Raw genomic sequence first — 282,224 nt, 5'->3', positions numbered from 1 at the left:
TAAATAAACAAATAAATAAATAAATATTTATTTATTTAAATCTGTTTGTCATCTCTGGGATCTAGAATGCTCTAGATCCATCACCGTCTTCAGAATTCATTCTAATACTTAGTCTCTGTCACTTACTCATTTTAAATAGCTTGGGTCCTCTAACTCCTAAGATTATAAATTCCTTGTGATAAGATTTTCCATTGTATTTCTGCATTTTTACTCACTTTATATTGAATTTGACAATGGCAGGCTGGCATACTGTGATGTTCAGCTGACATTTTTGCTCAGAGATTTGGGTGTGTTAATTATAGGCAGTTGAAAGGCTTTGGTACCCTTGAAATTGGGAGCAAAACTGTGTTAGAGTACTTTAAATTATGTGGGACCTACCTTTAAGTAAAATAAGTCCTCATCTTTCTAAATCAAGACTCTCGAGAGGTTTTGGAGGCTCTGATTATGTAAGCATTGCTATAATGAATTCGTAAAAACTTTTATTTAAAGATGACACATTTGAAAGCATTATCTGCTTTATTGACCATATTTTCCCCATTAGGTGCTTCAGTATTACTTGAGGTTTTTACTTGACCAAAAAGAGAATTTTACTCTTGTTTTCTTGGTTTCTAGCATTCTCAGTTTAAAAAAAAAAAAAAAAAAAGATTGAAAGATAGTCATTAACAGCTAATACTGAGGGTTTTGTTTTTTTTTTTTTTTTTTTAAGATTATATTTGTTGGGGGACATAGAGCCAGATGCAGGTCTCAATCTGACCGTGACCTGAGGCCAAGCCAAATGCTCGACCAAATGAGCCACTCAGGCACTCCCTGAAGTTCTTATTTTGCCAGGAACTATGCTGAGTGTTTTATGTAAATTACTTGATATAATTCTCAACCCCCTTTATATATGAGAGAATTGGAGGCTTAGAAAAATAACTGCTGCAAAGTCACAAAAATACTGAGTAGTAGAGTCAGAGCTTGGCCTCGAGTCTGAAACTTTGGAGCCCTTGGTTTTAATTAATCACCAAAAGTTAGAAACTCATATGCTTTACAGGAGACTGTGCTACATGAAAAGGTACTTGCTTTATCTGAAGGAGTTTGCTGCTTGATTTAAGCCCCCAGTTATTGCCCTCTGTCAGACTGTTGACATGCAGAAGTTTGGAACTGGTGTTGCTAAAGCTTCCTTTTCTTTTTTTTTTTTTTTAAAGAAAAGCCTGAATCTGGACTTTATATGAAATCTCCTAATTTTTAAATGTTGGCAACTAATTTAAATTAAAACACACTACTTATATCAAATAAAACACGGTGGTTACCAAGATTGGACAACAGTTGCACTACATATTACACTGCTTCTCTTAAAAGGATGGATGCCTTATTCCCTTCTATTCTTGATTTTTTTTTATCCTCTCTAGATTGTTCTTTTGTAAGAAGAGCAGTTTTCCTAATGCTGTTTATTTCTGTTAACTATATTTCAAAGTAAATGGCAGTATATTAAACTTACTGTGCTTTTTAGAACTTAATTATAATTAATTATGGTGAATCATCTTTGTATTATTAGAATAGTGATACTATGAATTCTCTTGCCTCAATTTTATTATATTCTCCATAGACCTGGTGATGACTGGAAAAAGACTTTAAAACTCCCTCCAAAGGATCTAAGAATCAAAACTTCGGTAAGTTGATTGTAAAATTCAAGTGGAAAAATGGTGTGGAAACTCTAAAAGTGAAGTTGTTAATTATAACAATAGGCACTGTGTGTTTACTCTTAGTTTGAAGTGGTTGAAATTGTATGGATCATATATGATGAATTGCCAAAAATTTTCGCCTTTTGGAGGAATTACATTAATATAATAATGTGTATCTGTATATTCAATGCTGTATTTATATATCTGTATATTTTATCTAATTTATGGAGTATTTTCATGGTTTGCAAAACATTTTCTCAAAATTCTCTTATGCCCTTAGCAGTACAGTAAGATTCAGGTTAGGTATTAATTATCCTTATCTTGTGGATGAGGACAAGAAAGTTGAGAGATTCGTTCTCTTAGCCCAGTGTTCCCAACTGGGGGTGATTTTTGTCCCTTAGTGGTGATTTAGCTGTAGCTAGAGACACGGCTTGTTTGGTTTTTTTAATAAAGATTTTATTTATTTATTTACTTATTTGACAGAGAGATCACAAGTAGGCGGGGGTAGCAGGGAGCAGGCTCCCTGCTAAGCAGAGAGCCCCATGCAGGGCTGGAGCCCAGGACCCTGAGGTCATGACCTGAGCCAAAGGCAGAGGCTTAACCCACTGGAACCACCCAGGCGCCCCAGTTATCACAGCTTGTTAAACTCAACTTACGGGGATGCTGCAGGATGGGCGCCTTATGAAAGAGAATTTTCTGGCCCAGTGTCAATAGTGCTAAGTTTGAGAAATCTTTATTTAGAATAGGATATTTGCAGACAGTGAGTGGTAGAGCAGAGTTTGACTTCACTTCTTGCTATTTGTAATTCAAAGCATGATACTTAACATAGAAATAATAGTACTCAACCAGTCCTCAGAAGAATATGACCACAGGGTGGCCTTTCCCCAACAATTTTTAAGTGGCCTGTGTGTGTTAAAGAGTGGTTATTCCTTAGGAATACTTGAAATATAGATCAAGACAACTTATTTGCATATGTTTATATTTTAAATGGGGTAGAGGAAGAATAAGTCTCTCAAACAAACTTTCTTTAGTAACCACCAAAGGAACACAGTTGCACTTCATTTTGTTGTTTTGTTTGTTTGACTAGGATGTGACCTCCACAAAAGGAAATGAGTTTGAAGATTACTGTTTGAAACGGGAGTTATTGATGGGAATTTTTGAAATGGGCTGGGAAAAGCCATCTCCTATTCAGGTACGTTCTCCCGTTTCATCCACTTGTGATGTAATGTTTTAAGTCAAGCATTCCATACTTTTTTATCTGTGTGAATGGTAAAATTAGTATTTTTCTCGTGTATACATGTGCACCTACACACTTTTTCTGAACCTTTTAAAGAAAAGTCAGAAAATCATGGCCTTTACCTTTAAACATTTCATTGTGCATTTCTTAAGAAATGGGTTTTTTCTTTCTTGAGTAAGCTCTATGCCCAACATGGAGCTTGAACTCAAGACCCTGAGAGCAAGAGTTACATGCTGTACCAACTGAGCCAGCCAGGTGCCCCTGGGGATATTTTCTTGTGTAACCGTAGTACATATGTAAACATAGTACAGTGTTAAATTTGGTCAATTTAACATTAATACAGTATTTCTATCTTATCTGTTATTTGTATTCTAATTTTTAAATGACCCCAGAATGTTCCTTACAGCATTTTTTTTTTCTTTTCTGTACAGAATGCCTCCTAAGATCAGGTATTGCATTAGTTAGTTATATCTCTAACCTCTTTTAGTTGTGAGCATTTCCCTAGTCTTTTTTTGATCTTTTATGACATTGACATTAAAAAATACAGCCCTTTTTTTCCCTTTTTTCCTTTTTTCCTCATTTTGGCTTTGTGCTCTGTCTCCACGTGATTAGCCTCAAGTTACTCATTCTTAGTCAAACTACCTGCAGAAGTTATGTTATGGCCTTTTCAGGCTACCACATTTGAAGGTATTCACAGTGTCCATATAGTTTTCATTGATGAATTTAATTTTCATTATTGTCTCAAGGTGGTGTCTGATTTTTCTACTGTATAATTAATTGCTTTCCCCATCCTTCCCTTGAAACTAATGAGTAGTCTGTGGGAACTTTAAGACCATGCAGGTATCTTACTCTTCCACCAAAATTTCCTCCTAGTCTTAGCATCCATTGTTGATGATTTGATCTTTACTCTGATAGATTATGATGAGTTAACCAGTGCTAGCTAGTACTCCTTCCACATTTGGCCTTGTAAAGAAGAGCCTTCCCTGGGGCACCTGGGTAACTTATTTGGTTAAGCAACTGCCTTCAGCTCAGGTCATGATCCTGGATTCCTGGGATGGAGTCCCACATCGGGCTCCCTTCTCCCACGAATCCTCTCCTTTTGTGCTCTCTCTCAAACAAATAAATCTTTTAAAAAAAAAAAAAAAAGAGCCTTCCCTATTTTTTCATGTATTTGTATATTATCAGTGTGGACTCAAAAATCCGCCCCCCACCACCAAGTGGTATTTTTGTGGTCAAATTGTCTCTTTTTTGGCCATTGTGAGCTCCATGAAGCTGGTCCCTGTGTGTTTATAATGTATGCACACTTGTTTTTTTCCTGATAGACTGCTTTTTTTAGAGCAATACTAAGTTCATAGCAGTTGAGCAGAAAATAGAGATTTCCCTTAAACTGGGTCCCCACTCATGCATAACCTCTATTATCAACATCCTTCACAAGAATGATGCATCTTTTATAACTAGAGGAACCTCAGTTAACATTATCCAAAGTTCATAATATATATTAGGTTCCACTCTTGGTGTTGTACATTCTGTGGGTTTGAACAAACGTGTGATGACATTAACTCATCATTGATATCAGGCAGAATAGTTTTACTGCCCTAAAAATCCTCTGTGCTCTGCCTGTTCACTCCTCACCTCCCTTACCCCTTCATTTTTCTTGAATACTTCTTTTTTGGCATATCATGATGCTGAGCCTGTCTGTACCTGTCTTGTCCCAGCCTTGGAATCAGCCATTTCTCCAAGGAGCCCTGCTTAGTGGGGTAGTAGTATTAGAGACTTAAATCTGAGTACATTCTTTGTTCCTTGGCCCTTTCAGTGACTAGAACAAGGAAATACCTGTATGTGTGTGGGCATATACATGTAGACATAAACATGCATGTTAAAACTGTTAAACCCAAGCTGTAATAAGGACAGACCCGATGACATCGTTGAGTACTTTTTCATTGAGCAAACATGTACCGAGTGACCTAGACTGGAGATGTTTTTATGAACAAGACAGGATTTCTGCCCTCACAGTCATGGGGTTAAAACAACTAATCGTACAGATAATTTCAGTGTGGTATGATGAGCCCCTTTCTCGTTGAAATTGCATATATATGTAGCCATTAGAGGAAGACAGAATAACCTAGAGGTGATCCATATTCCAAGCAGAGAATACTGGGATAATGGTTGTTTAGGGGTTTTTATCTTTGTGTGCCTTTGTGGACAAACTAAAGTTTATTATGGCTGAGAAAGTGTCAAGATAAGATTATATACATCACCAGATAGGCAGTTTGAGTGCAAATATTAAAAAAAATATTTTGGAAATTTATTTTTCTGTTATGTAGTTCATGTTAATCCATTTTATTTACAGGGGTTAAAAGTTTTATGAGAGTCTTCTACTGTAGGGACTATATCATTCAATTTTGTATCTCCAGTACTTAGCGAAGTAGATGGCAGGAAATGGGCCTTCAGCTGTTCAGTGGTGCTTTGAAATCATGGTTGACATGTCTGCAGGTTAACTTTGTCTATAGAACTATTGAAGAACTAGTCTGGGCAGACTGCCCAGGTCCAGTCCCAACTCCAGTCCTTTATAAGTTGATTATTTTGAGTTATCTCTCTAAGCCTTAGTTTCCTAGCCTGTAAAATTGTTAGGATATTATTTATCATAGAGGAGTTGTGAAGATTAAATGAGGTAGTTCATTTTAGTATGTTTTGTATAGTGCCTTGTAGATGATAAATGCTCTGTAATTGTTTTAGGTTACTATTCCATACAGTAGTTTTATCAAAAAAGGAGATGGGGAGGCAGGAAGGAATAAATGCCCCTGCCTTCCTCAAAAAAAGGATTGGCTCATTCATAGCAAACTTAATTCATTCTTTTTTTAAAGATTTTATTTATGGGGTAGGGGACAGTGGGAGAAAGAGAAACCCAAGCAGACTCTGCACTGAGCACAGAGCCCCATGTGGGGCTTGATTCCACGACACCAAGATCACGACCCAAGCCAAAACCAAGTCAAACACAAAATCAACTGTGTCATCCAGCTGACTTAATTCTTAATGGACCTTTGCTGACTCCTGTTTTCCACCTTTGTATTAAAATTTAAAATTGGCTTTGTTATTTGCACTTTCAGTATTAGTATAATATATGGGCAGTGATCTTTCCAGTCACTTAACCAGTCTCACATTTAGCTTTTTTGGTGAAGTAGAAATAATAATCTCCCTCACACGGTTTTTGTGAGGATTAAATGTAACTAAAACAATATTGTGAAATAGCAAAGCAGTGTACAAGTACAAAGTATTATTTTAGATATCTAAACCACCATTCACATTGTCTTTTTCTCACCATTATTTTGCCCAAGAATCTATGGAAAACACAAGATGTTCCTTAGAACTATTCAGTGTAATAAACCATAAATGTTAGGATTTTAGAACCAAAAAGAAATTTAGAAGCCCTGTAGTGAAATCTAACCTCATGACTGGCTGCCCTCTATTTATTCTCTTCTTATATGCTGTCTCTCCTTGCCTTCCTGTTGTTTTTAAGGTATTCTTTTCCATAGTACTTAGTTTACAGTTTTACGCAGGCATTTTTGCCCCCAAATATTGAAGAAGCCTTCTTGATCAGATGGTGGGTGTCCTCTGTATTTGAATTTTCTTTGAGGTTAAATTTTATTGATTATAAGATTATTGGACAATGAAACACTTAATTATATCCTCCATAAAGAATATTTTACACTGACAGGCTGGAACCAGACATACTACAGCTTGCCCCCACACATCTTTCTTTGGTGTAGCCAGCTGTGACTCTAGTTCTAGTTCTGAATGCTATGCCCCATAGCTAGCATAACTCTGCCTCTCTAAAGCATAGCTTTATAGGAGTGCAGACTTCTTTGGAAGGTGTAAGAACCTACTGTTTTATTCTGCTTAACGTTATGAAACCTTACAGAGTTGACCCTTGAACAATAAGGGTTTGAATTGCGTGGTTCCACTTATACACAGATTTTTTATGGTACTGTAAATGTGTCTTCCTTATGATTTTCTTAATAACATTTTTTTTCTATAACTTTATTTATACCTAACATACAAAATGTGTGACTGTTTACGTTAATCAGTGAGGCTTCCAGTCAGCAGTAGGCTATAAGTTAAGTTTTAGAGGAGTCAAAAGTTGCACGTGGATTCTTAATTGTGTGGGATGTCAGTACCCCAACCCCCACATTCAGGGGTCAGCTATATTAACTTTGAGATGATTGAAAATGGTAACTCTGACTGCTTCCAGACCCTAGGCACACCTTTTGAAGACTTTTTCAGTAAGATAATAAAGAAATGGCAGTTAGTCCACTATTGAGGGAAACATGGGAGTTCCTTATTGTTGGCAAAAAAATTTCTTATCAGGTCAAGAATCTCAACTATTTTGAGAAATTATTTTGTCAACCAGGTGTAATAAGTTTTAATTAAGAATTAATAGCTTATTGTTGATAGTTAGGAATTGCAGCATTCTTAATCCTTTGTAAATCATTTCTCTTACTAATGTGGATTTCTTAGGATTATAGGAATTGTTTTTCAGAATTTGCAAGAAAAAAAAATCTTTAAATGCATTTACTCATTAGTTACTGTGGTAAAACTGGGGTGTGTTCCTTAAGTTAGAGATGTTTTTGAAATTATTATCTTCCAAATTCTTTTTTCTGGGCAGCAGTAGATACCTGTGATAACCATTGCTATCTCCTCTACCATACTCATACTATTTTTCCCGCTAAAATTAAGATTCTTAAGGTCAGCTGACCCAGGAAGGGTCAGAAACAACTACCTAAAAGCAGCTAATAGGGCAATTTTCAGCTTTTTTCGGTACCACACTTCTGTCAAATGCCTCTCAGTACTAGGAAATTGGAAGGTATACTGTGCTTTAGTTGTAGGCAGCAAACCATCTTGGGCTGACTTTAGCAAAGGGGAATTTATTGAAAGAATATCAGAGGAGTTCACTAGAGTGAGAAAAGTCACACTTGGAATTGACCAAGGACTGAGGCAGTTCTGAAGGGCTTGGAAATTGTTACAGTATCTCCTATAACAATTTAAAATTGTTACAGGATCTCCTATAACAATTTAAATTCTTAGAAGAGAGCATGGAGCTGGCCTGGGTTCAGTTGATGTCTCCTATTTAGCTGGAGAGGTTACCTAGACTCTCCGGTGGGGTGGGGACATGTAATTCCTCAGAAGAAATTTGGGGTGCTAGGGAAGGTGGGTCCTAGGGTAACCAAAACACAACAGATAACTTAGTGGGTCATTTCCACCTTAATGGTGGAACATGGCCTTGGAGAGGTAAGGTGGCAGAATCAGACCTTGTTGTGGGGTTGTCGTGGGTTTGGTAACTTGACTAAGATGCAAATCACACAATTTATACATTTAAAGTATACGATCCAGTGGTTTTTAGTGTATTCACAGTTGTGCAGATCAATTTTAGAACACTTTAATCACCCTAAAAAGAAAGTGTTTTAGCAGTCACCCCTCACTTTCCCCTAGCCCTAACCAACCACTCATCTCCATGAATTTGCCTGTTCTGGACATTTCATATAAATGGAGACATACATTGTTTTTTGTGAGTGATTTCTTTGACTTAGCAATTTTTTAGGGTTCATCCATGTTATAGCATGTATTAGTACTTCTTTCCTTTGTATTGCGGAATAATAATTTCATTGTATGGCTGTACCACCAGTGGTTTATCAGTCAGCTGATAGGGTTGTTTCCACTGCTAGCCATTTTGAATACTGCTGTGAACATTCACATAACATGTTTTTGTGTGGGAATGTTTTTATTATTATAAAACAAAAATACCTAACTTGAAAGGATATAAATAAAAGTATCTGGGTGCCCAGCAGACAGTTTTTAAAGGTTTTTGCTTCCTCCTCTGTTTTCTCCCTGGTAGCTCCCGTGATTTCCTCTTGGGTTTCACAGTTGTCTCAGCCTGACTTGAATTCTCTTTCATTATATTACCTGATTTTTCTGGCGGATAGTAGTAAGATACAGTGTGGATGTGTTGAATTCAGTGACTGCTACTGCTAATCGTAATGGTCACTATAAGGGACAAACTATCAGTGTATCTTAACTTGGAGACTAGCTTGCTTACTTTGTTTAAAAAAAGAAAAAGCCTATCTTTAAACAGTTTCTGTAGAGCATAAACCCTATCAGAGAGTGCAAGGGAATAGAATTTAGTGGCCTTAATCTGAGTTAGAAGGTGAACCCAAAATGGGAAATTAGGATACCCTTAAGCTAATTCTCACCTGCCTCACTTCATTCAAAAGTTTATTTTAAAGAACCTGACTTAAGTCATTTGGAGGCCCTTGGAGACCACCTAGACTTTTATTCTGTTACAGAACTGAGTAGTGTGTGCTAGTAGCCTATTTAAAAACCATGGAAAAGGGGCACCTGGGTGGCTCAGTTGGTTAAGCGATTGCCTTTGCCACAGGTCATGATCCCGGAGTCCCAGGATGGAGTCCCACATTGGGCTCCCAGCTCCATGGGGAGTCTGCTTCTCCCTCTGACCTTCTCCTTTCGCTCTCTCAAATAAATAAAAATAAGATCTTAAAAAACACAGAAGAAAATGAACCCAAGGGGGTAATCAGCCCCCAGAGCAACTGTAGATTAACAGAGTTGACTCAAAGTAGGAATGAAGAGATTAAGACCAAAGGGTCAAAGCCAAGGATTTTTTTCTTTGACCTGCTTTATTATAATAAGCAGACTGTTTAATGCTGGTGATAGGAACAGAGGGTAACCATATTGTTACTGGACCATATTTACAGTTCTGGGAGCTGTGTTTTCTTTTTCTGGTCATCTGGAACCCATCTGACCCCTTTGATCCATTCTTTATTTATTTTCCTTTGATGCATTCTAAGTAGGATGATTATTGTGAGGGGAAATGCAAGTCATGATGATTATTAGATGTTCCTATAATAATGATTTTAAACTGTTAGAGATAGTTCTTTTGGTCATTAGCTTAGACACGGAACTGATTGTTATAGTGATTATGAATCTCTTTCCTAACTTTTCTGGTTTTATAAATAAAAATTAAAAATTTTAGTTTCAGAAATTGAAATGTTCTTATTCACCCCTCTTTATATCTATTCTATTTATATATGTATTCAATTTTCAGTAATTTGGGGGAATCCTTTGCTGTTGTTTAGGTAACTTGTCCTAATAGGAAATGTTATCCTTGCAAAACACGTATGACAAAGTAAGCTAAATGTGAAAATGAAAAGTCACTCTCTGATATGACCATGGATGAAGATAACTGGAATAGAATTGTACTCTCCAGTTGAGTACATTTCAGGACAGAGAAGTTGAATATAAGACACTGACATTGTAAGCTTATATGATAGTATAAATCAGATAGGACTTCAAAGTTAAACTTTGCCAACCAATTCCTATTTTTTGCAAGGATGAGTTGTCAAAACTGCGATTTTTCATTGTGGTTAAATTGGTTTACTTTTCTCAGAATGTATGGTCTTTCCTTTGTATTGTTTGTGCCATTTTCTTCTCCCAGTTTTACATTGTGAAAGGTCCTTCACTTTTTTTTCCTGTTTATTCAAGTCTTGTTTGTGTCCCCCTGGGTTCCTCTTCATTTGTTTTCTTTGTTGTAGATGCCCACTCCCTTAGTCCTACCCATTCTCACACATGCAAATCCATATCGTTTTTATGACATTGGGGTACAGTTTAATAATACACTATAAGCAGTTCTCATAAATACTGGTTGATAAGGATGGTGAGCTCTACTGGTAATTTACTTGGCCTCTACCTATTCTTATGCAAATGTGGGACACTTGAAAGCCATATCAAAGAGGTATACTTCCATTATATTTTTAGAGAATAATTTATTTATGTACTGTTTTTATTCACAAGTAATTTGCATTTTCTTGTCTCTTAGGAGGAGAGCATTCCCATTGCTTTATCTGGTAGGGATATCTTAGCTAGAGCAAAAAATGGAACAGGCAAGAGCGGTGCCTACCTCATTCCCTTACTTGAACGGCTAGACCTGAAGAAGGACAATATACAAGGTTAGTTTGTTTGAACTAAAAATGGCAGTTTTACTTTACAGGTATGTGGAAGATGTTACCATCTTTTTTTAGAATTTACATAATCTGTGGTTAGTATTTACCTTTTCTTTCCACGGCTTGTGGCCCAGTTGTCTTATAAAATACCCAGCTTTTCTAAAAAGATTGTTAGTTTTCAGAGGGGTTTTACATAGCACACAGTTTTGATAGTATTCCAGTGAAATAGGCAAGATAGGTATTGGCTTATAGATAAGAAAGCAAGAATCATAAAGTTATCTGACTTTGCTACTTACAAACTGTAGAACTGAGTTGTTTCTTGGGACACCTACATGTCTACAAGAGCTCATGTACTTTTTCTTCTATAAAACCTTGTGGTTTTAAGAGCTTAGGAAGTAGGAAGAAATAAGTTTCCATAGTTTTATGCAGAGTAAGCTAACATTTAAATTTTGATCTCTGAAGCTTTTTCTGAAATTTTCATAAATTGATCTTGATCTGTAATGATCATTTCTCCTGTCTTCCTTTTACTTACATGCATGTGATGTAAATGGAACCTGGGCAGCAGGAGTTCTTACTCAGGTGTTTAGTGAATCCCTTACTGAAATATTAAATTAATAAACTTTGAGGTAATGGTTGCCAAGGCAAAGAACCCTTTAAAGGTTTGTAACTAAGGAGTACCAGGTTTATAAAGCTGTGCTGCTCAGGAAAAGTCCAAAGCTAGAATACTGTAATAGGTTCTCTCTCTCTCTTTTTTTTTTTTTTTTTTTTGGTAAAGGAGATTTACTTTTTTGACTTTTCAGAATTAGGCTTATTATGATTCAACTTTTTAGAATGTCCTGAGTGTCTAGATTGCAAGGGCCGGTATTTCTGTAGCTTATTACACCCTTAAAAATATGTTTCTTTTTTGTCTTTTCCAGCAATGGTGATTGTTCCCACTAGAGAACTTGCTCTACAGGTCAGTCAAATTTGCATCCAGGTCAGCAAGCACATGGGAGGGGCCAAAGTGATGGCAACCACAGGAGGAACCAATTTACGGGATGACATAATGAGGCTTGATGACACAGGTAGGGAATGACTGATATAATGTGGCCTAGCTCTTCAAGTGTAATTGCAGACATGGGTGTTTCCTGAACTTCACTAAAAATCGTTAAGAATTAAGGACCAGAAACACTGCCACAGAAAAATGAATAAAGGAAATGACCATTTCATTGGAGAAAAAAGATAAATTGATAGTAATTGAAAGGATAGTTAACCTTGCTGATAATTTTTTAATGTAAATAAAAGTAGTTGGATACTGTATCCAGCTGGGAAAGCTTAAAAATATTAGTAACCAATAATAAGTTTGAGAAGAAATAGGCTGTCTTGTAGCTTGAGGGTATAAATTGATATGATATTTATGGAGGATTTCACAAGCTTGAAATCCCCTTATGTAAAATAATACATAAAGTTTGAGTTAAAATTTTATATATATATAATTATCATTTGGTAAATTACTATGTGCTTCATATTGCACATTTAATTAAAATGGTTATCTCATTTCATCCTTTTAACAATCTTCTGAAGACCATTACTAGAGTTAGGAGGCAAGCAACTGTATGTGAGATGTCTGGTATGTCTTTGTTATTCATTGGGGATAATTTTAAGACAGGTATTCCCCCTTATTTGGAGCAGATGGTTTGGCAAACTATTAGCCTGCCCCATGTAGCAGTGAAACAAACAAGTATTCTCTTACCAACCTAAGATGAAATTCAAATTCTTATCTTAAAACACATCCCTGCCTGTTTGTATTATTCCTACCCCTACAATTTTCTGATAAAATATGTATAATAAACCTTTACTGTATCCTCTTTGCCCAAGCTAAAATGAATGAGAATATATTTATATATATTCTAATCTTTTGTAGTGCACGTGGTGATAGCTACCCCTGGAAGAATCCTGGATCTTATCAAGAAAGGAGTAGCAAAAGTTGATCATGTCCAGATGATAGTATTGGATGAGGTAATATCACTTCATTTGGAAAGTACTATTCTGTGCTTTGTTTATAAATGCCAGTAAATAAAGCAGAAGCTCTTTGTATTTATGAACCTCTAGTAAATGCATGATTCTTGTCAATTCAAACTAATTCGCTTATTATAAAACATGTTTTGCCCATTAAAGGCAATAGATGGTAGACATTTGTAGTAGTTCGGCCTTGTGTCTTTTTCTTAGGGATGCCAGATTATAGGTTTTGTTTTTATTTTTCAAGGAAAGGAGTTGTTGAATATCTCAAAGGCAAATTCATTCTAAGTCTTTTTCTAAAATCAGTGATCTTAAAAAACATCTAATGTCTGTAACCCCTCATTTAGTATATCCTGCTTTGTATTGTTCGGTTTGTCTGTCTCTGGTATACTTGTTATCTCATCAGGTTGTAAGTGCCTTTTAAGAACTTACTGTACTCTACATTTTGGGGATCTGACCATGTTTTTATACATATACTGTACTGGTGTTAATATTTTGAGATAAAGTAATTTTCCTCTTCGGATGTTTTAGATAACTAGATCAGGTTAATCATAGTCTAATTCAGACCGGTTTTTTTATCTTTGAGTAACGAGAGATAATGTTTGTTAGTCACTGTGTGTAGCACTAAGTCTATACATGTTTCTTCATTTGCTTTTCACAACAACCCTGTAAGGTAGGTACCCTATAAAGCAGTTAGTACTGCTAATTTTAAAGCTGTGGAAACCTAAGTATTTGGTCGTTAAGTAACTTGTCAACATAGCTAATAAGTGTGAAGAAGACAAGATTTCAGACCAGGTAGTTTGACTCTAGATTGTACTCTCAGCCAAGTATTGCCTCTCATGGAAATCACATTAAAATTTTGTTAGGGGAACAAGGATTTTATCTGTCTAGAGTTTTCTCTTTCTTCTAGAATATGGTATTAATAGCTTTTCCCTCTTTTGAATCACTGCAAATGTGTCTTGGTGCCTTTGGAGTAGGGAGTGTCCTAGAGTACTGTTCACAACCAGGAATATTCCATGAATGCTCCTGTGGCATAATGCCTTATTAACTGAAGACCTTGGACACTAATTGTTTTTGAAATTGTCTTTCCTTTGCACTGCAGGCAGATAAGTTGCTGTCACAGGATTTTGTGCAGATAATGGAGGATATTATTCTCACGCTACCTAAAAACAGACAGATATTATTATATTCCGCTACTTTCCCTCTTAGTGTACAGAAATTCATGGTGAGTATAAATCTGTACTAGGAAGCAGTGCTGTTCTCTTCCCCATGAGTATACCTTTATTCATAACAACATCTTATTACCAGTTTATGCTGATTATTTCAGGTTTTTGGCTTTCCTGCCAGCTGTTGAATTAAGGTTAGTTTTGCATAATTAATATTTTTAAAACAGTAATTTGATTAAATTCTGTATTTTCTTAGCATTTGGTGTCATGCTGACATACAGCCATTGATCCTGGATAAATTTTGATTACAATGTAATCCTGTATACAAAGTACAAAATAGGAATTTAGCTACGTATCTGAATGTTAGATTTTCTATTATATGGTAACATTTTTACTATCATGGATTACTTACACTCTGAAGAAAACTGCATGCCTTTTAAGCACGAGTTGATCAGAAATGTTGAGGGATTTATTTCAAGTTTAAAAAGATATGTTCTGCTTTTTTTAAATTATGTGACTCTTCTTTTTTTCCAGAATTCCCATTTGCAGAAACCCTATGAGATTAACCTGATGGAGGAACTAACTTTGAAGGGAGTAACCCAGTACTACGCCTATGTAACTGAGCGCCAAAAAGTACACTGCCTCAACACACTTTTCTCCAGGGTAAGTAACAGGCTTCAGTTGCTGAATAGTACCCATTACTTAACCCCCAAAAAACAGTTGTGTCTGTTTTCCCACCATTTTCAGTGTAAAAATAGTCCATAGCTTTTCCTAAAAGGTAGTTTTCGTTGTTGATCTAAAGTTGATACTGTATGATAGACTGATATCAAAGACATTTTTAATTAAATTCTAAAATGCTTTGACCTTAATTATAGTCAGTCCTCATTATCTGCATATTCTGTATTTGCGAATTCAGCTACATGCCAAAATTTGTAACCCTACAATCAATACTTGTGTGCTTTTGAAGTCCTTTGTGAATATTAGTAACACTATGGGAAATACCAGCTGTTGTGCATATTCCCAGCTGAGATTGAACAAAGTGACATGCTGCCTTCTTGTTTCAGCTCTCATAAACAAATGTCTTTCTCACAGTCTGTGCCACATTTTTTGCATTTCTGTGGGGGGGGGTTGGTTTGGTTTGATTTTTTTGTTTATTTCCTGGTTTAAAATGGCTCCAAAGCTTAGTGCTCTTCACTAGAAGATTGGTTTGCAGAGAAAATGTGTTTAAGATAAACTTTATATAGATAGGAGTTAACAGTGTTGTTGGCCACAAATAAATAAGGTGCTTTGAACAGTAACACACTTTAAAACAATGTTATCTGTTGATTAATTGATGAAAAAGTTGTGACTAGAGGCTCTCAGGAACCTTTCCCTGTATCTCTCTAGGAGCAGTGGTTCTACAGTCAACGTTTTCAGTGTCTGTAGGAACTTTATAGAACAGAATAACTGCAGATAATGAGAATTGAATGTTTCGGTCATGTTGGCAGTTACGTGGCTCTTAATATGCATACTCTTCTACAATAAATTTATAACTTAACCTGCAACTGTTAAGTAAATGAGTAATATTTATGATGTTTACATTTTATGATATTTTGCATCTCTCTTGTATTATGAGATTCTAAGATAATGTTTTTAGCATTTGTCAGTCAATATTTTCAAGATTTGGCAAAGCAGATGAAGGTTTTTGTTTTTCTTTCTTATCACCCACCCACCCCACCCCACCCCCGCCATGCTCAGCTTCAGATAAACCAGTCGATCATTTTCTGTAACTCCTCTCAGCGAGTTGAATTGCTAGCCAAGAAGATTTCTCAACTGGGTTATTCTTGCTTCTATATCCATGCTAAAATGAGGCAGGTGAGTCTAAAACTAGAACTCCGTGTGTGGATTTAAAAGATCTTTTTCTAAGTATTTCTTGGATTTTTGTTTTAATGCTCCTCCATATGCCCTAAGTTTAAGAATAAATTATTCCTTAGTAGGCAAAGGACCTTTCATTTTAACCACTGGTTCAGTTTTCTAGCTATAAAATAGGTATAAACATACTCTTAGCTCATAAGGTTGTTAGGAAGATTGAGATAATTCATAAATGTGAGTATTTTGTTAAGCATAATAGAAATACAAGATTTTATTCCTTTTCCTTAGTAATGTAGTTTTGCACTGTTTAATACAGTAACCACTGGTTTCATGTGGCAGTGTGAGTTAAAATTAAATGAAATTTAAAATTTAGTTCCTCTGTCACACTAATCACATTTTAAGTGCCATGTTACATGTGACTAGCAGCTGTGGTTTTGGAAAGTACAGATACAAAACATTCCTGTTACGCAGGAGGTTCTCTTGGACAGCATTCCTCTCGATTTTCAATTTATGTACCTCTTCAGCCCTTTTTTTCTTTATTTGCCTTTAGGATGCAGTCTCTCTAGATTTCAGAACTTGATTTAGCAATTGAAATAAATTCAAAACTATAAAAACATTTGTATTGTGTGTGGTAGTTAAACATTGAAATTTTGTGGAAACGGTTTCTGTAGACTAACAGATTAAGAATTTGAGTTAACTCATCTTTGGTTTTCAAAGGAGCTTGATAATGGATCAGATACCACCATGTAGACTCTAATAATAGAAATTGTTACAGAAAACTAAAGTGTTAAGCTGTAGAGACTATTTCAGAATGGAAGAACATTGCTTTGAAAGGAAAGACCGGTTTATCAGGTTCTAGATTTGTCACTTGTGCTAGAATCATTATGCATGTGTTTTCATTTTTTTTTAATTGAAAAGTACATTTTTGGGGCTCCTGGATGGTTTAAGCCAGTTAAGCATCTGACTCTTGATTCTGGCTCAGTCATGGTCTCAGGGTGGTGACATCGAGCCCCATGCTTGGTGGGGAATCTGCTTGAGATTCTTTCCCTCTGCTTGCCCTGCATGCTCCCTTGCTCTCAAATTTTAAAAAAAGGAAAATTTTTGTTTTTGCATACAGTAAAATAAATAGTATTTGGGTCAAACTTCTGTCATCTTCTGTTTGAAACATTTTAAAAATGGATCTACAAAAAGATGGTGAGAGTTGTCACTTTAATTAAAATTCACTTCAGCAAAAAGGATAAGAATATTCTTAACAGTTTAAATAAATGCTAAATAAAGATATGGGTAGGTGTTTTTGTTTTGTTTTAAGATCTTATTTATTAGAGAGCACGAGCAGTGGGGAGAGGGAGAAGCAAGCAGGCTCCTCACTGAGGAGGGAGCCTGATGTCGGGCTCTGTCCTAGGACCCCAGGATCTTGACCTGAGCTGAAGGTAGATGCTTCTGACTGAGCCACCCCGGCGCCCCAGTAGATATTTTAGTTGTTTATTAATTCCCATGGGAGACTAATTTATGATTAACTTATTTTACCTTCTGTTTTTAACTTAGGGGTAATTGAATTTGTCTCTCATTTTTATAAATTTGGGGTATGCAAAACTTCGGATAAGAGAAATTAGTGATGAGAAATGTAGGGCTGTGTGTATGAGTTTTTAAACAAATCAGATGCATTGCTTTGTTCCTAGGAACATCGAAATCGTGTATTTCATGATTTCCGAAATGGCTTATGCCGCAATCTTGTTTGCACTGGTAAGTATTTCCTTGACACATTGTTTTTTCCTGGCTCACCTTTGCTTTCTCTGTCCATATCTCCCAGCAGAATCTGTGACAAGAGTTCAGCTCACCCTTATGCCATTTCTGGAATTTCTGAAGTTGAGAATGAGCTATAGTTAATTCCTGAAATTAGTTTCTGTTATCTGAAACTGCAGAATACTTGTTACTGGCACTCAGCTTTGTCTTTTAAGCTAGTTTTGGAATTTGCATGTTTTCTGAATATAGGAATGAGTTATATGTACCATGTGCAAAATAAATTACATTAAGAAACTATATTTTGGAAGTTACTTACTGTGGTCTTTTAAACTTTTTGCCAGAAACAGCCTAGTCTGTATTTTGGTGTATTTCAGTACATGAAAAACAAATTGGGGAGGCAGGTGGTCAGTCAGATCAGACAGAACAAATGGATTGAGTATCCTCCCATTTCTACACTGGAAATGCAATCTTAGTATTGGTATGAGATTAATCATCTCGGCTAGCTTCTGGGTGGATAGAAGAGCCTGGATTTTTTTTTTTTTTTTTTAGTTGATGTGTACACAGAAATACAGTAATTATAAGGATATTCAGTGTACATACCCATATTACTAGCACCCAGATCAAAATTTTAGATTACACAGTTTGGATTTTTAAGAACACTGCTATAGAAATAAACTTCAAATTTATACTAGCAGAATATTGAATTCGCTAATTTATAAGAACCAAAACAGGAGGGGCGCCTGGGTGGCTCAGTGGATTAAAGCCTCTGCCTTTAGCTCAGGTCACGATCCCAGAGTCCTGGGATCAAGCCCTGCATCGGGCTCTCTGCTTGGCAGGAAGCCTACTTCCCCCTCTCTCTCTCTGCCTGCCTCTGCCTACTTGCGATTTCCGGCTGTCAAAAAAAAAATTAATAAAGTCTTAAAATTTAAAAAAAAAAAAACAGGGCTGTCTGATATTCTGAGTGTTTCTAGTCTATCTTGTTTCTCTGCTTTTTATATCTAAAAGGACACTTAATACAGCTATGAATTAATACAGCATTTGTAACCTTTGTATTAAAGTATTCAAATATAAAATACCTGATTTGGTGGAAAGGATACTAGACTTCTAGAATTTTAAATTGGAGTTCAAGTCCCACCCTTTTAACTTGTAATTGTATGACCTTGGACAAGTCATACTTTTCTTTTATGCCTTTTTTTAATTTGTAAAATGGGAATGCCTTAAAGTGAACTCTGCACAAAAATCTGTTGTAGTTTATTCATTCAAAAATAGTTTTTGATACTCAATATTTATTTACTCTGTGCCAGATAATTTAGTTAGCTTGATGCTAAAAAAAAAAAAAAATAATACAGCTACTCCTCAGATTTATGTTATGTATATTTTAACACAATTAAAGATTTTTAAATACACACTCCCTGCACTTAGGGAGCCTGTAGAAGAGGAACTAGTTCATCAGTGATATGTTGAATTAAGCAAATTTAGAATGTGCAAACAGAATGGTATTTAGTATGTCATTAAATAAGTACTGAATAACATAGGTGTATAAATAAGTTCATGTGAAATATCATTGTTAGTTTAATCAGATAAAAAAGATAACACTAAGAAGACGGGCCCTGCAACCATTTTCTTTAAAGTGCCAGATTGTAGAAATCTTAGGCTCTATATACCATTTGGTCTCTGTTAAAAGTTATTCAGCTCTGCCATTCCATCTCAAAAGCACCCTTAAACAGTACATGAGCAAATGGGCATGGTCCTGTGGCAGTAAAACCTGATTTACAGGCTTTCGGCTGGATCTACAAAGGGGTAATACTAATTTGCAAATGTGAGGTATGTGTAGTAAGTAATCCTAAATTTTCATAGGAAGGGAAATTAACGGGCTGTGATGATCTGGGAAGTGATAGAATTGTAACTCGCTCTGTAAACTAGATAAATTTTAGACTTGAAGCAGGAAGGCGTTTTGGGATGCCTGGGTGGCTCAGTTGGTTGGGTAGCTGCCTTCGGCTCAGGTCATGATCCCGGCATCCTGGGATCGAGTCCCACATCGGGCTCCTTGCTTGGCAGGGAGCCTGCTTCTCCTCTGCCTCTGCCTGCCACTCTGTCTGCCTGTGCTCACTCTCGCTCCTCTCTCTCTGACAAATAAATAAGTAAAATCTTAAAAAAAAAAAAAAAAAAAAAGAAGCAGGAAGGAGTTTTAAGTTAGGGAACTGGCATAAATATAATCCATTGAGGGCTTCAAGAAGATATGTTTAAGGAACGGTAAGTAGATGAATTTCATGGAGAGAAAGGTTTGAGGAAGAGATGTGTTTGAGAACTGTGATAGGACCAGAGTTTAGAGTGGAGGACCTTGTATATCAATTTTAATTTTATCCAGAGGCAGTTTAAAGGAAGGAGTTATACATTGAAAGCAGTATTTTAGAAAGAACTGGTCACCGCAATGGATTATTTTGGAGTATGGAGCTGATAGAAGCCTTGAAACCTGGCTGTTAGTCTGTCGTAATTGTCTTTACTTGTAGTTTTCAGAGCCTAAATTAGCATAGTTATTGTGGGGAGTAGAAAAGAGAAGGGGTGGCCTTGTGCTTGCCTCAGTCTTGTAAATCACTTAGGAGGAGGAAATGAATGAATTCAAAAAGTACAAATAATTACTATGAGTGGATTACATCGTCTTTTTGAGGTATTCTTGGTTACACAACAAAGTTTTCCATCTATTTTAATCTTAGATTACATACTAAAAAATAGATGAAAGGACAATTACTTCTGAGACTTATTAGGAGTTTATAGTTTACCAGTCATTCTGACCTCTTGGATTTGCAGTTACTTTAACCATTTTTAAAAACTTTATGGGACTGGGAAAGGTAACTTGCTAGCAGAAAGTTGTTTATGATAATGTTCATGAAAGGTAATGCTAGTAATTTGCAAGTGCACTTGAATTACTGAGTGAAGTGACTAAAACTTAGGTTGCACCTAGAAATATGTGTTAAAGAGTATTATGGTGCCAAGAAACATGCTTAAATTGAAAGATATAATAGAGGTTCTTTTTTTCTCTTTTAAGATTTGTTTACCCGAGGTATTGATATACAAGCTGTGAATGTGGTAATAAACTTTGACTTCCCAAAGCTGGCAGAGACCTATCTCCATCGTATTGGAAGATCAGGTGAGGAAAAGGAAGATGCCCTTTTTGGGGGGGGGGTGAGTGGGTAGGAAGATGCTCTTTTAAGACTGATCCCTAGGGGCCCCTGGGTGGCTCAGTTGGTTAAGGGACTCCCTTTGGCTTAAGTCATGATCCTGGAGTCCCGGGATCGGCCTCCCTACTCAGCAGGGAGTCTGCTTCTCCCCCTGACCCTCTACTTCTCATGCTTTCTGTCTCTCTCAAGTAAATAAATAAAATATCAAAAGAGAAAAAAAGACCAATACCCAGTTCTTCTGGAGCATTTAAGAAAAAATAACTTTACTGTATGCTTAAATTGATACAAAATTCACAAGTGAGATCCTTTTCTCATTAGGTGGTGCAGTCTGTAACTACTATTTAGAATACATATTTTGGCAACTTTTGACACAGATGAGTATCTGTTTTGTCATTTGAAAAAGGAGTAATAGGGGCACCTGGTTGGCTCAGTGGGTTAAGCCGCTGCCTTCGGCTCAGGTCATGGTCTCAGGGTCCTGGGATCGAGTCCCACATCGGGCTCTCTGCTCAGCGGGGAGCCTGCTTCCTCCTCTCTCTCTGCCTTATGCTCTGCCTATTTGTGATCTCTCTCTCTCTCTGTGTCAAATAAATAAATAAAATCTTAAAAAAAAAAAAATGAAATGAAAAAGGAGTAATAGTAGACTATTTGTGCTGTGAAACCTAAAGATGTAATGTGTGTATGAGGAGTCCTTATCATGAGAAGCGGTTTTATAAACTCAGAATGGCACTGAACAAAAACATCAGTCCTGTATGGTTTTGCCACTAATAGACTTGTATGTCCACATCAGTTCTCCTATTTTAACTCAATTTTTTATTAATTAAAAAATGTTCTTCATTTTTAGGTCGCTTTGGTCATCTTGGCTTAGCCATCAACTTGATCACATATGATGATCGCTTCAACCTGAAAAGTATTGAGGAGCAGCTGGGAACAGAAATTAAACCGATCCCAAGCAACATTGACAAGAGCCTTTATGTGGCAGAATACCACAGCGAGCCTGTAGAAGACGAGAAACCTTAACAAGCATGTGCGTACCTGACAGAACAGCTAAGTGAGCATAGTATTTAAATCAAGATCCTCTTTCCTGGAGGAAATTTAATAGCAGTGATAGGGTAGAACACCTGTTGGCATAAATGACTGTAAACTGGATGTATTGCTTCTATGAAGTTGTGGTCCCATTAGAGAATTCATAAATGCTGCTTTTTTGTTTGTTTGTTTTTTGTTTTATTTTGGGGGGGTTGATGTATTTATTTGACAGAGAGAGGGAGAAGCAAGCTAGATGCAGGGCCCTATCCCGGGACCCTGGCATTGTGACCTGAGCTGAAGGCATACGCTTCACCTTCTGAGCTACTCAGGCACCCCTACATTCTGCTCTTAAATGCAGTTTTCTTGTATAATGTGATAACGTGAGCAGTACTTGAGACAAATCCAGGCTTTCAAAACAAAGCAAAGAAGAATCTTTGTCATCAGTCTGAATATGAAAATATTTTTTGTCTTTTCCTTTATCACTCAGTCATTTCTCTGTTGTTAGCGTCACTCTTAATTTCTGCTGGGCGTCTTAATAAATCAGGTTAATTATCTGCAGTGCCTCCTTGCCAAATGTTTAATCAGGTTGTGAGGATGTCTTTTTTTAAATGCCCACTCTTGTTTCCTGCACCATCCTTACCTTTTATTGTTTGGTGACTGTTGGACTCTGGTAATAATGCTCAAAAGAAGGCTCAGCAGAACTGAATACAGGCTGTTTTTGTAGTTTTTTTCTAAGGAAAATGAAGCTTTGTTTATTTGAGAGAAGGTGATTTCCAAATTAGCAGTGAGCATTTTACCTGTTACTCTTTTTTTTTTTTTTTTAAGATTTTATTTATTTATTTATTTGAGAGAGAGAGCACAGGCAGGGGCAGAGGAAGAGGGACAGGCAGACTTCCTGCCGGGCGGGAACCCTAAGATCCTAGGAGCTTGACCTGAGCCTAAGTCAGATGATAGCCGATGAAGCCACCAGGCACCCCATTTACATGTTACTCTTAAGATTCTGTTACTCTTTCCATTTTAGTTTCTTTTTCCCCCCAGCCCCCAAAATGTCAAGCAAAACCCTCAAACATAAAAGTAGCCAGTGTTTACTCATACCCTGGCAAGCTGTCGAGTTTATGGAAGTTAAAAAAAAAATCTTTTTTAAAATTTATTTGTTTTGGATATCAGAACTTTCAGGTTCTCATTCTATTTCTGGAATGACTAGCAGAAATTCCTTAATCCTAAATGGATTCTACAGCAGGCAGAGGCTCAGTCGAAGCCACTACAGAGAGAGCATTTGGATTGGAGTTGTGAAAACCTAGGTATCCTGGTTCATCTTGTTTTCACAAAAGTTAATTTTAGGTTTCTTCTTTCTTTAGGCTTTGACAAACTACAGAAGGCTCGTTTGGATCTGTGACACATCGTTTGGGGGGGATGCTCTTCTCTTTGTGGGTTTTTCATCTTCTTTTTATTTTGGAACTATGAAGACTTTAAAGAGCTCAGACATTTTTTTTCTTTTTTTAACTGGTGAAGAGAAAAAGCTGAAAAGAAGGAATTTACCTTTTTTGTTCCACTTGTTTGCACTGTGTGCTGAATGAACATTAGTTGCACTAACCGCTGGTTTTTAAAAAATGTTTTCTGGGGAAGGGGGACAAGGAAGGAGGAGGATAAAGAAGAGAAGGGGAGAAACCCTAAAAAGAGAAGAATCTTGATGAACACACAAGCTTGTCTACAATTTCAAAATTCTCCAACAGCTGACTCTTGAGTGCATTTCAACTTCTCCCTTATTACTCATCCGTTTTTTAAGCCTGAAGAGCTTATTACTTATTTGTGCGAAGTGCCTTATGCTATGAGACCATTCAGAATATCATCTTTTAGACACAGCCCAAGGAGTCAACAATAGTAATTCTTTCCTTTTTTCTTTTTTTTTTTTCCCTATCTTTTTAAATCTTTTGTCTTTTCATTTTTGTTTCAAGTTGAAGTCTCTCTCTTCCCTTTTTACCCGATACTCAAGCCCAGGGCTGGAAGATGACACGTATTAGTACTGTTAAACACCATTCTCTTTTTCTTTATGTGGAGGAGTTGATATGCAGCTGCAGTTCATCCGCACTGTAAATACATGTATTTAAAAAAAAAAAAAACAATCCCAAGTAAAAATTTCTTCTGGGCTGAGTAGATTACATCATCATCGCTCCCAAAGGAAAGAGCGGTCTATCATTGCAGGAGCCATATGACAAGCCTTTGTGCTCTATAGCAGAACACTAAAGACTGGTTTACATTCGCTTCCATTAGCAATTATGGCACTTGATGTGTAGACGTGTCGGAGCCTGACCCTCTTTCCTCTGTGGCAAAGCGCGTCCCATAGAAAATTGGGTGTGTATACTTGTATAAACTTTGTAAATAAGTTTTTTTCTGGGTTCATATATATATATACATATATATATATATTTTTTTTTTGGATGAAGGTTGCTGGGATTAAGGGGATTAGAATGATTATGGGAGCAGCTAAAGATGAGAGGGGCTCAGTTTTCCGCAACACTAAATTCTAAAAAGTACTTTGGCCTCTTCGTGTAGAGTACAGACCTCTGTGGTGACCCTGTGTTAGAAGAGGGACCCAGAAGTCTGGGATTCACTGTTGCTACCACACTGTATCATCTAATAGCTTTGGAGAACACCTGCCAGAGAGAGCAAGGAAACTTCAAAAACCTATGACTCAAGATGTTATTTTTGAGGAGCTCTCTGATTTGCTTCTTTCTCCCCTTTTAAAAAATGTTTGAGGAACTTTTTGAGCTCAGCAGAAGGGGACAACGATTAATCTCCTTTGCAGTGTGGAATTCAATTGAGTGGCAGTGTCTGAGCAGTATATGTACAAAGCATGGATTTTGCATTTCAGAATATTAGCCAGTATCAGCGTTGGTAATGTTAGCAGTTCTGGAGCTTACTTTCTGTGGATCACTTCCTGTACTCTGTGTGTTGCCCTCTGCCCACCTTGATACATAAACTTGCAGGAATGGGCAACTCCTGAGAGCTGTTAACTTTCATGCTACAGAAAGCTGCTTGCCATCCTTCTTGCTTTGTGACAAGAATTCTCTGTCATTTTGCATTGTAAATTGCTGGCAAATGCTTTTACAGTCAATGGTGTTGCTTTAAATTGTGCCCCTCCCAACATGCTTGATGTTTGGCCTGATCTCCAGGCAAAAGGAGTGAGACGAATCAAACCAGTGAACTTTTTTTTTAAATGTTTTTAATTCCCTTTTAACCCAGTGTACTAGGTCAATCAGGAGGCATCTAGGGTTTAAAAAAAAAAAAGGCAAAAAATAAAATTAAAAAAATTTGATTTCCATATTCCATTTTTTAAAACCCTAAAATATTACAAGATAAGTCCTGCATATGCTTTCATGCTTAACTCATCTGGATAAAGAAATCAGTTATTCAAAGTTTGCTTTTTTGACTCTTGCCTAGTTCTAAGCGAAACTATTTGTGACTCACCCAAAACTCCTTAGGATCAAAATCCTGCAGATGCCTCCTGATCAGACATAGCCCTAACTCCTTAAAAACCTGTAGCAAGAGCTGCACAGTACAAACCCAAAAAAGAGGAAGTTCATTTATTTGGTATCCAAGCTATGTTCTACCCAGCCAATGTTGGTTACTAAATACAAGCCCTAATTAAGGAATAACTTTTTTCCAGGGAGGGGAGGGGGGAGGGAATTTAGAAGGCATCAACTTTTGACCAAAAAAATCTTGCCCCTTGTACTGATGCAGCTCTCTCTTTCTCTCCCACCTCTGGCGAGATAAGAGGGATCATTCATTATAGAAGAAAAGCAAGAAAGGCTTGTAAATGCAATTTGATATCTCGCTAGAGTGTGTGGGTGACAAAACAAACCGCACAGTCTTTGCCATCCTCAGACTGTGCCTGGTGCCACATGCCTGTGGGTCCCTCTTAAAGCACAGACTTAATTGAAAGTATTACTGAAGTACAGCCTCTGATGAGGAGTGGCACTTAAACTATCTGGGACACCACTATTGGACACAGTCCTGTAGAGGCAGCTGTCCAGTTTTGGTGCTTGACTCTTGAAAGGAATTGTTAAATGGAAAGATGCTCTAAAGACTAGGTCAAAGCCTAGTCTCTTTTTTTTTTTTTTTTTTTTGTCTTTTTTTTAAAATCCCCATCCCTATAAGGAGCATTGTTTGGAAATTGTTTTTGTGTTATTTCCACTATTGGGTATCTGTTTTAAGTAACGGTAATATTTTTTCCAGTGGTTCATTTTGGATGAAACCGTTCCCTATTTTTAATACTTTAATTATGTCCAACTCCTGGTTTTGCCTGTGGTTGTAGTTGTGTAATGGGTTATGGACTGTTACACACCTTGCTGCCTCTGGGCCTATGTTTTATTTTTATCTTCCCATACATTCCAGTGGAGAAACTTTCTTGGCCTTCCCTTGGGAATAGAATAAACTTACTCTGAAGTGATCTTCCATGGGAAGAAGTAAGAGAGAAGCAAATCTGAATATATCTCTCAATTATCTTCCAGTTGGTCCCAGCATCATAATATGGATGGACCCCAATGGCTGGGAGGGGTGGGGGGGTAGGCAATTGGTTATCAAAATTTGTTTTCAGAATGAGATGGGAGCATCTTTCCTTTGCTGTGTGCTTTGTGTTTGATACCATCCTGCTCGGGTTAGAACCAGATAACTCAGCACAAAGCTTTGAGTGTACATTTGTTGGAATCAAAACATCTCATTCTGATCACTTGGGTTTTTGTTTTTGTTTTTGTTTTTTGTTTTTGTTTTTTTTCTTTCTTTTTTTTTTTTTTTTTTTTTTTTTTTTTAAGTAGGGGTGGGAGGGAGGTTACTATGCCCCAAAAGGGAGGGTGTCTGCACTAAGGATTTAGAAACACTTTGAAAGCTCAAAACTTCATCAGAAATGGCCTTTAGCCACACTCCTGACCTTATAGATGAGTAACAAAATGAAATAATTTTTTGGGAATTAAGCCATGTTGTTTTAATTTGCTACTTTTTTCAATGTTCTATCTAAATTGTTACCATGGTATCATTTTCTGACAAAATACCTTTGTCAAGCAAAATTTTTGGCTGCATGGAGCTGAAGTCAACTTTTTGGTGAAATTAAGTGGACTTCCGTGAGCTTGTAGATCTACTTTATATCCTTAAAGATAGCTTTTAAAACTTCCAAAGAAAATATCTGATCTTAAAAACTCATCTTTGGGGTAAAGAGTTACGTGTCCAAAGGCTGTAACAGTTAATGAGATTAGAGGGAGCTAGCCTGGCACCTGGACTCTGCCCCTCCATAGCTGACAGATTCCAGCAGAAGTGTGTTTAAATTCTCCAGTAGACAATACTGGGCAGGGCAAGGGAGGGGGTAGGGCTGGGTTATTAAAGATACAGGCTACTGTATTTTAACCAGTGGTTGTGGGGGAGGGGTGCCTGGAGAAAACAAAGTCACTTCCCTTTTTTGAAACAACCTAAAACTTTAAAAAAAAAAAAAAAAAGGTATTTTTGTTGAGTAAAAATGGGATAGAATTCCAGTGTCCCTAGCCACAAGGGACTAGTTCCACTGAGAAGTGAACAGTGGGGACTCAAATTTTTGAAAACATTTGGGGAAAGGGAAAATTGGCTTTCTGTTAATTGGCAAATGTTCCAGTGGGACTCGGTTTTTGTTGGGATGTGTTATGTTGTGTGTACACATATGGACCAGAGTCTTCTGAGTTTATAAGGTTCAGAAAAAATGGTTGATAAAATCTTGGTTTTTGTTAATTTATCTCAATAAAAGCCCACTGGAACTCCAGATGTGTGTGTAGTATGTCCTTAGCAGGCTGTGCTATTTAGGAATCCTTGCATTTGAGAATATTTTACTAAAGCAATTCACGTGGTGAGACAGTAGAACATTCTCAACACTACACCTATAAGCCCAATTGAGTAAAATCTGAGATGGCTCATCTCAGTGCACCCTCATCCTCTAGATAATGTCCTACTGTCCTCATTTCACTTTTTCAGTTTTCATTGCCTCAACAGCAAACCAAGATAATCATTTGGGGAGATGTTAGTTTGTGATACATGCGAGTGGGTTGTTGAGTAATCACCTCCCAGAACTGTTCAGTTGTTTCAGTAAACTGAACATGCCCACAGAATTTACTTAGGAATAACTCTCACAATACGAACAGAATTTGTGCGCTAAGTACAACAAAATACTGATGAAATTAAAAGACCCAAGTGAGAAATTCAGACACTTGAAACACAGTCCCTTTGCTCTAACCCCAAAAGAAATAGGTGTAACTAACAAGATGTACACAACATTTAAAGCTGCAAAATAACTCTGATGAAAGAAATTGAGAGGTGCCATGTTCATGGATTGCAATGCCACAGCAATTTTGAAAAACTCGAAGGGATTATTAGTCTGTTTTCAAGACTAAGCTACAGCAAAGTCATAAACTGCTTTTACTACAGTACATTGTGTATGAAAAACATAGGTGGACGTGACCTCAACCTTTCCATCTAAAGAGCAGAGAAGAGATTGCAGAGATTGGTGCCACTGACAGACTTGAAAGATGAAACATTGGTTGTTCTTGCCTTCATTCAACACACGCATGTTTGGTTTGTGCAGAAAACAAGTGGATTATAGAGAATGATAGTGGATTATCATAAATTTACCAGGTGATGACTTCAACCCACTGCAACTGCTGTTCCGGGTATGTGTGTCTTCGCTGGGAAAAAAATCCTCTGTCATGTCTACTGATGTACTGATGCTTCCCCCACCAACCTCATAGTAATGACAAATCATTTGCTATTAGCTATCGGGACCAACAATATGTCATTTTATATCAAGGCTTTATTACTCTTCCAGCTGGTCCGGAGAGACTTTGATCACCTCTGAATTCTGCAGGATATCCTGCTGGCCCACAATATTATAGACATGGTGAGCAGAATATAGCATCTACCAGGATGCTTCAGTAAAACTCAAGCATGCTAGAGGATAGGAAATTGATTTCACAAAAAATCACGGACCTGCCTCAATGAAATTCTAGGGATCTGAAGGACCAGAGCATGTTGTAATACCCCTTTTTACGTGAAGGACAAATTGCTAAATCTGGCCACCTAGCATTAAGAAAAAGACAATGCCTAGTGAGCCTGTTTGGAATTTGAAGGCAATATATACTTTGGGTGTGTCACTCTAACTCATTTGCTGAGAAATCAGAATTGTTGCCATTTATAAAGGTGGCCCAGAACAAGAGAAGTTTCTGCAACAGGTCCAAGCTCAGTACAGGTTGCTTTGTCACTTAGGCTTATGATCTAGCAGATCCAATGATGAAGTTACCTGTGGCAGGTAGGGATACTTGTATAGAGCCTCTAGCAGGTTTCTTTTGGTAAATGACAACAGTCCTTCAGGATTTTGAAGAAAAGCTATGCCATACCCTGAAGAAAAAGTATTTCACCTTTTGAGAAGGTTTCTAGCTTGGTATTGGGCTTAGGAAGGACTGAATGCTTGACCACCAAGCGTTACCAAATTACCTGAATTGCCCATCATATATTGGATATTGCCTGGCTCATCAAGTCATAAGGCAGCTTTGGGTTCTGCTAGTCCAGTGGTCTTAATTGCCTGGAAAGGAATGCCTCTTCCAGAGAACTCAGCAGGCTAAGTTCCATTAGCATGGAAATTGAGATTGGCACATTGGGCTTATGGTAATGAACAATGTGGTAATGAACAACAATGGACTGATTTCTGGTGTTGATCCAGATTTGAAAGGGGGAATTAGGTTGTGCTCACAGAAAGAGGGTAAGGGAGTGTATGTCTGGAATGTAGCAGATCTCATGAGGCTGCTCTTAATTTTACAATAAAATGTGATAAAAGCTAGTGGAAAACTACAACTTAGTGCAGGCTGGACTAGTAAGAACGCAGACCCTTTGGGAATGAAGGTTTAGGTCCTTCTACCAAGCAAGGAATCAGCACTATCCAAGGCATTTGCACAGGGCAAAGGAAATAGGAAATGGGTGGTGGAAGAAGGAAGAAGTTATAGATACCATTTATGACCACATGGCAAATTGTAGAAATGAGTATAATAGTATTGAACATTCTTACAAATCTATTAAGTATGTATCAACTGATTCGTTTTCTCTCTTCTTGTTGACAATCTTAAAAAGTATTATTAGAGATCAGAGGGGTCTTGACCTACTTTAGAAAAGGCTTGAACATCACTTAAAGATAATGCAAACTGAGAATTTTGTATTCTCTTTGGGGGAGAGGGTTACCATGTTCTGAATCTTTTTTTTTTTTTTTTTCTCCTTCAAGTAGGCTCTATGCCCAATGTGGGGCTTGAGCCCATTACTTAATATTGAAGTTAATATTGAGATATTGAGAGTTGAATGCTTTACTGACTTAGCCAACCAGATGCCCCTGGTTTGATTTTTCGATGAACCATGAAGTATGTTAATCAGAAGCGTGACTTTGCTATTTATTTGGAGTTAAATATGGTTAAAAGAGATGTGACCAAATGTCAGGTTAACAGAGGATGAAACTTTATGGTTTTGTAATCTGTCTACATAGCTAATCTAGACATACATTTCCCAGACTCCCCTTCCCTGTTTGGGCAGGAGTCAGCATTGGCCCAAAGAGAATTTGCACAGGATTTGGGAGGTGGGACTAAAACAACTTGCATTAACCATCTGAAGGTCATCGTGGTCAGAGGTGACAGTTGCCAGAAACTTCCAGTATCCTCTTGCTGTTTTTCCTCGTTGTGCATCCTTGTTCTTGCTCCATGCCCAGCTCTTTTTCCTTATTGTTGTTCTGCTGAATGACACCAACCCTAGACCTATTGCCAGACCACCTGGCTATGAATTCACAGAGTGTAATTATGAAGAGAAAACAGCCTTCAGTTATCTACTCTGGTCCATTCTATGATCGTATTCCAGCAGCTGATTGCCTCACTCCCAGATTTCCCTGAAAGCACTAACTTGTTCACCCAGGGTAATGTTTAAGAGGGCTGATTAGTGATTCTTCCCCTGGTTTTCCAACACCCTCATTTGGACCATTACTTCCCCAGTCTCTCCTCCAATTATGTAAAGCAGTGATTCTCAAACTTTGACATGCATCTGAATCTCCTAGATAGCTTATTAACACCAGTTTGCTGAGTCTCACCTTCAGAGCTTCTGATTCAGTAGGTCTGTGTTGGGCCTAGATATTTACATTTATAACTCTCAGGTAATGCTGATAATTGATGTTGGTTTAGAGACACACTTTGAGAACCCCTGAAGTAAAAGAGAATTTCTATAATAAAATTTTCATAATATCCATTGTAGTTCTCCTTCCTTGATATAATTCTGACCAGTACAGAGTCCTAGAGGACATAGAAGAAATTTAAAACTATAACTGTACAGTTAGGAACATACCAATGGTGGTTGAGGAGGAGGACTACTGCCTTCCACTTCCTGCCAAGATGGAGTAACGGTAACCAGATCTACTTTCATTCCTGAAACAACTAAGGATGGACAATATATGAAGCAGTAGTTTTCAAGACACTGGGTATCAGCCAATTAAAGGCAGTGAAACCCGAAGATGAGAAAGATGAAATGAGCCCTATGGTTATGATCACCAAGCTTACTGCCCTGAAAGAGTTTCCCAGACTTGATGCATGAGAGGAAACCCAAGTGAAGCCCAACAAACTGAACTGAGGGAAGAGCTGATTCTGAAAAGATGAAGCAGATGGAGTTTGCAGGACAGAGTACCAGAGAGGAAGAGTACTGCACAGAAAAAGAACTCCAGAAATGTGCAGAGGGGCCCCTTGAATATCTAGCTGAATACAGATCAGCTCAAGCATGCGCAGAAACTACTTGAGGCAGAAGAAAGAACCACTCAAAAGAATTAGGGGGAAGAATGCCCAGTACTCACATGGGACTGGAATAGTGGCCTCTTCCCACTGGGAAGACTGGAAAACTTCATGATTCACAGGGCATGGGATAGGGTACTCAGAAAAGTCCTGCCTCAGTAGTGGAAAATAGAATAAGCACAGATGGTCTCATTTAGCAAATCTTAAAAAGCAATACCTGAAAGAAACACTTTCCAAATAATTTATCCAAGAACAAAGTTCAAGAATATTTATGAGTATAAAAACTGCAGCACCCAACAAGGTAAAATTCATAATATCTGACAGCTGGTTTTTTAAAAAGCATGCAAAAAAGCAGGAAAGTATGATTCATAATAGAGAATAATCCATCAGTCAAAACTGACCCAGATATTAGAATTACCAGACAAGGGCATTAAAAAAAATTGTAACTGTTTCAGATAGTCCAAAAGTTAAGTGATAGAAGATGTTAAAACAAAACAACCCTCAAACTTCTAGAGATGAAATCTATACAATATCTGAGATGAAAAATATACCAGAGCAGACTGACAGCAGATTAGACACTGCAGAAAAAAACATGAGTAATCCTGAAGACATAGCAGTAGAAACTATCCAAAATGAAAAAAAAAAATTATTTTTGTTTAATGAACAGTATCAGTGAGTTACAGAACAATTTTAGTTGTGGCCTAATATCTGTGTCCTCAAAGGAGGGGAAAAAGAAGGGATTGAAAATTTTTTTGAAGAAATAATGGCCTGAATTTTAAAAATTTGATTAAAACTATAAACCCACAGGTCCAAGAATCTCAATAAAACCTAAGCACAGGAAATATGAAAATAATAAGACATAATCAAATTGCTCAAAACTAATGATAAAGGAAAATCTTACAAGCAGCCAAAAAACACACACACTGACATATACAGAGGAGCAAAGATAAAAATGAAAGTAGATTTTTATAAAAAATTCAAGAGAGAAGTCAGTAGAGCAACGTCATTAAATACTGAAAGAAAAAACCATTAATCTTGGATTTTTTTTTTAAGATTTTATTTATTTATTTGACAGACAAAGATCACAAGTAGGCAGAGAGAGGAGGAAGCAGACTCCCTGCTGAGCAGAGAACCATATGCGGGGCTTGATCCCAGGACCCTGAGACCATGACCTGAGCCAAAGGCAGAGGCTTTAACCCCCTGAGCCACCCAGGCGCCCCTAACCTTGGATTCTTTTAAGATTTATTTATTTGACAAAGAGAGATCACAAGTAGACAGAGACAGGCAGACAGAGCAGGGGGAAGCAGGCTCTCTGCCAAGCAGACTCCCTGCTGAGCAGAGAACCATATGCGGGACTTGATCCCAGGCCCCTGAGATCATGACCTGAGCCGAAGGCAAAGGCTTAACCCACTGAGCCACCCAGGCACCCCCACACAAAGGCTTTTTAATGGCCAGTTGCAATAGCTAATTATCTTACAAGCAGGTAGGACTCTCTTCAGGCTTTACCTCTCATTGCCTCTAGGCCCATGATGGCCGACGACCATCAGACCCCAGCATAACTCAATGACAAGGCCTGGTTATACACCAAAGAATTACACAGTCTGCTAATCTGTATCAGCAAGAACCTGGGGGGATACACGTGAGAGGGACTTCTCAGTCTATCAGAGTAAGGGGGCCGGAATATAAGACCCGATCCAGCCAGTTCCTTGATACGGGTGCCGTCCCCTAGAGGTTTGGCTGGAGCAGCCTGGAGGAGCATTTGCAGTTTGCTAAATTGGCTAATGAAAGCCTAGACTTGTGAGTGGCCACAGCAGTGGCTCTTAAGGGCTTCGAAGTGGAGTTCCTGGACTAGCAGTACCAGCAGCACCTCAGAAGTTGTTAGAAACGCAGTTCACCGACCCCAACCCAGACCTCCCAGTCTGAAGCCCTTCAGGTGATTGCGATAGACACTGAGACACGGGCCTACAGTCAGTGAGGTGAAAACGCCAGGTCTTCCCCAGCATAAGTTCCTCAGGAAAGAATTCCTAAGGCTCCAGGTAACGAGGACGTTGGAATGGATCTGTTACAGCGTCGTCCCCTGCCTGTACTCTCTGGGAGAACTGAAAGACTTGCCCCTTTTTACGGTTTCAGTCAGTGACCAGCTCCCTGAAGAACTCCATCATAGCCACTGGAGCTGACAGCGAGATCCTAATTTCAGTGGATAATGGAGACTCTGAGTGGCAAAGGCCACGTGCTTAACCAGCAGAGACAGGTTAGTTACGACAGCAAGCCACGGAGCCTACGTGGTGGGATAGAGCCTCAGTCTGACAGAACTGGAGGAGGGCTCAGTTCCAGAGCAAGATGGCGATGCGGGAAGGCCCTGAATGCACCTTCTCCACAGATAACATGGAATCTACACTTGCTTAGAAAGCAAGTCCTCCTGAGGAAGACCTGAGCGGTGACTGAACGGCTTCGGCACAACAAAAGGTAGAGCGACCATACAGAGAAGGACAAGAGAGCAGAAGGCAAGTTAAGTGTACCCTAGCCCGGAGCTGTGAACTACGGCGGGGAGGGATAGGGCTGAGGGACCTGCCTTGGGGCATAAGAAAAACCTGCGGTTTAGAAGGACAACTAGATGGGGAGCCTGGGCAGCTCACTCAGTTTAGTGTCTGCCTTGGGCTCAGTCGTAACCCCAGGGTTTTGGGATGGAGCCCCGGGAAGCCTGCTTCTCCCTCTGCCTGCTGTTCCCCCTGGTTGTGCTCACTCTGCCAAATAAATACAATCTTCAAAAAAATAAAAATGAATAAAAGAGCAACTGGAATATAAAAGAACTCGCCCAAGAACCCTGTCGAAAGATGGCGGAGCTGCTAGAACTTCCTTTCCGTTGGAGGAGCTAGGCGAGTGCCACTGTCTACCTTGATCCCACAGGTGGAAGCAGGGTCTGGATGCCAAAGCTGGCTTGCCTCCTCAGTGAGCCCAGGGGGGCCCCTAGGCCACACCATCCCACCAAGGCATCCCCAGCTCAGTACACCAGGATACCCCTAATCAGCAATCACTGTAGCTCCAGCCACCTCCCCAGGGTGACACAAGTGCAGAACATCCCAGAACACTCCAGGCTCACATCTCTTCAGCTCCAGACTGCTTGCCATGGCACCCCCGGAGCAGAGCACCCCAGGACTCCCAGCCTATACCCACCTTGGCTCCAGCTGCCCTGCCAGGGCACCCCTGCACGGAGAGCCCTGGGGGTCCCCCAGCTTCCACCCACGTTAGCTTCGGCTATCCCACCAGCTTGGCCCCAGGGCCTCCAGACCATGCCAGCCACAGCTCCAGCCAAACAGCCAAAGTCACCAGGCACATGGAGTCTACACAGGAGACAGGTGCACACAAGATTAAAGTTCTTTTTTTTTTTTTAAGATTTTATTTGTTTATTTGACAGAGATCACAAGTAGACAGAGAGGCAGGCAGAGAGAGGAGGAAGCAGGCTCCCTGCAAAGGAGAGAGCCCGACATGGGGCTCGATCCCAGGGCCCTGGGATCATGACCTGAGCTGAAGGCAGAGGCTTTAACCCACTGAGCCACCCAGGTGCCCCAAGATTAAAGTCCTTACTTCAAGTTTAGAAGTATCTGTACCCACCTAATTCATAGACACAAAGTCAAATGAGGAGTCGAGCCAAATTTGGAAGAATATGCACTAAAGAAACAAGATGAAACTTCAGAAAAAGAAGTAAATGAAGCAGCTATAGGCAATCTACCTGATAAAGGGTTTAGAGGACCCATCATAAAGATGTGAGCAGACTAGAGAAAAGAGCAGATGAACTCAGTGAGAACTTCAACAACAAGATAGAAAATATGAAAAAGAGCCGACCAGAGCTAAAGAACACAATAAATGCAAAATACACAAGAGGGAATCAACAGATGTGAGGGCACAAAAGAACAGATGGGTGATCTGGAAGACAGGGTTAGGGAAAGCACCCAAACTGAACAGCAGAAAAGAAAAAAAGAATTTTTAAAAATGAGGGTAGGTTAAGGGATGTCTTGGATGGCATCAAGTAAACATTCACTTTGTAGGGGTCCCAGAAGGAAGAGCGAGAGGAAGAAAGGGGCAGAAAACTTGTTTGAAGAAAAATAGCTGAAAACTTCTCCAACCTGGGGAAGGATACAGACATCCAGATCCACAAGTATGGAGAGTCCCAAACAAGGTGAAGCCAAGGAGGCCACACCAAGGACGCATGAAATTAAAATGTCGAAGATTCAAGATAAACCGACACGCTGGTTCCTCACCTAGAACTAGCTCTGAGAGTGGGCATGAAAACCTGCCTCAAGCAACAGGTTCTCTGGGTGACTTCATGCTTACTCAAGTTTTTAAAGCGCTACTTGATAGACAGAAGGGCAGGTTTAAAATCCTTTCAGGTTGTGTGATGCATGTACCAGTTTGTAACAAAGGATGTGTGGGTGGGAGTGGGGAGGAGTGGATGGGGCAGGAAGAGGGTTGAGGTTTGACCGACCCCAGAGTCTGGGGAGTGGTTATGAAAATGACAATGTTCTCAAGGGTGGAAGAGTGTGGCGATCGGATGGGGCGACAGCGAGCCCGTGGGAGATCAAGCGTGGTGACGTGTGTGGTGCTCGACGATGGCTTCCCTGGGTAAGTCCCTCTGTGAAAGAGACCCTGTAATGGCGGTAGTTTTCAAGAACTATTATGAGCAAAAAACGAGAGAGACCGAAACAGAACATGTGAAACTTGTATTTAAATTTGATTGATTCCTAAAAGATAAGAATTGTTATTTTTAGGACTGTATTATCTTTTTAAAGCTCAAGTATGTCGTGACTCGTTATTTTGGATGATTTTTATCACCACCAATCACTCGCAAACCAACTTGGAGCTTTAACTTCAGCCTGTAAACACCAGGTTAAACAATCTGAGTAAACCAGCAGCTTGTCTTATAACTAAATGAATAGGGGCACCTGGGTGGCTCAGTTTGTTAAGCGTCTGCCTTTGGCTCCGGTCATGATCTTGGGGTCCTGGGATTGAGTCCCCCATGGGGCTCCTTGCTTAGTGGGAGCCTGCCGCTCCCCCTGCTTGTGCCCGCTCTCTCTCTCTGACAAATAAGTAAAATAAAATCTTCTTTAAAAAGTAAAACTAAATAAATCAAAATACAATAAAATAGAACTGGAGGATATAAAATGGAGAATCTCATGTGCCCTCAGAAAGACAAAACTTAGGGAATAAAGGATTGGTTTTCTATAAATGTCTGATGTTGGGGGGGGGAGGCGTGGCTTGAACCCATGACCCTGAGGTAAAGACTTGAGCTGAGATCAAGAGCTGGCTGCCTAACTGACTGAACCATCCAGGTGCCCCAGTAAATGTCTGATTTGAAGAAAATAATCTTGGAATTTTCTCGGATTAGAGGTTGCAAACACCTCGGGAAGTTTCGCCAGAGTCATGAACAGAAGATGACCCAGGTGGGGTTGGTCTCACAAAGTGGGCTGAATTGAGGTTTGCTTGTGTGACTGCCTGACCGATGCTGTCTGCTTAGGAAAATTTTCAAGGCTGGTCTCTGTCCTTTTTTTATTTGAACTGACTCACACTGAGGTCACCCCTCTTTACATTCCCTGCCCATAAATACAACCTACCCCAAACCCTCAACAGACTCCTCAGTAGCTTGCTACGGTTTGCTTGTCCTGAATTCCTCTGCTCGTCCAGAATAAACTTGTTTTTCCCGTGTACCTGTTTACCTCTTTACTGAGGTCAACAGTGGCCATGGAGTGTTTTGAGACATACAGATCAGTGGCAGTGGCTAGATGACTATATACTAAGACATCTTTGGCCTCAGGGTATTCCTTGTGACCAGGTAATTGAGGAGACCTGGGATTGGCCCGAGCTGTTTGTTTAGCTAAAGCATCTGCAGGGTACCCCTTCTTGGTCGTGGCGTGAAAAATAATGATCAATAGTGCTGCTTTAAAACCATGGTTCTCATGACTTCCAGGGAGGTTTCTACTGGTGGCTAGTATTGTTTATTGATCACAGTGAGATTCATTTTTTTCACCCGGTCTCATTGAGACTCCTGGGAGACTCTGGCTTGATGGGGTGGTGGAATTTTCCACTGAGAGACAACATTCTGCAAGACTGGGGTGCTGTCCTACAAGACACAGTATGTGCCTTAAACCAGTGGCCAATATAGGGTCCAAGTGGCCATACGTGGGTCCAAGAACTATGTGATGGGAAGAATGGTCTCTTTCACTACTATTCCTAATAACCCTCTAGAAAAATGTTTGCCTCCTATCTCTCCACTGCCTTGAGATTGCGGAGTTGGATGAGTTGATTGCTGGTGCCCTAAGAAGAAAAGTTGTTACCAGGGAACATGGTCACGATTCTGATGAATCAGAATCTGAAATGGTCCTAGCTCATTTGGGGTTCCGCATGCCACTGATCCAACAGGCAAAGAGAGGGGTTCACAGTCCTGGGTGGAGGGACTGATCTGGCCACAAGGGTGAAACTGAATGGGGGCATCGAGGACAATGTCTGAAATGAGGGGCATGACTGGAGCAATCCTGAATCTGATAGTCCTAGTAATGGAAAACTGGGGTAACCCTAAAAACAAGGCAACCAAGGACTAAGATCCTGCAAGAAGGAATTTTCGAGTCACACCACTCAGTAACAAACCCTGTCCCAAAAAGTGCTGGCGGAAGTGAAAGAGACCAGAGAATGGGAGCTATAAGAAGACATTTAGGATTACCTTGGCCTTGGGGCCAGCCGTAGGTGGAGACTCACAGCCATCTTTCTTTCTTTCTTTCTTTCTTTTAAGATTTTATTTATTTATTTATTTATTTGACAGAGAGAGAGATCACAGGTAGGCAGAGAGACAGGCAGAAGGGGGGAGCGGGGAAAGCAGGCCCCCTGCTGAGCAGAGAGCCCGATGCAGGGCTTGATCCCAGGACCCTGACATCATGACCTGAGCGGAAGGCAGAGGCTTAACCCACTGAGCCATCCAGGTGGCCCACGGTCATATTTCTTTGTCTCCCTTTCACCTTTTACTTTGAGGAACACCAGTGATTTCAGCTGGGAGTGTGTCCAGCTAACATTACCCTATAAGGACATGATAGCTTCTGGGACATTGCAGGTCCCCTGTGTTGGAGAGACAAGATTTTCACCTGGAAAAAGGTCTGCAGTGGATGCTGAGGGTCCAAAGGGGTAGACTGTGCCACTGACCTTTTCTTTGCCCTTTAGATCCACCGCAACCCCTGTCACCTTCTCCACTCCACCCTCTGCCCCAGGAGGCCCACTGTGGGCCACATCCAATGTCTTCTGTGTCCTGGGAGAGCCCCACAGGAGATGGGAGAGAGAGGGGAGAGGTCCTCCTCATGCACGGGCTGTGTCCCTCAACCAAGGTCACGTCTTCTCTCAGTGGCCTTGTGGTGCCATTCTCTCCCTGTGAAGGCCAGTGGCCATCTCCTCCCTCATCCCTTCCAGCTTCACAGTGGCAGTGCTCGGCTGCTACTGAACTTGGGTGGCTGCCCTATCCGTGTGGTCCCCTGACACCCACATCATTTTTGCAAATAAACCCTCCTCATTATCCTATTTCAAACATGCTGTCTGTTTCCTGTTGGGAGACTGACTGATGCAGTGGGTTTGATGCCAAAATTACTCTGCTAACAGTTTCATATTTAAAGTTCAATTTGTGGTGTCCTGGCATTTCCCCCTGCCCCCTTATATGGGAGCTGTTTGAGGCCCCTAGGAGGGTCTGCCCCATGCCAGGCGAAAGGGTGCACTAAGACAATGCAGTCCCCAGCACAGTGCCTGTGCAGATGGTCTCAGTAAATGCGAGAAGAATCTCCCGCCTCCCACTCTCTCACTGTCCCATCACCATCCTCAGTGTACCAGACTCTGCACTGCAGACAGGGCTGGGTGTGTGTGTGTGTGTGTGTGTGTGTGTGTGTGTGTGACATCTTTTATGAAAGATGCATGTTAGCAATTTGGGCAGGAAGGGTTAAACTAGAGAAATTTGCCCCCAAATGACTATTTTATCGAATAACTATTTTATTGCTCAATTCTTAAATTTTCATACACTTGCAAAAGGCAAGAAAGGAAAATACATAATTTAATACATTTGAAAACAAACAAAAGTGGGCTCCCAGGCAGGGCAGGCCCAGTCCCAGCAGGGGAACAGGGGCAGCTGTCCCATGAAGTTAGTTACACTTCAGTCCCAGGACCCCTCCTGCACACAGGGCCCCTCAACAGTCCCATACCTAACTGTGCATTCATAATTTGCTTCTTAAAGACAGAACCCCCACCCACACACAGAAATTGTTTAATCTTCAGGCCCCACAAAAGCTGTGGTTCCACCCCACAGGGAAGTAACTACATTTGGTGTCCTCTCCGGTACACAGTGAAATTTTTGCACTGGTGGCCTCTTTGTCTGCCAGCTCACACCACGAGAAGTCACGTGTGTCCTGGAGGAATCCAAACAAACTAGGGGCTTCCGGCAGCTGTGTGCCGTGCTGTACGACAGGCAAGGCCACAGCCAGCACACTAGTGCCCGCAACCTCTCCGCTTCCCCCACGATCCAGAACGTGTGGGATTATGGACGCAGACTTACGTCCAGGGGCAGCACACGGGGGCCCAGGCACACACCTCCCAGAGCACCTGCAGTGACCTGACCTCCCAGTGAGACCTCCCCATTGCCCACGACCTCGGACCCTGCTGCTTTACTTTATGGCTGGAGAGCTGTCCTCAGCCACACAATGCCAGGGCCAAAGGCCTCCCCTCTGTTATTCAAAAAGAGTGTCAGTTGGTTAAGCAGCTGCCTTCCACTCGGGTCATGATCCCAGCGTCCTGGGATCGAGTCCCGCATCAGGCTTCTTGCTCGGCGGGGAGCCTGCTTCTCCCTCTGCCTCTACCTGCCATTCTGTCTGCCTGTGCTCACTCTCTCCCCCCCCTCTCTCTGATAAATAAATAAAATCTTTAAAAAAAAAAAAGAGTGTCATCTAATTTATATCAAAAGCTTAACATCTGGGAACGCTTTGACCTTGTGATTCCATGCCTAGGCATCTTAGGCATAAGAGAGCATGAAATCTTGCCGTTTGTGACAACCTGGGTGGATCTAGAGGGTGTTACGCTCAATGAAATAAGCCAGACACAAGACGACAAATATTGTGTAATTCCGTTTATATAAAGAAGCACAGGGACACGTGGGTGGCTCAGTCGGTTAAGCGTCTGACTCTTAGTTTTGGCTCAGGTCATGATCTCAAGGTCGTGAGATCGAGCCTAGTGTGGGGCTTCACGACGTGGAGTCTGCTTGAGATTCTCTCCCTCTCCCGCTGCCTTTCCCACCACTTGCATTCCTTTTCTCTCTAATAAATAAATCATTAAAAAAAAAAAAAAAGAAACATAAATTCCCAGAATGAGACGAGAGTGATGGTTGCAGGGCTATGGGGAGGAGGATTGGAGTTATTGATTAATGGGTACAGAGTTTCAGTTTTGGAAGATGAGAAAGTTCTGTGGATGGACGGCGGTGACGGTCACACAGTGCTCTGTTGATACCACTGAACTGTATGCGCACAAATGGGCAAAATGGTAAACTTTGTGTCATGTGTCTTTTACCGCAATAAAAATAACATGCAAAGCAATACTATACACAGGTGTATCCAGCCAAAGCACAAAGACAGGCATGAGAATAGTGAACCGCAACATCAGGAGGGCAGTCTCACGGAGTGGGGCAGGAACGCTGGCGGGCACAAGGAGACAAGATATGGTAATGGCCCCTGGGTGTTTCCGCTCGATAAATTATGAAGAAAATAGAACAAAGCTAGGTGGGAGACATATGTGTTTCTCATCATTAGTTTTTTAATGGTTTTATAACTTTAAAATAAGATTTTATTTATTTGACAGATGGAGATCACAAGCAGGCAGAGATGCAGGCAGAGAGAGAGGAGGAAGCAGGCTCCCCGCGGAGCAGAGAGCCCGATGTGGGGCTTGATCCCAGGACCCTGAGATCATGACCTGAGCCGAAGGCAGAGGCTTAACCTACTGAGCCACCCAGGTGCCCTGATTTTATAACATTTTTTAAAAGATTTATTTTATTTTTGAGAGGTGGGGGGAGGAGCAGAGGGAGAGGGAGAATCTTCAAGCAGAAGATTAATCCCACCACCCTAAGAGCACCACCTGGAGCTTAATCCCACCACCCTAAGAGCACAACCTGAGCTGAAACCAAGTGTTGGACACTCATCGGACAAAGCCACCCCGGGGCCCTAATATACTCTAAATTTTTTTTAAAAATTTCATTAAAAAAAAAAAAAGATTTCATTTATTTGACAGAGAGAGAAAGAGAGAGAGCGAGCAGGGGGAGCGGCAGGCGAGGGAGAAGCAGGCTCCCAGCTGAGCAAGGAGCCCGATATCAGATTCGATCCCAGGACCCTGGGATCACGACCTGAGCTGAAGGCAGACCTAACCAACTGAACCACCCCGGCACCCTTACTCTAAAATTTTTAATATGCTTTGAGGTTTTCGTCATCTGAAGGAAAACGGTAGCATGAACACCTGCTAATTAGGATCACACCGAAGCTCTGCCTACCCTGTGCTCATCAATGGCCTCTTCGGAGACAGGACCCTAAGGATAAGCACCACACTCCTCACGTCACCTGAGCTGCCTCCTTTATTTGGCGGGTCTGGAGCACAGCCTGGGAGTTCAAGGCCCACCCTCCCCAGGCTGACCAAACCACATCCTTCTTGAACGAATCCCCAGCAGTGGGAGGACAGAGAAACCACCTGAGGAACCCAAGCTACCGGCCAGGCTTGTGTGTGAGCTCAGGGTGCCAGAGGCTGCCTCTGGTGGGGAAACGGGGAAGTGCTCCGGCAGACTATGTGCTGCGTAGACTATGATGAACCCCCACGCTTCTGACAAGGGTCTCCCTGGCTGTGCTGAGCCGAGGCCTCTGTGGCTGGGCCTGCTCTGAGCAGTCCCTCTCGTCCTTCCTCACTGCCATGCAGATGGCGGAGGCAAGAGGCTCACCCGGCCTCCTGCCCAAGCGTAGTCTTATTTTGTGACTGTGAGGCCTGCCTTGACGCTGATCTTGGCTTCTCTGATCCCCCATTATCCTTGGAAGTAATGCTTGGGTGGCTGCCCGCTGTCAGTCCGGCCACAGATTCGTGTCACACAGGGTTCAAGCACAAAGGGTGACTGGCTGACGGGCAGCTCCTCCAGCCGAGGCCTGGCCTTAAGAGCACCTTCTTTGGAGCCCTCGGGCATGTTTATGGGCTCTGCCCCATCGGGCCTGCGTGGTGGAGTGAGGGATCGGCCCCTTGCCCGGCCTTGAGCTGCTGGGAGGGAGTGAACCAGACAGGCAGGACCCTGGGCAGGCTACCTGCATGCCTGAAACACATCACCGCCAATTCTTCCAACAGCCTCTCCAAGAGCTGCCGTCCCCACTCCACGAACGAAGAAACTGATGCTCAAGGAGTTGGCATGAGTCGCCTGTCCTCCTGGACCCCAGATGTGGCAGAACCAGGCTCGGAGGCAGCGTCAGTTGGCGGGACCCAGACGAGCCGGGGGCTGGGTCTGGGGGTGGGGGCTCCCCTGCAGCACCAGGCTCCCGGCAGGTGCCCGAGGCCAGGTCGGGAGTGGGCGGTGTTCGAGGCAATGCAGCAGAGTCGTGCACAGCTGGGAAGGGCTGTCGCCTCACAGACCAGCCTGTTCTTCGCCTGCCCTTTTGTTTTCTTAACTCCTCACCACAATAGAAACAGCTTATCTGCAGGTGGGCCGCTATTCTGAGAGCTCCGAAGCCTCTGTGGCTGGCCGTGCCCCTCCCCTCTCTGGCCCCAGGCTGCGTTGCTGCTGCTACGGTCCCAGCACCCCCAGCTGCTGCTGCCACAGGCCCTTGCCCCTCCTGGAGCCAAACGGGCCACACCACGCAGGCTGATGGACTCTGGTTTAAGCTTCCAAATGATTTTATTATGAACTAATGCAGAATGAAGGAAACTGAGTAAAATGCATCCAGCAGTGCACAGATCGTTGTAAAGCAAACAGCTGGTCGTTGGGTCATGAAATGGAACCTCACCAGCACCGCAGAAGCTGTGTATTACTTTCCAGCCGGCAGGCACACCTCGTGCTGGCCTCCCGGCTCTCAGAGACTCCAGGAGGAGCCTGCATGCAGGCTGATGAGAAGTCCGGGGTGTGGGGCTGTTTCTGGGGAGAAAAGGCTGGGCGGGAGGTAGTTGATGAGCAAGCTTGCCATCATCTCGTATGTATGGATCCATGGATCCAGGGAGGGAGGGAGGGAGACAGACAGACAGACAGCTGGATGAATCGGTCTGCTCCTCACACCTGGAATTAGGCCAGGCAGGCAGAACCCCACAACATGGCTGGGACATCAGAACATGGTTGGACGTGTGATGGGAACAAAGGAATATGTCCTGACCAGAAGGCCTCAGCGGAAGGACCCGGCTGAGACTTTCCAGCCAGAAGTGGCAAAACACTGAAAGCCAGTGGCTTAAACAACTAAGGGGTTTGTTTTCCTCATATAACGGGGGCCAGGGGGGCTGTCATAACTCAGGTACTGCGGACACCCCAGTCCGTCTGCAACTTTCTGCTCTGCCCTCTGAAGCATGTGGTACTCAGCCTCAGGTTCATTGCCTCATTGTTGCAAGGTGGTTTCCGCTGTTCGGAGGACTCCGGCTGTGCTCAAGGCGGATGGGCTGGAAGGGGAAGTACAAAGGGCAAAGCCCGCTGAGACTTTCCCCTTTCAAGGAGCCTCTTCCAGTGACCTCTCATTTGTCAGAACTGCGTCCTTGGCCACCCCTAACTGCAGGGGAGCCTGGAAAATCAACTTTTAAAAAGAGCTGGTCACACCACTACCCCAAGAATAGATACTAAGAAGGGAACTTGTAGTGTTCTTCCTCAAAGAAAAATTTTGGAGTCTGGGAAGTGAAAACCTACCCCAGACCGCTGCCCTGCCCCCTGATGACCAATGCCTCCCAAGTTCGGTGGGTCCAGTAAGAAGTCCCCACGGCTCCTGTTCAGTGGGGCTGGGAGTCTGGGCCCAGAGCTGGATTACAAAGGACTAAGGGAAGGGTAAGCCATCTCTCGGGACCCTTTCTCACACACAGCCTGCAGCATCACTCTATATGCTCTCCCTGATATGAGGAAGTTGAGAGGCAAAGTGGGGGGCTTGGGGATAGGAAAGTAAAAAATGAAACAAGACAAACCATAAGAGACTCGTAATCTCACAAAACAAACTGAAGGTTGCTGGGGGGAGGGGGGTTGGTTTATGGACACTGGGGAAGGTCTGGGCTATGGTGAGTGATGTGAAGTATGTAAAACTGATGATTCACAGACCTGTACCCCTGGGGCTAATAATACATTATATGTTAAAAAAAAAAAAAAGGAAATGCGTGGCATAAATAAATAAATAAATCGTTCTGGGGATGTAAAAAAATTTTTTTTAATTTAAAAAATAAAACATGTCTCATGGACATTATAAACATTGTTGAACCCACTGCCCTCAGGGCCATGAGTCCGGGTCACCTGGGAGCATCTGAACGTTGCTGACACCGGGCTGTGTCTGTGGAACTCCTGGCCGGGCACAGAGATGCCCCGTAGGCTGGGCGCAGCAGGAGCCGCGACCTGGGGCCCTGTTCCCACGGGGAGCGGAAGTCCCAGCGGTTGAGGTGAGAACGTGAGGCTGCCCTGGGTGGGCAGAGGCAGCCACAGGCAGCTGCAGCAGGCTGGTCCCTGGCCCAGATGCACCCTCTTCACCCTTTCTTGCAAAAATTGCTGCTTTGTGCAGAAATATAGAAACGTGCAAAGTCTGAGAGCCAGCGCTCAGGAGTCAGCCTCCACCCTCCCGTGTATGCAGGCGGCCCTAGTAACTAAGCCCCAGCCCAACCATGCATATCCTTCAGGTAACTCAGGGTTTAAAAAAAGAGAGAGAGAGAGAGAGATGTTTTTGATCTCCAGATGGCTGTGGTTTGAGCACAAGAGGAGGGGGTGGGGCCTCGAGGCTCTTGCCCTTGCTCCAGGCCTTGGCCAGCAGGTGAGTCTTGCCTTGGGAGGACAGGGGGGCGCTGCAGCCTGGGCTGGTGGCCAAGCAGCAAAGAAGCAAAGCCCCCACGGTGGTCTTCTGGCCTGCCATCCTCCTCTGTGTCCTCTCTCTGCCAACTGCCCCTCTCCTGCCAGGACAGAGCTCTCCAGCAGCTGCTGTCTCTGCTGGCCCCAGCCCCTAGTTCTGGTGGTGCCCCGCCTGCTGTCTTTGTCCTCTGGGGCCTCTTCTGCCCCAGGGATAGCCCAGGAGAGTAGTGATGGGGTCACTGCCACTGCGACCCCAATACCTTGGGGCAAGTTTCCTCTGCAGCCTTCCTGTGGGTGTTATGTGGCCTAGGGGAGGAGGGAGTGGGGAGACACCTGGACCAGCATGGGGCCACACTGCTCCCATGGCTTCCACTGGCCCTTCTGTTCTGACAACACAGGCACCCACATCCTCAGTATCAGCGTCCAACCATCAGCCCTCACACTGGAGTGAGGAGCTAGAGACCGAGAGGCTGGCAGCGGCTCCTTACCTGGGGCCCCCGTAAGGGACAGCATAGTGGTTCAGGACGTAGCTCTGGCCCCCCGAGCTCACAGAGACGGTCCTGTTCTCCATCCAGAAGTCCAGTTCCAAGGCTAGGGTCCCTATGTTGTCCCTGGGGTGGAGCCAGGCACCGCCTCAGCCTAGGCACACCCCTCAGTCCCGCCCCGGGAGGGCCCAGGTAGGGAGGCCTGCGGGGCAGCAGGGGGACTGGGGTCCCACCTGAGGAAGGCGGTGTCATTGGTGTGGGTCACGTAGCGGTCCATCATGAGAGTCAGGAGGGGAGGCTGGCTCCGCTGCAGGTAGTACACACGGGCCCCGTTGGGGACGTGTCCATAGCTGCCAAGAAGGACACCTGCCGAGGGGCATCTGCCCAGCGGCCAAGCCCCAGGCCCGTGCTTCCCCACCTCAGCCTGGAGGGGCCGCCCCGCTTACAGCCGCACCAGGTCCAGGAAGTTCTGCAGCATGCCCTTCACCGTCTGGGGCATCTCAGACAGGAGCAGCCCCTCCATCACCCAGTAGGAGTCCCTGGGGAAAGGGACAGCTTGAGCACCAACCCCTCAACACCACCCCCCTCTCCCGCCCTGCACACTGGGCCAGTCAGAGTGGCCCCCTCGGCTCAGGACAGCCCGCAGGCCCCGGGCTCCCCGACTCCTGCCCTGTAGCCCTGGCCGCTCACCAGTAGTAGAATTCGACGAAGCGTCCACCAGGCACGATGAAGGGGTGGGCCAAGTAGATGAGAGAGAACCGCTCCGGGTGGCTGAGGACCTCTGGCTTCACCTGTAGTCGAGAGAGAGGGCACAGGGAGCCCACAGGCCCCTCGGTGTGGATGCCCTGGCAGCAGGTGCATGAGTTCGGGCTCTGCTGCTGGTCAGCCGTGTGGCCTTGGTCAAGGCCAGAGCCGCTGGGAGCCAGGTCTGCTTGGCCCCCACATGCCGGCCTCTGGAGTCTGTGCTAACTCAGCCTGGCCTTGGCAGGGGCTCAGCAAGCAGCAGCCAGTATTAGGACCAGGTAGGGGGACTGTTTTCTCCACTCCCCTTCCCCCATCCCCCGCTGCCACAGCAGCCCCAGAGGCCTAGGAGCCCCGTCCTCAGGCCCAGGTGCAGATTGTGAAAATTAATGGAAGGAGACCTCATTTAGAATGGAGTCCGGAGCCTGGCAGGTGAAGCTCTCCTGCGTTAGCACCCTTTGTCAATTGCAGACCCAAACCTCCAGGTGGTTATTATCCAACTATCCCCCCAAGAGGGAAAGGTTTCTTCTGCCCCAGCAACAGCCCAGCCAATGAGTGGCAGTCACAGCTCAGCCAATGAAAAGCTACTATACTCAGAACTCCCAGTTTATCCCAATGGAGTTTTTGTTTATAACAGGCCCCCCCCCTCCCTTTCCTCCATAAAAGAGCAGGGCTCTCCAGCGTCCTGCAGAGTTGCCCTTCGTTTTCTTGTAGTTTCTTTATCCCAGGTTGCAGATCTCTGCTAGTCCAAAGTTAACTCATTTTTGAAGGCAAAATACTGGGCAAGTTTTTTTGGTAAGGTTATTTTGAACAGAAGGAAACCCCAAATCGTCTCTCCAGTGAGGCAGACGTGCATGACCACGGTTTCGGGAAAGCAATGGTAGGACCTGCCTCTGCCAGGTATTTTCTCTGTTCATTGCCTCCTGGTTCTGTACCAGTGAGTGTGGTTTCGGTGGGAGAGGGGTCAGCTGTCATGGGGAACAGAGGGGAACAGAGCTTGGCTTTGTTCCTGTGGGGCTGGCTGGGTGAGGAAGCAGCCCAAGGCAGGAAGGAGCCTAGAGGTGCCAGGTACCAGCAGGTGCCAGGGCCCTGGGGCCTGGCTGGGAGGACAGTCTTGGGCAAACCACTGCCCTCTCTGGGCCTCAGACAAAGGGAGAAACCTCTAACAGACTGTGCTGACCACAGGCTGCGCTCAGCAGTGGCAGTTACTCCCAAGCAGAGGCTGGCTGGGTTAGCTCAGGGAATGGGGAGCCCTGCTGGGGAGTGAACAGTTACCACTGGTGTAAGAGGCAGGTCTCAGTAGCCTGGAGGTGGCAGGACAAGCTAGGTTTGCCTGGGGAGAGACTGGTGAGGGCTTCAGGGAAGAGGTAAAGAGTTAGAAGTGCTTTCCCTTTCTAAGCCCCCTGTCCCCAAGCCCATGAATTTCTTTCTAGAGAGCTGCAGTAGGATAGTGTTGGGGCCTTCTGTCTAAACCAAAGCCATGAATTACTGAAATTTGCAGAAATAGTGCTGGGCTGCTTTTAAAGGCCACCTATGAAAGGTGCCTGGTTTGACTATGACCTTGAACACAGAAGGACTTGGGACTTTTACACATTCAGGCACACCTCTTTTGGGGACAACTGCTACTCCTGGATGTCGTGGACACTGGAGGTGAGGTGGGTAGCAGAGCAGGCTGGTATAGAGGACAAACTGCTCTCTCCTAAGTCTGAGCTAGGGACCTCTGGCAAGTGACAGCCAACACCCTCCATTACCCCTGGGTCTGAGCCTGCGGGTCCCACCGCAGCCACTAGGGGGCAGCTGTGAGCCAAGAAGAGAAAGCCCAGGAATGGGGACATCTGGCTGGAGGAGGGCCAGATGTCTCATCGATCCAGCCCCCACAGTCCTAGAAATGTCTGAAACCTCCTAGGACAGCCAGATCTTGATCTACCAATGCAGGATTCTGACCTCTCCGAAGACAGGCCAGCAGTGGGACTTCCCTAGTGCCTGGGCGCCCTTGCAGGACCTGGTCATCGAAACTAGGGAGTAGGGAGGCAGGGATGGGGCATATCCCAGGACCTTCCCCCTTTTGCATCTGGTCAGCCTGGAGGGTCAGCCTCCTGGTGCGGAGGAGGTGTGAACAAAGCAGGTGGGGTCTTTCTCTGAGTCTTCTGGTTTCTCGGCTCCCCACTCAGCAGACATGTGTGTCCACCCCCACCTGTCAGGGGAACCAGCCCTCCTTTCTCCCTCCAAACCCAGGCCCTGGGGAAGGAGCACGCTGGCTTTTCACGCAGCTCATGATGAAGGTGTTAAGGCCCAGGCCTCTTTCCCTCCTTGAGGAGAGTAAGGCTCAGGCCTCTGCTCCCCTTGGGATGGGGACTCAGGAGATTCAGGGTCCTGCTGGGGTGGGGGTGGGCATCTAGGTCTGGCCAAGTCTCCTTCACCTCGGGCCCAGGAAGTGGCTTTCCAGCTGGCTCAGAATTGGATCCGAACCAACTTTGAGGTCTACTCCCAAAAGTCAGCCATGTTTGAGAAGGTGAGCTGCTCCTGAGGCCAGAGCCTCCTGGGCTCTTCCCCATGGTGGGCTGGAGGGGTGGGAGGTGGGGGTGCAGGGATGAGTGCCAGACTTTGCCAAGCACAGGGACAGTGGTGACGCCCGGTGTCCATTCTTGGGCACTGCAGGGGGTCAGAGCAGCAGGCCAGAGCAGCCTCTCCCAAAGGGGCTCTCATCTCTTGCTCCCCTGGAGGGCTGAAGTAGGGAGCCTGGGGTAGTGCCCCCCCAACCCAGAGCCTGTGCTTTTGTTCCCAGTATGACATCAGCAACAGTGGGCAGCCAGGTGGAGGAGGGGAGTATGAAGTTCAGGTGAGTGGGCCCACACCCTACTGGGAACGACAAGGCTGTGTTGTCCCCACACCTGGCAATGACCTTCCCTGCCTGGGCCTGTGTTTCCTCCCATGGATGCGGGTCCACGGGAGGCTGACTGGAGCCCCTCGGCAGCCCTGGGGCTAGGCAGTTCTAGAGCCTCTGGGTGGAGATCTCATAGCCCCTGAAAGGCTGTGGGGCCTTCCCCAGAGATCTTGGCCCACTGGTCCTGTCTCTCTCCAGGAGGGCTTTGGCTGGACCAATGGAGTGGTCCTGATGCTCCTGGACCGCTATGGCGACCGGCTGACCTCGGGGGCCCAGACAGCTTTCCTGGAGCCCCACTGCCTCACAGCTGCCCTCCTACTCAGCCTCCTGCCACGGTGATGGGCCTCCCTGCCCTGTCTGCCTCATTAACCTTCTGTGTGAGTCCCTACCTTCTCTTGCTTCTTCATCCCCCAACCCCAGCCAGTCTTTGGAGTGGGGTCAGAGTAGGGACCTAGAAGTCATGGGTTGGGCCCTTGTGCCTCCTGGAACATCAATGAGGAGGAAATCCTGTTTTGTGGGGACACAATCCCATACCCCATGTGACCTGGTCTCCAGAAATGTACTCCAAATGGTTTATTATTCTGTTAAGATGCTTACAAATACTGAAAATCACCCCGTCCTGGTTTCCCAGCTACACTGGGCCCCCAGTGCTGTGAAGGAGTGCAGGGAGGTGAGATCAAACACTGCTCCCTGAGCTATCCTTTCAAAAAAGTCGAATGTATTAGTCTAGATCATTTTATGCCCCTGGGCACTTTTGAAAACAATATAGTAATACTGGCACTTACTTTGTGAGCTTTGTGTGCTCAGAGAGGAAGAGAGCCCTGTCAAGACCACTGTCATCCCGGGGTGAGAATATAAAATTTGACAGAATTGAAGGGACAGGAATTCTGTGTTAATAGTTGGAGGCTTCGGTGCCACTTTAATGGATAGAACATCTAGACAGAAGATCATAAAGGAAATAGAAGATAACACCATAAAACAATTAGACCTAATATATATAGAACTCCATACCCAACAACAGTAGAATATACATTCTTCAAGTGCACAGGGAACATTCACCAGGATAGACCTTATGTTAGGCCACAAAATAAGTCTCAGTAAATTTTAAAAGATTGAAATTATAGCCGGTATCTTCTCCAACCATAATAGAATGAAACTAGTAATAAGTAACAGAAGGAAAACTGGAAAATGTGGAAATTGACATTTAAACAACCAAAGAGTCAAAGAAGAAATCACAAAGAAGGGAAATTAGAAAATACTTACAGATTAATGAAAACAAGGAAACAACATAGCAAAATTTATAGGATGCAGCAAAGGCAGTTCTCAAAGGGAATTTTACAGGAGCAAGTGTCTATGTTACAAAAGATCTTAAATCAATAACTGATTTTATACTTTGAGGAATTAGAAGAAAGCAAGCAAACCCAGAACTAGAAGATTAAATAAAGATTGGAAATAATATAGAGGAGAGAAAATCAAGCCAGAAGTTTCTTTGAAAAAAAAATCAAGAAAATAGATCTTTATTTTTTAAATTTCTTTTTTTTAAATTTATTTAGTTATTTGAAAGCATAAGCAGATGGAGCAGCAGGCAGAGGGAGGGATAGAGGCAGACTCTACACTGAGCAGGGAGCCCAATGCAGGGCTCAATCCCAGGGCCCTGAGATCATGACCTGAGCTGAAGGCACCCAGGCACCCCAGGAAAATAGATCTTTAGCTATAGGGGGAAAAAAAATGACAAAAGCAAAAAGATACAAACAACTAAAATCAGAAATGAAAGTGGAGACACTACTATAGACCTTACAAAAATAGAGAAAACTGTGAACATTATATGCCAACAATTGGATAACCACCATGAAATGGACAAATTCTTAGAAACACACAAATTGCCCAAACTGATGCAAGAAGAAATAGAGAATCTCAACAGGTTTATAACAGGTAAAGAGATTATAGTAAAAAACCACCCAACAATGAAAACTCCATGATGGTTAATTTTATGCATCAGCTTGGCTAGGCCAAGCTACCCCAATATTCAGTCAAAAATTATTCTAGGGGCACCTGGGTGGCTCAGCCGTTAAGCATCTGCCGTTGGCTCAGGTCATGAGCCCAGGGTCCTGGGATCAAGCCCCACATTGGGCTCCCTATTTGACAGGAAGCCTGCTTCTCCCTCTCCCACCTCCCCACTTGTGTCCCTTCTCTTGCTGTCTCTCTCTCCGGCTCTCTCTCAAATAATCAAATCTTCAAAAAAATTATTCTAGATGTTTCTAGGAAGGTATTTTTAGATGAGATTAACCTTTAAATCAGGAGACTCTAGAGTAAATTAATCTTGTGAGCCTTAATAAAGAGAGCCAATTAACTTACAAGAAAATGAGCTTATTTGGAAATAGCAGAGGAATTGCCGTTCAGGGCATGCAAACCATAGGCAAGTCCAGACAACAAAGGAGGAGGAGTGTTCTTTTATAGAAGAAAGAAGGAACTTGAGAGGGGCAGTTTGGAATGAGACTCCATTCCAAATAGAGCAAGAATTCATGGTTGTAGGGACTTTCCATTGGCTGAGCTGTGATGGTTCTCATTGGCTGAGTTGCTGGACAAAGAGAAAAACCTTTCCTCCTGCTGGGATGTGGAAACTTAGCTTTGAAGAGTGGCATCTCTGTGAGCATGCCCCCTTCAGGACTTCCCAGCTGTATTTTGAAATGAGATTTTCCTCTATTCATTTCATACCCTCCATACTATCTATAAGTGGTCTTCGTCTGATCAGTTGAAGGCCTTAATAGAAAAACACTGACCTCCCCAGAAGACGAGGGGATTCTGCCCAACAGACTGCCTTTAGACTTCTCTGGGTCTCTGGCTTGCAGATTATGGACTTCCGAGCCTCCACAATCATGCAAGCAAAAATTTAAAGATAAACCAAATCCAACAGTGTAACAAAAGGATTATACACCATGTAAGTGAGATTTATCCTAAGAATGCAAGGATGGTTCAGCTTAAGAAAATCAATACAATGCACTGCATTAATAAAACAAAGGAAAAAAACCCTGCATGATTATTGATGTAGAAAAGATATTTGACTAAACCCAGCACCCTTCTATGATAAAAAAGCATTATAAAAACTAGGAATTAAAGAAGTTTTTCAGGGGCGCCTGGGTGGCTCAGTGGGTTAAGGCCTCTGCCTTCAGCTCAGGTCACAGTCCCAGGGTCCTGGGATCAAGCCCCGCATGGGGCTCTCGCTCAGTGGGGAGCCTGCTTCTCCCTCTCTCTCTGCCTGCCTCTCTGCCTACTTGTGATCTCTGTCAAATAAATAAAATCTTAAAGTTTTTCAGAGCAATTTAAGGAATTGATGAAAAAACTTACATGTAGTATCACACTTGATGGTGAAAGACTGAAAGTTTTCTCCTTAAAATCAGGAATGAGACGAGGATGTCTACTTTCACCTCCACTCTTCCACACTGTACCAGAAGTTCTAGCCAAAGTAACAGGACAAGAAAAAGAAAAGGCATTCAAATTGGAAAGGAAGAATTCATCTATTCACAGATGACATGATTTTATACATAGAAAATTCCAAAAGATCCACAGCAAAGCTGCTGGGTCTGGTAAACAGGTTGAGCAAAGCTGCGGGCTGAAGATTAATGCTCAGAAATCAGTTGCACTTGTTGCACCTGCCGAGAACAATCTGAAAATGAAACTGAAGAAGCCGTCACATGAGCAGACATCTGAGAAATCAAATTCCTAGGAATAAACTTATCCAAGGAGATGAAAGACTTTTACCCTGAATGCTGCAAAAGTCACAGGAGGACACGATTGTAGGATCGCGCTTATGTGAAGTATCTAGACCAGGTGAATTTCTAGACACAGAGGAGTGGTTTCCAGGGGCCGTGGGGAGAGACGACTAAGGACTTCCTGCTTGATGTTATAGAATGTATCTTTGGAATGATAAAAGTTGTGATGGGGTGCCTGGGTGCTGCAGTTCGTTAAGCATCCGTCTGACTCTTGGTTTTGGCTCAGGTAGTGATCTTACTTAAGGTAATGAGATTACCTGCCCCTCATCAGGTTCTGTACCAGCAGAGCCTTCTTAGGATTCTTTCTGTCTTCTCACTCTGCCCCCGCACTTTTGTGCATGTGCTCTCTACTCCCCCACCCCATCCCTCTCTCCAAAATGAATCTTTTTTTAGAACATTTTTTTTATTTATTTGACAGAGATCACAAGTAGGCAGAGAGTCAGGCAGAGAGAGAGGGGGAAGCAGGCTCCCCGCTGAGCAGAGAGCCTGATGCAGGGCTCGATCCCAGGACCCTGGAATCATGACCTCAGCCAAAGGCAGAGGCTTTAACCCACTGAGCCATCCCGGTGCTCCTAAAATAAATAAATCTTTAAAAAAATTTTTTTGAAAATAGATAGTGGTGATAATTGGGAAATATTGTGAATATAATGTAAATTGAATTGGGTTCTTTAAAATGGCTGAAATGGCAGATTTTATGTGATCTCTATTTAACCACAAGAAAAATATTTTTATGGGGTGCCTGGGTAGCTCAGTTGTTATGTCCTGGGATCGAGCTCCATGTCAGGCTGCCTGCTCAGCAGAAAGCCTGTTTCTCCCTCTCTCACACCCTCTGGTTGTGTTCCTTGTCTTGCTGTGTCTCTGTCAAATAAGTAAAATCTTTAAAAAAGAAAAATATTTTTAAAAAGGAAGGAAGAATGCTCATGTATTAGAAGAACAAATATTGTTAAAATATTTGTCACCCAGAGCAATGTACACATTCAGTGCAATCCCTATCAAAATACCACCAACATTTTTCACAGAGCTGGAACAAATAATCCTAAAATTTACATTGAACCAGAAAAGACTCTGAATATCCAAGGGAGTGTTGAAAAAGAAAACCAAAGCTGGCAGCATCACAATTCCAAATTTCCAGCTGTATTACAAAGCTGTAATCATCAAGACAGTATGGTCCTGGCACAAAAATGGACACATAGATCAACGGAACAGAACAGAGAGCCCAGAAATGGACCCCCACCTCTATGGTCCGCTCATCTTTGACAAAGCAGGAAAGAATGTCCAATGGAAAAAAGTCTCTCCAACAAATGGTGTTGGGAAAATTGGACAGCCGTGTGCAGAAGAATGAAACTGGACCACTTACACAACACACACACAAATAAACTCAAAATGGATGAGCTGGGAATCTATCAAAATCCTAGAGGAGGGGCGCCTGTGTGGCTCAGTGGGTTAAGCCGCTGCCTTGGGCTTGGGTCATGATCTCAGGGTCCTGGGATCAAGTCCGGCGTCAGGCTCTCTGCTTGGTGGGGAGCCTGCTTCCTCCTCTCTCTCTGCCTGCCTCTCTGCCTACCTGTGATCTCTCTCTGTCAAATAAATAAATCTTTTAAAAAAATCCTAGAGGAGAACACAGGCAGCAACCTCTGTGACCTTGGCAGCAGCGACTTCTTGCTAGACACGTCTCCAAAGGCAAGGGAAACAAAAGCAAAAATGAAATATTGGGTCTTCATCAAGATAAAAAGCTTTTGTACAGCAAAGGAAACAGTCAACAAAACAGATTTTGTTTTGGAATGGGAAATGGGATGGGAAAAGGTATTTGCAAATGTCTTATCAGATAAAGGTCTAGTATCCAAGATCTATAAAGAGCTTATCAAACTCAAAATCCAAAAAACAAATAATCCAATCAAGAAATGGGCAGAGAACATGAACAGACAATTCTGCAAAGAAGACATCCAGATGGCCAACAGACAAATGAAAAAGTGCTCCACATCACTCAGCATTAGGGAAATACAAATCAAAACCACAGTGAGATACCACTCCCACCAGTCAGAATGGCTAAAATTAACCAGTCAGGAAACAACAGATGTTGGCAAGGATGCGGAGAAAGGGGAACCCTCCTACACTGTTGGTGGGAACACAAGCTGGTGCACCCACTCTGGAAAACAGCATGGAGATTCCTCAAAAAGTTGAAACTAGAGCTACCCTATGACCCAGCAATCACACTACTGGGTATTTACTGTAAAGATACAAATGTAGTGATCTGAAGGGGCACGTGCAACTGAATGTTTATAGCAGCAGTGTCCACAATAGCCAGACTGTGGAAAGAGCCCAGATGCCCATCAACAGATGAATGGATAAAGAAGATGTATGTGTGTGTATATACATGTGCACACATATGTGCACACAGGACATTAAATGGAATATTACTCAGCCATCAAAAATGAAATCTTCCCATTTGCAACAATGTAGATGGAACTAGAGGGTATTATGCTAAGCAAAATAAGTCAGTCGGAGAAAGAGAATTCTATGACTTCGTTCATATGTAGAATATAAGAAACAAAATGGGATCATAGGGGAAGAAAATGACAAAATAAGATGAAAATAGGCAATAAGAGATTCTTAACTCTAGCAAAAAAACAGTTGCTGGAGGGGAGTGGGGTGAGGGACGGAGTCACTGGGTGACGATGGGCATGCGGGGGGCACCCGCAACTGGTGACTCACCGAACTCTACCTCTGAAACTAAGAACACACTATGTGTCAAGTAATTGAATTTAGATTTTAAAAATACACCAACAAAGGAAGGAAGTGTGTAGCATCTGGAGGCAGGGGTGGCTGGCAGGAGCGGGGGAGACTAACAGGGCAGAGGTGACCTGCTGGGGACAGACAGGGCCATCTTGTCCTGTGGCAGACCCCGCAGGACAAGAGTCAGGACAACAAGCCTGAGTCCTAAAGGAAAGGTCCCACAGTCACTAATCTCCAGGGGTGGCCAGTGCACAGCACAACCTTTACTGTGCACGCTCCCCACCCCCATCCCCGTGTCATTTCAGGCCTGAGTCATCAGTCCCCGAGCATGCGGCCACACCTGGGCCAGAATCGTGAGCCATTCTGTCGCTTCCTGATGGCGCACGGGAGAAGAATGAGGCACAAACAAGTCAGCTGCAAGAGAAAGGGAGCAGGGGACAACAGTAGAGAAGACTGTGGCCCAGAACAACTCCTCTGTCCCGCTTTTATTAGATAGAAACAGTAACCAACAGAAGAGCCGAAGAAGGCCAAACGTTGGTCATATGCCTTGTAGATAGACAAGAAGGAAGGCAAAATACGTCTGGTCAAGCAGTATAAAGTTTATAGTTGAGCAATCACATTCAAAGGACTTACCTAATTAGCCACAGGCACTCTCGTGGCGGGGGGTGGGGGGTGGGGGGGTGGGGGGGTTGTAGATAATGGAAAAATGCAGCAGGCAGCATTCAGCCCTGAGCGGGCCGGGCCTTCCCAGCTGCTCGGCTTCAAGGCCATGTATCGGCCTCTCCCCCAGAGGCCTGTGGCCAGTATGTGTTTTTCTTGACGTGCTTGGTAACTAGTAAAATGTCCCATGGGTTATATATATTTTTTTCCCATAGGTTATATTTTAAGTAATACATTGTTCTGAGGGACAGTTACACCATTCTGTTTGAAATGTTAAAGGAAAAGGTAACACTCTGCAGTGGTGATCCTGGGGTCCTCTGGGTCATAGATGTGTGACCTAATTGTGTCCCTGACACTCCTGTGACCGCGGCCCCCACTACCACCCCACCACATCACTCTGAGGAAAGGGCCTGTGCTGGTGGCCCCTGTGGAGACTAAAAGAGGAGAACAAGGACAAGGTAGGGGGCAGGGGTTGGCCTCTGTGAGCTGAGCGCAGAAGCAGGGAGCTTCAGTGCACAGACCTGGCATCCAGCCCCTCGGGCCACCACACCCCACATGTGGACTTTGGCTGCCCCTGGTAAGTGGGTGAGTCGGGCTGCGCCTCAGCGCATAAGAGGTACCAGAGCTACTCCTGGGCCACGGCCACAGCCACCATGCAGAGGAGGACCCAGGAGCTGTGTCTGCTGCTTCTGTTGGGGCTGGGGTCCCAGGGCACCCTGCCCCCACCCTGTGACAGGTAGGAGTGGGGAAGGCGGCTGGGGCTGGGGCAGGAAGGCCAGGGTCTGGAGGTTGGGGTCAGATCTCAGGTGCTGGGGTGTCATCCCTGGGGAGGGAAGTGGAGGGAAGAAATTAGCTTTTGGGGTGGGGGGGGCGGGCAGGCTCTGTGCCAGACACCGCCGGACCTCCAGTGCTGGAAAAGGTGGGGGCTGCCTGCTGAGCAGGCGCTGGCTGCCCAGCGTCCTCCCTCCCTCCACCCCTGGCTCCAGCCTCCTCCTCAGACTGTGCAGGGCTTTCCTCAGGCAGTTCTGGGAAACTTTCTGCCAGTTCTCCGGTTTTCCAGTTTCCCCAGCCAGGAGGTGAGAAGCAGTGTCAGGGCCCAAAAGCCTTCCTTAGTTTAACCTCTGACCTCGGTGACCAAGAGCCAAGTCAGACCTCTTTCCAGAGCCATCGTTCCCATCCCCAAATAAGACAGATGAGTGAGCCTGTCCTGCTTCCCAGGCTCACAGGACGTCATCCATTTCTCATCTAAATGGGTTTCTACAGCGCTCGCTGTGTCTCTTGGCCTGCAGCAACAAACAAGAGAAACAAGGTCCCTGTCTTTGGGGACCTTATGTGATTAGCAAGGACAGTACTGACGGAAGCACAGCCAGAAGTCAGAAGCAGTGGGGGAGCCGCTCGGGGTGAGCAGAGGGGGTGTCCGAGGGGATGGAGAGGGACGTTGTCTGAGGAGAAGATGTTTGAGCAGAACTGTGGAAGGAACCATCATCTCTGTGTGGATCTGGAAGACTATCCAGCAAGGAGTCAGGGAAATGGCCGTGCAAAGGTTCTGAGGTCATGATTCAAGGAAGAAGGCCTCTGGCTGGGACAGAGGTGGAAACAGGCCACGGGAGAGAGGAGGCAGGGCTCGGGTGCCAGTGGTAGGACCAGACAGGTAACAAGTCGTTCAGGATGGGGTATATTTTGCAAAGGGAGCTGATAGGATTCGCTGATGAAGGAGTATAAAGGGAAAGGGATTACTCGGGATGATTCATAGATTTTTTAAAAATATTTTATTTATTTATTTGACAGAGTGAGCTCACAAGTAGGCAGAGAGGCAGGCAGAGAGAGAGGAAGGGAAGCAGGCTCCCTGGTGAGCAGAGAGCCTGATGCGGGACTCGATCCCAGAACCCTGAGATCATGACCCGAACCGAAGGTAGCGGCTTAACCCACTGAGCCACCCAGGTGCCCTGATTCATAGATTTTGTTCTGAGAAATTATAATAAGGATTTCAGAGAGGCTGTGTGATCAAGAGTTTTGTTAAGCATGAGGTCAGTTGCCGGCAGTAAGGAAAGGCTGCTGTGTCAGGGGTAAGACCACCTGCGGGGCTGGTGATTTGCTACTCACCAAATAGTTATTCCAGTGAAGGGTTACAGATTAAAATCAAGAAAGGTAGAATGCACATAGGGCAGAGTCCAAGACAGAAGAAACAAAAACTCCAGCGGTCCTCTTCCAGTGGATTTGTATGAATAGCACCTAACTTTCCCAGCAACCCATGTGACATCATGCACAAGGGGTCACCCGGGCCTCACGTTCAGGTTTGTCACCTGGGGCCTGTGACTGGGGCAGGGAGTATCTGTGCGTCCGATCTTACTAAGTCTCCAGGTTTCTAAGTCTGAGTGATACTGGGTGGCCCTCGGTCCTTCTGTGAGTCGGCGCATTACTGAACCTGACGGTTTTGGGGGAAACTCCCAGTCTGTAGCCAGTTGGCCAAAGGTGGGTGTAGCTTGGGGCCCCCCAAACCGGCCCCTGCTAGCTAGACCGAGGGCCATCTTGCGGGGGACTGGGCTGTGGCCTGAGCTCATCGGTTAGTACCAAGTTTGGATTGTAGTACTGCGGCGGATGTCAGAAAATGTGTGATTTGCTGGGAGGACCTTGCCTGGTTGGGACATGTGGCTCGGGGAAAGCGAGATGGAAGGAGGGGATGAGCACCCTTTGGTGCCTGCTTGGCTGAAGGGTCACCCATGTTTTGGAGTGGCAGCTGTGTTGTGGTCGGTTCCTGGAGGTGAAAGTTATCGATGGAATTTGGAGATGATGGGTCCATCTCCCAGAGTGTTGGCTCCCTGGATGCCTAAGAAAATGCAGAATAATAAGAAAAAAATCTAAAAATGCAACCCCTGGGTTATTATTATCCTATAATAGCAAACATGGAAATGAGAGATGGGCCATGCCTACGTTTTAGCCAGTCCAAACTTCAGCGTCTCTTCTCGGGGCCCCTGCCTAAGGAACCCATTTCTAGCTGGCCTGAGGTATGTCCATTAACCTTAGAGCCATTTCCAAAAGAAAAAAAAAAATTATTCTAAAACAACAAATAATGAAGCAGACTAGACCAATTTCCAAGAGAATAGGATAGGCGGAGGGAGCCAATGGACTCATCCCAGCAGGGTAGAATCTTTAAACAGTTATTGAGAAATAGGGTCAAAATGTGTGAATGCAGCACTTCTTAGAAATTGAATGGACCACTGGGAGCTCCTGTAGGCCCCCCCCAAATGCAAGGGACCCAAATCTGTTTTATTCACCCTACTTTGGAGGAATTAGGGAAAAACTTTGCAAGGCAAAAATGGTAATGAGAAACCTGACCTCCCACGACTTGAGGCAAAGGTCCCACAATTTAATCAAGATAAAGATTGGCAGGGCACGGGCGCCTGGGTGGCTCAGTGGGTTAAGCCGCTGCCTTCGGCTCAGGTCATGATCTCAGGGTCCTGGGATCGAGTCCCACATCGGGCTCTCTGCTCAGCAGGGAGCCTGCTTTCCCCTCTCTCTCTCTGCCTGCCTCTCTGCCTACTTGTAATCTCTCTCTGCCAAATAAATAAATAAAATCTTTAAAAAAAAAAAAAAGATTGATAGGGCTCCTGGGTGTCTCAGTAGGTTAAAGCCTCTGCCTTCGGCTCAGGTCATAATCCCAGGGTCCTGGGGTCGAGTCCCGCATCGGGCTCTCTGCTCAGCGAGGAGCCTGCTTCCTCCTCTCTCTCTGCCTATCTCTCTGCCTGCTTGTGATCTCCATCTGTCAAATAAATAAATAAAATCTTAAAAAAAAAAAAGGGATTGGTGAAAAGCTTAGAGTCCCTTATCTCCGTCCCTGCCAGGGGCTCAAAACATTATGCATATGAGTGGCAAAATGGTCAGAGGATGGAGAAGATTCTTAACTCTGTGCTGTGGGGTCCCGTGCACCGTGGTAGCAGATGTGTGGTTAAAGCCCTGAAACGGGCAACGGTTGGATTGGGAAGACAGAGAGTGCAAGAGCTGGTGGGTTTTAGGTGCATGTTTGGATGGAGATTGGAATATTTAGACAGACTTGATATCAAGGGGTTTCTCCTTCTCCTGAATATCTCTCAGATGTGGCTGTCATATCTGGCCAGGGAACACTTACCCTTCCTAGTGTTGTAAAACCCAAACCTGTCTGCAAAGCCATGGTTAGGAACACCAGGGTCAAAGGAGCTGAGATGAAAGCTGCTTTGGTGTTTGAACACTTTTCTTGTGAAGTGATTGCTTTTACTTTGCCTGAGTGTGTTACGGGGTAGACGTTGTATCCAAGCGAGGAGTGTTTCCAGTGTCTAGTGATATACCTCAAAAGGCCTGTGAATTTGCCCATCATACCCTCGCTTCTTGTATTAATTGGACTTTCCAAATGGGCACCAGTAAAATTGCTTGAGGTCACACAGATCACACCCTTCCGTGGAGCGTAGAGGGTGGCTTACAGCAGAAGCCTCGGGGCCCCTCCCAGCACTCCTGCCAGACTTTGGACTAGAAAAATGTCCATTTGAGAGGCAATTACTAGCTTGTTATCAGACATTGAGACTGCCCCTCTCTGAAGGACATAAAAATATCTCTTTTTTTTAAAGTTTTTATTGATTTATTGGCACGAGTCCCTGGGGTGGGAGGTGCATGGGGAAAAGGAGAAGCAGGCTCCGTGCTGAGCAGGGAGTCGGACTCGGGGCTCAGTCCCAGGACCCTGAGATCAGGACCAGAGCCAAAGTCACAGGCTTAACCAACTGAGCTACCCAGGTGCCCCAAGACCTAAGATAATCTTAAAACTCGAAGCACCCATAGTATCTTGGGTGATGTTGGAGAAATGAGCTAAGAGGGAGGGCAGGGCCCAGAAGAGTTCCGTAATGCAATGGAAAGGGTTTATCCAGTAGCATGTTGCTGGGAGAATGTAGAGTTAATTCCATGACCTGGATGTGAGAGCAGGAGACTCTGTTCCCTAGAAAAGGTGCTTGGTTCATGGATGGCCGTTCCAAGGTGAACAGATAGCACTGGAGGGCTGCCTCTATGGCCGGGAGTGAGAATATCAGGGCGCCTGGGGTGGCTCAGTCAGTTAAGCATCCGACTCTTGATTTCAGCCCAGGTCATGATCTCAGGGTTGTGGGATGGAGCTCACGTCAGACTGAGCATGGAGTCTGCTGGTTCCTCTGTTCCTCCCTCTATTCCTCCCCCTGCTCATGCTCTCTCGCTCTCCCACTCTCTCTCTCCAATAAATAAATAAAATCTAAAAAACCAAAAAACAAATCAGCTCAGTGGGCTGAACTGCATAGTATTTGCCACTGTGCTTGGGTTTAATCTACTCTTAGTGGCCACCATCCTGGCCATACCGTCAGGCAGAAGGGCGATGGGAAAGTGGTTTATAGAAACATCGCCCATGTGTGGTACAGTCCTGTGGAAGTCACTGGGAATCTGAGAAGTTCATTAAAGGAGAAGACTTTTTCATTTTTTGTTTGTTTTTAAAGATTTTATTTATTTATTTGACAGGGAGAGAGAGCACAAGTAGAGCGGCAGGTAAAGGGAGAAGCAGGCTCTCCACTGAGCAGGGAGCCCAATGCAGGGCTTGATCCCAGGACCCTGGGATCATGACCCAAGCCGAAGGCAGCTCCCAACTGAGCCATGCAGGCACCCCAGGTAGAATACGTTTGATACCCATCAGAGGAACCCCTGTCCTTGATCGAAAAGTGATTAGAGCCAGCAAGTGGGTATCCCAATGTGTTCATGTGAGGTGGCCACGTGGGGTCATGAACCGATGGGATGTTGGGAGGTCACAGGCATGCAGAGGTGGGCCAGATCTAGATGCACCAGCTGAGGCACAAAATGCCAGTAAGAGCTGTTGTGTCAACAAAAGAGATGGGCTATAGGGCAGGTTCCCTGGGGGAGAGGACACGCGTGGAGTTGGCCGGTGAGACCCCGGCGGGAGCAAGTAGCCTGACCTCGGTGTCACCATGAATGCTCAGTATACTGTCAGAGGACCAGACCAGGAGATGTTGCACCTGTCTGGACCCCTGGGCTGTATCTTGTCACACCAGGGAGCACACGCCCCGTCCAAGGCGTGGTTCCATAGGGAGCTAGAACTGGACCTTAACAACAGTGGCTGCCTGAAAGGGCAGATGCGAACGTGAAGGGCCGGCTGACCCAGCTTCCCAAGTGTGTTCTCACACTCAGGTGTGAAGGGCTCCGGGCATACATGGCTCTGCCTCTACGGGGGCGGGGCGATCGAGGCAGGGGGTGGGGGTGGAGGGGAGGCTGCTCTTCCCACGTGGGAGGAAGATGTCGGTAGAACGCACTGTTTTCTTTCTCCCCCACATTGCTTCAGCCTTCTTTTCTCTACCTGATGCAGAGATGTGGGCCCGAGGCAGCAGCCACACGTGGCAGAAGCAGGGATGGTTCCTAGGTAAGAAAGCGGAGCTCTACCCTTAAACTGCTAGGTCTAAAGCCCTAGGGGCCTGATGCGGCGCATTGTGCCCTCGCCCCATCTGGCCAGATGCAGGGGGTCCCTGAAAAGGGCTGTATTCAGGTCTCCGGCAGGCCCAGGGGTAGGATGGCCCGCTCGAAGTGAACCCACGTGGCCCCAGTCCCCGTGAGCGGGAGGGGACCGCAGGGAGGCACTCGCTAGACTAGCATCACTGCTGCAGTCCGGCCCAAGCTGGAACAGCGCGGATATAGATGGGGAGAAGGAGAAACAGCAGCTGAAGGTAAAGAACTGAACGCACGGCTGACGGTCATGTGGCGCTCTGAAGGAGGCCCAGAGCTGGAAGGGAGGCCGCCTCTCCGTTTCGCCTACCCTAAGGGGAATGTATGTGCTGCCGAGACCTCTCTGGCTCTGGACCCTGACAAGGGCAGATGGAAGCCGGCAAGCCTGAGTGGCCTCGTCCGGAGAGGTTCTGGCCAGATGAGGCTGGACTAGACTAATCGGGACTGTGTGAGACTCTAGTAATTCTGACTCTCCTGTTCCAGCTTATGTCTGCCGTAGTGTGAGATGGGGATACACCGCATTGTCGGTTACAGAATGATTTTTTAAAAGATTTTATTTATCTGTCAGAGCGCGCACGCACAAAAGGGGGGGCAGCGGCAGCCAGAGGGAGAAACGGGCTCCCCGCTGAGCAAGGAGTCCATGCAGGACTCGATCCCAGGACCCGGACGTCATGACCCGAGTCAAAACCAAGAGTCAGACACTCAACAGACTGAGCCACCGAGGTGCCCCCCATTTGTGTCTCACTGAGAGGCTTACAGAGCTGCCTAGCACAGAAGTTAGCTAAACCCAGCCCTTCCTCGGGCCAGTCATTTCCCGTTGGTCTGACATTCTGAGGAGGCTTTTGCTCTGTCTCTGAACCTATACAGGCATCAGTTTCCGTTCACCACATGCCTTCTTTACACAGACTGGTGGAATCATACCCGTAATAGCAGTGTTAGACCTTATCCCGGTGCGGTCATAGTGCAGTGGGGTCCATTACAGAATGGACTGGAAGAGTTCCAGAGCTTCCTCTGCGCCTTCTTTGGGGACTCGGTCTTTGCCCTTAGACCAAATATTGTTACAGACGGGCATTGTTACAGGTGGCTATGACTTTATTACTTATTACAACCACCTCCTCCCTAGCGGAGGACACGGTGGTCTTCAGAATAGTTCCGGTGCCTGCCAATTGTACAACAGGGCATATCTTCTGATCCGTTCCCGGAGCAGTCGTAGCGCATCAGGCTCAAGTACGCGTGTCCACAGAACTCGGTGGGCCGGTCTAGAAAGAAGATTCCCACAGCCTTGGCTCTTGAGCCTCAGTCACTAGTATGGAAGGCCATACTAGCGATTGTGGCTACTTCGGCTTCAGTCCGTATTAGAACAGTCAGGAGGCTCTGTTGGCTGATGGTGCAGGCCCCTCCCAGTGCTGGACCCCGGCATTGCTCAGCCTTACCTGTTGCCTTGGTCTGACCCATTTCACTAAAGCCCCCTCATCCATCCAGCCTGACTCCCAGCCTTTGCCTATTCTTGGAAGAAAACTCCTTCTAGTCTGCTGATTCTAGCTAGTGTTGTTTTTTTTTTTTTCTCTGAATGCCTCTCCTCATTAAAATCAAATTCAGTTTGTTCCACAATGGGGGACCCATCTCCCGCAAAGCGCCCCCCCCTTTGTTTGAGGGAGAATGCGAGCACATGGGAGAGAGGTAGAGGCAGAGGGAGAGAGACTTTTAAGCAGGCTCCATGCTCAGTGTTGAGCCCAACACAGGGCTCAATCCCACGACCCTGAGATCGTGACTTGAGCTGAAACCGAGTCGGATGCTTACCTGCATGTGCCACCCCGCAGCCCTTGTGTGGCTCATGGTCCAGTGCTGTTTAATCTACCATGTATGTTGTTGCCATTAGGTACTAAAAGCCCGAGTGCCTCTGGGAGACAGGTTTGGTGTCCAGAAATGGCAGGTGCCCCCTCCTAGGCTGAGATAAGTGGTAGTCACGCCTGGACCCCGTTTGCTGTGAGGACGCCGTGAGGCCTCCCACGGCCTTCCTCATGTTATGGTGGGGTTACGCCCCACGGGGATCTGGACGGACTGTATGATGCCTACTGCTTTCATCCCACGAGAACCCCATTGCTTCTGTGCTGTGGACTAGCCTTCTGTTCTCAGCACCGCACATGCTGCGTGTTCTGTCCACTAACATTGGGAGATGTTGTTTTTAAACCAGGCTCCACATCCCCAGCGTGGAGCCCAACTTGGGGCTTGAACTCATGACCCTGAGATCAAGACCTGAGCTGAGATCAAGAGTGAGACGCTTGGGGTGCCTGGGTAGCTCGGTCAGGCGGTCATGACATGGAGCCCCGCCTCAGGCTCCGCACTCAGCATGGAGTCTGCTTGAGATTCTCTCTCTCTCCCTCTGCCCCCCCTCCCTGTACTTGCACTCATGCTCTTTCTCCCCCCAAAAAAAATGTCGGGTGCTCACCTGGCCGAGCCCTCCAGGCATCCCAAAATCAGGGCCTTTCTAAGTATTTTATTTTCAAGATTTATAGTTCCAGGGCAATGAATCTACCAAGAGTTGTAGACCACCCAGTCCAAAGACCCAGTGGGGAGTAGTTCTGGGAAATTCCTTCCCAAATGACATCTAAAAACTGGAAGTCGAAAGACACCGGCCCATCACTAGGGTTGGCTGCAGGCATCAGCCGGTAGCCCGGCTCAGCGTCCTGTCCCGAGACCACAGCATCTCCCAGAGCCGCTCCAGCTCTGTCTGCAGCTTCCACTCAGCGCTGGCAGGTTCCAGAGGCAGGCTGGGCGCGGCAGGCGCAGGGCCCCACCGTTTCAGGCAACCCGTACCACTGGGCCGAGGACGGCGGTAACCTCTCGCTCTGTCCGGGCGCGCATGGTGCGCCAGATCTCCCATTTTCCTTAAATACTCTCCTGTTCCTCTCTCTGCCCTCAGCTGCCGTTTCTGTCTCCATGTGGCACTGCTCTTCCCTCCCCACCCCCGCCGTGGGAGGGACGTCAGGTTCGGGCGCTGTTACCGTCCGGGTCGCCGCCAGCATGTCCAGTTCTGCGAGGGCCGTAGAGGATCGGGTTGCTCGGCCCGGAATGGGGGGGATATTCCTGCCACTGGGCAGCGTAGCCGCACTTACTGGGAGCCCCCACTTAGCCACGTGGGCCGTGGGCACACCCTGCCCCATCATGCCCTTGGGGACTGTGGCATCAGGATTGGAAAAGAGAGCTATAGTCTCTCACTAAAGGAGTACTCATGCTTCTGACTCCACAGCGGCAGGTCCGGTCCTAGTAGGACGATGTGGGAAAAAACTGTGTTGTCCTGCTCTCAGCCTCTCCTCATGTCCCCCAGAGAAGCAGATGAATCTAGCCAGCAGGGACCCTCTTCTTTATATATAAATACCCACCTTTTATGGAGTGTGTGCACACACTTGTGACGCGGTGTAAGCACGCCCCTCATGCTTTTCTCTCTGCCCGTTTCACACCACAGATGTGTCAGGTGCTTGTTGCGGGTCTGTATCGAGCCAGCGCTCAGAGGGTGACACAGAGGACGTTGTGTCCATTTGACACGTCTCTTGGCCCATTGTGGGAACCACGGGCTGACCCAGTTGGCACAGTGTCTTCTGTTCCAATATAGTATTTTAAGCATATTCGTCTACAGTCAGGAATGCAAAGCTGCCTTATGGACCCCTTGAGTTTCTGGAGTGACTTCCTGAGGTTCATGCCCCATGCAAGCACCCCCTTTCCTAGTCCAGATTTTCCCTGCCCCTGAGTCCATAAACACCCCAACTTGGGCACCTGAGTGTCTCAGTCAGTTAAGTGTCCGACTCTTGATTTCAGCTCTGGTCATGATCTCAGGGTCGTGAGTTCAAGCCCCACGTTGAGCTCTGTGCTGGGCACGGAGCCTACTTAAAACCAGTGTGGGAGCTTCTCACATTCAGTGTCCATCGCTGCAAGGGAAAGATCACGCAGTTTAGCCCACTGAGCTGGTCTTTTCTTCCATTGTTCAAAGATTCCCGTTGAGGTACAGTCTGTGTGCCTTGGCACTGCTGTTGTTGGCCAAGCAGCTCTGTCATTCGTGGAGAGCTGCCGCAGAGCTCTCTCGTGGCTCCTGGGGTGCTTCCCTCCGCCCTGTGGGAAGAGACCCCCTGCCCGTGTGGTCCCTGTGTAGCTGTTCCCGGGTAAACCCTTTCTGTGTATGAAGGAACTCTTTGGGGGCACCGCCTTCTTCATCAGGGACGGCACCCAGGACCCGGTAGGGACTCTGGTTGCAGGAATATTTGCTGTGCTCCAGGCACAGAGGTGGTTCCTATAAACACCCAGTAGCAAGCTAGTCACTGCCTCCTGAATGATGTGCATCATGCGCGGCGCGGCATCCGTGGATTTCCCACCGGAGGTCTCAGCAGCTGCCACTGGGTATAACCTACAGGCTTTTACCTTAAGCCCTAGGGTCAGTTTCCCCCAGGGCCGCTGTGCAGAGTCGGTCCCACCCCTTCTGGCGTGTCTCTGATTCAAGTGGTCCTTTCCTTTTGTTCACTGGGTGTCCACTGTGCCAAATTACCAACCAGGGTGGCCTTGGGCCCTTGCTTAGGTCGTCTACTGCAGAGGGCCCTCCTCATTCTCTCAGCGGGGTGTGTCCCCACCCCCCACCCCGCCACGCATGGGTGCGCACACATTCCCTGGACACACTCACATGTAGCCCCAGGCCAGGGAATGTGCCCAGACTCGAGCCTTTCTTCCCCCCTAATGGTGGTGACCTGACCTGCCCGCCTCCCAACACTGTCCACAGCCAGATTTACTGCCATGGGGAGCTCTTGCACCAAGTGCAGATGGCCAGACTCTACCGGGATGACAAGCAGTTTGTGGACATGCCACTGTCCTCAGCTCCAGGTAAGGCACCGGGGGACCCCACCCCCTGAAGCTTTTGCACCAAAGATGACAGAGAGTAAGACAAGGCAGAGAAGAGCTTCTATCAGGGCGAGGCTCCTCGAGTCCACCTGACCCCTCCTTGCCGGTGGACCCCAGACCAGGTTCTGCAGGACTTCCGGGAACTGGCGGCCGCCCATGAGCACCGCATTCCCCCACAGCAGCTGCAGGCATTCATCCAAGAGCACTTCCAGGCCGTGGGGCAGGAGCTGCTGTCCTGGACTCCCGAGGACTGGAAGGACAGGTACTACCTGGACGGGAAACAGGAGGCGGCCTTCGGGCAGGCCTGCCTCCCTGAACCCCATGGGGTCCGTGTTCTTCCAGCCCCCGGTTGCTGCAGAAGATCTCGGACCCCAAGCTGAGAGCCTGGGCAGGGCAGCTCCACCAGCTCTGGAAGAAACTGGGAAAGAAGGTATCCATGTCCCGGATCTCAGGCACGGGGATAGAGCTGGGAGAAGGGGAGACGAGCTTGGGGCCCCCATTGCCCTTAGATCACAGACTGGGATATATTTCCTGAGAAGACAGACCCCCACCCACTGGGTCCGTGAATGCAGCTCTCTAGAAAGAATTTCTGGAGGGAGAGAAGGGAACATCTACTTCCACCTTCTTACCTCCCCCTTGAAGCCCTCACTATCCTACCCACCCCACCACCCCACCCCTCGCCCCCCTGCCACCCCAACTGCTGCTGATGCAAAACTAACCTCACCTGCCACCTCCAGGCCACCCACATAGGCTCTCTCTTCCCAGAGTTAGGTCAGGATTCTGCTCAGGAACAGTTGCCACTGCTGCTTGTGGGCTGTGGTCAGTACAATCTGTTAGACACTTTCTCTCCTTTGAGGCTCAGAGAGGGCAGTGCTTTGCTCAAGGCTGCACAGCACCTGTCCTCCCAGAGGATGGGAGCCCTGGGCCTCTGGGGCTGGCGTGGCAACTGGGGATGGGGGAAGGGGAGTGGAGGAAACAATCTCCCTACCTGGTCCTAATACTGGCCGCTGCTTGCTGAGCCCCTGCCTAGGCCAGGCTGAGTTAGCACAGACTCCAGAGGCCGGCATGTGGGGGCCAAGCAGACCTGGCTCCCAGCGGCTCTGGCCTTGACCAAGGCCACACGGCTGACCAGCAGCAGAGCCCGAACTCATGCACCTGCTGCCAGGGCATCCACACCGAGGGGCCTGTGGGCTCCCTGTGCCCTCTCTCTCGACTACAGGTAAAGCCAGAGGTCCTCAGCCACCCGGAGCGGTTCTCTCTCATCTACTCGGCCCACCCCTTCATCGTGCCTGGTGGACGCTTCGTCGAATTCTACTACTGGTGAGCGGCCAGGGCTACAGGGCAGGAGTCGGGGAGCCCGGGGCCTGCGGGCTGTCCTGAGCCGAGGGGGCCACTCTGACTGGCCCAGTGTGCAGGGCGGGAGAGGGGGGTGGTGTTGGGGGGTTGGTGCTCAAGCTGTCCCTTTCCCCAGGGACTCCTACTGGGTGATGGAGGGGCTGCTCCTGTCTGAGATGCCCCAGACAGTGAAGGGCATGCTGCAGAACTTCCTGGACCTGGTGCGGCTGTAAGCGGGGCGGCCCCTCCAGGCTGAGGTGGGGAAGCATGGGCCTAGGGCTTGGCCACTGGGCAGATGCCCCTCGGCAGGTGTCCTTCTTGGCAGCTATGGACACGTCCCCAACGGGGCCCGCGTGTACTACCTGCAGCGGAGCCAGCCTCCCCTCCTGACTCTCATGATGGACCGCTACGTGACCCACACCAATGACACCGCCTTCCTCAGGTGGGTCCCCAGTCCCCCTGCTGCCCCACAGGCCCTCCTACCTGGGCCCTCCCGGGGCGGGACTGAGGGGTGTGCCTAGGCTGAGACGGTGCCTGGCTCCACCCCAGGGACAACATAGGGACCCTAGCCTTGGAACTGGACTTCTGGATGGAGAACAGGACCGTCTCTGTGAGCTCGGGGGGCCAGAGCTACGTCCTGAACCACTATGCTGTCCCTTACGGGGGCCCCAGGTAAGGAGCCACTGCCAGCCTCTCGGTCTCTAGCTCCTCACTCTGGTCTGAGGGCCATGACAGCCCCGCCGCTTAGATGCTGAGACTGAAAGCCCTGAGCAATCCAGGCCTCCCAAAGGGGAATCGAGGGGCAGCTGAAGCAGCATAGCTCAGCCTCCAGCTTGGCCTTGGAGCCTCCCGGTGCCAGGATGCCCACTTTCCTCTTCCAGGCCAGAGGCCTACAGCAAGGATTTTGAGCTGGCCGACACGTTGCCAGAAGGTAAGCCGCGACAAGCGCAGGAACCGGGGTGGGACAGGGAGTCTGGTGTTGGGTGTCAGGTCTTGGTCTCTCATTCCCTGCCGCATCGTCCTCGCAGAGGACCGGGTGGCTCTGTGGGCTGAGCTCAAGGCCGGGGCTGAGTCTGGCTGGGACTTCTCTTCACGGTGGCTCGTCGGAGGCCCAAACTCTGCATCGCTCAGCAGCATCCGGACCAGCAAATTCGTGCCTGTTGACCTCAATGCCTTCCTGTGCCAGGCAGAGGCACTGATGAGCAACTTCTACACCAGGCTGGGTGAGCAGCCCCGTGGGTGGGGGGGGGCCCCACCCAGCTGGGGTCCTACCTCAGCCTTGGCTGTGGAGCTGGAAGTAGGACCCTGACTGAAGGGCCTCCTGGCTGGCTCCGGACCTCCCCTCTAGGGCAAGAGTACATATGGGGCCCCTTCTCCACACCCCCTCCCTTTCTTACTGGGAGGGACTACGAGGGTCTGTGAGAGGACACCTGAGTCCACGCTTTCAAACTCCCCCCATTCTCTTTCCCCAAAAAACTGCCCTCAGACCTCGGAGCTAGGGAAATGCACATGGCCGGTGCCCTCCTAGGATGGACCCAGGAGCAGGCAGGTGTGGGTCTAGAAAGTCCTACAGGGCCATAGCTCAGGAACTCTTAGCTCCTAGAGGCCGGAAATGTGAGCTCCAGGTCTGCACGTCCCCTTGGTGTCAGGACTTCTAGCCCTCGGGGAGGACAAAAGGAGGAGGCCAAATTTGGCCTCTTTCTTGAAGGCATGGGACCCAAGGTCAGGGCCTCCCAGTAGCTCAGCCTAAAGAGAGTTTCACCCCAGGGAATGACATCCAAGCCACAAAGTACAGAAATCTGCAGCAACAGCGCTTGGCTGCCATGAGAGCCATCCTGTGGGATGAAGAGAAAGGGGCCTGGTTTGACTATGACCTTGAGAATAGAAAGAAGAACCTGGAGTTTTACCCAACCAACCTCACTCCTCTCTGGTCTGGCTGTTTCTCTGACCCGGATGCCGTGGACAAGGCTCTTAAGTATCTGGAGGTGAGGGGGCAGCAGGGCGGGCGGGTTACTGGGGGCAGCACCACCTGCTCTCTCCCTGCTTCTGTGCCAGAGACCCCTGGAAGTGGCCGCCAACCCCCTCCTCCACTCCCGAGTCTGAGCCTGCAGGTCCCGCTGAAGCCACCAGGGGGAAGCCCTGAGCAAGAAGAGAAAACGCAGAGAGGGGGACACCTGCCTTGAGGAGGGCCCAGCCTCTTGGCTCCTCATCGAGCCCCCACCCACAGTCCTGAAAATGTCTGAAACCTCCTAGGACAGCCAGATCTTGACCTACCAGTACGGGATCCCGACCTCTCTCCAGAAGACAGGCCAGCAGTGGGACTTCCCCAATGCCTGGGCACCCTTGCAGGACCTGGTCATCAGAGGTAGGGAGTAGGGAGGCAGGGATGGGGCGTATCCCAGGACCTTCCCCCCCTTGCATCTGGTCAGCCTGGAGGGTCAGCCTCCTGGTGCGGAGGAGGTGTGAACAAAGCAGGTGGGGTCTTTCTCTGGCTCTTCTGGTTTCTCGGCTCCCCACTCAGCAGACATGTGTGTCCACCCCCACCTGTCAGGGGAACCAGCCCTCCTTTCTCCCTCCAAACCCAGGCCCTGGGGAAGGAGCACGCTGGCTTTTCACGCAGCTCATGATGAAGGTGTTAAGGCCCAGGCCTCTTTCCCTCCTTGAGGAGAGTAAGGCTCAGGCCTCTGCTCCCCTTGGGATGGGGACTCAGGAGATTCAGGGTCCTGCTGGGGTGGGGGTGGGCATCTAGGTCTGGCCAAGTCTCCTTCACCTCGGGCCCAGGAAGTGGCTTTCCAGCTGGCTCAGAATTGGATCCGAACCAACTTTGAGGTCTACTCCCAAAAGTCAGCCATGTTTGAGAAGGTGAGCTGCTCCTGAGGCCAGAGCCTCCTGGGCTCTTCCCCATGGTGGGCTGGAGGGGTGGGAGGTGGGGGTGCAGGGATGAGTGCCAGACTTTGCCAAGCACAGGGACAGTGGTGACGCCCGGTGTCCATTCTTGGGCACTGCAGGGGGTCAGAGCAGCAGGCCAGAGCAGCCTCTCCCAAAGGGGCTCTCATCTCTTGCTCCCCTGGAGAGCTGAAGTAGGGAGCCTGGGGTAGTGCCCCCCAACCCAGAGCCTGTGCTTTTGTTTCCAGTATGACATCAGCAACGGTGGGCAGCCAGGTGGAGGAGGGGAGTATGAAGTTCAGGTGAGTGGGCCCACACCCTTCTGGGAACAAGGCTGTGTTGTCCCCACACCTGGCCATGACCTTCCCTGCCTGGGCCTGTGTTTCCTCCCATGGATGCGGGTCCACGGGAGGCTGACTGGAGCCCCTCGGCAGCCCTGGGGCTAGGCAGTTCTAGAGCCTCTGGGTGGAGATCTCATAGCCCCTGAAAGGCTGTGGGGCCTTCCCCAGAGATCTTGGCCCACTGGTCCTGTCTCTCTCCAGGAGGGCTTTGGCTGGACCAATGGAGTGGTCCTGATGCTCCTGGACCGCTATGGCGACCGGCTGACCTCAGGGGCCCAGACAGCTTTCCTGGAGCCCCACTGCCTTACAGCTGCCCTCCTACTCAGCCTCCTGCCCAGCCTCCTGCCACGGTGATGGGCCTCCCTGCCCCGTCTGCCTCATTAAACTTCTGTGTGAGTCCCTACCTTCTCTTGCTTCTTCATCCCCCACCCCCAGCCAGTCCTTGGAGTGGGGTCAGAGTAGGGACCTAGAAGTCATGGGTTGGGCCCTTGTGCCTCCTGGAACATCAATGAGGAGGAAATCCTGTTTTGTTGGGACATTTGGTCCTCCTCCCCTTGTATCCCAGCCCCATCCCCCACACAGCCTGGCTCCCAAAAACATAGTCCAAATGGTTTATTATTCTGTTGAGATGCTTACAAATACTGATCATCACCCAGCCCGGGGCCCAGCAGCCATGGCCCAGTGGTGGGCAGGGAGGTGGGCTTAGTGTTAAGGCGTGAAGGGCCGAGGCCAGATAGCTGTTGGCCTGGTCCTCTGCTCTCCATTTCTGTCACCCTTCCAAGGCTGAAGGGAGGGCAGCCAGACCGCAGGGTCCTCTCACTCTGCCGCCTCCTCTCTTGCTCAGGTTCCCCTTGGGGTTGTCTGAGCAGCCCTCCAGCCCTATTAGGAACTCAGCCTGTACAACCCATCTAGCCGCCTCTCCCATCTGCTTCCCTCCTCCTCCAGTCTCTGGATGTCCGAGCTTCGTCCCTTCTGGCTCTAAGCAAGGCACGAGTGGAAGGGAGAGGGCTGAACTGGGGGACCGGCAGGCTGCGCACCGGGGCCTGGAGCCACAGGCAGGGGACAGCTGGGGCGGGGGTTGGTCCCTCCCCCCGCCTCAGCATGAGATGCACAAGGTCCTGGGCTGGAGAGATGGCAGTACGTACCCTCAGATGGGCCCACGGTTGAAGCATGGGCAGAGCCACAGAGCCGGGGCCATGAGTGTGTATGTAACCATGGCGACGAAGCAGTCACTATGGAGATCAGGGTTTGGGGTCTGCAAAAAGGGGATGGGGTTGGGACCTCAAGGATGACACTTGAGGTCTCTGGCCCTTGAACAAAGTAATAACAAAAATGCAGGAGAGCAGGGTAGAGCGGGGTTTGAGAAGTACACCGCCTGAGCTGTTACCCCACTCCAGATGTGGCTGTCCTCAGCCCCCAAGGCCCCTGCAAAGGGCGGGGGGTCCGGAGGCAAGGAGGGATCTTTGGCAGATTCTGGTACCATAATTTGTCCTTTGCGAAAGAGAACTTAGGCTAGGGGAGCGCAGGTGCCAGGTCAGAGCTGGGCCTGCTCTGCCAGCTGCTCAGCCCTGGCAGCCCTGGGGCCGGACCATGAAGGGTTCTTGCCAGTTCTGAGTCCCCAGTAGCCTCCCCACTTATCTGCTGGCTGGTTCTTCAGGGGCCCTGAGCGCGGACATTCACAGGACCAGCTCTTTACAGAAAGGTACGAAGTCTTGTACAAGAGCCCTCCCAGGGCCTCTGGGAGCACTGCTGCGCAGCCTGGGGCCCAGAGTGCGACTCTGTTCCCCCCGGGGCAGTGCAGCAGGCCCATGCCCGGACTGGTAAGGTCAGTTCATGAACTGTGTGTAGCCCTCGGCTCCGGTGACGATGACATCCATCCAGATGCGCATGGCCTCCGCTGACGGCGCCACCATGTAGTACAGCCGGTCGTGGGTCTTCACACAGAAGGTGAGGGCCGGGTTGGGGCTCTGCCCAGGGAGAGAGGAAGGTTTAAGACAGGGCTCACCTCTGACCTTCCATCTGCCCTTTGCCCCCCACCCCCGGCTCCAGGATGCCCTGGAGCTCGAGACTGAGTCCCCATCAGTCAAGGGGGCCCCAGGCCGAAATGTTCCCTCCTCACATCCGGGCCATCCTTGGACCTGGGCAGGGCCATACCCTGCCCTGTAGGGGCCCTGTTTCTGGGCAGCCCCGGGCACAAAAGTGAGTAGCAACAGAATGGGACACAAAGGGCCCTGCTGGTGAGGACCAGAGCCTCCTCTCGGCGTCGGAGGGGCAGGTGGAGAGAGCTGTGAGTGGGATGCTGGGCCCAGGGCCCAGGACCCTGGACGAGTAGGGGTCAGAGCTGAGGCGGCACCAGAGGCTTGGGGGAGGCTGATCTGCATAACGGCAGAGGGCCCAGGCCTCAAATATGTGCCCTTTACTGATCCCCTCAGCCCTACCCCATCCCTTCCTCCCCTCCGAGCCATCCTTTGGCCTGCCCTCCTCCTCTCAGGAGGAGCCAGCAAGCCCCTTGGGCCCCCAGGGGCTCCCTGCAGCCCCTGCCACTCCTCCCTCGGGCCTGGGGGGAGGGGGCTGGAGGGAAGAGTGAAGGGTCAGGGACCAGTAAGGGACAGGAGGCATTAATGTGCAGTGTAGTTCTGGTTAGAGGTCGGGGGAGGGGTACCTCAGTCACCACAGTGAAGCTGAAAAACCTCTTCTGGGAAGGGGAGAGGGAGAGAGGGAAAGAGAGTTTACACAGAGATCAAGGAAGGGGTCCAGGACTCAAGAAGACGGGCTAGAGGTGGCTGTTCCCAGAAGCCCACGGGACACCCCCCACCCCGTCCCCCATGGTCCGCCCTCACCTTGGCTGCACTGCGCAGGTGGTCATAGTACACTTCCTCGATGGCCTGGAAGTAGATGACCCCCTTCAGCTTCGTCTCGTGCTTGTCTACAAAGAAAACAGGGCCGGGCTGAGGAGGCCTGTCATCCCTCAGGCGCGGCGCCCGCGCTGGAAACGGGCAGGTTCCCAGGACTCCAAAACGGAGCCCGGCGTGGAGCCCGAAGAGATGGTCGGCACCCAGCCTTGCTCGGAATTAGAGAACGCAAATTACAGCTGCACACCCATCAGAAGGGCAAAAATAGGTGGAAAAGCGACAGCACGCTTTGGGCAAGGCTGGAGAAACAGCGGGTCTGACCGACGACAGGCATGCACAGCGTCAGCCCGTCAGGAGGATGGGCCGGGTCTACCGGAATGAGGATAGTGTTTGCCCCCTGAGCCAACGATCCCACTTACAATTACCTCAACCAACAAACTTATGGGACTGTTCGCCACAGCCGTGTTCGCAGTTTGGAAACAAACCCAGGGTTCATCAAGTAGAGATTGGTTAATAAGTCAGAGTTTAGCACGTGATGGGATGCTAGACCTCTGTTAAATGATATAGAAATCTAGGGCGCTTGGGTGGCTCAGTGGGTTAAGCCTCTCCTCTGCCTTCGGCTCAGGTCATGATCTCAGGTCCTGGGATCAAGTCCTGCATCAGGCTCTCTGCTCAGCGGGGAGCCTGCTTCCCCCCCCCCCCCGTCTGCCTGCCTCTCTGCCTACTTGTGATCTTTCTCTGTGTGTCAAATAAACAAAATCTTAAAAAAAAAAAAAAAAAAAAAAAAAAACCAACAATATCTCCCAGGGGTGGATGAGGGGGAAAAAAGACACAGATTCAGAAACACACCTTTCAGATATATCAGATACCTTCCCTCTAGAAAGATCTGCTCTGTCCGCAGTAAAACAAGGAACGTATCAGATGCCACTTTTGTGTAAGGAAAGGAATAAAAGCTCTGCGTTTACATTCTAAAGAAGCTCCGAGGGCACAAGAGAGTAATAAAAGGGTGAGCTGTTGTGGAGCAGGGCACAATTCTCAACCTAAACCCTTTCATGTGCTTTGGTTTTTGAGCCTGTAAGAGCGCACTTACCTATTCAAGCCCAAGAGTAAAAACCAGAAAGAAGGATGTAGCATCTGGAAGGGGGGGGGGGCGTGGAGACCAGGAAGGAGCGGGGCCAACGGCAGAGGTGACCATGCCGTGGGAAGGGACTGTGCACTGCCACAGGGAAGCCCAGGGCCTGGGCCACCTCGTCTCATGGCAAACCCTGCTCTCACCATCACTAGGCTCAGACAACAGCTGACAGCCTGCCCCCTGCAGTGCACATTCACTGCGCCCCCCCACCTGTGTCGTTCCAGGCCTGAGTCCCCAAGCCAGGAGCTGGGGCCTCACCCTCTGCCCCTTCAACTCCCCTTCCCTGAAGACCAGGGGTGGGGAGCTTCCTCAAGCAATTCGAAACCTGCTCCCACTGGGACCCTGCTGCCATCTTGGCTTGGTAAAGGCTGTTCAAGGCCGCTGCCCACACCACCCCCTGGACCATCTCACCTCCTCCTCCTGCACCAAGTTCTCTCCTGCCGGGCGCAGCTTCTCCTCGGCCCTGCACTGGGGGCTCTGTGTACACTGGAATGGTCTCGGGCCCATTCCCTCGGCAAACTCCCTAAGTGGTCTTCCAGACCCGCTGCAAATGTGACCATAGCGGTGCCCATTCACGTGCTCTCGCGGCCCCACAGCACGGACGTTCCTCTACAGAACTTACCCTGCTGAGTCTCAGCCCTCCCCTACCCATCACAAATCTGCCTCCTCCAACAGCAACAACCATGTGCCTAGCACACACAGCAGGGGCTCAGTGCTGAATCCTAGTGTTGAGTCCTAGGCACTGGCACCACCAGAAATCAGAGATCCTTCTCTTAGGAATTCTAGTGGGGTGGAAAGCACATACGGACGGCCTTGTATTAGCTATGTGACCTTGAGCATGGCTAGGAACAGCAAGAATACACCTACCTGTCAGAGGCAGTCACAAACAGGAGGTGGCTGGTACAGCGTCAGGCACCTGCCGTAGCCTCTGATCACAGGTGAGGCAGAGCCTGCATGACGCAAGGGTTCTACAGAGCAGAGGGCAGGACCCCATTCCCGGTAAGGCAGGGCGAGGGAAGCCTCCACAGACGTTGTAGCTGATCTGGACCTCTTGGCAGAGACGGGTTCCACCAAGTCAGTGGGAGGAGGGACCGGGCCAGGGCGGGAAGAACCACAAGCTCAAGGCAGGAGCAGCCAAGTCACACTCAGGGCCCTGATGAGGCCCCAGGCCTGTCTCCATCAGACACTTCTGCTTAAGACAAGGACGCAGCCCCACCCCCACCCCCAGGCCTGGCCATCCCTCCAACAGCGGCTCCTTCCACCTCTTCCTTCATGGGAAGTCTCAGCTCTGCAGCCCCCGCTTCCTGACCACCCACCGCTCCTCATCTTGTGCAGTCTGGCTCCCACCCTGGACGCAGCTCCAGTCCCTGAATGGAGGGGCCTCTGGGTCCATGTTCTTGGCCTTTCTGCAGTGTCCCTCATCGCTGGGGACACTCCCTGCCTGCAAATGTCTGCTCCTTCGGCTGGCTTCCCTCCCCATTTCCACCCCTCATCAGGACGGAATCTTCCTTCATGTCAAAAACATTCAGGAAGGTCATGACTGCCCAGCACCAGCCCAGCACCTGGCCTGTGCCTTCCCACTTCCTGCCCGACCCCTTTGCCAGTCCCTCCTCCTCCCCCTTCCCCAGGGTACAGCCCTTTCCCTCTTCTCTACGCTCAAGTCCAACTGCCCCGGTTCAGTTTTAGCTCTGGCGCCTCAGCAGCTGTGAGACCTTGGGCAATTGACTTAACCTCTCTGAACCTATGTTCCGGATCTGTAAATGGGCGTAAAATAGTGCTTCCTGCACAAGACAATGATGAAAAGGCAATGAGACGATGCAGGCAGAGTGCTTACAGTTCACACAGCACTCAGCAGGTATGATCTGCTACAACTATTACTCCAGCACAGTCAACTTTAACCCTGACCTTTCTCCTAAACGGAGACGGCCCAGGGGCCCTTCAACTTCAATATGCCTAAAATGAAGCTCTCCCTCCACCCCCACAGTCTCCCTCTATTGCCCACAAAGTCCCTTCCCAGCGCAGGTGGAAACATGGGGACACACGTGCCTCTGGCCTCTCCTGTCTCCCACACCCAGGGCCCAGGCAATCAGGGAAGGCTTCCTAGAGAGGGTGGCACTTGGTCAGGGACCAGGTTAGACCAGAGGCAGGCACTCTGGGCCTGGGTGTCTCTGCCACCAGACACTTCAGCCCTCTCCTTCCAAACTCTGAACAGGATGGTTCTGCCCCGCTTTATGGCTGGGCAGAGCTGGGGGACTGATTGAGCAGCCCCGCTAGCGACCTGAGGACAGACCCCAGCCAGGGCATTTAATGCCCATGCAAGGCACAATTAAGCTTCTCTTTATCCTCTGCCACCGTGGCCAGCAACATTCCAAAAACGCACGCCATCGAACAAAGGGAACACTGACGCAGAGGGGAGCAGGGCCCCACCGGCCCACAAGGTACACGGACACATATTGGGCAGGAAAGGAAACTGGTTTTTGAGCCCCTGGGATGTGAGAACTGGTTGCCCCCACAGCGCAGCCTGGCCTCTCCGGGCCAGTGTGCCACACGGCGTCCTGCACTCAACATGGGAACCGTCCAGACGGGAACCCCAAGGACCAGCAGCGACGCTGGAGGCAGTGTGGAGGGAGCAGAGAGAGCAGGAAGCGCCAAGGAGCCTGTCCCCAGGGCTGTCCCGATCACTTCTGGCAATCAGCTGCTCAGCTGCTCATCAGAGTCTCTGAGGGAACGTGCCCAGGGCAGAATCCACAGGACTCCACACGCCCACAGAGTCTGCACGGCCCCTACAGCATGCCCATCCTGCCCGGCCTTCCCAGTCTGGCCACTACCTGCCTCCCTGACAGCAGCTCCAGGGACAGCCGCAGCCACCCGGCTCGTCACCAACGCCTCTGGCAGGGCCCAGAACTTACTCCGTGCTCGGTGATGTCGCCAAATACGTAAACGACCAAGACTGAAGGGGGACCAAGTGCAGCCCGTGCGCCGTCAGCAAGGGGAGGTCAGGCCCCGCTCAGATCCCCCAACCCCCCACTGGGAAGCCTGGTGAACACCAGCTGCCCTGGGGGCCAGCCCAAGGGTCCGGGCTCCGAGACGTCTGATGAAAACTCACCCACGTAATAGGAAAGGGTGCGCTTGAGCCGGTCGAAGACAAACCAGCGCTTCTTCCACGATTTAATCTTGCCGCCCATCTTGACCAAGTAGCCACGGCAGACCTGCCAAGGAGCAGGGGGGTGAGGAAGGACCCAGAGCGGAACCCCTGGACCCTCTCCTCCCGGAACGGCACCATAAAAGCCGTTGCCTGTGCCTGGATTCTGGGGGGCTGCGACCCCCACTGCTTCAGGCCAGCAAGCACACTCCGGGACGGAGGAACTGGGGCCACTATTCCAAGGGCCCAGGAGGCGCCCAGGCTACGGGGTTCCCTCCCCAGCACCCCGGGGCCCCACAGGCCACACACCTTGCTGCTGAGCACCACGTGCAGACAGGTGTCGACGCCGTGGCCCGAGGACTCGATGTGGGTCTTCAGGTCAAAGTCCTCCTTCCGGATCGGCAGGTAGCGGGTCAGGGGTCGTGCCTAGAAGCAGAGGACAGTGTCAGCAGTCTTCTCTCTTCCCCGTGTCATTGCCCTGTCCAGGTCCCTTGGCTTCAGTCCCAAACCCTCACTGCTGCCATCACGCCTCCCACCCCCCGGGCTACCTCTCCGGTTTCACAGTGTTTATGACAAAAGCAGAGACCTAGCAGGCCTGCATCGAGGCAGCCCCGGCCTGGGCAAACTACTAAGTGACTCCATGCCTCAGTTTCCCCACCTAGGAGGAAGACACAGCTGTCCCTGCCTTCTCCCTGCCCCTTGTCTCCCTCCTGGGCTGAGCAGAATAAAGCAAGAGGCCTGAGGTGGGCACGCTCTGGGAAAGAAAGCCCAACGAGCCATCTGGCCTCAGGCTTCTCATGGGACCTTGTTTGGATCACATGGCCTCTCTGGGCCTCCCTTTTCCTTAAAAGTAATACTAGGGCTTTGAACTAGATAATCATTAAGGTCTGTTCCATCTCAAAAATTCTGATACCAGGGGCGCCTGGGTGGCTCAGTGGGTTAAGCCTCTGCCTTCTTCGGCCCAGGTCATGATCTCAGGGTCCTGGGATTGAGCCCTGCATCAGGCTCTCTGCTCAGCAGGGAGCCTGCTTCCCCCTCTCTCTCTGCCTGCCTCTCTGCCTACTTGTGATCCCTCTCTCAAATAAATAAATAAAATAAAATAAAAAATTCTGATACCAGCTAGACCCCTCAGTCCACTGGAATTTTTTTCCTACTCTTCCTCTACATTAGAAAGGCCAGAAAAGGAAACACCATAAATTATTTAGAGAAAAAACAAAATGCACAGCTTCCAGGAGGTGCTCCCAAAGACAGGCTGGCTGCACCCACTCCCACAGCAGACACGGCTGTCCCTGGAGCAATGTCTAAGCCCCATGGCAGGGGGCGAGGGGAGACAGACATGAAGCGGCCACTGACTGAGGCCGGAAAGGTGAACCGGACGCCTGACAGAGATCCCAAGCATCGAGGGAGAACTGAAGAGTTTCTGATTATTTCATCTATTTTTTTTGAGAGAGAGAGAGGGAGTATGAGGGGGCAGCGGGAGAGCCCCAAGCCAGCTCCACACCCAGCATGGAGCCCGACGTGGGGCTCGATCTCATGACCCTGAGATCAAGACCTGAGCTGAAACTGAGAGTCAGATGCTTAACTGACGGAGCCACCCAGGCACCCCCCGGTTACTTCTTAATTCCCAAACCCAATCCAGGTGGCCTACCCCCTTAGAATTCATGTTGTTGCCTCACAGGACGTCAGGGAGCTGTGGTCACTGGTCACTGCTGGGAAAGATCCCACCGGACCCCCCACCCTGGAGCGGAGCTTGTAAGACCCAGCAGGAAGGACTAGCCTGTCTGAGTCCCACAGGCTCTCACAGTCGGGGGCCAGGATCTGAGACCAGAGACATCGCAGATCTCCCTACACAGCCTAACTTCTCCTTCCGCCTTCAACCGTTCTACTCAAACCTTCTGCGTAAAGAAAAAGCTCAGGGGTTCCCGTCCCAGAACGAATACAGCTCTCTTCCCGAGAGGCAAGCCGGAAGTCAGAGTGACACCATCTGCTGGGAGTGGGGACGCCTGGAGCTGCCGAGTCTGGGGCAGCGAGGGCCAGGACAGCCATGAAATACAGACGCACACACGCGCGCACACACACACGCAGGCCTCTGCTCCTGCAGGCTGAACGAGTCTCAACAGAATTCTGCTCGTACGGAGCCAACAGCGATCTTTTCTGGTGGAAAAGCTGCATGACCCCAGGGGCACGGGGCATCCCCAGCCCTCCACAGCCCCGCCGTCAAGCCAACCACCCCATGCACCCCTTCGCCCACGCACCTGGGAAAACTGTTTCTCCCGCATCTTGACCTCCTTCTCCACCAGCTGCTGCCTCCTGGCGCTCTCGCTCTGCAGCCTCCGTTCCACCTGCTCACGCCGCCTCCGCTCCTCCTCGAGGGCCTGCCTCCGGAGCTCCATCTCCCGCTCCTGCCCCCAAAGCCAGGGGTCAGCGCCCACAGCTGCCCTCTCCCGCCCCTTCCCCCGCCGCCCCTCCTCAGGCTGGGGCAGAGGCTCAGGCAGCACCCACCTCAGGGGGCAGCCTGGCACCAGAGAGCATCACCCCCAAAACCCACCCTCTGCAGGCACCTCGCCAGTCAGGTTAAATGCTTTGATGTGAAACCTCCTGGCTTTGAGGGGCGCCTGGGTGGTTCAGTGGGTTAAGCCTCCGCCTTCGGCTCAGGTCATGATTTCAGGGTCCTGGGATCGAGACCCGCGTCATCGGCGGGGAGCCTGCTTCCCGCCCCCCCCACCCGCCGCCTCCCTGTCTGCCTACTTGTGATCTTTCTCTGTGTCAAATAAGTGAATAAACAAAATCTTTACCAAAAAAAAAAAGAAAGAAAGAAAGAAAGAAACAAACCTCCTGGCTTCAGATTCGGATCTGCTGCCAGGATGAGCTCTGCAAGCCTGACAAAACCACTTAAACCCCCTCGTCCTCTGCCATCTCATCTGTAAAATGGGGCCGAGCACACCTCCCTTCAGGGATTAGAGTGACACTTAAACAAGATCATGTAGCTAAACGCCCATCACAGATGCCAGCAGCACAGAAGCGCTAAACGGGGTTCATCACGCTTTACCTGAGCTCCTAGCACGCACGCCGCCTGACTTTCCCTCATACTGGATATATTCCATAGTCCCTCCCGAACCACTAAGGCCCTTTGAAAGCAAAATACAAACATTCCTAGTTGAACTTTGAACTTTCTGGGGAAAAAAGACACGAACTTACAGAAGCCATTCTTAAAAGGGTTTAAAAGTCATTAGAACAAATCCTCACACACAGAGCCTGTCCGTGGCGTGTTGTGTCCTCATCAACAGTGACGACCTTAGCACCATCTGCTCCTGGCTGCCATTTCTCCCCAGCCCCAAACTGACCAAAGTCTCCTTTCTCTCCATCGGCCAAGCTGCTTCCATATGTGCCCTCCTTCAATGGGAGCACCACTGAGAGGACTTCTTTTCTGGCTGGCCTAGCGGAGGCCTCCTGCCCCCAGCCCCACACACCCCTCCAGGGACACAGAGCGCCCAGCAGGTGAAGAAGGAACAGCCTCTGCAGAGACCCCCACAACCCTCTTCCGCAGGCCTGGGCCCCTCAGCCTGGCTGTGCCTGGGACACCGCTCTGGTCCCACCTGTAGGCCTGCAGGCAGAAGCCACGGCCTCGCTCTGCCCCACCCCCACCCCACTCCCCACAGACCCTCCATCAACACCCCGGCTCTGGCCTGGACACCTGCCTGTTCTTCTAGCCCGACCCCTCAGGCCCCCATTCCCACCTTTCCTGCCCCTGGGGGAGACCAGAATCAGTTCCCGTGGCGGCCAAAACACCCCCGAGCCAAACACACAGGGGCCAGAAGCCGCTGTCCGGGACATGCCTGGCAGTGCCCACGCTGCCACCCCTTGTCCTGAGAGCTGGGACACCTGCCATGTGGCCAGGCCTCCTCCACTTGAGGAACATGAACTTTTAAACCGTTTCTCCCTCAAGGGAAGGTCTCGAGGCACTGGGGGCAGAGAGGCTGGGGTTGCCCGAGCGGGTCCTCCTTACCCTGGACTCCATGAGCCGGCTCTTCTCGGCGTGCGCCTCCTTCAGCATCTTCTCCATCTCCTCGATCTTGGCCACGTCCAGGCCGCTGGCGCTGTGGGGAGAGGGAGAGCGGGGGCATCAGGAGGCCGGAGGCGGCTGGCAGAGGCGGGGCCGGCCCCCCGGGGCAGGTACCTGGACATGTTGTCGGGCGAGCAGGCCGAGTTGCCGCCGGTGGAGATGCTGGTCTCCATGCTGTCCGAGCTCTCCAGGCTCAGCGTGTCGTAGGCGTGCTCGCCTTCCTCTCCGCGCTCCCGGCCGGCCGGCAGGTGGTGCAGGATGGAGTGGTGCATGAGCGGGGGGAAGCCGGAGGGGCCCGGCGGGAAGGGGGCCGCCCCGTGCAAGGCATCCCACTGGCACTGGGCCTCAGCCGCCGCCTTCTGCTTCAGCTCTGCCAGGCGGCGCCGCTGCTCCTCAATCACCTGCTGTCCTGCGGAGGGTGGGGGGGGGTGTCACAGCGGGCCCTCTGGGGGACACGGGCAGCATCACAGAGGGACGAGGTGAGCCCAGCCCTCGGCCCCCACCAGCTTCCCTAAAGCCCCGCCAGCACTGCGGTCGCCTGCACGACTGGACACGGCCACATCGTGTGGCTTCAGCGCTTCTTCTGCATCCTGGGCCCAGCGGGGCACAGACCCTGCCCAGGCGGTGCCTCCAGCTCACCATCATCACCTGGAGAGCAGGGCAGGACGCATGCACCACCCGCCTGCCGGGGAGGGGAGTGGGAGGGGGCGAGGTCCGTGAGCAGGGTGTCCGTGCAGAGCCCGCAGTGACACACAAGCAAGAGCGACACCAGCAGCGAAGAAGAGGAGACGAGGCAGAGCACAGCTGAGGCAGGGGCCAGTCCGGCTCAAGGGGTGCGGCCAGCCAGACACCCCATCACGGCTCAGCTGGGGAGGCCACAGGGGGCCGGGGCGGGGCAGCAAGGACCTGCGAGGGACACGTCATGCAGATGCCCAGGTGGGGCCGCCTGACCAAAGCAATGCCCCCAGTGACCACCGCTCTACCTGCTGGGCTGTCGGCTGGGGGGGGCTCGGCAGGAAGCGACTCGCCTGGTGTGGGGGCCCCGGGCAAAGGGTAGGGTAGAGAGACACAGAGGGGATGAGACGAGGGAGAGGCACAGACATGGGCTTTCAGAACAACCAAGATGCACACAGGCAACCAGGCCTCCTGGGTCCCCAGAGCTGGTATCTCAGAGAACAGCTCTGGAGGCCATCGGGTACCCCACCCCCATCTCCAGACAGGGCGACGTCCACCCCAGCTCAGGCCGACAAGCATCTCCCTTCTTTGCTGAGCTCTCTGGAAGGACTGTACGGCCCCCAGCCCTCAGTCTCTTGATAAATGTCCAGGAAGCTCTGCAGATACTCAATCTAAACGTTTCCTGCGCTTGGCTACAACTCCATTAAAGCAAAGAAACGCCGTGGCAAGTGTGGTGTAGGGGGCGCGGGGCAGATATCCAGGGCCCCTGGGAAAGCAGCCACTCACCCTTCTGCTGCAGGGCAAGCTGGCGCTTGGTCTCGATGTCCTGCAGCGTGGCCGCCAGGTTGCGAGGAAGGCTGCCTGTCCCGTTCTGGGCGAGCAGAGCACTCTGGGGGTGAAGGAACGGAGCACTGGGACCCGGCTCTCGGAAGACCCCGCCTCCCAAAGCTTTCCTGGGTGGCCTTGACCTCTCCCCCGTAGCACACCCTCCCTGTCCCTACCATGCCACACAAGGAGCCCACCCAATGTCCTCAGACCTTTGGAGAGGGGCTCCGGCCCAGGGTAGCCACGCTGAGCTGGGAGGAAGAGGAAGAAGAGCCAGAGGAAGAGGGGAGGGGGCCACTGCGGGTCCGGGGCAAGGGGCTGGTGGCCTCACCGTCCATCTTGGAGCGGTAAACCTGGAGGGAAGAGATCCTGCCTGGTCAGCTCTGGCTTCCCCACCGGCTGCCAATCCCAGGTCACCTAGGCCAGCTGTGATCCAGGTCCTGCCCTGGCACCAGGACTCCCAGGCCATTTCCAGCAGACAACGTCATTGAACTCCTTGGGCCAGCTCAACGGACAGGTGGGAAGTGGGGGGGGGGGGAGACAGGGGTTATAGGGACAAGCCTTTTCCAGGCAGTTCCTCTCTGGGCCAATTCCCAGCCCCACCCCAGGTCTGAGAGAAGATCCTTGGGAGGAGGCATTCACATCTGTTGGGCAGGGCTGTGTTGGAGACCAACAGCAGGTCAGGCTTCCTTCAGGTCCCGCCTGGCTGCTAGTAGGCTCTGTGACCTTGGGCTGTGTACCTCCCAGCTCTGGGCCCTGGCTTCCTTATCTGCAAAAGGAGGGAGCGGCACTAGCAGAAGGAACTGTCCAGCTCCCTCCCAGCCTTCACGCCGGCTGAATACGGGGTCTGGAGGCACGAACCCCGACTCCCAGCACCAGCTCTGCCACTTTCTAGTCGTGGGGCCCCCTCATCATGGGGATGACTGACTTCTCCGAGCCCCAGTGTTGGCTCTGTAAAAGCAGAGAGTGAACTGCTGATGGTCACATGAATCAAAACACATACAAATCTCGGGGTTCCTGGGGGGCTCACTGGGTTGAGCGTCTGCCTTGGGCTCAGGTCATGATCCTGGGGTCCTGGGATCGAGTGCGCATTGGGCTCCCTGCTCAGTGGGGCGTCTGCTTCCCCCTCTGCCTGCTTCTCCCTCTGCTCATGCTCGCTCTCTCTCTCAAATAAATAAAATCTTTAAAAAAACAAACTTCTAACCAGCTGGACATGAAGTACAGCTGCCCCACACGCTAGAAGAATCCAACTCCTCCTAAAGGGACATGAAACTCGAGATGAGGCCACAAAGACAGAGTGCAGTGCTTGCACCCCAGGAGGGAATCTTGAGCGCTGGGGTCCTGGGCACAACCACAGGTCAGTGCCCTGACCCCTTTCCCCACCCACGGTGAGCAGCTGGCCACAGGCAGGCCCACGCCCTGCACAGAGATGCTGAGGAGGCCCGGGCATGTCCTCAGGGCTGTCACTTCAGTCTCTGCCCCACCAGTACTGCCCCTGCCTGTCACCCATGGGGAGACCCGGAGAGCAAAATGCCGGCCACACTAGTTCCAGCTGCAAGAGGTCCAAGAGGGCATCAGGCCCCCCAGATCGAGTGAGAAACTCCGGGCCTGAGGGTGGCCGGGGACAGAGCAGAGCCACGGTCCGTCCTAGCATGAGGCACCAGAGCCACCCCAACCTGACCGCTGCTCCTGAAGGTCCTTCTGCTGGACTGGCAATCCTGCATCTCGTCCATGGACTCAGAGGCTGACCCTCCAGCTGCCCAAAGTGCCGGGACAGCTGCCCGTGAGGCGATGTCAGGGCCCAGAGGCCCCTTGGTGCCCTGACTTAACTGACCACCACCTCCCCACCCGATCTGAGGTGGCGCTGTGCGGCCGCTGGACTGGCAGGAGGTACCCAGAGCAGAGAGAAGCAGGGCTCGGAGAGAGGGGGTTACCTGCAGCTGCCGGGAAGCTTTGGCGGGCAGAGGCGGGGGAGAGGAGCGCGGGGAGGCCGCAGGGGGGCCGGTCCCCAGCCCGGCCATCAGCTCCTGGTACCACTGCTCTAAGTCTACAGCAGGGGGCAGCAGCTCCTCCATCTGGAGTGGGGCGCGGGGAGGGGCGAGGAGAACGGGCGAGGAGGGGAAGGGAGGGGAAGGTTGGAGAAGAGTAAAGGCAGGCCACAATGGGAGGGGGGACAGGAAGTTGAGGGAGAAGGGAAGGGAAGAAGGACAGTGTCAAGAGAAGGAGGAGAAAAACAGTGAGAGAACAGTTGCTGTGAACACGCCGAGGGCAAAGAGGCACAGTCAGGACACAACTCCCAGACCAGAGACTCGTGCTATGCCAACCATGATGCCAGCCGGCCAGCGCCCACCGGCACGGAGCACTCCCGGGGGCTGGCCTGGAGCTCAAAGCTGGGAAGCAGGGGTGGGACACAGACACACTCACACTCACACACACACACACAGCCACACCAGCAGCGCGCTGGGCATGGCAGGAACACACAGACCACCAACCTTGGGTGAAGGCGTGAGAGAAGCGGAGGAGGAAGAGGGCAGCACGGGAGGAAGGCAGGTGGTGGGAACCAGGTCCCGGGAGGCAGAGGCCCAGAAAGGCAGGCCTGGCGCAGGGGCTGTGGGCACGGGCGAGCAGCCCCACATCGCCTTTAGCTGCTCAAGCGTCACGTACTTGGGGGCAGGCCAGGATGCAGGAGGGAATACGAGAGGTTAATGGAACTGTGACCCGAGCGCCAGCCCTGCCCATGGGCAAGGGAAGGTAATCACAGGAAGCACACAGCGGCAGAGACGCAGGCGAGTCCTCTCAGTGGGCCTGCCCCGCTTTGAGCCACCAGGAGCTGATGCTCCCGAAGCCCCCGGGAAGGGAGGGAACCATTCCCAACCCCCTTATGCCAGCGGCCCTTCTCCCTCACTGTTGAAAAGACCCTGTTGTCCCCCCAAGCCCCACCCAGGCCGGAGGAACCATCTGGGCACCCACGAGGAGGCACCGGTGGGCTCCCTCCGTGGCTGGTACCTCACTGTCAGGCAGGGGCTGGGCGAGCGCGCCAGGGGAGGCGGCAGAAGCATGGGGGTCCAAGCGGAAGCACAGCTGGAGAACCTCTGCCAGGCTCACATACTCCTAGGGGGCCCGGTGGGCGGGGGAGGGATGGGCAGAGAAGAGGTTAAAGGGTACTACCAGGTACCCGACACCCAAACTCCATGCCTTAGGGCCATCACTCCAGTCAATGCAAGATCCAGAGCAGGGGCGGGGAGCTCAGTGGCCCACTGTGCCTGAAGACAGCTGTGGCCGGGCGGGGGACCAGAAAAGGGCAGGGAGAATGGTCTGAAAGCTCTTCTTGACCTCTGCCTTTTGAAGCTGCCTTGGCATCCAGGCCCTGCCCCAGGCAGACCCTGAAGGCCCACCCCTGGGTTTGGTCTGGGCTGGGGACAGGAGAAGCCAAGAAGCCTTCCAAGAGTCCACTGAGGATCAGGACCCAGCCCCCAGACAAGCCTTCTGTCTCTGACACCCTGGGCATCCCCCGTGGGGCACGCACACACACACAGCATGGACACGGCCACCAGTCCCCAGCATCTCGCACATCTGCTGGCGCAGGAGCTGGAAGGGGAGAGATGGAGACACCACTAGGGGGTGAGCTACATGGGCTCTGAGAGAGAGAGACCTTAGCAGGGAACAGCTCAAAGCCCAAGAAGAAACATGGGCTCAGTGCCCATGGGTTAGTACTTGGAGAGATACTAGCACGTGAGCTTGTGGGGCGGGAGGTCAGGGCCTGGCACAGCCCCCAGCAGGTCCTCAGCTCCCGGGGCTCCTCTAGGTGCTGCAGGCGTGGCAGGCATCCAGAACGCACGTGAAGTGCACGGGAGCCTGAGCCTGCCCTACCCAGAGGGAGCTCCAGCCTGGCCTTGCTCCTGAGAGCAACTGTCCTCCAAGGGTCAGGGAAAAGGAAAATGAGCTGGGGGGTCCAGTGGGTTGTGAGAACTGCATGCAGAAGGCATGCAAATTAATATGCAAATCGGTGCTCTGGTTTTGCATGGGCTTCCCAGGCCCCCGCCACAAGAGTGGGATGGCACACTCGCTCAGACTCTCACAAGCTCTGGCCAGAGGGTAACGGCCACACGCCCTGTGGCCAGGCCCTCGGGAGAAGCTGTAGGCAGGAGCTTGGCAAGCAGGCAGGCAGGCAGTGGGCACGGCAGAGCAGGCAGTCAGCTGTGATTACCTCTTGTGCTCTGGGGCAGAGCTGAATGGAAGCAGGTGGGGTTAGGGGAACAGAGGAGGCCACAGGCTCTGAAGACCCTGGGAAAGGGACCAGAGTCGCAGACCCAGGCCCCATCTCTGGGGCCTTGGAGATGAGCAGTTCAGCCTACAGAGAGGGTACGTGGTGAGGGGCCTCTCCCCTCACACAGCCCAGCCACCCCGCCCCGGGCCTTGGTGGCTCGTGCAGGGAGGCGGGGAAAAGAGCTTGGGAACTAGGGCACGTCCTCATTGGGCTTTACACCCCAAGCGTGCAAGGCCTCAGGAAAGAGTGGCTTAAGGGACGTCAGTACCCACTTCTCGGCCAAGAGCCCAGCTCTAGACTGAAGCCCAAGGAGCGCCCAGCTCAGGTCCCCTAGAGTCCTGTGCTCCCCATCAAGGGGAGTCTGCCCAGCGCCCGCCCTTACCAAACCTGCGAGCTGCCCGGCCTCCCCAGTCAGGCTGCCTGACTCCGCCACGTGAATTTAATCCCCCAAACGGTAGTATCAGGAAGGTATCTGAAAAGCAGCAGCTGGTAGCCACAGAGAGTCAAATCCCAGACGTCAGGGCCACTCCCACTCAACCTCTCCAGTCTGCGAAAATGTCCCCCTACTCAACCCCAGGGCAAAGGTGCCCCCCTGTGGCTCCAGAGCCTCCCGAGAGACCCACTGGGCCTGAAGCTAGGGCTGAGCCCAGCTCGTTACCTCTTTGAGAGTGGACGTGGTCTTCGGGAAGGGCCTGCCTCCTGTGAGCGAGTGGTATCTCCCCTCCAACACAGTCAGTCTTTCCTTCTCCTGCAAACCCCAATGGGCAGAGTCAGCACGGGGTGGGGGGGCGCAGCGAGGGGGGAAGGGGAAGGCCAAGGAAGGGTGTCCGGCGTGGCCGGCAAAGTGCCCCCCCGCGGCCCCTCCACACCCGTCCCCCACCATCCACCCCAGCCCTGACCCCCCACCACCCCGCCACCCTGACCGGGGTACCTTCTGCAGCAGCTGCAGGGAGGCGTTCTTTTCCCGCGCCAGGCGCTCGGACTCCTGCACGGCCTGGGCCCGGATCTGGCCCGCCTGGTTGTCCAGGACTGCCAGACGCTCCTGGAGGACAGGGGAGTGGTCGGTCGGGCCTGGGCGACAACAGGGTTGAGCCCACGGGGAGACCCATGGCTTGGGTGGAGGGCACCAACCAGCTCTTCCCCTCGGCTTCAACTCACCCCCGGGGAAAACTGGCAACTACAGTCAACTCCTCCCCTCAGCCCTGCCTCAACCAGCACCACCTGTGCCATTGGGCTCACCCGCTAGAAGCCGAGTTCCCTGACGCCCCCACCGTCAACAAGTCCAGAACCCAGGGCATACTGAAGAGTTCTCCACCTGCCCCCACGCCCACGGCCACCCCCCAAGTCAGCTGCCTTCCCAGCTGGGACCTCTTCACCAGCCTCCTGCACCCACTCTCTTGACTGTCTGGTGCACCCCACTACCCACCCCCACAGCCACAAACACCTTCTTAAAATGGCTTTGGAGCTTTGTTTTTGTTTGCTTCTCTAAATTTTAAAATGCTTCTAAAAATATATACGTATTATTTGAATTTTTTTTCTTTAATCCACACATAAGGTTAGGTCACTCCTCTCCCCAAAATCTTTTGAGTGACTCCTCATTACTCACAGGCCAGAGCAGTGACTCCAAAGCTGGCATTCGGGGGCTCCCGGGACGGGGCCTACCCTCTTCAGCCCCCGAGTCCCCCCCAGCCTGGCTGTGGGGTACAGTAAGCTGTGCAGCCGCATGCTCTCAGGCCTTCCTAACACCGCCCCCCTCAGTACGGCAGAGCAACCCCGACTTTCCACCGCTCAGAGCTCCACCGCTCAGAGCTCACTTAGCTTCAAAGGCCAGCTGAACGCTACCTTCTCTCCCAACACCTTCCACAATCACCACTCAATTTCTCGGCTCCTCCCTCTGTGCTCAGATGACTCTATGGCGCCCTCTGCCTCATACTACTGGTACTTGTCAACACGTGTCTCCATCACCACCCCGCCCCCTGCTGTCTGATCCAAGGGCAGGGTCACTGTCCCCATATCCCCAGCAGGGCTTAGGCCAGTGCCTGGCTCAACAACCAGGTGCTAAAAGGAAACAAAAAGAGAATAACGTGAGAGAGAAGGATGGGGGTGGAAAAAAACGGGCTGGGTTAATCCCAGGAGGGCTTCCTGAAAGAAGTGGCCTTAAACCAACACCATTAAGAATTAAAACCTCAGGGCGCCTGGGTGGCTCAGTGAGTTAAGGCCTCTGCCTTGGCCTCAGGTCATGATCCCAGAGTCCTAGAATCGAGCCCAGCGTCGGGCTCTCTGCTCAGCGGGGAGCCTGCTTCCACCTCTCTCTCTGTCTGCCTCTCTGCCTACTTGTGATCTCTCTGTCAAATAAATAAATAAAATCTTTAAAAAAATTTTTTTAATTAAAAAGAAAAAAAAGAGTTAAACCTGAAAAACCTGAACGAGGAGGGAGGGTAGAAGGGAGCTGCCCCAGAACTGAGGTCAGCCCAGGGGGTAATCCCCACAGCAAGATCTGTTGTTTACTGAGAAACTGTTAGTACCCAAGAACTCTGCATTTTGTTACCTCATCTAATCCTCTTTTGAGGCAGTTCCTTTACGCCCATCTTACAATTAAGAGCACAGACATAGGGGGGCTGCCTGGGTGGCTCAGTGGGTTAAGCCTCTGCCTTCAGCTCAGGTCATGATCTCAGGGTCCTGGGATCAAGTCCCGCATCGGGCTCCCTGCTAGGCAGGGAGCCTGCTTCCTCCTCCCTCTCTCTCTCTCCCTCTCTGCCTACTTGTGATCTCTCCTATCAAATAAAATCTTAAAAAAAAAAAAAAAAAAGAACACTGACATAGGGGCACCTGAGTGGCTCAGATGGTTAAGCATCTGACTTTGGGTCAGGTCATGATCTCGGGGTCCTGGGATTGAGCCCCGCATCGGGCTCTCTGTTCAGTGGGGAGCCTGCTTCCCCCTCTTGCTCTACCCCTCCCCCCACTTGTGCACACACGTGACCACACTCTCTCAAATGAATAAATAAAATCTCTAAAAAAAAAAAAAAAGTAAAAGGGGCGCCTGGGTGGCTCAGTGGGTTAAGCCACTGCCTTCGGCTCAGGTCATGATTGCAGGGTCCTGGGATCGAGCCCCACATCGGGCTCTCTGCTCAGCCGGGAGCCTGCTTCCTTCTCTCTCTCTCTGCTTGCCTCTCTGCCTGCTTGTGATCTCTCTCTGTCAAATAAATAAATAAAATCTTTAAAAAAAAAAAAAAAAGAAAAAGAACACTGGTATATTTAGGAGCTAATGAGTGCTAGAGCTGGTCTCCAAAACCAGTTCTCTGAACTACCACTCTGCCTCACAGTGGAGATGACAGGGGAGCACTGGACGCCAGGACAGACACAGCTGAGGGAGGAGGGAGGCTGAGCAGGTCAAAAGAAGGCAAAGGGAAGAATGTGACCCCCAGAGTCTCAGTGGCTAAGCTTGGTTCCCAAAAGCTGACATGAGCATGGGGAGGAGAGAACAGGGGTCCAGTCCCATTGACCCCTCCCAAAGTCCCTGGAGCTTACACCCACCAGGACCTCAAAGGGATGGGATGAGCTGATCTAGGGCTCCCTGCTGCATCCTCTCCGAAGGGAAAAGGAAGAGGCTGGGGGAGGGCCAGCCCCTGACCCCAGGGCAGTACAGCGTAAGGAAGAGAGATTTCCAGGCCAGGCAGGTCTGGGGTCTGATGCTGACTCTGAAGCTTGTAAGCTGAGGTGTGGGGCAGACATGGGGCTTCTTGGAGCCCTTGTTTCTTTGTCTATGAAACAAGGATAAGATCACTGGCCTGTGAGACCATCGTGAGGTTGGCATAAGCTAACCCAAGAAAGCCTCCTGGCACACACCCTCGTGCTCGGGAAATGCTCGCTTCCTTCCTTCCATCTGTCTCACATCCAGAAGCAGATGCATTTGGAAGGCAGAGAAACTCAGGGAGAGGGGCAAGGGATCCGGGCGCAGGGGGAGGTCCAGAAGCTCCCCACATACCACCAGGCTCAGGCTAGCCCTCAAGACGCCAGCCTCCCCTGAGCTCCCTGCCCTCACCTCCCGCCCACTCACTTCAGCTGTCTCAGCCGCAGGCATGTGAGCTGCCAACCATCCTCCCTGTTCTCCTCCCTGATTTAACAGCTTCCTCCTCCCAAATGTATTACACACACACACACACACACACACACACACACACACACCCCTGCCCCATCGCCCTGTTCTGGTCTGGCTGAGAGCAGGAGCAGAGGATCACCGCCTCTGGAGCTCCAGAACCCGTGAGGACACCATCCACAATCCCCTTGCTTTCTGGCTCAGCAGAGCTAAGGCTGAGCCATAGCTGGAACCTAGGGGATACGCTTCCTAAAACCCCTGGCTGGGTCAGTGTCCAGATCCCAGGTCCTTGTATGTTTCCCAGCACGCCCACCAGACAGAGAGACCTGCAAGGGCAGCAGCAAGCCTCCCCCAGCCTCCTCCTCCCCCGTCTGAACCTCTCATTTCTCTGCCCAACCAGGGCCGGCTCCAAGTGGGAACCCTGTCCATTCTCCACTGGGAGCCCACGGTCGCTGACAGCTGCTGCTGCCCACCCTGCCTGCCACCCTCAGAGCCCATGCTGTCCCCATATGCTGTCCTGCTGCATTCTCTCCACAGCCCGTTGTTTTGCAGAGAGGGAAACTGAGGCTCAGAAAGGTAAAATTAGCTTTTATAGGGGATCATCAGCTGGGATCCAGTTCGTTGGCCACCAACCCCCCAACCTGGCCCTAAGGTGTCCCTCCCCCCAGAGGATGGAGCGGAACACACCTTCCTCTTGGTGATGCTGCGGAGAAGCTCGGCCTGGCTCCTGAGCAGCCCCTGGCCCGCCAGCTCCCGCTCCTCCTCCACTCGGCTTTCCCGCTCCAGCTGCTGGAACTCTAAGTCCTCGAACAGCTTTGTCTCTGTCTCCAGGGCCTCGGCCTCCTTGAACAACAGTGACAGAGGGGGTCAGGTGGTGCGCAGGATACAGCTCCGGGCCTGGAAGTCCAGGCCACAGAGGTGGGAGCTCTGAGGGCTGGCCCCAGGGAAATCGGGGAAGGGACCTTACCCCCCCTAACCCCCTTTCCTCTCCTTGGCTCTGCCCCTTGCAGGGGGCCTCAACGCCTGGAGTAGCAGAAAGGAGAGAAGCACTCCCCCCATCCTGCCCTGTCCCCTCCAGGCCACAGCACCAACCCTGGTGTCCGGCAGGTACTGCAGGGCCCAGGTGGTCCCGTCCCACTGCTCTCCTCTCTTCTGGGTGGGTGGCCCTCGGGGCCAGGGAAGGGGGGCTGGTGAAACTGACCCTTCTCAGCTGCTCCTGTAACTGTTCCCGCACTGACTCGGGGCAGTTATCGACCTGCGTCTGGAGCTCGGCGTAGAGCGCCTGGCGGGCCTCCAGGTGCCTCCGTCCCGCGGCCAGCTCCGCCCTCTCCTGGTCGGCGGGAGGGGGGGGGAGGGCGGGCACAGGGGAGAAACAGAACACACACTCCTCAACTCCGGCCCGCGGGCTGTGCGGCCGTGGGGGGTGGGGGGTGCGGCTGGGGCAGGAGAGAGAGAGCCAGCAGGGAGGGGGTGGGGGAGGGGGAAGAAGCCAAGGAGGAGCAGAGGAGGATAAGCCAGAGGAGAGAGGAAGAGAGAAGGGAAGGCGCATGGAAGAGGTGATGAGCGGGAGAGGCCAGGAGCTGCCGTGGGAGACAGGACACTCGCAGGTGCACGGGCCGCGTGAGACAGCCAGAGGAGCGGGTCTCGGGCAGAAATTTTGGTCTCTTGGAGTCCCCTGGACTAGAAACTGTTTGGGGGGGGTCCGAAGAAAAGCCCTCTGTTTTCTCTCCAAACCCGTCACAAACACCCAGCCTCTGGCTGCTGTTTCTCCCCCTGCCGCCGCCTGGAGACCAAAATTTCACCCTGGGGCAAAGGGTAGAGCCGGTGAGGGTTAAGTCGTGACTCACAGCAGGAGATATTAAAGCTTGGGGCAGTGCAGGGCAGCGGGGACCCCAGCCCAACTCCCTGGGCCTCCCTCCCTCCTGCCCAAGGTGGATGTGGGGGGCTGGGGCACTGCAGGCTGAACTCCAGCGGGATGAGGGTTGCAATTAGTTCGGCTGGCCGTTGCCGTGGCAACAGGAGCCCCAGGAGTGGGTACAGAGAGGAGGTACATAGCTCTGTCTGGGGCGAGATGACACCTCTGAGGGCGGGAAGGGGGACGAGGGGTGGATCTGGTGAGTCACCCCTCCGAAGGACAGGCAGAGGAGAAACTATGATTACTGATTCCAAAACCAGAGTGGGGCCATGGGCTGGGGAGGAAAGCTGAGTGAACCCTCCCCACGGCCACTACCTCCTCCCCCTGCCCCCCCCACCTCAAATAACTGGGTCCAGGAAGAAGGCAAAGTCCTAGACTCCAGGCGATGCCAGATCAGTGAGACATAAAGTTAGGCAGCTTCCCTCGGAAATGCTGAGCTTACTTGAAGTAAGTCCCTCTATGGGATCCTGCCCCGCCCTCCCAACCCACCCACCCTCCCACCCCCCATCTAGGGAGAGGAGGACCCAATCAGCCCAGTTCCTGGGGTCCAAGCAATTCCCCTTCCTTGGACTCAGTCTTTACAACACCCTATGTTCCAGATGGATCAGGGGTGGGAGAAAGGGAGAGGCCTACCCATTCCTACCCTCTGGCTGGCATATTTCAATTTGGGAAACCCCAGTGGGGGAAGCTATGAAGGGCAGCCACGGTGTGGCACTGGGAACCTGTCCAAGCCCTCCACGGGCCACATCACCCCAGCTGCACCTCCAGACCCTCGGCTGCTCCGGAAGGAAGAGAGGGAAGGGAGGCGGATGGCTGGCGGACAGCCAGCTTTTTCCCTGCTGTGTAGGAAACCACCCACAATCTATGGAGGCAGTGCCCAGGGGCTCTTCCAAAGGGGGGCGCTCTTCAGGCTGAGGAGCTCTCAGCCAGGCATTTCCCCCAAGCTCTACCCCTCCTCCCAATGCACCACCAAGTAAACTTGAGCTGTGCCCCGTCCATTCCTTTCTGATCAAAACCCTGGAGTCCCACACCAAGAAAGGAAGGAGGTAGAATTAGGTGGGGAGAGGTCAAGGGCACAGCGGTGCCCCTGGAGTTAGTATAAAAGCAGGCGTGGCTCAGCCCTGCCTGGGTGGCACCGGCAGTTAGGGGCATGCGGAGAACCCAGGACAGTGATTAGAGGGGGCGTTAGTGCAGGCCCGATTGGTAAGCATGGAGTTAATTTTGGCACAGAATTTGGGAGTGTGGTTTTGGGGGCCAGAACCAAAGCTCCAAAAAAAAATTTTTTTTAATTAAATTTAAAAATGGGGGAGGGGGCGGTGTCAAAGAATTTTTAAGACTCTCAAAACTGGGATAGGAGGAAGATGCTCTCAAAAAATTCAAAAGGAAAATTAATTCTTGGAAAAAATACTGTCCAGTCCAGAAAGAGGTGGCCCCTCTCCACACTCTAGCTTCTGGTATGTGGTTGAGCATCTGGGGCCTGGCGGCAGGGCCGCTGTGGGACGGAGCGCCCCCTGCAGGCTGGCACGGACTCTGACGGGGCAGGGGCGGGAGCTGGGACCACCTGGGACGGGAGGCTGCAGTTCCTGAAGGCTCTGGGGAAGCAGAGACGTGAGGGCCATCTCCCAGAGATCACATCCTGAGCACCCAAGGCATGCCCGGAGGGAAACGTTCTCTTGATGGAAGGACCCCATCCCGAACCACTTCCCAGCACCAGCCCCTCAAGCTGTGCTCACTGCCCCAGAAGTGGCTTTGGCACTGCCTAGAAGGGCCACGAAGAACCACGAATGGCAGGCGCCCAGAGGTAGCACAGAGACCCAGACAGAGGAGATCCCAGACCCCAGCCCAGCCCCTGACAGTGCCCTTCAAGCTGGTACCTTCCACAGAAGACAAGGTCCCCTGCCCCAGGCGACACAGGCACCACCAGGTCTGCAGGATGGCTGATGAGGGAAGGGGTAGGAGGCCTAGAGGAGGCACTGCCCCGCTCCCAGGCCACCAGGAGCCAGCCCCGGGCCAGGCCAGCTGTGCGTTACCTTGTCCCTCTCCTTCTGGATGCCGGCCTCCAACGTCACCAACTTCTCCTGCAGCTGGTCCATTGCTTTCTGCTCCTTCTGCAGCAGCGCCCGCTCAGCCTCCCTCTCCCCCTGCAGCAGTGCTCGCTCCATTTCAGCCTGGGGGCGACACCGAGGTCCACAGCAAGGCCCGTCAGGGCGGGTGATCTCCGGCCGCTCCGGAGGCCTTCATGCTGCGCGAGGAGGAGCGAGGCCCGGGCCCTCCTGGCTCACCTCTCGGGCCGACTCCTGCAGCTGCTGCTCCAGCTCCTTCACGCGGACCTTGAGCTGCTCCACGCGCCCCAGCACCTGGGCCCGCTCCTCTTCCAGGGCCAGCACCTCTCCTTGGAGCTTTGTGCCAGGGGCATCTTCATGCTGGTGGGGAGGGAGGCCATCAGCTGTGGAAGCCTGGAGCCTTCCCCCATCAGACTCCAGGAATGGAGCCCCATTCCTCAGGGCTCTTGGAAGGGGTAGCTAGACTGAGAAAGGAAGCCAACTCCCCTCCCTGCAAGGGAAGCCGCACCCGCTCAGGTAAAGGCAGCGGAGGTTCACCACTGAGGGCCAGGCCTGGAGGACGCCCCAAGGAAAGGAGGGTCAGAAAGCATCTCTATAGCCTGGGAAATGCACCAGGACGGCCTCACTTCTACACCTCTCCTACCCAGTCTCTTTCCAAACCTGCCCCTTCGGTTACCTCCCCCACACTGAGCCTTGGCCTCCACCATGGAGGCCTCCTCTGCCCCCCACTGCCCCCCAGTGGGTCGGACCCAGCCCCTCTCACCAGGTGCCCCTCCGCCCCACCTCCTGCTGGGTGCTCTCCGTGCTGCTACACTCCTCCTTGAGGTTCTCCTCGTCCGAGCGCTCCACACACTCCCACAGGCGCTGGGTGGCCCCTCCAGGCTCCTCGGCGTTCCTCCCAGTGGCCCCTGAAAGGCCTCGGGAGGGCCTCCGGCCTGCCAGCGCCAACGCTACAGTGGCTTCCCCAATGCTGGGCAGCTCCCCAGCCTCAGGACCCCCGTCGGCCCGGCTGTACTCGGCGCACAGGTTCAGGATGGTCTCCAGGCGCTGGCGTTCCTGGGGACGGTGCACAGAGCAGGGCATGAGAGGGAGGGAAGGAGGGAGGTCGGGTCCTCGTGGAGCTGCAGCGAGGCTCAGCGAGCCATCAGAAGAGAGAACTAGGACCTAGGTTCTAGGGGCTCAGAAGGAAGTCAAGAGAGCCCCAAACCCAAGGCTGGAGGAAGCAAAGGTAAGGAGGGTTTCCCAGGAGCAGGCAGGAGGAACCAGGCCACTGTGCCACCTGCCCACGTGGCTGGCCACTCCCATCTTCCTGTTTCCTTTCCCTCTTCGTTCTGTTCCAAGGGGGCTTCCTTGGGGACACGCAGCAACCCAAGCCAGGGAGCAGGCTAAGGACCACAAGGAGATGCTGACAGACACGCAGGTGCTCGGGCTGACTTGGATCCACAGCCGTCTACACACACAAAGGTACACAGACCCCCCCACACACACACACACCAGTCCTGACCCACAAGGACACAACACGTGCGTGCTCTGTGCATACACTCAGGCAGGCCCACACAGACACCAGCCCTGGCATGCACGGACGCACGCCGGCACACACTCACGCCGATAAACACAGTCTAGCGTGCAGACAGGTGGGCACAGACCTAGACGGGGTGGGAAAACAGGCCCACAGGCAGCTGGGGAGCTCAGGTTCCTGCAACACTGGGCTCAGCCTTTGTACAGCAGGCCGAACAGACCTGGGACACGGCCCTCCTCCTGCCCACCCAGCCATAAGGCACTAAGGCAGCCCCCCACGTCTCACCAGCCAGGTGAGTTGCTGCCCGCCCTTGAGCACCCAGGCCCAGCCATGAGCGCTCCGAGTGCCTGCCACCATCCACTCCCACCCCACGAACAGCCCCAGCCAGATACCTCTCAGGGGCCCATGGGGTCAAGGAGGGACTGTGCAATCAGGCTCACAATCTGTGGCTCCCTCTCTCCTCCACAGCACCAGAGTCGTGAAGCTCCACCCCCTCCAGGTGCCCACGGTCCTGCAGGGGACCTCAACCTCAGGGGTCTCTCACTGCACAGTGTGACCGGGACCCCAGACACGTACCCAGCTTCTCTCCTGCCGCCTCCTCAGGTCCATGTCAAAAACAAAACCAGGAACAGAGCCTCAGCACCCGGGGAAGCTGGGCCAGTGCCCCGCCCCTGCCCCAGGACCCAGATAAGCAGCTGGCTGGAAGTGGGAAGGGCCAGGCGGGCAGTCTCCAAGATTTAAAGTGGCAGGTGGGACAGGTCAGGGCTAGCGATGAGGTGTGCCCTGCTGCCTGGGCGTGGGGAGGCTGGGGCCCTCACTCTGCCTTCCCAGATTCACTGCTCCCATTCCAGGCTGAGCCCCCAGGGTGGTCCAAGCATGTTCCTCCAGGCCAAGGCAACAACAGTGAAGACGAGATAGAGCACCAGAAAACACTGGGATCCGGCCTCATTGGTCTCCTCTCTCCCCAGACAGGACACAAACACATTGGCCGGCGCCCTCACCTCACCCAAAGCGGTCCCAACCTCTTCTGAAAAGCCTTCCAGACAAACCTCATTTCTGGTTCTCCTCCTCAAACCAATCTCAGGGTCGCTGGGGCCCCCAGCAACCCCGTACTGCTCACAATCCATTCTCCTGTCCTCGGGTAGAGCCCCCATGAGCTCCCTGCACTATCCGCTATCCGGGGAATCCTGGCCCCCACCCAGCTCAGATGCCGCCTCCAGGACAGCTGCCCAGAGCCACACCCGGCCCCCAAATGCAACCACATGCGTGCACGCCAATGCACACAATCACAGTCGCACAGGCCTGGGGCCGCCCTTCCCTGCCACCCACCTTCCCAGATGATCCTGCCTGGGCCACAGTGAGCAGCTCCCACCCATTTGGAAAAAAAAAAAAGAAGAAGAAGAAGAAGAAAGAAAGAAAGAAGGAAATTTTCTCAAGAAAAAGGGGCTTTTCTAAAAAAAAATAAAAATAAAAAAATAAAAAAACAAGGCTTGGAAAGACAGGAGATTGCAATTCCTGCTCTGCCAGAACTTGCTGTGTGACCTTGGACACACCTATTCCCCTCTCTGGGCCTCAGCCTCGTCATCACTAAGACCGGCTTCTCAGACTGAGAGGTGCAAAGCCTCACCAGAAATATGGTGCGTTTTCCTATAGCTTTGTCATAGGTCAATAACACAAAATTCAATTTATACATTAAAACAAATGCTGTGTTATCAAAAAAAGCAAAATTAACAGGAACTTAAAATAAAGACTTTGAGACTGCAAGCAAAGTTCTTCAGGGCACCAGACCCTGGAGCTACAGGTCACTAAGGTGTCCCCTGGAAGTAGAAAAGCGGGAGAAACCCAGGCCCTTCCAAGCAGCCCCCCCACCACCCGGCCAGCTGGCCTGCCCGCGCCCTGGCAGAGACTCCGCTGTGGACAGTCGTGCCTCCGCGGCATCCGCTCACCAGCCTCTCCATCTCCTGCTCCCAGAGCCGTTCTTGGCGCTGGCGCCGGTGGTACTCCAGGAGGTCGTCCTCATTGTCACTGATCTCCGTGATGCTATTTTTCCGCTCCCGAGTGACAGGCACCCGCAAGTCCCCACTGGACAGCTTCCTCTGGGCGCGGGGGCTCTGGCGGGGCGAAGCCCCTGTCAGAGAGCCCAGACTGTAGGCTGGGCTCAGCCTGCCGCTGAAGCTGCCCTTGCGGGGTGCCAGGGACTCCCCAAGCGTGGGTGAGGGGCTCCGTGTCCTCCGGCCCCGAGCCCCCAGGGTCAGTGAAAAATCCTCCGGCGAGGCCCCGTGGGCGGCCCAGCGCCGGGGCCGGGGGCTGTCTGCTACTTCTCGGGGGAGCTTGGGATCTGGAGCCGTCCTGGTGGGCATGGGGGAGAGTGCCCGTCGGGACAGAGAGGGGCTCAGCGGAGGGAGCTCTCGCATACTGTCCAGGCCGCGCCGGCCCAGGCGGGGACTCTCGGGAGGCTGCAGGGTGCGGGTGGCTGACCCGTCGGAAAAGGTTCGGCCCACCAGCTGGCGCGAGGGGCTGGTCGTCAACACCCGCTCGGTGCCCGGCAGCTCACGGAAAGGGCTGGGAGGGCGGTCCTGGAGTGTGCCAATCTTGTTTCGGGGAGCAGGGACTGGAGGCTGGAACTTGGGGCTGCCAGGAATGCTGGTGGGTTGGCTTCGGGCACCGGAAGCTGGGTACTCACTCAGGCTGATGGCCACCACAGGCAGCTGTCCTCCCAGCCGGGGGCTCTCAGTGGCTCTGCGGGCCTCCGCCAAGACGGTGGCTGCAGGGCTGTCTGTCAGCAGACCTCGGAGGCCAGGACTCGGAGGCCTCTCATGACCCCCCTTCCTACCCAACCGGGGGCTCTCAGAGGCGCGGGCACCACTCGGCCGGGACTGTGGGGGCTGCAGGGCCAGATGGTAGCTGGAGGAACGGGCGGGAACCAGCGGGGGCATGGAAGGTGCAGGCTCCTGCCCGCTGGGTGAGTGGCTGGCGCAGCTTCCACTGCTGGCCGGTGAGGAGAGTGGAGAGAAGGCTGGAGAGGTGTTCTCATAGCTGGAGCCCACAGACATGGCACCAGGGCTGGTTGGGGGGGACAGCAAGTAGCGCCCACCATTAGCCATGGGCGACAGCGGGGAAATCGCGGCAGGCTTCTTGCCAGCAGCTCCAGGCTCCTCTAGCACCAGGGAATCCATGATCTCCTGCAGGTCCTTCTCAATAGAGCTCACCAGCGAACTGTGGCTGGCACAGGCGGAGGGTCCCCGGGTTGCAGGCTGTGCGGCGTGGTTCCCATTCACCAGGCTTTCGGACTCTGCTGTGAGAAATGCAAAGATGCCTCAGACCCTCGTCTTCAACGCTGGGGAGCTACAGGTGCACAAGAATGCGGGTGCTCTCCGACCTTCTCCTAGCAGGGGCCAGAGGAGCCAGGTGATCTGGGTGCTTCTCTGCCCCTGACCTGCTGGGCAGCCTTAGATCACCTGCCCTAAGTTCCCCTCTCTATAGAGGAAGGGGATGGGGGCTGTTCTGCTGGCTCCGACGTTTCCTGACTCACGGCAGGGTTGCTAACAATGCTGGGCACTCCTAGGGCTGCTGGTGGTGGGCTCACCCCGAGAGGAGGGTCCTCCCTACCTTGGCTTCCGGAGCCTCCCAACCCTCTCCTTCAGGAAGGGCAGGCGGACATTCTGTAAAGGGCTGGGGGCACGCTGTGGAGCTGGCCAGAAGTCTGGGGTGGGGGGACCCAGTCTAATAGGACAGGAGGGCCTCCCAGCTCAGCAGCGGAACCCAAGGGAAAACACAAACCCAACCTTCGGCGCTGGGCAGGAGGCGTGCCCCACACCCCTCTGTGCAGTCGGAGGGGAAGCCAGGCTGGCCCGCAGATCAGTGCCTCCAATTATCAGCCCATTAAGCCACGCCAGCAGGAGCCTGCCTTTGCCCCGCCCCAGGCCTCGCCAACCAACCAGAAGCCCCTGGAACCGCTGCCCCGAAAGTGGGAGTGGCAGGACGAGGCGAGGGTGAGAGCCCGGTAAAGCCAGCCAGGGTGTGGGCTGGGAACCCAGGCTCCCAAGGGGCTCACCGGACAGCCACAGGTGACACAGGTGGACACCCGTCCCATTACCACACTGACACTTGCCATCCCACAGCCCTCTGAATGCCCGTGCAGAGTTTTGGGGGGCTGGGCTCACTGGCGGCCTCCTGGTCTCCACCCAGCCCCACCCCCCAGGCAGCTGGGTTCAGGGGCGCCGGTCCCCTGCAACAGGCACCAAGTCTCCTCTGAGCTTTGGCAATTCACACACCATCTGCAGCCAGTCCGCTGGGCAATCGGCTGGCTTGGTCTGGGGGAGGGGCAGGGCCCACAGACCTAATCACCAGCAGGTGGGACCCACCAGCTCCTGCACCGGTTCTACCTAAGGCTTCCCTCCTCCCCCTAAGGCCGTCAAGGGTGAGGTTCCCAGTGGTGACACAGAGGCGCCTAGTGGTTAGGGTCCCAGACACTGAGGTGGCATCTTCCAGGGCAGTGGGGCTGGCAGAGCCCTCTGTCCCTTTGGGCACATGATTCCCCAATCCCAGCCAAGCAGCACTTCTTGGATCTCTCCCAGTAGCCAGACTGCCTGGCATCCTCCTCCCGCGGCCCAATGGCAGGTGGCAGCAAGCCTAGATCGTGGGTATTGTCCTGCCCTGACACCACAAGCACGGCTGGAAGGGGCAGGGAGGAGGACAGTCCAGGAGTACCGCCAACCCAACCCCCGGCCCCAACTGGGCATCTACCTGAGCCAGGACTGTAGGGGGGCCCTGGGGCCCGGCCCCCTGCCGGAATCATGCTCTTCATCCACTTGGCTTCGGCTGGGTGGTTAAAGCGGAGGAAGGTGGACTGGCCCAGGCACAACATACAGCCTACAGAGAGAGCAAATGCTGAGAAAGGCAGACAGGGCTGAGGCAGCGTCACCCCGAAGCACTAGCAGGCTCCGGAGAGCCCTGCCCCCCGCACTGTGCGTGCCACAGTGGCAGTGTGGAAAGAGCACTGGTGTGTGAGTCCCACGTCCTAACTCTCATTGCTAGTGGTGAGATCTTCGGGTGAAGTCACTTCCCCTTGGAGTCCGGTTCTCTCGGTAGAGAAAGGAGGACAGAACCACGGACCTTGCAGAGTTAGTAAGACAATGTCTGAGAGGGCATCCTGCAAACGGAGGTTCTTCAGAGAACACGGTCGCCCACGTCCCCCCTAAGCTGTACCAATGATCCATCCATCTGCCCCTTGGGTGGAAAAGTCAGTCTGAGAGGCAGCAATTTCCAGGATCAAAAAAAGCTCTGAGACAGGGGACAGGGAAAACCCATGAATCAGTTAGATGCCCCCCAGAGGAACCAGAATTTGCTTCCTGGCTCCCACTCCTTATCACCCTCCTTATCATTGCGTGGCCTAGGGAGAGCCATCACCCTCTTTCTCTCGGACAAAGCACGCTCTGGCCTGACGTCTTCCCGCTCCTTGGTCTTCTCTGGAATCCAGCCAAGCCGAGGGCCAATGGGCCCTGCCTCAGCCAAGCACATTCCCAGGCAGCAGACACAAGCCCAGTCCTGCCCAGTAAGTGTGACTCCATGGAGAGGGGAGGGTGTGTGGGCGCCAAAAATGTAGCCAGGGGCACCAAGAGTGTGCACAGCAGCAGGTGTGCCCACGGGTACCTGAGCCTGGCTCACGGCACTCCTTCTCCTGGACATGCTACAGGATTCCTGCAAAAGATGCTGTGTTGGGAGACACCAGAGCCCAGGGCCCTCTACAACCACCCTCCCAACTTGTCCACACCCATGCCCCCAGCCTATTGACCCAATCTGGTGCCACTTGGCACCCCCGAAGCTTCATGCCAGTCTGAGCTAAGACTGGCAGGGAAGTCTACATTCCTGGACGCTGAGACAGTTCAGCTCAGGCAAGCCACAAGGGCAAGGGGCATCCAGGCCACGTGGATACCATGGCAGGCCCCCCACTGAGAAGCTCAGAAGCCAGCCCTCGCTGGTGGGGAAGGGGCTAGCCAGCTGAGCAGTCCCTAGCACATAACCGGAGTGGGCAAAGCCACCCACCGCTCCGGCACGCCCAGAGGCTCTCCCAAGCGGCGGGCACCAACAATTCTAGAGACTGATGGGTGGTCAGGCGAGAGGGGAGCCTACCCCACCAAGCCACCAATCAGAGGAGCTGATTCCAGAGTAATCATAACCGGAAGAAATAATAGCCAACCACACTTACACCTAATTACAACCACAGCTGTTTCAGAAGGAGCCCTGCTGGCCCCTCCCCCTGCTTTCAGCCCTTTAACAAGCTAATTAATAACGAGTTCGCAGGGTCTAGACAGACCCACTCAATTCTAGATTGATGGTGAGAAGGGGTGGGAAGGGGTGGGGTGGGGTAGGGTGGGGAAGGATATGGGAGCCTCATCACACAGCCCAGTCTGGACGGAGGTGTGGAGCCTGAGTGGATTCCAGCCCATCCTGCCAGGCCCACCCAAGGAGACGGTGGGCACCCAGGGACCCTCAGCCCTGGCTTCTACAGCTGAGAGCTCCCTGCCCCCTCTTCTGCCCCTCAGCCTCCTGCAATGAGGGGGTGTGGCCTGGCTGCCTCTAGGCTATAAATAGGTGATGCCAGGCAGCAGAGCTGGATCTGTATTAATAGAGCGGGCAGGAGGGCAACAGGCCTCAGAGCAGCTCCCTCCTGCCCAAATTAACTTTCTATTTGAATTCAGGGGCCCCAGGCATGGCCCCAACTCTGGTCGGTCCTGCCCCAAGGGCCTGCTTCTGGGAGGAAATCTCCTTGGGTCCACTCCTGCCCGGCACGTCCAAGGGTCAGCCACTCAGGGAACCCCAAGAACCTCTCCTCCCCGTTAAAGTTGTGGTCCGAGCCCCCATCCCCAAAGGGCCCAGCTGTGTGTGTGCAGGTGGGTGGGTGAGAAGCTGCACATTTGGTTGGGGGGGGTGGAAACCAGGGCAAAGGAGAGGGCGGATCCTATCTCTGAGAGACACGGAGGGGAAACACCACACACGAACACGCTCTCCTACAAGCTCGCACATATACCCGCTGCCAGAAACACCCAGAGAGGCGTACCGGCTCCCGCACTCGCGGGCTGACAGGCACGGCTCAGCTGCCACACAAACGGAACGGACCGGCCAAAGGAAGGCTGGGGTGCGGGGAGATGCGAGGAACGGCCCCCGCCCTTCCATCAGAGACCCCTCTGGGCCCCAGCACGGGCTTCTCTGTCCCCATCAGGACCCCTCTACCCCTTCCGGAGGCGGGTCCATGGAGGGGACTTCCGAGCGCGGAGGGAAGGCGAGGTCTGGCCGGCCGAGGGGTGGCCCCGAGCCCAGACCTCCCACTCACATGTGCAGGGCACACATGCCATCGAGTCTCACAGCCCCCCCAGCTCCCCAAGGTGAGCCGGACCCCCCCACACCCGCGGTCGAGTCCCCCCACCGCAGCCCGCAGACGCCCCTCCCAGCCCCCCGCCCCAGCCCCTCGGCGCCCGCTGCCCGGGAGCGGCGGCCGGCCGGGCGGAGCACTCACCGGCGAGCCCGGACCTCCGCAGCGCCGGCCCCCGCTAGCTCGGGCCCTCGGGGCTCCCCGCCCGCCCGGGGCCTGCGAGGGGGCGGGCCGACCTCCCGCGCAGCGGGCCCCGGGCTCGGAGCAGCCAGCCGCCAGGCAGCCAGCAGCCGCCAGGGCCCGGGGAGGGGCGGGCCGGCCACCGGCGGGGGAAGGGAGCCAGGGAGGGAGGGACAAAGGAGAGGAGGAGGGGAAGAGGAAGTGATGGAGGAGAGGAGAGGGGAGCGGGATGGAGAGGGCGGGGCGGGAGGGTGCGGGCGGCCGGCCGCCCGGGGACTCCGAGGCGGTGGGTGCGGGAGCAGAAGTGAGACCGGGAGGCCAGGTGCGGGGGAGGTGACGGAAGGAAAGGTGAGAGGTAAGTGCAGGCCGGAGGGCGAAGCGTCCTCGGGAGGCAGGAGTGAGGAGAAGCCGGGTCTCACTGAGAGCCCTCTGTGGCTGGCCTCCCAAGAGGCCTGGGAAGGGGCCAGCCCCGAACCCGGCTGGCTGGTCACCTGGGGCCAATCACACCCTCTGGCCTCAGATCCCTTTTCTACCCATGAGGAGGTTGTCCTCATTGACAGCAAAGGTTAAGCTCTGACATTCCATGGTTCCTGGGGCTCCAGCTGGGTCACTAGGTTCAGCTCCTGCCCTCCCTGTGCCACTGTGACAAGGTCACTCCTGGGCTGGGAGTTCAGGCCTAGGCTGAACAATCAGAGGAGCTGGGCAGCACTGAGCCTCGCTCCCGTTTCCATCCTAAACACCTCCTCTTCTGCCCCTGCTCCCCACACTCCCAGCAGCTCAGCTCTCACCCCCAGGCTGGACCAAGGTGCTATCCCTTCCCAGCCAGCCTACTCCCCTGGGGCTCCAGAATAGAACCTCACCTCCTCCCAACCCCTACCACCAGTTGTGCTAGTCTGCTAGAAGAGTTCTCCCACCCCAGTGAGGCACCCTCCCACCTGGAAAACACAGTGCCATCTGCCTCTGGACACCTCTGGACAGCTCATTGTCTTCCAGAGACCTACCCTCTGGACACCAGAACCTTAAGGGACACACTGTCTCAGACGTACTCTATATGCTCAGAGCTCCCACGCCTCACACACACCAACACACGGACACCACACCTTGGCTGTGCACACTGACACACACAAACACACCGTCTCTGACACGTGCTTATTCTCACCCCCATAATACCCCTCTTGGTTACACACTCATTCAGGCACAGACATCCTTCCACTCAGTCCCTGGAGAGACTCTGGAATCAAAAGCCAACCTCCTTAGAGAAAAAAAATCATTTCTCCACCCTTGCTAAACACCTACCCACGTTGCCATACTCCATACATGCTCATGCGCACACGTATCTCACTCTCCTGAAGGAAAATGGGAGAACCATGTAGGGTTAAATGCAAAATAGGGGGAGGCTTTAACAAAAAAAAAAAAAAAAATCTGCTCAGGAAGAATGATTCATCGGTCTGGAAACTGTGACAGCCAGCTGGACAGACCCAGACAGACACGGAGGATACCCGCCAGTGAGAAATAGGGCAGGAGGCAGGCACAAAGAAGGGAGCAGCTAGGAGTCTTTGCTTTTTCTCTCCTTCTTTTGATCCTTATCTTTTAGCAGATCACTTTTGGAAGCTTCACTCCCATTTCACAGAAGGAATAACTGAGAACTGGGTAGGAGAGGAAGAGGCTCAGTGTCCTGGATCCCAGAGGGAGTCGGCTGGATTACTCAGGAAGCCCAGCTCCCCGGCCACATTCCAGAGAGCTCCCCAGCTTCTGGCCTTCACACAAACCCCTACCCACCAATGAAGGGCTTAGGGAGTGAAGGAGACGTGGAGACTAGGCTGGCAGAGAATGCTGGGAGTGGACAGGGACCTACTGTCTAGACAGCCTGGGCCCCCGAGCTGTGTGGCTTTCTGGGTCCTCCCCTGATCCGTCCCCTCCCGGAGCTTTCATGTGGTCTGGCGCTGTGGTCCCAGGGTGGGGCAACCTCAGCCCGGTTGAGATTCCTTCTTATTTTCTCGCTCACATTCCCATCTCCAGCTCTTGCTCCGTAAAGAAGAGGGCAGCACGAGGTGTGCCAGAAAACCAGGGTACGGAGGTGGAATCGGGCTTGTCCTCGCTTCCCTCCCATCATGCTGCAGTGTCCATGGCTTTAGTGAGAGCCAAAGGCCAGCTTCTGCTTTCTGCCTGCCCCCCCCCACCCCCGGGCCCAGGCAAGGTCCTGCTGGAAGAGCCTGTCACCGCCATCTCTACTCCTCCTGACATGTGCCTGTCCAAGTTGCCTCTGGCTGGCACAATGCCCAGAATGATGCACCTATGGACGGCCTGGCCCAGCCGGAACGGGCTCCTTGTTCTTTGTAGGGTAGCCCTCTGTTTTCAAAGAGGAGGGTCCTCCTATGCGCCTGGGTTGGGGAACGAGACAGGGAATCCGATCCTGTTGTACATATGCCCACAGACAGGCACGGGGCCAGCAAGTTCTCAGATCCACCTGGAACTACGTACATGGACACTCTGGTACCCTCCGTCCCGAGTTCACCCCCGTCCCCCACTGATCCATAAACACAAGGAGAGGCACAAACAGCGATACACAAGCCCTGAATCACAAACACATCCGGAGATATATAAACACACTCCAGTTACACAGACACACAGAGATAGCACACGCACACACCCCCCACCACCCAGTTTCCAGGGAAACGCACTCCCAAGAATGTCCGGAGTGGGGCCAGGCAGGGTTGGGCTTGGTGCCTTGCTCCAGAGATGAGACAAGGAAAGCCTCAGCTCCCGGGAGCCCAGGGGAGGGGGAGTGCTAGGGAGAAGAACACCCGTTCCTTTGTGCCTCTGCCTACCCCTCCTAGGGCTGCCAAGCTCCTGAGACAGGCAAGCCCAGACAAGGAGGCTGTGGGAGTGGGAGGGAGCAAAAGGGAAGGGGGTTTAGGGTCAGAAGAAAGTGGGAGGGTACATACTTGGCAGGGTGGAACCTTGGCTGGGGAAGAGTTAGGGGTCACCAGGGCCACAGGAAATGCCTAAGAATTCCATCTTGACCCAGGCGCTCCCTCTTCTCAGGGAGCTAGAGGATGCTCTGGGCAGACTGCCCAAGAGGGCCCTTTAGAGCATCCGTTCCTGCACCCTGCTCACAACACACATGTGCGTGCCCACGAATGCCAGGGATCTGGGGCTGGGGGAGTGAGCTCCCGGTTCTCTCTCCAGCCTCCTTTGAACTCTGCCCCTCCCTCTCCCTGCTGCCGGACCAGCTCAATTCCACACACCCAGTCTCCGGGAAGATGTTCTCTGGGAGGCTGAAAGGGACTATCAGGAACCAGATGGCATCACAGCCAAAGCTCCAATTTGGGGGGGTCCCTCCCCTCAGCTGGAGGTGGAGAACTCGAGGCCCTAGAAGAGGCAAGGGCCTGCCACTGCTGCTGGTGGACCTGGGTCCCTGAAGCCACGTGGCCCCCTCACACTCCCAAGGGCAGGAAGAAAGGAGTAGGGCAAGTTTGGGTCTCCTGGGTGAGCTGTGAAGGGAGCGGCGTCTAAAGAGAGCTTAAGGGCTATGAACAGAAGGACAGAGGGAAACAAAGGAATGAGGGGGATTTCCACTGCCGAGGAGATTTCAGCCAGTAAGACAAGGGCAGGACATTAGTCCTCCGGCACAGAGTCAGGCTTGGCCCACAGCTCCCATCCTCACGTCAACCCCACCTCTGCCCCCCACCCAGGCCTGCTTTTCTCACTCCTTTAATGTGACAATTCGTTGTATAAATGGATGCCCAGGGCAGACACACCCGGTCTGTCAAAGCACCACCTGGGCTGACCCCTGAACTGCCCAGTCACAAGAACAAGGGGCCCAGTTTTCAGATCCACCTGACACAACAGAGTGGTCTGTGGCTTTGGGGGACAGGGTGCTAACCGTATTCATGACCCCAGAGCTACTGTGGACGCTGTTTTAACAGAGCAGCCATGTCCTCGGATCTCACCTTTGCTCCATCCCCATCCGGAGGGAGCGGCCTCCTTCCCCACCTCCCCGCCTCTTTTCAGAGTGACCCCCTCTTGGCATCATGAAACAACCCCATGGTTGTCCTGTCGTTCCAACTGCCCTCCCTTAACCATCTCACTAATGACCTGACCGAGCACCACTCCGCCTGCCCTTTGAATGAGGTCACCAGGACGTCTCCCCTCCCCGCCAAGAAGTGACCGGAGAAGAAAAGCAGGCTGAAGACAAATCGGGATCCTAGAGGAGTTGGGGGTGTTCTTGAGGCACATGGAGAGGCCCCTGAGCCTCCCACTGGCTCTGTGTTACCATGGCAACCGCCACAGCAGGCTCGCACCCCGCCCCCAACGCCCCTAGCCCAGGCTTTTCAACAGAGACCATTGCCTCCGCCTCCCACTGGGGGCAGCACACCTTACCCTGAGTGAGCCGGGTGGGCTGCCGGACAGGGAGCCCATCGATACTGCAGATGTTGCCACAAGGGTGGAGGGTGAGGGTGCCCCGCACGTTCTCGATGTAGCAGTGCTCTGGGGCCAGCCCGGGACCCTGCAGGGAGATGTCCCTGGCCGCGGAGCCAATCACCGTCTTCCCTGAAGACAGAGGGCAAACTGAGTCCCAGGCTGGGCCAGGAGGGCGGCCAAGGAGACAGAAGCCCACCTCCTCCTGCACAAAGGATTGCTGCCTGCCATCGGCCACCCTTTTGGGGCCCCTTTGGTGGTGTCCCCCTTTGGTGGAGAAGGTCAGTGGGAGAGGCTCTGGGCAGGCAGAGAAAACTGGCTCACAGATGGGGGGACCCAGAGGACACAGAGCAGCCAGGCTCTACCGACAGAAAAGGGGAACTTCTTTCCTGCAGACCTTCTGTTAGTCCCTCCACCTCCTCGTCCCCAAGTCCTCTTCCTCCTTCATCCTGCTCTCCTGCTCCCCATCTCTTCCCCCCCACTTCTGCACCTGCACCCCTTGCTCTCCCTGGCTCCCCTCCATGCTAAGGCTCTCCCCCTGGCAGAGCCCCTGGGACCGGTATTTGGAGAATGTGGGGAATGTAGAATCACCCAGGCAACAAGTGCAGCCAGGGGAGAAGCGAGGAGGCCAAGGAGGCCAGGCAGAAGCCAGCGGGGGAAGGGGGCCGTGCCAGGGCCTTATCTCAGGAGGTCATTCCCCCCACCTCCCAGCCCTCCATGCTCCACAGTTAGCTGCTCCCACGCCAGGCATAGGCCTGGGATGGGGCCCCTTCCTTCTTGGCCACACTGGTTGCTAAGAGCAATGGGCTCTCCTGTTTCAGTGCTCTCCTCCTTGTTTCTAAACTAATCTTTAATCCCAGTCATGGAGCCAGATGATCTACCAAAGGGGGCCAGGCAGTCCAGGGAGGCCAGGACAAGGAGGGGCGAGCTGGTGGCACGGCCTCGCATCTGGGGGAGGCAATCAAGGCTGACAAAGGGCAGAAGGGCCCCTGCGCGTGCCTGGGATCCAGGGCAGGAATGTCTTTAAGGACCAAGGGGTGGTGGGGTGGAGGGGCTGCCCCCCAAGACTTACCTTCCTCCAGAGGCAGAAGGGTGATGGCCGTGCTGAGCCGCCCACTGCCCAGGCTCACCAGATGTGGTTTGTCCGTCTGCACTTTCAGCCCCTTGCCTGTCTCAATCAAGTCCAAGGGCCCCTTCTGCAGGGGGTGGGGGTGAGGGATGAGCAGCATGAGACCCTTCAGGCCAGAACCCGAGCCCCCGAACCCCGTCACGCCGGCACTCCCTCCCGCACCTGCCCTCTCCAAAGGGCTCTGAGGGTGTCGAAAGGCTCAGCCCCAAATCGTGCACGGAGCATTATTACACTAAATTGAAATGAGATCTGAATCTAGGCCATTAACTCGTCCCACTGGATTTCTCAAGCGTTGGCTTAACTGCCCCCTTTGTCTATTAAGGCACAAAAAAGGAGAAAGTGAGAGGAGCAGGTGGGTGCTGGAGAGGAGCAGGGGCTGCTGCAGAGGAGGGCCAATGCAGACTTGTCCCTGTAGACTTGTCCGTGGCCATCCCCTTGGCCACTGCTTGCCTCCGGGAAACTGAATCACAGCGGAGGACAGAGCCTGGGATCCAGGAGAGAGACACAGCCCAGGGTCAGTCTGTAAACCGGCTCCTGACTTCCAAAGGGTATATTCTGGGTGAACCAATTAACCTGATTCAGATAAAGCCTCAGCTGTTAATAGGCTTGGGACCTGGGAAGGGTGGAAAGGAGCTGCTGCTCTCATCCCTGGGCTGCGGCCACGGCTGGGGAGAGGAGCCAAACCCACCCTCTCCAACAGCCCTCTTGCCCCTTGGCCTTGACCTGCTCACCTTTACCATTGCTTGGGTCTTGCATCCAGGGCCTCCCTGGTTCCTGTTAAGAGCATCCATGGTCCTGGGGCTCCACGGCTCCTGGGGACACAGCAGAAGGCAGGTGTTGGCAGGGAGGCCAGGTGGGGTGGGGGGAGAGAAAGGAATAGGGTCTGTGGCCATGCTCCCAGGGGCGGGGGGTGGTACCAGTCACCCTCATTCCCCGCAGGCTCATGCAGAAGAAAAAGTGGAGGGAGCTCAGAGGCAGACACCCAGCACACCAGTCCTCACCCTTGCCACCATAAGCCAAGACCCCTAGAGGCCCTGCCTGTATGTCTATGCTTTCTTGCCTCAGAAATCCAGGAGCTAGGCTTCCGCGGCAGAGGACGCTCAGACATCTGGAGCCAGAGGTAAGGTGGGAAGGGAATCCGGGGTCCAAGAACTCCCCTGGGGACACCGGTAGCCAGAGATACCCCCCCCAGGTGGGTGATGGAGCTGAGGCACTCCCTCCCCCATACCCTCTCCTGCCTTTCCCTTTGTCTCTTTTCCCCCAGGGGTCCCCACCGGGTGTCTGCTTAAAGGAGACACCACAGGAAGAACTCAGCCATTCCTGCCTTCTGTATGTCTCAACTCCTACACCTTCTCTTCCCCAAAAAGCAGTCTCGCCCCCAGACAATCAGCGAAAAACCCCTCAGTGGTGACTAATAACAGGAGTACAGTTTTCTAGGTTCTTCATCTGATCTGGTGTGGTAGGAAGCTTAGGTCTTTAGAACCAAGGGTAAAGTAGATTCGAGAGCCAGAACTGAAGCTCCTTCCACGCATCCCTTTCTCCCTCCCTCACGGTTTTGGTACCCCTGGGTACGAATGTGGGCCTGCCTGCCCGTCCCTTGATCATCTTGTTAAGGTGACAAGTTTCCCATTCGCTATGGACATGGGGCCGGGACGACTGAGAGAGAGTGACTCCAGGTGGGAGGGAGACCCAGGAAGGCAGGGTTTCCCTCCACTTCCTTTTTTTTTTAAGATTTTATTTATTTATTTGACAGAGAGAGAATACAAGTAGGCAGAGAGACAGGCAGAGAGAGAGGAAGGGAAGCAGGCTCCCTGCTAAGCAGAGAGCCAGATGCGGGACTCAATCCCAGGACCCTGAGATCATGACCTGAGCCGAAGGCAGTGGCTTAACCCACTGAGCCACCCAGGCGCCCTTCCCTCCACTTTCTCTTCCAACCCTCCATCATGGCCTGGTGACTTAGGAAGTGGGGGCAGGAGCCAGCATTCCAAGGAGTGCCTGACCCCTGGCCGTGGGGCCCAAGGGCCTCAGCCTTAGAGAGTTACTAATTTTACCCTCCCAACTTCCACCCTTCCGGACCTGGACGACATCATGTCCGTCACTGTGTCCACCCAAGCTGGCGGAAGAAAAACCGGAATTCGGCCTGGGGCCCACCCCAGCTCCGCCTGGGAAGAGGGAAGGCAAAGGCAGTTAACCTACACCAAGTTCCAAGCTGGCCTGGCACCTCCCCAAGAGATGTGGCTGTGGGGAAGAATTTCCAGGGTTAAAGCCTGCCTGCTGTCCTGTTTCCTTGCACTCAGGGAAAGCCCTCAGCATTCTCCGAGGAAAGGGAGGTGAGAGAGTGGGTTGGGAATGGAGAATTTACATAAAAGAGGAGTAAGAAAAGAAAACAAACAAAAAATAATGGGGGAAGAAACAGCATCACCATTTAGTGGAAAGAGATTTAGGCTGGGATGCAATAGCCTTAAATTCTCACCCTGACTTTATTATTTATTAGCTGCGGGATCTTGGACAAGTTACTTAAATTCTCTGAGTGTCAAGTCATTCTTTATAAAAGTGGAATAGTGACTTTTTCACAAAAGATTGTCTGGATTAGTGCTTGCCTGTGGCTAAGGAGAGTGACTATAAATGGGCACAAGATTTCTTTTTGGGGTGAGGGGAGTGTTCTCAAACAAAACTGTAAATATACTCTAAAAAAATCACTGAATGTGCACTTTAATTAAGTGAATTTTATGATATATATGTTATAACTCAATAAAACTGTTTTTTAATTTTTTTAAAGATTTCATTTGTTTATTTGACAGACAGAGATTACAAGTAGGCAGAAAGGCAGGCAGAGAGAGAGAGAAACCAGTTCCCCGCTGAGCAGAGAGCCCCATGCAGGACTCAATCCCAGGACCCTGAGATCATGACCTGAGCCAAAGGCAGAGGCTTAACCCACGGAGCCACCCAGGCGCCCTATTTTTTTTAAAGATTTTATTTACTTGAGAGAGAGAGAGCAAGTGAAAGCACAAGTGGGGTGTGGGGGAGGGAAAGGGAGAAGCAGACTCCCCACCAAGCCGGTAGCCCAAGGCAGGGCTTGATCCCAGAAGGGGAGGATCACAACCCCAGCAGAAGGCAGACACCTAACTAACCGAGCCACCCAGGTGCCCCAATAAAACTGTTTCTTTTCTTTTCTTTAAGATTGGAGAGTCAGCTCTTATATTAAATGACACTGTGTGAAGCACAAAGCTCCGTAAACATGCCGGTTATGAGTATGGGTTTCAAGATCTAGAACAAGTCCCTTCACCCTTTTCTATCAAGTTCGTCACCATTACCCTGTTCATTTATTTACGCCGAAGAATTTCAAGCGGAGATAAAGATTGTAAAAAAATAAGGTTGATGGAGAACAAGACTGATGCGAGGAGAGGAGGAAATAATAATGTGAAGGAGAAGGGGAGACCAGGAGGGAGGTGTGGGGAGAGACGGAGAAGATCTGGGAAGATGTAGAAATCAGCATGTTGGAGGCCGTGGCCCCAGCTCAGAAACCTAACCCAGGTGAAGCGCAAAGCTACACCAGACCGACGCGTCCCTGTCGCACCCGGGCGGCGCTTTGACAAAGGGGCTGTCCCGCGGCCACCTGGGGGCGCGCTCTCCTCGGACCCCACCCCGGGCCGGGAGGGCGAAGCGGCGCTGCGCCCGGGCGCCCTCAGCTGCCAACCGGCTTCCGTGGACAGGGCTACCCACCACCCCCGGCAGTAATTACCCACTCGGAGCGCCCCGCCCGGCCCCGCTGCCAAAAAAAGGCCCCTGCGGCGCACAGCCGGCTCCCGGGAAGGAGGGACGCAAGGGAGGCGCCGCGGTCAGCCCCGGCTCTCCGGAGCCCTCCCGCACCTCCTGGGGACAGGGCGGCGGAGGCCTGGGAGCCGGGAGCCGCCGTGCAACAGGGGGGGACCCCGTGGCGGGCGAGGCCGGGGCTCCCGCGGGTGACCCCGCTAAGGCCCGGGCCCTCCGGCCTCCTCGCCGGGCGGGGACGCGTGGGCACCGAGGCCACGCGGGATCAGCCCGTCCCCAGACCTCTCCGCCTAGTAGGTGTCCAGAGTCACCGCTTGAGGTCTTGGCACCCTAACTAGGGTGAAGGTAGGCCCGAGCAAGGGCCGAAAAGTTCTGTAACCAACAGGCGCTGGAGGAAGTCCAGGCTCCAAATCGGGCCCCTGGCCAGAGGTCCCAGGCGAGTCCCCGAGCGGTGCCCTGCTCCTCCGCACCCCGGAGTCCCGCGCGGCCGCTCCAGCCCTCACCTGTGGCCGGTGGGGCCAGCCGGACCCTCGCCCCAGGCGTCGCATGGCCGTGGCCGGAGGCCTGCGTGGCAGAGCTGGGACCCTCTCCGCCCGCCGCCGCCTTCGCTTTCCCGACGCACATCCGCCCTCAAGGAAGGGCGGCTGGCAGGGAAGGAGTCGGGACAGGAAGGAAACTGAGGCTGGGAGCCCCGAGGGCGGGGGCCGGGGAAGGGCGTGGAAGGGGGGATATGAGGGCTCAGCGGCGGGACCAGGTGGGTAAGGGGAGACGCAGGGATGAAGGGGCGGGATGGAAGACGGAGACTGAGGGATAGAGAGAAAATGAGAGCTGGAGAGATTGTCAGAAGGGGAAGAAAGTGGGGAAACTCTCCGCGGGACTCCGAGCTGGGTGGAGACGGAGGGACAGCGAGGCGGAGGGCCTGGGGGACAGAGAAGGGGATGGAGAGACTGAGAACACGGAGGTCGTCGAGTAAAGGGGACGACGGCCAGGGGCAGCCCTAGAAGGTACAGAGGGCAGTGGAGGGGGAAACGGAGGGACGGGGAGCCAGGGGAAGGGAGGAGCAGGGGGCTGAGGGCAGCCGCGGCCCTGAAGTTGGGGCGGGACCGCAGGTGGGCGGCAGAGGCTCCAGGGGGCAGAGCCAGGGAGAGGCGGGAGTGTAGAGTGGGGCTCCGGCTCTCCTGGGGGAGAGAAGGGGGTGCTGGCGAGCGCCCCTCTCCGAGGTTGCGGGCGGGGTGGGACTGCCGCCGGGGCGCGGCTCCTCGCTGGCCCGGAGCCTGTGCTGCCCAGGGCCGCCAGGTGGGACAAGGCCGCAGTGTTGGGTCGCCCCGCCCGCCGCGCACGCGGGACAAGCGGCCTTTCTTTGGCCGGGCGGGGAGAAGGAGCCGCTTGTTTACGCGGCCGGGGAAGGGGGCGGCCGCTCAGACACAGCCCGCTCCCCGCGGGGCAGCTGCGGGAAGGGGGGTCCGAGGGTGCACGGGAGGTGCGAGTGTGAGCGGCAGGGTGTGCGGACGGGAACTGCGTGAGCGCGGCGGGCCTCGGGTGTGAGCGCCGGCTTCGGGGTGCCGGGAGCGCAGCGCGTGCGGACTGCGGGCGGAGGTGCCGGCGTGCGGGAGGCTGCCCCACGCGCGACTGCGGCCGAGATCAGGGCTGCGCGCGCGTGGGTGACATGGGGTGGGGCGCGGTGCATGTCCGCTGCGTGGGATGCCTGACGTGGTGGGGAGCTTGTATTTGTGTGCGAGCGGTCGGATGAGTCAGCCCGGGAGACTCCGGGACGGTTGAGCTAACGGGACCAGAATGCAGCCCCGCCCCGGCTCCCTGGGTACCCCGCCGGGCCGCGCGGTCACCCGCCGGTCCAGGCCCCCGCTCATCCCAGCACCGGCGGAAGCGTCGGCGGGCGCCTCGGCAACCCCGCGCCGGGCAGCCCCTCCCCGGCCCCGCCACCCCCAGCCCCTAGTCCCCCGCCGCCGGCCCGCCGGCACTTCCCCATCCCAGAGGAACCCGGATGGCTGGCTCAACCCCCGCCTCGGGGAACTCCGTTAGGGATACGAATCCGGACCCTACGGGCGTGGCAAGAGCCTGGGGCTTCCCTCTCCTAAGCGTGCCCCGTCCGGCCTCCCGGACCCCTGAAGATACGGGGCCTCGGAGGAGAGCTGGGGAGACCCGGGACGTGCCTCCCGTCTCCTAAACACACCCAGGATTTGTCTCCCGGATTCCCACCGCCTCCGGGCTGGACTCCACACACATTCCTCATCCATAGAAGCGGCCTGGCCGGTGCAGGAGGGGAGCTGGCCTACGAGGGCTCCCTCTCCCGGTGCAAGGCTCTCTGCCTGCGGTCGGCCGGAGAGTGGGAGGAGTGCGGCGCGGGCGGACGAGACTCCGCGAGTGTCCGCCGGGCCAGCCATCTGGGTGCCTGCAGGAGAGACTGGCTGGGGCAAGGACCAGCGTCCCTCCCGGGGAGGAGCGCGAGGGCCCCCTCTGGCGGCTGCGCGGACAGAGGCTCCGGAGGGCAAAAGCAAGCAGCTGGCAGAAAAGCCGCGGAGCCGGCTCCCCACAAAGCCCCTTTCTATCGCCCCCCACCCCACTGCACTCACCTGGGGCGCCCCCTCCTCCCACACGGTTTCTTCTGGGCCCCCCAGCCCAGAGCTGATCTGAGGGCTCCCGCCAGGCCCTGGGACTTCCCCTTATCCAGTCCCAGCAGCGCAGCCAGCGAGACCCACGGGCCTAGTGGGAGAGAGCGTCCTTACCTCGCGCGGGGAGAGGGGGACACGGGTTCCCTCGCCTTGCTCGGCCGCCGCGGCCTCAGGCTCTGGAGGACACTGTTGCTTTTCCCTGGGAGCCCGCTGAGTGGGAGGAGAGCGAGAAGGTCCCGCCCCCCAGTCCCCGCCCCCGTCCCCCGTCCTGTCCTGCCAGGCCAGCCAAAGACGCCCTTGTGGAACTGGAGCCCGAGGTCCCCCCACCCACCCTTTCCCATAGCAGCACCTCCCCCCAAGGCCCCCCCACCCCCCGCCTGCACAGCGCCCGCTTTGTTCCTCTCTGCAGCTGGGCTCTCCACTACCATCAACACACGCACACCCCTCCTCCCTCCTGCCCTCCCCTTCCGACTCCCCTAGACCACCCTCCACCCCTAGGCCTTAAGGCTCTTCTGAAAGGGTGTTTTTGACAATTTCTCACTCTCTCCCCCTGCACGCCCCCTTTTTTAAAACCTTAGGTGCCTGAGTCCTCCGTAGCTCCCAGTGAACCTCATGGTCGTATAGCCCTCCAGCATGGTCTCAGTATCTCCAGAAAATATCTGCTGAAGGTACCCAGGTACACCCTCTCGTGCTCACCTCCAAGCCCTGCCATGAAGAGCTGTAAATGGGGTTGATAACCCTCCACATCCGGCTTCACAGACTTTTCTGAGAGGTGGAAGACATGTTAAAGTGCCATGCAAAGTGTAAAGCACAGAAGCCTGAACTGAATCAGCATCTCGCCCCCAACCATGTAGGTCCATCTTACCACCACCTGCTGACTTACAACTGGGGCGAGGCAAGCTATAGGCAGACAACTGGGCTCACCATCCTAGAGCAATCTGGGTCTCTGTAGGAGTGGGGGTTAATATGGAAGAAGAGGAGGGACTCAGGCACCTGGGTGGCTCAGTCATTAATTGTCTGCCTTTGGTTCAGGTCATGATCTCAGGGTCCTGGGATGGGGAAACCTGCTTCTCCCTCTCCCACTGCCTCTGCTTGTGTTCCCTCTCTTGCTGTGTCTCTGTCAAATAAATAAATAAAATCTTTAAAAATAAAGAAAGAGAGAGAGAAGAAAGAAGGAAAGAAAGAGAGAGAGAGAGGAGGGACCAGAAACCTAAGAGGAATCTAGAAACTGAGCCCGATTGAGGTCATTCTTCATCTCAGCCCCCACCCCGAAATCCAGCTTGGACAGTGGATCCTTACCTTGCAAAGCCAGCTCTTGCCCCAGGAGACTGACTGAGGAGACCCTAGGGAGCTGACCTCAGCTAGGCTAGACCTCTTCAACCTGCCCTCAAGGGAAGCATGAGACTCCTTCTCACTGAATGAGGGAGAAGAAAACCCCCACGGCTTCTAGCTGGGAAGATAGCAGAAAATCATTTGCCCTCTTTGGGATGAACATATCTTGCTCTGATTCAGTGGCTTCAGTTTGTGCCCTCTTTCCCTAACCCTGGGACAGCAGGAGGCTGAACTGCAGCGGTCTTTGGTCACTCATTGACAGGGCCAGCATTAGCAGGGGGGCCCCCCACTGCTGGAGGCTGGGACTGACTGGAGCCAGGCAGTGGACAGGAGGGGGGAGGGGAAAGACACTTTGCACTTACCAGCTGTGGCTAACAGAGGTCAAACAAGCAAGGTTCCAGCAGGCATCGTGGGTACCAGGAAGCCTCAGAATTTGGGGGATGGGGAGGAAGTCTCTTATTCTTCCTCTCTTCATACTGTTTGAAGCTCATGAAAAGTGTTTTGACTCTGGCCACCTTTCATGAGATAGATCACAACAGTAAGTTTCAGACTATTCTGGTAAAAGAAAAAGAAACAAAACCCAAACTATTGTATCCTCGATGCCAAGACCCAGCATCTGAGGGAAGGGGCTCTGATTGGGGTACCTCAGAGTCTTTTCACGTAACTGTTTCACAACTCCCCAATCTTCTTTACCATCCCGGTCGGGAGGAATTTCAGGGAAGGATGGAGCCTGCCACAAGGCAGCTGATCTGAGGAAGGGGGTAAAACAGCACCCACCTTCTCTGTCCTCCCACTCAGGGACCAGCTAACCCCAGCGCTCTGTGCAATGTGTCCTCCTGCTGGGTTGAGGCCCTATGTTCCCACAGTTAGAGCACTCAGGGGACCGGGACCTACAGCCCCACCCTCCACCCCCACCCGCTGCACATCTGGAGCCCATCAAAAAACTCAGTGCTCTCTCGCAATTACGCAAGAGGTCGAGCAGCTGGGAGCTCAGGAAAGGGGGAGGAAGAGAGAAGAAAGCAGAAAACAGCTTTCCAAGCATGCTTCAGACTTTCCGAAGTGGAAGCAGCGGGGAGAGGGCAAAGGCTGGGTGTGGAAGGAAGAGTGGGCTTGCAAAGGCTCTGCACTTGGCTATGAATGTCAGGAGTCTATTTCCACATCCCTCCTGCCTTCGCCTCGGCCCTCTTCCCACCTCTGTCCCTCCTCTCGCACCATGCTCCCTCCAGCCCCCCGAGGAGGCAGCTGTTGCTGATTACAGCAGGCCAGCCCTGTAGAGTCACATCTTCTCAAGTTCTCCTTTCTGGCCTCTCTGGACCCTGAAGTCAGGCACCATTGGTGTCGATGCGGTGACAGCAATGACGCCAAGTGACTCCTCCCTGCATCAGACTTGGGGAAAAGTTCAAACCTTTCTCCAGCAGGAGTTCTCTCCTAAAAATTGCACAATCCATGCTTAGACCCAAAGCTGAGAGACACGGGAGCTGAGTGGGCAGTTTGGGTCGTGGGGGAAGACTGTCTCATCTACATCCGTGTAGGCTCAGGACCTTCCTCTGAGCTGAATAGAACAAGCACTGATTTGGGCAAAAGAATGGGAAACAAGACCCATTTGCACTTCCCTCATTGCCTTGACATTGTAATGCCTCTTTTTCAACTAGCCCATTTGGTTAGCAATCTGATCACACTGAGTTCAATTATGGGAGATTTTGAGAATTGGACTAAGCCCTAAATAACCATTTAGCCCCTGCCCTACGAGCAGCAAGGCAAAAAAATCTGTCTGTGGAGGGTGGGGGGATGAGAAGGGACCCGAGCTCCTGAAAACTGCTTGGTTGCCTAACCTCTTGTGTCTGAGTGGGCAGAAGCTTAGTTTGGGAAGGTATAGTCTTCCTAAGGTCTAGCGCCACGTAAACCCCTAACTCCCGAGGGTAAGATGGGAGACCGACACTTGGGGGGAGGCTTTCTAACCTTGGGTAAGAGCAAGGTACAGCACACAATTGCTGTGGAGCTTCTAGAACTTTCAAAGCTCTGTAGCCACAAACAGATTTACCAAGGGGGCGTGGGGGGAGGGAATGGAGGGAATGGTTGCAATGAGATGTGCATAGAAAAGGGGAGTTAATTCGGAGTTTTTACTTTCTTTTGAGAGATTCCTCTGAAGCCAAGGCAGACCCCTCCCTATTCCTCACCCTCACTGAGACCAGCTGTGGTTAACACTGGTCTACCTGAGGCGAAAAGGTTTTATAAGCAGATTCAGCCATTGCTTCTAGTTAGACTTTAATCTTCTTGAGGATAGGGGCTTTTTCTATTTTTCTGTCTTCCTCCAATGAGCCCGACCATATGTGAACATTTTAAAAAAGCTACTCTGTATCAACCCTGGAAATCTCTCAGGGGCTACTCAGTGTGAACAACTTCCCATTAATTGGAGGGCAAAGCTTCCCGAGTCCCAGACCCATGGGCTGATAGATCCAGGGTTAGAAACTACTGTGGGTAGATGAATTACAGATCTTTTTAAAAAGGAATTCCTGACCACGAGGTGTGTTCCCTACCTCCTCTGTGTGGAATTAATTCAAAGCAGGAAGCACAAACCTCCTACGTTAAACAGAATGCTCAGTCAGATCTAATTATTTTGTTAGTCTCCCTCACAGGAGGCCAACAAGAAGTCCACTGGACGCAGTGGTGGGACTTAGCTGCCAGTCAGGGCTGTCGCTCCGCCCTGGTAAGTTTCCCTGGGCTAAGGTTACATTGTCGGAGAGCCACGCCACACTGCAGCAACAGGGACTAGAGACTTTGTTATTTCTCTTAAGGAAAAAAAAATTCTCCTGGTTTTCACCATGAAGACAAAAACTTCATCATTCCCACTCATTATTCACTACAGAGAGCAATTGGTCTTCCAAAAAATCTGTTGACAGTCAATAGTTCTCTTAAGTTAAATAAAAACAAAGTTAGGATGAAATCTTCCCTGAGGGAATTAGCAAAACTCCCCAAGCATCTATCCCCCCACAACAGGATCACTTACTTCTTATCACCTTTGCTCTAATGGGGAAGAGAATGCTCTGGGAGATCACCGATCATCGTTATTCTTTAACAGATGAAGCCTCATGTTTCTGACTCTACAACTATCCCTGACAAAATTAAAACCAGAGGTCCCTAAGTAGCATCAACTTCAGAAGCTCCACGGACCGGAGCACACGTGTGTACATATGTGCGCGCTCACACAGAGAGAACACACGCGGAGGCATCGTACCTGTAATGTAGGGGAAGGCAGCGAGTACTCTCGGATAGAGATTCTTTTCTCTTAAAAAAAACATACCATTAATTTTTAAACTTAGATCCCATTACATTATCTCGAATTAGCAAGGAGACACCAGAGGATGAGACAGTCAAGAATCTAATAAACATTCATTTTATAATACTCTTTATTTGATTAAAGAATTTTCCTTCTTTGTGTACACTGGAATGTTATATTCCCTATGTATTTTACAGGGTTACAAAACATCTCTCATTTTAAATATTACCCCAAAAGTAATTTCAGAAAAAAAAAATTGTGAAACTAAACAACTTTAAAAAAATCATATGGACAAGCAACTTTCAAACAAAACTGGATTAATATCTCTTGCCTATTTAACTACATGACAGATTTCTTGTCCCAGTCCCCTTCCTCAAAAAAAACCTCATGTGGAAACCAAGCCAGAGATAAGGATTCTTCCCTGATGCAGTTAAGGGAAAGGGAAAGGCCAGAAATTTCTTTGGCAAACAATTCCACCCATGGCCATCTGTGTGTGACTGCTTTGCTTCGAGGACAGTACACTCTTTGCAGGGGAGGCCCGATGTCATCCCAAGAGGGAGTGGTCCTCTCCAGCCAGCTGGAAGTGCAGCAGGTCATCTCATCATCTGCCTCTCCCCCCGCCTGGGGCTGCAGCCTAGCAGTAGCCCCAGCAACCCTACCAAGTGCAATACTGAGTTAGAAAGCCAACGCTGGGCTGCCTGATGTAGCCTTCTCCATTGCACAAGTAATGGATGAGAGGGGACATGAGGACACTCATCAAAGAGGGCTCAAGGGACAAAAATGAAGGCCTTCAGAGACAGGAAAAGACAGGAAAGGACTGAGAACACAGAGAAGAGCCAGGAAAAAGGAGGTGGTGAATTCAAGGACATGTGAATGGATTACAAAGACCATGAGATTTTATGTTTTAGCTAAAGTACCCAGAGTGCAGAGAACCAGAAGCTTGGGTAGCACCAGCAGCAGACAGGATTACCTGCAGATGTGAAAGCCCTCACTGGACATAACCATTCACCTCTCAGGCATCTTGCAAGTGGGGCTGTGCCATCCAAAAGCTGCTTCTCAGTGGTCTTTACTACTAGAACAAGTGGGATTCACAGTACTGTTCTAAACTAGAGGGACACAACTGGAAGGAAAACAACATGCAAAGGAATAGAGGGACGAGTAGACATAGGAAAAGGACAAAGTACACCCTTATCTGTTAACTTCTACCTCATACCCCTTAAGCAGTTCACCTATCCAGTCCAAAGATCGAGGATGAATTAGTTCAACCAGTTCCCAGGAGTGCCAAACAAATACAATGCCTATACACGATGATCCTAGCACTTGACTGAGGTACAGAGAGAGAAAAACTGAAGGTAAAGGAAAGGAGTATAAAGGTTAAAATTTGCAGAGAAAAAGAGAAAAAAAAAAGTATTTGCAGAGAAAACTTTTAAAAAATGAAGTATGAAATGTAACCATATGTAGGGATTAAAACAAAGGAACAACAATGAGGCAAAGGAAGAGAAGCTGTTTAACTGGGGGGCTTTCTCTGGAGAGCTTGCTTTCCTGCTGGCCAGTAAAATCTGCCAAAGAAATCAGCAGCCTTTCCCTTTATGTTTGTGTCTTTCTTTGCCAAAGAACGTCTCTGTGACACTTGAACACTGAGGGTGAGTTGAGGGTCCTTGCGCGCAGAGAATCGTGCATTGTACCAGAAAAAAAGGGTCTCCAATGGCTTGTAGATTTGGAAAAAACTCTTCAGCCACGGTTGGCTTCTTCTTTATTAATTTGAAAATTTTCTTTTCTGGTTCCCTCTTCTGGGTATTACAGGATTTCATACTTATCCACTAGGAAAGTGGTCTCTGTGGAAAACCTTACGGGGCTGTTTCCATCTACCTGGGTCACTTTGGTAACCTAGGGAAACAAACAAAGAGTGAGGTAAAGCATTAGGAGAGCGAGTCTCCACGGTGCTGACTATATTCTCAGGACAGAACAAACTCCCTTACAGCAATACTAAAAATAACGCAAAAACACTAAAAAGTTCAATTCACAATTGTGGCTTACAGCATCACTCTTCCCACCAACAGGATTAACTTACTTTCTAGGCAGAAAAGACAACTGTTTTGCATGAGATGTACAGTGCTATCAAGTAAAAGATCTAGAATGAGTGGCCACTACTCAGGTCCTGCCCCAAAGGAAAGTTCACAGATATTTAATTAGGCTGATCGATTAATATTTTGACCCAAAATGCAATATTCGGACTCTTCAACTTCATTTGCCTGATTTGCTCTCCAAGTCTCACTAAGCTGCCCTATCACACTTATTTCTAGACATGGCTGGATCCTTCCATGAGATCGTGTCTTCTCTTTTTCATTGTAAATGTCTAGTTTAATGAATTACCTGTAACACTAGTGCCTGTAATGGCATCAATACAAGCTTGAACCACTGATTATATTTTCTAATGAGGTTTTCAGAGAGCCCTGCTCTTCGAATTGTCCCAAACAGGAAAATGTACCCATTTCTATCTCATGTCTTGGTTTAAAGCCTGTACTCCCAATAATCATGGGCTTATGCCAATAACTGAGAGTGGAGAAGAAGTGCTTTTCGGAATTATCCACCACAGGAAGGAAACTGTAATCTCCTAAGTACTTATAGGAGAGATAGAGACCATCTGGGAAGACAAGATAGTGCCACAACCAGCATATCAACAAGTCAGAGGGGAAAATGAAAATATAAATTGGGTCCTTGTAATGCAACTTCAAAAAAAAAGAGGAGCAATGAGTTAAAAATAATGATCTAAAGAAACAGTTCACAAATATCCATCACTTTGCTTATCTAAAGGACAAAGTCTGCAACAGAACTGGCTCATGATTTTCTGTATTAACAAAGGGAAACTGCAACATAAATAATCCAAATATTGTTTTTTTTTTTTAATCTTTATTTATTTATCTGACAGGCAGAGATCAGAAGTAGGCAGAGAGTCAGGCAGAGAGAGAGGGGGAAGCAGGCTCCCCGCTGCGCTGGGAGCCCGATGCGGGGCTCGATCCTGGGATCATGACCTGAGCTGAAGGCAGAGACTTTAACCCACTGAGCCACCCAGGCGCCCCTATTGTGGGTTTTTATTTCTTTTATTTTTAATTTTATTTTTTTTAAGATCTTTATTTATTTATTTGACAGATCTGTGCAGAGAGGCAGGCAGAAGAGAGAGAGGAGGAGGAAGCAGGCTCCCTGCTGAGCAGAGAGCCTGACCCTGAGATCATGACCTGAGCTGAAGGCAGAGGCTTTAACCTACTGAGTCACCCAGGCACCCCTATTGTGGGTTTTTAAAAAAGATTTTCTTTATTTATTTCAGAGAGAGCACGCCCGTAAGCGAGGAGGGGAGCAGAGGGAGGGGGAAAAGCAGACTTCATGCTGATCATGGAGACTTGATCCCAGGACCGAAACCATGACTGGAGCTAAAACCAGGAGCTGGATGCTTAACTGGCTGAGCCACCCAGGTGCCCTGAATAGTCCAAATATTGTATTCATTTGTATTAGAATCATTTTCGCAGGGAAGTAATTTTACCTTCCAAATAAAAAACTTTCTTGGGGATGCCTGGTGGCTCAGTTTGTTGCATATCTGCCTTCAGCTCAAGTCGTGATCTCAGGGTCCTGGGATCAAGGCCCAGATCAGGCTCCCTGCTCAGTGGGGAGTCTGCTTCTCCCTCTCCCTCTGGCCCTCACCCCCGCTTGTGCTCTTTCTCTCCCCCCTCTCTCAAATAAACAAACAAATCTTTAAAATAAATAAATGAACAAACAAATAACAAAATGAAACAAAACGTTCTTTCCATCCTTGGGTTCAAACCAAGCAACATAAACAAGACATTACAAAACAAAGCGCAAACAAAAATTTAAAAATTAAAAAACAGGGGTGCCTGGATGGCTCAGGTTATGATACCAGGGTCCTGGGATCGAGCCCCACACTGGGCTCCTCACTCCACGGGGAGCCTGCTTCTCCTTGTGCCTGCCACTCCCCTTGCTTGTGCACTCTCTGTCAAATAAATAAATAAAATCATAAATAAATAAATAAAATTTAAAAATAAGAGGCATTATAAAACCATGGATTGGCTGTTTTGGTAAATAGCTTTTAAAATGCATGAGATTAGGGCGCCTGGCTCAGTGGGTTAAGCTGCTGCCTTCGGCTCAGGTCATGATCTCCGGGTCCTGGGATCAAGGCCCGCATTGGGCTCTCTGCTCAGCGGGGAGCCTGCTTCCTCCTCTCTCTCTCTCTCTGCCTGCCTCTCTGCCTGCTTGGTCTCTCTCTGTCAAATAAATAAAATAAAATCTTATAAATAAATAAATTAAATAAAATGCATGAGATTATTTTTTAAAAATAGGCAACTAAGATATACAAATCTTGCATAATCCATAAATACTTTTATATATATTCATATTCAATTTCTTTACCATGTCCAATCTAGAGAAGAAAACTGAGTTAAAGCAGGAGAGGAATTTGATTAAGATCACAAAATGAAATTCAATAATGGAATCCACAGGGAATACCGGCTTTTCTGATTTTTTTTCTTTTTAAAGTAAGCTCTCAGCCCAACACAGGACTTGAACACATGACCTGAGGGTCAAGAGTCACATGCTCTATGGAATGAGCCAAGCAAGCGCCCAGCTTTTCTAACTTTTTTTTTTTTAAAGATTTTATTTATTTATTTGACAGACAGAGATCATAAGTAGGCAGAGAGGCAGGCAGAGAGAGAGAGGAGGAAGCAGGCTCCACGCTGAGCAGAAAGCCCGATGTGGGACTCGATCCCGGGACCCCGAGATCATGACCTGAGCCAAAGGCAGCGGCTTAACCCACTGAGCCACCCAGGCACCCCAGCTTTTCTAACTTTTGATGCCATTCTATTTATCTGGTATCCATCCTACCATGTGCTCTTGATTAAAAGGGAATACCTGTATGTTACAGTAGTTTCTTTTAGAGATGAAGGAGACTTGAACAGGGAAGAAGTCGTTGGGCTGCCCAGCAATGCTGAACTCGAGGCTGCCACTCTTATTTTTGGCGTCAATCACTGGCAGGCACCACTCCAAGGTATTTCGTCGGCTGTCGTGTCGATACTCGCCATCAATCTCCCCAATCACTGGGGCACCCACCCCAGATCTGTCATGAGAAACACTTGGGTCACCTTAGCTGTTCAAAGCTGGAAGAACTCTGCCAAGGAAAATCAGCCCTGAATTTGATTATGTTCCTCAAATTCTGCCTATTTTTTTATGGTTCTAGAAAAAAAAATGAGGTTCCCTAATAACTTCCCTAATAAAACAAAGTCCTAGCGCCTTGGCCAAGGATCTCACTCACTGCCTCTACAGATACAGACACATGCAACCACAGGTAACTGGCAGAGATATCCATGGGTGGCTCCAGCTTGTGGATTAGATCCAGACCTAGCAGGGGACTAAAACTGACAAATGTGTGAAGTGGGGTATATTTTCAAAAATTCTGCACCAAGGGTTTGTTGCCTTGTCAAGAAGGAATTTTACCATATTGCCGCTCTCTTTATTGGTGACCATGGGGGGAAACAGGTTGATAGTAGCAGGGCAAAAAAATACATCATTATATGGTTAACTAAAATGGAAATGAATTTGGGCCTGTGGGAAGATGTCTTCAAAAGATTTTAGAATGTTTCAAAACCTGTAGATGACGCCAGTGGGTCTGATTTACAATCCAGTAAGTGGACTTTCACATGATAAGTGAAAACACAATCAGCCCTACCCAGTATGTGAACATGATGGGAAAGAGAGACACACAGCTGTCCTTAATCTGCCAGAGAACCAGGGCTAGTTAGGACGTACTCTGCACCCTCACATGTGGCTGACAGGCAGTGTCACCCACTCCTACACATTGCAAATTTACCACCTTTTCATTCACCAATGCCATTCAGTGCTTGTATTAGGGGCAGAGTAAATAAGGAAGACAAAGAGAAAAATTTAACATAATCAGCTCTTCCCTTTCAAGTCTACGGTCCCAATTGTACATATGTTTCTTCTGCTGTTCTTCCGATTCTGATCTCTCAAATTTGATCAGTTCTAGACAACAGTTCTAGACAATAGGGTAAAATGTTGTGTAGGAAGGGTCTCTTCTGGAGACTATTGCAAAAGTAGACTACGACACAGGAAACCACCATAACCACAATTATAGGGTAGTTGGAGAGGCCTAAAAATTGTGGCATCCTAAAAATAGCCCAGTAAAATAAATCTTGACAAAACAAAAACCACACCTGTTAGCAATGCCCAAGCCCTACAATGGTTCAAGGCAGCCATCTATTGTTCCGAAAGAATAACCAAGCTGTGAAGAATAAGACAGTTACTCCAATCAATGGAAACTTATGATGAAAAAACCAGACCTGGCCGTGTAAATGGCTGAATTATCAACAGTGAAACAAAATGACAAATTAATATCATTTTCTCTGCAATAATAATTAAGCAATATAACAGTAAAGATACACTAAGAATACATTTATTGGGTCTTCATAATTACACCCTGTACTTAATCGTGGCAGGGGCAGGTGCTGAGAGGTGGAAGAAAGGAGCTGGATTCACTGGTGACATAACAGGGCCCACTCCCTGGAAGTGCTAGTGAGGTAAACTTTAGGGAAAGAGTAATTTCCAGATGATCCTAGAAAGTAGGCCATTTAAGCACACATTAAAAACTTAACTGGAACTAAAAAAAATAATAATAAAAAATAAAAACATATTAGAACTAATCTTCTGGGGATGTTGGACATTTTCATTGTCTTAACAGTGGTAACAGTTTCACCGGTGTATACATGTCAAAACTTATCAAACTGTACAACTTACGTATGTGTAGTTTACTGTATGTCAGCTACACCAATAAAACTGTTAACATTTTATGAAAACTAATGTAAATATGTGCTCCAGCAAGAATCAATAGTTCCCTTGAAAACATATTCTCATCTTTAGCTGAAAGTTTAGTGAGCCAAGTGAAAGAGAAAAAATTCAGTCTGACAGATTCAATTTCTCAGTTGCAAAACAAAACCAAGACCTTTTTTTTTTTTTGGACTGAGAAGTGGCTCCTCCTTCTGGAAGTCTTCATTACTACAAGAACAAACACAGTCCCAACATGTGGAAACACAGCTCTACTACAATGGGCTTTGAGTTGGTTTTAAAACCAGTCGACTCCATGGGGGGGTAGGAGGTTGGGGTACCAGGTGGTGGGTATTATAGAGGGCACAGCTTGCATGGAGCACTGGGAGTGGTGAAAAAATAACGAATACTGTTTTTCTGAAAATAAATAAATTGAAAAAAAAAAAAAAAAAAACAGTCGACTCCATTCCTTTTAGCGTGTACAGCTCTACACACTTTGACAAATGTATGTAACCTTGTAAACACCATCACGGTCAAATCACAGAACATTTCCCTGTCCTCGAAAGTTCTCTTGTGCCCTGTTGCAGTCAACTGCCTTCCCCTCCACCTCCTGATTTTTGTTCCAAGAGAAAAACGTTGTCCCAATGTCATATGAGCATATGGTACTGTGGACTTTTGTAACTGGTTTCTTCTACAACTGGACATTTTAAGAAGCAGATATCTTAGAATGGAAGGCCAACTAAGTGCTACCTCCAAAACAAGTTCCAAAAGACTATTTCTGTGCAGTCAGTACAGAAAAAAAAATGATTATGTGGGGGATACCACTTACGGGAGCGGGATGGTGATAATCACATCATTCAGTTCTAAATTATCTTCTTGTAATTCATATTCTATGTTGACATCACAGCCATTTCCACTCTCGGAGGGCCAGCAGTTAACTGAGAAGAAAAGCAAAGCAGGAATACTCGATATTAGAAAAAGAGTGGAGAGTGGGGCACCTGGTGGCTCAATCGTTAGGCCGCTGCCTTCGGCTCAGGGCATGATCCAGGGTCCTGGGATCGAGCCCCACGGGTTCCCTGCTCAGCAGGAAGCCTGCTTCTCCCTCTCCCACAGCCCCTGCTTGTGTTCCCTCTTCCCTGTGTCTCTCTCTGTCAAATAGATACATACAATCTTTAAAAAAAAAAAAAAGTGGAGAAAAGTTAAGATGGCAAATGAAAGCTGACAGCTAACTACAGGTCTAAACTATTATAAAAAACTTTCAAAATTAAAGCTATTAAAGAATGAAAACTTGTGATTAAAATACAGCAAACAAAATGCAGCACTGAGCCCATTTTGAAAGAAAGCCATTTCATCAACAAGAATTTTGCTATAGCAATGAAGATAAGCATGCGCAAGGCCGGGCTATTTCTGTTCTCAGTGTACACCAGCTTAGTGAGACCGACCAGAAGCACGTACTTGTCAGTGGAATAAAGGATTCTTCTGTGGTCTGTAGCCTCCATTTTAGCACTCCTACGTCACTGTTGACTGGAAATGACTTCTCTGGATTCTTCAAGCCAATCAGAGATTCTGCAGTGAAAAGTTTTTTATCTACATTTGGATGGGTCTGAAATGAAAAGTAAAAGAAAAACTTCTGAGTTCAGACATGACAAGATAGGAAACAAACTCCCTCTGGTCCTACATGGTCCATGATCTAAACGTCTAAAACAGAGGACCATGGGGCGCCTGGCTGGCTCTGCTGGCGAGGCAGCACACAGCTGATCTCAGGGTTCTGAATTCAAGGTCTGTGTTGGGTGTAGAGATGACTTAAAAATAAAATCCTGGAAGTAGCTTCATAATAAAATTCTTAAAAAAAAAAAAAAAAAAATAAAATAAAATCCTGGGGGCTCCTGGGTGGCTCAGTAGGTTAAAGCCTCTGCCTTTGGCTTGGGTCGTGATCTCGGGGTCCTGGGATCGAGCCCCACATCGGGCTCTCTGCTCGGCGGGGAGCCTGCTTCCTCCTCTCTCTCTGCCTGCCTCTCTGCCTACGTGTGATCACTATCAAATAAATAAATTAAATCTTTAAATAAATAAATAAATTTAAAAATCTCAAAAATAAAAAAATCCTTAAAAAAAAATAAAAGAGTACCTAAAAGAATGTCAATTTCTTTTGATTTAAGAGAGATTTCCCTTCTTTAAAGACTTTTAAAAAGATTTAAGACATTTTGAAAATAGGAACTGAGGGCACCAGAGTGGCTCAGTTCACTGAGTGGTTGACTCTTGATTTCAGCTCTGTTTATGATCTTGGGGTCACAGGATCAGGCCCTGCATCGGGCTCTGTGTTTGACAGGAGTCTGCTTGAGATTCTCTCTCTCCCTGTCCCTAGTCCCCACCCCCACCCTGAACTCTCACAAGCGCACTCTCTCTATATAAAATAAATAAATAAAATAAATCTTTTAGGGGCACCTGGATGGCTCAGTTGGTTTAAGCATCCGCCTTCAGCTCAGGTCATGATCCCAGGGACCTGGGACAAAGCCCCACACTGGACTCCCTGCTCAGTCGGGAGCCTGTTTCTCCCTCTCCTACCCACTAACTTGTGCTATATCAAATACATAAAAATCTTTAAAAAATAAATAAAATAAATAATCTTCAAAAAAATAGTAATTAAAAAAAAAGGAACCTCAACTCTCAGGTGTTTGGTTTGTAACTGAACAAGTTAATAATTTTGTAATTTAAAAAACTGAAGACCTGTAACCAAGTCCTTTCTAAAAATACTTCATAGGAAGCAACATCCTGGTAGGGACAAGCACGCGAAGTAGAAGACAACTTATCAGATGCCTGGGTCATATAGCAGTCCTGGCCTTACAGTCAGAAGGCAGGAGAGGGAAAAGCTCTGTGGAAAGTTAGTTGCAATTCTGCGCACAGCAATAAATTGTTCAACGCAGGCCAACAAGATGGACTAATCTTTTAGAAGTCAGATTTAGAGAGAAAAGGGAGGGGCACCCAGGTGGCTCAGTACTTAAACATCTGCTCAGGTCATGATCCTGGAGTCCCAGGATCAAACCTAGTGATGGATCCCTGCTCAGTGGGGAGTCTGCTTCTCCTTCTGTCCCCCACCCCACTTGTACCCTCTCTTTCTCTCTGATAAATAAAACCTTTAAAAAAAAAGAGAGAGAGAGAGAGAGACAGACAGACAGACAGAAAAGGGATAAGAAATATCTCCTGGACAGTAGCCTACATATACTTTAAGAGCCAGCAAAGCTGTTATCAGAACTATAAAGCAGTAGTTCCAAAAGGCAACTTTGTGCTGATTATGGGGGAAAAGCAGACAAAAAGATATTCTTCCCTGAAAATGATTTGTTTTTGTGAAAAGAAATACAAGATCAACCATTTAAATAAAATGTGACAAAACAACTGCAATAATACAAAGAAGCTTCATACATATCCAGGTAGAAGAACATACATATTTATTTTTTAAGGATTTTTATTAACTTTTCAAAAACACCACTAGATACTGCCCTTCAGGGGCGCCTGGGTGGCTCATTTGGTTAAGCTTCTGACATCAGTTCAGGTTATGATCTCGGGGTCCTGGGACTGAGACCCAAAGCATGCTCAGCACTCAACGGGGAGTTTGCTTCTCTCCGTCTTCCTCTGCCCCTCCCTCTGCTCTCAAACACGCTCTCAGTGAATAAATAAATCTAAAAAACTTTGCCATTTTTAAAAAACTGTATTTCAAGCAATATCCTGAACTATTTTACTCTTTGCATAACAGTTACAAAAAAGCATCTATCTGTATCTTTCTTTTTTTTTTTTTTTTTAAAGATTTTATTTATTTATTTGAGAGAGAGAGACAGTGAGAGAGAGCATGAGCGAGGAGAAGGTCAGAGAGCGAAGCAGACTCCCCATGGAGCTGGGAGCCTGATGTGGGACTCGATCCTGGGACTCTAAGATCACGCCCTGAGCCGAAGGCAGTCGTCCAACCAACTGAGCCACCCAGGCATCCCGATCTGTATCTTTCTTAAAGAGTATGAAGTCATTAGTTCAATTTCAAAATGACCTTTCATTTAATTCTACTATTAAAAGTGTATTATAGGGGTGCCTGGGTGGCTCAGTGGGTTAAAAGTGTATTATAATACAACTGTCAGTTGCTCTCAACCCACCTGGTAACAGATATATTGCCTCAAGGTATCCGCTGTATGTAATAAATTAACTTATCTCCTAGGCATCTAGAATGGCACTAGCTACCTAAATTAATTTTCTGTGTTCTGTGGTTCACATGAGAAACTCCAGTTGAAAAAGACTATGATAGGTAAATAAACTGAAGTTGCTGTTTTTTGTTTTTGTTTTTAAATTTTATTTAGGGGCACCCAGGTAGCTCAGTGGTTAAGCCTCCCCCTTTGCCTCAGGTCATGATCTCAGGGTCCTGGGATCGAGCTTGCATTGGGCTCTCTGCTCAATGGGGAGCCTGCTTCCCCTCTCTGCCTGCCTCTCCTCTTGTGATCTGTCAAATAAATAAATAAAATCTTAAAAAAAAAAAAATGATTTTATTTACTCATTTGAGAGACAGAGAGACAGCAAGAAAGAGCACAGGTAGGGGGAAGGGCAGAAGGGGAAGCAGACTCCCGGCTAAGCAGGGAATCTGACACAGGGCTGGATCCCAGGGCTCTGAGATCATGACCTGGGCTGAAGGCAGACACTTAGCCCGAGCGACCCAGGCATCCCAGACAAACCGAAGTCTTAATACTCCCTTATCCAAAGCCTCTACACACCTGTAGCTGCACCCCTTTCTTATCTTCATTTTCCACATGAAGACGAATTCGGCCAAATTTATCATCTGAGATCCTAAGCATGATCATGCCATGCAATTCCATATTCTGCAACCCTCCATCCCGTCCACAAGTCAGTGTGATCTTTTCCTCAATCTTCATGTGCACACTGTAGAGAAAAAGTAATAAATTTGTTCATAAAGGCAGAAATCGAATTCCCTTTCTCCAGGGTTTAACAGTGATTATCCATCAACAACTTATTTTAAGGTGCTGTTGCTGTATACCCAGAATTTAAAGCATTAAACCTTTTATCCCACAGAAAAGTTCCCACCTGGAAAAGTTCCCACCTTTGCGAACAATAGTAGTTATTCACTGAAGAACTGTTTACAATAGAAGTTTGAAAACAGATGTCCATTAATGGGGAGTTGCTTAGATATATAAAGATATATCCACAAAAATGAATCCTAAGCAGTTGTGAAAAGAGGCTAAAAACTAAAAATGCTTTTCATTTGAAAATAATTTCAAAAACTAAATAAATTAAAATTAAACTAGGAACACATTTATACCTTTTAAAAATGCTATTAACATTTTATCCCACTATTTGTTTTATCATTTGCATATTCTCTGCAACTACTATTTTCTTCCTGATACAGTCACAGGCAGATTATACACCTCTTGGCCCTTTACCCCTGAACACTTCAGAGTACATCGTGTGAGAATAGGGATATTCTCTTACATAACCACAGCACTGTTACTAACTTCGCAAACTGACATCGATACTTTCTCTACTCTACCATCCATATGCCAGTTCTGTCAGTTGACCTAGTAACGTCCTTTAAAGTAGTACAAGATCCCAGGGCGCCTGGACAGCTCGGTCAGTCGAGCGTCTGACTCTTTTTTTTTTTTAAGATTTTATTTATTTATTTGACAGGCAGAGATCACAAGTAGGCAGAGAGGCAGGCAGAGAGAGAGGAGGAAGCAGGCTCCCTGCTGAGCAGAGAGCCCGATGGGGGGCTGGATCCCAGGACCCTGGGATCATGACCTGAGCCGAAGGCAGAGGCTTTAACCCACTGAGCCACCCAGGCGCCCCTGAGCGTCTGACTCTTGATTTCCCCTCAGGTCATGATCTCAGGGTCCTGGAATCGAGCCCTGCATTGGGTTCCACGCTCAGTGTAGTCTGCTTGGGATTTTCTCTCTCTCTCTCTCCCTCTGTACCTCCCCCCACTCAGGCATGTTCAGTGTCTCTATGAGATAAATAAATGGGTAAAAGCTGTAAAAGGAGAAAAAAATAAAGTAGTACAAAATACAATCTAGGATCAAGTATTACTAGATGTCATGTCTTTATAGCTTCAAATAAGGATACTCTCATCTCCAAAATAAGTTAAGTGAATAAAGTAATTGGAAAATGCATCTAGTATGCTACCACTTAGGTATAAAAAAAAAGAAGAAGATAACATGTTTTTATTCACCTACATATAAACTATACTCTCCAAAGAATATACCAAAAAACTAGTTAATTCTAGTTACCTCCAAAAAGAGAAACTTGCCGGGATGGGTGGGAGAAAGACTTTTTGTTGTAATACTTTTTCTCCCTTTAGATTTAATTTAAGTAAGTTACTTAAATAGGGAGGGGGAGGAGCAGAGGCAGAGGGACCCTCAGACTCCATGCTGAGCGTAAGCCTGACACGGCACTCAGTCTCACGAGCCTGAGATCACAACCTGAGCCGAAATCAAGAGCTGGACAATTAATGGACTAAGCCACCCAGGGACCCCTGTAATACTTTTTGAACCTTTTAAATTTTGAACTATATGAATGTATAACCTAATAAAGAATCAGTAAAATGAAAAGTGTTACTGCTCTGGGCAAGTACTAAGTACAATCTATCCCTATTTTTTTTTCTTACTAAAGCTATTTTTTTTTTTTTAAAGATTTTATTTTATTTATTTGAGAGAGAGAGACAGTGAGAGAATGAGCGAGGAGAAGGTCAGAGAGCGAAGCAGACTCCCCATGGAGCTGGGAGCCTGATGTGGGACTCGATCCCGGGACTCCAGGATCACGCCCTGAGCCGGAGGCAGTCGTCCAACCAACTGCGCCACCCAGGCGTCCCTTACTAAAGCTATTTTTAACTGGGTGAACTGCAGACACTAAAAAGAATACTCTAGCATACTACTTTGTTCCAACATATAAAAGTCTTCCCAGAAACAAAGGCATGATCGAGTCCCGCATCGGGCTCTCTGCTTGGCAGGGAGCCTGCTTCCTCCTCTCTCTCTCTGCCTGCCTCTCTGCCTACTTGTAATCTCTCTCTGTCAAATAAATAAATAAAATCTTTAAATAAATAAATAAATAAATGAAAAGAGTCTCAAGCCCTCTCTGATACATGATGGTTTCCAACATTTTTTATTTTTTTAAAATATTTTATTTATTTATTTGACAGACAGAGATCACAAATAGGCAGAGAGCGAGCGAGAGAGAGGAGGAAGCAGGCTCCCCGCTGAGCAGAGAGCCCAACGCAGGGCTCAATCCCAGGACCCTGAGATCATGACCCGAGCTGAAGGCAGAGGTTTAACCCACTGAGCCACCCAGGAGCCCCTCCAACATCTTTTTTAAAGTGTCAAGCCTCTGTCTCACTCAAAGCCACTAGGAGTAGCACAGAGGCTGTAGTGACTTCAGATTTGTATCCATGCAACCCTGTTCATCTCATACAGAACAGGACATACGAGGGGCACCTGGGTGGCTCAGTGGGTTAAGCTACTGCCTTCAGCTCAGGTCATGATCTCAGGGTCCTGGGATCGAGTCCCACATCGGGCTCTCTGCTCAGTGACGGGCCTGCTTCCCCCACACCTCCCTACTTGTGATCTCTCTGTCCAATAAATAAATCTTTTTTAAAAAATATTTTATTTATCTATTTGACAGACAGAGATCACAAATAGGCAGAGAGGCAGGCAGAGAGCGAGGAGGAAGCAGGCTCCCCGCCAAGCAGAAAGCCTGACGCAGGGCTCGATCCCAGGACCCTGGGATCATGACCTGAGCCGAAGGCAGAGGCTTCAACCCAATGAGCCACCCAGGCGCACCCCAATAAATAAATCTTTAAAAAAATAAAATAAAATTCTCTACTGCGTTTAAGTACTGAAAAGGCAAAAGATAATGTTAATTTGCTGTTAGAGATATTTATAAATTTTGTATTAAAGACTGGGTCCCCTTAAAGTTTAATTAAAAGAAGACTTGCCAAAATATAGCACAGAGGACACCACAGCTCTAGCGCTCTAATTCAAGTACACTTTAAGAGAACAGGCATACACCTGGCATAAAGACAAATTACTTTTCTTTTTTATTTTATTTTCTTTTTTATTTTCCCAGTTTTATTTTTTTTTATCCCAAGTTTTTATTTAAATAAAGTTTTATTTATTTAAGTAATCTCTACACCTAACACGGGGCTAAAACTTACAACCCCGAGATTAAGAGTTGCACGCTCCACCAACTAAGCCAGCCAGGCACCCCACGACAAGTTACTATTAAATTTACCCAGCACACTTGGGGGCCTGGGGTGCTCAGTTGGCTAAGGGTCTGACTCATGATGTCGGCTCAGGTCCTGAGATCAAGCCCCCCGTGGCCCCCCATGAGGCTCTGCACTAAGCGCTGAGCCTGCTTGAGAGTCTCTCCTTCTTCTGCCCTTCCCCATGCTTGTGCCCATGAACTCTCTCACCCATAAAATCTTAAAAAACAATTTCCCTTTCCCTTTGCATTCCTCCATACACATGCCAAAAAAACAAAAACAAAAACTTAGCCAGCAGAGACTTAATGAAAGGTAAATTCTAAATTCCATAGAAAATAAATAGCTGAGAGCCCCCCAGTCATGGTAATGGGAGTAAAAAAAAAAAAAGATGCCATGTTAAATCTACGATATATTCTAAGTCTTTTAAATCAGTAAAAACTAAAAGATACACAAAAAATTTGTAATGCACTGAAATAAATATTTTTATACATTATGTGATATGTTCTTATTGAAAAAGTTCCTGCTTACCTTTCCATATTAATGGGTGGAGCATGCACTTTGGTGGCTTCAGAAGTACGCTTGCCCATATTGGAGGACATGATAGTTTCACCTTCAGATTTCAATTTGTCCACAAAATTATCTACTTCCTTCCCTTTGGCTCCAAGTTTCAAAGCCTTGCTGGGGCCTGAAGGCCTAGGTGAAATAAGAAGAAATAACAAAATAAGAAAAACATCACAACTAACAAACATTAATTAATAACCCCATAGCATTCAAGGTTTCCCTGACACTGTTCTTTAAGACAAAAGTGAAGATATCAAAGGAAAAACTCAAGCATCCTAAAGTTTAGTGGAACATTAGACTATTCCCTGCCCAAACTGGCAGCTGAGTCACTATTAATACGTGATTAATTCAGGTGCCTCGGTGGCTCAGTCAGTTAAGCATCTGCTTTCAGCTCAGGTCATGATTCCAGGGGCCTGGGACTGAGTCCCACACTGGGCTCCTTGCTCAGTGGGAAGACTGCATCTCCCTCTCCCCTCTCATTCTCCCTCTTTTTCTCTCTCCCCTTCTCTAATAAATAAAATAATACATAAGCTTCAAAGACCTAAAGACCAAAGGTACATTTATAAAAGCATGCATGATTGGATGAAAACTTTGTACTTTCCATCCTGATAAATATACCCGTGCATTAAAAAACTCTTGCACAGGGGCGCCTGGGTGGCTCAGTGGGTTAAGCCACTGCCTTCAGCTCAGGTCATGATCCCAGAGTCCTGGGATCAAGTCCCGCATCGGGATCTCTGCTCATCGGGGAGCCTGCTTCCTCCTCTCTCTCTCTGCCTGCCTCTCTGCCTACTTGTGATCTCTCTCTATCAAATAAATAAATAAATTCTTAAAAAAAAAAAAAAAAAACTCTTGCATATACTTCCAGGTAGTTGACAGATTCTCCCAGAAATCTATTCACACCAAGATTAAAAAATCCATTTTATATAAACAGTTAAATATCCCCTCTTCTCCCAAAATATATAAGCCAACTCTCATGGTATAATCTATAAAAGAAACCTCTTTTACACAAAAAGTCCCCCACCACATTCAGATTTCTCCCTTATCCCGTTATTATGTAGCCAAATTTAATATTACATCTTACATTAAGTCACTCATTATTTTCAACTTGCCCAGAAATCAGGTATCACTCCAAAATAGACATATACAGCCTTCATCTGCCTGTCTAGGGTTGTTAGTGATACACTGAATTATACCTGGCTGGTGCAGGTGCCACTTTTGGTTTATCGGTTTCAATGATGGTCTCTGTGATCATGGCAGCTGTGCTGCCTCCAGATACTGCAGAGCTTCCAAATCCTCCAAATCCTGGTGCTTTTTTGCCCTGTCTCTCTGCATCTCTTCGGGCCTGTTGTAATTCTTTCGCTTTACGCCGCATCTCAGCCTTGGCTTCACGTTCTTGGGTCTACAAAAAGAGACATCCGTGGATGTGGCTTTGAGTACAGTCTAGACCAGCAAATGAGAACAGGAAAACAGTAAAGCTAAAAGAAAGACACACAAACAAGAAGTCCCAAAGAAGACTCTGTGTATTTACCTCTCTAACCGCTCTGAACACCTTCTCCTCATGAGAATCCATTTCTGTGAAGGTTCTGATCTGTGCCAGGTTAACATTCTCCCGGTATCCCAGGGCAACAATTTCATCAAAAGCAAAAATTAAATCAAAACAGTGCTCTGATATCTCATTCTCCTCTAAGGCTCGGCAGTACTCCGGGATCTAATCGTGGGCAGTGATGGAAAAGAAACATTTAAGACTTAGTAGCCTTTATGTTTCCTAAGTCTTATCCTTTAAAATTCAGAAATTTCTAATAAAATAAAATACACAAATTTCAAAGAATCGAAATAGCAAGTTAGCATGACTTTGGCATAAAGAGAGAGAGAGAGTGTGTGTGTGTTGTGTCTGTATCAATAAGGCTTACCTAATGAATATTATCTAAAAATACAGACAAACAGGTGTCAGAACCACAAAAACAGACTGAAGCAACAGCTTAAGAAATGAAAGGTCAGTTCACACATTCTCTTTTGGGGTACCCTAGCCTAGAAGAACACACACTGTCTGCTGATTGAATAAACAGCTGTAAGAATAAACTGTTGGGGTGGGAAGCATACAGCACACAAACTGGTAAGCATCAGCTGCTTGGGGAAAAAAGAGTTTCACAGTGAAAATTTAAAGCAGAAAACTATGACCCACAATTACAGAAAGACTCTTACCACTCTTGAGAAAAGCCTTAGGGTCTCCAGATCTTCCAAGATGTTACTGTTTTTGGTAGTGATCAGCACCATGTACAGCTTCTCCATAGGCTGGTAGACGTATCTTACACTCTCTGTTTCAACAAACGTATGTTGTTTTCCAGTGTTCATGAGCTTTGGAAAAGCTGCTAACAAGCCCTCAATCCGAGTTCGGGTCATCTCCACAAACTGTCGAGAAACAATAGCCTTTCCTGCTTTCGTGCAGACCGCAGCTGCCAACAGCACCTGCCAGGAACATACGTCTAAGTAAGTACTAATTATTTCTTCATATCTGTTCTCTTTTAGCACCCTCAGATCTTCCAAAGAATGACACACGCAGTTACTTAGTGATATGACTACTAGAATGCTGACTTTCAAACTCTCCTTCATTGCTCTTTTAATTCTAGTACATAATTCATAAAATAAAACTACAGTGAAGCAAAATGGAACTATCAGTCCTATTTTTCAATAACTTACTTTAAGAAAAACTTAGTTTAAAAAAAAAAAAAAACTTTTGCCAAGTCTACAAATACATTTGTTAACAGATTTCCTATGACTCAGAAATGAGTTGCTTTCTGCTTTGGCAGACCCATAAAGAATAGTTCAAACTTTTTCTTGGAACAGAAATCTCCACAGCAAAAAAAGATGTCTGACCAGACAGATTAAAAGTTCATATATAAGCCCCTGATCTTTCCTTTTTTTTTTTTTTTCCCTAGAACATGGAACTAATCTAGCATGTCCAAATTTATCTTTTGTTCTTTAATAAACCCCATCCCACTACCTTACTTCTACATATGTAAACAATCTATAAAATGAAAAACTAAGTGACTCAATGTTTCACACAGGTTTTGACACCGGTCAAGGATAAAGACGAACTGCCTTTTTTCTGGCATTCATTAAACAAAACCAAGCACCAGGGGAGCCTGGGCAGCTCAGTCGGTTAAGTGTCTGTCACTGGCTCAGATCATGATCCCAGGGTTCTGCAACTGAGCCCTGCATCAGGATCCCTGCTCGAAAGGAAGCCTGCCTCTCCCTCTGCCACTCACTCCCCCTGCTTGTGGGCTCCTGCTCTCTCCTTTCAAATAAAGAAATAAAATCTTTCTAGAAAAAAAAAGAAGCACCAAAGGAAGAACAAGAGACCTCAAATGTCATTAGCAAGTGAGTAAGGAAATTAAGTACAGTGTTATCGTCTCTGCAGTATAGGATCCCAAGAATGCACAAATATAAGTAATATTTTGGAAGCCTCAATGCTACAATACAACCTCTGACATAGCAATATCCCACTGGTCAGGCTTCTCAGCTATACAGAAACCTGTCCTCTACAGGTAAACTGGAAGAAAAAACAAGTTAGTTAATTCAAATATTCTTACAGTTCCATCAAAGCACATCAAAATAGTTCTGTAATAATAATAGGAGAACACAATGTCCTTATCCATCAAGAATAGGTAACCAGGTATTTGGGAGATAACTACCATCATGTTTCTTTCCAAGCAGCTATGTAAAAACAATTTATACCAGAGCGCCTGGGTGGCTCAGTGGGTTAAGCCTTTACCTTCGGCTCGGGTTATGACCCCAGGGTCCTGGGATCGAGCCCCACATCTGGCTCTCTGCTCAGCAGGGAGTCTGCTCCCCCTCTACCGCCCCACCTCTCTCTCTGCCTGCCTCTCTGCATACTTGTGATCTCTGTCAAATAAATCTTTAAAAAAAAAATTTATACTGGAAAAGTGATCTGTATCTTGTACAAATAATTTCTCTCTATCAAATGGATTTTTATTTTTGCTACTATCAACTCTACACAGAAATTTAATTATCCCAGCTTAAAGTTACTTCTATGCTGCATAGAATTAAAAAGTTTTTAGCTGTTCCCATAAGCAGCCTGAGGTGATCTCTGAAAATGGTTCACTACTCACTTGACCCAGACAACCCTACAAAATCATGGAAATCAAGAGGTTCACATCTTTGTGTTCACTTTAAGAAACATGTGAAACCTTCCAAGCCATCAAGGGTATGTATATCTGAAAGCCACCAAGTACCTGAAGGAAGTCACTTTACAGAAGCAATGTGTGCCATTCCGTCACTATATTGGTGGAGTTGGTAGATGTGCCCAAGCCAAACAGTGGGGCTGAACACAAGGTTGGTGGCCCAAAGAGTGCTGAATTTTTAGTGCAAATGCTAAAAACCAATCACTTTTCCCCAGATATTTATATTTATTTAAAATAAATAGTTTCGTACTCAAGAAATGTAGTTTTCCCATCACTAACCAGTTGGGAGGTTTTTGCCATCACCTTTGTATGAGGAAAGAGGATATACTGAGTATAGTAAAGGATACCAGAGAAAGAATAAAAATGCAAAATGGTTATAACACATATTTCTCAAAAGAAATCCTCCATTCTATGTCTTTAACTTTATTTTTATTTTTTAATTTGGTTTTATTAAGATATAAATGACATATAAAATCATAAGATATCTAAAGTTTACACTGTGGCAATTCCCCGTCTTTAACTTTATTAGAAGATTTTATTTATTTATTTGACAGACAGAGGTCACAAGTAGGCAAAGAGGCAGGCAGAGAGAGAGAGAGGGGAAGCAGGCTCCCAGCCGAGCAGAGAGCCTGACACAGGGCTCGATCCCAGGACCCTGGGATCATGATCTGAGCCAAAGGCAGAGGCTTTAACCCACTGAGCCACCCAGGCGCCCCAAACTTTGTATTTTTTTTTAAGATTTTATTTATTTGTTTGACAGACACAACAAGAGAGGGAAAGCAAGCAGAGGGAGTGGGAAAGGGAGAAGCAGGCTTCCCGATGACCAGGGACCCCCATCCCCCCGAAATGTGGGGCTTGATCCCAGGACCCTGGGATCATAATCTGAGCCAAAGGCAGATGCTCAACTGAATCAACCAGGTGCCCCGTCTTTAACTTTAAATTAGCAATACGAAATAAATATTTCTTCAGATAAGGGGAGGGGTAATTTTTGGTACACAAATAATGGTAATATTTTAATCACTAAGGAGACGAAACTGACCTAAAATTATTACCAGGCCAAGTTATTTGTTCAGAAGGCTAAAACCAAATGTACTCAAGAAATTCAATTTCACATTAATTTTTATAGGAGGTTCATGTTTCAACCATCTACATATTTCTGGCAAAAAAAAAATTCTTTTAAATAAAAAACTGTTTCAGCTTACACATGACAAGCAGGTAAGTCTCTGTGCTGGTCAATGAAGGCTTACATGCCACATATGTCCAAAGGAGGACTTTTGCTCCAAAATTATCCCTGAGAAAATAGCCGTACTGCATAAAGACTTGTTCATAGCAGCATTATTCATAATAATGAAAATAAGCTAAAAAGTGAAAACCCAAGTCTACCGAATGATGAATGAATAAGCAAAATGTGGTTTATCCATACAATGGCATATTATTCAATCATAAAAATAAATGACCATGGATGAACTTTGAAAATACTGTGCTAAATGAAAGAAATTAGACCACATCTTACATGGTTCCATTTATATGAAATATCCAGAAGAGCAAATCCGGAGAAGAAAGTAGATTGATTAGTGGTTGCCAGAGGCTGGGAAAGGGAAATGAGTGGCTACTAATAAGTACGGAGTTTCTCTTTGGGGTTATGAAGATGTTCTAAGCTTAGATAGTGGCGATGGTCCTACAACTTTGTGAATACACTAAAACATCTATTGAATCATAGAATTTAAAAGGCTAAATTTTATGGTATGTAAATTATAGCCAATTAAAAACAAAAAGGAGGGCAGGGGCACCTGGCTGGCTCAGTCAGTACAGCTTGTGACTCCTGGTCACAAGATTGGGGCACGCAGGTGGCTCAGGTGGTAAAGTGTCAGTCTTTGGCTCAGGTAATGATCTCAGGGATCCTGGGATCCAGTCCCGTGTTGGGCTTCCTGCCCAGTGGGGAGTCTACTTCTCCCTTTCCCTCTGCCCCTCCCATAATAAAAGAATTATACTTTGATTAGCTGGGGGATCTGAGTGTGTTGAGATGAAGAAACACCGGGGTTTTAGTAGGACCTAAGCTGGAAAACTCTGAGACTTTGAGTCATTCCACTACACAGGTACAAGCAAAATAAGGCTCCCAAAGTAGGATCAAAGTGCCCACTTTAAGTATGGCTCTAAGCCTCCAAATACCCAAGATACCACAATCAGAGAGACCACAAAGCTGATACAGGTTTCTATTCACTATGTTATTCATGTCACCTCTGGAACATAAGGTCGCCTCTAAACAAGATAAATTTAACCTATTCTAAGTTAATATTCATTTCCTTAAATGCCTTGAAATAATAAAACTTCCCTTCATATCAGGGTTTACCAATGTTTAACAATTATTAAAATCCAGTATACACTAAAAGGTAAGTTAATTTTTCCAACTGTAATTTGATCTGATTTTCTCTGGGGAAGAGTGAGTAAGTATGATTCTCTATAAAATTGTTTTAATTTTTGGGGCGCCTGGATGGCTCAGTGGGTTAAGCCGCTGCCTTCGGCTCAGGTCATGATCTCGGGTTCCTGGGATCGAGTCCCGCATCGGGCTCTCTGCTCAGCGGGGAGCCTGCTTCCTCCTCTCTCTCTCTGCCTGCCTCTCTGCCTACTTATAATCTCTCTCTGTCAAATAAATAAATAAAATCTTTAAAAAAAATTGTTTTAATTTTTTTTTCATTTTTGGAAAAGAACATTTAGACCTAACAGGACCCTTCAAGAGCCCTTGTTTTTATAGATGTAAATACTGAAGGCCCAAAAGATAGATGATCTCTCCAGGATTGTTTAATTAAAAACAACAACAACAACAACAACAACAACACATTAAGTTGAGCTTTGTCAGACAAATTTTCTTTTAATAATACTTAGACAGTTTGAATATATCATAATTTATGTTTGGATTAAATAACAACTCTCTTCTACCCAGATTTAACTACACAAATCAGAAAGTTCTTTGAGTAAAGAAACCTAAGGGGCGACTGGATGGCACAGTGGGTTAAAGCCTCTGCGTTCCACTCAGGTCATGATCCCAGGGTTCTGGGATCGAGCCCCGTGTCAGGCTCTCTGTTCCGCTAGGAGCCTGCTTCCCCCCCCCTTCTCTCTCTGCTTGCCTCTCTGCCTACTTGTGATCTCTGTCTGTCAAATAAATAAATATAAAATCTTTAAAAAAAAAAAAAAAAAAGAAAAGAAACCTAAAGCATTAGGTTTCTGTTCTGCCTCTATCAATCATTGTGTATTGCATAAGTCACTTAACTGCTTCCCCAAAATAGAGATTAGTTCATATGAAATCTAAAGTGATTTCCCATCTTTATGATTTTACAAGTTAAGCATCTGAAAACTTTACAGCAACTAAAAATGTACAATACCTCCACTTTACACCCACTGCTCCAGTGGCAACTACTTCGGAACAGTATTTTACATCAACACTAAGCTGCTAAAAGGCAAGTACCTCATCCAAACAAATCATGAGTGTGCACAGTAGGTATGTGAGACAAGCTGCTGTACCATTCCTTCATCCTCACTAGTGACAGATATCCAAAAATAACAGGTAGTAATTCAGCATAAACATGCATAATTCTCTGAAGAAAAAAAGCCAAAGAGTTCCTCAAAGCTCTAAATACTTTCATATTTCCCACCTTCAGATTTAAGCACTTTCTCCTTTGTAATTCACTGTAATGAGAATATATATATAAATATTATCATATATATGTATATTCATATATATATGATTCATGATCATATTAAGGATAGTTTCTACAAGTGTCATAAAGGACCATTTTGTCTTTCCTGTTTGCATGAGAGAAGCAGAGGGAAAACTACAATAAAATCTAGATCACATACAAAACCTAAAACTTGGAAAGTTACTCAGTGAGAGTTTTAAGCTCATCACAAGTTTCTTGTAAAGAATAAAAATAAAAGGACACTGTTCTCGGTTTCTGCAGTAAACTTTCTATTTGGAGAATAAGTAGATGGCAAATCAACGGAAACTCAAGAAAATCATTTTCATTCTTTCCTATTCTCTGAAACAACAATCAAAAAGATACATAAAGAAAACAAAAAGCTGTGCAGCTGCTGTATTATATAAAAAGAAAATAAAAGCAGTAATAACCCCCAATTGGGGACTGATATTACCATGTAGGATTTCAGTTTCTCCCTCAGTATGTACAGATCATCCACACAAACCCAAATCTAGCTTTCTAATAACTAATGACTTTTGGGACTGAATACTATTATTTATATTGAATGTGTCCACTCTAGTTCATTCACTGCTCTACTGAGTGAATAAGAAGAGCATTCTGTAGGTAAGCAAAGATCTTACAGACCGTTGCTACCATGAGACTTCATGTCATTTATTCAAATTTAAATTTACTGGGGCGCCTGGGAGGCTCAGTAGGGTAAGCATCCAACTCTTAATTTCAGCTAAGGTAAGATCTTATGCTAAAGCCAAAGGTAATTTATTTTTCAAAAATCAACATTTATTACATCTGGCTAAATTTTTTTTTAAAAGATTTATGTATTTGAGGGACACCTGGGTGGCTCAGTGGGTTAAAGCCTCTGCCTTCAGCACAGGTCGTGATCCCAGGGTCCTGATCCCAAGGTCCTAGGATCTAGCCCTACAACCGGCTCTCTGCTCCATGGGGAGCCTGCTTCCTCCTCTCTCTGCCTACTTGTGATCTCTGTCTGTCAAATAAATAAATAAAATCTTAAAAAAAAAAAAAAAGATTTATGTTTTTGCGAGAGAGAGAGAGCACAAGCAGTAGGGAGCAAGAGGAAGAGGGAGAGAGAGTCCCAAGCTGACTCCACAATGAGCACAGAGCCTGACTCAGGGCTCAATCTCCGGACACCAAGATCATGACCCAAGCAGAAACCAAGGGCTGGACACAACTAACCGCACCACCTAGGCTCCCCCACTTGAAACTTATGCTACCACTGTGTATCAACTTTACAAATCTGAAATAAGGACATGCTATAGCTACAAAACAAAAACCCACACACAACATCTATGTACTGATATGTGCAATTTACTCTGAAATGCATTTAAAAAAGAAAAGAGAGAGGCTTGGCTGGCTAGATGATTAAATGAGTGATGGAACAACCATAGTGAAATGTTACAGAATCTAACTACTCCTCATACAGGTGTTCACTGTGAAGCTGTTTCAGCTTTTCTGGATGTTTGAAAAATTTGGTGTGCCTGGGTAGCTCAATCTAAGCGTCTGCCTTCAGTTCAGACCATGATCCTAGGGTCCTGGGATCAAGCCCCACATCCGGCTCCCTGCTCAGCAGGAAGCCCACTTTTCTCTCTCCCACTCCCCCAGCTTGTGTTCCTGCTCTTGCTATCTCTCTGTCAAATAAATTTTTAAAATATTTTTTAAAAAATTAAAATTTATAATACAATGTTGAGGAAAAATCAACTTTCAGAAGTTTTATTTTATTATTATTTTTTTCTAGATAGGTTCCACACCCCAATGTGGGGCTTGAATTCACCACCCGAGACTGAGTCACATGCTCTACCGACCGAGTTAGCCAGATATCCCAACTTTCAGAAGTTTTCACACAACTTTCAGACCCAAGAAATCTTACAAAATGTCACCCTATTTGGACAATTCCACTGTCCAGGGATCTCTCTGTAAAGGAATAAGACCCAAAAACATTACACAGAAATAATACTTAGTAACTTTTAAGACTCAACAGAGCAGAATGTACCTAGTTTTTCTCCAGAATACACCAATCTGAGTATCTGGGTCAAGTCCCATATAATCTTTTAAAAATGCATATTTATACATGACACAACTGTATGTATATGCACAGATATCCAAATGACATGCAAAACATATTTTATGTTTATCACTTAACACCTAGGGCTTTACCATCTCTCAGTTATCAATGAATTAAAAATATTAAGTTTAAGAACTTTTCAACAAACAAGATTTTTGTAAAGATTATATCCACTTTATATAATACAAGGGTTTAATTTTGCTATTAAAATTATAATATCCTCCAAAATTTACTACAAATACAACCAGGATGTAAACAGAAAAGGAATTAAAAAATCACCATCCAAATACTGAGACTCCTAGTGGAAATGAACAAAGGAGTTTTTGGAAAGTTTATGTCCAACAGTAAAGTTTTATGAGGCAGTCTAGATGCAATTTATTTGCCTGAAGCTGAAAACAAAAACCTTTCAGTGGTTAAAAGACCAAGTTGAAAGACCACCATTCCATCTAGAAAGGTTGTCAGCTGGGGCGCATGGGTGGCTCAGTGGGTTAAAGCCTCTGCCTTCAGCTCAGGTCATGATCTCAGGGTCCTGGGATCAAACCCTGCAGCGGGCTCTCTGCTCGGTGGGGAGTCTGCTTCCACCTTTCTCTGCCTGCCTCTCTGCCTACTTGTGATCTCCGTCTGTCAAATAAATAAAATCTTTAAAAAGAAGAAAAAGGGTGTCAGCAGAACTTAATAAGACCAGCACCAAATTACACGTCATCTCAACTATGTATGAAGATGCTTTCAATCAATTATTAATCTATTAACTAGAAAATAAGAAAATCCTTCAAAAGATTGAAAGGCATAAAGTACACTAAAAAAATAAATTACTGGCTCATTTGAAACCAAAGGATTTCTCCTACTTCATAGATACCCGCAAGTTGTGATAAAGCAAGATTTCGTGGAGTCACCACTGTGTTTTGTCGGTCCCATCCTCACACACATTAATTTATCCCTCTCTACCACAGATGAGAACACAAAGATCACGAATCTGAAGGCAAGTAACAGGTCCCCCGGTATAATCCCTTCTTACTCCTCCTCCTCCTCTCTGAGACTTCTGAGAACGATATGCCAACAACACATCTGACTTCACCAGAACCCTAAGTTCTCTGAAAACAGAAAGCCCGTGTTCTCTAGGACTCGCTCACCTTTTCCCAACGCTCCATACACCGCAGATACTAACACTGACAAACGGACACACCTAAATTCTGTAGCAGTGGAAGGTTTCAGGGACACCTGGGTCCTACAGATTCGTGTTAGAAGTTACTCCTTCCTGTTCTACGCCTCCTTTCGAACTTTCCTCTATTTCCCCCTTCCGAGCAAACAAAAGAAGCCCCGAACACCAATGGATCTGGATTTCGAGTATCCCGGGCCTACCAAACACCGGGAATGAGAGAAGAGCTGATTTCTAAGACAGGGAGCCACCCCCACCCCCACAAGAGAAGCCCAATCGGCCGAGCCCGGCGCCCATAAAACCCGCTGGACACTAGCGCCGAGGTGCGAAGTCTGCAGCGCGAGGGTCCAAGACACACCACCAAGAGGTTCTCGAACAGCAAACACCCCGGGCCCAGCAGAGGAGGGTGCCCAGTTGGGTGGGGGGTGGGGTGGGGAAGGGGTGTGGAAGCAACGGGAGAGGGACTGCAGGCAGGTCCCTCGGATCTCCCGGGAGGTCGGGGAAGGCCACACTGCTTGCCGATCCCTGAGGGAAGCGCCCGGCTCCAGGCCCTCGGGGCGGGACTCCTCGTCTCCAGCACCAGGCCGTCCGGCAGGCAGAGCGGCCGACCGAAGCCAGATCCTCGGAATTCGGCCTGGCTCGGGTCTTACCATGGTGAGGACGGTGGGGGGTTCACCCGCGCTTCCCGCTCCACTGGGGCTGGGGTCAGGGGAAGGGGAGCACCGGCCGCTCCAGACCTGCTGCCCCCCTGTCAAGAGCCGCTACCGCTTTGCCTTTTGCCAAGATGGCGGCCTCGAGCCACGTCTCCAACCGGAAATGGCGCGGGTCAAAGGGCGGAAGGCGGGACTCCGTGGGGTGGGGAATGTGTCGGTACCCGGAGGCTGGGCAGGTTTTGTATGGGGGCTCGCCCTATAGCGGTGGGACCTCATGTTGCTGTCCTTTCACTGTCTGTAATCACCTTCGTTTAATTAGTGACACCTCTTACAGTTTATAAAGCTCTCATAGCCACTATATCACTTAATCTACAAACAAACTGATGTGCCTAAGGGACTAGTATCCAGAATATATAAAGAACTCTTAGAACTCAACAATAAAAAGATAAGGTAATTTTAGGGTGACTGGGTGGCTCAGTGGGTTAAGCCGTTAAGCCTCTGACTCTGGCTAAGGCCATAATGAAAGCCCACTGTGGGGCTTCCCACTGAGCAGGGTGTCTGCTTGTGTCTCTCTGCCCTTTCCCTACTCTTTCTCTCTCTCAAATAAATAAGTAAAATCTTAAAAAAAAAAAAAAAGCTAATTTGAAAATGAGCAAAATAGGAATGTCTGGCTGGCTGGCTGAGTCTGTAGAGTATGTGACTCTTGATTTTATGGTCCTAAGTACAAGCCCCATGCTGGATAGACATTGCATACATACATATACACATATTAAATAAATGAATGAATAAATGGGCAAAATAACGTGTCTCCAAAGAAAGTATACAAATAACCAAAAAGCACATGAAAAGATGCTCAACATCCTTAGTTCTTTGGGAAATGCAAATCAAAACCACAATGAGATACCACTTCACACCCAATAGGATGGCTATAATAATAAGTGTTGGTGAGACTTTGGAGAAATTAAAACCCTCTCACAATGCTGGTGGAAATGTAAAATAGTGCAGATGTTTGGAAAAACATTTGGGCAGTTTTTCAAAAATTAAACATAGAGTTTCCATATGACCTATCAATTTCACTCCTTGGTATACATCCAAGAGAATTAAAAACATATGTTTATACAGGGACACCTGGCTGCTTCAGTCAGAAGAGTATGTGACTCAGGTGGTGAGTTTGAGCCCATGCTGCATGTAGAGATGACTTATAAATAATCTTTTAAAAAACATATGTTCATACAAAATTTTACAATGATGTTCCTAGAAACATTATTCATAATAGCCAAAAAAGTGAAAACAATGCAAATGTCCATCAATAGATGAATGGAAGACAAAATGTGGTATATCTGTATAGTGGAGTATCAGTCATAAAAAGATACTGATACATGATACAACATGGATTGTCCTTAAAAATATTATGTTAAGTGAAGAAAGGCAGTCATGAAAGACAATATCTTATATGGGAGGACTTGCTCTGAAACTGTTTATTTCCCTTATGTGAACTGTCCACAGTAGGCAAATCCATAAGATAGGAAATAAAGCTTCAAGTCACTAGGAGAGGGATGGAATGGGGAGTAAGATTTGTTTTTTGAAGTGAAGAAAATGTTCTGCAATTAGAGGTGAGGGTTGCACAACTTTGTGACTATACTAAAAACCACAGATTATACACTTTAAAAGAGTGAATTTTTATGGTTTATATCTTTTTTTTTAAAGATTTTTAGGGTGTCTGGGTGGCTCAGTTGTTAAGTGTCTGCATTCGACTCGGGTCATGATCCCAGAGTCCTGGAATTGAGCCCCACATTGGGTTCCCTGCTCTGTGGGAAGCCTGCTGCTCTCTCTCCCACTCTCCCTGCTTGTGTTCCCTCTCTTGCTGTGTCTCTCTCTATCAAATAAATAAAATCTTTAAAATAAAATTAAATTAAAAATAAAGATTTTATTTTTAAATAAACGTAGGGTTTGAACTCACAACGCGGAGATCAAGAGTCATATGCTCTACCAACAGAGCCAGGTAGGTGCTCCTAGACTGAGCCAGGAAGGTGCTCCTAAATTCTACACCTTTAAAAAAAAAAAAAAAGGATATTTTATAGATGAAGAAGATGATGACAAATTTAAGAAATTTACACAGGGTGCCTGAGTGGCTCAGTCAGTTAAGTGTCCCCCTTCAGCTCAGGTCATGATCCCAGGGTCCTGGATTTGACCCTGCATTGGGCTCCCTGATCACTGGGGAGTCTGCTTCTCCCTCTCCCTCTGTCCAGCTCACATACTCTCTCTCTTGCTCTTTCTCAAATAAATAAATAAAATCTTTATTTTTTAAAAGTTTTTATTTATTTTTTTGACAGAGATCACAAGTAGGCAGAGAGGCAATTGGTGGGGGAAGCAAGCTCCCTGCCCAGCAGAGAGCGGGAATGGGGGCTCGAGCACAGGACCCTGGGATCATGACCTGAGCTGAAGGCAGAGGCTTTAACCCACTGAGCCACCCAGGCTCCCCATTAATAAAATCTTTAAAGAAAAGAAATTTACTCAAAGTTCTAAGCCAGTTTATAATGGAAATAAAACTCAGATCCAGTTTTCTGATTCTGTTGGCAATTCTCCAAAGCCAAAAGTCAGACTTTGAATAGACCTGATAAAGCAGTTCTTTCGGACATCCTATATCATTTCATCCCTTACCATTGGCTCAACTCTACAGCACTCACCCACTGCTGAAATGGATAAACAGCATTCTTTTACTGAGTGTTTATTTTGTGTCAGGTACTTTATACGTTATCTCTAACCCTTTACAACAATCCAGATAAGGACACTGAGGATCAAAGAAGTTAAACACCTCTCCAAACTCAAAGAGTCTGTAAATGGTAGGGCCAGGATTCAAAGCCAGCTTTTCTCCTGATGACACTGTCTCTTTTTATCTCTTGTATATTCCTTAACGCTTACTGAACACTTAAAATGAGCCAGGCATTACTCTAAAGTAATGCATTATCTCATTCATGGATTATCTCATTAGTTCCCCTACAAAACTCGCTCCTGCCATTCACGATGACAAAAGAAAGGGTGGTTAAGGGGAACAAGGTGGTCCCAGCCCCTGCTGTAGTGAAGAAGCAGGAGGCCAAGAAGGTGATCAATCCCCTGTTTGAGAAAAGGCCCAATAATTTTGGCATTGGACAGGACATCCCATCCAAAAGGGACCTCACCTGCTTTGTCAAATGGGACCACTACCTCCGGCTGCAGCCGCAAAGAGCTCTGTAAATGTCTGTAAATGTCTACAAGCGCCTCCTGTGATTAACAAGTTCATCCAGGTGTTAGGCCACTAAACAGCCACTCAATTGCTTAAGCGGGCCCACAAATACAGACCAGAGACAAAGCAAGGAAGAAGCAGAGATTGTTGGCTGGGGCTGAGAAGAAAGCTGTCAGCAAATGGAATGTCCCCACTAAGAGGCTGATTGTGCTTTGAGCTGGGGTTAACACTGTCACCACCTTGGTGGAAAACAGGAAGTCTCAGCTGTTAGTGATTGCATATTGAGCTGGCTGTCTTCCTGCCTGCCCTGTGTCATAGGATGGGGGTTCCTGGCTAGCATTATCAAGGGGAAGGCCAGGCTGGGCATCTGGTGCACAGGAAGACCTGCACAACTGTTGCCTTCACACTGGTTAACTCAGAAGACAAAGGATTCTGGCTAAGCTGATGGAAGCCGTCAGGACAAATGACACTGCCGACACTTGGGAGGCACCATCCAGGGTGCAAAGTTGGTGGCTTACATTGCCAACTTAGAAAAGGCAAAGGCTAAAGAACTAGCCACCAAACTAGGCTAAGTGAATGCTTTTGAATTTTCTGTACATAAAAGTAACAAAAAGTTGTCTTTCAGTGAGCATCCAAAAAAAAAAAAAATCCTCACTAGAATTCTCGGAAATAAGTACCACAAATATCTCTATTTTCAGGTGGGGAAACCAAGACATAAAGAGGAAACCTAGGGGCATCTGGCTGCCTCAGCTGGGTAAGCATCCGACTCTTGATCTCAGCTCAGGGCTTGACCCAGGGTGGTGAGTGCAAGCCCCCGTTGGGCTCCACAGTAGGCGCAGAGTCTACTTAAAACAAAATGAAAACAAAAACAGAAAGAGGAAAACTTCTATCACAGATGTCAGGGTTACAGAGTAGCAAAGCCAGGATTCAAACAAAGGCTATTCAACTTCAGAACCTGTGCTCTTAAGCACTGCATTCTAGAAAGCTCATATATTTTAAAACTTGGCATGTCTGGGAGGATATATGTCAAACTGTGTTTTATAATTTTGTTATAAAAACATCTTGTAGGGCGTCTGGGTGGCTCAGTCTGTTAAGTGTCTGCCTTCAGCTCTGGTCATGATCCTAGGGTCCTGAGATGGGAGTCCCACATTCTGCTCCCTGAGGAGCAGTAGGGAGTCGGCTTCTTCCTCTACCCCTCCTCCCTGCTCTTATGCTGATCTGTCATGCTTCCTCTCTCTAATAAATAAATTTTTAAAAATAAAAATATTGTTAAAAAGTAAAAATCTTGCCTGGAATTACCGTTTTATTGTGGCAGCTTCCAGGGGCCTTCGATATGGACCACCGAAGCTCAGCCAAGACCAACTGATGCTGATTCTTTTGAAATAAGACATTAGCTAAATTACACTGCCTAAGAATAGCACCCCGTAAGTGTTTCCTGACGAGAGCCTTAGAGGTGATATGTCATAATGGTTAGAAGCCAAGACTTGGGAATTAGACCTCTGTTGGACTTCCATTTTGCCCACTTACTAGGAGAGTGACTCCAGGCAGGTAACTCTTATCTAATCTGTCAATTGTCAGGAACATCTATCCCATAAGGTTGTGAAGTTAGATAATATATTAATAAAAAAGATTATATCATCTAAGTCCTCCTGCATAGTAAGTGCTCAACAAGAGGTATGCATTATTATTAGCAATAACAGGTGGCACCAAAATTTGAAAGTTTTGCAGTTCCATTTTTAACGGGAAATATCTCAGAAGAGGTGTCTCTCATTTTCCTTTTTAAAGCGACATCCCATTTTCCTCTGGCAGGTTTTCAGGGTCAAATTTCAATACTTTGTTTCTTTGTTTTTGTTTCTCTCTCTCTCTCTTCTCTCTCTCTCTGACTTCCCAAATTAACTATGCCTCTAGTTTTGAAATATTTGTTCCTTACATCTTCATTCACTTATTCCCTCATTCCCCCATCCAACAAACATGAAGTGCCTAACGTATGCAAGGCATTGCTGCTACAAAGAACTTAAAAATTAGACACAGACCCTGTCTAAAGAAGCTCTGTCTTCCTCAGCAAATAAAAATATAGGAAACTAAATTGAATTTAAATCTCAAATAACGAATAATTTCTTGGTATAACATGTATGACATGTCCCAGACAACTAGACAGCGTGAAAGGGACGGACTATAATGTAATAGAAATAGTGTAAAGGGACATACGAAGGGCTGGGGGGCTGCTCCCTCGAGAGTCGAGTCGACCTAAATTCTGATTGAGGAAAAACTCCCTTATCCTGGGGGAGAAACGTGCACCGCATTTCCCGATCGGAGGGCTTCATCAGCCGGCTTCGCCAAGACGTGGTCGCTAGATGCCGCCACAAACGCATTTCCTGAAACCATAGAAAAACAGGGGACTAGACTGCCCAGAGAGGCTTTATCCAAACGCAGCCAGATCCTCCTCGGATCCCTTTGCGGCTGGAAGAGACGCAAAGCGCGAGTGGAGAAGTCTCACGAGACTGAAAGCAAGTCTCGCGATTTTTTCTTTCTTTCTTTCTTTCTTTTTTTTTCTTTCTTTTTTTTTTTTTTTCGCCTAGCGACTGACAACAGGGCCGGTAGCTTCACGTCGAAGCCCCTCAAGTGGCCTAATACTGGAGTGAGACCCCGGCCCTAGGCTGGGGTTCTTCCCATATAGAGGAGACGGATTCAGAGGGGCTACAGGTAACTCGTACTCTCCCTAGCAGAAACAGCACTGCCTTTCTCCCTCCCAAGAGGAATCTTAAGGGACTCCCCTTCCCTCCAGCACTCCCCATCTCTTCCCATCTCCTTGACAACCGTTCCTTCTCCTCGTCCCTCTCGCCACCAACAACCATTCTGCTTCCTTCGCTCCCCAAGAAACTTAAGTGGGATCCGACCCCCAAGACGGGGGATGGAGATGGGGGTGATGCTCTTGGAGTTAATGGATGGGACCGAGAGACTGGAGTTCACCCTCTCCTCTGGTAAACAAGGTGACTCCGGAGACAGAACTCTTTCTAGAGCCTCTGCAGCCCCCTGTCACCCCACCGCCAATCCCGAGAAACCCCAGCATCCTTGGGAAAACTGACAGAACCTAAGGAGAGAGCTGCCCTCTAAGACGAATACTGTACCGCCCTTGCGCGTGTATCTACAGCTTTGGGGAGCTGCTGCCTAAGTTAGCTCGTTTCCCTCCACGATTCCCTCCTTCCTCAGCCAGCCTGCCGGCAGTTGCTAAATAAGAGCGGCAGCAGAATGGTTTGAATGGGGGTGAAGGTTACATGTAAAACCAGTGACTTGGGTAAGGAGGAGGGACCAAGGCTGGTCAGGAATCAGCTCATATCCTGTGATATGAGCTATGTAGTCATGTCTCCTTTCATTTAGACCAAGATTGTTGAAAACCAGACGTATGATGAGCGTCTAGAGATTAACGACTCTGAAGAGGTTGCAAGTATTCATACTCCAACCCCAAGACACACAGGTAAGAGAGGAATAAAGAGGAAAGAAGAGAAATGGTTCTCAGAACAAGGAACAGGATGGATAGTGATAGTTTCCGAGAAGTCCCCATTTTATAATAGCAAATGTTGGCTTTCGGAGTCCAGTTTGGCAAACGCTTGCCATTATTTGTGTTTTCTAACTAGTTAAGGGGGGAGAAAACACAGCCCCCCAGATTCAGGATTTTCCTCCAACCTGACTAGTGTTCCCTGTTACCATTTGCTTCATGATATGCTCTGCTCACAATCTGCCCCGGATTCATGGTTGGTTGGCTGGTTGATTGGCTGGTTTGAACGTATCAGAACTGTCTTGCTCAGTTTTGAAGATGCTTCAGTAACCTGCCTTTGCAATCCCAATGCAAATCTCAGTAGAATCTTTTAACAGGACTTGACATGGTCATTTATTCAGCAGACATTTCTTGAATACCTACCATGTGTCAGCTTTATGTGTGGCATTAGGTATACAGTATTAAAAGAGACTTTGACCTTGCCATCCTGATATTTGTAAGAGACAAGCATCGATGACAAATGACTAAACAGACATAATTACAAATGTGGTAAGTGCACTGATGCAGGCAAAGGGTTTGATGTGATGGAGAATAATGGTGAGGTGGGGGATCTACTTTTAATGGGATGGTCAGGGAAGATCTGAGGAGGTGACACTTGAGACCGAAAGATAGGAAGGATCCAGACGGACTTTGAGGAGAAGTAGGCCAGGAAAAGGGAGCAGCAGTGAAATGTGAAAAGGACGTCAGGCCAGAAAGAACTTGGGTTCGTTTGAGGAGGACTTTAAAGAGACCAGCGTATGCTAGGAAGGAGTGGTATCAAAGGCAGGCAGACAAGAGGTAGGCAGAGGTGGCAGGAGGCCTAACAAGAGGAGCTTTTGAGGTCATGTTGCTGGTATGTGTGTCTTGGATTGAAAGGTGCAATGATGAAAGTCAGGAGGCAGTTGAAGCCCTGTTGCAATGGCTGGGCTGAGGTGACAGCGACTTGGATATGGTGAGGAAGGTAAGAATAGAGAGTAGAGGCAAATACAAGAAATGTATTTGGGTTGTAAATGGCTGATGGGTTGGGTTTGGCTCTTGAGTTAGGAATCAAGGATGACACCTGGGGTTGCTTGTTTATTGCAGTAAGTATACCCAGCATAAAACTTGCCATTTTAATTATTTCTCAGTGTACAATGCAGTGGCATTACATGCATTCATATTGTTGTGTAACTATCTCTACTATCTATTTCCAGAGCTTTTTCATCATCCTGAACAGAAAGTACTCGTTCAACAATAACTCCCCATTCCCCTGTCCCTGGCAGGCCCTGGTAGCCTCTGTTCTCCTTGGTGTCTATGACTTCATCCATTCTGTGTTCCACAAAAGTGGAATCATACAACATTTGTCATTTTGCCTGGCTTATCTCACTTAGCATAATGTTTTCATGGTTCATCCATGCTGTAGCCTGTGTTTGTTCCCTTCCTTTTTGTGGCTGAATAATATTCCATTGTATGTATAACCACATTTTGTTTATCTGTTTGTCTGTTGATGGATACTTGGGTTTTTCCACCTTCTGGCTGTTGTGACTCTGCTGCTATGAACATGGGCATACAATCTATTTGAGTTCCTGCTTTCAGTCTTTTGGGGGAGATACACACACACACACACACACACAAACACACACAGAGACAAGGTTTTTGATTTGAGCATGCATATAATCTTGCCAGCCATGGACATTATCATTTGTTTTCAGTTTGGATAATGTAGTAGGCTGAAAAGTGATGTTTAATTTGCATTAATTTGATTTAGAATTCATTGAACATGGGGCGCCTGGGTGGCACAATTGGTTGAGTGTTTGACTTTTGGTTTCGGCTCAGGTCATGATCTTGGGGTCATGAGATTAAGCCCAGGTCGGGGTCCACGCTCAGCATGGAATCTACTTGGGATTGTCTCTCCCTCTCCCTCTGCCCACACTTAAAATAAATAAATAAGTCTTTTTAAAAAAGTGATCATTGGGGCGCCTGGGTGGCTCAGTGGGTTAAGCTTCTGCCTTTGGCTCAGGTCATGATCTCAGGGTCCTGGGATCGAGTCCCACGTCGGGCTCTCTGCTCAGCGGGGAGCCTGCTTCCTCCTCTCTCTCTCTGCCTGCCTCTCTGCCTACTTGTAATCTCTCTCTGTCAAATAAATAAATAAATAAATAAATAAATAAATAAATAAAAGTGATCATTGAACATGGTTTTCTTGCAGGTTACTATCTTACATCTGATTATACTTTTAATTGTTCAGAATATTTTTATTCCTCTTATCATATGGATTCAGATTTATACCTATGACTATTATTTGCCATTTGCTGGGTCAGTTCTTTTCACTTGAGTTTTGTCGTTTGATCCTTATAGCAGTTCTGAGTGATAAATATTACTGCCTCCCTTCAGATGTGGGAACACTGAGACTCAGGTTAAGTCATTTTGTACATGTCAGAGAGTTGTTCTTTTTTTTTAAGATTTTATTTATTTATTTGACAGACAGGGAGAGTGCAAGCAGGCAGAGTGGAAGAGGAAGAAGCAGGCTCCCCGCTGAGCAGGGAGTGCGATGTGGGGCTTGATCCCAGGACCCTGAGATCACGACCCGAGCTGAAGGCAATTGCCTCACCGACTGAGCCACCCAGGCACCCCTAGAGTTATTCTTTAATCCCAGTCTTCTGACCATCAATTCAGCCCTTTTGTCATTTTATTAATTACTAACCTCATCTTACCAATGTGTAAACTAAGGGAAGATTTTATATGATTTATGTAATGGCAGATAATCGACTAGTATAATGTCTAATCTAATGCCTTACGCACAGTAATACTTAGTAAATGTATCCTGAATTGAATTGACAGAGCCATGGCTAGAATTCAGTCTCCTTTCCTTTAACTAGATGTTCTTTAGACACTGTTCCATAAAACAGAACATAAACTATTATAAACTTAAAAATATTTATCTTTAAAAATCATCTTAATAATCTAATGGGAAAACTTGTCTTCTAAGGACTTCTTCATTCCACCGATCTTCCTAACAAGACTATGGCTGACAACAGCAGTGATGAGTATGAAGAGGAAAACAACAAGGTATAGTACAAGCCACAGCTTCTCGCACTTTCTTGCTTTGAGCTGTTGGTAGTTAGTTTGAGATGACAGTCATTCGGTAGTAAACATTTCTTGGATCCTCACCTCCAGGGGCAGGGTTGGGTACCTTTGAGCTCATGTAGGAAAATCAGGAGCAAAGAGTCTTAAGATTGTGATCCTTCAGGAGTAAAGCCTACTCTTACAGCTGACTTTTCGGTGAGGAATTTCAAATAATACAGGCCAGTGTTTTGCAAAATTTACTGGGCATAAGAATCAAGTAGGATACTTATCTTTAACAATACATTCTCCAGTAGTTCCCACTTGGAACTACTGAATCAGAATCTTGAAGGTAAAAGCCTGAGAATTTGTATTTTTAGCAAGCACTCCAAGTAAGTCTTATGGTAAAGCAAGTTTGGAATTATTGGTCTAGCATCTGTTCATTGTCAGCATTTGGGATACTGCCAATATTATGTGAAAGAGACTTTAATTTTGAAGTTGTCGCTTCATTGTTGTTCTGTGAACCTGGAGGATTACTGAACGAAAGATGGAAAGATGTCTACAGCTCTAGGCAGGCCCTTGAAGCTGTGCACATGCTCTGCTTAACTGCCACGTGTTGAGTCTTAGCACATAATCTGGGGATTACTTTTTATTTTTTAAGATTTATTTATTTGAGGGGGAACCTGGGTGGCTCAGTCTGCCTTTGGCCCAGGCCATCATCCCAGGGTCCTGGGATCAATCTCCCCATTGGGCTCCTTTTTCTCCCTCTGCCTGCCGCTCCCCCTGCTTGTGCTCTCTCTCTCTGTCAAATAAATAAATAGCATCTTGGGATGCCTGGGTGGCGCAGTTGGTTAAACTACTGCCTCCGGCTCAGGGCGTGGTCCTGGAGTCCCGGGATGGAGTCCCACATCAGGTTCCCAGCTCCATGGGGAGTCTGCTTCGCTCTCTGACCTTCTCCTCGTTCATTCTCTCTCTCACTGTCTCTCTCTCTCAAATAAATAAAATAAAATCTTTTAAAAAAAAAAATAAATAAATAAATAGCATCTTTAACCCACTGGGTGGCTCAGTGGGTTAAAGTCTCTGCCTTCGGTCCCAGGGTCCTGGGATCAAGCCCCGCATAGAGCTTTCTGCTCAGCAGGGAGCCTGCTTCCTCCTCTCTCTCTCTCTCTCTGCTTGCCTCTCTGCCTGCTTGTGATCTCTGTCAAATAAATAAATAAAATCTTTTAAAAAAAAGATATAAATAAATAAATAGCATCTTCAAAAAAAAAATATTTATTTGAGAGAGGGGGGTCAGAGGGAAAGGGAGAAGGAGAGAAGCAGACTCCCTGCTCAGCAGGGAACCCTACACAGGGCTGTATCTCATGACCCTGAGATCATAAACTTGAGATCATGACCTGAGCCTAAGTCAAGAGTCCGAGGCTTAACTGAGACACCCAGGCGCTCCCAATGGTTACATTTTAATTGTCCTTCAATAACAGGAGCTTTGCAAACAAGTGAAGAAGGATATTTGAAGTAGTTCAAAAAGCTGTAGTAATGTAGACTAATAGCATAAAAAGCCTAAAAGTTCACATTTTAAAGTAGTCCCACTTTGGAGTTCCTGCCTGGCTCAGTGGGAAAAGCATGTCATTCCTGATCTCAGTGTCCTGAGTTTGAGCCAATTAAATCTCTGTCTGTCAAATAAATTGTCTGTCAATTAAATCTTAAAAGAAAGAAAGAAAGAAAGATAAAGTGAGGACCCAGTTTGTAGCTAAGCAGGAGTAGACGAAAGTGCTTGCAGCCTTTCTGGGGAGCACGTTTCTCTTTCACCAGAAAGTGGTGCCAGGTGGGAGGGTAGGTGTGGGAGTAGCGGGGGTGGGGGGAGGGCATAGGTACACTAAGCTTCTCTTCATGTGGCGCCTTCCATGCCTGCCCTGCCCCATCTCAGGAGAAGAAGACCTCGCAGCTGACACCTCAGCGGGCCTTCAGTGAAAATGATGATGATGATGATGACTCATCTGAGACAGATTCTGATGAAGATGACGATGACGAAGAGCACGGGGCCCCTCTGGAAGGGTGAGGAAAGCCCCCTGGCTGAGGACCCCCAAGCCAGGGAGGAAGACGCTGCCCTGGGAGGAGATGAGTTGGGAGTGAAATTCTAGCATCTCTTTTGATCTCCCTTACTTAGGATTTTCACATTCTCAGAAACCAACAGAATGAATTTTCCTTCTTTCCTGGCTACACTGCCTCACTGAGTTCTGTGATGTCACTTGCATTATCTGAAATATTTGTGGGCTCGGAGGGTTCATGAGGATTTGCTGAATAAATCTAAAAGGTGGTCCCTGCCTTCAGGGAGCTCTTATTTTGGGAAAGGGAAAATAAAATTTATATACATACCCAAGCAATTCTGTTTAGCAAGGAAAACACACATGCACAGAAGCATTTCTGCTTAGGCTCAGCACCTTTTGAGAGAGTGGAGAGTAAGTGCTTCTGGTACCCCACATGGAGGCAGATGTCCCTGGTGATGCTTTGGTAAAAAAAATCTTACCCAGATGCCTTGGTGGCTCAGTCAGTTAAGCATCTGCCTTCATCTTAGGTCATAATCCTGGGGTCCTGGGACTGAGAGCCTTCCCACCCCCACTCATGTTCTCTCTCTCTCTCTCAAATAAATAAAATAAAATCTTAAAAAAAAATCTCTGGGATGCCTGGGTGGCTCAGTCAGTTAAGCATCAGCCTTTGGCCTAGGTCATGATCCCAGGACCCTGGGACTGAGCCCCAAGTCAGGCTCCCTACTTCTCCCTCTCCTCCCTGCTCATGCTCTCTCTCACTATCTCTCTATCAAATAAATAAATAAATAAATCTTTTAAAAATATCTCCTTAGGGCGCTCAGTCATTGGGCATCTGCCTTCAGCTCAGTTCATGATCCCAGGGTCCTGAGATCGAGTCCCACATTGGGCTCCCTGCTCAGCAGGAGGCCTGCTTTTCCCTTGCCCACTCCCCCTGCTTGTGTTCCCTCTCTCATTGTCACTCTGTCAAATAAATAAATAAATAAAATCTTTGAAAAAATCTCCTTACCCTGTCCAGCCCTTATGCTAGATGAGTCATGACCCACCCCTAGCTGTTTGTTTTTATTTTTTATTTTTAAGATTTTTTGGGCACCTGGGTGGCTCAGTGGGTTAAGCCACTGCCTTCGGCTCAGGTCATGATCTCAGGGTCCTGGGATCCAGTCCCGCATCGGGCTCTCTGCTCGGCAGGGAGCCTGCTTCCTCCTCTCTCTCTCTCTCTGCCTGCCTCTCTGCCTACTTGTGATCTCTGTCTGTCAAATAAATAAATAAAAAATCTTTAAAAAAAAAAAGATTTTTATTTATTTATTTGACAGAGAGTGGTACTGAGAGGCAGAGAGGCAGGCAGAGAGAGAGAGGAGGAAGCAGACTCCCTGCTGAGCAGAGAGCCCGATGCAGGACTCCATCCTAGGACCCTGGGACCATGACCTGAGCCGAAACAGAGGCTTAACCCACTGAGCCACCCAGGCGCCCCACCCCTAGACGTTTTAATCAGAGTGGATTCTAAAGCCCATTCATTTCAATTACCATTACTGGTTAAACAAAGTGACGTTGGTGTAGCCAATCAGTAGGATTCCATTTAAAAATGGCCATTAAAAAATAAAAGACAGCACTCTCTCCACTGTAAAGCACAATATCCAAGAGAGAGTGTTAAATTGTAAAAGGGTGTAAAGAGGGGCACCTGAATGGCTCGGATGGTTGAGCATCTTCAGCTCAGGTCGTGATCCCAGGGTCCTGGGATCAAGCCTTGCATCAGGCTCTCTGCTGAGCCGGGGGGAGGGGGGGGCTGCTTTCTCCTCTGTCTCTGCCTACTTGTGATCTCTGTCTGTCAAATAAATAAATAATAATAATAATAATAAAAGAATACATAAAATTAAAACAAAAATAGAAAGATATAAAGAATGTTTATGCTGTGCTACCATGTGTATGAGACAGATATTACAGAGACTATCTTTAGGAAATATTAGAGACTAATAATAGTGATTACTTTGGAGGAGGAACTTGGTGACAAGGGGACAAGTGTGGAAGTGAGCCATGACTTTTCACTATATACATTTGTTCCTTTTACTTTATATCATCTGTATGTATCACTTATGACATAGTTTAATAAAGATAAGTTCCCTGTGGATTATTCACCTGCAGGTAGACACTAGTTAATGAGACAAAGGTTTAATTCCAGACTGACTTTTCATGCTTCCCAATTTATTTCATAATCATATCCTGCTTTCATAAATTATAATCTGGGGAAATGGAAACTTCATATCAATAATATATTTAATTTTTTAAGCTACTCTCCCCAGAAGGACTTTTTAAATAACTTTCAAGTCACTTACGTACTTAGCCAATGTTCATTACACTTCACTTAATTATAATTAGGGCGCCTGGGTGGCCCAGCCAAGCGTCTGCTTTCGGCTCAGGTCATGATCCCAGCATCCTGGGATGGAGTCCGCATTGAGCTCTCTGCTCAATGAATGGGAGGCCTGCTTCTCCTTCTCCCACTCCCCCTGCTTATATTCCCTCTCTCCCTCTGTCAAATAAATAAAATCTTAAAAAATAATAATTGTTATAATTTATGTGTTCTACTATTTTTTTTTTACTGCATACATTTCCTGTATCAATACAAGTACTCTTTAATAAGCATACAGTATCTGGGACTCCTGGCTGGCTCATCAGTAGTGTGTGACTCTTAACCTCTGGGTTGTGAGTTCAAGCCTCATGTTGGGTGTAGAGCTTACTTAAAAATTAAAAATAATAATAACTATACAGTATTCAACTTAATATACCTAACCATCTTTTAAGTATTGGATATGTTGTTTCTAATGTTTTACTTTTATAAATACCGCTGTTGAAAACATCTTTGTAAAAATTCTCTTGAGGAAAACTATTTTCATGTCAGAAATTAAAATCTTGGGGTGCCTAAGAGCACCTGGGTGGCTCAGTGGGTTGAGCCTCTGTCTTCAGCTCAGGTCATGATCTTAGGGCCCTGGGATGGAGCCCCGCATTGGGCTCCCTGCTCCCTGGAACCCTGCTTCTCCCTCTCCCACTCCCCCTGCTTGTATTCCTTCTCTCGTGCACTCTCTCTCTCTCTCTGTCAAATTAAAAAAAAAAAAAGAAAAATCTTTAAAGTTGCCTTGCCAACCACACAGGAAAGGCAGATGTCGGTGGGGCCCAAACCAGGTTCAGAGTCACAGGGTCTGTGGTCAAAGTTGGGCAGCGGGGGCCGCACTGACTGATCCTGAACCTGCGCTCGGCCACATCTGCTCCATCTGCCCTTCTCTGGCCACCTTGCAGCGTACTTTCCTTTCTCCAGGGCTTATGATCCTGCAGATTATGAGCATTTGCCAGTCTCCGCAGAGATTAAGGAACTCTTCCAGTATATCAGCAGGTGAGCACGAGGCCTTCCTCCCGTGACCCCCACCCCTTTCCTACCACTAGTCTGTAACAAGCCTGTTCTTCCTAGATTTTTTCAGCCTGAGCGGTAAAGTCCACTTCTCTGACTTTCTCTACCTTCCCTTGGCAATGTCTCCTAGGTACACACCTCAGTTGATTGACCTGGACCACAAACTGAAACCTTTCATTCCTGATTTTATCCCTGCTGTTGGGGATATTGACGCATTCTTAAAGGTACAGTTGGCACATCCTAAAAATGACCTCTTAGGTGTTTCTTCTGGCCTATTACTGTTAACAATCCAACTAATTCCCTTGTCTAGCATTGGTTACCTTTATATATGTTCTTCATTTCATTGGAGTTCTCAATCTGGTTCTCCTAATTCTACTCATTGCTATTTAGGCAATACTTGATTGAATCATTATATATTAAAAACTTGTCATTCATTTACCTCCTAATTAGTAGCTTTACATTTAAGGCACTGTAGATCATGTGTTTTTTTGTAGATAGTGCTTTAGTACTGCATGACAGACAAGCATGCCTTTTAATAACCAGTAATTAATGATGAATGGGAAGAGGTCTTCCTCTTTGACTTATTGGAAACAGTAGGTCTGACCTTTTTATGTGCCCCCTCCCATTTTTTTCTGTCTCTTCCTTTCTCTTAACCAGGTCCCACGTCCTGATGGAAAGCCTGACAACCTTGGCCTGTTGGTATTGGACGAGCCTTCTACAAAGCAGTCGGACCCCACAGTGCTCTCGCTCTGGTTAACTGAGAATTCCAAACAGCACAACGTCACAGTAAGATAATAGCCCAGGCTGGTATCTGTGCACTTGACTTACTGCCCATCAAAAGGGATGGCTGTGGTTTCAGGCCAACCCTATTTTTTTAAAAAACAGTTCACTGAGATATAATTTACTTACAATGAAGTTTGCCCTTCTAGATTGTACAATTCAGTGATTTTTAGTGTGTTCACAGAGCTGTACAAATTATCACTGCTGTCTAACTTAAGAACATTTTCATTATTCCAGAAAGAAATCTCATTAGTAGTCGCTCCTCATTCCCCACTCCTCCTAGACCCTGCTAAGTACTTCAGTTCCTTCCTTTTTCTATTTGAGTACAGCTGACATACAGTGTTACGGTGGTTTCAGGTGTACAACACAGTGACTGGACAAGTTTGTACCCTGCGCTGTGCTCACCACCAGCGTAGCTACCGGCTGCCACCACACAGCGCTATTACAGCACTACGGGCTGTAGCCCTTAGGCCGTGCCTTCTACTCCTGTGACTCACTCCGTAACTGGAAGCCTGTATCTCTCACTCCCCTTCACCTGTTTTGCCTATCCCTTCTACTCCCTACCCTCTGGCAAACACCAGTTTGTTCTCTGTATTTGTAGGTCTGATTCTGCTTTTTGTTTATTCAATTTTTTTTAAGATTTCCCCATATAAGTAAAATCATACTTCACTCCTTGTTTTATGGCTCACTCATATTCCATTGTGTGGACATATCACAATGTGGCTATCCGTTCTCTAATTGTTCCCACTTTTACTAACATGCTGCTGTGAGCTTGTGTGTACATACCAGTTTTTGCTTGGGCATATATTCTTATTTCTCTTGGGTATGTATGTAGGAGAGGGATTGCTAGGCTGGTGCTAACTGCTTAACACTTTGAGGAACCGCCACACTGTTTTCCAAAGGAGCTGAACCATTTTACAATCCCACCAGCAATGAACGAGAGTGGCAGTTTCACCAACACTTGTCACTGCCTGTCTTGTTTATTCCAGCCATCCTAGTGGTATGAAATACCATCTCGGTGTGGTCAGTCCTATCCTGTTGAGCTGCCCCCTTTGCATGGCTCCAGAAAATTCAGCAGAGTTTCCTCTCATCTCCATTGGCTGCCGTCACGCTTCCCCATTCATCAGCTACCTGCTGTATATGAAACAGCAGCAATGATGAGCCATCCCGTTAAAACAAGAGAGCTATTGGGATGCCTGGGGAGCCTGCTTCTTCCTCCACCTCTGCCTGCCGCTTCCCTGGTTGTGCTCGCTCGCTCTCTCTCTCTCTTTCTCTCTGACAAATAAATAAATAAGATCTTAAAAAAAAATAAGAGAGTTACTTTAATCCCATCAGCCAGGGTTTCCCCTTATTTTTATAGCAACATATGAAAGTAAAGAGCCTAGAAGATGCAGAGAAGAATCCCAAAGCCATTGACACATGGATTGAGAGCATCTCGGAGTTACACCGTTCTAAGCCCCCTGCGACCGTGCACTACACCAGGTAAGAAGTACTACCCTCCCCACAGTAACCCCCGGAAACCTTCACCACCCACAGATACATTGCCTCTGAGATGAAGGCCCACAGGCAGAACACATACTGGGTTAACCTGAGGTCCTGTTGATCTTGACAGCTACTGGCTAAAATTGCAGACATAAAGATTGTGATTTATCTGGTATTCCTTAGCCGTTCTTCCAGACCCCCAGACCCTGGATACATCGGCCCAGTCTGTATTCTCAGACTGACCACCTCCCTTCATCCTACAATCTCCTGATCCAGAGGTTGCTGATGTCATTGGTCCACGTTTCTTGCTCATACTTACCTCTGTCCATGTAGGCCCATGCCTGATATTGACACGCTGATGCAGGAATGGTCCCCAGAGTTTGAAGAGCTTTTGGGCAAGGTAAGTGGAGGGAGCAGAAGCTAAAAAAAAGTGTGTCATTTACTTGAAGGCCCTGTATTATTTTTAAGTTTTTTTAATTAACCAACTTTAAGAATTTATTTATTTATTTACTTATTTATTTATATTTATTTGAGAGAGTGTGTGTGAACACCAGCACAAAAGCGTGAGAAGGGGCAGAGGGAGAGGGAGAGAAGCAGATTCCCCACTGAGTGCGAAGCCTGATGCGGGGCTCGATCCCATGACCCTGAGATCACGACCTGAGCTAAAATGAAGAGTCCAACACTTAACCAACTGAGCCACCCAGGTGCCCTTTAAGTTTTTCTTTTTTTTAGATTTTATTTTTAAATAATCTCTATACCCAATGTGGGGCTCAAACTTACAACCCTGAGATCAAGAGTTGCATACTCTACTGACTAAGCCAGTCAGGTGCCCCTTTTCCTGTATTTTTATTATCATTTGCTTTTTAATTGTAATATAATTCACACTCAGAGACACACACACATTAATTTTCAGCAGCCGAACACCTTTGTGTAACGAACACATCAGATCAAAACACAGAACATCACTACCATCTTGGCGGCCCATTCATGCTTCCGCCTCCCAACGTAATCACTGTCCTGATTTCTAACAACCCAGACCAACCTGCCTATTTTGTGTGCTGTCTAAATCTAATCATCCTCTTTTGTGTCATATTTCTCTTGCTTTTAAGAATATTAAAAGTCAGAGTGGCTGGGTGGCTCAGTCAGTTAAAGCATCTACCTTCAGCTCAGGTCATGATCCCAGGGTCCTGCTTAGCGGGAAACCTGCTTCTCCCTTTTCCTCTGCCCGTCCCCCTTCTCATGTGCTCACTCGCTCTCTTTCTCTCTCTCTTGCTTGCTCTCTCAAGTAAATAAAGAAAAAAAAATTTTTTTAGAAAGAAAGTTAAAAGTCATAGTGGGGAAAATGTGACAATTTAGATTCAAAAATAGAGTTCTAAGTACCAGTAGTTACTGTTAAGCAAACAAAAGAGTGATAGACTAAAAAAAATTATTTAAATATATATATATACATATGAAGTGATTACTGTCCAAGCAAAGAGCTCTTCAATACCAAGCAAAGGAAACTGATGGGACGCCTGGGTGGCTCAGTGGTTTAAGCGTTTGCCTTCGGCTGAGGTAATGATCCTGGGGACCTGGGATCGAGTCCCTCATCCGACTCCCTGCTCACCAGGGAGCCTGCTTCTCCCTCTGCCTGCTGCTCCCCCTACTTGTGCACGCTCGCTCTCTCTAACAAATAGGTAAATAAATAAAACCTTCTAAAAAATTTATCTCTTCTAAAACTGTATGTCTCTAATACAGTCATATTCTGAGGTACTAGGCACTCAGACTTCAATCAATATATGAATTTGGGGGAAACCCAATTCAGCCCATGACACACGTATGCTAGGAGCTCTCTTCCTCCAGAGAGAAAGAGAAAGGGACCCTTGGGTGGGTCATCAGTTAAGTATCTGCCTTGTGCTCAGGTCATGATCCCAGGATCCTGGGATGGAGCCCCTCATTGGGCTTCCTACTCAACAGGAGGTCTGCTTCTCCCTCTGCCTGCCGTTCTCCCGCTTGTGTGTGCGCGTGCGCGCGCTCTCTCTCTCTCTCACAAAAAAATAAAATCTTTGGGGAAAAAAAAGAGAGAGAGAGAGAAAGACAGAGGTGCTGGCCCCAGTGAAACTTCAGCCTTCGGACTCTGGTCCGCCCCGCATTGACTTCTAGGTGAGCCTGCCCACGGCAGAGATTGACTGCAGCCTGGCGGAGTACATCGACATGATCTGCGGTAAGCTCTTCCGTCCCTTCTTGTCCGCGTTTCTGGACGAATACATCGTGGTCTTTTGAAAAAGCTCATTTGCTCTGGGAAGACAGTATCTTGAGTTACACCCCACACTCCAAGCCAGTTTGCTGTTTGGCAGCCCTGAAGGTGTATTTGGGCTTATGCCCCCAGAGTCACAGCGACACATCCCATCTGGGAGGGACATGGCTTTCCGAAACATAAACGCCCCATAATGCCCAGTTGTGATTGGTTCTGCTCACGCAAGCTCTTGATTTCAGCCATCCTAGACATTCCTGTCTACAAGAGTCGGATTCAGTCCCTGCACCTGCTCTTCTCCCTCTACTCAGAATTCAAGAACTCACAGGTAAGACCAGCGTAGAGTGTCTTCTGCTGTAGTGAGGAGCGCTCCAGTCTCCACTCTTCCCAGCCCGCTGGGATTTGTCCTTGGACAAGGAAGGATATTTCTGGTAACTCACCCTTCCCCATCATTCAAAGAACAGCAAGCAGGAAGGGTGGGACTTGCACAGGCAGGGAAGCAGAAGAGCTGTGGGCCTTTGGAGTGACCAGGCCTGCGAGGGTCCCGCAGGGACACTCCCTCCTGTGGGAGAACCACAGGGCTTAATGAATGGACGCAGGGCAGAAGGAAAAAGGGGGTTCATCTCTGAAGGAGGTGGGGCAAATGCCTAGCTGTTTTTCCAAGACAACACCAAGGAATTGTTCTGAAAGTAGAACTGGGAAAATACTGGAGCTGAACGGGTTGTCGAGAGGTTAATTGTTGCTCAAATATGGCCGCTAGCATGCCAAACACTCCAGGTACCCTCTCCTGTCTCCTCACAGCATTTTAAAGCTCTCGCTGAAGGCAAGAAAGCGTTCACCCCTCCATCCAACTCCGCTTCCCAAGCTGGAGATGCAGAGACATTAACCTTCAGCTGAGACACGCTGGGTCTCCGCTCCAAGGCTGAGCTGGCACCGCTGCCCTGGCTGAGGAGGGACAGTCATCAGCCTTGTGGCAACCGTGCCTCCACCACAGCCTGATGGGACACCGAAGTCCGCTGCCCCCTCTGCCAGAATGAACTGTGCGGCTTCTTTAAATGGCTTCTGCCTGTTTCCGGCTTTCTTCCCATGGGAATACGCATTTACACCGCTGTGGAGACTTGAGTTAGAAGAATAGAAGGACTGGAATGTCTGGGATTCTGGGGGTGCTCAGGTTGGGAGGAAAGCTTCAAAGATGTTCTTTTTGAGACAGCGACAGAATTATTTTCTTCCATTCTTAATGTTATTGGCAAAGATTTCACAAGTAAAATGCTCTATCTTTCAGGTTGTTGTGCTGTTCTATAATATGAAAGAGACAAGACAGACCGATTCTTATGCAAGCCGAGATAAGGATCGGGCCCAATAATGGCATTAAGTGAATCATGTTTTCCCAGAACTGATTTTCCTGGGGTCTCTCACCAGTTACTGCTGCCGCCTTACAGGTTTCCCTGACTGTCTAGCTCCAGACCTGTGTGGTTGTGGTCTCCAGACAGCTGAGCTGGTGCACCATCCGGGTGAGAGGTGACTGTGCCCCGGATGAGGGAGGAAGTAGTGGTAGAAGTAGAGACGGGGCGATTCAGGAAATAATTTGGAGGCTACATCAGCCATGCTCCAGTCAGGAAGTCAGAAATTATGCTAGTTCATCCTTCCTTCCTTTTTTCCTTCCTTCCTTCACTCCCTCCCTTCTCCTCTCCCTTCCATTCCCTTCTCTTCCCTTCCCTTCCCTTCCCTTATTTCTCCCTTCTCTTTCCTTCCCTTCCTTTTTTCCTTTTCTTTGCTCTTTTAGAGGGTGGGGAGGGGCAGAGAGAGAGAGAGAATCTGATGCACACCCCACACCTAGCATGGAGCCCAATCTCCTGACCCTGAGATCATGACCTGAGCTGAAATCAAGAATCGGACACTTAACCGACTGTGCCACACAGGCGCCCCCATGCTAGTTATTCTTTTTTTTTTTTTTTAAGATTTTATTTATTTATTTGACAGGGAGAGAGAGCACAAGCAGGCAGAGAGGCAGGCAGACAGAGGTGGAAGCAGGCTCCCTGCTGAGCAGAGAGCCCTATGCAGGGCTTAATCCCCGGACCCTGAGATCATGACGCAAGCTGAAGGCAGAGGTTTAACCCACTGAGCCACCCAGGTGCCCCCATGCTAGTTATTCTACCATGGGGTGTTAAATGTGGGAAATTGGTCACAAAGCATTGGAAGGGCTGACAGAGCAAAAGGGAGACAGGAAGGTGGACTGCAGGAAGGAGAGGCGCAAGGGGAGGTATCTGCTGCAGGTGCCGGGGCAGAAGGGGTGCTGCAGTGGTCTTGAGTGGCTGAGAGGGTGCCACAGCGAGGCACTAAAGTCCGCACACCTTCGCCCCACTACCATGGCAACTGTGAGTAACAGCTGCTGCTTCCTGTCTCCCACCTTCTCATATCCTGCTGGCGCCTCCCACTGGCAGAAATCAACAGGTGGCAAGGGGATCTGGAAAACCCAGCAGTGAAAACAGAACGGAAGGGAGGGCATGGGGCTGAGCAGCAACAGGTAGACCCACAGACCTTGCCGGTAGACCGGATGCAGGGGACGGAGGAAGGGAATTAGGGATGACACCCAGGTGTTTGGCTGGAGCAGCCAAAGGGGTAAAGGAACCAAGGACGGATGTGGGGGCAAGAAGTGATTGGAAGGGAGAATTACATTACAGTGCTACCCTGTCAGCCTAATCTATGCACAGTAAACACAGAGATGGGAGGGGACTGTTTCCCACAGACTCTTCCACCAGGCGTGAGGGTCCTATCATGCTTCAGTCTGAGGAGCCGGAATATCCGTGCTCAGGCCTCACTGTGACATCCCACTGGGACATTTAACTCCTAGGGGAGAAGTCAGGCAATGCACGACAGGAGCTCAAATTCTCCATTCCTTTCTCAGCGAACACTCAGACCACTTTCTTCATCTAGAGCCGAGAGCACTAATAAATACCATTGATTCTCGTTATCCACAGTAGTTGTGTTTTGTTTTGTTTTAACCAGGCTCCACGCCCAATGTGGGGCTTGAACTCACAATCCCGAGATGAGGGGTCACAGGCTCTACGGACTGAGGCTGCCAGGAGCCCCGTTATGCACAGTGGTTCTGTTCTTCCCAGTCACAGCAAACACCCAACCAGCAAACACTGAACCGTTGCTCCTTGGGGAAATGCAAGGTTAGGTTTCTATGAGCCCCTGGTCACACCATGTTCATCAAGCAACCACGGATTCGCTGAACTCAGAACCACCAGCCCTCTGAATCGTGCCGTACCGAAGTTTACCCGACACACAACACGTAGGAGCGCTGGCCACTACGTCAGCGCTTAGGGGTCATTCTAGTGCACTGAATCACCAGCAATCAGAAAACATAGCAATATATAGAACATGTTTACAGTAGGAGAGCTGAAACCAGGAGCCAGAATGTCCCCCTTTTTAGCCTCAGCAGGGAAGCTAGGTGTCGGGTGACAAATTTTTCACTGCTCTGAGCATGTCTGCAAATAACTGAAAACACTGCCAGTACTGATTTGGGATAGTAAACACATTGAGTGAGAAAGTGGATTCACAAAGGCAGAATCTGCAAGTCACACAGATCAAGGGTACTTCCTGCCAAAGACACTGTTAGGCCGCAGCCTTAGCTTACCTCCCTGTTCCAGCACCACCATCCAGGGACCGACCCAGACACGGCTCGCCTGCGTACCTCTCTCCACCTCAACGCCTGTCCTTCCTCCCCATTGGCTCCTTGCTCTGTGGCCCTAGAAAAAAGCCAGTACTTCCATACCTCAGTTAACCTAGCTATGAAACAGTTACAATAAACACTAATTAACTGTGAGGCTCGTCCCATGGGTAAAATTATGTGAAAAGATTAAGTGCCCCAAAATGTCATATGTAGTAATTATATTACTAAGTATAAATTTTCAACTAGGCCTCTGAAGACTGCATTTGGCCACTTTCTCCCTACCTGTAGATCCTCATTTTCCATAATCCCTCAAGGCAAACTGAAAAACCAATCTGTTTGCAGGCTCTACCGGGAATTCAGGAAGTCCCCCTTCTAACCAAACTTCTATGCTGGCTATTTCCCCAGCCGGAAGCATCGTCCTCCTCCTCTGCTGATGGTAGGCTCTCAACACTTCAAAATAAACAAACATTGAACATCATATTTATATCTTCACTCCTTCCTTTAACCCTATACAATGATGATGTAAGGATAATTTTTTATAAGGATTTTATTTATTGATTTATTTGACAGAGATCACAAGTAGGCAAAGAGAGAGTAAGGGAAGCAGGCTCCCTGCTGAGCAGGGAGCCCAATGCGGGGCTCAATCCCAGGGATCATGACCTGAGCTGAAGACAGAGGCTTTAACCCACTGAGCCACCCAGGTGCCCCAAGAATAATAATTTTGAAAAAGATACAGACCAGCAAGGATAGATAATAGGAAAGGAAATGACAGGAGACTAGGCAGCAACAATTTTGGAAGATGGATAAGTGGTAACTAATTTAAGGGAGTGGGGGGGGGTCTGAAATTTACCTACAGAGGAGAGAGACAGAGAAACTGGTAAGAAGTGAGCCATGTCACACCGCAGAACCCTATCTCTTCTATCCCAACAGAAGACCTTTGAACCAGGGAGGCTCTGGACATGAGAACACCAAGACACTATGAGGACAGCCGTAAGGGGCCATATTTAAAAGAAATGGATAAAACAGAGTGAGCAATGAGACAGTCACCCTTTCCCATGCTTATTTATACCTCCAAAGCAGATTATTGGAAAAGTCCTCTCGGCAAACGGACCAGCCAAAGAGAAAAGACCTTTAGATACTGACATGGAGTATATAAGCACATGTCCAGGTCCCAACCTCCCCATCAGCTTCCAATCACTTTTCTGGTTATGTCATTCTTGTGTTTGTACACCTGTTTGCAACTCTCATTTTAAACATGGATGTACAATGGGGGATCTCTGGACTTTGAAGAAAGCCAGAAAAATAGAGACTAAAACGGGCAGAACAAAGTAAATCAGAGAAACAAAGCAGCTAAGCTAAGGGGGAAAAAATTAATAATACTCATAGACCAGGGGCGCCTGGGTGGCTCAGTGGGTTAAGCCTCTGCTTTTGGCTCAGGTCATGATCTCAGGGTCCTGGGATAGAGCCTCGAATTGGACTCTTCTCTCAGCAATGAGTCTGCTTCTCCCTCTCCCTCTGTGATCTCTCTTTTTCACTCTCTCTCAAATAAACAAACAAAATATAAAAAAAAAAAATGCAGAACATGATCTCAGAGTCCTGGGATAGAGTCCCTTATCAGGCTCCCTACTCAGCGAGGAGCCTACTTCTCCCTCTCCCTCCACTGCTCCCCCTGCTTGTGCTTGTTCTGTGTGCATGTCAAATAAATAAATAAAATCTTTAAAAAAGAGAGGTTTCCTTTCTCAGACGACACACCAGACTAATTTAAATCACAATCTCGCAGGTAGGATACAGGAATCCATATTTTTCCTCAGCTCTTCAGATTATTTCAATATGCAGACAAATTTGAGAACTGCTGTTACAGATTTCCATGAAATCAGGAGACCTACAAAAGGAACAATGAACACAGCAAGAAGCTATACAAAGTATAAATATTTACACACCTAATAACAGACCCTCAGAATATATAAAGCAAAAGTTGACAGAATGGAAGGAAGAAATAGTTTTATGATAATAGCTCGGAACTTCAATACCACACTATCCGGACGCCTGGGTGGCTCAGCGGGTTAAGCCTCTGCCTTCAGCTCAGGTCATGATCCCAGGGTTCTGGGATCAAGTCCTGCATCAGGCTCCTTGCTTGGCAGGGAGCCTGCTTCTCTCTCTCCCTCTGCCTGCCTCTCTGCCTGCTTGTGCTCTTTCTCTCTCTCTGTCAAATAAATAAATAAAATCCTTTAAAAAAAATACCACACTGTCAATAATGGATAGAACAATGAGACAAAAGGTAAACAAGGAAACAAAGGGCTTAAACAGCAAAGTGAACCAACCAGCTCTGATGGACATGGGCAGGACAACCTGCCCAATAGCAACAGCATACTTCTCTGGTGTCCATGGGACATTTTTCAGGACAGGTGATATTTTAGGCCACAAGTTAAAGTCGCAATAGATTTTAAAAGGTAAATATCATACAAAGTATCTTCCCTGACCACAATGAGATGAAGTCAGAATAACAGAAGCAAAATTGAAAAACCCACAAATCTGGGGAAATCAAAGAATACAGTATTAACCAACGAGTCAAATAGGAAATCACAAGGGAAATTAGTAAATACTTAGACACAAATGAAAATAAAAACAAAACATACCAAAACTTACAGGATATAACAAAAGCAGTGCACGGAGGGGGAATTCACATTTAAAGAAAAAGAACTCAAATAGGGGTGCCTGGGTGGCTCAGTTGGTTGTGCATCTGACTCTTGGTTTCAGCTCAGGTCATGATCTTGGGGTCCTGGGATTGAGCCCTATGTTGGGCTCCCTGCCCAGCAGCGAGTCTGCTTCTCCCTCTCCCTCTGTGATCTCTCTTACTTTCACTCTCTCAAATAAATGAAATCTTTTTTAAAAATTAAAGAAAAAGAGACAAAAATAACGTTTAAAAAAAATTGAAAAGCCTTAGCCAAATTGTCTAAAAAAAAAAAGATTCAAATAACTAAAATCAGAAATGAATGTGGTGATAGTACTATCAATTCCACAGGAATAAAAAATAGAGGAGAACCTGGGGGGTGCCTGAGGGCTCAGTCATAGTCTGCATTTGGCTCTGGTCACGATCCCAGGGTCCTGAGATCGAGCCCCACATCGGGGGGAGCCTGCTTCTTCCTCTCCCACTCTTCCCATTTGTGTTCCCTCGCTCACTCTCTCTCTGTCAAATAAATAAATAAAATCTTAAAAAATAAATAAAAAGTAGAGTACTATAAACAACTGTATGCCAACAAATTGGATAACCATTGAGTAATGTATAGAATTGTTAAATCAGTATGTTGTATGCCAGAAACTAATATACCACTCTGTGTTAATTATACTTCAATTCTTTAAAAAAAGTACCTAAGGGGGGTACCTAGGAGGGCTCAGTCAGTTAGGCATCATCTCTTTGATTTCAGCTCAGGTCATGATCTCAGGGTGTGAGGTCAAGCCCTGGTTCAGGCTCCATGCTCAGTTCTCTCCCTCTGCCCCTCCCTTCATACTTTCTCTCTCCCTCTCTCTCAAATAAACAATTAAAATTTTTTTAAACCATTTTTTTAAAAAGATTTTATTTATTTATTTGACAGACAGAGTTCACAAGTAGGCAGAGAGGCAGGCAGAGAGAGGAGGAAGCAGGCTCCCTGCTGAGCAGAGAGCTCGATGCAGGGCTGGATCCCAGGACCCTGAGATCATGACCCGAGCTGAAGGCAGAGGCTTTAACCCACTGAGCCACCCAGGTGCCCCTACAACTAAAAATTTTTTAAAAGTACCTAAGGCGGGGTACCTGGGTGGCTCAAGTCAGTAATTATGAGACTTTGGATCTCGGGGTTGTTAGTTTGAACCCCACAATGGAGTAGAGTTTATTTTTAACTTTTTAAAAAATTTTATTTGAGAGAGACAGAGAGAGAGAGAACACAAGCAGGGGGAGGCACAGAGGGAGAAAGAGAAGCAGGCTCCCCACTGAGCAGGGAGCCTGATGCAGAGTTTGATCCCAGGACCCTGAGATCATGACCTGAGCTGAAGGCAGAAGCTTAACGAACTGAGCCACCCAGGTGTCCCTATATATCTTTGTTTTTTTTTTTTGATACATCCCAAAGGAAGATGCAGACATCAAGGTACTTTACCCCTAAACACTTTGGCATGCATATAATTACCTGGAATTCAATATTTTTGTTTTTGTCAGGTGAAATTTATACTGAAATGTACAAATCAAGTTACCATTGATGACTTTTTAAAAAAAATTTTATTTATGGGGTGTCTGGGTGGCTCAGATGGTTGGGTGTCTGCCTTCAGCTCAGGTCATGGTCTCCAGGTCCTGGGATTGAGCCCCAATCTGGCTCCCTGCTCCCTTTGTCTCCCCCTCTGCTGTACTCTCTCTCTTTCAAATGAATAAATAAAATCTTTAAAAATATGTTTTATTTATTTGAGAGAGAGCAAGAGAGCACTAGCAGGGATGGTGCCGTGTTGAGGCAGAGGGAGAAACAGACTCCCCACTGACCAGGGAATCCAATGTCGACCTCAATCCCAGGACCCTGGGTCAGGACCTGAACCAAAGGCAGATGTTTAACCAACTGAGCCACCCAGGTGCAACAACCACTTGATGGTTTTTAAAACTACAGCTTTATTGGGGTGCCTAGCTGGCTCAGTTGGTAGAACATGCAATTCCTGACCTCGGGGTCATGAGTTTCGAACCCCATGTTGGGGGGTGAGTACACTTAAAAAAAAAAAGTACAGGGGCACCTGGTGGCTCAGATGGTTGAGCCTCTGCCTTTGGCTCGGGTCATGAGCTCAGGGTCCTGGGATCAAGCCCCCCATCGGGCTCCCTGCTTGATGGGGAGGCTGCTTCTCCCTCTCCCTCTCTCAAATGGATTAAAAAAAAAAAAAATCCTCGGGGCGCCTGGGTGGCCCAGAGGGTTAAGCCTCTGACTTTGGCTCAGGTCATGATCCCAGAGTCCTGGGATCAAGCCCCACATCGGGCTCTCTGCTCAGCAGGAAGCCTGCTTCCCCCCCCACCCCCCGCCCCCGCCTGCCTCTCTGTCTACTTGTGATCTCTGTCTGTCAAATAAATAAAATATTTTTTAAAAAAATCCTAAAAAAATTAAAAGATAAAATTTTAAAACAAAGAACAGCTTTATTGAGACATAATTTGTACTTCATAAAGTTCACCCTTATAGAGTGTAGAGTTGGGTGATTTCTGATCTGTTGATAAACAAGTTATCAACATTGTGCATCAATCACCACTAATTCTAGAACATTTTCATCACCCCCAAAAGAACCCCATATTCACTGGCAGCCATTCCCCATTCTTCCTTCCCTCTAGTCCCAGACAACACGAACCTATTCTGTCTCTGCAGATTTGCCCATTTTGGGCATTTCACAAAAATGGAGTCACAAATGGTCTCTTGGATTTGGCTGCTTTCATTCAGCATGTTCTCAAGGTTCGCCCAAGCTGTAATTTGATGGGCTTTGACCTGCAGAGTGAGCAGACCTTCTCCATCTGCATTTCTCAGAAAGGAGTCTTTACCTTTCATCAAACTCTCCAAGGTGTCTGCAACTCAACAAAGGGACAAGGATTCTGATCCAAGGGAGAACTGGAACACTAGTTTCAAAGTCCACCCCTTTGCAAACAAATACTTGCGAGGATGGATTTGCCCAAAGAACCCACCTTTTTGCTGAAAGGTGGGAGCAGCTGGGAGGAGCGCAGGGCTTGCAGCCTTGCCAAAGAACCACCAAGGAAGGGGGTCTAGGACCTCTCAAAGGAAACAGTGGACGCCCATCACCAGAGACGCACCCTGGCTTCTAAACGTTCTGGGGCCACAAAGCCACTTACAGGCAAAACCAGTAGAGACTGGGGCAGTGGCCTAGGCCACTTCCATGGAGCAGACACCCTACTGAACAAGAGAGAAGCCAGAGAGCGGGGAAGAAAACCCAGAGCTATGCAAGACAAGTCAACCTGTTGCTCAGAAAAGCATATAAATTTGTCCTCAAAAATCTCCTCTCGGGCGCCTGGGTGGCTCAGTGGGTTAAGCCGCTGCCTTCGGCTCAGGTCATGATCTCAGGGTCCTGGGATCGAGTCCCGCATCGGGCTCTCTGCTCAGCAGGGAGCCTGCTTCCCTCTCTCTCTCTGCCTGCCTCTCCATCTACTTGTGATTTCTCTCTGTCAAATAAATAAATAAAAATAAAAATCTTAAAAAAAAAATCTCCTCTCATTTCTAGTCTTTTTTTCCCCCGTACAATTCTCCAGAATTTATTTATTTATTTATTTATTTATTTATTAAATCACAGCCTAGTCTGAGCCTTCTGTCCCTCTAACCCTGCTCTGGCACTCCCGAAAGCGAAAAAGCCAGCCCTGCCACTGAGAACAGTGTAATTAAAGAAACAGCATTATTCATTTTTAAAAATAAAAGTTCTGGAGCAAAGTAAAATGAGATGATTCAACAGAATTGAGTAGTGGGTACACAGGTGTTTTCCCTATTTTCTGTAGGATATAAAGATTTCGTTTTAGAACCATCTATGAAGAAATGAAACAGACATGTAACATTCACTAAGCCAAGTTTATTAAATTTGTTGTGTACTCAGCACTGTCCTAGGCAGTAACATGAAAAAAACTATAAAACAAGTTATCAACAAGGGAAAAATATACTCTGCACTATAATAATTTGCTATTTCCATGTTGCTTTCCAAAGAATTCTTACATTGTTTGGGGGTACATGGTTCCCCCCCCTTTTTCCATGTTGCCCTAAAAGCTTCTAGCTCTGTCAAATAATGTGCCACTATCACCAGCCCCTGAAGAACCAATGGTGGGACAGGAAGAGTGGGCCTTCCTGCTGATGAGGCAGTTAGGGGCTGGTCAATGCGGTCCCATGGTGGGGGTTTGTGAAAATAGGTTGAGGGCTCAGGGCACTCACAGTGAATCAGAGGAAGGCCAGACTTGGGGAAGCCACAGAGAAGGCCCTGGGGTGCTCCCTAACCCCCTACCTAGGGGATGTGCTTAAAGTGCCAACACCATAAGAAAAAGATGCATAGCTACGTGCTGCTGGGGGTGCCACTCGACTTCCTGCCTCCCTCTTTTCCTCCTGACTTGTGCTAACACCGGGCCCTGGCACCGCCAGGCTTAGGTCAATGGAGAAATCCAGTGCCCAGTGGAGAAATGCAGAAGATCCAAAGTATAATATACAATGCCCAAGAGGAGACGGAGACAAGAGAAGGGCAGAGAGGTATGCAGCAAAATTTGTGCTTGGCCCCTGCCCCTGGGCCAGGGGTTGGTTTCCGTGCAAAGGGCAGTTTGGTTCGATATAGCTATCAGGGTCCTAAATTTTCCCTGAGGGAACAAAGCTGCACAGCATGGGGAGGAAACTGAAGACATGCAGGGCCCTCCCTGCCCCCCCACCGGGAATGCCCCGTGCCTGCTGTACAAAGTGCTACGACTACTGGTGTGTGGCCCAAAGCAGGCCCAGGCCGGCAGGGCCAGACCACACTCAGAGGCCTGACAACCGCACACACACCTGCACAAAGAGCTCCAGCTGCCGGGGTGCACGCGCCTGAAGGCCCCCCTACCTGAGGTAGAACAAGGGGCTGAAGTCCAGATGGTGGCTCTGCCAAGACACCTGTGCCCCTGAGGGTCAGATCCCAGTGACAAACGTCATGTGGATGACACAGAGGGTGCCTCAACCAGGAGGGCAAGCCAAAGCAGCAGGGGCATGACCTCTTCCCAGTGGCAATAGGGCCAGGCAGAGGTGGCCATGCGGGGGCGGTGCCCAGGAGCCAAGACGGTACCCCCCATTTCGCCCCGCTCAGAGCCATATCTCATCACTGCTCACACTGGATACTCGATAGATATAGCCCAGCATGGGGAGCCGGATGAAACCTGCAGGGGCAAAGATGCCCGTGAGACGCAGTGAGCCTCACCGCCTGGAAGCTGCCCATGGAGACTCAAGAGGCCTCTGGCAGAAGCATCAGAGATTGGGGGTGGGGGCGCGCCCATGTCCCAGTACCTCGGCTGGTGAGGAGGCCGCCAGGCTCCGGGTCCAGCAGCTCCGGCCGGCTGTTATTCGGAGCCATCTGCCGGTCGACTGGCTTCCCTGCTGGGTGACACAGGGCGGGTGCCCAGGATGAGGAGTGTGCCTGATAGGGCCTAACCCCTCAAGTACCAGGATCTCTCTTTGCCTCAGAAGCACCTCTGAAGGTAAAGTTAGGGCAGACAGAGGGTGTACCTCTGGAATCCGGAGTGAGGTCATTGAGCTGAAGGTTGGACGGGAGGGACATGTTCTCCCGTGGCAGCCGCACGTTGTTGAGTTTCAGGTTGTTGGAGTCACTACAGGGCAGACAGAGCCTGGGATGTGCCCTGGCTCCAGCAGGTCCAGATTCCTGCTTTGGGGCCCTTTCCAGAACTAGGGAGACCCGCAGTTTCCAGCTGTCCCCATGCTGTATCTCAGGTCGGCCCAGCCAGCCAGCCCCAGGAAGTTACCTAGAGATCAGGGATGGGCGCCGGGAGGGGCCTAGGGAGAAAGAAACCACACACTTCTTAGGGAGCCCACCCACTCGGGGCTCTGCCCCTATGCCCTTTCAGACCCAGGACCCTCAGGCAAGGGATCTCTCCTAGCTCTGGGACAGAATGGGTCCCCAGTGCCCAGGCCTGCTCTGGAGTTGCATCGGGTTTTCCCCATGGCCATGCCCAGGAAGACCCACTCTGCCACTCGTCAGAGATGACCTGTCCTGCCAAGCCCCACATGCTGCCCTTGTTGCTTCTCCCTCTCCTTCTCCCTGCTCCTCAGCCACCCTCGCCCCCCACCCCATTGCTTTGGCCCTACCTTTGGTCTTCTTCTCTTTCCTGCAGACCAGGCAGGCCACCAAGGTGCTGAACCCCACCAGGGTGCCCAGTGCAAGCCCTCCAGCCACAACGATGCCTAGCAGTGGCACTTCCACTCGGGTGGCCAGAAGCCCTGCAAAGTGTTCTCTGGTTAGGTTCCAAGTGGGCAGGGGCCCCCACCTCGGAGATGCCACAGGTACCATTCTGTCCTTGCCCAAGGTGGTCAGCACAGCCCATTCACAAGACTCACCCAGAGGGCAACAGTCTTCTCATTTCTGTACTGTGATCCTGCCCCCACCTGAGGCTGTGTTGGCCAGTTGCTGGCAATGCTCACCCGGGGCCGGAAGCGAGGCGCTGGTGACACCCACGTCATTGGTGGCCACCACAGAGAGGTTGTGGGCCAGGCTTCGGAGCTGCAGCTGCACAGTGTGGTTGGTGAGCCAAGGGTAGTTCTGGGCATCCAGCACCAGGAAGTCGGAGGCGTTGACAGTCACCGGCCCATCCTGGTCGATCCAGGTCACATTGGCAGGGGGGTTGGCACGCACCAGAGCAAAAAGGACAACCAGGAGGCCCGGATCCTGAGCTTCCTGGTACTTGGCCCCGACCTGGGCAATCTCTGGTTTAACTGGTGCAAAGCAGAAGCCAACATACTCTCACCACAGCCCTCAGACTCCTTGCCCTTTCTTCCCAAACCCAGAAGGGAGCCAGGAGCTTGGACCTCTTCTCAAGGGGGCACTGGGAAACAGGATGGCTGGGTCTCCCTGAGAGGCAGCATTTCACAGTGATTAACAGTAAAATCACTAAAACCAAAATATCTGGATTTGAATCCTGGCTCTGCTTACTAGCTATAGGACTGCAAACATAATACTTAACCAATCTGTGGCTCAGTTTTCTCACTTGTAAAATGGAGTTAACCAGAATAACTACCTCACAGGAATATCCTGAGGATAATGTGAGTTAATATTTGTAAAGTGCTTAAGTGTTTGTTAAGGGGTCTATCAGACCACTGCCTGGTGGCTGCTGGGGGTCTTCGGGCAGGGAACCTCTGTCCCTGCCCACCTCAGGGGCACTCACATTGCACATTGAGGATGACAGAGGCATTGGCTGACCGGCCACTGCCGGGGTCCTGCAATGAGCAATTAAGCTCATGCTGGGCCCTCTGGGCAGTAACAGTGAAGGTGCTGGTGCCTCCGGAGAAGGCCTCCCCGCCCACGCTCAGCAGTCTCGAGGTGCTGGCCTCCTGCAGCTGTCCATCCAGGTACCAGGCCAATCGGGGGGTTCCAGGCCACCCTGCCACCCGGCAGGTGAAGGCGTGCCGCTCGTTCTCCCGAAGTGCCAGCTCCGCCCGGGTCTGACCATCAATTTCTGGTGCCAATTCCCCCCAACCTGGAACACAGCAGGGGGTTCTGGGGAGAGCTGGGGGAGGGGTGGAACTGGTCTGTGACCAGCATGACATCCTGTTACGGAGGGGCAACTGACCAAGAGCCGGGGCACCCAGGTTCGCTCACGAGGAACTGGCTGGGCCGTGGGTGGGTGGGTGAGGGGAACCCAGCTCTAGTGCTCTGGGGCCTGAAGTAGGTATCCAAACCCAAGGTGAGGGGAGAGAGTGGCTTGCCCCCAGAAGGGCTTCGCCAAGGGGTGAACAGGGGTGTACCTGAGCTCAGAAGGGCTGGCAGGAGCAGCAGCATGTGCGGGAGGGCAGCTGGGCCCGGGGGTAGTGCCATGGTCCCTCAGGCCTAGGCCCCAGGCTGCGGAGACAAGGGGGTGGGCCTCGATGTGAGCCCGGTGACCGCAGGCAGGCTCGGGGATTCCTCTAGTAATTTTCTCTCCAGAAACAAAAATAAACCGTGCACCGACACACAGATGGAGACTGACCCGCAGTGGCGAAGCCAAGGACGCCCAGGCGAAGGCCGGAGCCCAGCCAGCACACACCGACGGGCGCAGAACCGGGCCGGGGGCAAACAGGCTCCGGCCCGCAGGCGCAGAGACCGCGCGCCGCCGCAGACCGCACCGGGCCCGACACTCGCACGCACAACGCGGACTCGCGGGGCGGCGCCCCTCCCCCAAAGGGACCGTCTTCCCGGTCCGTCCCTCCCTTGCCCCTTCCCCCTGCCATCCAACAAACGCACGCCCGCTTCCGGCCTTCCCAGGACCAGGCGGAGGCGGGCCAGAGCAGCGGGGGTCCGGGTGGGGGGGGCGGATGGGAGGGGAAGCGTGCGGCAGCCCCGCCCCCAGCGCGCCTCACCTGAAGCCCGCCGCGCGCTCCGCACTAGCGACTGCTCAGGTCTGCTGGGCGCAGCGGTCCGCCGCGGGACCGGGCGGTGCCAGGCGGAGCCAATCAACGCCCGAGCCCGGCAGGCCAGCCCCGCCCCCACAGGCACCGCCCCACTCCCGCCCCCGCGATCGCCCCCTGTCCGGACCGCGGCTGACCACCGAGTGCCCTGCGGCTGGGGGGCCGGCGGCTGGACGCAGACACCAGCGAGAGTCGGGAAGAGCAAGTAGCTTTATTGGTGCAGCTCAGCGGCCGTTGCAGGGCCCGCGCAGCTGCCTCATCATGTCGGCCAGCATGCGGTTGCACAGCGCGGCGTAGGGGTTGAGCAGCACTAGCTGGCGCCGCGCGAACTTGCTGCCCAGCCGCGCCGCCCGCTCGAAGTCCCTGCGGGCGTCGTCGTCCCGGCCCTGCAGCCGCGCCAGGAGCCCGCGCTGCACGAAGCCCTGGCGTGCGGCGCGGCCCCGGCCGCCGCTCAGCGTCACGGCGCGTTCCAGGTCCTCCAGGGCGCCTGCGAGACAGACGGGCGGGAGAGTCAGAACGGCGGCCCCGGGGCTCGGCCACCTCCAGCCCGCCGGCTCTTGCTCCTCAGTTTCCTTGCTCCCATCGCACCGATGCAGATTGCAGAAGGTGGCAAGACTCGCCCTGGGCTGGACAGGCTGTCTATAGTGGCAGAGCTGGGACTAAAGTCCCTACTGCCTTTCACCACCCAATACACCAAAACACGACGGGTGCTGGGACGGTTCTGAATTGTCACTGGTTCTTGAATCTGGCCCATGGTCCCACAGTAGCAGGCAGTGTATTCCACTAGTACACTATTGAGCATCTACCCTGTGCTTTAAAAATGTTCAAGCTGGAAGGGCGCCTGGGTGGCTCAGTGGGTTAAAGCCTCTGCCTTTGGTTCAGGTCATGATCTCAGGGTCCTGGAATTGAGCCCCACATCGGACTCTCTGCTCAGCGAGGAGTCTGCTTCCCCCTCTCTCTGCCTGGCCTTCTGCCTACTTATGATCTCTGTCAAATAAATAAATAAAATCTTTTAAGAAAATGAAAAATTAAAAAAAAAAATGAAAAATATGGGGCGCCTGGATGACTCAGTCAGTCGTTAAGCATCTGCCTCCGGCTCAGGTCATGATCTCAGAGTCCTGGGATTGAGTCTGACAACAGGCTCCCTGCTCGGTGAGAGGATTGCTTCTCCCTCTCCCTCTCCCCCTGCTTGTGTTCCCTCCCTCGCTGTCTCTCTCTGTCAGATAAATAAATAAAATCTTTAAAAAATTAAAAATAAAATAAAACGCACCCCTCAGGGGTAGATACCATGCTGAACCCTCTCAACTTATTAGACACATAATTAGAATTATGTATCTGTCCCACGGCCCTGGACTGTGAGCTTCCTGAGAAGTGGTATCACAGGGCAGTCAGAGCACAGACTCGAGCCCTGCCCTCCGGAGTTCAAATCCCAGCTCTGCTCCAGTATCTTTCTTTCTTTTTTTTTTTTTTTAGATTTTATTTATTTATGTATCAGAGAGAGAGGGCGAGAGAGCAAGCACAGGCAGACAGAGTGGCAGGCAGAGGCAGAGGGAGAAGCAGGCTCCCCGCAGAGCAAGGAGCCCGATGCGGGACCTGATCCCAGGATGCTGGGATCATGACCTGAGCCGAAGGCAGCTGCCCAACCAACTGAGCCACCCAGGCGTCCCTCTGGTCCACTTTCTTTGTAAAATGGAGGTTACAACAGCACACACCTTTTGGGGTGGTAGTGAGAATCAACTGAGTTACTATAGCTCATGTGGAAAGTGCTGGATGCCTTGCACGTAGTGCTTGGTCTAAGCAGTCTGTCTTGTATCCTTGTTCTCAAGTGCCTTGTCCACTGCTTACAATAGTAAACTCTCATTAAATGTTTGTTAAATAAACAAATGGAATTCAATCTCTTCTGACTTTCACAATTGCCCCAAGAGATTAGCAGGGCCCATAAGGTGTCTCTTATAAGTAAGAATATAGGTTCCGGAACAGTTTAGGGATTCCCCAGCCCCACAAGGACTTCTGCTCTGGTCTGTGGACTGGAGGGACCCCTGCAGAAGCCCCGGGCCAACTCCTCTCACCTGCCACATCTCCTTGGAGGCGGCGGGCCTGGGCCCGGTTGTTGTAGGCAGAGGCCCTCTCTGGCAGCAGGCTGATGGCTTGGCCAAACCTCTCCAGGGCTGTGCTGAGGTCGCCAGCCTCGGCAGCCATCACCCCCTGCAGCTCCAGGGCCTTGGACTGCTCCAACTGTGCTCTTGGGAAAACTCCATCTGGGTGGGGGAGGGAGGCAGGAGGGACAGGTAGGTGGTGGAGAGCAAGAAGCCAAAACGCTCTGGGCTTTAGAAAGCTGAGGCCCGAGCTGGAGCCAACAGGGCTGGGATGTCAGTCCCAGCAGGAGTCGGACACAGTGTTGTGGGCAGAGGGAGCTGAGGTCACCAAGGCTGAGAGGTAGCACTAAGTTTTAAAGGAACCTGGGAAAGGGACTTTGGTCGGCTCCTTGCCAAGAGAATGAAGCCCAAACTCAGCCCATGGTTAAATGACTTACTCAAGATCACACAGCTCCTAAATGCACAGCTTGGATTTGAACCCAGGTCTCCCTGGCTCCTTAACCTGGCCCCATTTTGTTCTACTATACTGCCTCCAACAGGAAGACCACCAAGACATACTTGGGTCAGGAAAATCATGTCCGACATATCCCTCAGCTTTTCAGACTGAAGTTTCTGTAAGACCTAGGCTTCCCTCCTTTAGACACAAGGGTCATTCCTGATGGGGGTGGGGGGAGGGCACCTGACTGGCTCAGGCGGTAGAGCATGTAACTCTTGATCTCAGGGTCATGAGTTCAAGCCCCATGTTGGGCATGGAGCCTACTTAAAACAAAAACAAAAACAAAAATTCCTGGTGGGGATATAAGGCCCCATTAGAGACTGAAGGAAGGGCCGGGGAGTGGGGGAGTGGATTCACTCTGTGGAGGGATTAGATCTGGGCTGGGTTTGCTTAGGCTCTTCATACTTAGGTCGGGACCATTCAACCGAGCCACCCCTGCCCTTCCATTCTGTGTGGAGTGAAATGCCCTGTTAAGACAAAGATGTGAGTTGAGCATCCCTCCACCCTCTCCCCCAGCCCAGTTGAGCTTGGATTATGGGGGGAGTTAAATGGTGAGGTTAAGCTCAGATATGAGGGCTGAAGGACAAGACAAACCACGACTTACTTCTTCTGGTAGAGGAACTCTTGCCAAGCCTCCACCAGTGCACTACGGGTCAGCAGCCCTTTCGCACTCCAGCCTCAATCACCGTCCAGGGGTTATGGAACAAGGGGGGCCTTGTGGGACCACCATCCTCTGCCACCCCCCTGAGGCCAGCCAGTGTGGAGTGCTGTAGTCCAAGGTCTAACTCACCTTCATCTACTTCCTCCTCCACCTCATCTCCCACGTCCAACCCAGTAAGGTCTCCAAATGGGGTGTCAGGGTTGAAGATGGCCTGCAACACTGCCTGGTCATTTGGAGTCCCCATGGTGCTCAACTCCCAAATCCCAGAAGGTGAATCAGGCTAGAGGAGGGAGGAAGAAGGGGTTGGGGCTGAGCCTGGTGGCCAGTTATCTGGAGGGCAGAGGTTCTGTTTGAGGTCCATCCCCTGTGAGGAGTGTCTTCCATTCCTTGGCTGTAGTGCAAACCCAACCTCATTTGGCTCAGGGTTAGCAACCCTCACTTGGCAGAATATTCACGAATAGTCCTCAACTGCCTTCCCACCCCCACCCTACTGATGGAACAGAGTAAATGAATCCAATTTCTGCCTCAAGGTGGAGTGAAGCAGAGAGGGTGGTGTTCAGGTTCTCCCTTTAACATATTCCTAGACGAAATCAGTCAGGGAGGCCTCTTGATGGCCCACAGGATAATAAAAGGGGGAATATGTGGGAGGTGAAGCTGCTTGTCCTCCTGACCCCTTCCTCATATTCAGGATTAATTAGGTCTTGAACACAAACCAGTGATGAGCAGGGGAAGAAGACCCTGGTGGGAGAGTCATTGTGGGGTGGGCCGGGCAGGTGAGGCAAAGTCAGTGTGGGGTGGGCCAGGGAGGCGAGGCCGAGTGGTTTAATGATTCCACCTTCAAAGAGAGGGCGGTGGCTAGTGCTGGGCAATCAGGCCACAGGCCACTGGCTGCTGCTCCCCACCCCGCCTACCCCTTTCTCCACCCCACCCAAAGCCAAAAGAAAGCTTGATGGTGTGCAGCAATAAACTTGACATGTTTATTAATTAAACTATCACTTAAATAAAAAAAAGTGCATAGAAAATAAACATGTTTAAAAACTCCTTTTTTTTTTACAACTATGTACACTTTTTACTTTTACATTCAGTCTTTCGTAGAGAGCTTTCAGCATTATTATTTTTTGAACTATTAAAGTATTTTCCTTCATCCCTGTCACAGGGAGTTAACACTGATGGACTTTAGACACATTTTTTTCCTTTTTTTTTTTTTTCTCTTTTTCTCTAACCAGAAGCTTGGAAGAACACAAGGAAAAAAAACCAAAAGATCTGTTATACATGATAAAGTTGTCAAGAAATGTCTTATTTCTAGAAAAGAAGCTTGTCATCTGTTGAGCTTTTGAAACAATTATTCAACTACCTGTATTTACTAAAGAGACTGTTAAAAGTTCAATAAAAGAAACACCACAAGTCTATTTTCTTGGTTGAAAGACAGAACTAGAGTACCTCAGAACAAGATACCAGGAAAGCACAGAACACAATTTTCCCCTAAATGCAGGTGGTAACCCCAACATTCATAACCAAAAATAGAGAAACAAGGAGTACAGGTACTGACTGGCAACATTCACGGGCAGAAAAAATCCGGGTGACACCACTTCCGCGTTCCTCTCTGACCCTGGGAACGGACCGCGTCACCGTCCCTTGCGGTTTGGGTCCCCCCCAACTTCGGAGGATTCGAGGAGCGCCAGACTGATGTTTTCCTGCCACGACTAGCAACTGTAACACAATCCTTATCTATAGTGTTAAGAGAATTAAAAGCCATGGACTGAACTAGGCTTTGTTACATGGTGCATTACTATATTAGTTCCTATATATATCATATTTATATTTATTTGAAAACCAAAACAAAAAAGTTGCAAGTTTTCAGAGTGTGAGACTTGACTGGTATTCACGATTCGGCACAAAACCATCTGCTCAATAACCTTGTATTGCTTTAAAATGAAGGAAATGAAACATAAAATTACACCCAGCCCTTTGCAATGACCCGCTTTTCCTTTAAAAAGAAGAAGAAAAAAACAACAAAAAAAGAAACACCCAAACTTGATTTCTAGTTAAAAAAAAAAAAATCCCAAATCAAACTTAAGAGTTAACATCTGATAAGGTTTTGACCTTTAGTATTTTCAGATATTTGATTGAATGTCAGTCCTTTAGAAAGATACATTCATTAAAAGATATTTTTTTGTTTTTTTTTGGCTTTTTTTAATTTTTTTTTTGTTTTTTGTTTTTTTCCTTAATGTTGTATGTTTTAAATCAAGGGAACTGCATGGTGCTCACTGCATTGGCCGGGGGGGCTGACAGAGGCAAGCGGGGTGGCGGACTGTATCCCGGCAAAGGAGTCTGGTTGAAAACTTCTAGAGTATAGCTGCCAGGGCTTCCCCCTTAATTCTGGTGATTGGTCTAAAAACCGGAGGGGCTGTGCTGGAGGTGTGGACGGTAACAGAGGGAGCCAAGGGACCAAGTTCCGGCCGTAGGGTCAGCGCCATGCAGCTGTTCTGGCTACACAGTTGTCACTGGCCACCAGGAAATGCGGCCACAACAGGTTCTAGCAGCAAAGCTCTCCAGGAGCTGGCTCGCTCCCGGAGAACTGACCAGGCTTGCAGCTGGGACTCCTTAGGGATTCGGGATGCCCCTTGGGGGATTCCTGGGAATGACCCACCACAGTTCCTCGGTCTGCACTTATGTGCGGAGATTCCCTTGGTCACTTTCAAAACAAACTCAGGTGTTTTGGAGACAGATATGCCGGTTTGTTTTTGTTTTGCCTTCTTTCCCTCTGGTAGGGAAACCTTAGCTTATTTCCCAAGTTGCTGGCAGGTATGCTGAATTTTGGCAATGGACTCAAGGCTGAGCTAGAAGAGGAATTACTCATTTCTATGGTTGACAGGGAGTGAAAAGGCAAGGCAAACCATCTGCAGCTGGCAAGAGAAGGAGAGATGTGGGTCCCTCCCCTGGCCTCAGGGTTCGGGATTGGTAGAAAGAGAATGAGGAGGGGGCTCACAGTACAGCATGGCCTAGCAGGGCAGTAACTAGGTCTATTTAGCTGAGTTTCCCCCACCCCGACTGGCCTTTGGGTCTTTCTCAAGGTGAATTCATGACCCATCAGTGCATTAATCATTTCAGTAACAAATGCAGCTTAAGGTTTTTTTCTTAAAAAAAAAAAAAAAAAAAAAAGGAATAAAAGGATTTACAAAAAAACCTCACACAGTGCAATAATAAAGGAAACCAGACACTAGTGGAACCCGTAGGGCCACTGTATCTTGTTCACGGGCAAAGGAGGAAGGGAGTCGAGGTCTGGGTAGAGTGTTTTTCCCCAGTCCCCTGCTGGCACTTCTCCATGATGACAAGGAAGTCTCTGCCATCCTGGCCACAGTGCTGGGCTCCCTGCATGACAGCAAAAACAGTGACAATGTTCCAGCAAAGCCACCAGACACAGTTCTTAAGGTCACGGAAGAACAGGAAGCCCAGGGTGGAAGGCACAGCAGAGCCATGAGTCCTGGGGCAGAGAGCGCAGGGCTGAGTCGTATTGCTTTGCTAGACTTCCATAGGAATGGGCTTCTTGTGGGAGAAAAGGGCGCCCTGCCCTCTACTGGACTGCACTGCTCTGAAACCCAGTGGCCGACAGAGGCAGAGAAGAATCTGCGTTATCGTGAGTGGTCAGACTGTGCTTCAGTTTCAACGGGCTGCCCCACGAGAGGGCACGGGGGGATCCGTGGGTTCTTTGCAGATATGAGGACTTGGTGGGCAGAGGGCAAGGGGACGAGGTGACCGATGAGGCAGATGGTGAGGAAAATGTCAGGGTGCCATTCAACTTGGTTGCTATCTCGGAAGTAGGGCAAGATGAGGGAAATGGAGTATACAGCTCTCGCCGCTCCGAGCTAGTCCCAGAAGGGAGGGAAAGAGGGCAGGGACGGAGAGGGGACACTGCTGTGCCAGGATATGACCACACCACAGCCTTCTGAGGAGCTTCAACATGGGAAGGAGGGGAGTGGCCCAGCGGAGTAGGGTGACCTTCCTTGTCCATTTATTGTCAAAGAGCAAACCCAGGACACGTTTATGTCAACAGGGCACAAACAAGCTACACATTAAACAACAAAAGTACACCTTCCAGGGGGAAGTTGGGCAGGAAAAACCAGACTTTGTGTGTACAGCTGAATATTTTTCTCTAACTTCATCCTATGAAAATAAAAAATTATTAAAAACCGATCTTCTTTTAAATTAGGATAATACCGCGGTTTAAAAAATAGCCTCGTCGTAAGTGCTTCTCCCTATGAAGTGCTTCTCATAGAAAAATATACAAAATATATTTACATTTATAAAACCTTAAATAGTAAACTGTAAACAGAACAGAGTAAAATCCAATGACTTAATTTAACAGGTTCAGGACACCGTCTTGGGGAAAGGAAGAGAAGAAACATTTGATGCTGTTTTGACCACATCCTAAGGAGTAATCAGGGCAGTAGTGTCATTTAATTTACTTAACCTATGGATTTTGCGCAGGTGGCAGAGGTCCCTCGATACAAGGTGGTCTAGTCCCCAAGTTTTGGGCCTTGAAATCTGATTAGTGTTCTGCCGTCAACTGGACACCGACCATTTAAAAATGAAGTCTTCTTATGTCTTAACAAGGGGAAAATAAAGTTACCATGTCCTGGGATTGGGACCCAGGGGTCATCCTGGTTGTGATATTCTGGTTGTTGCATGATTCAGATCCTATTTAAATAATCTTTCTCCTCCTCTAAAAAAATCATGCTACATATATTTCTTTAAAAAACTCTCCGTGGAGCTTTAATGAAAACTCCATATTCTGTCTGGTTATGGCCAATGGCTCCTGTCCACTTCCCCCCTGGGCGTGCTTACAGGCTCAGGGGTTGTTCCGCAGGCATAGACGATGCCCGACAGGGAGTGTCCTTGAGCAGGCAGTCACTCCCCTCTACCACCCAGAAAGAACGGGAAAGCACTGGGATGAAACGGGGAACAAAGAAAGTGGAGGGGGGCGGGGGAGGAATGAGAGGGACACCGCTCCTATTGTCAAGAAAGGTAATTGGCTGAGATAAGGCTCATGGGGGCAACACTCCCACTTAAAGCCCACAGGCTCCATGTTTGGTGATTCATTGGCACAACCCCAAGACAGCCTTTTGACACCAAAGGTGCTAAGAATCCTGTCTCCCAACCAGAAGTGAACTCTCAAGTGGGAGGATAGTAGGGAGAATCACCAGACCTTCTCTGTTCAACAGACGGCTACAGCCTGGGCCCGGCTGGCAAACTATCAGGTGTCCAACCAACTCTGAATCAACGGCCCCAGCTGACCCCTCGCCTATAGTGCTTGGGGAAAGGCCAAGGCGCGGATGGTAACTTCTCTCGGACGAGACACTCAGGCCCCGTCTCCCCGCATGACTAACTCTCTCTAGGCGCCTTCCAGGCAAGTCTGCTGGCGACCCCATTTACCACTCTGTAACAGCACACAATCAGAGGGGCCCCGGTACAAAGCCGGGTGCGGATCTTGTCTTGGAGACCCCATCTCTCTCTCCAGGACTAGGATCACATGTGTAATGCGAATACGACGTAAGGGAGCGCAGCCGTCACGGAGGCCCCTCAGCGGCGCCCGCTCCATCCTGGATCTCCTAGCTGTGGGCACAGGCCCTCGGTGCGGCTCTGGGCGCCCCGTCCCAGCGCTACGACCCGGGGGAGGGAAGCGGCTCTAGTTGAGGAACTTCCGGCACTTCTTGGCGCCGCAGTTGCAGGGCAGCTTGTTGCTGGCGTCCTCGATGGGGAACTTGTAGTCGTAGGTGAGCTCCTCCCCCCGGTAGATCTTGCGCATGGCGAAGATGACGATGTGCTTTTGCCCGTCGATGTTGATGACCCGCGAGTAGCAGTTGGGCTCGCAGGAGTGGTTGATGAAGCGCGCGGCGTTTCCGTGCATCGTGGCGTCCACCACCTCGGAGTCGTCGATGCGGAACATGTAGCAGCCGATGCCCTGCGCGGGGGGAGAGGGAGACCTCGTCACTCGGCACAGCTTAGGCCGGACGACAGCTCCCAGCCTTTCTCTGAGGGGGCCTACAGCTGCTGACGAAAACAGTTTCTTCCAGTAAAACGTCCAGACTTCTCTCAGCTTCCAAGATGCTTCCCTAGGAAATTCCTACATTACAGCGACTAGAGGTTTCTTAAGGTCTCCACAGGAAAGACAAACCTAAGACACTGCGTCATTAGGTGCTTCTGATCCTGGGATGCACTCGGACAAATCTCTCAAAGAGCAGTATCCTTACATACTAATCCTTAGGGTGGATGCTGAGCTGCTCGTGGGCCCAACAATTTTAAAGATGTTGAAACATTATAAAAAAATTTAAAAAAAGGGAAAGGGAAAAAAAGTATGCTTAAATTCATAAAATATACTATTTCTTTTGGGATGTGGGGATCATACTTTTAGTTCCTGGCCCCTGTGTACAAATACTGTCAGAACCAGGAAAATGAAAGCGAGACTCACCTTGCTGTCATAATACTTCTCTCGCTTGTCAGTCTGGATGGAGCGGATGACGTTGCCAGCATACTCAATCACCATCTCACCTGCATCGATGTTTCTCTTACAAAAAAGACCCCGGCCGTGGATGGGAGATCTAGAACATAAAGATGGAAAAGAGATCAGCCATCGATTTTGTAAATCAGGTTAAACTGTGTGAATACATGAAGAAATGAATAAAACCTCCTGCCCTATCAGTTCCCCAGAAAGGACAGACTCTTGGAAAGCAAAGGAAAAAAATATATAAGTATATAGAATATAGTATATAGAATAAGTATATTACTTATTCTAACAAATGGCTAAGAATGAAAGATTTCTCCAATCGGAAGCCCACCAGAAGTGGCAACATTTTAACGTTTACTATGTTAAATTCCTTGTTCAGCGCAAGGAGGGGCAGGATCCCAGGACATCAGGTTCCATTAATAGCAGCTAGAAAAACCTCACTTACTGAATGAAGGAGGTCACTCCATGATTTGGTCCACTTTAGTTTTGGAAAACGATTAGATTTCCGTGATTCTTTCTGAAATTTTAGCCATACCTGTAGACACCAACTGCCTCCTTGGAAGTCTTTTTTAAGTGCCGGAAACGCATGGGCATTGGCAGGTCCATACTAGTTGCCCTCCTAAAGAGACAAGGTGTATTACTCATGAATTCTCTTCAGGAAATAATCAGTTTTGAGTCGTAGATCAAAGGTTTCTAGAGAATATGACTATAGTATTCCCTTTGTTTGATGCCAAGTATAATAAGAGATGTCTTATAAAATGAGGCCTATAATATACACAGTCTTTTCTGACCGTGGTAACTACGGTGGTAGGGATACGTCCAAAGCTGAGAGAGTTTAGTTAAAGAAAATAAAATCTCCATGTTATAGTTATATGAATTTCTCCTCTCCTCTGCCAACCAGCTATTGCTACTTTAATACAAACCACAGTTCAGTGTTCTTAAATGTGACCCGGGAAATTGTGATCCAAGTGAAACCGCATGGGGGCCTGAACAGCTAGAGCAAAGGGAAGCAAAGAGGGTTCCTAACGAGCCCCTCCACTCAAGACTTACCGAGCTGACTTCAGTTGTACCTCCTCCTCTTCCTCATCATTGGGGTTGTATTCAGGAGGCTGCCGGTGTTTGGAAGCCAAGAAGTTAAACATGTCAAATGCTGACTTCCTGGAGCCAAAAGATTGAAGCACGCTTTAATAGAAAGGCTTTGAACAGAAGCAGCAAAGGACAGCTTTGACCCTGGAAATCTCAAAGGTGACGTGGGGAAAATGATTACGTCATCAGACAATAAAATCGGGAACCCAAAGCTGCTTAGGAAAGAGAACGGAACTTGCCTCAGGTGAACTTCAGCCCTGGCTGAGCCATGAGGGTTCAGTGGGGGTTCGTTGGCCTCCTCTGGTTTGTGGAAACGGAATTTGTAATTCCTACAGTGCTTGGCACCAGAGAGCTGCTCAATCAGGAACACAACCGCATCATGAAGAATCCCCAGCATCCTCAAACCATTAACACCTGTGGGACAGAAGGCACCGGGTAGCCACCGTGCAGCCAACAGGAAACGGCCTGGTACAAAGAAACGCCGGGGCGAGAGAAGAACTCTGCCAGAGGCTGCTCACGGGGAACCACATTACTGTGTGGCCAAGAATCAGCGGCAGTGAACCATTAAGGTGACGTGGACACAGGGCTATCAATATGGAAAATGTTCATGGTAGACTGAAAAACAGCCACATCACCGAACTATTTTCTATGTTCTGTATGTACACAGACAGGCTATACGTATTATTTAATTTCATGGTCCCAATGCCCACGTGAGTCAAGAATTACCAGCTTCGTTTTCAGGTCAGTCAACTGAGGCTCAGAGAATTTAAATACCACACCCAAAGTCGCACAGCTGGTGTGGCAAGGTTTGAACCTTGGGCTCTGGAGCTCCAGTCATGATCCCATTTTCATTTATAGGTTAATGGGGTATCTGGGCTCTGTAACTTCATACTCACATAGGTACCTCACTAAAATTGAAAAGAATGGTTAGTAATAACCCCCAGCAAAGAACTCTCTTTTGTGCTGTTACAGTGAATGTGTGGAAAATTCACTTGATAGATGCTGTGTTTTACTCAGTCTCATGCCATTAATGGTCATTTCCAATTCTTTTCTATTTTCTTTTTATTTATTTATTTATTTTTAAAGATTTCATTTATTTATTTGTCAGAGAGAGAGAGAGAGTGAGCACAGGCAGACAGAGTGGCAGGCAGAGGCAGGGGGAGAAGCAGGCTCCTTGCTCGCCTGATGTGGGACTCGATCCCAGGACACTGGGATCTTGACCTGAGCTGAAGGCAGCCGCTTAACCAACTGAGCCACCCAGGCATCCCTCTTTTTTATTTTCTAAAAATACATTTATGTAAGTTGCTGGCAGAGATGATGACAGGCTTTCTGAAATGACTGGCTTCTTTCATTAAAGGGATGGGGCATCCCAACAACTGCCAGCCCACTTTGACACTAGAAATAGCAATGTTCGGGGTGCCTGGTTGGCTCAGTGAATATGGCAAGACTTTACTTATTTGAGAGAGCGCACACGAGCAAGGGGGAAGGGAAGAAGGAGAAGTAGACTCTCTGCTGAGCAGGGAGCCCGATGCAGGGGTTGATCCCAGGACCCTGGGACCATGACCTGAGCCGAAGGCAGAGGCTTTAATCCACTGAGCCACCCAGGTGCCCCTGAAGGCAGATGTTTAACTGAATGAGCCACCTACGCACCCGTCAGGTTCATTTAAAAAAATTTTTTTTGATTTGACTATAGGGTGACACAACAGGTTTATTATTTAATTAATCCTCAGCACAAATTCTGGAGGTCACATTTATATATTTCTTTTTCTTTTTATTTATTTAAAATTTTTTTTTACTTATTTAACAAACAGACACAGCGAGAGAGGGAAAACAAGCAGGAGGAGTGGGAGAGTGTGAAGCAGGCTTCCCACCAAGCAGGGAGCCCAATGCAAGGCTCTATCCCTGGACCCTGGGATCCAGGGAGCTTAAGGCAGACGCCTGATGACTGAGCCACCCAGGTGCCCCTATATATTTCTTTTTAGATAAGGAGACTGAGACTCAGAGAAGTCAATTAGCTTGCAGTCAATGTAATATTGATCACAAAGGGCAGAAATATAGCTTGTACTATTTTTTCTAACTCCAGAGCTCATGGTTTCTTACCACTATTCCACGGGGCAGTAAGGACATGGATAAATCAAAGAAATTTCTGTCCTGTTGGCAAAAACAAAGGACTGGCTCCTCAGGGTGAGGCTGAGAACACGGAGTTCAGGACAATGGCTTACTCTAGTGGCTGGACTTTACACCAATTATCAGTAATCAGTTCAAAGTGATGACTGGGAAAGGCCATGTACGACTATCCTTTCTCAGGGTGCCTGGGTGGCTCAGTCGGTTAAGCATCTGCCTTTGGCTCAGGTCATGATCCCAGGGTCCTGGGATCGAGCCCTGCATTGGGATCTCCGCTCAGTAGGGAGTCTGCTTCTCCCCCTGCTTGCACTCTCTTTCTTTTTTTTTTTTTTTTTTTTAAAGATTTTATTTATTTATTTGAGAGAGAGAGAGACAGTGAGAGAGAGCATGAGCGAGGAGAAGGTCAGAGAGCGAAGCAGACTCCCCATGGAGCTGGGAGCCCGATGTGGGACTCGATCCCAGGACTCCAGGATCACGCCCTGAGCCGAAGGCAGTCGTCCAACCAACTGAGCCACCCAGGCGTCCCTTGCACTCTCTTTCTGTCAAATAAATAAAATCTCAAAAACAAAACAAAACAAAACCAAAAAAACCCCCAGATTATACTTTCTTGTCCCCTAAATATCTCCCTCACCAATCTTTAAAAAAACAAAAAACAAACAAAAAAACATCCAAAGTTAAAAGGCAGTCCTTTTCATCTCTCTGATTAATATCCAGAATATATATAGAGATATATATATATAGAATATATATAGAGAACTTCTGAAACTCATCCATAACAACAACAACAAAGCCTGATTAAGAAACAGGCAAAGGCCCTGAACAGGTATTTTTCCAAAAATGATCTATGAATGATGAGTAAGCACATGGAAAGACACTCAACATCATAAATCATTAGGGAAATGTAAATTAAAATTATAATGAGATACCATCTCACACCCATTTGGAGAGCTTCTATCAAAAAGGCAGGGGATGTGGAGAAATCGGAGCCCTTAGCACTGCTGGGGTGCACTGCACCATGTGACATGGTGCAACCACCGTGGGAAACGGTATGGCAGTTCTCGAAAATCTAAAAATGGAATTACTATTTACCCAAAAAAAAAAAAGGAATTATTGCATGATCAAGCAATTCTACTTCTGGGTATCTGCCCTGCCAGAAATGGAAAGCAGGGTCTTGAAGAGATATCCACACTCACATTCACACAGGAGAATTATTCACAATAGCTAAAATGTGGAAGCAACCCTGGTACCCACTGCTGGACCAATCAATAAACAAACTGTGGCCTATAATACAATGGGACATTATTCAGCCTTAAAAAGGAAGGAAATTTTGCAAAATGCTACAACATGAATGAACCTGGAGGAAATTATGCTAAGTGAGATGAGCCAGTCCACTTACATAATTCCACTTGCATGAGGTACTGAAAGTAATCAAAATCACAGAGACAGAAAGAATAAAGGTGGTTGCCAGGGGCTGGAGAAAATGGGGAATATTGAGTTTCAGTTTTACAAGAGAAAAAAAGAGTTATGGGATGGATGGATGGTTGGTTGCTCAGCAACGTAAATGCATTTAACACCACTGAACTGTACAGTTAAAAATGGTTAGGATGGGGCGCCTGGGTGGCTCAGTGGGTTAAAGTCTCTGCCTTATGCTCAAGTCATGATCCCCAGATCCTGGGATCGAGCCCTGCATCAGGCTCTTTGCTCAGTGGGGAGCCTGCTTCCCTCTCTCTCTCTGCCTGCCTCTCTGCCTACTTGTGATCTCTGTCTGTCAAATAAATAAACAAAATCTTTAAAAAAAAAAAATTAATCTGTTTAGGAAAAAATAAATAAATAAAGTCCCAATGCAATATTACAGCAGATAGGAAACCTGAAAGCATTACGCTAAAGAATCCAGACACAAGGGACGCCTGGGTGGCTCAGCTGGTTGGACGACTGCCTTCGGCTCAGGGCGTGATCCTGGAGTCCCGGGATCGAGTCCCACATCAGGCTCCCAGCTCCATGGGGAGTCTGCTTCGCTCTCTGACCTTCTCCTCGCTCATGCTCTCTGTCACTGTCTCTCTCTCTCAAATAAATAAATAAAAAATCTTTAAAAAAAAAAAAAGAATCCAGACACAAAAAGCCCTATGTTGTGTGATTCTGTATAAATCCCTAGAGACACAAAGTAATGTAATGGTGGCCAGGCACTGGGGCTGAGGCACGACTGCTAATGAGTGGGGTTTCTTGCAGATATGATGAAAATGTTCTGGATTATACAGTAGTGATGGTTGTACAACTGTCAATAGACTAAAAGCCACTGAACTGCATATTTGAAATGGGTTAAGTGTATAAGAATTATAACTCAATAAAGTTGTGAAAAACTATTTCTAAAAAAGGTTGATGCTTTTGTAGAATCTACTCTATAGCTTTAGACCAACAAGCTACCAGACTACTCGGAGACAGGGGTAACATGACCTCTGTGGCCATTACCTGCAAATGAGAGCTGCTTTAGGCGGGCATTTGACCGAGCTTCCTGGACTTTATCTGTCAGGGACTTCCAGGCATCTGTGAGGAAATAAAATAGTCCATCAAATATCTCTAACACCAACGACAAGCAAAAGCACTGAACTCAGAATCGCTCCAGGGTGAAAACACCCGGCTAAAATGGCTTTGACTTGTGTTCTTAGTTTCAATGAGTTCCATGCATAAGAAAGCAGCTGAGAAGGTGCCTTATCCAACAGTTTTAGACAGGAGGGTCCCACCTTCTGAAAATGAGCCCTGGATCCCCAAAGAATTCACATCCCTCGATGGAAGTCTGGGTCCCAAACCTGAATGTTGGGTATCACTTCTATTTCACCTGCCCCTAAACAAGACAATACTAACGTGAACGATTTAACCTGGACTGTCGGGAGACCTAACCTCTATTCCATAAAACTAAGGGGGTGTGACTAGAAAACCTCCACTTCCAGCTCCAACTTAAGACTCTAAGATCTCCTACTGTCTGGTGGGCTCGTGACGACGACTTCACACTCAGTGTGTGGTATTTGCAACTCATACACTCAACATAGTCTTTTCTTCCCTTACAGATCTTTTTTTTTTTTTTTTTTTAAGTGAACCAGGCCTGAATCTGCTGTCACTGTGGACTCCTCTCTCCACTCTCCATATCCACACAGTCCTGAAGAGTATTCGTTCCTCCCTTTTCCTGCTGGGAATGGGCTTTATTACCGACCTCTCTACTGTAGCTATGCTCTCATTAGTGACCTCTTGCCACCTCATGTCTCCAATTCAGTCCATCTTAAAAGGAGCTACCACATTAAGGTTCTTGAAATTCTGCCTTTATTCCACTTCCCCATGGTTCGGCACTGAAGGCCCTTTCAAAGCCAGTGCCCAATCCACCTTCGCAATTTTCTCTCTCACTACTACCTGACTAGGATTTCGATGTCCTCTCCCACCTGAGGACACTCTAAACCCACCACATGCAATTCTAACTTTGCTGACGTCCCTTCTTAGAAAGTCTTTCTCATTCCTCTTTTCCTAGCACAAATTCTATCAACTCCTTTAACAGAATCGTCTGTTCTACCATTCTTTCTGGGTTTGATAACCCTAACTGACCCCCAGGAATCTTTCCTTCAAATTCAACAGCTAATGGACACCTGAATGCTTGGGATACAAAGAGGAACAAGAAAATAAAATGCCAACCTTACTAGGACGTTCTCTATTTAGTAAGACGTAAGAGTAAACATTTATAAAAACAAATTTTAAGCTCTAAGAAAAGCATTTAAGATTCTAAAACAGAAAAGAGGGAATGGGAGCGCCTACCTGCCCCAGAAGGTCAGGGAAGACTTTCCAAGCTGAACCCTGAGGGACAAGGTAGAGTTCACCAGATAAGGGAGGGTAAAAGAACATTCTGGGCAGAGGGAAGAAACAGGTGAAGGCACAGGAGTGAAAGAGAATGGCATTTGAGGTCCACAAAGAAGTGGCAGAAAATAAGGCCAGAGAGAGAAGATACCCCACGTGCTCTGCTAAGTTATGGACTATTTCTCCAGGAACTCCAACTTCTTGAAGATAGGTTAAATTATACATCTAACTGGATGTGTAATGCCATCGAGCATCTTCTGTAACACCAAGTGCACAACCACCCACATCAACAGTACTAATGTAAATAAGCGTGGCTCTGGCTGAGACAGAGCCTGCACTGGCAAGACAACCCCATTTTTTTTTTTAAACTTAAAGTAATCTCTACACCAAATGTGAGGCTCGAGCTCATGACCTTGAGATCCAGAGTCAGAAGCTCCACCAACTGAGCCAGCGGGGTGCGGCCAACCTCATTTAATCTATTCACCTTCGATACTTTCTGCACAGATCTGAAAGCCATCGTCACTTGAAATTTCAAAAACAAGTCCTTTCTTGGGCTTTTTCTCAGCAATGCTTTCCTTCCTCTTCTGTTCTTGCTGGAGCCAAAGCATCAGTGGAGAGCTGAAGTTACTTTCTTCTTCTTCCACTGTTTTAGGTTCTGCGAGGGAGAAGACAGATACGGCCCAAACCGACTGCATTAGCAAACACTTACTGAGCACCGATACATTCTCTCCAAGCCTACCAACATTCCACAGTTGGTATGATTATTCCCATTTACAGATAACAAAACTGAGGCTCAGGGCGCCTGCATGGCTGTGGATTGGTTGAGCCTCTGCCTTCGGCTCATGTCATGATCTCAGGGTCCTGGGATCGAGCCTCATATCGGGCTCTCTGCTCAGCGGGGAGCCTGCTTCCCCACCTCTCTCTTAGCCTGCCTGTCTGTTTACTTGTGATCTCTCTGTCAAATAAATAAAATTTTTAAGAAAAAGAAACAAAAAACGAAACAAAACCGAGGCTCAAAGCTGTGGAACAACTTGCCCTGGGTCACAGCTAGAAAGTGACTAAAACTAGATTTTTTTTTTTTAACCTGAAGTCATGCTGTCTCTGTGGTAGTTTCTAGTATGACAATTTGATATTTTTCAATAAGCAATTGCCCTCAATAAGGTCAAAGGTAAAAAATAATGATTAACCGAATGAAGCACTATACATGAGGCACTTTTCTAGGAACTTCCTATAAATTAATTCAGATAAACCTCACAAGGACCAGTGAGGTGTTACTATCGTGTACACTTCAAAGTGTACATGAAGGTGTGAAACCTGAGGCAGAGAGATGGTAAATTAATTAGCCTAAGTTCATATAACCGTATGTTCTGACAGAAAGTGGCGCCTCAGTCCTCCTGAGGAATCAGCCAATCAGCAGAAGGTGATTATATCCCAAATGTTACTCCTGAGTATTTTCTCCAATTGCTTCTCTTCTGGGAAGTTACCTTGATGGAAACAGGCGAAACCTATATCCAGAGCTCTCTAATCTTGAAGTGGCCAGTTCTTTACTGATCATATTCAGTAGTCAGATAGAAAGTGCTATGGAGCTGTACCTGGGGTTGTGACCAGATTTTCTTCAGCGACAACTAAGGGCTGAGATCAGGTAACCACTAGCTATGAAGACCACACTGATGTTAAAGCAAGCAGAGCAGAACAATCGACAGATGTCACAGACTATACAGTGGAAGGGTGCAAGACCAGGGAATAGATGCCCTGAGGGTTAGTCTACACCTCTGGCCAATCACTTAACTTATCTGGAGCTTAAATTTTTAATTTAGAAAATTTATAAATAATGTAGCCCATTTTTATAGTACTTTTAACTTTAAAATTCTAATGCTAACCTGTTACCCACCCACATACCTGTACTTTCTTGCTCATTTGCTGGATTTTGTGTTGCCTGAATCTCAGGAAGAACTTGCCTAAATGAGAAGAAAACCCAATCAATGTAAGATGTAACATCAGCTACTATTCAATTCAAACATGGAAACTGTCCACAATCGGCCATAGCGCCGTTGGTTACACAGAACAACTACCAGAAACGGACCACAGGACGTCTTGCGTATAACATGTTGGATAAACACCACCCTACTGTATGATATGTAACATAAAATGCTCTTCTATGAGATTCTTTCCTAAATATTGGCATTAAGTTTGGGCTTTTGGAGTTTGTAGATTATGTCCTTGAAATTTTTCTCATACTCTCAGTGTTAGAAAAAATTAAAAGAACACTCGTTAGAAGCAGTTCTGGAGTTACTTAAGTAAATTAACTGATTTAACCAAAAGCAAAAGCAAGCTTAAGGAGCCAGTAAACCACCATCAATTTTTTTGAAAATTAAATCTTGGAAACAACCCAAATGCATATCAATAAGGGGCTATTTAAATTAAAAAAAAAAAAAAAGTACAGAACAGTATGTATTAGCATTACTCATTTTATATAAAAAAGGAATATAAATATATATTCATATATACACCGTGTGTATCTATATTTGTATAAAAATGTGTGAATGGATGAAAACAAATTATTAGCAGCGGTCATTACTAGGGAACAGAAGGGAAGAAGGGTAGGCAGGACGAACATAGAACCATTTATTATTTAAGTAATTATGCATTAAAAAAGTTACAAGTATGTATTACTTCCATTAAAAAAAAAAAACCTCTGGCAACAAGAACAATTCAAATGAGGAAGAATTATGTTTTAAATGAGGTGGACAAGGGCGCCTCGGTGGCTCAGTGGGTTAAGCCGCTGCCTTTGGCTCGGGTCATGATCTCAGTGTCCTGGGATCAAGTCCCGCATCGGGCTCTCTGCTCAGCAGGGAGCCTGCTTCCCTCTCTCTCTCTCTGCCTGCCTCTCCGTCTACTTGTGATTTCTCTCTGTCAAATAAATAAATAAAATCTTTAAAAAAATAAAAAAAAAAATAAATGAGGTGGACAGAACTGAGGACTTAACCTTAGAGAAACGATCTTTGTATTTACCCTGTGGGCTGCCCGCACTCCTTCTGTGATGACTGTTCCACGTTAGTGGTGTCCTGCGGCTCAGCCTCTGCTCCCTGAGACCTGGAAGAAAATCATTGCATCTTTTCAAGAAAAACCACCAGTGACTACGTACTAAAGGTGGAGGTCAGGGGAAAAAAAAAAAAGACTCTAGACTTATCAGGATCTGATGAAATTTACAAGTTGGGAAAACTAATCTGTGCTAAACAGGTTAGCCGGTGGTTACGAGGGCATTCTGTTGAAGAGGAGGCACAAGGAGCCTTCTGGAACACTAGGGATGTTTTATCTCCTGATCTCGATGGGGCTACATGGGTGCATATGTATGTAAAACTTCACTTGTGTATTCCAGGCATGTTACACCCCGACACTAATTAAAAAGAACTTCATCAGGATCTATGACAGCTGGCTTTGCCCTCCAGACAGGTATAATCATTGTCCCTCAGTATCCTAAGATTCAGCAAAAAAAACAAAACAAAAAAAACCCCCAAAGCTACATCAAAACCCCAAAAGCGACAAAGCCAAGACCATTGTTTTACATCAGAGCAAAGGGGGCCTGAGCTTCTTCTTTCTTACTCTTCATTTCCGCTCAGGTCATGATCTCAGGGTCGTGAGATGGAGCCCCACGCTAGGCTCCGCTCTGAGCATGGAGCCTACTTGGGATTCTCTCTCCCTCGGCCCTCCCCACCCTCCACTAAAAAAAAAAAAAAAAAAAAAAAAAAAAAAAATCAGGGACGCCTGGGTGGCTCAGTTGCTTAAGCAGCTGCCTACAGCTCAGGTCATGATCCCAGCGTCCTGGGATTGAGTTCCACATTGGAACTGTGTCTGCCTGTGCTTACTCTCTCTCTGACAAATAAATAAATAAAATCTTAAAAAAAAAAAAAATTAGAGCAAAGAGTAATTAGAGATGTGGTTCTCTCCAAGAGACAAACTGCCCACGGAGGGAACTAAATTTTGCTCTATAAATCACCACTGTGAGGAGGAAAAAAAAATCAAAGTCAAAACCTGGAACACCCCCGAGTAATGCAACGTGGATGGAAGAGTGTCCTTCCCAGGAAACTGCCAGGCCAGCAGCCTCCCATTCAGAGCAAAAACAACCCCACCTACCCAGGGTAGCTAGTATTTCAATCTCTCACCCTGTGACTGAGGTCAGGGACGTCGTGTTGGCTTCTTGGTCTGGAATGTGTGCTTCAGAAGAACTGGTCCGCAAATGGGTAACTTTGTGCTTCTTGCCATTCCCTTTGTCCAAAGGCAGCGGAAACCGTTTGATTTTTGGTTTGGTTTTAGTGGGAGCCGGCACTGAGGGGCTGGCTGACGGCTGTCCAGGGGACGGAGAGCCCCCGGGAGAGGCGGAGCTGGCTTGCAGAGCTGAGGATAGGGCCTTGTTCTGCTCCAGCCCCATGCTGTTGGGGGCATCTACTGTCTGGTTGAAGTTGGATCCCTGGGTCCCTGGTGCGGAATCAAGTTCACGCTGGGAAGGGAGAATCCCAGTCTTGCTGGCAAGCAGCTGGTTCACATGCTGAAGCTGATAGTGTTCTTCCGCTTCCCCAGAAGGCGAAGCAGCTGTCATGCCCGCAGTCTGAGCAGAGGGGAGCACGCAGATGCCAGACGCCGCTGTCATTGTAGCAGCCGGAGCCTGTGAGGTGCCCAGTTGTGGAAACATTCCTGAACTCGGCGGCAAGGCCACAGGCTGCTCCTGCATCCCCAGGCTCTGCTGGCTAGCTTTGATCAAAAGGTTGCTTATTGAGCCGATATCCGGGGTACCGAGCAACCTGGGGTTGGCTAACGCAACATGTCCTGGAACGGACGCGCTACTTGTAGGGGTTGCTGTGGTTTGCATGGATACAACATTCAAGACGGAGGAACCGGCTGCCAGGCCTGACACAGGCCCCGCGGTGAGGTGGCCAGTGTCCTGGCTTATGGTAGACGCGCCCGCCGCCGCGGCCGCTGTGCCGCCCACACTCTGTGGTAACAGGGGTGCCTGTTCAAAATACATGATGCCAGATTTAGACCTTTTTATGATGTTGGGGACAGTTCGGTGAGATGAAGTATTAAGTGACCCCAGCTCTAACAGGTTGGGGTGGTTTGGCAGCTGAGAGGGTGTGAAGTTAATCAGGGTCATGTTAGAGACCACATCGGAAGGGGCAATGGTTGAAGGGGTGCTAGAGGGAGCGAGTTTTTTATTCTTTCGGGTGTGTAGACGAGATATGGGTCTTTTCTTGAGTCCAGAGGATGGAGTGGCTACTGTGGTATTGAGGTCTGTCCTCTGGCTGGCTTCTGAAACCAAAAGTTGGGGATCTGGAGGCTGAACCCCAATAAGTAGGCCTGAAGGAGGACTGCTGATGTTAGGTGGGAAACTACTTTGAGCAGCTGCAGGGAAGGAATGTAAGTGCTGGTGATGAGGCATGGGGAGCAATCCTTTGCTAGCAGGAGGGAACAGAGATGGAGAAGTTGGCAAGCTTGGATTTAGTCCCGTGGCTAGGGTGAGACCACTTCCCATGGGCCCCAAGACTGAAGTATTTGTCTCCATCACATTGGGTGTAGAGCTAACAGAAGAGGTCAACTGGATTTTTTGGGTCACTCCATTTGGAAGAGTTTGGAGAACATAAAGTGGCTGCATGTTCTGGTTAACCACAATGAGTTTCTCAGTGGCTGGTTTCAGGTGGGGTGGAGTGGTCTGGACAGCTGCATTAGAAATCTGAGATGGGCCAGGACTCTCGGTAGAATTGGGCACATATTTCTGGTTCTGGATAGGAACAGTAGGGGAAACAGGTACCTGAAGGCCGGGGGTGCTACTGTTTCTAGTTAAATCCTGATTGTTGCCATGACCTTGCTCCACTGAACCACAGGGAGGGCTGGAAATGTGGTCTGCGTCTATGTGTCCTTGGATAAAATGATCGGGAGTCATGTGGCCTTCGGGCGTGGGATCCACTCCTGGACTCAGCAGTGCCGAGTCGCCTTCGGAGGAAGCCACAGACTTCTCTGTGATGGTTACTCGCTTCTCTCCTGAGTCGGAGATCACAGCCAGTCTACTGGGATTCTGGCTGGGGACAGTGGGACTCCGGGTGGTCAGGACAGACAGGTCGGACGGCAGCTCCAAAGGCAGCTCAAACTGCTCCTCTGCCGAGATGGAGGAAGAGACACTGCTGTCCACAGGCTCTGTTGTCGGCAACTGCTGGGAAAAGACCTCGAAAAGGCCCATGTCCTTTTCTCGATTACTGTCAAGACCCAAACCTTCACCCAGATTCAGGAGTTCCGACGAAGAGGACTCCGGGCTCTCGCCCAAAGCCTGCATGGAGGGAGTGTTCTTCAGTACAAAGTCCATAATGTCCGAGGGCAGGATGTTCCCACAGTCGTCACTGTTGTTATTATCTGAGTCTGACTTTAGGAGCTCAGTATTGTAGGTGTCCAGGAGGTTCTTGTCTGATGGGGTGCTTGTGTGGACCCGGCGGCTTGACTCCAGTGAGCTGAGCTGAGCCTCCAAGGAATCCTGTCCCTGGGTTTTAACTCTGCTTACGGAGTGGCAGTTATCCATCTTTGGCTCGTTTTTGTGGCCAACGGAACTCTTAATGACGTGTTCTTTCTCACTGGGATCTTCAGGTCGCTCGATCTTTAAGTTCTCTGTTCCGTTTTCTTTCCCATTTCTTTTCGGAATCTGGCTGCTTTTCCTCGTGGTGGCCGTGACGCTAGTATCGCTCTCTGTGCCGTCATCGACGCCATCCAACTGGGAGATTTTGGGAAGGTCACACTGCTCCTCCTCCCGAAATAAATTATGGGATGCCAGCCGCTCATCTCCACCTGAGGAAATCACTGTTCTGGTGAAATTGTAGTAGTACAGGTCATCTTCATCGGAGGTGCTCAGGTCGTCAGCCCCATCCACCTGTCCTTCGGCTGATCTCTTGCCCCGCTTCTTCCCAGTGGAGCTGCTGTAGAATGGAATGTCTTCTTCACCATAGGATCTCACTCCATACAGCGGGGTGAGCCCGAAGAACATGTTGGAGCGCGCCCGGGCACTGCGACGGGGGTATCTCCTCTTGAAAGCGCCGTCCTCCTGAGGTTTGGGACCGTCTGGAAGCATCAGGTTTCTGTCCTGTACTGGCAGATTCTGGTAGTTGTTACTCTGAGGATCCTGGGATGAGGTGTTATTGGGGCTTGGCTGGGCCACTGGACCATCTCCTGGACTTTCAGAGGCTGCAACTGGTTCTGTGGGAGAGGCGGACTCTACTTGCAAAGGGGACACGGGGCTCCCTTCCTTCAGTGTATTCTTGGACTGGCCCTCACTTTCCATTTTGAGAGGTGTCAGTGTCACTTTGACTGTGCGCTTCCGGGGGGTCTGTAATTCCTTGGCAGATCCCTCTGCTTGCATGGATGGAGCTTTGGGGACTCCCGGAATGGAGAGGCCTTTGTCTCCAATCTTATCAGAAGAAACATTATTACATGGCCGTTGCCCCATAAACTCAGGAGTCAAAACCTCATCCACGAACTCTGGCTTTAGGGTTCCCTCTTCGCCAGTTGTCACCTGACCCGGTTCCAAAAAAGACTTACTGGAATGTTTTTCTTTGAAAGTTTCTTTACAAGACTTTTTCCCTTTCTGTCTCCGGTCTCTGGAACTAGATCCCATGTGTTCGTTGATGATGGACGATCTGCTGCTCACTCCAGAGAGCTTCAAGGTTTTGACTCCCACATCTTCGTCGGGAGGGGGGTTTACCGATTGGTTAGAATCTATGTGTTGGTCCCGATCGTTCCTCTGCCCTCTCAGATGGAGAGGGGGGAAGGAGAGGGCCTCTTTAGAAGAATACGGCCCTGAAGAGAGTTCAGCAAAAGTGCCGATCTGGCTAGCGTTTAGTTCCCCAGGTGCTGTATTATGAATCTGTGGGGCCAGTTTGGGAATGCCGGGATAAGCCCCAGGATGTGCAGACCCCTCTGAGCTCTTGGAACTTGGCACTTTGGTCTTCTCTCCTTTCAAAGAGGAGCTCTTGGATCCTAGGTCTGAAGCGCTGGAATGCTTCACTTCAGAAGAGGAAGACCCATCCAAGTGGCTGGTTTTACTGCCCACTGTAACTACTGTCCTTTGCAGATTTGAAGAGGTGGGAGTGTTTTGCCCTAAATTAGTATTTGAATTCAGTGGTCCTAAGACATGATCAACTGCTTTGGCACTTGACTCAAGATCTGTGGCAGTCCCGATGGTGGAGACTGAGGAAACACTATTCCTGGAGTAAGTACCCCCAGTTCTCATTGGAGACATTATCCGGAGTTTAGACCGCTGGGGTGACAAGGAAGAAGTGCTGTGACGCCTGGAGCCAATGCTTCGGAGTCCAGAGGAGAGTAAAGGGTCACCCACTGTGACTATTTCATGAGTGGTTGGGGTAGGACTTCCTGAACAAGAGAGAAAAAAGTAATAAAGTCTATTACAGAGAGAACGAATGTGTGGTGGCCATTGTTTTCAATGACTTGGCAGTGGCTTATAACTGAAAGCTGCAAATCAAGATTTTCAATGAGCAAAGCCACTAAGGCCTGGAAGAATGACAAGCTCATCTCTGAGCTGACCTTTTTGGGGCAAGTTAGGTCAATGAGGTAAGTCCTTTACCTGCAGAAGGCAATGGCCGACAGCCAGGGGATCTCTGTGTTGGAGAATAACTAGGTGTTCGAATCCTAGGGACCTTTGAGATGACGTGATAAAAACAGGAGCCAGAGGTTTGCGAGTGAGGTCGGTCTGGTGAGGAAGGACTTAGAATTTCAGCCGTGTTTTGACTTTCTTTAGATGAAATTTCTGTGGTAGGAAAGAAAAACTCTTACTTAAAAAAATAAAAAGGTCCAATTAAAGTATCAAATGAACCAATACAAAGCAAGCTGTTAGGTAAAGATCGAAATAGAAACAAATGAGATCTCCCAGAGAGACGACTTTCCCCACCTTCAGTCACAGTATTCTACCAAATCTAATTCGAGTCCCACCTTGATTAAAGACTCACCTGCAAAAGACGTGGGACTGTGAGCGATGGTCCTGTTTTCATCGTGCTCCACGGTGCTGTTGATATCCGGCTCCACCACTGGGGGGCGGCACTCCACGATCTTGCACGTATACACACAGCGCTTGCGAGCATCAGTGGTGCTCCAGTAAACCCTGGAACACCTGGCAAACAGATCCACACAAATCCCCGTGAGTGACAGGACAGAAACAGAGACGAACATCTGCCAAAGCCTCTTCTCATCCTGGCTCCCCTGGTCTCCTTGATTTACAGAATTTAGCTTTACATCACTGATTCTTATTATAGGTCCCTTGGCTCGGGTGTTCCAGGGTTTCTGAAGTTGTTGGTTTTTCCTAGCCTCTCAAAAACAGCACCAAATCTTTTTTTATTGTAGCGTAAGCAGGAGACAAAAATAGTAAAATATCCTAAAAATGCAGAGAAAGGAAAATACTAACATCTACTGCAAGATATAATTATTGGCCTTCAGGAAGGGACTACCAACGCTCCCAAGGTGTACACAGAGGGGGAAAAAGCAAACCTGAAGCGTCCCCTTTGGGAGAAAAGCCCCACAAGACAAGGGAAGTGTAATTGCTTCTGATCTGCTGGATGCTGACGGAGCCTGGTTTATACAAAGAGCTGCCAGCTCAACATACAGACTGTGTTGCCAGAATTGGAATGCAAAATAAACTGGTGTATAGATAGCAAATTGAGACTCCAAAATGGGAGAGACAGAAAGGGAGTTTTAAATTTACACTGTCAGCCCGCTAGAAGTTTAAGCCATTTGCTTCACGTAGGAGAGAGGATAAATGTTCACTGGACAGTATGATCATTATTGTGGGGGTTTATATTTTTAGCTTGAGGACCGAGGCCTGAGGTGTTTGATCCACTACAACAATCGGGACCTTTAAATCCAGATAGATGGAACTCAAGTGGAATCTTAAAAGAGACTGACCTTGTGTTTGTTTGTTTGTTTTTTTTTTTAATTTAGGTTTTATTTGGAAATGATTCTGAAAGTATGCCAATAATACATTCCTTTTATAACTGGATTTAGTGCACATAAAAGGATACTTTAGTCCCAATCTACAAAAAGTAGCAAAAAAGTAGTGAATTTTAGGTGGCGATTAAAAGCAGCTCTCCTGGGACGCCTGGGTGGCTCAGCTGGTTAAGCAGCTGCCTTCGGCTCAGGTCATGATCCCAGTGTCCTGGGATCGAGTCCCACATCAGGCTCCTTGCTCAGCAGGGAGCCTGCTTCTCCCTCTGCCTCTGCCTGCCGTTCTGTCTGCCTGTGCTTGCTCTCTCTCCCTCTCTCTCTCTGATAAATGAATAAAATCTTTGAAAAGAAAGAAAGAAAGAAAAAAAAAAAATAAAGCAGCTCTCCATTCAACGAGCTGCTCATTGTTCAGGATGCCCCAGCTGTGGGGGCTGGTGTCTTGGCCCCATGCTGCTACTTACTGATATCCAATAGGAAAAAGCTTATCTTCACAGTCAGAGAGATCATTTAGGATTCCCAAGCAGTCAATTGTCATGGAGCCTGATCAAGGAAAGAAGAACGGGTGAGAGGAGGTAATGAGAAGGCTCACTTTATACCCAAAGACTAGGAAGTGCCCCAGCGACAGAGTGAGCCTTCGCCCGGCCAGGGGCCTGCGTCATACCAATCATCATGTGGATGTTCTCCGGCTCCAAGCCATTGAGAAACTTTCTTCTCAAGCTGATTCCTTCAAAGTCCACAAACACTCTTCTAAAAACTTCAAATCCATTCTCAGGAACCACCTAAAACAAAACCCAGCTGTTAACGATAGCCTATTCCTTGACACATTCCATGTGATAATGACTGTCTCTAAGGGCAAGTGCAAAGCCTCTCAAAATCACCGTGCTGTCTCACGGGAGGACTGCCATATTTCTCAGAAGGCGATTCCAGGAACACAGAGTAGTAAGGTGAAGCAAAGCTTACCATCTTGCTGTTTCCAGCCTATTTTCCCTGAACTCCTATAGAATTCGAAAAGCAACGAAGCTCTCACCTCGCCTTTGATCAGATCCCGATGTCGCTGGCAATACACTTTCTTATCATCCAGGAAGACACAGTTCTTGGCGCGAGAACACATGAAGTGATAGTTGCTGGTGCAGGATGTAAGGCAGCAGCCCACGGTGGCTCCTGGCTTTTGGCAGAACTCACATCTCTAACCATCCAGAGAAAACAGAGGCCTAAGTCAGACTTTCAGATGTTTTAAGCCACTTTCCTTCTCCTCTATAGAACTACCCCATTCTGGGTTTCCTGCAAGTCATTTTTTTTTATTGGTAATCAGCTGAATTACAGAGAACTAATACGAACCCTAAAGCCTCGTCTACAAATCCTCTCTCTCCCATTGTCCCTGGGGCCCTGAAACTATTAAATGTAAAGACTACACTTTGATTTAGAACTTAAACAGAAAGTTTTGTTTTTAGGATGCACGAATGATTTATAGAAAATAGAACTTTGAGGACTGATTCTAAAAACATCATCTTACAAGAAAGCTACTATATCCAAAAGAATTCAGTTCTAGAAAGATTATACCAGGCAGAAACACAAGGGTTCTCTAGTTACTAGACTTAACAGATTACAATTTATTTCACAATTCAAAGATCACCTTCAGCAAGCCTGAATGTCACCACCTTATTCTGTCACAGTCACAGTCTGGGCTCCCCTCTCCACAGAAGACTTTTTGTTTGTGCTCGCCATACAATCTACATGGGCTTTTTATTTGTTTCTCTCTCTTTCTGATAATTCTTCATCTTCTCTCCTCTTTCAAAGTATAGCTTTTAAAATTTTACTCCTTCATGGCCTTTTCTGACGATTCTCAGCATCTACTGATCATTTCCTTCATCCTTTTCCTGTGAGTGTATTTATGTGGGTTCTTCCTATGGAACCATAGAGTGCTGATTCAACTGGGACCTCCAAGATCATTTTGTCTAAATCACTTAATAAAGTAACACCTTTCTTGCACATTTAAATTGTCTCCCAAACTAGGTAATACTCTGTCTTCTATTTCTTATGCACCAACCCCCAGAGGTCAGAGTAGCCATTTGCCTACAGTATACACCAGCATTTGTCGCTGGCTAACCATTCTGAAGGCAATGTAAAACCTCAATGAAGTATCATGAAGCCACAGATAGAACATCTGGAAACTGAGGGGAATCTTTTCCATAACATTTACACCAGGTCTTACCAGCTGCTTGCCCCTGATCACAGCCATGTGCACATTCTTTAGTGATCCATCATCGTCTTCAAACACTTCTGCTGACCACAAAGCGCAATTTACATGTGTCCACTCATTTTGGCCAATGTAAAGCAAACGGCCAGCATCCTATGAAATCAAGAGATTTCTTTTTTCTTTAAAGAATATAATGTCAAAGAAGGTTTTCCTTGGTATTAGCTTTACCTCAGTCAAATAACATCAATAATAATTATTTAACTTGGGGATGCACACAAAAATCAAAACTCATTTCTCAATGTTTTTCTGTTTCTACCTCTCACCTTTATAGAATCCATAGGCGGGAAATATTTTATAAACATAGCGAATCAAAACACAAGCAGTATGTGGTAAATTTATGAAAGTGTGCACTAATTTCTTCAAAACCGTATTTCAAAGCCAGTCCTCTCAGCTTGCATTAAAAAACCTTTTTTGGGCACCTGGGTGGCTCAGTGGGTTAAGCCTCTGCCTTCAGCTCAGGTCATGATCTCAGGGTCCTGGGATAAACGCCCACTTCGGGCTCTCTTTGCTCGGCGGGGAGCCTGCTTCCCTCTCTTTCTCTGCCTGCCTCTCTGCCTACCTGTGATCTCTCTCTCTCTCTCTCTCTGTCAAATAAATAAATAAATAAATAACCTTTTTATTATGCGCTTACTATGTGTCCAGTACTAAATAAAGCTTCATAAGCATTATTTCCTTTAATCCTCAGAGAGCACAGAAATGAATCCAGGCAGCTGCCAGAACTGGGGATCTTAACCATTCTGCCTGCCTACATTAAACACAAGCCTTTCATACGCAAACTTACGTACATTACTGACTTTCACAAAATCTTTTTGAGAAGTCTCCTGTAGAAACTACCAGACATCAACAGGTTAACTTAAGGCAACTCATCTTTTTTTTTTTTTTTTCTTTTTTTAAATTTTAAGTGGTCTTCACGCCCAGTGTGGAGCCCAATGTGGGCTTAAACTCACCACCCAAAGATTAAGACCAGAGCTGGTATCAAGAGTTGGATGCTTAACCAACTGAGCCACCCAGGTGCCCCAATGCAAATCATCTTTTAAATCAACTTAATCAGTTATAGAAAAAAGACCGCAAGTGCTATAAGCTAGGTGACAAACATTCATTAAATAAATGGCACCCAGTCATCGAATTAAGACACTAAGGACCCAACAGTTCCCACGAGCATCTGCTACGCAGGACCCCGTTGGCCAAGGTACTTACGTTAGCACTGTCATCACCATACGTCAAACACAATGCACATTGTCTGTTATCTTCTATGCCTGGGGGTGGGTTCAGTTCTGGACTATCTTCTCGACTCCTATCAGTACCTTGGAACCCAAAAGACATCCAGTTAAAAGCGGCAATACTAGGTCTGATTTCCAGGAAGAAAAAACCAATTTGGCTTAAATAGGCTGTGGCTTATAAAATAAACACCTTCGAAAACTGTTCAAAGTTATGCTATCTCACTATCTGTTAAGAGTATTTATGTCGATTTCTTGTTACCAGGCCAAGCTAGGCAAAAATAATGATTTTATTACATTTAAGGATGGACCTGAAAATGTCTTTCCAACTTGCAAGTGCATTATATTTACGTTTACAGAGTTAATTAGCTGCATCTAGAGAGAAGTGGATAATGACTCATTTGGTGCCTTACTCAGAATTGGTGGTGTAGGAGGATGGAGAGGAGTTGGAGAGTCTGGTTCCCCAGGCCCTTTAGGTTTGGGAGCTGGAATGATTTTCTTCATTAGAGGAGGCTGCTCAGTGTGGCTGTTTTCCTCTCGCTCCTGCCACTGAGCATAATTATGGTCAAGTGAAGGTGGAAGCACTGCGTTTGGTAACATCCCACTGCTGAAAATAATTGATTCAACAAGCATTTATTGAACTCCTACGATATACCTGGAACTATACAAAATAATCCAATTCTTGATATCATCAGGTCATAGCCCCATGCATAAGCCATTCACAGAATATAAGGACAAGCCACAGAATCTGAAAACTCTTTAAATATACAGGACTTTATTTAAAAAAAAAAAAAATATTCTTGATATAGGACTCTTGGTTAAACTTCCAGAAGCAAGTGATAACTTTCCCAAAGAATCAAAAGGATTTATTGGAATAAAAATTTAAGGTTAAATATGGAGAATCAAGAGCAATAGTAAGCACAATTTGAAGAGTAATACAGAGCCCAACTATTGCAAGTCTGAATACCGAGCTACACATAGAAGCACGTGTATTGTACCTATGCCCTAAGTTAAGCCAAGCTGCAGAAAATATAATAAAGAAAAAAGAGGGGTGATAGACTATAATAACCATTACGTATTAGCTCTAAATCAGCACTGAAAAGGTATTTCAATAGACTAATTTTTAATCTTAAAACCTAGTCTAAAGAAACCTTAATCTAGAACTCTAATTTCTAGCTGATGAGGTGGAAAAAAAAAGTAATCCTGAATTTACTTACTTGCTTGATACTTTATTTGGCTCCCAAAACCTAGACTTTTTGACACTGAACCATGGAAAAACACGCTCCATTTGCTAACAAAAAAGCAAACAAACAAAATGTAAGCATGTGAACATTCACTGGAAACCACAGAAAACCAACGACTTCACACCAGCTTCTAAGTCAATATGAGGATGATTTCAGGCCACCAAGGGAAAGATCTACCCACTCTGGTGACCTCACCAACTTCCTCCCAAAGAATCAGAGGAATGAGTTAAACCAAAAGATGTTTTACACATAGAGCAAAACAAAATGGAGAAGAGAACAAATCCGTTCTGTTCGTGGAGTAATTACCCATAGATAAGCATTAAAAACATGAACTATTAATATCATTCACCCGGATAAAGAAGGACTTGACCATGCTGTTGGCTTTTTTAATCTCTGGCTGCCCTCCATCTGAATTAATGGCTGCTTGAATGATCTTCACGATATCATCACTGAACTCCAACTGTATACGAAAACAGAGTATTAATTATTCATAAAACAGTGTGTTCTCAAAACCACTTCCTCTTCCCTCCTAAATCACCCAGCCCAGAGAGCCAACAGAAAATGGACACCCTATTTTAATGCAGTATAATGTCTCTTTAGCAGAGGTCTCTATAAGTCAGTTCACAATTAACTTGGGGCAGTCAAGAGAAGCCAGGCTAATAAGGCAAGCATGCAAATAAACTGGTTCTATCACAATAAGTAACCCAAAGAGAGCCATAACTTTTTATTTGGGTTAAAATAAACAACTGAACAGCAAATATGGATCATGAGTAACAGATAATCATTCCCATACATTCTTAGAACCATAACTTTAAAACATACCTTTTATAAATGAGTATCTTATATAGAAAAATACAATATTGAGACGTGATTTTGAGAGAGGCAAACCAAGTAACTTCACATTAGCATCTTTCCAAGAACAGTTTTTTTTTTTTTAAAAGATTTTTATTTATTTATTTATTTGATATAAGAGAGCAGGAGCAGGGGGTGCAGAGGGAGAGGGAGAAGCAGGCTCCCTGCTGAGTAGGGAGCCCAATGTGGGGCTCAATCCTTGGACCCTGGGATCATGACCCAAGCCGAAGGCAGACGCCTAATTGAATGAGCCACCCAGGCGCCCCTCCATAAACAGTTTTAATAAAAAATAATATTCAGAGAACTCAGATGACAGCCAAATTAAGAAATAATCTTTTGAGACACTACCTTCCCATCTTCTGAAACACAGAGCTGAAAGAACTCATATATTTTTAGGTGTTTAAATCCACATGACAGGGGCGCTTGGGTGGCTCAGTGGGTTAAGCCGCTGCCTTCGGCTCAGGTCATGATCTCAAGATCCTGGGATCGAGTCCTGCATCGGGATCTCTGCTTAGCAGGGAGCCTGCTTCCCTTCCTCTCTCTCTGCCTGCCTCTCTGCCTACTTGTGATCCCTCTCTGTCAAATAAATAAATAAACTTTAAAAATAAATAAATAACTAAATAAATCCACACGACATTTCTAAATATAATACACACCATCTCTTGGTGCTTACTCCCAGCCTCGTCCCCCAAAGACCCAAAGGAGTTAAACCGGCATTTGAAATGTTGGTAGAGACATACCACAGATGTGTAGTTCCCTTGGTCCATTTTCCTCTTGACTCCTTCCAGATCTAAGGGCTGCTGATCTTCCTGTTTGCTGACCTCAGTAAGCACTGGTGGGTCCGGTCCTTCTGGGGAGCTGCGGGAAGGTATACTCTCCTCTGTCTCAGGATTTAAGTCTGGAGGCTTGGCAGCCTGTTGCCAGGAAAAACAGGTTTCTTTTATGTAACACTGAAAATGAGGCATCGGTGAAAATTCTATTCAAATTAATAAAGATGGTACTGAATGATACATATTATAAAACTTTAAGAACATGAAAATAAGCACAGATTTCTTAAGTAACAGAAAAAGGGCGTTAGAATGAGCCGGTTCTGTAATCATTTGACCATATAAACTTAGAAATCGCTAACTTCCAAATGGAGTATGAAGACACAGAAACTGTCCAGTTCCTTCTGAGGGAGACAGAGATGGCAAATTTTCCTATTCAAACAACGGAGCTCTATGAGGAGATAAAGCAGCAGCCTAGCTCTGAGTTCGAGTCATCCGTGCATTTTGCCCAACATTTTACCTTGTATTTCCAATGACCACTCCATAGATGTACAGTTCACAACTTCAATGGACAAAAACTAGTGGTTTACAAATTCTGCCCTGAGGAGCCCTCGGGATTTCCCAGAGTGACAGTCCATGACTGTCAGAGCAGGCCGCCACTCTCCCTCTCATCCAGATTACTCCAACTGCTTTCTGACCACCATTCCTGCCTCTAGCTTCTGTCCTCGCCAATCCTTCCTCCCTCTCCAGTCAGAATTTTTTTTTTTCTAAAAAGCAACTCTGATCAGGTTATTCTTCACTGAAGCCTTTCATTGCTGTCCCCCCAGAGCCCTCAGAGTATAAAATACACATTTCTTATTAGTAACAGCAAAGAAAATCCCCAGAGAAGGTCCTACTCAGTACTAAAGGTTTTCTTTCTTTCTTTTTTTTTTTTTAAAATATTTTATTTATTTATTTGACAGACACGGATCACAAGTAGGCAGTGAGGCAGGCAGGAAGAGAGGAGGAAGCAGGTTCCCTGCTGAGGGGAGCCCGATGTGGGGCTCGATCCCAGGACCCCTGGGATCATGACCTGAGCTAAAGGCAGACAGAGACTTAACCCACTGAGTCACCCAGGCGCCCCAGATTTTTTTTTTTTTTTAAAGATTTTATTTATTTATTTGACAGACAGAGATCACAAGCAGGCAGAGAGGCAGGCGGGGCGGGGAGCAGGCTCCCTGCTGAGCAGAGAGCCCGATGCGATGCGGGGCTTGATCTCAAGACCCTGAGATCATGACCCAAGCCGAAGGCAGAGGCTTTAACCCACTGAGCCACCCAGGCGTCCCGCACCCCAGATTTTTAAATTTATTTGACAGAGATCACAAGTAGGCAGAGAGAGGGGGAAGCAGGCTCCCTACCGAGCAGAGAGCCCAATGAGGGGCTTGATCCCAGGACTTCAAGATCTTGACCTGAGTCGAAGGCAGAGGCTTAACCCACTGAGCCACCCAGGTGCCCCCCCTAAAGATTTTCTTAATGGCTGAAAGCCAAAGCAAGTAAGTTTATAAAACTAAATGAAGAATGGAGCAAACGAACACCCCTCGCTGGCTGAACCCGCCCAAGAATGAACTCCCAGGGCCGACCTGTCGGTAGCGAAGCAAGTGGCTGGTGGTCCGAGAGTTGAGCAGAGCTGTCAGAACCTGCTTCAGAGAGATCTGCAGCTCCTTTTCCAGGGCCAGCCGCCACTCTGCAGGGTGCCGCTCGGTGCAGTTCACACAGGTATAGGCCACACTTTCTGGCAGGTTAGACAGAATCTCATACATCTCATCTAGAAAAACAAAAACCCACAATGCTGAGGTGCTCTGAAGAGTGGCAGAGAGGGAGAAGAGGACACTACTCCCCTGAACTTAATACAAAGCTGTACCCTGGGGACGGCAGCAGGACTCTTAACGTCCCCCAGGAACCCAGCACATATTGATCTCTGAAGGGACACTATTAACGCTAGCCCAGGATTTGGTTACTGGAGAACCAACAGGTTAAGGCACCCACAAAAAACAGCAAATACATACTTTAAAGGGATATGTTCATGATAAATGAGCACGACTTGACAAGAAGGTGCTTATAAGGGTGGAAATTTCAGAAGACTTCAAGCAACAACACGGCCATAACTTTTATGTTTACAAATTACTTTGGGGACTATAAATGTACCAAGAAAGAAGAAACTGTAATAAAAAGACTCCAACCTTCTGTACCTGAAAGATTCTCACATTTGGAATGGACCCAACGATCACACTTTCCACACTGCATCATCTTACTCTCGTAGTCATCGTCATCGTAACACTTATCACAGAGAGGGCAGAAGTTCCCTGAAAGCAAAGCACACTTTTCAGCAGCACTCCGGCTTCCACACCAGTGCCTCCCAGGCCCTCGCTCCGTGTGCCAGCTCTCCTCTGCAGCTGCTCACAGGTGCCAGCGGGGACCTACTATGCAATGCTCACACTTCTGTCAAGTGTCCAGGTTTTCCTGAGCTCTTAGAACATGCCACTGATTTTACTGAGACTCATTTTTGAAGGTCACGAGGTAGAGTTTACAAAGAACACAGGAGAAAAAGAATGAGAGAATGTTCTCTCTTACACATTCCAAAGAAAGGTTTGTATTTTCAAAAAGAGGTGAAGAGGTGGGATTAAAAAAGCAGTTAATTTACACTCTCTCCTTATTCTTAGTGGTTTAAGTTAGAGCTCAGAGCAGCAGTTCCTAAAATTCAACACAAATGACAGCCTTCATCAATTTGCTTTATCCATGCACTCCCACTACTCTCTCTTTTTTTTTTAAAGCTTTATTTATTTATTTGACAGAGAAAATAAGCACAAGCAGGTGAGCAGCAGGAGGGAGAAGCAGGCTTTCCACTGGATGGGGAGCCTATCACGGGAATTTATCCCAGTACTCTGAGATCATGACCTCAGCCATAGGCAGATGCTTACCCAACAGAGTCACCCAGGCGTTCCCCCTCTGTTATTCTTTACTTAATAGATTACTTTAAAATAAATTCAATAGTAAACTCTGTATCATTACTATCGTAAGTCAGTAAAATGAGTTATTAGGTTAAATTTTTCTAGCATAACTACTAAAATGTTTGACTCAGTACCACCTAAAATCATTTCTGGAACAATCAAATGTCTATACCTCATACTGGGAAATACTAGCTTAGAGCATTTCTTCTGTGGTTAGTTATTACAAAAAGTCCCCTTAATTCTTCCCATATAAGTTAACAAAGCATTTCTAGTTGCTGTAATACTCCGCTGTAAAGAGCAAGATCAGGAACTTAGTAAATGGGTCTAGATGGTGTTCCTGACAAGACAGATAAAACTTTTTACTTCCTTGAACTGGAGTGTCCAGTTCTCCTTCAAAACACCAAATACAACTTCTACAAGTTGACAAAACCGGCTTTTTAAAAGTACCTTTAGCAAAGAGTTTGGCACAGTCGTGGCACAGTGAGAAATCGTGAGACCACTGTGCATCCCACCCTTTGCCTGGAGTTGTGGATCCACAGCTCTTGCAGCGCACACACTTGGTGCAGATCTGGAAAAGGAAAAAAAATTCAAAGGGAATTCCCTATTTTTAAGAGCTCATCTCATTTAAAGAGACCTCATACGCAATCCATTTCTCAAGTTGACCTCTTTCCTGGGTTGGCTCTTCCTAATAATGAGACCGAAAAACGGTCACAGGGACATACTCTAGCAAGGGGATCCCCGTTACAAGCCCAAGAGCCCCAACGTCAGTTCTCTCTGCAACAGCGTCATATGGGTACTCACCCAAACTTTCTTTTTCTTGGTGGGCTTGGTGGGGTAGTTTGGTCCCAGGCACTCGGGGTGATAGCTGTTTCGGCACTTATTACACTCCAGCAGCTGCTGTAGGGGACACAAAGGCAAGGGATGAAGAGGTACACACTTCCAGTTATGAAGTAACTAAGTTTCAGAGATGAGAAGTACAGCCAAGGGAATACAGTCCGTGAGACTGTCATAATGTGTGACAGTTGTGCATCTCATGGTGAGCACTGAGTCGCACACCTAAAATTCACATCATATTGTACGTCTGCTATATGCCAATAAAAAAAAAAGGAAGAAAATATGAAGGCAAGAAAGTGGGTATCTCACACACACACGCACACGCACACAGACACACACACAGATGAGCATTTAGTGCCCATTTCATATTCACCTTCAAGTAAGTATCGCACGTCACTAGAACAATTTACATTGTCTCCTAAATTATTTTACTCTCAAAGAAAGCAGTGGGACTTGTGCCCTGCCAAAGGCACCCAGATGAATATTCTTATCAGGCAGACTGGAGTTTTGGGGGGGATTTTAATCTAATGCCACATTTTCTCCTATATTCCCTAAATTAAAACATAAAAATAGGCAATGAACTATACCCAATTAAATAGTCAGAACAGACTAAGTCAGTGGAGTAAAAATATAGATACAAAACCCTAAACCAAAAGGCAGAAACAGAGATAGAGAGTAATGCTCTAAATAGTTCTGTTACTTAGTTTTATACCTTGGTAGCCTGATGCTGCCTTCCACAAACATGACAAAACTTGCAGCGGCGACAACACCAGTTCTCCAGCTGGTCCTCCAGGGGGCGCTCGTTCTCCTCTAAACAAAACTTGTGGAAGGGCTCACAACAGACTTGGCAATACACAAACTAGGGTAAGACCGGAACACAGAAGTTGTCAAATAACATGTAGAGACATCAACCAAATGCTATTTACAGACTTCAGGCTTTAGGAGTCCAATGGGGGAGGTGTGTGTGTGTGTGTGTGTGTGTGTGTGTTTAATTTAATACATAATCATTTAGCAATGACTATGAAAAAAAAGCACAAGATTAGGCACTGCAGGAGATGCAGGGGCCTAAAGTAATAATGGTAGAATTCAAAAAGTAACAAAATAAATGTAATCCCAGATTTACCAGAATGCACCAAGTGCCGAAGGTGAGGTACAAGCAAGAGCTATGGGGAGGGGGAAAGAGGGAGGGTTAAAGGCTTCCTACAAGATACTAAAGACAGTTGCAAGCTCTTGTTTGTCCTTTCCATCTCTAATCTTAGAAATGTTATTTTCATGTTAAGGAGTTTTTAAAAATTTAAATGAGGATGACCCAGACTTTTCTTTTGCCATAGCAGAACTATTGGGACAACTGGTCAAAGCTAAATAAGGTTTATAGATAACAGTAATTTGTTAATTTCAAATTTAAACAGAAATTTGTTAATTTCCACACTTTGACAGCTATACCGTGATGATATGAGAGAATGCCCATGGTTTTACGAAATACATAGTAAAATATTTAGATGTAAAAAGACAGGTCTACAACTTCCCAATTTTTAGAAAAAAATGTGTTATATATATAAAATGTATGTACATATTTTATTTCTCACTTTGTAAAATACAGACACACAAAAGAATAAAGCAAATAAACATATGAACATTTGGGAAATGTGGGTGAAGGGTATATGGTAATTCTTTGTATTACTCTTGTAACTTTTCTGCAAATCTGAAATAACGTCAGCATAGAAAGTTTTTAAAAATTCTATGTCTAGGGATCTGTAGGTGGCGCAGTTGGATTAGCACCTAACTCAGTTTGGGCTCAGGCTGTGATCTCATGGTCCTGGGATGGAGCCGGCATCAGGCTCTGCACTCCGCGACTCTGCTTCAGAGACTCCCTCTCCCTCTGCCCGTCCCACCCCCCAAAATAAATAAATAAATAAATAAATAAACAAATCAATCAATCAATCAATCAATCTTAAAACCAACAAACAAACCTCGAATATCAGAATTCATCAAACCCTGGTTACACTGTAGCAGGAGTATGCTGCAGGCAGTGAGCTAGTCAATCTCTAGTTCAGTTTTTAGGAATCCCGTGGGGTTGCTGTGCACAACTACACAATTTAAATTAAAGCAATTATACTCTGAAAGAAAAAAACCTGTTTTGGGCGCCTGGGTGGCTCAGTTGGTTAAGCCGCTGCCTTCGGCTCAGGTCATAATCTCAGGGTCCTGGGATCGAGTCCCGCATCGGGCTCTCGCTCAGCAGGGAGCCTGTTTCCCTTTCTCTCTCTGCCTGCCTCTCCATCTACTTGTGATTTCTCTCTGTCAAATAAATAAATAAAATCTTTAAAAAAAAAAACTGTTTTATCACAGAAGTTGAAGGACTGGAGCTACAAGTTATTCCTGTGGGCAGCATATGTGAGGAGGGAAAGCATTAAGATTATGAGCAAAAGAGATACGGTAAAGCCCTGACATTTGTGAACTGAATATTCTTAGTGTTAATATTATCTAAAGCAGCCCCACCACTTGGAACAATGTTATTGTTCATAATAGGCACTAAGATATTTGCTTAATGATTGAATACCATAATTTATAATGGTATTATATTATACTATATATATGAAATATAATATATATAATATACTATATGTTGTATTTTACTACCATACAATTTAACATAGCAAGTGGGCAGGACTGAATCTCTTAGCTAGTGAGTTTGCCTGATTGCTCAATACGTACACGATACTCTGGTCTTGGAATTTCTTCATGACCTTAAAACACATGTGATAAAGTAACAAGCTAAGGAAGTATTCTGGAAGTGAGGACTGTATGAGTGACAAGCTACTGCTTCTGATTTAAAATCTTGCTTTTACTTCTTTATTGCAGAGGTGGCAAATACTTACTGCAGAAGACTCGAAAGGATAAAGAAAGATAAAGAGAAAACAAGGAACTCCTAATCCAATCACATTTTCAAGATTTTGGTGTAAATCCTTCCACAATTCTTTCTGCATATACATTTTTTAAAAAATGTCCAAAATCCAAAATGGGATCACGCTTTAAATATACTACTTTGTAACCTGCTCTTTTAACTCAGTGATGTGTCATGGACAGTCACTATACATCTATATTATTATTATTATCTTTACTCTTATATGCATATCCTATGATTAAAGACTCCTGCCCCTTACTGACAAACTTTTGGTTGTCTCCTATTTATTATCATCATGAACAGTACTGAAATAAAAACCCTTGTGTGTACCATATATAGAGATAGAAGGGTTTATCACATATATATATATGTATGTATTGTACACACACATATAATCACACATACCTACGCATGCATATACCTATCTGTTGATTTCTCTAATTATATCCTTAGGATAAATGCCTTGAGTGCCACTGCTGGGTTAGACAGTATGTTCATTTTAAGGATAAATATGTATTTCTGAACAGTTTCCTCAGAAAGAAAGACTGCAACTAACTTAGATTCCACCAACAGGAAGTCCCTATTTCCACATGATCCTTTTCCCCCAACATTATTTTTTTAAAAAGATTTTATTAATTTATTTACTGAGGAGAGGTGGGGACAGGAGAGGGAAAGAGACAATCTCCAGCAGACTCGGAGCTGATGGGAGCTCGATCTCACAACCCTGAGATAATGACCTGAGTTGAAACCAAGAGTCAGACTCTTAATCAACTGTGCCACCCCAATGTCTCTAAAGATTTTACTTTTTTAAGCAATCTCTATGGCAATGTGGGGCTCAAACTCACAACCTCCACCAAATGAGCCAGCCGGCACCTCTTCTCACATGATCTTTTTAATCATGCTTTAACGTCCAATTTTCGGTCATCAGAAGGCTTAATGACCCCTGATCACCATGTTTTTATTTCTCATTTTGTGAATTACATATTCCTGTCCACAGCCCATTTATTTTTACTGGGCGTTGTTCCTTTTTCTTATTAATTGCTTAAGAGCTCTTTATAGACAAGGGGATTTTGACAGTCAATGTAAGATAGCTATTTCTTTTTCCAGAAGTGCACTGTATCACTTCTTTTAACTCAGTGATGTGTCATGGACAGTCACTATACATCTATATTATTATTATTATCTTTACTCTTATATGCATATCCTATGATTAAAGACTCCTGCCCCTTACTGACAAACTTTTGGTTGTCTCCTATTTATTATCATCATGAACAGTACTGAAAGAAAACTTGTGTTTTCTTGTGTGTACCATATATAGAGATAGAAGGGTTTAGCACATATACTTCTGCCATGCTTGGACATTTAGCAGAACTACCACAACTCTAATAAAAAGAGTGCATTTAAGAGATGAGACCATTAAAACATTTACACTCCGTAATTCTGCTCCTCTATTAAGAAGCAGATTCCTTCACGAAATCTATAAAAAAACTTCTGAAGCATTTCATTAGCTGGATTAAAGTGAGGCCAGTAGGGGTACCCGGCTGGCTCAGTCGGTGGAGAGTGCGACTCTTGCTCTCTGGGTTCTAAGTTCAAGCCCCACACTGGGCATAAAGATTAGTTTAAAAAAAAAATTTTTTTTTAAGATGTTATTTATTGATGACAGAGGGAAACATAGCGAGAGAGGGGAACACAAGCAGGGGGAGCTGGAGATGGACAGGCAGGTTCCCCACTGAGCAGGGAGCCTGATATGGGGCTTGATCCCAGGACCTGGGGATCATGATCTGAGTCTAAAGCAGATGCCCAAGCACTGAGCCACACAGGCACCCCAAAGATTACTTTAAAAAAATAAAAAATCAAAAATAGGGACGCCTGGGTGGCTCAGTTGGTTGGACGACTGCCTTCGGCTCAGGGCGTGATCCTGGAGTCCCGGGATCGAGTCCCACATCAGGCTCCCAGCTCCATGGGGAGTCTGCTTCGCTCTCTGACCTTCTCCTCGCTCGTGCTCTCTCTCACTGTCTCTCTCTCTCAAATAAATAAATAAAATCTTTAAAAAAAAAAATCAAAAATAAAGAGAGGATAGTACTTGCTACATACCAACAAGACAAAAGAAATGATTTCTTTCATCACAGCAAAATCATCTACCATTCAACTGTCTGGGGTACCGAGAAGCAGCTCCTCTTACCTCTACGTGCCCACTGCTGGCACAGAGAAAGCAAACCACTCTGGGTGTTATAGGGACAGAGGTCAAGATTCCTAAGCCTCCCATCTCCCACACATTTTCTGCTTCACAATCCTCCTGTGGAGAGAGAGACAGATCGTTTATGCAAGTGTTCTGGAGACACAGCTTTGGATCGAGAACAAGGCCAGCAAACATCAATTCCGAGTGACACCGGAGTGGCAAGAAGACTTCGTTTCACTGGGTTCAAGAGTTAACTGCTGCTTTAGAAACTGTTCGTTTCAGACACAAACTGTTAAAATGCTCACCTACTGGTTTAATTCATGTTAACGAGAATGCAAAGATACCCCAGGAGTGACTTTTCCTTAGAGCTTTGCTGATTCAAGCAATCATCATGGTTGGAGAATTCTCAAATGAAAGAATTATTTCCTCAGACGCTGTTCTCATCCAAATGCACTTTTTCGCTCAGGCTGGTGCTGGCATTCATTTGTCTGCTCGTCAATGGTGACCTCACCACACGGACCAGAGCGCTCTCACACCTGAACCCACCTGCCAACGGGGAGCTCTCGCTCCCTGACTGGGTGCTGAACTCCCCCTCTTTCATCAATACCCTGGATAACACCATTTTTCTGATTTGAAGCCCATCACGCTCGACATGCTACATGGTCACGAAACACTTTTACCTTAAAGTCCACTCTGATCCTGTGGACTCCATCGGCTGGGATCTTTTGCTTCGAACTATTGCCATTGGAGAGAGTGCTGAGGATGTTCAAAGTGCCTGTGTTCTCCTGCTTACTGACTGGAGGTGGCTTTTCCTATAGAGACAGAAGATGGATAAAGAACAAAACCACATCCCACTTGCCCACACTTTTGCAACAGGTAATAATGCAAACAACCAATCTAATTAAGAGCTCTGGAAACCACGCTTCCAACACAAGTATTCCACAGACACAGAGAGTTAATCTTCAGATTCTTTTTTCCATGGAGGCATTTCATGTATGCATTACAGCCCTAGAAGAATTCTGGGACTTTCTCCCTCTTATGGGTTCTTGTCTTGCTTTTTCGTGGTCCATGATGCCAGCTGAGGTTGTTGGCACAATAAAACCAAAGAGACAGCATGGGAGCAGTTTTTTCTGCCATTTTCTCGATCATTTTTCTAGATCTTTGGGCTGCACATCGAACCTGGGGCTGATCATTCCACTCTTGCTAAAACGGATGGTCATAGCAGTGTTCGCAGCTCTGTGACCCTCAGTGATTTCAACTCGTCAGGGTAACCATCTTTATCACCACAGTTAGAAGCCAGACAATGACCTCGGAGCAAGGCTTCCTAAGACCCTGGTATCTGCCTCTCTTTCGCATTGCTGGTGCACTAGCAAGGATGCTCACCACACCATTACGGGGGCACAGAGAGACAGCAGAATGAGCCAGAAGAGTCTTTCTTTTTTAACTTTTTTTTGAAAAATTTGTTTATTTGAGAAAGAGAGAAAAAAGCACACGTTCTCACAGAGTGAGGGAAACTCTACGCTGTTTGATCCCGCTACCCTGAGATCATGACCGGAACAGAAATCAAGAGTCAGACAATCAACCGGCTGAGACACCCAGGCACCCTGAGCCAGAAGATTCTTCAAGACCTCTCTCTCCTCATAATAAACATAGTGGACATAGGGAAGGGTGACTGCTGTAGACCAGTATCATTAAAGCATGCTCAGGGCAAAGAACAATCACAGTAAGCACCCTGTGGTGTTAGCCTAAGCACGGAAGGCCACAAAGAAGGGGAAAGACAAAAAACAAAATGAGCTAAAGCCTAACCGGAAGTTCTTTCATTTTAAGGAAGTCCACTACCATCTACAGAGAAGCAGATCCACGGGTTCACTCACTCAGTCACGTAAATGTCAAGGATAATACTATGTCCCTGCAGAATGGAACACATCCCTGAGCAATGGCTGAGAAACAAATCTCTCCTCACCTTTTCTTTTGGTTTTTGTTTTACAGGAATACTTGGGCGAGGAGCCACTTTTTTCTGCTTGCTTTGCTCTGGACCTAAAGAATTCAAAATAAATTGCAGTCAGATGCCACTAAACTCAGAGTTCGTGCTAAACAGCAATGACCACCTCAGGACTTACTGGCCTGTGAAGAAAGGGGCATTAGAAAACACAAAAACTGACTTAAACTCTAGGCTTTACAGAGGAAATTAAGACAATACCTCCAACTTAACTGCTTTTTTGCTTCTATTTCTTTATTATTATATAAATAGCTTAAAAGAGAGCTAATTTTCCTTAACTAAAGGCTCAAAAATATACATTTTAGGTTTCCAAATGCTGTTTAAGAAAGATACTGGTATTCTTTGCTGGTATTTCTGGCTCAGTAACTTCTTCTGGCTTTCCTCACTCACCTGATTCTGGTGGTGGAGGCTGCTTTTTCTTGGGCTCACTAGGAGTGGTCTTGGGAACTTCTTTTCTCGGTGGTGCTGTGCTGGATGGCTGTGGAGGGGTGACTGGCACTGGCTGGGAGGCCTGCTTGCTGGACTTCCTGGAAGCTGGCGTGGTAACTTGTTTGGATTCAGGAACTGGAGCAGGGGCGTTCCCTTCTTCGCTCTTCTCCTCGACGGGCTTTCGAGGCGGAGGTTCGCTATTGCTTTTCTTGGGGGCGGGGTCCTCTCTTGCTGACGGGGCAGGCTTCTGCCCAGAGTCCACCACGCTCTTCCCAACGTTGCTCTCCTTGCTCTCTTTCTTTTCACTGGTTTTAGACTTTTTCTCTTTCTTTTTCACAGCTAGGGGGGAAAAAGCCAAGATGATTTATCTGTAGTAAGTGAGAAAAACTCTTTTTAAGACAGAAGCAGGGGCGCCTGGGTGGCTCAGTGGGTTGGGCCGCTGCCTTCGGCTCGGGTCATGATCTCAGGGTCCTGGGATCAAGTCCCATATCGGGCTCTCTGCTCGGCAGGGAGCCTGCTTCCTCCTCTCTCTCTCTGCCTGCCTCTCTGCCTACTTGTAATCTCTCTCTGTCAAATGGATAAATAAAGTCTTTAAAAAAAAAAAAAAAAGACAGAAGCAGAGGGATGTAGTACAATCATGTTCATAGTGCCCTACAGCTGAGTCGACACCGGAAGGAGAGCTGATCAGGTGAGACGGAGGTATTTGTGTCACTCTCAGAAACGGAATGGACTGGAATTGTTCCAGGAATTTAAAAGTTTTTTTGATTATGGAACATTTCAAAGTAAAGGGACTAGTAAAATGAACCCTCATGTAACTGCCACCCAGCTTCAACCACCACCAACTTGCTGGGAAGAGCAGTCAAACGACAACCGAACGAGAAACTGGCATTCTATTTACACCAGATGTACATGACTCTGGCATTAGAGCAGGAAGCATTTGGGGAAGATCTTCAGATAACGCTACCTTTTGCTTGCTTCTGAAGGTAGGCTTTGGAAGGCATCCATTGTAGATTCTGACATTTTCTCATCCTAGGATGACAAGGGACACCATAAAAAGTAAACAACATTTAGAAGGAAAGCCATTGAAACAAGTGTTAATTTGCTTGCAAAAATCAGTGAACCTTCATTAGGGTTTATTTTGAGAGCTGAAAAAAGTACTAAGATTCAATCTGAGCCTCTGAATGCTTCGATCAGCAATTTTACCTACCTTTAGGGTCTAAAAGGAATAAATATCAAATTATTTTTGAAATGGGACTCAAATTTCTTATAACCCAATACTAACTTAGCACCACACACACAAAATCATCAGCTGGTGTTTCTTAAAGTCAAACTGGTTCTGTTCCCTTAAGAGATTAATATTCATATAGTAATCTGAATAAAAATGGATGAAAATTAACCAGCAAGTCCTTTGACACTATGATGCAACAGACCCATCTCAGGGGGCTTTGATATACATTTCACTTCTCAATTTAACTAAGAAACTAAGACTTACTCTGAAGTCTAAAACTGAGCTGAATACATTTCAACCCCCAAATTACAGTGCAGGTTTATCCTGCAATCATGTACCTTTCTGCTGATCTGTGATTTGTCTCATTTCTTTCCACTAGTGGGACTGAGACAAGATTCTTGCTTAAGGCCAGACTAAAGCAGAGCCCAGAACTCCTTCTGTCTCCTAGAAACTGTCTCCCCTGAACTAACTTCTCCCAACCACATTTTCTATAAATCACTTTCATATTACCGTTCATTCAGCAAATACCTATTGCTAATATGTCCTCTGTGTGGCAGGCACTTTATGAGATGCTCTGTCACTAAAATTTGTTTGTGCAACTTTCTTGACCCATTTAAAACAAATTATCCCAAAGAGCAGAGAGTGAATCCATAAACTGGCTTAAAAAAGGGAGAAGAGATCGAGTAATCAAAACTTTCAGATCAAAAACTCCATGTGCATGAAAATACTCTGGGAGTTAAAAAGCCAAGGGCCTTAGACTAAGATATCACTTTTTTCCTCAATACCATAAAGATTAATTTCAACTGACCTGAAAAATTATAATACAAATAGATATTATAATATATACATTAAATATAAATTACAGCTCAGTTATATGTAAATATTTCATATACATGTGACTTCTATATAACTGATATAACGTATAAAATATTAATATATAAATTCGTCAGTGTTTACATGGAAGCCCTCCAGAGCTGCACTGATATGGTAGCCACTAGGCACATGTGGCCATTTAAATTTAAATGAATTGAAATGCAATGCAATTAAAGAGCAGTTTCTTGGTCACACTAACCACACCTCCAGTGTTCTACAGCCACGTCCGGCTAATGGCTACCACGCGGACTACACAGACAGAGACTACTTCCACCACTGCAGGACTTTCTACTAAACAGCGCTGCCCAAGTATTTCTTATTTAAGGACAGCCCAAACCTGGCCACATCACAAAATCCAACTCTGCAACTAGCCTTGCACGTCAAGGAGACATGACACAACCACACTCAGCCTTCGGCTGCATCCCTGCAACAGTCCAGGCATGAACACACAACCGCCATGGCTGAGAGGTCCACACCTCAGAGGAAGACACCCACTCACTTGCAGCACTGCTTCTTTATATTTCGGCCACCAAACTTGGGTTTGTCTAAGCAGTTAGTACAAACACCACAGTCCTCAGGCACCTGGCAGCCGGGACACTGCCCACACCGCCTGGATCGTCGCCCTTTCTTTACTGGAGGTTCCTGAGGCGCCTTGTTTCTGGTAACGGGTTTAATTGGTTTGATGGGCGGAGCAAGAGGTTCAGCATCTTCTGAGCCAGCAATTGATGACTTGTCTGTTAAAGAAACGTGTCATTAGTTCTGAGGGAGTGTCTAAATTCTTTCTTGGGAGCAGAGGCGGAATTCCTCAAAATCCATTCATATCATGATATACATCCAAGCCTCATTTTAACTGGGACTCCAAAAATGAAATACATCATAATAAAAATATTAGGCAGAAATCAGAGCCTGTTTTAAATAATTCTTTAAATTTTTTAAAAAACGCCTATAACTTGCAGCTTGATGGAAGCAGAAATCTGAACACTGAGAACAAAACACAGTCTAACCTAAAACCAAGAATGTAAACTGAATGCTTCTTAAGATTCTCTAAACCTCTCCATTTCATATGAGCAGTCACCTAGCATTTAAGCCATCCAGCATCAAAATGCAACCATGAGAATATGCCTCCCAGACCTCCAAGCACAGGGGACGGAGCTCACTGACCAAGCAAGGGCCAACGGCTGTGCTCTGAAATCCAGCAGTACGCCAAGGCCACACTTACCACAGGGCTGCTCCCGGGTAGGGACTGAGCACAGCAGGGATACTAAGGCAGGCCCGTTCCTGGGAGACAACCGTCAGCTTTTGCTCAAGGACTCCCTGACAGCCTTGCCAAACTCTCTGGGAAAACAGTCTGGGAAGATTCTGCCCAACCCTCCCTCCCGCTCTTTCCTTGGGGTCCCACTTGCACAGCAGCCTGACTGTTACCCCAGCCTTCCCTAGCTCCCTCCCATTTTCTCTCTTGGGCACTTTCTCTAGTGTAACCCTTGCATTCTTAATACACCCTTGTCATTTGCTTTTTGGAGGACCCAGACTAACACAAAGTGCTATGAAGAGCCTACTAGGTATCCCCAGAATGACCAACAAACTAATCAAATCTGCTCAGACTCCAAGGCTGACACCCCTGACCTACCATCATTCCCCATGGAAGACAAAATCTTCTCTCGTTCTTCCCATGGTAAGGCACTCAGGGTGGGCATGTCATCAGGAAACACAGCTCGTTTTCGGCCAAGGGCAACGGCAGCTCTTCTGCAGACATGTTTAATGCGGGGTCCTCGCACAGAGGTCTCTGATGAATCACTTTCTTGACCCTGAATAAGAGGCAAGTCAAAACGAACAAGAGCAAGCACACTTGTTGAGAATGTAAATAAATGAAGCCAAGGTGTAGCTGGTAGGTTATTACAATCTAGAAGCAACATATACAGTTCTAGCTATTCCCAGATGATAGGCCATGACAAGCTACAGAAATCGATTAGCTCTGTATTCTAAAATTGGCAGCCAAAAAGGGGGGCAGGGCTCTTAATTTAAAAAAAAAAAACAAAAAAAACAGACATCAACTAAGTTTTTATTTGCCATTATACCACTGCTTTAAAACTCCCCTCAAAACTCAAGCTGCATTATGCAAAAGTTTGGCCTGGAGTGAACAGGGCTTATCTAATCACAGACTATTTCTTCTATTTCCCCGATCAACAGAGAAGTAGGGGAGACGACTTATAACTGTATGCGTGAAAGGCTACAGCTCGGCACACAAACATCTCGCATTTTAAAGAGCCGCTGCTCCTATCACTAGGAGGCTAACCAAAAAACATCCAAAATGGTATCAGAAATAAATCCCACCATACTCCTGCCAGAACTCTCAACTGGCAAAATTACTAAATGTAAATATGGCCCTAGGCTGAACAACATGAAAAACCTAAATGTGTGGTCATCCTAACCTAACCTGGTATGTGGACATAAATACGTTATCTACTACGGCAATTTTTAAAAAGAACCTAAAGATCAGCAGGTTTTCTCAGAAGAGGCCAGCGTCCAGCTACCTTGTTAAAAAAATAAAAATAAGGGGCGCCTGGGTGGCTCAGTTGGTTGGACGACTGCCTTCGGCTCAGGGCGTGATCCTGGAGTCCTGGGATCGAGTCCCGCATCAGGCTCCCAGCTACATGGGGAGTCTGCTTCGCTCTCTGACCTTCTCCTCGCTCGTGCTCTCTCTCACTGTCTCTCTCTCTCTCAAATAAATAAATAAAATCTTAAAAAAAAAAAAATAAAAAAAATAAAAAAATTAAAAAAAAATAAATAAATAAAAATAAATAAATAAATAAATAAAATAAATAAACCTGTTCTTTGTAAAATTTGTCATCTTAACAAACTGAATCCTACAGCTTTTCTGCCTTCAACTTAAGGCTAAGTGCTTCTCATCTGTGTTCTGCCAATGTAAAAATGCTTATTACCTACTGCTCTAATCACCTGCTACTCAGAGGAAGAGAAGCCCCTCCACAACCCCGTTTTTGGTTTTTTTTGTTTTATTTTTTTAAAGACTTTATTCATTTACTTGACACAGGGAGATAGACACAGCGAGAGAGGGAACACAAGCAGGGGGAGTGGGAAAGGGAGAAGAAGGTTTCTCGCTGAGCAGGGAGCCTGATCCAGGGCTCCAACCCAGAATCCCGGGATCACGACCCAAGCCGAAGGCAGACACTTAACGTCTGAGCCACCCAGGCGCCCCCTCCACCCCATTTTCTATAGTAAACGACAGTAAACCAATTTGACTACAAAAATGCATCTTCAACATCAGGTCACAGATGCCACTATACCAAACCCACGAGGTACAGACTATCTTTCAGCCTTAAGTCACCACCTTCCTGTGCAGCCCAGTCCAGCCATCAGCCATTCCTCTCAAATGTGTCTCATACTTTTTCCTCCACCCACACCGTGCCCTCTGTTTAGAATGTTTTCCCTATGGCACCTGGGTGGCTCAGTCGGTTAAGCGTCCTACTCTTGATTTCAGCTCAGGTCATGATCTCAGGGTCGTGAGATCAAGCCCCGAGTTGGGTTCTGCGCTGGTCATGGACCTTAAGAATCTGTCTCTTTCCAGGGTCGTCTACCCCCACCTGCTTGCCGTCACATGCAGGTGCGTACTCTCTCTTAAAAAAAAGAAAGAAAAAGAAAAAAAAAAAAAAAATGTTCTCCCCTGTCAAAATTCTACCAGTCCTTGAAGGACCGCTGTAAATGCCACCACGTCCTCTGCCCTTCTCCTGACTCCTGGAAGTAGGTATCACTGAAACACTTCGGCTAAAACTCACTCACAGAAGGGTCTCGATAAACTGCTGAGTTCTAACAGGCAAGACGGAAAAGAGTACCTGTGCTTTGGGCTGGTCGGTTTGTTTAAGACTCTTACTCTTCTCAATCTTGCAGAGCTGGGCTTTGGCCTTTTTTAGGAGGCTGGCAACCCTCTTGTCCGTCATAGGAAGCTTGTCTGCCTGAGCCAACATGGAGCCTATGGAGGAAGTGGAATGTTTAACAGTGCTAGATGAAGGAGTGGAAAGGCAGAGGGTTTTCTCCTTCTCCAGGGATGGGGCAGTTGGGCCGAGGTCCAAGTTGTTTTTTTCCAGATTTCCTCTCCCTTTCTTTATAAGTATTTTGGTTTTGACAGCTGTTGTATCCCCAAGAGTCACAGAAGCAATATCAGTCCCAGAATCAAGTGATGAAGACTTCTTCCGCCCTGTTGCTTTTTTGGCAGAAGATGAAGCGGCAACATCTTCACCGACAACCTTGTCTTTGGAAACCCTACCCACAGGATACAAAGCAGAACTACTCTGAATTTCTGATCCCTTTTTCCTTTTCTCTTTCCTTGACTCCCGCTTATTCTCTTTTTCTCTCTCCCGGTCTCTCTCTCTACTCTTGTCCTTCTCCACGCTCTTGTCAGCATCTCGATCTTTGGACAGTTCCTCGGGGGCCTTGTCTTTATTTCTCCCTCTCTCAGTCTGAGAGCCTGGGGTAAACCAAGGGAAGAGAGGAGTGGGGCTGCCGGATGAAAATGGCTCTGCTGGAGCACTAGCCTGCTTCCTTGGTCTCTGGCTTTTCTCTGCAGATTCCCCAGACTGAGTCAGGGAATGAGAAGGAAAAGTAAAAGTCGGGTTTAAGGCACTAGTGGCAAGAGGACTAACAGATATGCTTAACGAGGAAGAGACAGAAGACGGCGGGGTGAGCGGTGACAGCTCGGCAGTACTAAGCCTTCCACTTCGTGTCCTCATGGAGTGAGAAGGAGATCTTGGTTCAGACCGAATAGGGCTAAAGACTTTTCTTTTCCTTTTTCTGTTGGATACTCCTGAAGAAGATGTTCCAGCAGAAGTTCGATTACTAGGCAAGGTGACAGACTCAAAGATTCTAGAATGAGCCTCACTTGGAGTAAATCTCGGAGCTCTCAGAAGAGGGCTCCTTTTGTGCATATCGAACCTTGTTCCAGAGTGGAGTGGTGAGAACAATCGGGCTGAAGCAGCAGGACCGGATGGAGAAAAACCGGACGCGAAGCCGACATCCTCAGGAGTTAGTGGAGGGGGTCGGAAATTATCAAATATTGGTTTGCGAATAAGACCTTCTTTGGCATACTTTGCTGAGGAAAAGTACTGTGGCTCTGACCTAGAATGCTTTAAAGAAGTCCACCTAAACGTCGGTTCTCGCAAAATAGACTTGCGCTTCCCTTGCATGGGAGCAGCGGAAGCAGGCAAAAATGGTGATGCTAAGGGGATCGTTGGAGGCATGAGCCACGGTGTGTGGTCAGCGATGCTGGAGGCTGGCTGCAGCGGCGGGGGGGGCGTAAGCAGAGGTGGGGGCGGAGAGGATGAGGGCTGCTGCTGGGGGGCACTTTGCAGCGTCGACAGCTTCTTAGTCGTTCTAGATCCAAAACTTCTCTCGGACACGGAATACCTCCTGCTTCTCCTGTCAGTACTATCGTTCTCTGGGGACTGGGCAATAGGCAGTGGAGTATGAACTTCGGGGGTCTCGCTGCGCTCTTCAGGGAGTACCTGGATCTCCTCAGAGGCCTGAGAATCTGTGGAGGTATCAACGCTGGGGCTGCTAGATCGGGAGGAGTCTGAAGACATCTGAGAGGAGTGCTGAGAAGCTGCACTGGATTTTTCAGAAGATCCACAGGACGTGGCACTGAATCTACTGTTCGGTGTCGACTCTAGTCGGGCAATTTTAATTGGAGGGTCATAATCCTCATCCTCTATAAACCGGCGGGGGGTTTTAATGATCCGTGAGGAGATGGCACTGACGACAGGCATAATGAACTGTCGGATGTTTTTGACCTGTGTCTTCACCTTTCTTCCCTGCAGCTGAGCTGCTTCTTTCTCAATTTTCTTTTGAGCCCCCTTTTTTGCCCTCTGCAAGAGCTGCTTAGCAATTGTGGCATCTGTCCTTTTAGAAGAAGGAATAATCCTAACCGGCTTAATCCTTCGAGGGCTTTGTCTGACTACTGTCTTATCTTCTTTTGTGAGTGGAGGTGTTCCTTCCTTGTCCTTCCGGACCTTCTGGGGCTTTTCCAGTTCAGAGTTAATGAGGAGGCCTGAAGGGGTCTTTATCCTTTCTGTCGATGGAGGCCTTCCTCGCCGTCGGACAATCTGTACCCCCTTCCTTCCTATTTGAAGCTTCCCTGTCTTAAACTTAGACTTGAGAGGAGAGAGTTTACCTGCTCGTAATTTTTTAATCTTTGTGGCTTGCTGAAATGTAGCAGAAGGTGTCCGTTTAATCTTTTTCAAGCTATCTTCTTTGCTTCCCTTTGGTAGCTCTGAAATGTCCTTTCCGTGTGTTATTTTGATTTTTACTCCAGGGAAGGTGGGGGGTCTTCCTCTCTTTTTTTCTATGCTTTTAGAATCTTTCTTCTTGATCTTATCTCCGGATTTGGTCTCTGATTTACTTAGAGGGGAAAACACAGACGGATCTGAGAGGATAGCTGAATTTCGGTCAGAGCCACTTCTAGGTCTCCCACGAGGCTTTCGAGGGCTAGTTTTAACTGTGTATAAAAATTAAACAATGAAGAGCATACATTTAGCTTTGTAGTTCACGTCGTGACTAAGCTGAATATATTCTAGCACAAGCCATTTTGTACTGACCTCTACCTGGGTCTAGTGAGTCAATAAAATATCTTAATTGGGCTTAGTTTCTTTTCACCAAAAACTTGCCTCAAAGAAACTAAGTTAAGTAACATTCCACCTAGAACATCTAACTTTTGGAACAGAACTAAGATAACAGTAACAGATTTTCAACCAAGTGATTAATATGCAAAACTGATTTTTCTACCATTTCAGGTGAGCGAGGGAGCTTTTTTAATTAAAAAAAAAAATAGGTTTACCAAAAAAACCTATGCCCCTTTTTCCATATCCTAGCCACCAAGATTAATATTTGAGAACATGTTCATAGTAAGTCGTCCCATCTTTTCAGTGCAATTTTGGCTTTCATAAATTTGAACAAGGAGCTCTTCAACTGGGAACATACCAACTTTTGTCAGGAAAGCACCTGGGCAGCTCAGCTTCCTACAGTTTCAGTCTGTTTTCTCAAAGTAAACCAAGGAAGATTTATTGAATGGAAAAATGTCCATTCGCAAGACATCAGAATAAGATCACTAAACTCAGTGGCATGTGAACTCTTCAGTGAAGGGACATGTAATTAATTTACTCCTCCACTTACAAGTTCTTGAACTAGTTAGTCCCAGGTTACAAAAAAGATTTAACCCTAATTGATGTCAAGTGTGAATCAACAGTTTATTAAACCAGATTTCTGCTATTCTAAATAAAAGGACTTTGCCAATTTATAAAACAGCTCAACTTGCTACTTTATCAAGAGACTTGAAAAAACAAGGCTGTTCTCTAAAATTCTTCCTATAAACCTGGATTTTCTAAATGGATTAAGAGCTCCCTGGTCTATCACATCTTCTCTTAGCTCACGACTTTCCAACCTCTGATATGACTCAACACTCTTCTGAGACTAAAACTTCCCCTAATAGGAATCTAAAGAGATTTATGCCAGTATGATGAACATTTTAGACAATGGAACTAACTTTCCTAACAGAACAGAAATCAACAAAGGTCTTACTCCTTAGCTTCCTAAATGTGTTTTTCTCACCAATTAACTTGAAACTTCCTTTAATTCATTATGGATTCATAAATCCACTCTCAATATATGCTAATCACAACTAAGTAATAGACAGCAGGAAAACTAAGTTTCATTTCCTCATTAGTGAAGCATACCCAGATAGTTTAAAAAACAAAAAAAAGAGACAAGACAACATTCAAGGTAGATTGATAACCATTCAAGGAAGAGTTGTGAATCACCCCTACCCAGAAGTATATCATAAGAGTCCTGATCATCAAGCTATACTTGAACCTAGCCACTCATAGGACTTTAGGAAAACCTCTTTTAATCAATTTTTAAAAGATTTTTTTGGTGGACAAGGAGAAAAACCAGAACGGAAAAGAGCCCAGTTCTGTTAATCTACAACATATTCAGGGAACTCACAAGTCTGTTATGAGTAACCACATCACATATTTTCCCTGCCTTATTCTGTCATCTAGAAATGAAGGGTCAGACCAGATGATCTCTAAAATCATGTTCCATTATGAAGTTTTCAGATTCATCACATCTTCAAGAGAATGTAGCTACTGTCTAAGTGGCACAGACATTGGGGTACTACTGGCTAACTCCTCCCAAGTAGGATGGCAACATTCCCGCCACATGGGAAAAAAGATACTGTCAACTTAGTGTCTGAATTAGATTACTATATAAACATGATGACTCTTAAGAGAACACCATATGCTAACTGACATCAAGAACTAAGTCGCTATCAAAGAACAGAACCACTAACAACATCATATTTAACTAAACTGCCCATCCAAATCAAAGCAAAGCAAACCACAGGAGAAGTCAGAAAGGCAGCACTGATGGGGAATGTCTTTTTCCTCAGAAGATCCCTCTCCTAAACAGACTAGAATTCTGCAAGCCATGGCATGTTATTCCACTGAGGGCTCTCTCAGGAAACTTCTCCAAGTCTAGAATTTCAAGACATTCGAGATATTTTCTTGGCAAGAACAATGACAAATATTGCTTAAAAATGGAAATACCCCCATATCATTTTTATTTTCTTTATTTTAATACAGCCTTTCAAGGATGAGATAAAATAGTTTCGTACAGTGCCAATGTTTTGTTTTTAGTTCTTTGACAACAGCAGAACTTCATCTGTAAAAAGCAACAGTCAGATTATTCCCAAAGTTGTATATACTACTGTTATCATTTGAAATCTGTGAATCTGAGGATGCTCTGAGCGGGTTACCTTCCATTCCAATTACCAGGTCTTTTAGTCATTCCATGAAAATTGACCACAACCCCCCCCCATGTCCCAGCTAGCTCCCACAGAGAAGCATTATAAAGAATAAAGCATTAGTGGCCCGACAAAGACCCCCATAAAGAGGTCCAGTTCATAAGCCATCTCCTACTTAGTGCGAAAGAAAAAGAAGGAGGCAACCCCCGCCCCCCAAGTATTTAAGATCATCCTTTATATGCAAAGAAAGCAAGGGGAAGCCATGTCTCTTAACAAACAAAAGGCACCATGCACTTGACTGGCCATACCTGAAGGAGACCTTGTGGGACTTCGTACTCGGACTTCTTCATCTGAGCCAAAACCTAAGAACTGCTCATCCTACAACAAAGGAAAATTATTTTAAAATCAGAAACAAAAACACAAGTGTGAACATATCCCTAAGAAATGCCCAGAGGAGACACAAATGAATTTGGAAAATTAGACTCTATATATTAAATGCTATCATTTATATGGATAATATAAAACAAATAACATTGAAATAAATGATCCAGTCATACAGCTTCATTACAGACAAATAGGAGCTGTGTAGTAATTGAACAATGCACTGAAATGTCATCTTTGGTGCATAATACACAGGGGACAGTCCTAAATTTCAAACTATAGATACAGCCCAAAACAATTAAAGAACGGCTTTAATTCAAGTAAGCAAATCAGTACAATGAAAGAAATATACAGCCCCAATAAAACAAACAAATCTTTTCAACAAGTAGATAAGTTTACACACACATAAGGAATAACATAAACTATATCGTAATCTCTTGTCTACTAAATATTAATAGAGACTGAAATTGCCATAATTGTCAGTTCCTTAACTCAGGAATTGACATTTAGATGTGATTTCTATACATTTGAGATCCAAAGATTCTCAACATGCATTTTATGGCATCATTTTAAAATGCCCTGTGATAAGAGACTTAATGGTGGGCAGCAGCATTTGTGAAAGGGATCATGAATGACCGCACACAGGATGAAATAATGCATTCGAGAGACCTTAGGGAAGCATCTTATTCTCTGTTCTACTTGGAAAAGCCAAAAGGCAAAAACTTCCCCTTACCTCTAGCTTTTAACTTGCCCTTTCAAAAAATCCTTAAGGATTTAACTTATTTTGACAAGTTCTCAGGTGGTCTATTTAAACAAACTAACAGAAATTCACTGATTCAGAAACTAAGCTCTTTCCAGAAAGAGATGAGAGAGACAGAATTTCAGATTCCTGAAACAAAATCCACATACAACAAGAATAAAATAAGGACTGAAAGACAGATTTCCCTGAACCTCCAATTTGCACTGCTAAGCCAAGCCCCAAAGTACATTCCAACAATTAAAACCCCCAAGTTTTCCTCTCAAGAGCAACAACCACATGCATATGGACAACATGTGTGGATTTTCTGAAAAGTTGTTTCCCCAGTTAGTGTCAAGCTATAGTCAGGTGCTAATCTGTTCAACCACTTATTAATCAGGAATATATAAAAAAATACATGCAACCTTTTAGACAAATTAGCAGATTCAGCCCTTAAATTTTAATGCTTTGAGGAGCAAAATGTTTGAGTCCAAGACCTTGCAAACTATGCAACTGAGAGACAGTTCTTAGAATCTAAGGTTTTTGTTCTGAGGTTCTAAACATTATCAAAGCATTTAACTATTTAAGAAAAACCTGAAATTATCCTCCTCAAAGAGATTTGTCTGAAAAGCACTAAAATTCCAAGAATGTGTAAAACAAATTTAAAGAATACAAGACTAGGATACTTTTTACAATCTCTTCTCTCATCATTAAATTAAATTTAAATTCTTATTATGAATACTATTTGTGAATAAGAATAAACCTACCTCTTCATCTTAAAACAAGTTAGGACAACCTCATCATGTGGGGCTTAACCCCAAATATACTTCTGGAATGATTTCAGGGTTTACAACTGCAAACTGCAACATTACAAAAAGAGAAGCCCAAATTCACAAGACCCAATTAATCCAAAAACCTGTCACAATAATGGGAATTCCATACTGTTAATTTTTTTCTTTTAAGTAAGCTCTATGCCCAACATGGGACTTGAACTCATGAACCCCAGATAAAGAGTTGCATGCTCCAGGTGCTCCCATAGTGTTAAGTTTTTTAAATATACTTTTGGGCAGGAAAAAAGGACATTTCAAATAGTAATCTTACAATGTACTTTGAGAAAAAAGGCAGGCAAAGAAAATAGCCCCGTGGTAACTTGTCTCAACTTATAGGGAAAAAAAATGACAATAACCTTAGAGTTTTAGAGGGGCGTAGTTCACCGCTCGCATGTCAACACGTGAAAGGACTAAGAAGCACCCAGGACTCACTGAGGACTGAGCTCCAGCACTCGCAAGCTATATATTAGACAAGTCACTTATTATTTTTATGTCTCAATGTCTTCGTTTACTGAAGTGTTGTAAGGAGTAAATGAAATAATTTATGTAAATTATGTAATTATGTAAAATTACTCAGAAAAGTATAAGGCGACACCCATCCTGTAGTTTATTTTGATGTGGTTTTAGAAACTGACTCTGGAAGGGTCAAATGACTTGCCCAAGATCATACAGTTAGTTACAAAGACTTCCTACCAAAATAGTTACAATTTAAAACTATAAATATTTGAAGGAATCAAATAAGTCATCTCCAGTACAAAATCTGCTATTCTTTCAGGTCCTGTGAAAGTTAACGTGATGCCCATTTTCAGATCCTTGAAGTTTGATTTAATTCATCCTTTTTCTCCATTATCCTCATGGAACGACATGCTAATCTAGACACTTCATTCACAAAGACATCTGGAGGCTTCCCAACACTTTACCGAGGGACGAACTACACTACTACATGCATGAATTTTATGCTCCCAATGCTGCAGGGAGAGAGTTCTAGCAACTCTACACATAATAACTGACAGGTGAAGTATCCAACAGGTGAGGTAAAGAATGATTAATCCTTAAAAGAAACGGAAGAAGGGGCTCCTGGGTGGCTGAGTGGGTTAAGCCTCTGCCTTCAACTCAGGTCATGATCTCAGAGTCGGGCTATCTGCTCAGCGGGGAGCCTGCTTCCTCCTCTCTCTGCCTGCCTCTCTGCCTGCTTGTGATCTCTGTCTGTCAAATAAATGAATAAAATCTTTAAAAAAAAAAGAAAGAAGGAAAGAAAGAAAGAAATGGAAAAGATCCACACTGCTATGCTCACCATCAGCCACCTTGGTGAGTCACTTTTCTCCATTTCAAGCTTTCACAAAATATAACTATACAATCCCAATTGCCATGCACTCCAAAACAGAGTACTACTGAGCTGTCAATGTTTAAATTTCACAAGTACTTTCCAACATGACAGAAAGCGTTAACTCTTTCCTTATGATCTCAAAGTTGCAATAAGTAAAGAGTGAGCAGTCAAAAAAGACTCTACTTCCCCCAAGAACTTTTCTCTTGAAATGTAGGTTGACTTCTTCAAACTTGCTTTAAAAGTAACTACCCACTGTTTAAGTAATCCAGACAGTTAAGCCAAAACAAAAGCCTGCATTGTTATGGTAAAGAGCTCTAGCCTTCTGACTCTGAACTCCCAATTCCAAGTAAGAGCTGAGAGAAAGAAAAAAAGAAAGGAAGAAAGGAAAGGAAAGGAAGGAAGGAGAGAGTGAAATCCAAGAGAAGCCTAGTCTAGAAAGTGCTGGGAAAGAGCTACCGCAAGAGGGTGCTTGTTCAGTGGAAGTCCTTCCTGCCTCCCTCTCATCTAGCTCCCATCACCCCCTTTCACACGTGGGGTTCCTGGAAGATGTCACGATCAAGGTAACAGTGCTGACCTCCCAAGGATTTAGACTTGCCTCAAAATCAAAAGGCTAAGGCAACATAACATGTCTACCAAAAAAAGCCAACAAAGGGAGCTGCAATTAAATCCACATTTGGCACTATAGCACCATCAGCCTGGACAGCCCTTGAAGAGAGAAAGGACAGGAGACACCATGCTACACATGATCAAGGATTCCTGGGAACTGGGCCCAAACAGCCATTCATCACACATACTTTTTCTTTCAGTATGGCTTTCCCTGATGAGCACCGCATTCCAAGACAGAGTACGGGGAAGAGCCATCAAACCAGTGCCTTCTCAACAGTGATGTCCTTGGAGTCCAGGTTGCCAAGATTTTAACATTTTCTTTCCTCCAAACATAGAAAAATATCCTTGCCAAGTTGAGTACTATAAAATACTGTTATATCATATTTAGCTTCCAGTGATCAAAAATGCAATGAACCTATCTATGTCACTTCCTAAATCAAATCTAACTGTAAAAATAATAAATGTGTAGAATGTCTGTCGTTATGACCCATACCCCTAACTCTAGGGTAACCAATTATTTGAGACCTTCTGCCATACCTTTACCAGGTATACCTCTACTAAATTCTACTTTACTTATAATAAATATCCTTAATATTTGAGGATTTTTATTTTAATGGAAGAATTTAATTCTTTAGTGTCTGGTTCCATTGTAAATGATGGGGCAACAGGAATATTTCTTTTTGCACAAGAGAACCTATATGAACCCAAAATAAGTATTAGATAATAATGTTTACATATAAAATATAAAGAAAATATTTGAGAAAAATACATGAAATTCCGTGTTTCAAGGAATTATGGACTACAAGCCAACTTTTCAAAGAAAGCACTATTTCTTTTATTTGTTCATTCATTCAAAAACCACTTATATGCTTGCCATTTATATGCTATCTGCTCCAGATGCAAAGATAAGACATGATTCCCACTCCTAAGAAGTACCTGAAGGCAGACAGGCAGGTACACAATTTCATTCTTCCTTTCAAAAAGTAATGCCAGTGAAGGATGAAATACTATGTAACTCGTATTCTGGAATAAAAAATTGGCTTACATCTTGGAACAGTTCATTCTTCCACTTATATAAGCATTCGGTTCATAGAGAAACATTCAACAAATTTCAAAATCCTTCCAAAGGACGGCAATGTGTATTTCCATCCCTCAGTACTGCAACTAGGCGCCACTCCAGCGTTAGCAATCAGAGTTTAGGTAATCGAGACCTAAACCATCTGCACTGATTAGATGTGACACAGTTCCTAGTAAGACCAGTGATCTGATAAACTTTCAACGGATCGACCTCATCGCCTTTTCTTCCCTACCCCCAACTAAAATACATAGACTTTTAGTTCCTCCCTTAAATTCTTCCCAGTTGTTACCAGTCAGACCAATAATCACTCACCTGGCGTTCTTCACCTCCCGGGCTAAGGTGGTTCCAAAGCTAATTTGAAAACTTTTCTATTAAATAAACAATTTCAGCCACTTCCATCCTCAGGTGCAAAAGGCCCAAGATAAAAGTCTGCTCACATTCTTTCTTTTCTAGCAAGAGACTCCTCCGCACTTTGGAGCACTGAATTAAGCGTTAGGTTTCTCAGACATGCCCCTTAGCAACCGTATCTTTGCATATTCGGTCTCCAAAATGTTTAGTCTTAAGAGTTTGAATAATCAAATTTCTTCAATTGCAAAGGTTTACAGGTGAATCAACTGAAGATTAACATCAACAATCACAGATAGTATCAAAATCACCCCAATACTCTCTAATTGTTTGAAATTCTTTGAAATTTTGAAGCTTCTAAGTTTTGGTATCATCATATATGGCTTCACCATATAAGGAGGCCGTGGGAGAACTAAGATCATGAAGAACCAAAGAAGATGAAGAAACATGGCAGACCATACAGCATACCTCGGTTCTAGTTACAAAGGAGTAACACGACTCCCTGGGGAGCTTAGGCCAGGTAGCTATCACTTCTGCTGGCACATTTCCCTTTGTGTTTCCTGCTTCAAGCTCTAAAACACCAAGGTCTTGATGTTGCATTTTAAAGACATGTACACATAATTACTAGCACTTAATTAGCACAAGGGATTTTTTTAAATGTGTTTACATGTTTATTTCCTTCTCTAGAGTGTTCACTCTTTGAGGATAGGGACACTGTACTTATTTTTGTATTCCCAGTATCTGGCACAAACTTGGCACTCAATAAATGTTTGTAAAATGAAAATAAAAGAAACACAATTGTTTATAAAACATTAAGTAGCTACTGGGTAATAGCACTGAAGCAGAAAATACTGGTGGATGCGAAAGAATTAGACAAAATGATTCTTCTTTTTAAGAATGCTGTGGGAGGGGCACCTGGGTGGCTCAGTTTAAGCCTCTGCCTTCTGCTTGGGTCATGATCCCAGAGTCCTGGGATCAAGCCCCACATCAGGCTCTCTGCACAGCGGGGAGCCTGCTTCCCCCTCTCTCTCTCTGCCTCCCTCTCTGCCTACCTGTGATCTCTGCCGAATAAATAAATAAAAATCTTTAAAAAAAAAAAAAAAAAAAAAAGAATGCTCTGGGAGAATGTACTCAGGCTAGCAGGACAGACTAAACCAATTCACTCACTCATTCATTGATTCATTCATTCATTCAAATACATGAGCCCATTTCTGGGTTAAGGGATGAGGACAGCTCATCTAAACATAAAAGACAGCTTCTGCCCTCAAGGACCTGCTAGGCTGTTATGAAGAGATGATGAGGGATCCTGGGTGGTTCAGTCAGTTAAGCGTTCGCCTTCAGCTCAGGTCATGATCTCAGGGTCCTGGGATCAAGCCCCTAATTGGGCTCCCTGCTCCTTGGGGAATCGGCTTCTTCCTCTTTCTCTCAAATAAATAAATAATCTTTCTTTAAAAATAGATCATTAAATTAATGAATACCAGTGTGCTGCCTGCTGTGCTGGAGGAATACATGTGCTAATGGAATGAATACAGCGGCAGCACAGCAGAAACACAAACCCAACCAAGGAAAAAGGGTCAGGAAAGCCATCAGAGAAAAGACAAAAACTTAATCTAACTTTTGAAGGATGAGAAATCAGGGAGAGATGCAGTACAGAGAGAAGAGTCAAACAAAGGCACAGAGGGACAAAAGCACATGGCCTGGAGTGAAACAACCAACAGCGTAGAATGGCTAAGGCCCTAGCTAATGTGGGAAAGGGGCGCAGGATGCGAAAGCAGGATAAAAAAGACAGAGGCAGGTCATGAAAGGTGTTAAATGCCTTCATAAGTTGGAAGCTGATCTTCAGGGATGCGTGGGCCTCATTTTGAAGGCTCTACGGCTTGTCAGCAATGTTTTCAGGCGGGCAGAGAAGCATGATTGGATTCGTATTTTCGAAAGATCACTGTGACAGCAGTGGGTAAGTAGAGATCACCTTTACAACCGCAGGCAGGAAGGCAGTTGTAAAATGACAGCAGTAGCACTGGGGATTGAGGGAAAAGGGCAGATTCCACAGGCAGGAGGCACATGGACAACATTCTGATATGCAGGGTTAAGGGAATGGAAAGAATCAATAAAAACTCGCAGGTTGATTGGCCTAGGGTGGTTGGGTTTGTGGTGATATTTCCCAAGACTGGGAATACAAGAATGAAGAAAGGTTTATAGAAGTGGGAAAGGAGTTCACTTCAGATATTTGAATTTGAAATGTCTGTTCAAATTTTAAGATAGGATAATGATCTGGAGAGAATACATCTGGTTCCATGAAAAAATACACACACACACACACACACACACACACGAATACTAAAACTGTACATATAAATGCAATCACCCAAGGAGAGAATATGAGAGAAAAGGAGGGTCCATGGCAGATGCCTATACCTCCACCCAACAACATAAAGGTGAAAGCCAAGGATGGAGATGGAGATGGAATGGTCAAGAGAAAGGTCATGCGTGGTAGGCACACAGTAGTCAAGAGAAGAATATATAACAAGGGACGGTCAAGTTGGATAAGGACCGGAGAGCAAAACTGGGAGGTCATCCCTAACCTTAGCACAGCCAACTTTAATGCAGTGTTAGAAGCAGGAAGAGCCAAACTGCAGTAGGTAGAGACATGACTAGAAAGTGACAAAATGGGGGGCACCTGGGTGGTTTGTCAGTTGAACCTCTGACTCCTGGTTGAGGCTCAGGGCGTAATCTCAGGGTCCTGATCTCAGAGTCCTGAGATTAAGCCTAGAATCAGCTGTGCTCAGCAGCAGGGTCTGCTTGAGATTCTTTCCCTTTCCCCCTGCCCACTTCCCCTCTCCTGCCCCCACCCACTCACACACATGCACACTCTCTCTCTCTAAAATAAATAAATAAATAAATAAATAAATAAAATCATTTTAAAAAGTAACAAAATGGAAATGAGTATAGTCTAGTCTTTTGAAGAAACTCAGTTATGTGGGAAACAAAAGATAGGGCATAAGATAGGGAAAGACCAGCTTGGGAGGATTATTTCTTGAGTAGAATATGTTTATATGCCAAAGGGGAACACAGCAGCAGCAAAGAGACCAAAAATCCTCAAAAGCAAAGCAGTCATAAATGGAAAAAGCACTGGGAGGAGGCATCAGCACTGCGAGGGAATGAATACAAAGCACAATGGAGGGAAATACTCTTCTTTTAGGAAAGGGGTTAAGCAAGGATTTAGTTGCAAAAAAGTTCACAGGCAGGAGCAAGCTGAGGAATTTCTCTGAAAGTACAGGCAAAAGTTTGTTTATACGGGCTCTGTGTAAGGGAGGGGGTAGGCATGGGGTCTGCTTGAATATTCCCTCCCTCTGCCCCTCCCCCCACTTGCACAAGCACTTGCTCTCAAATAAATCAATCTTTTTAAAAAAGGGAATAAATGGAAGGGCTCCACAATGGGGAGAAAGAAAAATCAGATGAAAGGATTAGTAAAAACTGATCTGGTTGGAAAAGGCTAGCCACAACAGGGTCAAGATAAGAGACAAATGAAGTATCAGAACATTGTTAATTCTAGGATGGTACAGTCAAAGCTGATACAATAATCAGCAGGGAGCTACCACTGGTTCTCAAATGTAGAAAAAGGCACAACTCTAGAGTTTACACTGGAAAAGGTGTACACACACACACACACACACACGGAATTAAAGTAGGAAAGAGACTGAATAGAGGGAGACCAGACAGAGGTCTACAGCCACAGTTTGAAATCTTTTTTTTTTTTTAAGATTTTATTTATTTATTTGAGAGAGAGAGACAGTGAGAGAGAGCATGAGCGAGGAGAAGGTCAGAGAGCGAAGCAGACTCCCCATGGAGCTGGGAGCCCGATGTGGGACTCGATCCCGGGACTCCAGGATCACGCCCTGAGCCAAAGGCAGTCGTCCAACCAACTGCGCCACCCAGGCGTCCCTACAGCCACAGTTTGAATGGGACTGGCATTCATTCACTCAGCAAGTATTTACTGAGAACTGCTAGGCACTGTTTTAGACTCTAAAGATACACTGACAAAACTCCTGACCCATGAGGCCGCACTTTAGTGGAGACAGAAAATAAACATATAACAAATAAAGAGACCAAGGCAATAGGATCAATGGGAGTTAGCTGTGGGGGTTATTTCCTATGGTCAGGAGAGGCTTCAAATGAACAAAGAATACTATTTCGTATACATGAAAACTATATGGAACTCAAATTTCAGTGTACATAAATAAAGTTTTATTGGAACACTCCATGCTCATCTGTGTCTATACTGTCTACGGCTACTTCTGTGCTCTGACAACAGCAGAAGGGAGGCCATCTGGCCCTTCACAGAAAATACTTGCTGAACCCTGGCTTAGCCCTAAATGATGAGGAAAAGGCAGACATGGAAAGACCTAGGTGGAGCGGTATTCTTGCTTGATAGAAAGTGCAAAGCCCCAGGGACAGCCATAAACCTGGGATGCACAGCAGACAAACAGGCCAGCCTGGCTCTGTAGCAGGAGAGAGAATGCCAAGAGACGGAGCCAGAGAAGCAGACATGCCCAGCAGCCAGAGGCTGGATGGCTCTGATGGCCACAGGAAGAAATGTGGATTTACTCTGGCAGTGGGGGGATGGAGGGTAAGGGGAGAGCCACTGGCAGATTTAAAGAGAGGAATAGTAAGATTGGACTTGTTTGCACTTGGAGCACATGGCTGCCCTGCGAAGAACAAACTCTAGCGAGATAAGAACACAAGCAAGGAGATCATGGAACAGTCCAGCCAAAAGACTGTAATGGAAAAGTCTGGGGTTTGGGTGGTAGAAATGAGGAGAAGTTGGATTTAAGGTATTTTGGTGGTAACGCAGAAAGAATTTGCCGGTGGGTTATTTGGGATATAAATAAAAGAGAGAAATCAAAGGTAACTCTTAAATCTTAGGCCTGAGCAATTGCGTAAATGGCAGAATCCCAAACACAGAGAAAGGAGAAAATCAAGACTCTTTGGCTATGGTTTAAGTTTAAGACACCCATTAGCTATCCAACTGTTTCAACGCATACCTGTTTTCTTGCCTGGGAATAGTGGCTACCTCAGAGAGGGATCAAAATTAGGTAAAATAATCAATGTAAGCTACTAATATTGCCTGGCCCATTATTACCCAAATGGAAATGCCAACTGGGCATTTGGTTAACAACCCTGGGACTTGAAGTAGTAGTCAGAGTTAGAGACAAAGACTTAGTAGTCCCTGGGCATGCAGACGAGGCCTGGGTGAGAACACTAGGAAGAGGGTGTAGACAGAGAAGGAAAGCCATACAGAATACTAAAAATTAATGACCAATGACTTAAGGAAAGAGCAGGGGAACGTAGTGTTACAGGATCCAAGAAAACAGTATTTCAAAAAGGGAGGGGTCAGCCAATTCAACGCTGCCCAGAGGTTTAACAGGATGAGGACCAAGAACCATCTATTCAATCTGGCGAGACTGAGCTCTTTGAGGACTCTGATAGGAGCTATTCCAATAGAACCAAGGGGAGAAAGCCCAGCTGCGGTGGCTGAGGTCAAGAAAGAGGTGAGGGAGTGGAGACAGGGCACGAGAGAGACAGAGGGAGAGGGAGAGGGAGAGATGAGGGAGCGGAGACAGCAATGACACCCAGCACTTTCAGGTTTTGTTGCGAGAAGAAACTGAGAACTGGGTAGTTGCCAGAGGAGGACATGAGGTTAAGGTTTCTTTCTCTTTTTTTCTTTGTTTAAGGATTATATGAAGATACTTAGGTGCACTTTGGGGCTCTGTCAGTAAAGCATGGGACTCTGGATCTCGGGGTCATTAAGTTTGAGCTCCATGCTGGGCATGGAGTTTACTTAAAATTAATTAAAATATTTAAAATTTTTTAAAAAAGATAGTCAGTTTTATATGTTGATAAGACCAATCCAGATGTGAGAGAAACACTGTGGATGCACGAGAGAGGTGAGACAATTGCAGGAACAACCCTGAAAAGACGAGGGATGGAATCCAGAGTACAGAGAGTGAGTGGTACTTCTTTGATCGTAGAAGTGGCAGAGGAAGTGGTAGTACTTATGTTCCCTTTTAACAGGAAGGGACACTATTAAACACCTTGAAAATATTTAAAGTATCTCGATCCATGTATTATACTTGGTTTAACTCACTCAAGAATCAATCAGTAAATGAAAAACACCTACTGCAACTGCTCCCAAGGACAATTCTGTTAATATTAGTTGTGAGAGCTTCAACCTTCAAACAACCAATTTCCAAAGTATCTTGCAAAGTATTATAATTTTAGTACTTATGTTCATGCTGTATTTTAAGCAGAGCTCAGGAAAAAGAAATTACATAGTAAGTTCCATGAGAGAAGGGACTTGTTCAATGCTAGTGCCCCAGCACCTGATCATCTTTCTGGTGCATAAAAGATGTTTTTTGAAAAATGAATTAGAGGGACCTCTTGGGAGGTTAAGCATCTGACTCTCCGTTTTGGCTCAGATCATGAGATCGACTCAGTGAGGAGTCTACTTCAGATTCTCCCTCTCTCTCCCTCCCTCCCTCTCTGCTTCTACACTCCCTCACATGCGTGCTCGCTCTCTCTCTCCCTTTCTGTAAAATAAATAAATGAATAAAAAATTGAATTAGGGGACGCCTGGGTGGCTCAGTTGGTTAAGCGACTGCCTTCGGCTCAGGTCATGATCCCAGCGTGCTGGGATCGAGTCCCACATCGGGCTCCTTGCTCCATGGGGAGCCTGCTTCTTCCTCTGCCTCTGCTGCCACTCTGCCTGCCTGTGCGCTCTCACTCTCTCTGGCAAATAAATAGAATCTTAAAAAAAAAAAAAAAACACTGAATTAGATTTTCCAATCTCTCTCCATTTCTCACGCGTACAGTGATCCATTTACGAAGGCTGCTTAGGGGGAAGGTGAACCTCCTTGCAAGTACTTTTTATCATTTGTAATAGAAGAAAATAGAGTGACGTCTCTAACTCATTTCCAAAAAGTGGAATACAACAACCATGCTGTTGATTCTATAAGAAGGGAGAAGGATAATACACTCAAGCATGGTCAAATACACAGACATTAAGAGACAAACTTCCTAAGCCAAGACGGTTTGGGAGCAACTGGTCAAGAAATGTATGCAGTTACTGAACTAACATCACAGTCTTTGTCAACTGATTGTCAGGGGCATGGCCAAGGCCAAATTTTCTCTGGTTACTGCTGCATTAAAGGGAACAGTGGTTATTTGAATATATAACAGCTAGGAAGAGAGTCAGTTTTAGGGACACCTGAATGGCTCAGATGGTTAAGCAGCTGCCTTCGGCTCAGGATCATGGTCCCAACGTCCTGGGATCAAGCCCTGTATTGGGCTCCCTGCTCAGCGGGGAACCTGCTTCTCCCTCTCTCCCTCTGCCTTTCCACTGCTCGTTCCCCACCCCTCAAGCTGCCTCAAATAAAATCTTGAAAAAAATAAAATAAAATAAACTATTTTAAATATATGATCTCTGCCTGATATTGAGAAATGTTAACACCAAAAAAGTCACCTAGGATTAAAGAGTACAAAGTCAATAATATACTCTTCTTCAATAATAATAGCTGGTAAAATTTTCACCCACACAAGAATGAAATTCAGTTTTCAAATGTTTAATTCAATTCTACCTAGCAAATGCCACCTGAGAAACAGAAATATCCATTCTGTCATTAGAGAAAGAAGCAGTACCCTCCATCCTCATTCAACAAGAGCAAGAAGCAAAGAAACTCAAAATAGTCAAGCAAATGAGACAGGTGAACCCCCACCCATCCCGCTTCAGAAAGAAGTAGTCAGGGGCGCCTGGGTGGCTCAGTGGGTTAAAGCCTCTGCCTTCAGCTCAGGTCATGATCCCGGGGTCCTGGGATGGAGCCCTGCATCGGGCTCTCTGCTCCGCGGGGAGCCTGCTTCCCTTCCTCTCTCTCTGCCTGCCTCTCTGCCTACTTGTGATCTCTGTCTATCAAATAAATAAATAAAATCTTTTAAAAAAAAAAAAAAAGAAAGAAGTAGTCATAAAGTAGCTCACTGGTGAAAGAAAAGAAAAGCAAAGAAAGGAAAAATGAAAGGAAAGGAAAGGAAAAAGAGAAAAAAATGACAGCAAATAAACACACACATTCAGACAGTAAGGTATACAGATTCTTGGCAATGTCCCAAATTATTTCACAGGATCTTAAAAAGCCAACCCAAAACAAATCGAGAGAGATGTATTTCCAGACTCCTAGGTTTCGAGTCTGAAGCAGAAGAAATAAGCCTGATATACTGCAGAAATCAAGTTACTCCTCATTCACAGGGTTCATTTTTTGTTTAACAGCAAAGTACCACAACATGGCCAGATCCATCTAACAGGCTGGAAAAATTAAGCCAACAAACACCAACACTGTTTTCAGAGATGGTCCTTTTTATTACAAGAAGTGTGAGTTCCCCAGATGCCAACTTTAAGTAGTTAATTTCATTTGGAGTTATATGCTCATTCAATTACAAGCTTCTACTACAAAATTTCAACTTTCTTCTTCCAGCTTGTTGGTCATATCTTGATACAAAAGGTAGGGTGCATCCTTCCTTCTGGGAGGACAGATGCGCTGCTGAATGACCAAGAGCAACTCCGTAACACGAGGTTTTCACAACGTCCTTCTTTCTGAAGGTAAATAGGGTTATCGTTCGGTAAAGTCGGTTTTCTGAAGGAGCAACATGAAGTTAGATGATGAACATGAACATTTTCCTTGGCAAAACAAAGCTTCCAAGTCGGCCAACATCGTTTTGACCTAGTATTTTTTAGGAATTAATGTTCAATGTAAGAGTTGGGAAGTTTGGGGCACCTGGGTGGCTCAGTGGGTTAGAACTGTGCCTTCAGCTCAGGTCATGATCTTGGGGTCCTGGGATCAAACCCCGCATTGGGCTCTGCTCAGCGGGGAGCCTGCTTCCCCCTCTCTCTCTGCCTGCCTCTCTGCCTACTTGTGATCTCTGTCAAATAAATAAATAAAATCTTTAAAAAAAAAAAAAGAGAGAGTTGGGAAGTTTTGTGTTCTTAGTATCTTGAAAAACCAACTCACTCTCCTCTGACTCCCACATCGTATTTGAAGTTTGCCATCACATTCTGAGAAGACCACATTATGTGGCATTAACCTATTAAAAAAAAAAAAAAAAAAGTCCCTGGTATTTTTTTTTTTATTACTCCAGCTCTAGTCTCTCAAGTAGAATATGGTATCATGACAATTATTCTTTGCCTTCATAATCACTTGCTTTCCAAATTTAAACCTGTATGACTAGCAATTAAAAGTTCCAGGAAAAGGGGTACCTGGGTGGCTTAGTCGGTTAAGTGTCCAACTCTTGATTTTGGTTAAGGTCATGATCTCAGGGTCCTGGGATCAAGCCCCTTATCAGACTCCCCAGGGATTCTCTCTCCCTGTCTCCCTCTGCCCCTCCCTAACCACCCCCCATCGCGGCTTGTGCTTTCTATCTCTAAAATAAATACATAAATAAAATGTATATATTTTTTAAAGTTCCAGGAAAAGCATGACTCTCTTACATTTCCAATTCCCGGAGTTTCTTAAGGGACACCCAATTTCCCAATAAAGGAATCCAAACTGCCCTTGGCTTTGCCACCACTTGCAGAATTCCTGCAAGAACCCAGCTACACCTGTGAACTCCAGTCATTTAATGAGATTGTCTGGTTAAGAGTGGACAGCATTCACTATATGAAACTTAGAAAATTCATTATATGTATATAAACTTAAATAAATCTTATAACACTTCACCTAAAAGAAAGAATTCATATATAATTCCAGTACTAAAGTGTCAATGACCCAGTAGAGGTTTTGGAACTACAAGTTGGTAGGAAAAAGAGCTGGTGTTAATATCAGCTCTGCCAGACTCTTGGTAATCTGTATGAATAATCCCAATTCACGGTTCTCATTCTGACTGTACAGGAAATGCTTTCTGCAACCCAACATATCTAAAAAGGTTTCATTCTGAGTGATGCAAGCCCTCCACACAGCCTCAAAAGCCAAGGGTCAGAGGCCTTTGTAATCCTCATTCATATGAAGCAAGCTTGTATTAGATGGGAAAGGATTCACAAAGCACTTGTTGCAGTATGTCCACAGGCAGTGATAACCCTACCAAGGGATATTTTGCAGCACATCTCTTCAAACTACAACTGAAAATGGACATGAAAGCTACAAACACTTATTTGTTTCCTACAGTAAGACCACACCTACTGTTTTCCCTGGTTTCTCTTGATGTTAAGATTTCTCTCTTAGCTTCATTTACTACATTTTTATTCTCCTATAAAACTACTATAATATCGTTTCATAAAGACATTTCTCTGGCGCTTACTACTGAAAGTTAATTACTGCCACAAATTGACAATTCAAGCCAAACACTTAAGGAGCCAGTAGGGCCCCAGGACCCCTGGGGGAATATTAAGAAGGACAAAACATGATCCACACCCTCTAGGATCTGAATGAAAATACACTTTTTGACTCCCAGAATGAGAGGGTAGCTCCCGAGAGGTCATTTTACACATATATAGGTAGGACAGTACTTTAAAAATTCACTTCCAGAGAAGATGATAATGCTATTCTGGTAACCTTTTCAACCATCACGATGACAAACATGGTTAGTAACGAGTTCTTTATGTAACTACCCTTTGCTTCAGTGTAGACCTATTTTCGCTTACTCTTGGACCCATGGGACTGGGAAACAGCTGGTTACCATTCCTAATAATGGACCCTTTCATGTCTTTGGAAGAGTTATTAAATTGCCTCTTTAACCTTTCATTCTCCCAACCTTTCCTCACAGGACTGACTTCCAATCATATAATCATCTTTTGAGTCTCCTCAGAACCGCCTTCAATGCGTCCTCATCCCCTTTAAGTTGAGGAACCTAGAAATGGAAACAACACTCAAGTAAGGGGATGGTCAGCGCTGGAGTTAACTACATAAAAGATGATGGTTTCCTGTCAGGACACCTCAACATCACTTGTAAAACCCCACTTGGTACTATTACAGAAATGTCCTTGTCCTCTAATGGCTCTTTAGATGTTCCTCTGCAACACCTGAATTAGTTTACTTTTTTTTTTTTTTTTAAAGAGATGGGGGATACGGGATAGAGGAAGAGGGAGCGAGAAAATCCCAAGCAGGCCCCCAGGCCCTGTGGGGAGCTGAGGGGGGACTCGTTCTCACAACCCCGAGATTATGTCCTGAGCCGAAATCAAGAGTCAGATGGATGCTTAACCCACTGAGCCATCCAGGCACCCCACTTTACTATATATTTTTTTTAAATCGGGGCACCTGGGTGGCTCAGTGGGTTAAGGCCTCTGCCTTCAGCTCGGGTCGTGATCTCAGAATTCTGGGATCGAGCCCCACATTGGGCTCTCTGCTCCGCAGGGAGCCTGCTTCCCCTCTCTCTCTGCCTGCCTCTCTGCCTACTTGTGATCTCTCTCTCTCTGTTCAAATAAATCAATAAAATCTTTAAAAAAATAAATCACTCACAATTATCCTGCTCCTAAGTCTTATACAACATAATAGGTTCTGTAACGCTCTCCTTGCAAGATATTCCTAAAAGTTTAATGTGGATCAAATTTTCAATTCAACAGTCATTCACTGATCACCTTCTATGGAAAGTCACCACTATAAACTATATAAAACATAAACGGTAACAGAAATGGAAACGATCCAAGTCTTAAGAAAATCACAATCTAATGGGGGAAAGCACACACAGTCAAAGGTATTTATACCAGGGACGCCTGTGTAGCTCAGTCCATTAAGTGTCCGACTCTTAAGTTTTGGCTCAGGTCATGATCTCAGGGTGGTAAGATCAAGCCTCATCCATGCTGGGGATGAAGCCTGTTTGGGATTCTCTCCCTCTGCCCCTTACCCCTTGCATGTGTGCTCTTTCCCTAAAAACTAAACTAAAAAAAAAAAAAAAAGTACTTATACTATAAGGTAACCCAGAGTAAATTCTTTAAAGGTAGGTATTAAGTACAGTCAGAAAACGGGAAAGGAGAAGTTGAGTTTCCACTAGCAGTGGCATCTGTAAAAGGCTTCTTGGAAGAGGTTGGATCTGGGAATCTGAGCTGAGCCTTGAAAGCTATAGGCAGGGCAAGATGGGAAACACTTTAAGGCAAAGGAAGCATTAGCAAAGGCGTAAAGGCAGGTACAAACAGCCTATGGAGAACACCTAAGAGACTAGTAGTCCACCATGGCCGAAGCATGTGAGAATGTGTGTTCAGGAGATAATGTTCAAAATGTAGTAATGTAGGCCAGATAGATTATGAAGAGCTGAGAATTTTAAATCTTATTTTATATTCAGTGAGGAGGCAAAGGGTTTTAGGAATAAAGTGACATAATCAGATCTATACTTAAGAAAACCAATGGCAACACTGTATATAGTGAAAAGGAAGGCAGGGAGACCGGTTAGGAGATTATGGTAATAATCCATGCAAAGGTAATGGAAATTTCGAGTAGGATGGTAAAAACAGAACAGCAGGGACAGATTAAACACTGCAACAGTATCACAGACAAGCCTCACAGACTGACTGGAGGGGTGCAAAGAGAAAAGAGGTAAAGAGAGCAACAGAGAGAATGAATGAGCTTTCCGACGGATACGGGTTTAGGTTTGAATTCTAGCTCTGCCGCTTACTCGCCATGACTTCTGGAAAACGAGCTCGCCTGCGCCTCAGTTTCTTCATCTGTGAATGATGCGGGTATTTCAGCAAACCTTTTTTTTTAAGAGAGACAGAGCAGAACTGTATGTTTCCTCCTTAAAGTGTACTACCCTCTACCGGTTATTCTTAAACTTTAATCTGTTTTTGACTATTCTATTTGAGGTTCTTTTTTATTTCTCAAACTAAGTGCCAACCCCCAGGAACTGTAACCTAGCATTTCTTCTATAATTAAATTATTAATTGTGTTGATCTCTGTAGACCAACACTTAATTCTCCCCGCACTGACACTTGAGAGCAAATGTCAACTAGTTACCAAGTATAAATGAATGGAACTGAACCTGGAGGCCGGGGACCATGAAGCACCTCAGAATCACTGCAAAGAATCCCCGAGTATTTACACTCATACGTAAAAAGGTAAGGAACACTAGTTATCGAGACCAGGAGTGGCAACCTCAACATAGCTGCCTTGGCCTGATAACTACGCAGCTCCTGGAGGCACTGAATTCCTCGGTGTCCTACCTGCCTATTTACTGTCTTGTTGTTCTCTCTCCTCCCTTTTCTGCCTCACCTCTAATTACGTTCTCACTGGACACCAATGGTATTCCCTGTTGCCGAGATGCGTGGCTGGCCTTCAGTTTGGTTATACCTAGCTTACTAATGAACTTGACACCCAGACCCAAATCAAGAACATTTTAAAGTCAAGATTATAGCTCTCAAATAGGTATGTATGTGTACACATATACACGTACACATCAGAGTAATAAAACCCAGTTATCTTGATGGAAAAAAAAGAAGATTATAGCCCTCATGGTCTTTCAAACTTTGAGTCCTAATAATAATTAGGGATTCTTATGTACCAGGCAAATTGCTAAGTACTTTGCATGCATAATTTCAATTAAGCCTCACAATAATTTCACAAAGCTTGATTACTGCTAATTTACAAATGAAGAAACTGAAGCATGGAGGGGTTAAGAAACTTTTCCAAGGTCATTCAGCTAATAAACAGGGGAGCCAAGATTTGAACCCAGGCGGTCTAAATCCAGAGCCCGTGGTCTTAACAGCTCTTAATTACTGTGCTATACTATCTCACACTATTACAGATTAGATAATGAGATTCTCCCTATCCTTTATAAAGGTATTTATATATGCACAAATAAAAAATCCTAGCCGGAGAGATTACAAAAGGATTTCCTCATTAGCTAAGCTTAAAGAGATGTTATCCACATGGTTTTACTGCTTATAATTAAAGGCAATAATCTAGGAACAATGCTGTATGTTCGCATTTGATCTAAAAATTAGTCAATACTCATGGATGGACAGAAGATGAATACAGACATGTGTAAATATTTGTTCCTCTGGGTGTAGATATTTATTGTAGAGATATTTGTGATCAACTTCTCAGTTTTCAGAACTGAGAGAGTATAAAGGAGAGCTTTCTGAAAAAAGTGCTCTCCGACAACACTCCTCACAAGTACTGTTACTCTCCTAATTCAAGGCAGAAAGCCACAGTTACTTTGACGCTGTTAAAAGGAGAAAGAAACAATGATGCTTCAACAAAGCACAGATCCTAAGGGTTGGATCTGGCTAAAACCTTCCAACGTCAGAAAGGTTCATGGCTCTGGCTGCTGAAAGACATCAGAACATCTACACCCAAGCATTCCAACCAAACACAACAAGAATGTAAGAAAAGAAATAAAATATATGAAAGAAACTCCAGCTCTAGAGACAAATGCCAGTGGAAGAGATCCGCCCCACTGGTGGGACTCAAGGCACTGCTACAGTGATAATTAAAGGTAAGTTTTCTGGGGAAATCCCTTTAGTCTATTTGTCAAATAGAAAAACAACTACTCATTTCAAAGGAAGGGGAATTTTCATAGCTGGTGCAGAAAACTGTCAACTAACTCTTACATTTGTATCTCTAGTCCTTTAAAACTAAAACTCATTAAAGATGTCCAACTTCTAAAAAGTGAAGCCAAGTTTGGCCCCTAAGAAGCTTCGTACTAATCCTACAAGGGGGCTTATATCATCCCAAACAACTACAAATCACACGACAAAATTTGTCTTTCAAATGCCTTAGTCTTTAAAAAGCAAATGTCTGGCAGTGGTTACAGCCTCATGGGTTGGCTTCCCCTGGTGTGTAACCTGACAAGGTACAAAGCTCATTGAAATATTTAACAGTGCTGGTATGGATTTCTTTGGATAGGTCAAGAAAAGCAGCTCATCCTTTTTAAAAACATAAAGAACCATTTTATGGGATGTCGTTCCCTCAGCTCAAGTGTCTGTGCATTTCCTTGGGGCCTTCTCAGAGATCTTATTGAGGGGGAAAATGAAAAGGCCAACAAAAGGACCCCTTTTCTCTCCCTATTCCCAACATAATCCACCTCGGCCACAGGGCCAGTAGCATCCACACTGTCATAAATGCCAGCAATTAGAGAATTAGGCCATAAAACCACCCACTCAGGTATAAGAGTGCGGGCCTCCAGCTTTATTTAATGCATGCCATAAAGATCCTGTACTTCCTTCTTTCAGGCCTTCTTCAACCAATGAAATGACAACAACAAAAAAGTAGCCCTTTGTCTGCTTGCCTCATACTGATGTGATCAATGAAACCATCTGGGCCCAGGTGAAGGATTTAAGATTCCTTTTTCCTAATAAAGACTGCATTTCCTCTAGCATGCCATGTTTAGATCCATTAAAGAACAGGCTGCATTTTGGGCACTCGTATACTAGAAACTAAAGTGAAATGACATTTTCCAATTATTTTGCCTTCTTCTGAAACTACTCTAGAAGCCTAGCCAGCTTCGCAAGAAAAGCTGGAACCTACAAGAGTATTTCTTTCTTCCTTTTTTTAAAAGATTTTATTTATTTGAGAGAGAGACAGTGAGAAAGAGCATAAGAGGGGAGAAAGTCAGAGGGAGAAGCAGACTCTCCAAGGAGCAGGGAGCCCGATGTGGGACTCGATCCCAGGACTCTAGGATCATGACCTGAGTTGAAGGCAGTCGCTTAACCAACTGAGCCACCCAGGCACCCTACAAGAGTATTTCTAATTAACTCAGTAATTTCTAGAACCTCCCTAAGTCTTCTCTAAAGAAAAAAGTTCATTCAAATCTCAAAGTTATCTTCATTCAGTCTGTGTCTTAAAATCTGATACAATTCAGGAGCAATCAATAATTTCGTTTGATTATCTTCACAATCTACCAGTCCACAAAAATCGTGAGTCTCTGATTTACTCCATGATAAAGCTTTAAACCAATCTAGGCAAGACCCAAATAAGTACTTTTTAACCTCGAGCTCTTTCCTACCAGTGTCCACAGGGTTAAAAATCTGATTAAAAAGTACAGGTAGGTTATGTCAGACTCATTATTAATTTAACCTTCCTTATTCCCCGCAAATAATATATGCAGACAACAGAGGTTCCCATCCCAGTAATCGTGGAATAAATTCCTCCCAAAGTAGTGACAGTCACATAGCTTCCCCCTCTCTCAAAGGTTTACGCCACTGGGCTCTCCACCTTGGCAGAGGAAGAATGGAAAGACAAGATATTCACAAAAGGCCCTACCGAAGGCCTTCAAGTTAAGTGCTAGAAGGAAACTGAAGTCCTGTGCCAACACTAGTGGAATGTGGGCAGGCACAAAGAGATCTTAATTAGGAGACCTACAATTAAAACAGTGAGTCTCCAGAAGAGAGAGGCACTGCAGAGTATTACGCCTCAGAGCAAGCAAAGCACCCTCGCCACCCCCTCTCGCTGCAGGGCAAGAAAGGCAATGCCTATGGAATCGGCATCCACACACATGCTCTACGCTAGGACAGCTTCAAGGTGAGCACAGATACGGAAATGGAGTCAACATGGGAGTATTTTCTCATCTTCTAATCAGAAGGCAAATCACTATTTTGTGAATGATGATCTCCTACAGGAGCCCTGTGCCTTAAGATAATCAAATGGAAGGAAGAGATGGGAACATGTCATATGGTTCTCAGCAAGAATGAAGAAAAGTTCTAAAGACTATATTTCTGATGCTCAGGGTAAACCAAAGTCCTACATTTCAGACCCTATTAACAGCTGCTTCCTGCAACACATATACTGTCACTTCGGATTCAGAAATTCATTAATGCACAGAATTTTCTTTTCATTTAAAAGCTCACACACCTAAAGGCATACACCACCTAGACTGAAAAATAACTTCCCTTTAGCAGTTAGGAATCTACGACATGGAAAAATGAAACAAACTTAGTTAAACAGCAGGGCTTCTCAACATAAGATAATGATTTATATTTAAAATCTGATCTTCACTTTTCTTATAAATGAAATTAGTCAACTCCAGAAAAGAACTTTTTCCATACTCTTCAGTCCTTATACTTTGTCCATGCAATGAAAACTTTCCCACTAAGTTGAAATTTCTCTTCCCAACAATTACACCAATTAAATGGGCAAATGTACAAACTAATATTAAAAATGACCAAATAGGGGCGCCTGGGTGGCTCAGTGGGTTGGGCCGCTGCCTTTGGCTCGGGTCATGATCCCAGGGTCCTGGGATCGAGCCCCGCATCGGGCTCTCTGCTCAGCCGGGAGCCTGCTTCCTTCTCTCTCTCTCTGCCTGCTTGTGATCTCTCTCTGCCAAATAAATAAATAAAATCTTAAAAAAAAAAAAAAAAAAAAAGACCAAATAGAGGGCGCCAGGGTGGCTCAGTTGTTGGGTGTCTGCCTTCGGCTGGGGTCATGATCCCAATCCTGGGATTGGGCCCCATGTCGGGCTCCCTGCTCCACGGGGAGCCTGCTTCTCCCTCTCCCACTCCCCATTTGTATTCTAGCTCTCGCTGTGTCTCTTCTCTGTCAAATAAATAAATAAAATCTTAAAAAAGAAAAAAAATGACCCAATAGGCTCATGGACTCTGACTGTTTAAAAGAACTCAGAAAATAAATAAATAAATAAATAAATAAATAAACTCAGAATAAGAAGTTCTGACCCGAACAAAAAAATTACATTAATAGAAAAGAATCAGAATCCTGGCGCAGAAAAGATTCATGAGCTCGTATTTAGCCCAACCTTTTCATTTTACAGATCAGATATTCAAGGTTAAAAGTGAATTGTCCAAGGTCCGGTCAGAAAGAGATGAGTGCAAGGAGAGCCCTTGTCCTGACTTCCACTCTGAGGCTTCTCCTATTCCCCTTGTGTTCTCTGCTTCATTTTCCCTCTGTCAAGCTCCGGATTAGCTGTGAAGTCCATGAAGGAACAACTCCCCCTCTTGGTACATATGCCCAGCGAACATTCAAAACAAAACAGAACAAAACAAAAACAAAAAAAATCACAGATACTCTTCAACTGCCTTCTGCCTACAGAACAACATCTTTTCTAGGCCCAAACAAGAGTGCACCTTAGCCTACCTCAACTAAACTGCCATTTCAAATTAAAACAAATAGAGACCAATGCTGTCATTCAGTTTCGATTTTTATCTACCTAAAATGTGCCACATTATGATCAGGCTGGAAATTCTGCTTTGAACATTTTATGAGGTGGTAAGGAAGGTAAGTGGATTATGAAATTAATAAGGACTAACTGCTGATATATAAACCACTTGTGGAGTTTATATTAAAAACAGCTCAAATTCTAGTCAACAGAGAGGATGCTGTGCCATGTTTATTTAGATGGCAAAGGATGGTGGCATTAACAGTACCTGAGACAATCCTCAGAAAGTACACAATATGGAAGGGAAGAGGAAGATAAAGAAGCAGACCTCTGTGATTTCCTACTGTGCTCAGTAAAATCAAACTTCAATTCTACTTCCTGGCTGTCAGAGAAAAAGCCCCAATAGAGGAGACCAGCAACACCTACATATTTTTAAAAATAATCCTATTCTGACAGAATTTGGTCATGAAGAACTCTTACACGTAGCTGTTACCCAGAGATATTCAGTCCAAGGGAGGTTGGGGACCCGTGGCAGTGAAGGACAAGTCTCCCATGGCTAAAGGAGTTTACAACAGGTAAGTGATCTGTAAGGTCTATCACCTTTCAACCACATGAACTTACTAGTCCTCTAAGTATTAACTTACATTTTGTTATAGACAAATACAGTCCTTATTCACTTAAAGCAAACCAGAATTTAAAGAGGCTAGACTCATTTTAAGGTCACAAAACTATTTCTTCATGAATCCAGACAAGACCTGATACAGATCTGTGAGTGAATTCTGAGAAATAAGCTTTAGAATTCTGTAAGTATGTCAGCCCAAGGGAACCCTGAACTTCCCTTTTGGAACCTTATCATTTGTGAGACTGTAACAAAATGCTTCATTTCTACACTGAAAACTACCAGGTCAGAGGAGCTAATCACTACTAAGTGATTTAGTCCTAAACCATACTACAGGTTAGCATTAATCGATGCATACCATCAGCCCGTACTACACTGCCTCCAACTACCACATAAAAAGCTCACCAATGGAACAACAGCTCATTCAAACCCAGTCAGAAAAAATACTGAAGTTGAATGTAAGGAGTCAACCGCTCTTCTCAGAGTAAAGTATGTTCAGGCAAAAAGTTTTAAAGAAAAAAACAACAACGTACTAATATAATCTTATTTGAATTAACTACAGTTCCTTAACAGGCTTGACACACTACAAACCACTGCTCAGCAAAATAATGCCAGTGGATAAGGAAGTGTTAGCACCTGATTAAAACTTTAAAGGTGATTTGTCAAAGACCAACAGATAAAATATTCTGGTGCCCAGACATTAGGTCCCTGAATCCAGGTGGCTCTCTTTCTAACCAGTCTCTTGAAAAGCTACGATTGCAAGCTGTCAGCATAAAACTTTGCTTTTGAATATGTGATAACAGCATTTGGAATGTGAACACTTCGTCCTTCAATACAAAATACATAAGCATGCTAAACAAGAAGAAAATACTTCTCAGGATCCCCTTAAAATAGACTAACTTCTCCTAATACAGACTTTCTTATTATACTCAAATATACATGGGACTAAAATTCTACATATAACCAGGCAAGTCTCAATTTCGAAAATAAGCAGGTAAATGAAATGTCAGTAAGCCTTTTTTTTTTTTTTTTGCTGCTGTATCTTTTAAAAAAGCAAAATCAACTCACATTTAAGCACCAACTCCATGCAAGTAACCTGAACGGTTCAGTCTTTTTGTCATGTATGAGGCCTTTGGTTCTCCAACTACATGGGATCTGTGTTGTTAGCTTAAAAAATACAGAATTGGCCTTTCAAAAAAAAATAATAATCTACAGCAACCAATAAATAGTCTCAATCAACCCTGCTGACCGCAGCTGCCTTCTGAAGGCTGGGAAAAGGAGGTGGAGAGAGAGCAGAGAGAGGCAGGGAAGAGGGACGCTGCAGTTAGCTAGCTACATAGCAAGGAACACGCCCCCATCATGTCCTCCTTGCTCTGTCAGAAGGCGGGTTGTTGTCAGTCTCCTGATCAGGCTGCCTTAGAAACGATTTTAAAAAGGAGGCAGGAAGACTAACAACTAAAAAATGCCAGCTCCTTGAAAGGAGGGGCCAGGGTCTCTGGGACCTCCTCCCTCCCGTTCTTCCCAGGATCTTTCCGTATATCTAGAGGGGTGTAGGGCACAATGGGGGACAAGGGGTTTGCCCGGGACCAACGGCAGAGCACGCAGGAAACGGCTGGTTGTTATCTTTCCCTTTCTGTTTCAATCAAGAGCACTCCAGAGCAGCAACCCCCTACCCACCCCCCCTTCGCTTCAGCCCCTAGCAGCTGCTCTTCCTCCTCCTAGCATCCCCCATCTCATTCTCCCCCCTCCCCTACAATTCAAACTCCCCCTTCTGCATCCAATGGAAAACAAATGCGCAACGCCACTGGCTGAACCTGAACTCAACTTCCCTTCCCAGGGCAACTTTCCTTTTTGCTGAAGGGGCCTGAATAAGGCTCATCAAGGCATCCCCATTCCCGCCCCGGTACTAAGGGGGAAGGAGCAAAGTTCTTGACCCCTTCATCCACCTCGGGTCCCCCTGTAAGAATCAGAGAGATAACCCTAACTCCTCTTTCTAAGGAATAACTTTGCTTCATATCCCCCCTTTTTCTCCCAACCAAAAGCAACCACCACCACGAGCATAATAAAGTAAAACTGTCCCTTACCTACTCTCCTCAACCCAACCCTGCTTCCCCCACCCCTTCCAAGCCCCAGGATTGGCCTAGGAAAAGGTGGATCAATAGTGAAATGACGGAGAAGAGGAGAAGGGCGGGAGGGAGCTAAGGCTGGAGACTGCGTGCTCTCAGGCGCAGTGGGTGGGGTAGGAGAGCAGCTGCTTCCCCTGGGAGGATGCTGCCCAAGTCCCCCCACAAACACCTCCCCTCGCAGGGGCCCCCTTCCCCAGAGCTGGAGGGAAAGCCTGCCTCCTCTCCAGGGGGAATGGTGGAAAGCTGCTCCTCTCTGAGCCTAAGGGACAGTGGACTATTTTCCTCTCAAAGATGCCACTAATCCTTCATTCTAAAGGAGGGAAAGGGTGGAGCGAAGGTAGAGTAATTCCCTGCTACCAGCAGGCTAGAAACTGTAGCTCTGTAAAATGGGGGAAACAGACTGCTGTACGAGGAGATCACCGTTATCTCCAGAGGGAAAGGAGGGGAAGGGAGGCAAGGTGGAGAGGAAAGTAGATTTTTCCTGGCGGGGTAGGGGAGGAGGAGGGAGGATCTAGCTGCGTGGGGTGGGGGGTGGAGGATGGAGGGTGGAGGTGAAGGAAGGGGGAGTGGCTGGTAGTGCAGGGACCTGGCCCTGGGATGGGGCGAGGGTTCATCAGGTTTTCGGAAGCAAGGTGCTGGAAGGGACATCGGTCCCCAAGGGGTAGGGGAAGAACGTGGCCCTGGATGAGGCCATCACCCAAGAGATGCCCAAGAGGAAAACTGCCCCAAGAGTAAAACATCTGCCCAGAGAGGGAGGCGGGGATGTGGCGGGATCAGGTCTCTAGGAGGGAGGGAGGGAGGAATCTTGCTCGGATGAGGTAATCTGTGAAAGGGAGGAGGGGTTCAGTCCCGGGATGGGAAACCCCGGCGAGGGGTCTGTGCCAAGGGATCTGGGGAAGGGTCAGGGGAAGGAAGGGGCGGGGGGGGGGCAAACGCCCTTAGCCAAATGGGTCCAAACCCTGGGGTGGGGGCGCCTGGGGGTCTGCACCCATGTACGGGGGTCCCAAGATGGGAGGGCCGTTTGCCCCAGGTCAGGGACCCCAGGAGGGTCCCGGAATTGGGATGCTCCTCAATCCCGGATGGGGGAGGGGAGGGGGCTCCGCAGAGGGTCGAGACCCCGGACCTGGGGGTTCCTCGCCCCCTTACCTCTCCGCTGCCGCCTCCCCCGCCGCTCTCCCCAAACACAGCCCGGAACCGGCGCAGGTTGGTGCCGATGGCGGCCGAGACCTGCAGCGCCGCGTCGAAGCCCGGGCCCACCCGGAGCAGGGCCGGCCCAGAGGAGGCTGAGGACGATGACGAAGACGAAGACGAGGCGGACGACGAAGAGGCTGCTGAGGCGGCGGCCGCTCCCCCTGGAACCCCAGCCCCGCTGCTTCCCGCCGCCGCCGCCGCGGCCGCCACAGCCGGGGGGGAGGGGGGCGCCCCGGGGCCGCCGCCGCCGACCTGGGGCCCGGGGGGAAGCAGCAGGGCCGGGACGCGTTGCCGCGGGGCGCCCCCCAGGCCCCGGCGCCCCCCGCCGCCGCCGCCCCCGGTGGTCCCGGGTCGGGCGGGGAAGCGCCACCGACAGCTGTGCGCCATGTTCGCCCCGTGAAGTGAAGCAGCGAGAGGGAGAGGCGACAACACAGGGGGGCGGGGAGGCGGAGGGGGGGGGGCCGAGGGCCCCGGAACCTGCCTGAGAAGAAGGCGCCGCCCGGCGGCCTGCGCCCGGCCGGCAGCTATGCAGAGCGCCGGGCCGCGGCCGCCCGCCCCGCAATCTGTATAGCGGGCCCGGGCCTACGCTCACGACGCCGGGCCGCAGCTCCGCCAGGCCGAGGCCCGGGCCGCCGCCGCCCGCCCGCCCGCCCGCCCCGCAACCTGGATAAGTGCATGCCCCGCCCTCCGGGAGCGGCATTGCTGGGGAAAAGGAGGGGGGAAGGAAGCCCAGGAGCCCGACGCGGAGCGCGGGTTCCGGGGAGAGGGGGAGGGGGCGAGGACTACGGGGAGGATGGAGGCGGAGGGAGCCCGGCCGCCTGCAGCCTCGAGAGCCGAGAGGCAGATTACACACGTTCCCGGGATGCGCTGGGAATCGAACCGCCCGGGAGAGCCGCTTCCAGTATAGCGCGGCTGCCGGGTCGGGGACGAGTGAGCCTTCTCTGCCGCGAGGCACAGATACAAGATGGGTTAGCCCTCATTTAACGCTTCTGGAATAAAAGGGCCCTTATTGTGCCATATGCAAAACGGAAGCGTTTCCCAGTTTACTATAAGCAAAATAGAAAGGCCCTCAATGAACGCGCTTTCAAAATTAAAAAAAAAAAAAAAGGGAGAGCCCCTCCCATTTTTATGCTGGAGCTCTCTCCAAAATGCACACACCAAGTGGCAAGTCTCCCGCCACCTCCTCGCCCTACTATGCACTCGGGGCTGAGGAACCTCTGGCTCTCGTGCCATTCTGCAGAGAGTTGGGTCCTGTTTCTCCAGCCCGGGCATTGGGGCCACGGCGTGCTCCGCTAACGAGGCGGTGTTACAACGAAGCTGAAGCTGGATGGCTAACGGGGCCTGGAGGGAAGAGGCGGGCAAAAGCGCCCCCGCCCCTTCTTCCTCAGTTCTCTGCCTGCCGCTGCATGCAAAGCAGACCCTAATGTATGCATGCAGAGGGAGGGGGGCTAGCGAGCACGTTTCTGATTAAGAGAGGGGGAGGAGAAGAGCGTTGGGCATTATGATACACGGGGTGGAAGGGGCCCGCCGGCGGCGAGCTCTTGCGCGGGGTTAGTAGGCTGAGGGGGGAGGGGGAAGGGGGAAGGAAGGAGGGGGGTGAGGGCGGGGGATGAATATCCACCCGGTTTACTTTATTGCGGGAAAGAGGGGAGGGCGCCTCAAGCTAGGCGTTAGAAGCCTACGAGGCTGGGAAAGCAGCGAGGGGAGGGAGGGGTTTGTACCGGGAGAACTTGTGTTGGCTGTGGCTGGGGGGATCGATACGCAGCCTGCAGGCCCCGGGGCAGCCTCCATCCCCCCAGCCGAGGTGGAGTTCGCTGGAAGGTCACGCAGCCTTCCTGGACTCCCGCATGGGTACAGAGCACACTGCTTGTAATATTACAGCCTGGGGCGGCGAATTTGGGAAGGAGGGGGAGGGTCGTGGTGAGCAGGTTGCTCCGGCCCTCTGGAGGGTGCACTGCACGCCTCCAGAGAAGGTCCACGGCCTCCTGGTGCTGAAAACCTACGTCCTTCCGCGGGCAAAACGTTAGTGCACAGCGAAAGGTGGGGTGGGGGCTAGAAGGGAGCAGAGAAAGGGAGGAGACGCAGGCAAGCTCCAACTCCCCCAACTCGTCCGGGATCGATCGTCGTTCCAACCGCGCAGGATGGAGCCCAGATGGTTTGCAAAGCGCACACTCACAGCGCACACACAGAACCAGATTCCGTTGTTACATCGCGTGGTTTAATGGGTGCAAAAGGGGTGGGAGTAGCGGGAGAGTCTCTTGAGCGGCAGCCCCAAGACTGCTGAGGATATAGACACCCCATTGTGGACGGTTTCTCCACTGCAATATATTTGGCGGTAGGCGCTGGGGGTTTTGCTTCAGTGTAGCTGCTCTGATCAGTTACAGATTGGCGACCACGTGGATTCCCTCATGCATCCTGATTTGTTCACTCTCTCACTCTTTCTCGCTTATTTTTCTTTTGTATTTGCCGCCCCCCCTTCTTTAATATGCATAACGGTCTGCAGAGGTAATAGGCTGGGGACTGAGTGACAGGCTTTACATAACTGTGTCAATAGGATTTCTCTCAGTCCTCCCTCCCTGAGAAAACATAAACTGGCTAGGTTCTGAGTACCCTAACTTCAAGCTCACTTCATTTGGCACAGGTGGGAGGTCTGCAGGTCGGGGAGGCTGGCGCGGGGTTGGGGGGGCGGGTTGCGCAGGAAGGAAGAATGTCAGTGAAGAATGTATGAAGTCCCCCAGACTCAAGCCCCTAGGTAGGAAAACTCCCTGAAAAATCTAGCTTGTCTCTTTGCCTCCAGACTAGTCCAAAAGGAGCCAGAGCAAATCAGAATTTGGCTTATTGTTGGAGCTTTTAAAGCAGAAATGATAATAACTTATATTTGTTGGGTCTTTCTGTCACCTCAGTGTTTTTATGTGCATTCAATTCTCGCCAGCCCTCTGAGATAAGTCTGATTTTACAAATGGGGAAACTGAGACGGGGGCGCCTGGGTGGCTCAGTGGGTTAAGCCACTGCCTTCGGCTCAGGTCATGATCTCGGGGTCCTGGGATCGGGTCCTGCATCGGGCTCTCTGCTCAGCAGGGAACCTGCTTCCCTCTCTCTCTCTCTGCCTGCCTCTCCATCTACTTGTGATTTCTCTCTGTCAAATAAATAAATAAAATCTTAAAAAAAAAAAAAAAACAAGTGGGGCGCCTGGGTGGCTCAGTGGGTTAAGCCACTGCCTTCGGCTCAGGTCATGATCTCAGAGTCCTGGGATCGAGCCCCGCATCGGGCTCTCTGCTCAGCAGGGAGCCTGCTTCCCTCTCTCTCTCTCTCTGCCTGCCTCTCTGCCTGCTTGTGATCTCCGTCTGTCAAATAAATAAATAAAATCTTAAAAAAAAAAAAAAAAAAACAAGTGGGCAAACTGAGGCCTGGGATAACATCCAAGGTCACACAGCTAGTAAGTAGCACCACTCAAAGTCATGGGGACCAGACACGGATATCCAGTAGCCATACTGCTGATCCCCAAAGACCTACTATGCAACTTTACACCCATTAGGATGGCTACTATAAAACAAACAAACAAAAAAAAAAAAAAAGAGAAAACAAGTGCTGGTGAGAATATAAAGAAATTGGAACCCTTGTTGGTGGCAATGTAAAATGGTACCGCTGCTGTGGAAAATAGTAACAACACATTATGATGGTTCCTCAAAAAATTAAAAATAGAACTACCATGTGATCCAGCAATTCCATTTCTGGATATATACCCAGAAGGACTCAAAGCAGAATCTCAATGATTTATAGACCCTTGTTCTTTGCAGCATTCTTCACAATAGCTAAAACACAGAAACAAGTCATGTGTCCATCAACAGATGACTAGGTTACCAGAATGTGGTATATTCATTTACTGGAATATTAGTCGGCCTTAAAAAAGAAGGGGAAAAATAGGAAGGAAATTCTGCACTATGCTATAATACAGATGAATCTTAGGCATGGCATAGTGAGTAAAATCAGCCAGTCACAAAAAGGCAAACACTGTATGATTCCGTTTGTGTGAGTTACTTAGAGTAATCAAAATCATAGAGACAGAAAATATGTGGTTGCCAGGGGCTAGAGTGAGGGGAAAGGGGAGTTATTGTTTAGTGGGTATAAAGTTTCAGATTTACAAAATGAAAAGAGTTATGGAGGGCAGCTGAGTGGCTCAGTGGGTTAAGCCTCTGCCTTCGGCTCAGGTCATGATCTCAGGGTCCTGGGATCAAGCCCCGCATCAGGCTCTCTGCTCAGCAGGGAGCCTGCTTCCTCCTCTCTCTCTGTCTGCCTCTCTGCCTACTTGTGATCTCTCTCTGTGTGTCAAATAAATAAATAAAATCTTTTGAGGAAAAAAAAAAAAGAAAAGAGTTATGGAGATGGTTGGTGGTGATGACCATACAATGTAAATGTCTTAAAAATGCATGTGGTTGGGGCGCCTGGGTGGCTCAGTGGGTTAAAGCCTCTGCCTTAAGCTCAGGTCATGGTCCCAGGGTCCTGAGATTGAGCCCTACATTGGGCTCTCTGGTCAGTGGGGAGCCTGCTTCCTCCCTCTCTCTGCCTGCCTCTCTGCCTACTTGTGATCTCTGTCTGTCAAATAAATAAATAAAATCTTTTTAAAAAATGCACATGGTTTAGTTTTAAATTTTAATTCACTTTCTTTATCTTGAATACCTAATACATCTGTATGGTTAAAAGTTTATTTTTTAGGGGCGCCTGGGTGGCTCAGTGGGTTAAGCCTCTGCCTTCGGCTCAGGTCATGATCTCAGGGTCCTGGGATCAAGTCCCGCATCGGGCTCTCTGCTCAGCAGGGAGCCTGCTTCCTCCTCTCTCTCTGCCTGCCTCTCTGTCTACTTGTGATTTCTCTCTGTCAAATAAATAAATAAAATCTTTAAAAAAAAAAAGTTTATTTTTTAACTGTTTTTAAAGATTTTATTTACTTATTTGACAGACAGAGATCACAAGTAGGCAGAGAGGGGGGTAGGGGAGCAGGCTCCCTCCTGAGCAGAGAGCCAGATGGGAGGCTCGATGGGAGGCTCGATCCCAGGACCCTGAGATCATGACCTGAGCCAAAGGCAGATGCTTAACCCACTGAGCCACCCAGGCGCCCCCAGTTAAAAGTTTAAATGAATAAGAGGGCTCAGATGGTTAAGCGACAGGTAAGCGTCCCACTCTTGACTTCTACTCAGGTCATGATCTCAGGGTTGTGGGATGAGACCCAAGATATTGAGCCTGAGTAATTCTCTCTCTCCCTCTCTGCCCCTCCCCCAGCTCATGCTCTTTCTCTCTCTCAAAAAAAAAAAAAAAAAAAAAGTTTTAAGGAACTAAAGTGTTCGCTCTTGTTCTGAACTCCCCTCCTCCAGTCATATCACACCTTTTCTTTTTCTTTTTTTTTTTAAGATTTTATTTATTTATTTGACAGAGATCACAAGTAGGCAGAGAGGCAGGCAGAGAGAGAGGAGGAAGCAGGCTCCCGGCTGAGCAGAGAGCCCGATGTGGGGCTCGATGTGGGGCTTGATGCGGGGCTCGATGTGGGGCTCGATCCCAGGATCCTGGGATCATGACCTGAGCTGAAGGCAGAGGCACATATCACACCTTTTCTTAGGGACAACTAATGTTAGCAGTGTCTCATATAGTCTTCCAGGGATAGTTTGTGCCTAGACAAGCGAGTCCGTATAGAAGTTGTCTCATCAATGAGAGAGTAGTGACCACGCTTCCTGGATCTTGCTTGGAAATCTGTATCTTGGAAATAATTCCTATTACTGGATGGCATGTCCTCATTCTTAGGACCGCATGTAGTTAGTAGATGTTTATTCGCATAGTTTATTTAACTTGTTCTCGGAGGTGGTCACTTAAGTTGTTTCCAAACTTCTGAGATTTCAAACAATTTTGCAGGGCATTACTTTCACCATTTTGCTAATGTGTAAATATCTCTGTAGTATAAATTTCTAGAAGTGGAATCTCTGAGTCAAAAGATATGTACACTTCAGAGCGCCTGTGTGGCAAAGTCGGTGAAGCATCTGACACTTGACTTTCGCTCAGGTCATGATCTCAGGGTCGTGAGATTGAGCCTGACATTAGGCTCTGCACTCAGTGCAGCGTCTGCTTGAAATTTTCTCTCTCCCACTCCTTCTGTTCCTCCCTTCCGCTCATGGCTCTTTCTCTCCCTCTATTTCCAAAAATAAATAAATAAATATATTTTTTTAAAGGTACCATATGTTTGTAATTTTAATAGATGTTGCCAAGTTATCCCCCATAAAGATTACACTAATTCATAACTCCCACCAGTAATGTTTGAGTGCCTCTTTCCCTCCACTCTTCCAGAAAGGATTTTTAACTTCTTGATCTTCACTAACCTAATGGAAATTCACATATTTGACATTTTTTCCAAGTGACAAAAGGGAAAATTTAAGATAGGGACCCCAGGGGCGCCTGGGTGGCTCAGTGGGTTAGGCCGCTGCCTTTGGCTCAGGTCATGATCTCCGGGTCATGGGATCGAGTCCCACATTGGGCTCTCTGCTCAGCGGGGAGCCTGCTTCCCTTCTTCTCTCTGCCTGCCTCTCTGCCAACTTGTGATCTCTCTCTGTCAAATAAATAAATAAAATATTAAAAAAAAAAGATAGGGACCCCAAATTGTGCCCCTTTTTGCAAGCTTATGAATTACTTCTGGTTTGAATGGACCTCTAGTTGTTCACTCCCTTTGCCCCTCTCCAGAAAGACTCTTCATGGGAAGCCAGTATGGTGGTGGAACTAATGTTGGCTCAGAGTCACAAATCTGGGCTTGAATTGCAAGTTCTGTAATTGTAGCTATGTGATCTTGAACCAGGTGCCTAGGCTTATTACATCTGTTTCCTAATTTACAAAAATAAAGATACTAATAGCAACGTCAGAGAGTATTATGAAGACTGAATGACATAATCTAAGTAAAGTGTCTTCTCTGTCATTCAGGTAGACACAGAAGAAAATCCCCCCCAGGGATTTTCTTAGGCATTGATGAAGATGCCCTCTCTCAGACAAGCCATGTCCTTTCTCCAAACAGGCCGCCAACGGAAAACATTGTATTAGTAGTCCTTAAAGTCCTTAAAGTCATCGAACTAAAAAAGAATAGTGCCTGAGTCATTTAAGCTTGCCCATTGGATGCCTTGATCATCATTGAGCAGAAGACAGTTCAGAATCTTAATAATTTTTTTAAAGATTTTATTTATCTATTTTGAGAGAGACAAAACAGAGGATGGGGAGGTAAGAAGCAGAGGGAGAAGAGCAGACTCCCCACTGAGCACAGAGGAATGGTGGGGAGGGCGTGCTCAATGCCACAACCCTGAGATCAGGACCTGAGCCGAAATCAACAGCCAGGCACTCATCCAACTGAGCCATCCAGATGCCCAGACAGTTCAGAATTTTTAGATGCTACTGTCTTCTGGAGAAGGAAGGGCCAGTCCTTATTACCCTTCTACACAGGCACCATTTTATTATAAATGAAGCGATGGTTACATTTTGCTACTGCCCTGAATCCATGAGTTTCCATTTCTGAGCTCCAAAAAATTAGGTATAACAACACCTATGGCCAAAAGGTCTTTAAATACCGACCTCGGGGTCACCTGGGTGACTCAGTTGGTTAAGCGACAGACTTTGGCTCAGTTCATGATCCCAGGATCCTGGGATGGAGCCCCCCATTGGGCTCCCTGTTGAGCTTCTCCCTCTTCCTCTGCCCCTCCTCCCCCCTTGTGTTCTCTCTCTCTCTCTTTCAAATAAATAAATAAAATCTTTTAAAATAAAATAAACAAATACAGACTCCAGCATGGACAGCTGACTTTCTGTTAAGGATTAAGTATAGTCCTGGCCAAAGGCAAGGGCTAGCTGATTTGGGGGCCATGAGCTCTTTGAGAACAGGAGTCATGTATCTTCGTATCCCCTGTGCTAAGCAGTATCTGTACCAGCCCAATTAATGTTTGCAGAATAAAGGACCCTTCCCAGCTAAACTCTCAGACCTTGAGATTCATACCCAAAGGGTCTTGTTTTATCAGAAGATTTTGGCAGCAGCATGTACTGGACTATGGGTTTGATTAAAAAAACATTTTATGTGGGGCGCCTGGGTGGCTCAGTGGGTTAAGCCTCTGCCTTCGGCTCAGGTCATGATCTCAGGGTCCTGGGGTCGAGCCCCGCATCAGGCTCTCTGCTCCGCAGGGAGCCTGTTTCCCTTCCTTTCTCTCTCTGCCTGCCTCTCTGCCTACTTGTGATCTCTGTCTGTCAAATAAAATCTTTTAAAAAAATTTTATGTAAAGTCAGTTTAATTGTGTCCTTTTGAAATTGTACCAATGATGGGGTGCCTGGGGGCTCAGTCAGTTAAGCCTCTGACTCTTGATTTCAATTCAGGTCATGATCTCAGAGTCATGACATCCAGCCCCTGACCAGGCTCTATGTTGGGCTTGGAGCGTGCTTAAGACTCTCTCTCTCTCCTTCTCCCTCTGCCCCTTCCCACCCACTGAGCATGTGCTCTCTCTCTTTCTCTCAAAAAAAAAAAAAAAAAAAGGAACCGTTGACTAAAGTTCGTATCTCTCAAAGAGAGAAAAATGATAGGAAGAACTATTATTTGATTATTATGATCTTACTTGTAGACTCTTGAAGCAAGTGTGGCACCAAAGCATTTCCTTTCCCTCTCTTCCTAGTTACCTCTAAAGTGTACTCCTTGTACACTTTACCCCCTTGTGTTGCCTTCCTCTTTTGTTCCCAGGTTTCAGCAGAAAAAAAAAAAAAAAGTACTTTTTTTTTTTTTTTTAAGATTTTATTTATCTGGAGCACTTGGGTGGCTCAGTGGGTTAAGCATCTGCCTTTGGTGCTCAAGTCATGATCCGAGGGTCCTGAGATTGAGTCTGACATCAGGCTCCACCGGAGATGCTTCGTCCTCTGCTCGTCCTCCCACTTGTCCTTTCAACTTCTCTCTCTCTCAAATAAATAAAATCTTTTAAAACAAGGATTTAAAGGGGCACCTGGGTGGCTCAGTGGGTTAAAGTTTCTGCCTTCAGCTCAGGTCATGATCCCAGAACCCTGGGATTGAGCCCTGCATCCAGCTTTCTGCTCCCCTCCTCTCTCTGCCTGCCTCTCTGCCTACTTGTGATCTCTGTCAAATAAATAAATAAAATCATTTCTACTTATATGTCACCTTTTATTTTTTATTTTTTTAAAGATTTTATTTATTTACTTGAGAGAGAGAATGAGAGAAAGAGCATGAGAGGGCGGAGGGTCAGAAGGAGAAGCAGACTCCCTGCTGAGCAGGGAGCCCAATGCAGGACTCCATTCTGGGACTCCAGGATCATGACCTGAGCCGAAACCAGACGCTTAACGAACTAAGCCACCCAAGCGCCCTATATGTCATCTTTAAAAAAAAAAAAATGAGATTTTATTTCTTTATTAGAGAGAGGGAAAGAGAAAGCACAAATGGGGGAAGGAGCAGAGGGAGAGAAAGAGAGAGAGAATCCTAAGCAGACTCCGAGCTGATTGTAGAACCCAGCAGTGGTCTCAGCTTGGGGTGGGATCCAACGACCCTGAGATTAGGACCTGAGCCAAAATTAAGTCTACCACTTAACTGACTGAGCCAGCCATGTGCCCCTAAGGTGTACTCTTATAATAGTCGTCGTCGTCGTCTTATTACTATTTTAAGATTTTATTTATTTGACACAGAGAGACAGTGAGAGAGGGAACACAGGCAGGGGGATGGGAGAGGGACAAGCAGTTTTCCTGTGGAGAAGGGAGCCTGACACAAGGCTCCATCCCAGAACCCTGGGATCATGACAGGAGCGGAAGGCAGACGCTTAACAACTGAGCCACCCAAGCGCCCCTCTTCTTATAGTCTTCTGATTGGTGTCCTAAACCCTCAACTTTCTGTCCTTTTACTTACTGAAGGAGTCTTTATTGAACTTCTTCTTTGTACCAGGTATTGGTTTAGACCTGGAAATACAGTGATGCCATGTGACAGAACTTTCACAGAAACATGCAAAGGAAAGAAGTCTTTGAAAACCAAAGAAGACCTCAGTATTGCTTGAACATAAGGTACACTGGGGAAGTGTCAAAAAAGGACTAGGCAGATCAAGCAAGGATTTTGGATTTCACTCAAGAAAGGTTTAGAAAAAATGGAAAGATTTCAAGAAGGGACTGACGTAATGGGAGTTTGTGCCATGTCACTGTGACAACTGAGTGTAAGAAAGCAGGCTGACAGCGAGACGCGAGGCAGAAAATGCAGGTAGAGTATCTCTGAGCTCTTCCCGGGACTTAGATGCCCATATCCACATGCAATAGTCTGGATTGTGAGTGCCACGACAGTGGAGATGTGGGAACAAGGACAGATTCCAAAGATATTTAGCAGATAGAATGACTTTTAGAGGTCCATTTAGATGTGGAGGGTGAGCAAGAAGGGTTTTCCTCAGGTTGTAGCTAGGGTCAACCAAGCAGATGCTGATACCACCAGCACGATAAGAACAACAACAGCAGGAGGAGGATATTATCTGGCGATGATGAGTCTGGTTTCAGAGCAGTCAGCTCTGAGATGTCCGTGAGATCTGCAGGTGGAGCGGTTTAATAGGCAGCTGGGTATATGGACTGGAGCTCAAGAACAGGTTGGAAATCTAGATCACGGACTTGGCAGCATAGAGAAGGTTTCTGAAAGTGCAAGCCCAGATGAGACCAACAGAAAGACTGTATGTAGTGCACAGAGGCAAATGGGTCAAGGATAGAACTAGAAGAAACCCAAGTCTGTTGGGTGGGCTGATAAAAAGTAGCCAGTGAAAGCGATCAGAGGAAGAAGGTTCCATGAGGTCAAAGTGGACAAGTGGGGAGCCAAAAGGGAAAGCATTTCAAAGAGAAGAGCTGTAAGCAACGTCAAACGTACCTGAGAGATGGATGGAGAAGCAAAAGGACTGTGGACGGTCCCTGAGAGTCCTGGGGAAGTCATAGGCGATGTCTGTGGGAGCAGTAGGAGAACAAAGATGAAGTCCAAGGTCAGATTGTATTTGGTTGAGGAGGAAATGGAAAGGACAAGGAGACATGAGTGGAGGCCACTTGTGGTTGTTTTTTAAGCTAATTTTTGATTATTATAAAAGTCATGTATGCAAGGTGAAATTTTTCAAGTAGTATGAAACAATATAAAGTTAAAAGTCTGCATGTCTCTTCCTTCCCTCAAAAAGTAATCACTGTTGAGTTTGTTGCCCAGTATTTCAGAATATCCACAAGCATATACGTATATAATGTATATATCTAAATACAAATGGACACACACATTCCTTTATTCAGTGTGATAGCTAATATGTCTGATCCCTTTACTTATTTCATTTAGGTGAAATATTTCACTTCTATGTTCTGGAAACCTTCCTATATCTTTCTGACCTTGTCACCTGCCTCTCTTTCTCTCTCTCTCGTTCATAGTGTTCCCCTTGCACTGACCTCCTTGCAGTTCCTGGAACACACCGGGCACACTCACACCTTAAGGCTTCTGCACTTGCCGTGCCCTCTGCCTGGAATGTTCTTCCCCCAGATATCCTCTTGGCTCCCTCTCTCACTTCCTTCAGATCTCTACTTCCATGCCCCCTCCTCCCAGAGGCAACCACCTATCATTCACAAAACTTTACCCTACTTCATTTGTCTTTGAGCCACTTATTATCTGTTATTTTATTTTTTTAAAGTACCCGCCACACCCAATGTGGGGTTTGAACTCATGACCCTGAGATCAAGAGTCCCGTGTTCCACCGACGGAGCCAGCCAGACCCCCAAGCACTTACTGTCTGCCCTGTCTGTCTTGCATCAGCTGACTTGTTCAGTGGCTGACTCCCCCACAAGGATGTGAGCTCCATGAAGAGAGGGACTGCCTTACAGCTCTACATCCGGAACCTAGAATATCTGACCCTTAGTAGGTACTTGATAAAATAGGGGGAAAATAGAGAGAGCCAGCCTCGTAAAGTACAGTGGATAATAACATAGGGTTGAAGACTGCTTGGATTCCGATCTTTATTTCTTCGTGTGGGTGCACTTGGGTGGTGAACTTTTTCTCTGTAAGATAGGGTCATACCAGCACCTCACTCCTTGGGGTTTATGTGTGAACATATGAAACATACTTAGAGCAGTAGCTGATGTGTTGTGAGTGGTGAGGAATGGTCCTGGCTTGATCATTAGCAGTATTCTGTAAAGGCTCTAGGAGCGCTGACGTCAGTGGCTCATTCTTCCAGCTCTTCTTCATGTCTTTGATCATTATTATGCCTTCTTGGCCTCCTTCCTCTGAACTTCACCCCTTAAATACCGGTGTCTCCTGAGTGCTTTTCATTTCTTACATTCTCTTCGGGTGAGCTCATGGTTTTAACTACTACCCAGCCTGAAGAGTGCTCCAAACCGCACTGTTCCCCAGGGCCTCAGACTCTCGCATCCAACTCTGAGCATTTCCATTCTAATTACTTGTTAGGTTGGATGACTCACTGAAGTGTGGGTTCCTCAAGGGCAGGGATGGCTTTCTTGGTTATCTTTATCTCTGCTTCTCCAGAGGAGGTGCTCTTGGAAGGCGTACTTTGCAGGTGTTTACAGTCTAGTGAAGGGAAGCAGACAATACATATATGACTATAATAGGTCAGATGGTGACAAGTGCTGTTGAGCACAACGGAGAGAAGAGAGAGCTGGGAGAGGTATGATGGTCTATAAAGGACGGCCAGGGAAGACCTTTGGATGTTTGAAGAGAGTGCTGAAGGACTGATGATACCTGAGGGAAGAGTGTTTTGAGTACAAGCCGACAAATGCAGAAGGCCTGTGGCAGAGTGTGTTCAGGGCACAAGGGGGCCCGTGTGGCTGGTGTAAAGGAGGCTGAGGGGAATAGTGGTTGGAAAATAGGTGGGCAAAGAATTGGGGCGAGGGTGTCTCAGATCATACAGGGACTTGAAACGAGACGACAAATCACTGGAGGCTTCTAAATGGAAGACTGACAAAATATGACTTTGTATTTGGAAGGGTGTCTCTGGCTGCTGGTATAAGAATAGACAAGAGGAAGGGGCACCTGGCTGGCTCAGTCAGTTGGGCATGCAACTCTTGTTGGGTTTTTGAGTTCAAACCCCATGTTGGGTGTAGAGATTACTCAAAAATAAAATCTTTTAGAAAAAAAAAGAATAGACAAGAAGGAGGCAAAGGGTAAAAGCAGGGAAATCTGTTGGAAGGTTATTGCACTGGTCCGTGTGACAAGATGTTGGGGCCTTGGCCTTGGTTGGTAGTGTGGAGGTGATGAGAAATAGATTCAGGATATATTATGAAGATTGAGTGAAAATGTGCTGATATATGAAGTGTAGGGCTTGAGAGAAGGAGAGGTGAGGATGAATGGATAAGTAAATGAGTAAGTGAATAGGATATACACATATATCCATTATAGAGTGATGGCTTCCAAGGGCTGCCTAGGTCAGAAAATAAAGGCGAAATATTACCTAATGACGATGCAGCCAAGATTCTGAGAAGAATATTTACATTCACAGCCCCCCCACCCCAGTTCCTTACCATCTTCCCTGCATACTTCAAACCAGAGTCATCTGCCTCCCACTCCCATTGATACTGGTGACAGCAAAAACCCCAATGACTTCCAGGTTGCTAAAACTAATGGTGACTTTTTCATTCTGTTGTTCCTGGTATTTTGGTAGCATTGTTGAACTTCTGGAAGTTCTCCTGCCTTGGTGTCTGTGACCCCACACTTTCCTTCCCGCTTTTCCTTTTACCTCTCTCAACTTTCTATCTCAAACCCCTGCACTGGCTTCTTGTCACATATCCATCCCTCAACATTGGTGTTTCTTTTTTTTTCTTTTTTTTTTTAAAGATTTTATTTATTTATTTGACAGAGAGAGATCACAAGTAGGCAGAGAGGCAGGAGGAGAGAGAGAGGAGGAAGCAGGCTCCCCGCTGAGCAGAGAGCCCGATGCGGGACTCGATCCCAGGACCCTGAGATCATGACCTGAGCCGAAGGCAGCGGCTTAACCCACTGAGCCACCC

The 282,224-nt window shown here is 47.3% G+C and overlaps 8 protein-coding genes, 1 long non-coding RNA gene and 1 pseudogene across 29 annotated transcripts in view; 5 read left to right on the top strand and 5 right to left on the bottom strand.

Moving 5' to 3' along the window:
* Positions 1-27,652, top strand: part of DDX6 (DEAD-box helicase 6) — a 33,071-nt gene extending 5,419 nt beyond the window's left edge. For all 5 annotated transcript variants that reach the window (XM_044257974.1, XM_044257972.1, XM_044257971.1 and 2 more), the window contains exons 3-14: positions 1,589-1,652; positions 2,752-2,856; positions 10,787-10,916; positions 11,828-11,974; positions 12,814-12,908; positions 14,011-14,133; positions 14,609-14,737; positions 15,812-15,928; positions 17,605-17,668; positions 20,715-20,816; positions 21,689-21,871; positions 23,229-27,652. In XM_044257974.1, the coding sequence (XP_044113909.1) occupies positions 1,589-1,652; positions 2,752-2,856; positions 10,787-10,916; positions 11,828-11,974; positions 12,814-12,908; positions 14,011-14,133; positions 14,609-14,737; positions 15,812-15,928; positions 17,605-17,668; positions 20,715-20,816; positions 21,689-21,864 (1,252 nt within the window). In that variant the 3' untranslated portion in view covers positions 21,865-21,871; positions 23,229-27,652. The remainder of the gene's footprint in view (positions 1-1,588; positions 1,653-2,751; positions 2,857-10,786; positions 10,917-11,827; positions 11,975-12,813; positions 12,909-14,010; positions 14,134-14,608; positions 14,738-15,811; positions 15,929-17,604; positions 17,669-20,714; positions 20,817-21,688; positions 21,872-23,228) is intronic.
* A 21,470-nt stretch (positions 27,653-49,122) lies between these two features.
* On the top strand, positions 49,123-50,096 carry LOC122913985. The gene is made up of 3 exons (XR_006385760.1): positions 49,123-49,461; positions 49,735-49,788; positions 50,032-50,096. It is a non-coding gene; the product is annotated as an uncharacterized LOC122913985 (long non-coding RNA).
* A 7,524-nt stretch (positions 50,097-57,620) lies between these two features.
* TREH (trehalase) lies at positions 57,621-73,298 on the top strand. 3 transcript variants are annotated; one of them, XM_044260628.1, is made up of 15 exons: positions 57,621-57,732; positions 68,257-68,357; positions 68,493-68,637; positions 68,718-68,805; positions 69,595-69,695; positions 69,847-69,939; positions 70,036-70,152; positions 70,260-70,382; positions 70,592-70,641; positions 70,739-70,933; positions 71,478-71,695; positions 71,964-72,075; positions 72,460-72,572; positions 72,845-72,898; positions 73,139-73,298. In XM_044260628.1, the coding sequence occupies exons 1-15, from the start codon at positions 57,650-57,652 to the stop codon at positions 73,289-73,291; spliced, it is 1,746 nt and encodes a 581-aa protein (XP_044116563.1). In that variant the 5' UTR covers positions 57,621-57,649; the 3' UTR covers positions 73,292-73,298. The 3 variants fall into 3 exon arrangements, with proteins under 3 accessions (XP_044116563.1, XP_044116565.1, XP_044116564.1); XM_044260630.1 differs by lacking the exon at positions 73,139-73,298 and having other exon boundaries at positions 71,969-72,075; positions 72,845-72,896; XM_044260629.1 differs by lacking the exon at positions 57,621-57,732 and having other exon boundaries at positions 68,307-68,357; positions 68,555-68,637.
* A 236-nt stretch (positions 73,299-73,534) lies between these two features.
* Positions 73,535-118,626, bottom strand: PHLDB1 (pleckstrin homology like domain family B member 1). Of its 8 annotated transcripts, XM_044257963.1 has the most exons (24): positions 118,552-118,624; positions 113,321-113,401; positions 112,533-112,656; positions 111,422-111,592; positions 104,233-104,358; positions 101,433-102,781; positions 98,751-99,023; positions 98,187-98,327; positions 97,935-98,072; positions 95,191-95,319; positions 94,677-94,832; positions 90,825-90,935; positions 90,552-90,641; positions 87,561-87,701; positions 85,839-85,979; positions 85,588-85,690; positions 85,110-85,154; positions 84,241-84,535; positions 84,070-84,160; positions 82,319-82,465; positions 80,373-80,489; positions 80,028-80,130; positions 75,778-75,863; positions 73,535-74,904 (listed from the first exon to the last, which is right to left on the bottom strand). In XM_044257963.1, the coding sequence occupies exons 1-24, from the start codon at positions 118,609-118,611 to the stop codon at positions 74,764-74,766; spliced, it is 4,359 nt and encodes a 1,452-aa protein (XP_044113898.1). In that variant the 5' UTR covers positions 118,612-118,624; the 3' UTR covers positions 73,535-74,763. The 8 variants fall into 8 exon arrangements, with proteins under 8 accessions (XP_044113898.1, XP_044113899.1, XP_044113901.1 ...); XM_044257964.1 differs by lacking the exon at positions 85,110-85,154 and having other exon boundaries at positions 118,552-118,623; XM_044257966.1 differs by lacking the exon at positions 95,191-95,319 and having other exon boundaries at positions 118,552-118,622.
* Positions 118,627-123,711: 5,085 nt separating this feature from the next.
* Positions 123,712-151,179, bottom strand: ARCN1 (archain 1). Its single transcript, XM_044257961.1, has 10 exons — positions 151,038-151,179; positions 141,442-141,705; positions 140,768-140,947; positions 140,433-140,638; positions 139,207-139,371; positions 135,188-135,353; positions 131,898-132,045; positions 131,272-131,380; positions 128,517-128,721; positions 123,712-125,486 (listed from the first exon to the last, which is right to left on the bottom strand). The coding sequence occupies exons 1-10, from the start codon at positions 151,038-151,040 to the stop codon at positions 125,397-125,399; spliced, it is 1,536 nt and encodes a 511-aa protein (XP_044113896.1). The 5' UTR covers positions 151,041-151,179; the 3' UTR covers positions 123,712-125,396.
* A 2,885-nt stretch (positions 151,180-154,064) lies between these two features.
* On the top strand, positions 154,065-154,886 carry LOC122913441 (annotated as a pseudogene).
* Positions 154,887-156,723: 1,837 nt separating this feature from the next.
* On the top strand, positions 156,724-172,052 carry IFT46 (intraflagellar transport 46). The gene is made up of 12 exons (XM_044257960.1): positions 156,724-156,966; positions 157,642-157,738; positions 160,764-160,843; positions 162,762-162,889; positions 166,187-166,261; positions 166,407-166,500; positions 166,934-167,062; positions 168,417-168,538; positions 168,872-168,938; positions 170,681-170,741; positions 171,014-171,099; positions 171,573-172,052. Exons 3-12 carry the CDS (start codon positions 160,799-160,801, stop codon positions 171,666-171,668), a joined length of 903 nt encoding a protein of 300 aa, XP_044113895.1. The 5' UTR covers positions 156,724-156,966; positions 157,642-157,738; positions 160,764-160,798; the 3' UTR covers positions 171,669-172,052.
* TMEM25 (transmembrane protein 25) lies at positions 172,019-185,546 on the bottom strand. Of its 5 annotated transcripts, none has more exons than XM_044257959.1 (9): positions 185,138-185,289; positions 184,917-185,010; positions 184,337-184,648; positions 183,597-183,887; positions 183,264-183,395; positions 182,921-182,951; positions 182,667-182,767; positions 182,448-182,537; positions 172,019-172,067 (listed from the first exon to the last, which is right to left on the bottom strand). In XM_044257959.1, the coding sequence occupies exons 2-9, from the start codon at positions 184,984-184,986 to the stop codon at positions 172,027-172,029; spliced, it is 1,068 nt and encodes a 355-aa protein (XP_044113894.1). In that variant the 5' UTR covers positions 184,987-185,010; positions 185,138-185,289; the 3' UTR covers positions 172,019-172,026. The 5 variants fall into 5 exon arrangements, with proteins under 5 accessions (XP_044113894.1, XP_044113893.1, XP_044113890.1 ...); XM_044257958.1 differs by lacking the exon at positions 172,019-172,067 and adding an exon at positions 176,257-176,329; XM_044257955.1 differs by lacking the exons at positions 172,019-172,067; positions 185,138-185,289 and adding exons at positions 180,994-182,320; positions 185,508-185,546.
* A 201-nt stretch (positions 185,547-185,747) lies between these two features.
* On the bottom strand, positions 185,748-189,157 carry TTC36 (tetratricopeptide repeat domain 36). Its single transcript, XM_044260626.1, has 3 exons — positions 188,938-189,157; positions 187,625-187,813; positions 185,748-186,042 (listed from the first exon to the last, which is right to left on the bottom strand). Exons 1-3 carry the CDS (start codon positions 189,050-189,052, stop codon positions 185,780-185,782), a joined length of 567 nt encoding a protein of 188 aa, XP_044116561.1. The 5' UTR covers positions 189,053-189,157; the 3' UTR covers positions 185,748-185,779.
* A 606-nt stretch (positions 189,158-189,763) lies between these two features.
* On the bottom strand, positions 189,764-268,610 carry KMT2A (lysine methyltransferase 2A). 4 transcript variants are annotated; one of them, XM_044257934.1, is made up of 37 exons: positions 268,179-268,610; positions 265,975-266,073; positions 241,221-241,290; positions 235,958-238,611; positions 233,737-233,914; positions 232,609-232,843; positions 230,973-231,037; positions 229,970-230,347; positions 229,544-229,617; positions 228,261-228,392; positions 227,584-227,697; positions 223,212-223,358; positions 222,467-222,562; positions 222,113-222,233; positions 220,898-221,020; positions 220,298-220,482; positions 218,652-218,825; positions 217,409-217,519; positions 217,033-217,106; positions 216,229-216,422; positions 215,796-215,902; positions 214,554-214,691; positions 213,369-213,527; positions 213,003-213,120; positions 212,803-212,881; positions 211,354-211,514; positions 210,972-211,154; positions 206,521-210,760; positions 205,370-205,450; positions 204,257-204,315; positions 202,842-203,012; positions 200,990-201,064; positions 196,639-196,813; positions 196,364-196,471; positions 195,849-195,932; positions 195,278-195,407; positions 189,764-194,770 (listed from the first exon to the last, which is right to left on the bottom strand). In XM_044257934.1, exons 1-37 carry the CDS (start codon positions 268,608-268,610, stop codon positions 194,495-194,497), a joined length of 12,000 nt encoding a protein of 3,999 aa, XP_044113869.1. In that variant the 3' UTR covers positions 189,764-194,494. The 4 variants fall into 4 exon arrangements, with proteins under 4 accessions (XP_044113869.1, XP_044113872.1, XP_044113870.1 ...); XM_044257937.1 differs by lacking the exon at positions 265,975-266,073 and having other exon boundaries at positions 206,521-207,365; positions 208,161-210,760; positions 220,907-221,020; XM_044257935.1 differs by lacking the exon at positions 265,975-266,073.
* Between the last annotated feature and the right edge of the window lie 13,614 nt (positions 268,611-282,224).

Source organism: Neovison vison, chromosome 7 (genome assembly GCF_020171115.1).
Source record: "Neovison vison isolate M4711 chromosome 7, ASM_NN_V1, whole genome shotgun sequence".
Taxonomy (NCBI): Eukaryota; Metazoa; Chordata; class Mammalia; order Carnivora; family Mustelidae; genus Neogale; species Neogale vison.
The sequence above is the reverse complement of the archived record's forward strand: the minus strand, read 5'-3'. Positions and strand labels throughout refer to the sequence as shown.

Excerpts from the sequence above, each read along its gene's own strand:
- TREH (XM_044260628.1), top strand. The coding sequence starts at position 57,650 with ATGCAGAGGAGGACCCAGGAGCTGTGTCTGCTGCTTCTGTTGGGGCTG. Across the intron at positions 69,940-70,035 it reads TTCCTGGACCTGGTGCGGCT|CTATGGACACGTCCCCAACG; the intron begins GTAAGCGGGGCG and ends CCTTCTTGGCAG. Across the intron at positions 70,934-71,477 it reads CAACTTCTACACCAGGCTGG|GGAATGACATCCAAGCCACA; the intron begins GTGAGCAGCCCC and ends GTTTCACCCCAG.
- PHLDB1 (XM_044257962.1), bottom strand. The coding sequence starts at position 118,611 with ATGAGGAATGTGTGTGGAGTCCAGCCCGGAGGCGGTGGGAATCCGGGA. Across the intron at positions 112,657-113,320 it reads AGACCCAAGCAATGGTAAAG|AAGGGGCCCTTGGACTTGAT; the intron begins GTGAGCAGGTCA and ends CACCCCCTGCAG. Across the intron at positions 95,320-97,934 it reads TCCAGAAGGAGAGGGACAAG|GAGAGGGCGGAGCTGGCCGC; the intron begins GTAACGCACAGC and ends CCCGCCGACCAG.
- ARCN1 (XM_044257961.1), bottom strand. Across the intron at positions 135,354-139,206 it reads CCACCCATTAATATGGAAAG|TGTGCACATGAAGATTGAGG; the intron begins GTAAGCAGGAAC and ends TTTTCTCTACAG. Across the intron at positions 131,381-131,897 it reads ATCCTTTATTCCACTGACAA|TTAACTGCTGGCCCTCCGAG; the intron begins GTACGTGCTTCT and ends TTTTCTTCTCAG.
- IFT46 (XM_044257960.1), top strand. The coding sequence starts at position 160,799 with ATGGCTGACAACAGCAGTGATGAGTATGAAGAGGAAAACAACAAG. Across the intron at positions 168,939-170,680 it reads TTGAAGAGCTTTTGGGCAAG|GTGAGCCTGCCCACGGCAGA; the intron begins GTAAGTGGAGGG and ends ATTGACTTCTAG. Across the intron at positions 170,742-171,013 it reads GTACATCGACATGATCTGCG|CCATCCTAGACATTCCTGTC; the intron begins GTAAGCTCTTCC and ends TCTTGATTTCAG.
- TMEM25 (XM_044257955.1), bottom strand. The coding sequence starts at position 184,986 with ATGGCACTACCCCCGGGCCCAGCTGCCCTCCCGCACATGCTGCTGCTC. Across the intron at positions 183,396-183,596 it reads CGCCTCGCTTCCGGCCCCGG|GGCTTCTGGCCACCCGAGTG; the intron begins GTGAGCATTGCC and ends AACACTTTGCAG. Across the intron at positions 182,538-182,666 it reads CCTCACTCCGGATTCCAGAG|CAGGGAAGCCAGTCGACCGG; the intron begins GTACACCCTCTG and ends TGTGTCACCCAG.
- TTC36 (XM_044260626.1), bottom strand. The coding sequence starts at position 189,052 with ATGGGGACTCCAAATGACCAGGCAGTGTTGCAGGCCATCTTCAACCCT. Across the intron at positions 187,814-188,937 it reads GGAGGAGGAAGTAGATGAAG|ATGGAGTTTTCCCAAGAGCA; the intron begins GTGAGTTAGACC and ends TCCCCCACCCAG. Across the intron at positions 186,043-187,624 it reads CCTCCAAGGAGATGTGGCAG|GCGCCCTGGAGGACCTGGAA; the intron begins GTGAGAGGAGTT and ends TCTGTCTCGCAG.
- KMT2A (XM_044257934.1), bottom strand. The coding sequence starts at position 268,610 with ATGGCGCACAGCTGTCGGTGGCGCTTCCCCGCCCGACCCGGGACCACC. Across the intron at positions 223,359-227,583 it reads CCAGCAGTGGGCACGTAGAG|TTTGTGTATTGCCAAGTCTG; the intron begins GTAAGAGGAGCT and ends GTCTTACCCTAG. Across the intron at positions 203,013-204,256 it reads AAATGAGCAAGAAAGTACAG|AACCTAAAACAGTGGAAGAA; the intron begins GTATGTGGGTGG and ends TCTCCCTCGCAG.